Here is a 288,358-nt window from a genome sequence, read left to right as displayed (position 1 = left end):
TATCTTTATCAAATATGAGAAACAATCTCTTTTAAAAAATTTAAAAAGACAAAATGGATAAATATTTCCTTCCTATTTGAATTTTAAAATGAATTCACAATAAATGGAAAAAAGTAATTTATTTGAGATTATTGTTTAAAGTTTAAACTTTAAAACTAAATTGACCCATTTCATTAAAACATATGTGTTGCTAAAAGTTGGACTTTCAATCTTATATGTTGAGTTCATTTATTATTTCTTGAATTTTTCTCAAACTAACGAGACATATAATTTTAATAAACTGAAAAGAATGATAAAAAATAATGGATAAAAAATTCTCAATAATACTCATTATAGTGAAAATTGACTTGGTATAAAGTCCAACAAAAAAAATGAATAATATAATAATCGAAAACAAGTAGTTGAATATGTCATAAAATGAAAAAAAAAAAAAGAATTGCATTTAATTAGAAGTAATTCAATTCACCCCAACATTATTTTTCCGTGGTTAACAATTTAAGGACTTTATCACTACAGATTTTTTTTTTTTTTTTTTTTTTACCTTAGAAATTATAATGACAATAGATGAAGAGTTATGTGACTATATAAAAACCTTTGATGATGACGAAGCGGAGATGATACTCTGAATCAATAATGTCTTTCTCTGCCGCTACCTATTGATACAATTTCAAAAAACAATCAATTAGTGGAAGGAGTTTTTTTATTCTTCTTTGTAAGAAAAGAGTAAAGTAAAGAAGTATTCTTATTTCTTAAATGATTACGAGACTTCGAAAAAGTATTCAGGAAATGGTAAAAGGAGGAAAAAAGAAAAGCAAATAAATAACACTATCAAGAAAAATCAAAATCCTCCCTCAAGTGGTGCATTGTTTCATCAAATGGTAAAGAAAAGAAAATAAATAACAATATCAAGAAAAGAAAAGAAAAGAAAACCACAAGTGGTGCATTGTTTCATCAAATGGAAACAAATTGGAGAGACCATAAAGAACGTTGATGATGATGTGGAATGTGACACTCCTTATCTCACACACATATATTCAATAATATATAAAATAATAAATCTAAAATTTACCTCAATTATTAATTGAAACGATTCGTAAAAGATATTTTATTCAAATTTAAAAGTAAAAAACTAAACCAAATAAATTGTTGTTAAAAGTTTAAGCACTTTGTAAAAAATGTTTATAAAATAAACAAATTAAAATATACAATTCAAATAAAATAGAAATAATTTCTATGTTAAAATCTCCGATGTTACATTCTATTAGAGTTATCCCATCAATTAAACTCTACCAAAATTCAAAATCATCTACATACATAGATCTATGAGAAAAAAAAAAAGGAAAGTGAGAATATATTCCATGTATCAATAATTAATAGCAGTAAAATTAATAAGCATTTATTAGCATTCTAACACTTCCATATATCACATAGATTCATATTTTATATTTCACAATTCACATCACATCTAAGTTTTACATAGAATTTTCAAATCACCTATCATAATCTACATATATTCCCTAATATCACGGCGCACAATAATATCACATTTTCTAAAACTTCATTTTAATCAACAACAAACCAAGTATTCTAAATTTGCTATTTAAATGAAACTTTTTTTTGAGAGCTAATTAAATGAAACTAAATCATGAAAATTGAACAATTCATAATACTATCCATAGATCTCTCTCTAGGGTATAACATATCAATCATGAGTTGCAAATAATAAAAAAATGCTTCAAAGATAATAAACTTAAATAGTATGTTAACCTTATCTCTTGCATAGCCTATTGATAAAATCCTAACCTAATTTTCTTACAATTCGAATTTGAATTTATAAAGATATTTAACTACTAATATCTTATATAATTAGTTATAATATATTATCCCTTAAGTAACTAAATAGAAAATCTTTTAAAAAATAAATACAGAATTATCAAAGCAATTAAATAAAGAATGTATCTTTAAAAATAATAGATAAATAAACTATTATCTTAAAATATCTCTCAAAATATATTATTATCGTAATTAATTATTTTAGAAAGATCTTTTACATAAATACTTAAGATAATACTTTTTCAAATAAAATAATTTTTAAATCTTTATTTTCCTTCAAATGCATAAGATAATATCTATTCAAATGGTATAATTTTGAAATATTTATTTTTCTTATCTTAAAACATTCTTATCTATAAAATCTCTAAAATAATCAAAATCATAATATCTAATTAAAATGCATTAAAACATATAAAATATATTTACATACCTATTAATTAATATAATAAATAATTTCACAAATATTTCTTTAATTAATAAAAATATTTATAATTATTTAAAAAAAATCCTTAATATAATTAAAAAACCAATTTAGTTAATTAAAATATCTTTTTAATATTTTTAGAAAATCTAGAATGCTACATAAAGATGGCACAATCCAACTCGCAATGAAATCTAGAATGCTACCCATTCCAATATGAACTCAGTCTCGATATAATTTATGAAAAAAATCTATTTAGAGGTTGATTTCCTTCTTATAAATATTTTTTATATATAAATTAGTACCAAAACACTTAACTATGGGATAAAGTTATTTTCGAATTATATGTCACGTTTTGATGGTTCTTTGTAATTAATTTTAAAAACGAATTGATATTTTAATTTACGAATTAAAATTGAAGGTCGAGTGATACAAATCAAACTAAAAAGTTTAATTAATAGAAAATGAGTTTGAGGAACATTTTTTTTTTGTAACAAGAGCTAAAAAGGAGAATAAAAATATACAACAAAAATAGAAATAGATGATGTGTTTGGATGAAAAATTTAAGTAATTCATAAAATTTAAAATTTAAAATTTAAATTACTTTATTTTTTATTTTTATTATTCTCTAAATGTTTTGTTTATCGGTCGATTCAAATTTTCTAAATTTTAAAATTTTTATTTAGATATAATAATTTAATTTTCACTACGGATAAAATAGATTATATATATATATATATGTTCCGGTATGCCTAAAAGTTCCACATCACTTAGGAGTCGAGGCTAAGGGTAGTTTATAAACACTCTTTCTCCTTAACCCACCGAGGCGCCTTTTCAAGGACAAAACCGTGACGGCCTAATGAGCCGCAAAGCAGACAATACCTCGGATGCGGTGACCCTAACGATGACAGCGGACTTACGGTAGGAACAATATATATTTTGAAATGTTAAGATTAAATTTTATAAAAATAAATATTAGTTAATTTTAAATATTTAATAGTTTTAAAAATTAATATTTAATAATTTAAAAAATATTTTTAATTATTCAATAATTAAGAAATAAGAGAAATACAAATTATATAGGTGAGATAAAAAAAATATAAATAATTTTAAATTTATACTTCTTTTAGAGAAATTAAAATTTTACTATTTTAAAAATTTTCACTCATGTTTAAATTTTAAATTATCTGTAAATTCTCTATCTAAATAAAATATCCTAAACACTTCTAATGGGGTTAGCGAAATAGATTCCCTCTTGACTAACGATATCCTCTGAAAGAGTGTGATGCAACCTGCAATCCCAAGGTTTAGTAAGCCAATACCGGATCAGATGAAACTTATGGTAGCACAAGAGCCCTTTGTTTATAATATTAATGAGAGTTCAAGTGTCTGCAAAGCACATCAAATGAAGCTATGAATACCACACAATTTGCGTACCATAAGAAGGGTAGACGTTCAACTACCTTAACTAACACTTCTATTAGAAAAATCTTGCCAATTAACTAGGTTTTAGTTTGGTGTGGTGGTTCTCTAGAATGGAGTTTTTCATATATATATATTTTGAAACCATATTTTTTAATGACACATTTTAGTCCTTGATAATCCATTCAAGGCTGGGGCTTAGAAGAAAAAAAAACCAATATTTTTTTAAGGATCTCAAGCACACAAGGTTTTTTTTAAAAATATTTACAAATAATATTTCTCACAAAAATACAAATAAATAAAAATATCAACTAGTTAAAAAGTATTAATATTGAACGTAGAAATTTTATTTAACAACAATAATTTTTTACTTGCATTTCACCTTTGTCGTCCTTATATTTATTTCTTTTCTTCAGAGATTTAGTTTCACATGCATGAATTGATTTAGTGATATTTACTATGAGTCTAGGATTATTTTCTTCTATGTACTTGATTTGAGGAGACCTCTAGGCTTAAGAGCTTTTATAAATATGTATAGGTGTTGTAATAAAAATATTTTATTTATCTCATTTTAATCTCTTTGTAAACAAATGCTTGAAGACTAGTTAATACTATGCTTTTCTTTTTGAAATTTGAAAGCGAAATGTTTCATTTACTGCTTAGTTTTAACATTAGAACTAACTAATATTCTTTTAAAAAACTATTTAAAATTCAAGTTAATGTTTTCTCAACTTTACATGATTCATTAAAGAAAATGAAACAGTCACATGAAAAAAAAAATCAAATCAACTTTAAATACCAATCATGTGTAAATCCATATTTAGGGTGTCAAACTATTCTTATGCTTGTCTTCATCTGTCAAACCGTGCCCCATGAAGGTTGGACATAACCATTTTGTATCCACTCATTGTAGGGAGTGTAACACCTTCTACCCGTACGCCTTAATACATAAATAATGAAAATTAAATAACATAACTCTAAATGAATAAAAAAAACCAAATGTGTTCAAGTTGAAAACATCACATTCTTAACTTAGCAAGATAACATAATCAACTGAAATTACAAGTAAATAAATCTAATGTTTTCCAAAAATAATTCTACAAAACAACATCTTAATCTAGTCCTACAAAGTTCATAACTATGCTCCAATGTCACATGTTCTATCATAGCAACCCAACATGAAGCCTAAGTCTCATCACCAACATCGATCTTCAACATCATGCTGATTATCACCATCAAAATCTACATAAGAGCAACAACAAAAGTCAAAAGGAGTGAGTGTGACACTCATTCTACCCTAGCATGATGGAGGACCATCCTTGGAGCTTCATGAAGTTAGATGAAGAACACATAGAACAGGGCGTTGAATATGTGTATGTGAATAAAAGAATTTTAAAATCTTTTTCGCAAACAGGCTATCTTTTGTCCAGTGAAATAATAATAGTGAAAGCTGAACAGAAACTACCCAAGATTGGTTTAACAAAATCATTTTCAGTCTCAAAGTTTCATCGTGTGTTTAGATAAAATGCTTCTTTAAACGAAAATCGTTCTTTGAGGTGACAAGTTGAACAGGTATGGTTTTCGTCTAAAGATGTTTTTAATAGACAATTATCATTGGACGAAGTTTTCAATATATTGAATCAGTCAAATAAAAGTGTGTCTGAAATATAAGGATAGTGCAAGTATTTTTATACTGGTTCGTTCAAACTGAGCTACGTCTAGTCTTCTTCAAATGAAGGGTTCCACTAGATATTCAATAAAGTACAAGTATTGTTTGCTCAGCCTCTTCAGGCTCACAATGAGTATTATACACCACCCAAGTCACGACCACTCCTAGTCCCAAGTATTCTCAACCACTTCTAGCTCGTCTACTTCACTCGCAGAAGCTAGTATTCTTAAACCACTTCTGGTTGCCCGAGTATTCTCAACCACTCCTGGTTCGTCAACCTCACCTGCTAACGCTAGTATTCTTTGCTCAGCCACTTTTGGATCTCAGTGAGTATTCTCGACCAACTCTTGGCCCGTTGACTTCACTCATCAACGCTAGTATTCTTTACTCAGCCACTTCTCGCTCGTAGTGAGTATTCTTTGACAAACCTCTCTAGGCTTTACAAGTATTCTTTCCCTGGCCTCTTCAGGCTTTACAAATGTATGATAGATGATCTAGGTTTGAGTGTTTGGGTTACTCTCACAGAGAGGATACATATGTCTATACACTCACTAAGGTATGCGACCTTAGTTTTACAACTATTGAGTGTTTGGTTTACTCTCATAGAGAGGATACAAATATGACAACACTCATTAAGGTTCTTGTTCCTTGTGTAAACGATAAACCTTCAGATGGAAAATCTTTTGTTGAGTCAACCTTGCACAGTTTTCAAGTGTTCAAGATAATATTGTTTTTAGATGGAAAATAGTCTCTTTGTGAAAATGTTTTTAAAATTCCTTTGTTCTCGCACACACATTTAACCCCCCTGCTGTGTGTTTTTTCGCTAACCTCATGTCACACATCTAGCACCGTATGACACACACGTCCAACATTGTGTCACGCACACGGCTATGTCGATGCATTCCACTTCTAGCACCGTATCACGCACACACTCATACTGACACATCACACATCCAGTACTGTGTCAAACATACGATCATGCCAGAAACATCATGTAACCTGCACTATATCACACTCATGCCTATGTCAATGCATTACACATCCAGTACCGTGTCACGCACACGACTATGCTAAAACATCACACAACCAGCATGCTATCACGCACATGCCCGTGCTAACGCATCATACGTCCAACACCGTGACAAGCACACAACTGTGCCAAAACATCACACAACATCCTCAATTTAACTCAATACCACACACACAAACCAACATTTCAACATATAAACCAATGGATCATACACAGATCATACACAACATCCTCATACGCATCAATTTTTTAATTCACATTTAATTACATTCCATCCAGCACACATCATTTGAATCAATTCATACAATAGTCATTATTGGACATCATACGATTCAGAACCGTCATCAAAATTCATCAATATAATATCGTATTTCACAATCCCACATGAAACTCATTCAATAACATCATAAGTATTATAAAGCATCACTGAGAATCATAAAGTATCACAAACATGCCAAAATGGGGTCCCAAAACATCAAAAATGCAAACTAAAATAGAATACCCACGTTGGGCACCATAAATCCTAACAACTTGACCTCTACTCACTATTTTGACTATAACTTTATTTATACACATCATTTTTGAGTAATTCCAACGCCATTGGAAAGATCACACTCAAGGCTACAAATTTTGTGAAGAACACGAAGCCTAAAAATGTAGTTGAGGTCACCTCTAATGGCTGACAAGACAAAATATAATATTTCATGGACTAGAATGGAGGCTGAACTTATAACTTGCATAACTCAATCAATTCTTAACATTTTGATGGAGGACCATCCCAGGAGGCTACACATTTTAAGACCATTGGACCTTTAACTAGGTCCATGGTTAGGAGGCTAGAGGAGGCTTCTACAGAGGAGGTGCTTATTAGACATATGTTATTCATGAGCATTGAGTATGATTCCTCTTTTTAGTCCCTTAGTTTCCATTTTATATACCTTGTATGATACTTGTATATAGTAGTTACTTGTATAGGTGTATTTTACCTTTGTATTTGTGAGACACTGTCTTTCTTTTCTTATAGGATATCCCCTTGGGATTTTAGGGTATGTTACTTGGAGACTTTTCCTCCATTTGACCTTGTATTAAGGGTCATTCACTACAAGAAAAATTAGCATTATCTACGGAAGAAATCCGTAGATAATGCTGAAAATTCGTAGGTAACTGTTAGTTACCTACGGATTACCTATGAAAAAAAATCCGTAGGTAATAAGCTCGTAGATAACGTTACTTACGGAAATTTTCCATAGGTAACGTTACCTACAAATTTACCTACGAAAAATTCTATAGGTTCCGTAAGTAACGTTATCTACGATCTTATTACCTACGGATAATGTAGATGGTTTATATGTCTTGACTCCAAAGAATTTCTTGAAGACTGTTGATGATTATAATTCTTTTTGTAATGCAGTTACTCACAATTGTCAACATTATGTTGTTTGTAATAATGCTAGCATTTGGCACACTAGATTTGGTCATATTTCTGACAAAGTTTTAAAAATTCTGAGCAATGACATTCCTTTCTCTTTGCATTCTAATTTCTCTTCTTCTGATTGTTCAATTTGTCCTCTTGCTAAGTTTCAAAGATTGTCTTTCCCTTGTAATAATCATGTTTCTGACTCTATTTCTAACATAATACATTGCGATATTTGGGGACCCTATGCTCACTCCACATATGATGGTAAGAAGTACTTTCTCACATTAGTTGATGATTGTAGCAGATTTACCTGGATTTACTTACTTCAACAAAAATTAGAAGCTACCAACATTATTAAACAATTTTTCCAGATTGTAAAGACACAGTTTGGAGTTAACATTAAATGTTTAAGATCAGATAATGCAAAGGAATTGGCTTTAACTGATTTTTTAGCCTTAATAGGAACTCAACATCAATTTTCTTGTGTTGAGAGGCCTCAACAAAACTCAGTGGTGGAAAGGAAGCATCAACACCTTTTGAATGTAGCCAAAGCTCTATTTTTCCAATCTCAACTTCCAGTTAAGTTTTGGGGTGACTATGTTGTTACTGCCACTTATCTAATTAATAGGGTACCCTCTCCCTTATTAAAGGACAAATCTCCTTTTTAGATTCTATATGGTTCAAAACCCGACTATAATTCCTTGAGAAGCTTTGGTTGTTTGGTTTATGCAGCTACTTTACCCTCTTTGAGAAATAAGTTTACACCTAGAGCTATTCCTTCAATATTTGCTGGATATCCAAAAGGTTATAAGGGTTATAAGTTGTATAACATACAAACTCAACAATTTTATGTTTCAAGGGATGTTGTTTTTCATGAAACAATATTTCCATTTTAGCTTTTCAAAAAACCTTCGGTTGTTTCAAATTTCTTACATGATGCAATTATACCTGTCCCTATTTCAGAAGATGATTCAAAGATAGCTCTTGAGCATTTTCCCGTTGTTGTTCCTTCAGCTGATATTTCTGAATCTTCTGAACCCAACATCACCAACCCATCTACTATTAGAAAATCTACCAGGAATGTTAAGCCTCCTGCATATTTGGATGAATATGTGTGTTCAATGAAGAAACAAGAATATCCTATTCAAAAATTTTGTTCTTTAGTACATCTTTCTCTCTCTTATGAGACTTTCATTAATCAGATTTCAATTGCTTATGAACCCCAATATTATCATTAGGCAGTGTCATATCCTGAATGGAGGCAGACTATGCATGAAGAAATTCAAGCAATTGAATCAAACAATACATGGTCCCTTGTTTCACTCCCTGCAGGACAACATTGCATCGGCTGTAGATGGGTTTATAAACTCAAACACAAACCTGATGGTATAGTTGATAGATATAAGGCTAGGCTGGTAGCCAAGGGCTATACTCAACAAGTTGGCATTGATTTTTCAGATACCTTATCTCATGTAGCAAAGTTAACATCTATTAGAGTACTTCTGGTTGTAGCTGCCACTAAAAATTGGTGTTTACAACAACTAGATGTGAACAATCCCTTTCTAAATGGTGATCTTTTTTAACAAGTATACATGGATCTTCCCCAAGGCTATAAATCTCCTACTCCTGGACTTGTATGCAAGTTGAATAAGTCACTTTATGGCCTAAGGCAAGCATCTTGACAGTGGTTTTACAAATTTTTCAGTACTTTGCTTCATCATGGTTTTACACAATCAAAGAATGATTACTCCTTATTTACTTATGGGTCAGGATCTTCTCTTGTGATTTTTTTAGTTTATGTTGACGACATTATTCTAGCTGGTCCTAAATATGATTGTGTTAACAAAGTTCAACAACAATTACAGCCTTTGTTCAAGTTGAAAATACTTGGGCCTTTAAAGTATGTTTTGGGGCTTGAAATTGCTAAGTCTAATAAAGGGATCTTTTTGTCTCAGAGAAAATATACACTGTCATTATTAGATGACACTGGTTTCTTAGGCTGCAAACCACTTTCTATACCCATGGATCCAAATCTGAAATTAACACTTCATGATGGAGAGCCACTTTCAAATCCTTCTATGTACAAGAGATTGATTGGAAGGTTAATGTATTTAACCATTTCTAGGTCTGACATAACATTTACAATTCATAAATTGAGCCAATACATGCAGAAGCCTATGACAACACATTTAAATGTAGTTCATCATCTCCTACAATATTTGAAATCTAATCCAGGACAAGGTCTTTTCTTCCCTGCTGCCAATACTCTACATTTGTTTGCTTATGCCGATGCAGATTGGGGAAGCTGCCTGGATACAAGGAAGTCTACTACATGTTTTTGTGTTTTTCTTGGTAATGCTTTGTTGTCCTGGAAATCTGTCAAGCAGGGCACTATTTCTAAGTCCTCTGCTGAATCAGAATATAGAGCTTTATCATCTGTCGCAAGTGAAATAGTTAGGTTGAAACGCTTGTTAACCCACTTTGAGATTTTCATTGATTCTGCTATGTTGTTTTGTGACAACAAATCTGCAATTCATTTGGCCTCCAATCCTTCTCATCATGAACGTTCAAAGAACATTGATATAGATTGTCATTTCATAAGGGAACTAGTACAATCCAGTGTCATCAAGCTTATTCATGTTAGAACATAATACCAAACAGTTGATAACTTCACCAAAGCTCTCCCTATTTCTGTTTTTCCTAACTTCATTCGCAAGTTGGGTCTTATTGATATATACTCTCCAACTTGAGGAGGGGTATTACAATAGTTACGTTATAGTTACGTTATGTACTATATATATATAAGACGACCTGCTGATATGTAATTTGAATATTATTGATTCAGTTTTCTCTCTGCAATAAAATCATATTTTTCTTCCGGTTCTGTCAATAGATGAAGAGTTATGTGGCTACAAAATTTTTTTATGATGATGATGTGGAGATGACACTTTGAATCAATAATGTCTTTGACTACTACTTCTTGATACAATTTGAAGAAACAATACACTAGTGGAAGGAGTTTTTTGATTCTTCTTGATGCTGATTAATTTTTTTTTCTCTCTCTATGCTATTATTGTTTCTTGAATAGAGTTTTTTGTAAGAAAAGAGTAAAGTAAAGAAGTATTCTTATTTCTTAAACGAATATGAAACTAAAAAAAGGTATTCAAGAAGCGTTAAAAGGAGGAAAAAGTAACAAAAATAAATAACAATATAAAAAAAATCAAAAATATTTTTCAATTGGTGCATTGTTTCTTCAAATGGTAACAAAAAAAAAGTAACAAATTGGGGAGACCGTAAATAACTTTGATGATGATGACAACATGGAGATGGCACAATCCAACTTGAAGTGCTCGATTTGGTTCAACAAATTGGTGCATGCAAAAGTGACACAGACGAAATTAAAGGTGAAGGTTTGAATGGTGGAAGAAAATATTTTTAAATTACTTTCCTCAACTACCCCAATAAAAAAGGATTCACTTGTTAAATGCTTTACATTAGAATAAAAAGTTTAAATATTCTTTTATATTTTATGAAATTTACTTTTTAATTTTTATATTCAAAAATATTTATTTTGGTTTTTATACATATTTTTTTAATTTTTATAATTTTATAGAATTTAGTTTTTAATTTATATAGTAATAAATAACAAAAACTAAAAAATATATAATTATTATAAAGAGGATATTGAGGTATATAATTATTTTTTGTCTTCACTTTTTAGTGGACCATTACACGGATGTCAAAAAAAATTAACTTTTCATATTTTTTTTAAATAATTACTTACAATCATCTAATATTTATATTTGTTTCTCGACTCTTCTAGTAATAAATAAAGAGAATAAGTATAAAAAAATAAATAAAGAAACTAAAAATAAAACTTTTATCTAAAAATTAAATTTTTTTTATAGATTTATGAGGACCAAACGAGTATCAAACAAATGAATAGTCATATTAACAACTAATGGTTTTGATTTCCTCAAGTTAATTTTAATCAAAATTCGAAGAATGTTTAAGTAGTTTTGTTAGAAGTTTTAATTAGTTGACTTAACAAATAATTTTTTTCCTAATATAGAGAAAGATAAATTTAAGAATCCATACTAGTCCGAATTCAGTTCAAATATAATTTTTTTTTAGAAGAACTAATATCTCTTTATAGATGGATTTCCTTTTATAAATAAATACTTTTTTCTACATAAACTAGGACTCAAACACTGAACTATATATAAATTTGATATTTTAATTTACGAATTCAACTTGACCGTCCAGCGATACAAAAGAAACTCAACAATTTAATTGAAAGACAATGGGTTTGAATGAATAATTAATCTACCTGTAACATTTTATATACCTTTGACTCTAAAACTACTAAAATTGACTATGTTTAAAGTTAATGCATATATTTTAAAAAGAATATGTATAACGTAAGTGGAAAAATGTTTTTTTAAACTATTCTTCCGCTCAAACCTAAATTCATTCACAAGATTTTATAATATATATATATATATATATATATATATATATATATATATTTTTTTTTTTCATTATACATATACATGACACAAAATCTCATCATTAAGAGATTTTCACTCCTATTGATAATGATTTTGGCAACTAAAAATATCACTACTAGAAAAGTGTCATTTTCTGGTGAATTTTCCTACAAAAAAATATTCGGAGAATTTTTTTGCGAATTTATTTGCAAAAAATAATTTACAGATATTTCTTACAAATTTTGCTACAATTTTAATAATCATAGAATTTTTTTTCCATGGTAAAAATTTGCAGAAAATATTGTAAGAATTTTATTTTGTTTCTTGCAAATTTTCTTGCAAAAATAAATTCGAAAGTAATGTTTACTAAATGGTAGAAAAATTTTGCAGGAAACTTTCCTGCGAATTTTAAAATTTGCAAAAAATATTATCCACGAAGGTATTACTTGCAGATAAAATTTTGTAGAAAAATTTGTAGGAACAACGTTTCCTACGAATTTTTATGAAAAATTAGCGGGAAAAGTCGCATGTAATAAGAGAAATTTTAGTAGTGTATGAGTGTATCTTATAAATATTCTTTATAAAAATAAATGTTGACTCTTTGTTCTTTGAATTTTTTTTCTTTTCTTATTTTAAATTTCAAATATTTTTCTTGGTATGAAAAATCAAATTTGAAAAAAAAATTCATTCTCTCTCTCTTTACAAATAAAAACAATTCCGTAAGATTATTCAGACTTTTATATCTTTCAAAGAAATCATTCAATACTCGTTATTCATCAAAAATAAGTATTGAATGAATTTTACTACTATTTCCTTTGTTACTACTATTGTTGTTCCTGTATAGAAACACTCCTCCTGTTGCTTCTCCCTGACGGTCTTCAGAGTCCTCGGTGTCGCCCGAATAGTATCCTCAAGTGGTGGGAAGGTACCTGCAAAGGCACTCCGACGATCAAGTAAGTGTTTGGTACAGAGTAGTAAAGGCTTATATATTGGATAAAACGTACCTCATTTATGTCCCATCACCTGTGTATTTATAGTGACATGTCTGGGCCTGGTGGGCCTTCTGTCTTGGGAAAAGGGTAATACTTGGGTTAACCTTAACCTCTTTTAATTAGGCATGATAATTATTGTATAACAAATATCTAATTTGCCACGTGTTCCCCGTGCTGTCCCTCTTGTAGGTTTTCGGCCAAGCATAATGCCGAAGGGGGGTTCGGCCTAGCTTGTGACCGAAGATTGGCTTCGGCTAAGCTTTGGGCCGAAGGGGTATTCGGCCAAGCTTCATGCTGAGGGGTCTCGCGCATTTCTCCTGGGTACTTTTATTCTTTTCCAAGGTCAAGGGGATGTCATTATCGGGGCCGAGAGGGTGTTCGGCCCAAATAGAAACCGAGGGGGTGTTCGGCCTAGCTTGACGCCGAAGGGGTATTCGGCCTGACTTGGGGCTGAAGGAGTGTCTTGAGCTACTTGAATGCTTTGCTTTGTATGTTTGCTTGTTTTTCGTGGGAGACGCATGTGGTTGCCCTCAAAGCGTGGCATGGCTTCGGTTCGGTTCAAGGCCGAAGGGGTGGTTCGGCTGAGACTTAGGATCGAAGGGGTGGTGTCTCCAATTTTGGCACTTGTTCCGGCCTATGATCCGGCCGAGGAGATGGTTCGATTGAGGTAAGGACCGAAGGGGTGGTTTCTTCGGTTTTGGCACTTGTTCCGGCCTATGATCCGGCCGAGGAGGTGCCTACTGGTACACTACCCCCCAAGCCCAAGGATGGAAGACGAAGGGGTTTGAAAAGGTGTCTAGGGTTTTGGCGTAGGGACGTTTGATTTTTTCCCGCGTTTCTTGAGGCTCGCGTCGTTTCGCGTCATGATTGTAACCGTTGCATGCTATGGCCGCTCCTCGGGTTTTGTGCCCTGGGGTTGTGTCCTTTCATATCAGACGCATTTATGAGGGGCTTTTGGAATGCCGGGGGAAATTTCTATAAATAGGGTGTTGGGGTGCCCCATTATCTCGTGCCTCCTTTGATAGCAAACACGCCACCCCGACACCCCCCACCTTTCTGAGCCGAATACTCGTTGAGGTAGGTGAAAGTTAGAATTTCCATCGGTTTTTGTTGATGTAATGGCAGCCGAAGGTGTGACATTGTCATCAAGGTCGTCGGCCAGTGCTAGGGTCTCGGCGCAAGATGCCGAGGCCGAGATGCTGGCCTTCAATGCCGAAGTGGAGATGCTCGCGGGTCCTTGTGGGTCGGGCCCTGACGGTAGTGGGGAGTCGAGTAGTTCTTCGTCCGGGTCAGATTTACCTGATGTCGAGATGAGCCCTGGGGATTATAGGAAGAAGTACCCCCCTTGTAAGATCCCCGGGTATGATTGGGTCGATGGTGAGGTGGCGACATACTTCTCTCGTTTTTATGAGAGGGCCGTCGTGATACGGCTACTCAATCTTTGTACATTGGGTCGATGGGAGGGTTAGGATCCTTATCCCATCATGCTGCGTCCGTGCCGGGCCGAAGGGCCAGGGGGGCTTGATCTGGTTTTTCTCGCGAAAGAGGAGGGTCAGGGAGACTACTTTTACATGTATGAGTGCATCTTCCGAGAGCTTGGCTTGTCCCTTCCCTTCGACGAATTTCAGATGGGGGTCCTTCGCGTGTTGAACGTGGCCCCGATGCAGTTGCATCCGAACGCGTGGGCTTATATGCAGGCGTTCAGGGTGCTTTGTAAATACCATTATATAGAGCCGACCGTAGGTCTATTTATACATTTTTTCTGTACTCGTCCATCCAATAAGTCCGTCAAGTGGCTTTCCTTGATTCGGCATGCCAACGGCCGTTGCTAAAGCCCTTCACGTCGTCCTTCAAGGGTTTTAAGTCGGGGTTTGTGAAGGTAATCATAGACCCCGTTGCCGGCCGGAATTATTTTTATGATGCCGAGCAGAAACCCCTTTTCCCTTTTTATTGGACTCGGCAGCCTCAGAAATACGATGAGTTTCTGGAGGACATGATGGCCGATGCCGAGTTGTCGGCCTTAGGTATCCTAAAAGGATTGCCGAAGTGTATCCCCTCTCGGTTTCTGGTGTTGCTGCCCAAGTCGTCTCGGCCTCGTTTTTATTTAGAAGGTATGTTTTACATTTCCGATTGGTTGTTCTTGTTAAGTTGATGTGTGACTGTTTGATTTTTGCAGGCTGGATGGCGCAACAGGGTCAGGGACTTTCGTACCGGCAACTAGTGAGGAGCCGAGCCCCGGCCGGGACCCTTGCCGAGGACCATCGCAGCGTGGCAATCGACCAACAACCGACTGCCATGGATGCTCCCCGGCCGACGCCCACGGTTATTGCTCTTCCTGATCCTTCAGCCAAAAAGAAAAAGGACAAAGAGAAGAGGAAAGTCGATGCCGCTGCTGCTGAAACCACTTGGCCGAAGCAACGCCGGGTTGAAAGCAGTTCGACTGATTTGGCCATTCCTTCGGCCATTTTCGCCAAAGATTTTCTGTCGGAGGAGATTCTTCCGGCCCGAATAATGTCATCCGATTTGTTGTCGGCTTAGGGGCATCGGATGCTCGATTCAGCTACCCCCTCGGCTCAATGGGCTATGGCCTGTGAACTGCACATGAGGGCCACGACCATATTTCAGAAGATGGCTTTAGAGCCTATGGTCGATGTTCACAATCTGAAGAAGAGTTTGGACGAGACTAAGTCGGCCTTCAACAGTCCGTCGAGGCACATGAAGCGACTTCTGGTGAGAAGTTGACATTGGAGGCCGAGGTGGCTCGGTTAAGGGAGGCTTATGCGGAGATGGAGGGCCGAGCTCTTGCGGTGGAAGACGCCGAACGGATGAGGGTCCAAGAGGTGCAAGAACTCGCGGCTCGGGAACAACAAGTAAAAGCCGAGGCCGAGGCTGCCATGGCTTCCTTCCGGGCCGAAGTTGAGAGCAAAATCATCAAGGAGCACGAGGAAGGGTTTTTGCATTGCGCTCGGCAGGCGACCCATTTCGGCACCTTTCCCCCAGACTTCTCCTTCGAACTCAGCAAGGACTTCTTCCAAGGGGCGTATCTGGACTTTAATGATACCCCCGACAACATTGATCCGGATGAGGCGGCCCCACCCCGGTCGGCTCCCATGGAAGATCCGGGTGCAACTGTGAATGAAGACAAGGAGACCGAGGAGACCACTCATGCTGATTGATGGGTTTTTTTTGAGTTATACATTTGTTTTGTTGATGATGTATATGTATAGGGTATTTTTGCTTTCTTTTTGATTCTTTTGGGCCGAATGAGCCATACCTGATTGTACCCTCCGACCAATAGTGCCGTTTTGAATTTAATTAATTTGTTTCTTTCCTATTCGGACTCTATTTTATGTTTTTGCTCATTAGGTGAACGATTCATATTTATCAAACGAATTGGTTCGGATTTATGTTGGAGACTTGAACTTGTCGTTTTCTTTTGGTCGATAAGGTTGGAATCTCCTTTTTGGTGGGCAAGGTAATGTTGTTCAACCTTGACCGAGTGAAGAGGCATTTGGGTTTGGTATGGTGGTTTGTCTTTGGTTGAGGAGGTTCCTCGGGAAGTAAACTTTGCTCACCCTTAACTGAGTAGTAGGTACCCTGAAGGGCTAAGTTCTCTTCCTTTGCCGAAATGGTCTTTTAGATTTTGTTCAACCTTGACCGAGTGGGTGCCTCGGGAGGGACTTGTTTATTCGGTCTTGGCCGAGCGAGAATGCTCGGGAGGTGAGTGTTCTTTCTTGGCCGAGCGAGAGCTCGGAAGGGATTAAAGTATTCGTCCTTGGCCGAGCGAGAGTGCTCGGGAGGGATTAGTTTTCAACCTTGGCCGAGAGGATATCTCGGGAGGGATTGTTCTGTTCAACCTTGGCCGAGAGGATGTCTCGGGAGGGATTGTTCTGTTCAACCTTGGCCGAGAGGATGTCTCGGGAGGGATTGTTCTGTTCAACCTTGGCCGAGAGGATGTCTCGGGAGGGATTGTTATGTTCAACCTTGGCCGAGAGGATGTCTCGGGAGGGATTGTTCTGTTCAACCTTGGCCGAGAGGATGTCTCGGGAGGGATTGTTATGTTCAACCTTGGCCGAGAGGATGTCTCGGGAGGGATTGTTATGTTCAACCTGGGCCGAGAGGATGTCTCGGGAGGGATTTAGTGGTTCAACCTTGGCCGAGAAGATGTCTCGGGAGGGATTTAAGTACTCGTCCTTTGCCGAGCTAGAGTGCTTGGAAGGAATTAAGTTTGACTTGAATAGATTTGAGCAGATAAAAGATTTCACCAAAAGAGTTTGTTTCATTGATGTGGAGCCTCATTAAAAACCTTTCGTCAGTAAAACCTCTTTCACATTCTTGCAAGGGGGAAAAACCTGAGAAAGGAAAAGAGTGCTCCGAAACAAGTTATATAAGAAGGACTAGCTAAAGTAATGCTTTAGGTGCGTCGCATTCCAAGTGCAGGGTATAACCTTCCCATTGAGCTCTTCTAGTTTGTAAGCTCCGTTCTGCAGGTCGTGCCTTATTCGATATGGTCCATCCCAATTGGGTGCTAACTTCCCCTGAGTCTTGTCCTTGCGTGCTTCACCTGTGACTCGCCATACTAGGTCCCCTGCTTGAAACTGACGAGGCTTCACCTTCGTTCTGATTTTCCTAGCTGCCCTGGTACGGCAAGCTTCCATATTGACAAGAGCCGACTCGCGTGTTTCATCAACTAGGTCTAGTTCTATGTTGAGAGCTTCCCTGTTGGTACCTTCAATGAATTACTGTCGCCGGAGTGAAGGTTCCCCAACTTCCACCGAAATCATGGTGTCGGTGCCGTAAGTTAGCCGAAATGGAGTTTCCTTGGTAGAACTTTGTGGAGTACAGCGATACGCCCATAGAATCTCTGGTAGATGATCCGGCCATGAGCATTTGGCCTGCCCGAGCCGTCGCTTTAGTTCTTTGAGGATAACCTTATTTGCAGCTTCGGCCTGTCCATTAGACTAGGGATGCTCAACAGAAGTCATTTTATGCTTGATGCCCAACTCGGAAAGGAAGTCGTTGAAACGCTGATCGGTGAACTGTAAACCGTTGTCAGTGATTAATGCGTACGGGATCCCAAAGCGTGTGATCACATTCCTCCAGAAGAACTTCTGAACATTGCTGGCCGTTATGGTGGCCACGACTTCTGCTTCGATCCATTTAGTGAAGTGGTCCACTGCTACAATGAGGAACTTCATTTGCCCTTTAGCTGGTGGGAAGGGTCCCAGTATGTCCATGCCCCAAATGGAGAACGGCCACGGGGTCGTGATGGAGTGCAATTCTTCTGGAGGCTGATGTGTTAACAGTCCGAACTGTTGGCACGGTTTGCACCGTTGAACAAACTCAGCACAATCTGTGGCTAAGGTTGGCCAATAGTACCCTGCACAGATGACTTTGGCTGCGAGAGTTCGGCTTCCCGAGTGCGTCCCGCATACACCTTCAACAATTTCTTAGAGAACGTAGTGCGCCTGTTCAGGAGTGAGACACTTCAACAGGGGGGAAGAAATGCCCCGCTCATATAATTCTTCGACGATCAGCGTATACCGTGCAGCCGTGGTTCTCATTTTCTTAGCTTTGAGGGGATCCTCGGGTAATTCTCCGGTCAGAAGGTGGTTTACTATGGTGTCCATCCAACAGGGGCTTCCCTGATCGGTCTGCAAACATTCAGTCTCATTGATACTCAGGCTTAGCAGCTCTTGCTGTATCATACTACGCAAATGGCTGGTTTTCTTGCTACTAGCTAGTTTGGCTAGCTGGCCGGCTCTGGTATTGTGTTCCTGATAGCTCAGTCGTATCACTATCAAACAATTCTAGGTTCCTCAACAAATTTCTGTAGTATAGAGGACTTAACCTAGGTCATCTCTCAAGGACACAAGCACATTATATTTTGAATTTAATCATGTATGTAAATCAATTTAGAACTCAGGGGGGAAAAAATTTCCAGCAAACAATTAGAGCAAAGTATTAAGAAAGCAAAGAAATCAAATCAACACAAAATTTCAGCAGTATAGAAATTCGGTTCAAGGTTTCAATTCCTACGGTATAATCATCATTGTTCACACAAATACGAATTATTAATCCATCTAATTCAATCCGAAATTAATCCAAACAGTAATCTAAATCTAGATTGTGAATTTTATTAAAACAGAAACTACAATCGCACATTCCAAATTTCAACAAAATTCAAGAAAGTAACCGATTGAATTAGGGATTTAGGTTATTTCTAATTAGAAAATACTTCTTCTCATTTTCATTTAGGGTTCAAAACAGAGATTCAATATCATGAAAAACAGAATTTACACTAAACAGAAAAGAGGAGAAGAAGAAAGGATTCGTTCGGTAAAAATTAGAAACTCAAATTTTACCGTAGTTCTTGAAACCTTAACCCGATTAAGGAATTAGCCGTGCCTCATTATCATGTTGCAGCAAATTCCAATTGAGAGAAGAAATTCCGTGAGAGAGAAAAGAATTCGTGTAAAGAGAGAGTGAGAGAGAAGATGAGAAGTTTCTAAAGAGAGAAGAGAGACTTTTGAGAGAAACTTCTTGAGGAAGTTATCTCAAATCTGAAAATCTAAAAAATGAATTGTCCAAATCTAAACTCCTGAGTCATTACATGCTTTTAAAGACAAAATAATGGGCCTAAAACCAAAGGTCCAGTCCACTAATTACAATTCAAAAGCCTAATTAACTAAACAAAACAGTTTCATGACAAGCTGAACCATCAAGTGCAGCGCCGCGACCTTAAAGCACAATTTTGGGTCTGAAAATGTCCAAACTGGGCTTTTCGTCCAACATGTGAATTGTAGATCTCCGTCTTATCTTTACAGGGACACCAAGTTTGCCAAATTCCGAGTTGAATAGCTCTAGATATGGCTTGTACAAGAAACTGTGTCAAAACAGGAAATTCTTACGGAAAATTAGTAAAATTTATAACTAATTCCTAAATGATTCACTAATGCAAATCTGAACTAAAACATGAATAAAGGCTACTAAAAAGAATCAAACAAGGTAAAATCACATAAAGAAAGATATACTAAAATATGACTATCAAATACCCCCACACTTAATCTTTTGCACTCCGGGGCAAAACTAAAAATCAATCTAATTCAACTTTTCTAAAACTTTATCAAAGAAGGAGCAAAACTTCTTAAAATTTTCTAATGAATTCACAAATGTATAAGAAGAAAGAAAGAATACAACATTCAAGCATCAAGGTAAAACAACAATCCATGAACACAAATGCAACATTAAAAGCTAGCAAGGTGATAAGCTCAATTAAAGAATGATTTAAAAATAATAGAAGCCTCACAAGGAAGTGTTTACACTCATCACTCAAGTGTTTAAGTTTGTGTTTACACTCAAATGCATCATGTAGAACTAGCACACCCAAGCTTTGACAAACCTCTAAATTTCACAACTTGAATCACATGCAACTAAAGATCAATAGGACTTTTATTAGGTTGTAACTTGGCCAAGGTAAAGGTTAGATGAGAAGAAAAAAAATGTCATTTAAGCTTTATAACCAAAGAGAAAAGAGGAGCAATGGGGAATAGGTTCAATAAGCATAAAGATTACCCCTAGAAGAAACTCCTATAAATTGTTATGCTATCCATTTTCATATGTATTTATTTATTTATTATTATTATTATTATTTTTTTTTTCGGTTTTGAATTTTAATTTTAATTTTTTTTTTTTTTTTTTTTTTTTTTTAGTGCCAAATAACTCAATATCAACAATATAGAAGCATTCCCTAAAAGCACCCCCACACTTATAAAGAACCCATTCCCAAAACAATTCCAGAGCTCCTTTAATCCCTAAGGTTATGGGATATCATGGTTTTTCACTTTTGGCTTATAATGAGCTAAAATCAAGGAAGGGATATAAAGGCTCAAAGGGGGAAACTAGGGGAAACAAAATTGTGAGGTAGGCTATTTGGCTAGTAGTTTAAGTAACAAATGCCTAAACGCCTAAATCATATCAATAGAGCATGTGAACAAGAAGCTTCAAAAGAGTTAAGGCAAAACCTAGAGTAATCTAGCAATCATGAGCAAATTCACACAAGAAAGAAATTGGAATGGAGTGATGTATTCCACCCATCAAATATAGGCTCAAATCTCACAAGGTTAAAATTCTATTATCAAAGAATCAAACTTTAATTTTTCAAATCAACTTACAAAACTAAAAATGCACAAATGATTTACACTTCATGATGTTCAACCAATCAACAAAAATGATGCAACTTTCTAAATCCATACATTTACAAATCCAAAGAAAAAAAAATAAGAAATTTTTTTTTCATTCTATTTCTATTTCAAAACAACAAAACAGCAAAACATCAAAAACAGAAAACAAAGGCAGAAAATAAAACAGAAACAAAATACAGAAACAGAAAGTAGAAAACAGCACAAAAAATAGAAACAGAAAAGAATAAAGAAAACAGAGACAAAAACAGAATTCAGAAAACAGAAACAGAAACAAAATCAGAATACAGAATTGCAAAAACAGAATATAGAAAACAGAAATAAAATGCAGAATCAGAATGCAGAAAACAGAGGGTTATATCTGTTGAGCGTCAGCAGGGAATCACGGGCGTGATTGGGAATCATGGCCGTGATTCTCTCTGGGGTTTTCAAAAATTTCAAACAGAGGAGATCACGCCCGTGATTTATAAATCACGGTCGTGATTCTCTCTGGGGTTTTTTTTTTCAAAAATTTTCCAGAGAAGATCACGCCCGTGATTTAGAATCACGGTCGTGATTCTCTCTGAAACTCTGAATTTTTATTTTTATTTTTATATATATATATATATATATATATATTTTTTTTATGCAAACAACTCCCCCCACACTTGAAACACACATTGTCCTCAATGAAACAAATAATGCAATCAATAAAGACAATTGCAAATTATAAGATAAGGGGTAGAACTCCCTCAAGGTCCAAGAGTTGGCTCTTCTAATGAAATGTCCTCCACATCTTTGTCCTCCAACTTTGGACTTTGATGAAATTCCTTAAGTTGATGTCCATTCACTTTGAAGGTTTTTCCGGTAACTTCATTTTTAATTTCTACTGCACCATGGGAAAACACATTAGTAATAACAAAAGGACCATCCCACCTTGATCTAAGTTTACCGGCAATGAGCTTTAGGCGAGAATTGAACAATAATACTTGTTGGCCCACTTTAAACTCCTTTCTTAAAAGATGACTATCATGAAAGCGCTTGACTTTCTCTTTATAAATCTTGGAGTTTTCATAGGCTTCCAACCGAAGCTCCTCAAGTTGCTGCAACTGAAGCTTCCTTTGCATACCAGCTTGGTCAAATGCCAAGTTACAATTCTTCACTGCCCAATATGCTCTATGCTCAACCTCAACAGGTAGATGACATGCTTTACCAAACACAATCCTATAAGGAGACATCCCAATAGGTGTCCGGTAAGCTGTCCTATGTGCCCACAGAGCATCCTCCAAATGCTTGCTCCAATCCTTCCTATTGGGGTGCACTATTTTCTGCAAAATTTTCTTGATTTCCCTGTTAAAAACTTCAGCTTGCCCATTAGTTTGAGGATGATAAGCTGTAGACACTCTATGCACCACCCCATACTTATGAAGCAAAGCCTGCATGCTCCTATTACAGAAATGGCTCCCCCTATCACTGATGATGGCTTTAGGAACACCAAACCTGCAAAAAATATTGGATCTAACAAAATCCACAACAACTTTAGAATCATTAGTTTTGGTGGCCTTAGCCTCCACCCATTTTGAAACATAATCAACAGCTAGTAAAATATAAGTGTAACCAAAAGATGGAGGAAATGGACCCATAAAATCAATACCCCAAACATCAAAAACCTCACAGAAAATGATAGGATGTTGGGGCATCTCATGCCTGCGTGTAATGGCCATGCCTACTCTCTCACACTGCTCACAGGTGCTGAATATCTGATGTGCATCTCTGAAAATGGTGGGCCAATAAAACCCACTGTCCAACACCTTCCTAGCTGTCCTGTATGAACCATAATGTCCTCCAACAGGTGAAGCATGACAAAATTGAAGCACAGACTGGATCTCATGATCTGGAATACACCTGCGGATCACCTGGTCACTGCAAAATCTCCACAAATAAGGGTCATCCCAAACATAATATTTAGCTTCACTTTTCAGTTTAGCTATCTGTGATCTAGATAAATCCGGGGGAAGAACACCTGCCAACCTCTCCAACACCTGATCAATGAATGGAAGAGGGAAGTGGTCTTTGCGAGTTGCCTGATTAAGTCTTCTATAGTCCACACAAACTCGCCAACTATTTTGAACTCTGGTTGGAACCAACTCAACATCCTGGTTCCTCACCACAGTCATCCCAGTCTTTTTGGGAACGACCTGCACAGGACTAACCCACTTGCTATCAGAAATAGGATATATTATACCTGCCGCCAATAAATTTGTGACCTCTTTCTTCACCACATCTAAAATAGTAGGATTAAGTCTTCTCTGTGGCTGCCTCACAGGTCGGAACTCATCCTCAAGTAGAATCCGGTGCATGCATATGGCAGGACTAATCCCAGGAAGGTCAGCAAGAGTCCAACCAATGGCTTTCTTGTGATCTCTCAAAACCTGCAACAGTCTCTCCTCCTGATCAGATTCAAGAATGCTAGCTATAATGACAGGAAGCCCTTGATTATCCTCTAAATAAGCATACTTCAAATGTGCAGGTAAAGGCTTTAACTCTACTGATGGTGTCTGCACAGTGGATGGTACTGGCAATGAAGATAAAGATGGAGATGATGTCTCAGATGCTGGTGGTGGAACATCTATTGATGTGGCTAAATCTGCTACACCTGAAATAGCAACACTAATTTCTGCACAAATAGCACACATAGATGAATTATCATCACAAGTACATGATGGGTCAGCAAAATCAGAAAAATCAGCAAGTAGATCATCATCAAAATCTGTGCAATCATCAACTAATAAATCAATAACCTCCAAACTAAAAACAGAATGGTTTTCTATTGGATATCTCATAGCCTCAAAAATATTAAATTGCACCAGATTATCTCCAAACTCCATAGAAAGAGTCCCTGCATGCACATCTATCTTTGTCCTTGCTGTCCTTAAGAATGGTCTCCCAAGGATCAATGTAGCATGACTGGATGACTCATCCTCCATCTCAAGAATGTAGAAATCTGCAGGGAAGAGAAGATCTTCTACTTTGACCAGCACATCTTCTATTACTCCAAGTGGCTGCACAATGCTCCTGTTTGCCAACTGAATACTCACACCTGTAGGAATCAAGTCTCCAATCTGCAATGATCTAAAAACAGATGCAGGCATAACATTTATTGAAGCACCTAGATCCAGCATAGCATTAGTAAAAATTTCTTCCCCTATAGTACAAGGGATAGTAAAAGTTCCTGGATCTTTGCATTTTTGTGGCAAATCTGGAAGTAGATCATGTGGAATAATGGCAGACACATTTTTCTTCTGGAGTAATGCAGAACCATTTCGCCCCATGTTCACTCTCTCATCACCCTTCAACTTCCTCTTATTAGTACATAATTCCTTAAGGAACTTTGCATATTTTGGAATTTGTCGGATGGCATCAAGGAGAGGAATGTTGACTTCCACCTTGCTAAACATATCCAGCAATTCAGTATCAATTTCTAATCTCTTCTTTGCTGGTCTATTTGGAAAGGGGAGTGGAATCTCTGATCTCCTCTTTGCTGCATCATTATTTTCAGCTGCACCTGCAAAGGAAGAATCACATTCCACTGGTGCTACAACTGATTGTTGCTGCACTGGTGGTAACTCTTTTCCACTTCTCAAAGTAATGGCACTCACATTCCCCTTTGGATTTAAAACTGTTTGGGAGGGAAGTTTGCCAGAACCTTGAGATTGAAACTGATTTACCTGAGATGCTAACTGGCCAATTTGAGTCTTTAAATCTTGGACCGTGGCATCCATATTTCTTTGAAACTGCAAATTTTGTGCAGCCATCTGTTGCATCATCTCCTCGAATGAAGGTCCACTCTTTTGTGCAGGAGGAGGTGTAGGTGCTGGTGGTTGTTGTTGCTGATGCTTGAATGGAGGCTGATATTTTCCAAAAGGCTGAAATGAAGGTTGTTGTTGTTGTTGCCCCCATTTCAGATTTGGATGATCTTTCCAACCTGGGTTGTATGTTTGGGAGTATGGATTGTAATTTTGTTGCTGTTGTGGCCTATATTGTTGTTGCTGGTTGGTGTAAATTCCAGAAACATTTGCATCTGTTTCTTGTAGAGTGGGACATGAATGTGTATAGTGCTCCTCTGAAGAACAAATGCCACAAACTGTTGCTGGACATTCACTTGCTGCATTCGCCTGTTGTTTTTGTTCAATTGCTAAATGTCTCACCATGGTGGTTAACTCATTAATTTTGTTTTCCAGCCTTTGATTATCTACACCACAAACAGAACTAGAACCAGCACCAATTGCCATCTCATTTACTCCCTTGACAGTTCCTCTAAATCCAAATTGCTGAGTGTTGGCTGCCATGTTCGAAATGAGTTGTCTTGCAGCATTTGGTGTCTTATCCATCAGTGCTCCTCCACTTGCTGCATCTATCATGTTCCTATCCATCAAGGTTAGTCCTTCATAAAAATATTGAATCAATAATTGCTCACTAATTTGATGTTGAGGACATGTAGCACACAGCTTGTTGAATCTCTCCCAGTATTCATACAAGGTCTCTCCATTCAGTTGCCTTATACCACAAATCTCTTTCCTAATTGCTGCTGTTCTGGATGCAGGAAAGAATTTCTCTAGAAACAATCTCTTCATTTGATTCCATGTAGTGATTGTTGCTGGTAGAAAGTAGAGCCAATCTTTTGCAACACCATCCAGAGAGAAAGGAAATGCCTTCATTTTGACATGATCTTCAGGAACTCCTTGAGGTCTCATGGTGGAACACACTACATGGAACTCCTTTAAATGCTTATGAGGATCTTCACCTGCAAGTCCATGAAACTTGGGCAACAAATGGATAAGTCCAGATTTAAGCTCATAATTTGTTTGATTATCAGGATATTGGACACACCATGGTTGATACACAACATTAGGTGTAGCCAATTCCTTCAAAGTGAGTTCACGATTATCAGCCATGATATCGAATTCAGAATCAGTTTCAGAAGAAGAGCAAGATTGAAAATTAAAAGTATCACTATCTAAGCAGGATTGAGGATTAAAAGTAGAATTAATAACTACTTCAGAATCAACTATACTACTATTATTATTCTGACTAGACCTACACCTTAACCTATGATGAAGTGTTCTTTCTATCTCAGGATCAAAATCATGTAATGGACCAGGGTTGGATCTAGTCATGCAAATAAGAACACATACAAGGTTATGAAGTCAAAAGTCAACAGAAAAGTCAATATTTACTATATAAGCAACTATAACATGCAAAATGAAGGAATTTGGCAAAAATTCAAACAGAGGAGATCACGCCCATGATTTATAAATCACGGTCGTGATTCTCTCTGGGGTTTTCCAAAAATATTCCAGAGAAGATCACGCCCGTGATTTTAGAATCACGGTCGTGATTCTCTCTGAGGTTTTCCAAAAATATTCCAGAGAGGATCACGCCCGTGATTTAGAATCACGGTCGTGATTCTCTCTGAGGTTTTCCAAAAATATTCCAGAGAAGATCACGCCCGTGATTTAGAATCACGGTCGTGATTCTCTCTGAAACTCTGAATTTTGACAAGAAGGATCCCTAACACCCGTAGTTATTCCATAACATGGGTGCCTTGATGTGTGAATTTTACCTTTGGAGACCAAGTTTCAGCTCAATCAGAGAATCTTTGAAAATTTTCGGAATGTGTTTTCCTCTGTTTTTCCTGTGTTTTCTTTCCCTGTTTTTTTTTTCAAGCTAAAATACAGCACAAAGAAACCACAAAGAAACCGCAAAGACACCACACAATATTGCTACAAAAACACTACAAATTACCTAAACAATACAATTCAAGACAAACACAATAATATTGAAAACTAAACTGCAAAACTACAATGAATTAGAGACAGAATTAGTGATAGAATCAGACCTAGAATTGAATTACAAAATACTGTACTATAAATTCGAAAACATTTCTACAAACAGTTAGTATACATGATAAAAAAAAATCAAAACAAAATGACTTATGTCCCCGGCAACGGCGCCATTTTGATAGCTCAGTCGTATCACTATCAAACAATTCTAGGTTCCTCAACAAATTTCTGTAATATAGAGGACTTAACCTAGGTCATCTCTCAAGGACACAAGCACATTATATTTTGAATTTAATCATGTATGTAAATCAATTTAGAACTCAGGGGGGAAAAAATTTCCAGCAAACAATTAGAGCAAAGTATTAAGAAAGCAAAGAAATCAAATCAACACAAAATTTCAGCAGTATAGAAATTCGGTTCAAGGTTTCAATTCCTACGGTATAATCATCATTGTTCACACAAATACGAATTATTAATCCATCTAATTCAATCCGAAATTAATCCAAACAGTAATCTAAATCTAGATTGTGAATTTTATTAAAACAGAAACTACAATCGCACATTCCAAATTTCAACAAAATTCAAGAAAGTAACCGATTGAATTAGGGATTTAGGTTATTTCTAATTAGAAAATACTTCTTCTCATTTTCATTTAGGGTTCAAAACAGAGATTCAATATCATGAAAAACAGAATTTACACTAAACAGAAAAGAGGAGAAGAAGAAAGGATTCGTTCGGTAAAAATTAGAAACTCAAATTTTACCGTAGTTCTTGAAACCTTAACCCGATTAAGGAATTAGCCGTGCCTCATTATCATGTTGCAGCAAATTCCAATTGAGAGAAGAAATTCCGTGAGAGAGAAAAGAATTCGTGTAAAGAGAGAGTGAGAGAGAAGATGAGAAGTTTCTAAAGAGAGAAGAGAGACTTTTGAGAGAAACTTCTTGAGGAAGTTATCTCAAATCTGAAAATCTAAAAAATGAATTGTCCAAATCTAAACTCCTGAGTCATTACATGCTTTTAAAGACAAAATAATGGGCCTAAAACCAAAGGTCCAGTCCACTAATTACAATTCAAAAGCCTAATTAACTAAACAAAACAGTTTCATGACAAGCTGAACCATCAAGTGCAGCGCCGCGACCTTAAAGCACAATTTTGGGTCTGAAAATGTCCAAACTGGGCTTTTCGTCCAACATGTGAATTGTAGATCTCCGTCTTATCTTTACAGGGACACCAAGTTTGCCAAATTCCGAGTTGAATAGCTCTAGATATGGCTTGTACAAGAAACTGTGTCAAAACAGGAAATTCTTACGGAAAATTAGTAAAATTTATAACTAATTCCTAAATGATTCACTAATGCAAATCTGAACTAAAACATGAATAAAGGCTACTAAAAAGAATCAAACAAGGTAAAATCACATAAAGAAAGATATACTAAAATATGACTATCAGTTCCCTGAGTGTGTGTGTGACACGGACAATTTCAAAGTTGCTTTTTAGTTTTTGGAAAGCATGAAAGTACAACAGCAATGTTGGTTCTTTGATCTGAAAAGTGCCGTTGACTTGCCCTGTCACCACTTGCGAATCACTAAAATAGTGGATCTTAGTGATGCCGAGGTCAGTTGCGAATCTCAGTCCTGCGAGAAGGGCCTCGTACTCTGCTTGGTTGTTAGAAGTTTTGAATCCGAACCGCAATGACTGTTCTATCACAGTTTTGCCGGGGCCTTCCAAAATGATGCCGGCGCCGCTACCCTGCTGGTTTGATGATCCATCCACGTGTAGCGTCCAAATATGTGGCTCAGGAGTTATCGGTGGTGTGAATTCATTGATGAAGTCGGCCATGCTTTGCGCCTTGATGGGTCCCCTTGGCTCAAAACGAATATCAAATTGTGACAGCTCGATGGACCAAGTGACCATCCTTCCGGCCAATTCGGGTTTCCGCAAGACTTTGACAATGGGGCTATCTATTCGGACAAGTATTCTGTGGCTCTGGAAGTAATGTCGGAGGCGCCTGGCTGTGTGCACGAGAGCAAGAACTGTCTTTTCGAGATGCTGATATCTCGTCTCGGCCTCTTGTAAGACCCGACTGATGAAGTATACCACCGTCTGCTCTATTTTCTTTTGCACCAATACAGTGCTGATGGCTTTGTCTAAAGCCGAAAGATATATTATCATGTCCAACTAGGGGTCCGGTTTGGCTAGCAATGGTGGAGCTGCTAGTATTGTTTTGAATTTTTGGAAAGCTGATTCACATTCGTCGGTCCACTTAAACTTGGTGGCTTTCTTCAATAGAGACATAATGGGTCTAGATTTGTCCGCCATACAAGGCAAGAATCGAGCCAGGGAGGCGATGCGTCCGGCCAAATGCTGTACTTCCTTTACATTAAGAGGGCTTCTCATATTGATGATGGCCTGGCACTTGTCGGGGTTGGCTTCTATACCTCTTTTCGACAACATGAAGCCCAGAAATTTTCCACCGGCTACCCCGAATGTGCATTTAGCCGGGTTCAATCGCATGTGGTGCCGCCTTACCTCGTCAAAAATCGTGTGGAGGTCTTTCAGGTGGTCGGCGGCGGAGTTGGACTTGATCACCATATCGTCCACATAGACTTCCAAGCATGCTCCAATCTGCCGACGGAAAATCTTGTCCATGAGGCGCTGGTAGGTTTCCCCTGCATTCCTCAAGCCGAATGGCATTAACTTGTAACAAAAGTTAGCGGAATCTGTGATGAACGCGGTCTTTGCTTCGTCTGGGGGGTACATAGGTATCTGATTATACCCTGAATATGCATCTAGAAAACTCAGCCTTTGGTGACCTGCCGCTCCGTCAACTAATGTATCGATGTGTGGAAGGGGATAGGCATCCTTCGGGCACGCCTTGTTGAGATCCGTGTAGTCAGTACACATCTGCCACTTGCCATTTGCCTTTTTGACCATCACTACATTGGCCAACCAAGTGGAGTACTTGACTTCCCTGATGAATCCCGCTTGTAGTAACTTGGTTGTTTCTTCTCTTACTGCCTGGGCTCTTTCTCCCCCCATTTTTCTCTTCTTCTGCGCAACGGGCCTGGCATCTCGGCAAACCGAGAGTCGATGGCAATGGAAGTTAGGGTCAATGCCGGGCATATCAGCCGTTGTCCAGGCGAATAGGTCTGAGTACTTTAGTAGGACTCGTTTAATGTCCCTTGCTTCTGTTTCTGTTAATTGGGAGCTTAAATGGGTAACTTGTTCTTCATTCTTTCCGAGTTGAAATGGAATCGTCGTCTCAATCGGTTCGACTCTATCTTCATCCGTCAATCTAGGGCCCAGTTCCAGGTCGTCGACCGGCTTGCGTTGGCTGGTATCTCCAATGACATTGACATCTCGGGTCGTCTTGGGAGTAGGTTGAATTTTGAGGCTGGCGAAGTAACATTCGCGTGCCGTCTTCTGATCTGCGTGCAGGGTGATGATTGTTCCTCCTTCTGAAGGGAACTTCATAGCCAAGTGGGGAGTGGAGACGATGGCGCGAAGGTTGTTCAATGATGGTCGGCCCAACAAGATATTGTACAAAGTGTTAGCATGCACCACAACGTACCTAACTTTAATCCTTCGTCCGCGCTGGTCGTCGCCGAAGTAAGTGTAGAGGTCGATCGTCCCTCTTGTGTCTACTCGTTCACCCGAGAATCCGACCAAGGGCTCATCATAAGGTATCAACTCTTGTTCGGGGATGCCGAGCTGTTCGAACGTCTTCCAGTACAAGATATCCGTTGACCTCCCTTGATCGACAAGTGTCTTTTTGACGACACAATTGTTGATCTCTACACTGATGACCATAGGGTCATCCTGCACTGGGTCTACTCCTTTGAAATCTCGATCGGTGAATGTGATAGGGGGCATATGGATAGAATTCGCCCTTCCTACAATGTTTACCGACTTGATGGCCCTCAAATGTCTCTTGCGGGCCGAGGACGTGCTTCCTCCTCCGGCAAATCCTCCCGTGATCGTGTTTATTACCCTCCTTGTTTGATTACGATTCCGATGCTGATCATTTCGCTCTGGGGTCCTGCTCCGTTCCCTGGACCTATGCCTTTTAGGCACTCTTTCTTGGTCCCCTCTACCATGTTCACTTCTACTTTGGTAGCTATCATATCTCTTCCTGCTTGCGGGTTGGGTGAAGTTCTGAAGATGCCCCGCCTTAACAAGGTCCTCAATGCGATCTCTGAGAGCAGTACACTCTTCCATGGTGTGCCCCCGGTTTCTGTGGAACTGGCATGTTTTGGACTTGTCCACATGAGGCGGGGTCATGGCTCGGCGGGGTACGGTAAGAACTTCAGTGGCCAAAGCCTGCTCTAACACCTTGGTCCTGCTAGCATTGAACGGCGTATATTGAGCGTGTCGGGGTCCCCTATTGTTCCTCTCCCAATCAAAAGCATCTCGAAGACGAGGTTTTTGAGGGTGCTCCTTCTCGGATTCTTTCTTTTCGAGGAAGAGGTCGGATCGGTTCTGACTTCTGAACTCGGCTAGTTCTTCCATCTGCATGTACTTTGTGGCTCTCTGCCTCAGGTCATCCAAGTCTTTGGGTGGCTTTTTACATAAGCTTTTTACAAAAGGACCCGGCCTCAGTGCCACGGTGAGGTAGTGCATCGCCACCGCGGGGTCCAGGTCTCGGATGGACAAGGTCATTTTTCCGAACCTTTCCATGAATGTCCTGAGGGGCTCTTTTTTCTCTTGACGAATGTTAACCAACGCAATCGAGGTGATTTGGTGAGGACGGTTTGTGACGAATTGTATTACGAACCGAGATGATAAGGTCGTAAATGAGTCAACCGATCTAGGCGGGAGTCGTGTGAACCAGTTTAACGCCGGTCCCTTCAGTGAAGTGGGGAACACCTTGCACATAACAGCATCATCATCGGTGTACAGGACGACTTGCGTGACGAAGGCGTTAAGATGTTCCTCCAGGTCGCTAGTTCCGTCATACCTCTCGAGAGCTAGGTTCTTCCAGTTGTCGGGTAATCTAGCTCCTGCAATGTTCAGAGTAAAGGGCGTTCTTCCCTGTCGCTGTTGTTGATCTTGCGTCGTCGTCGTTGCTCCGCCCGGTGGCCGAGGGACCCTATTCTCCTTGTACCATCCCGATGACTCACCCTGATCTCGGGTTGATTGATTGTTGAGGGTTTCATGAGACGGATGCCACGACCGGTTGTCGCTTCTGAGTTCGGCATTCTCCCTTCCCAGGATCGACAGCTTGTGGGCGTCCTTTTCTTGAAGCCTCTTGAGTTCCATCATTTCGGCTTTTAGTTGCTCGAGGGCCGACGACGGGTTGGGTTGTTGGGACCGGTCGACATACGATTCTTCCATTCCTTCCTCATTCTGGTTGGCTTGCTGACTGATGGTATCTCGGGGCATCCCGAAGGGGTGGGTTGCTGCGTTCTCTTGCTGGCTCCTTGTTGCTACCATCTTGCTTCAGGGTCGAGAATCGTTTTGGTTTCGGCCCCACGGTGGGCGCCAAAATGTTCCTGTATAGAAACACTCCTCCTGTTGCTTCTCCCTGACGGTCTTCAGAGTCCTCGGTGTCGCCCGAATAGTATCCTCAAGTGGTGGGAAGGTACCTGCAAAGGCACTCCGACAATCAAGTAAGTGTTCGGTACAGAGTAGTAAAGGCTTATATATTGGATAAAACGTACCTCATTTATGTCCCATCACCTGTGTATTTATAGTGACATGTCTGGGCCTGGTGGGCCTTCTGTCTTGGGAAAAGGGTATTACTTGGGTTAACCTTAACCTCTTTTAATTAGGCATGATAATTATTGTATAACAAATATCTAATTTGCCACGTGTTCCCCGTGCTGTCCCTCTTGTAGGTTTTCGGCCAAGCATAATGCCGAAGGGGGGTTCGGCCTAGCTTGTGACCGAAGATTGGCTTCGGCTAAGCTTTGGGCCGAAGGGGTATTCGGCCAAGCTTCATGCTGAGGGGTCTCGCGCATTTCTCCTGGGTACTTTTATTCTTTTCCAAGGTCAAGGGTGTTAGAAAAGAATGGCACAATCCAAGAGGGGGGGTGAATTGGATTCTATGACCTTTTAAAAATTATCAGAGTATTTAGGATCTTTATTTCACTTAAACTTTTCTAAGACTGAATTTTTCAAATGAAGCTCCCTTAAAGACTTATTATGAAAGTATGAATGCAATATGCTTTCTTGATTACAAAATTGTGAGGTTCAAATATAATGTTCTAATTCAGATTTAAACCAACAATTTTCACACACACATGTTAATCAAGAATTATCTTCTTTAATGTTCAATCAAGCAATTACTCAAAGTAAAAGATAAGGTAGAAGAATATTGCACAAGTCTTTTATACTGGTTCAGCCACTCCACATGTGACCTACATCTAGTCTTAATCAACACCTGATTAAGATTTGTTCCACTATCTTAAGCAAGAAGGTTTACAAGCACACACACATGCATATACTTCAACACTAAAGATAACCACTTTCTTGACCCCAAGAAAGCACCCCTTGTAGAAACCCACTACAAGAAACCTTACCACTTGAGAAACCCTTCTCAAGATTTTACAAAGATTCACAAAGAACAAAGGAACGAATTCACCTGGAATTCTTGAAGCAAATCTTTTATCTTCCCCTTTCAAGAATATGATGATGATGATCTTCTAACAAAGTTGTTCACAACGTTTTCACTCTTGGATTTCACAAAGAAAACTCTCTAAGATGGTCACAAAGACTCCACAAAACGCTTTCCATAGTTTGATTATCAGTTCTAACTCAATGTCTGAAGTTTCAAAAAGTTCAAGCTATTTATAAAAGTCTTAGAGCAGATAATCGATTATTTTAAAGAATAATCGATTATTTTGTTCTTCAGGTTTTCTGGAAACCAACCAAGAACAATATAATCGATTATTTTGCTGGATAATCGATTATTTTGGCAAATAATCGATTATTGCAGCAAGGCATCCCATTTTGTCTGTTGCTGGAATAATCGATTATATTTAACGATAATCGATTATTTTGAGTTAATTTTTAAAACTTCATTTTATACCTCAAAATAAGTTTCTAATCTTCTTAATTCATCATCATATACTCTCTACTTAGTTTAGATATAGAATTTGCTTATGCACAAAACATACTAAGTACACACAATATAAAAACTCATTCAAAACAACTTAGTTTCTAAACTCTATTACATAGCTCCATTACATAGCATTTTCTTGACTTTTCTTTGACTTTGCTTTTGTGCTTCCAAGTTGTAAGTTGTTGTTGTACACTTATGTTGTGATCATCAAAACTCCTTTAGGCTTCAAGCTCTCCTAAGCTCAACAATCTCCCCCTTTTTGATGATGACAACCCATGATTCACATTACATCAACTCAATGCAATTGTGTGCTTCAAACTTCTTAGCCGTTGTGCCTAATTCCAACATATACAACCTGCACAACCTTTTCTCCCCCTTTGGCATTATCAAAAACAAAGTAAGCCAAGTTTCACAATTATAAGCCATGTACAGAGTATATCCAGCAATAACCAAGTCAAAAAAACTTTGGTTCAGCAATCCAAATTGAATCATTTGTGCACCAATGATCCACAACTCAGAACAAGTCAAGCCAAGAAAAACATTACCACAATATCAAAAACAGAGCATTTCAACCAGCAAAATCAAAACCAAAATATCAACACATATGCTCACAAAACAGAGCATTTCAGCACCAGCTTTCCAAATCATAATTTGGAACCACAATCAAGCCATCATATTAGCAAAATAAACTCCAAATTCATCAGAATTTAATTGTTCAATCAACAGAAAGCATTAAAATTGTTCAGAAATTGAAATCATTACAACCAAACCGAAATTAATTGTTCAAAACCAGAATTTAAACTCCTAATTAAAACTAAACAGAAACACAACAAAGATCAATCCTCATCCTCCGGTATGCCAAGGTGAGTCTTGAGCAGCCTCACTTCATGATCCAGGTCATCAAACCTGTCAAGAATCCCAGAAAACAAAGATTCATGTCTCCTTGACATTTCCATGACCGCATCAATCTTGTTGATCATCAATTGCTCAAAAGGTGAAAATGGCTTCAACTCCGCTTCAGGCTCCCTGCCAGGCTCAGCTTCCACCTGTGGTGGCTAATCCTCATCATGGGACGGAACACCATCTTCATCTGTTGCCGGCTCCGGGGTAGGGGGTACATCTCCTTTAAACACCCATTTGTCTTCTTGTTTGAGAATCCCCATGTGATGCAAAGAAGACTTCTCTATTTTGTTCGAAGCATGCAACACAATCTTCCTTTCACCTTCTAAGTCCACACCTTTATTTTCAAAAAATTTAGACAACAAGAGAGCATACGGAATCAGACCATCTTCCTTCCGCCTAGCCTTCCACATACAATCATTCACGACTGATACCCAATCAATCTTGATTTTCTTTTTAATCACATGCATCAATAGAATGTCATCTCTTGACATTTGAGCATGATTGTGCAACCTGGGTTTCAACATCCAAGCAATAATAAAAGAAATTAAACGGGAATTCTTTTTCATACCTCCCGCCAGGAATTTCTCATAATTGGTGTTCATTGGGTTCCTTTGACAGTCCCGGAAGGTAGTCAGCTCCTCAAAATCCCCAAAGTTGAAAGGTTGGGGTTTCTCCTGTCCAATGCCGCTCAGCCCCGCAGCGGCCTCCAATGTCGGTCCATCCAACCGAATCATTTTCCCTTTCACCACCGATTGCATAATGCCGTCGTTGCTTGTGGCAAAACAGAGGAATAACCTTATCAACTCAGGATAATAGGGTCCATCCATCTCCAAAAATTTCTTCAATCCTTGGTGCTCCAGAAGGGTTGGAAAACTGAAACCCTCATTCTTAAACCATTCAAGTTTAAGGGTCTTCGGAGGAATGATTCTCCGGCCAGCATACCACTCAAAATAATATTCTTGAGTCTTCTCATCAGGGAACCACTTTGAAATCAGTTGCCCAGAGGGTAGAGGTCGTTTGCTCGCCCTCACTTCAAGCTTCTTTGGTCTCTTGGAAGAAGATGCCATGAGTGGGTATTGAAGAAGATGAAGAAAATGAGAGATTTGAGAGGGTTTGAGAGAGTTAGGGTTTGTGGGTTGAGAGGAAATGAGAGAAAATGAGGGAAGAAAGGGTTTATGCCCTAATGGCTTCTAAGTGGGAGGTTATAGGAGGTTCCAAACGTTTGGCGCGCACTAAACCGTTTAAATGCATCAGGAATTTTAAAAACTGCCCAGATAATCAATTATTTATGCAAATAATCGATTATTTGCATCAGGAAAATCCCTTAAAAACACAATCTGATATGGATAATCGATTATTTTAAGGATAATCGATTATTACAGAGGGTAACATCTCCTTACACAGCCCAGATAATCAATTATTTACAGAATAATTGATTATTCCAGTAACCTTTCAAATTCCACTTCCCAGATAATCGATTATTTCCCAAGATAATCGATTATTACAGTGACTTTTGAGTTCCTTCTCACCAGATAATCGATTATTGCCCAAATAATCGATTATTTCAGAGGCTCTTGGAATTCTTCATGCTCCAGATAATCGATTATTACCCAAATAATCGATTATTATTTTGGGTTTACTTAAGATAATCGATTATATCTTAAGATAATTGATTATTCCAGAGAAGTTTTGCTTCTCAGAAATTTAACTTCTCAAATTTCACCAAGTCTTATTTGTCACTTTAAATACTCTCTTCCAAACATCTCTAACTTCCATTCTCAAAGCATGATCAGTTCAAACATGATTCATTGATTATTCCCAATTCAATTCTCAAATTGCTGAATCTTTTCCTTGGTAGAGGTTTTGTAAAAATATCAGCTAATTACTTGCTAGTCTCTACAAACTCTACAACACAATCATTCCTTTGCACATGATCTCTCAAAAAGTGGTGTCTTATCTCAATATGTTTTGTCCTAGAGTGCAAAATTGGATTTTTGGTCAGATTTATTGCACTAGTATTGTCACACCTCAAAGGAATTTTATTCAGCTCAACTCCATAATCTCTTAACTGTTGTTTCATCCAAAGAATTTGAGCACAACAACTTCCAGCAGTTATATACTCAGCCTCAGCTGTACTTAAAGCAACACAAGCTTGCTTCTTGCTATGCCATGAGACAAGTGCACTACCTAATAGGTGACAAGTACCACTTGTGCTCTTTCTATCTAGCCTACACCCAGCATAGTCTGAATCTGAGTAGCTTATCAGACTTAGTGAGACTCCCTTTGGATACAACAAACCTACATTGGTTGTACCTTTTAAGTATTTGAGAATTCTCTTCACACTCTTCATGTGAGATTCTTTAGGATTAGCTTGGAATCTTGCACATAGGCACACAACAAACATTATATCAGGCTTACTTGCTGTCAAGTACAAGAGTGATCCTATAATGCCTCTATACTTTGAACTATCAATAGCAATTCATTTCTCATATAAGTCAAGATTGCAATTGTTTGATATAGGTGTGGCAGCCTCCTTACACCCTTCCATACCAAACTTTTTCAGAAGTTCATTGCAATACTTGCTTTGACTTATGAAAATTCCATCATGCATTTGTTTGATTTGCAATCCCAAAAAGAATGTAAGCTCTCCCATCATTGACATTTCAAATTCTCCTTGCATGGTTTTAGCAAATTCTTTACAAAGAGAGGTATTTATGGATCCAAACACAATATCATCCACATATATTTGTACATACATTGTATCATTTTTAAATTTCTTGACAAACAATGTATTATCCACCTTTCCTCTTTCATAGTCATTCTCAATCAAAAATTTGTTCAACCTGTCATACCATGATCTAGGAGCTTGCTTCAAGCCATAGAGTGCCTTTTTGAGCTTGTACACATGATTAGGATTCTTAAAGTCCACAAAGCCAGGTGGTTGTTCCACATACACTTCCTCTTGTATCAACCCATTGAGGAAAGCACTTTTTACATCCATTTGATAAAGCTTGAAATTCTTTATAGAGGAATAAGCAAGAAGTAATCTAATGGCTTCTATCCTTGCTACAGGGGCAAAAGTCTCATCATAGTCAATCCCCTCTTCTTGGCTATACCCCTTAGCCACTAGTCTTGCCTTATTTCTTAGAATTATTCCAGATTCATCAAGCTTATTTCGGAAAACCCACTTGGTTCCAATAATCGGATAATCTTTTGGTAATGGCACTAAATCCCACACTTCATTTCTTTCAAACTGATTTAGTTCCTCTTGCATGGCCATTAACCAATGCTCATCTTTAAGTGCTTCATTAATGCTCTTAGGTTCAACTTGTGACACAAATGCCATAGTGTTGCAAATATTTTTAATAGCACTCCTAGTTGACACTCCCTTACCAATATTTCCAATTATGTTATCCATTGATAAGTCTCTAGAAGTCTTCCATTCCTTAGGCAGTTGTTCACTTGTTTCCCTAGCTTTTTCATGTGACTCACTCTCCTTAGGCTCTTCATTTGGTTCATTCTCCAATAGGGGTTGATCAAGCAATTCAGTTAAATCTTCAATTTCAGTTTGCCTAGTCTCTTGCTTATTTGACTCATCAAATACCACATGGACAGATTCTTCTACAACTAGAGTTCTCTTATTATAGATTCTATAAGCCTTACTATTTGTAGAGTATCCTAGAAAGATTGCTTCATCAGCCTTTGCATCAAACTTTCCAAGTTGCTCTTTCCCATTATTCAGCACAGAGCATTTACACCCAAACACTCTAAAATATGAAATGTTAGGCTTCTTTCCTTTGTAAATTTCATAGGGTGTTTTCTTTAATATAAGCCGAATCAGAACTTTGTTTAACACATGACAAGCAGTGTTAATAGCATCAGCCCAAAAATATTTTGGCAAGTATGTTTCATTCAACATTGTTCTAGCAAGTTCTTCTAAGGACCTATTTTTCCTCTCAACAACCCCATTTTGTTGAGGTGTCCTAGGTGCTGAGAAATTATGGTTTATACCATGTTCCTCACATAATTTCTGAAACAACATGTTTTGAAACTCACCTCCATGATCACTTCTTATAGAGGTGATGTTTGAACACTTCTCATTTTGAACAAGCTTGGAAAATTTTCTAAAGGCATTAAAAGCATCATTTTTATTTGCAAGAAACATAACCCATGTATATCTTGAGTAGTCATCAACAATCACTAAACCATAGTAGTTTTCGCCTAGGCTCATGGTTCTTGAAGGACCAAACAAATCCATGTGAATTAATTGTAAAGGTCTAGTTGTGGAAATCTGATTTTTTCTTTTAAAGCTAGCCTTCACTTGCTTGCCCTTTTTGACAAGCATCACATAGTTTGTCCTTACCAAACTTGAGTTTAGGTAGACCAACCACTAATTCTTTCCTACACAGCTTATTCAAATGATCCATATGAATATGTGCAGCTCTCTTATGCCAAAGCCATATGTTTTCTTCTTGAGTTATTAGACACTTAGTACTTGAGATTGCTATTGAGTGTTCTAAGTCAAGCATGTATATATTGTCAATTCTTTTTCCTATGAATCTGATTTCTTTAGTCTTTTTATCACAAATCAAGCAACATGTATCATCAAATTCAATTTTAAAGCCTTTGTCACTTAGTTGACTTATACTCAGCAAATTATGTTTCAAACCATCAATAAGCAATACATTCTCAATCAATGTTTGAGAGGAGGAATTACCAACATTGCCATGGCCAAGAATTTTCCCCTTGTTGTTGTCACCATAGGTAACATACCCTTCATTCTTCAATTTCAGACTTGAGAATTTTGAAGGATCCCCAGTCATATGCCTTGAGCAGCCACTATCAAGATACCAAAGTAGATTTTTGGCCCTCAAGCATTCCTACAACACAAATTCAGAGGAAAAATTTAGGTACCCATGTGGAGGGTCCTTGTAGGTTAGTTCTCAGCCTTTGACTCTTTTCAACCCAAATCATCTCTCCATTTGGAACTCCATATTTTCTAGAAAAGTTGCTTTTAAATTTTCTAAAATTTTGGTTTTTCACAAAAGCTTCTTTCTTTGACTTAAATGGCATGCTCATGCTTTGGTTAAAACCAAGTCCATCCTATCAAAAGTGTTTCTTTGTTTTCCCAAAAGAATATTTAAGTTTTCATTTCCATTAGTGAACCTTGCAAGGGTGGATTTCAAGTTAGCATTTTCTTTTTCAAAAGTCTTGCAATGTTCACAAACATCTTTTGAGGAATGAGCTTCACTAAAGTTAAACATAGTTTGAAGATTTTCATGCTCATGCTTCAAATCTTCAAGCTCTTGTTCAGCTTTAATTAAAGCATTTTCATACCATTTTAGCTTGTTTTTCAGCTTTGAATTTAAGGCTCCTAATTTGACAGCTTCTTCATGGATTTGTATAAAAGCTTCTTGAAGTTGATCATAATCCGGATTTGATTCAAGGTCAGAGTCACTTACAATTGTGTCTTGGTCAGTTCCAGCCATCAAGCACAAGTTGTTCTCCTCACATTCGGATTCATCACTTGATGTGCTTGAGTCATTATCTTCCCAAGCAATGTAGGCTCTCTTCCCTTTTCCATTTTTCTTAAATTTCTTCTCCTCTTGTTGCTTCTTCAAGAGATTTGGACACTCAGCTTTCATGTGTCCCGGTTTTCCACATTCAAAGCAATTGAAGGAGGATGTGCTTGCTTCCTCTTTCTTGTTTGTCTTTTTATTGAATTTGTAGGGGGAATTCTTCTTTCTTCTCATGAACTTTCTGAACTTCTTCACCAGCAAATTGAAGTTCTCAGTCTCGGAATCATCGGAGCTTGTTTCTTCACACACCTCTTTTCCTTTGGCAGATTTCAAAGCTTTCAATGACACTCCTTTTCCTTTCTTATCCTGCTGCTCATGTTCTTCAAATATGTGCAGCTTTTGCTCATGCTCTCTCAGCTTCCCAAAGAGAGTAGCTAATGTCAAGGAGGTCAAATCCTTTGATTCTTCAATGGCTGTCACCTTTGCTTTCCATGATCTGTCCAAGCATTGCAGCACTTTTAAATTCAACTCTTCCTTCTCAAATTTCCTGCCAAGGTCAACAAGGTGATTTATCAAGTGTGTAAATCTCTTTTGAAAGTCAGAAATAGATTCACCATTTTGCATTCTAAACAGCTCATATTCTCTAATGAGAGTATGCTTTCTTGATCTCTTTACATCACTTATTCCTTCGTGAGTGACTTGCAAAGTGTCCCACATTTCTTTAGTAGATATGCATTGTGAGATTCTAAAAAATTCATCAATAGACAATGCAAATGTTATGATGTTTTTGGCTTTTTTATCATGTTGGGCTCTTTTCTTTTCCTCATCACTCCACTCACTCCAATGTTTTTCTTTAAGCTCATCACCATCTTTTTTCATTGGGATATAGGTTCCATTTTCTATTGCATCCCATACAGCAATATCAATGGCTTCTATGAAAATTCTCATCCTAATTTTCCAATAGACATAGGTTTCACCATTGAAAACAGGAGGTCTATGAATAGACACACCCTCACCATAGGGTAGGTTGTTGTTGGCCATTTTTGAAATCTTGAATAACTCTCAAGAACCTTGCTCTAGATACCAATTGTTAGAAAAGAATGGCACAATCCAAGAGGGGGGGGTGAATTGGATTCTATGACCTTTTAAAAATTATCATAGTATTTAGGATCTTTATTTCACTTAAACTTTTCTAAGACTGAATTTTTCAAATGAAGCTCCCTTAAAGACTTATTATGAAAGTATGAATGCAATATGCTTTCTTGATTACAAAATTGTGAGGTTCAAATATAATGTTCTAATTCAGATTTAAACCAACAATTTTCACACACATGTTAATCAAAAATTATCTTCTTTAATGTTCAATCAAGCAATTACTCAAAGTAAAAGATAAGGTAGAAGAAGATTGCACATGTCTTTTATACTGGTTCAGCCACTCCACATGTGACCTACATCCAGTCCTTAATCAACACCTGATTAAGATTTGTTCCACTATCTTAAGCAATAAGGTTTACAAGCACACACACATGCATATACTTCAACACTAAAGATTCCAAAGAGTCATTTCTGTGATAATTGATTATTTTGGCAAATAATCGATTATTGCAGCAAGGCATCCCATTTTGCCTGTTGCTGGAATAATCGATTATATTTAACGATAATCGATTATTTTGAGTTAATTTTTAAAACTTCATTTTATACCTCAAAATAAGTTTGTAATCTTCTTAATTCATCATCATATACTCTCTACTTAGTTTAGATATAGAATTTGCTTATGCACAAAGCATACTAAGCACACACAATATAAAAACTCATTCAAAACAACTTAATTTCTAAACTCTATTACATAGCTCCATTACATAGCATTTTCTTGACTTTTCTTTGACTTTGTTTTTGTGCTTCCAAGTTGTAAGTTGTTGTTGTACACTTATGTTGTGATCATCAAAACTCCTTTAGGCTTCAAGCTCTCCTAAGCTCAACAAAAGGGATGTCATTATCGGGGCCGAGAAGGTGTTCGGCCCAAATAGAAACTGAGGGGGTGTTCGGCCTAGCTTGACGCCGAAGGGGTATTCGGCCTGACCTGGGGCCGAAGGAGTGTCTTGAGCTACTTGAATGCTTTGCTTTGTATGTTTGCTTGTTTTTCGTGGGAGACGCACGTGGTTGCCTTCAAAGCGTGGCATGGCTTTGGTTCGGTTCAAGGCCGAAGGGGTGGTTCGGCTGAGACTTAGGATCGAAGGGGTGGTGTCTCCGATTTTGGCACTTGTTCCGGCCTATGATCCGGCCGAGGAGATGGTTCGACTGAGGTAAGGATCGAAGAGGTGGTTTCTTCGGTTTTGGAACTTGTTCAGGCCTATGATCCAGCCGAGGAGGTGCCTACTGGTACAATTTCTTTTGCTTCAACTTGTATTTTATTAACCACCTCTATTTCCTCTCAATATCTTTCTACTATAGTTTTACTATTAATGGAAAAAGGTAAGCTTAACATGATTGATGTTTGTCCCTATTCCTGGTCTTGAAGAAAAAAAATAAACTTTTTTACTCTCATGTACTCGTCCATTTCTCTCTTGAAGATGGAATTCATCATGTTGCTTAAGACCATATAGGTAGAGTTGTTAGTTTGGATTCGATCCAATAGTTTAACACGATCAACTCGCAAATAAGGCTAGGTTGAACCTTAAAAAAGATGACCTAAATAGAATTACATCATTTTAACTTGACCCACTAAGCCTAATAGACCAAATAGGCTCAGGTCAAACTCATTTGCATGTTTATAGGTTGACTCATTAAACTCATAATTGAAATAATCTAAATTAACATTAATTTGTAATGTGTTATAATATAATATAATAAATCATATATTATTTTATAGAGAAATATAGATTATTAGAAGAAGAAAAAAATATACATTATTGATTTGAGAGGTTATAGAGAACTATGATGATGATGGTAAAACATATGGAATTTCCTCATAACGAGATCTCTGGATCAAGATTATGTCATGCCACTTTTCCTTTTTATTTTTTTTCTTTCTCTTGCAATCACATACAAGAAATTGTATTGCAAAGTAGTTGAATCTAAGAAAGCATCTTTACGGGTTCTCAAGCTTTTCGCATTAGGCCTTTATCTTCAAGGAGGTTATTTTCATCGTGTGAACAATTTGATTTATAAAGTGGATATAACACAGATAAGATGGATGGAAATCCTTCAATTGCATAATGTAAGATTGATTGACATTATTTATTTTCTGTATGATTATTTTTTTTGAAGAAATCTCAATAAAATTTCTATTGAAATTTATTAAAAAAAAACAATAATACATAAAATAAATAATGTCAATCAATCTTATGTTATGCAATTAAAGTATTTCATCCATCTTATATGTGTGATATCCACTCCATAAATCAGATCATTCACGCGATGGATATAACCTCATTAAAGAGAAAGGTCTAATGCTAGAAACTTGAGTATCCGTAAAGATGCTTTTCTAGATTCAAACACTTTGCTATACAATTTCTTGTATGTGATTGCAAGCCAAAGAACAAAAATAAAAAGGAATGTAGCATGACATAATCTTAATTCAAAGATATTGTTGTGAGGAAATTTCATATATCTCCACATTATCATCATGGTTCTCTATAGTCTCCCAGATCAATAATGCATATCTTTTACTAATAATGTATAATTTTCTATAAAATAATATATATTTTATTATGTTATTTTATAACACGTTACATAATAATGTTTATTGAAGAGGTTTAGTTGATGCATTAGGAATGAGAGGTTGTGTTTATTTATTTTCAGTTTTAAAAGATAAAGGGTTGACTGGTATAAAAATATATTTATTTTTGTACTTTATAAAATAATATCTTTATCAAATATGAGAAACAGTCTCTTTTAAAAATTTTAAAAAGAAAAAATGGATAAATATTTCCTTCCTATTTGAATTTTAAAATGAATTCACAATAAATGGAAAAAAGTAATTTATTTGAGATTATTGTTTAAAGTTTAAATTTTAAAACTAAATTGACCCATTTCATTAAAACATATGTGTTGCTAAAAGTTGGACTTTCAATCTTATATGTTGAGTTCATTTATTATTTCTTGAATTTTTCTCAAACTAACGAGACATATAATTTTAATAAACTGAAAAGAATGATAAAAAATAATGGATAAAAAATTCTCAATAATACTCATTATGGTGAAAATTGACTTGGTATAAAGTCCAACAAAAAAATGAATAATATAATAATCGAAAACAAGTCGTTGAATATGTCATAAAATGAAAAAAAAAAAAAAATTGCATTTAATTAGAAGTAATTCAATTCACCCCAACATTATTTTTCCGTGGTTAACAATTTAAGGACTTTATCACTACAGATTTTTTTTATATTTTTTTTACCTTAGAAATTATAATGAAAATAGATGAAGAGTTATGTGACTATATAAAAACCTTTGATGATGACGAAGCGGAGATGATACTCTGAATCAATAATGTCTTTCTCTGCCGCTACCTATTGATACAATTTCAAAAAACAATCAATTAGTGGAAGGAGTTTTTTTTATTCTTCTTTGTAAGAAAAGAGTAAAGTAAAGAACTATTCTTATTTCTTAAATGATTACGAGACTTCGAAAAAGTATTCAGGAAATGGTAAAAGGAGGAAAAAAGAAAAGCAAATAAATAACACTATCAAGAAAAATCAAAATCCTCCCTCAAGTGGTGCATTGTTTCATCAAATGGTAAAGAAAAGAAAATAAATAACAATATCAAGAAAAGAAAAGAAAAAGAAACCACAAGTGGTGCATTGTTTCATCAAATAGAAACAAATTGGAGAGACCATAAAGAACGTTGATGATGATGTGGAATGTGACACTCCTTATCTCACACACATATATTCAATAATATATAAAATAATAAATCTAAAATTTACCTCAATTATTAATTGAAACGATTCGTAAAAGACATTTTATTCAAATTTAAAAGTAAAAAACTAAACCAAATAAATTGTTGTTATAAGTTTAAGCACTTTGTAAAAAATGTTTATAAAATAAACAAATTAAAATATACAATTCAAATAAAATAGAAATAATTTCTATGTTAAAATCTCCAATGTTACATTCTATTAGAGTTATCCCATCAATTAAACTCTACCAAAATTCAAAATCATCTACATACATAAATCGTGACAAAACAAAAAAAAAAAGGAGAGTGAGAATATATTCCATGTATCAATAATTAATAGCAATAAAATTAATAAGCATTTATTAGCATTCTGACACTTCCATATATCACATGGATTCACATTTTAAATTTCACAATTCACATCACATCTAAGTTTTACATAGAATTTTCAAATCACCTATCACAATCCACATATTCCCTAATATCATGGAACACAATAATATCACATTTTCTAAAACTTCATTTCAATCAACAACAAACCAAGTTCTAAATTTGCTATTTAAATGAAACTTTTTTTTGAGAGCTAATTAAATAAAACTAAATCATGAAAATTGAACAATTCATAATACTATCCATAAATGTCTCTAGGGTATAACATATCAATCATGAGTTGCACATAATAAAAAAATGCTTCAAAGATAATAAATTTAAATAGTATGTTAACCTTATCTCTTGCATAGCCTATTGTTAAAATCCTAACCTAATTTTCTTATAATTCGAATTTGAATTTATAAAGATATTTAACTACTAATATCTTATATAATTAGTTATAATATATTATCCCTTAAGTAACTAAATAGAAAATCTTTTAAAAAATAAATACAGAATTATCAAAGCAATTAAATCAAGAATGTATCTTTAAAAATAATAGATAAATAAACTATTATCTTAAAATATCTCTCAAAATATATTATTATCGTAATTAATTATTTTAAAAAATCTTTTACATAAATACTTAAGATAATACCTTTTTAAATAAAATAAATTTTAAATCCTTATTTTCCTTCAAATGCATAAGATAATATCTATTCAAATGGTATAATTTTGAAATATTTATTTTTCTTATCTTAAAACATTCTTATCTATAAAATCTCTAAAATAACTAAAATCATAATATCTAATTAAAATGTATTAAAACATATAAAATATATTTACATACCTATTAATTAATATAATAAATAATTTCACAAATATTTCTTTAATTAATAAAAATATTTATAATTATTTAAAAAAATCTTTAATATAATTAAAAACCTATTTAGTTAATTAAAATATCTCTTTAATATTTTTAGAAAATCTAGAATGCTACATAAAGATGGCACAATCCAACTCGCTTGATTGAAGAGGCTTAGTTGATGCGTTATAGGAAGGGGAGGTATGATATTTATTTATTTCAAGGTTTCAAATGTGGCGTAGAGGAAAAGGCAAAGGTTTAAATTACTTTCCTCAACTGCCTCCAATTAAAAAAGAATTCACTTTGTTAAGATATTTTACATTAGAATAAAATTTTAAGAATTAAAAAATAAAATTTATAGATCTACATAGATCAAATGAATATCTAATAAATGGATAGTTATTTTAACCATTAACGGTTTCAGTTTCGTCAGTTTAATTTTAATTAAAATTTAAAGTAAGTCTGTTTAAATAGTTTTATTAGATTTTTTAGTTGGCTTAATAAATAATTCTTACCAAATACAGAACATCAATTGCGACTGTTGATGCATATTAGATTGCATGGAATGCGTCAACTAATGGATGTTTCTCATTTAAGCCTGCATATGATTGATTACTTATGTGTCCCTTCTTCATCCTCTTCTACTGTTCTCTTCAATGATATTTGGAGATGGCATGGGCTTGAGGAAATTTGGACATTCCTATGGAGGGTTGTGCATAATAGTTTTATGACGAATGATTATAGAGTAAGGTGTGGGCTAGCCTTTGAATCTGTATGCACAATCTGTCACTTTGCATACACTACAAAAAAAAAATAACTTGTGCCTACAGACACTTTTACCTATAGACCTGAATTAGTGTAGGTAAAACTAAAAAAAAAATTTACCTACAAATGTTTAATGTAGGTATAACTCAAAAATCTATATCCACTTTTATTTGGTGTAGACAAAACTCAATACAACTTAAAGTTCTTCTACCAACAAATTGTCAATGTAGGTAAAAGCCTTCAAAGACTTATGCCTACTACTATTTTAGGTAGGTAAAAAATTTACAAAATTTATACCTACAGTTATTTAATATAAATAAAAATCCATGTAAAAAAAATAAATAATTATATATAAAACTAATTAATTTCATAAAAAATCAATATCAATACAAAATATATATAATTAAAAATTAGAATTAAATAACCAATCTTTAAAAAATAAATAATTAATAAATTAAATAAAAATGCATCAAATCATTCCTCCGCACCCAAAATAAATAATTTCATTGAAAAGTTTATATATATACGGCAGTGAGCCCAAAACGCACCCATTCCTCCGCACCCCTCGCTCGTGTCCATTCTGAGTCTCAAATCATGTCTCCATTCTAAGTCTCGAATCATGCCTCCGTTCTAAGTCTCAACAACCTTCAAATGCTCCTTCAATATTGTTTATTCACAAGTTTCTTCATCATGAATTTACATATCTCCTACAGCTTATTTGTTTCTTCTAATCTAGGTTTTTGGCTCATATAATCCCAAGTCCTCTACTTCATTGCGCTTTACTTTCGAATTTTATCTCGTACTCTTTTTCTTCTTGATTCTAATGTAGGATTTGTTTATTGGTACTGAGTTTGCTAACAGATGTCGAAGAAGCACTCATAGATCTCGTATTCGAACGTTCACCAGTTTGTCAATAAGTATTTTATATCTTCTCACTCTTGGATTCCTCCTCTGCATATTACAATTGGATTCCTCCTCTGTATATAGGGAAGCTGCCTGCAATCACGAAAAAATTGTATGAATTTAAGTAATCTCAGCATATAGTTTGTATAGGAAACATAAAATATAGTTACGGGCAGAAATACTCACAGTCAATGTACAGAATTTGTCCTAAGTACCACGAAGACTTTTTTTTACACAAGTAATTATCACCATTAATCAGCTGTAGTTGCTAGGACACCTCTTAGCCTTATTCAAAGAGTGATTGGTAAGATTCTCCACTAAATGAGTATTCTTTGAGTGAACTTGTGGAATGCATGATTTGGTGTTCTGATAGCATTTTTGAGGTTAGAGAGTGAGTTGCTAGGGCTCCTCCTTGTCTCATTCAAAGAGTGGTTGTAAAGATTCTCTCTATTAAATGGGTAGTTTCTGAGTGCACTTATGGATTGCATGATTTCGCATTCTGCAAAGTTGTCTCATTGTTGGTATTTAACTGATGACAGTTTAAAACTTCCCTTGGTTGGTTAATGCAATTTTGTCTGTGGGTAGTCAATTTCATTCACGTCTTTCGTTGCAACTCTCTTTTTAATTCCTGGTTGAAGATTTTTACATTTTTTCCTGGAATTTGATTGTTTTATTGGTTTTTGAAATCTTGGTTTTGAATACAGGCTGATATGAGAAGGCAGAGGAAAAAATAGGTGTGTAATATATCTGCTCTTTTTTTGACAAGTTAATTTGCATGTTCTTGTATATTTGATCTGGTATACTTGAATCTGTCATGTAATGACATGTCTTCATATTCCATTATAGTTTTATTTTTAATAAATGTGGATTTAATTTGTAGACAGAAGCTTAAACTTGAGATTAAAAATGAAAAATGTCGAAAATTCCAGCTTAATGATGTTATCAAACATCAAGCCCTGATAAAACCTGGTTTAATTCTATAATTATTTCAATAAAACCTTCTAGTTTGTGTCCAAACATCAAGCTCTGATGCAGTCATTGACGGGCTCAATTCACGCAGCGTAATTCTTTTCTTTCTCGTGGTACCAGTTATTATATTTATTAGTTTTTCTTTTTATTTTCCTCTCTTAATCAATTTTCTCCTTTATCTACATCTCAATTTTTTTAAGAGTGTTTCGTACATAATTTAAAATCATGGCATCCCCAGTCCCCACAAATCTTAATCAGATTCTCTGCAGCATTAATTTCTCAATAGTAAAAATCTGGACCGTGTATTATATATAATCTTGATTTATGTGCAACGATGAATTAAAGGTTAAGATTTGGTTGCATGCATGCTGCACGGAGACTTAGAAGCACACAATCTCTACTACTATAAATAATTGATTTTTAAAAAATGAAAAGAGTAATTATGTTTCCAAAATTGGAGTGAAGGGTTAATTTTATGATAATGTAATCATAAATTAAAAGAAGAGTGCAGTGCAAGTTACCTGTCCCAAAACAGCCTGTGGCACTTTATTGCGGAGAGCCTCTTCGAGTTCCTTGCCCAAGGGCAATACAATGATACAATGACTAGAGACTCCAATCCCTCAAAAGAGAATGTACAATACAAATCTATATCAGTTTTGCAATTCTTTTATAATTGATCCACTTGAAATAAAAAAGATTAATTAATTACTTTTTAATTTTATAGTATTATTTCTGCCAATAAGATCTTCCGGGCTCACTTTTAAAGATTAATCTACATTGCAGCTTGATCACTAGGTATATATGAGTTTTTCAACTTAATCTACATTGCAGCTTGATCACTAGGTATATACGAATCTATATCACTTTTATTCTATTATTATTTTTTAGCTTGTTAAAAATTCAAGAGAAAATAGTATATATGAGTTTTTTATGTCATTCTATCACTAGTTTATTGAGGCCATTTCACTCAATTTTTTTCCAGTTTATTGTATCAAATGGATAAGAGTTGGATACATGACAACTCTCTAAATAAAGAGAAGTACATTAGAGGGATTCTAAATTTTCTTGATTTTTCCTTTGCTAAATCTTCCAAGGATGGAAAAATTTTATGTCCTTGTACTAAATGTGTCAATTGCAAGTTGCGCTCTCGAATGGATGTTTATGAGCACATAATATGTAATGGATTTCTAAAAGGATATGTTACTTGGATCTTTCATGGTGAGCAAGTTGGTTCTTCTAGTTCTCTAGAAACATCTCAATTAGAAGGGGAGTTTGATCATGATATGGATATGTTGATTCACGATGCATTCGAGATGCATGCAATTAATGAAAGTGATGATACAAATGTAAACATGGAGAATGGAGATTCTAGAGCGTTCATGAATGAACCCAATATTCAACAATCTGCAGAAGGTAATAATTCAGATAAGCTTTATCAGTTATTAAAGGAGGCAGAGCAAAAACTTTATCTTGGTTGTAAAAAATTCACAACATTGTCATTCATTGTTCACTTGTATCACTTAAAGTGCCTCAATGGGTGGACTGACAAAAGTTTTACAATGTTGTTAGAGTTATTAAGTGATGCCTTACCAAAAGAAAATACTTTACCCAAATCATTTTATGATACAAAGAAGATTATTTCCGGGTTGGGTCTATCATATGAAAAAATTCATGCTTGTCCTAATGATTGTATATTCTATAGGAGGGATTTGGCTAATGTTGAAAATTGCCCAAAATGTAAGTTATCAAGATGGAAACACAACTTTGATGATGTTGAATGTAGAAAAAAGATACTAGCAAAGATTCTTCGTTGGTTTCCTCTTATACCAAGACTCCAAAGACTTTTTCTATCATCAAAAATAGCTTCTTTTATGACATGGCACGAGGATGGTCGAACTAAAGATGGACTTCTAAGACATCCAGCTGATTCATTTTCTTGGAAGGATTTTGATCACCAATATCCTGATTTTTCTTGTGACCCTCGTAACATTCGATTGGGTTTGGCTTCTGATGGATTTAATCCTTTCAAAACTATGAAGATTCCCCATAGTACTTGGCCTATTATATTGATTCCATATAATCTTCCCCCATGGATGTGGATGAAGCAACCAAATTTTATACTCTCATTGATTATTCCAGGTCCAAAAGGTCCAGGTTATAACCTGGATGTTTATATGCAGCCTCTTGTAGAAGAATTAAAAGAATTATGAGAAGTTGGGGTGAAAACTTTTGATGCATGTAAAAAAGAGTCATTCCAAATGCATGTTGCAGTCATGTGGACTATTAATGATTTTCCTGCATATGCAAACCTATCTTGTTGGAGTATTAAGGGTCAATATGCTTGTCTGTGTTGTGGTTTGGAAACTACCTCTAAGTGGTTGTATAACATTAAAAACTTTTGTTATATGTGTCATTGTCGTTGGTTAGAGCCTAATCATAAATGGAGATATAATAAAAGAGATTTTGATGGAACCCAAGAATTTAGAGCTCCACCTGACCTACCTAGTGGAACTTTTGTTCTAAGACAAATGGAAGATCGTGGAATTGGGAGTTGGTCACCATGGAAACAGAAAAGTATTTTGTTCACATTGCCTTATTGGCAACATAATATTTTACGTCATAATCTTGATGTGATGCACATTGAAAAAAATGTTTGTGATAATATTATTGGAACGTTGTTGCATTTAGGAAGAAAATCAAAGGATAATGATAATGCACGTTATGATCTCGTTGACATGAACATAAGAAGTCAACTACATCCAAAGATACATCCAAGTAATGGTAAGAAATATTTTCCTAGAGCTTGTTACCAGATGACTTCAAAGGAGAAAGAAGAATTTTTGGAAGTGCTAAAAGCAATAAAAGCTCCTGATGAATATTTGGTCTCAAAAGTTATGATTGTCATCTTTTAATGCAAGTGTTTCTTCCTATAGCTATGAAAGGTTGTTTGCCTGACAAAGTGAATTTAGCTATATGTGATCTTTGTCATTTTTTCAAAGAGTTGTGTGGCAAGGTGCTCAATGAGCATAATTTAGAGAACTTGGAGCATCAAATGGCTCAAACATTATGTCAATTAGAAATGATTTTTCCACCATCTTTTTTTCACTATCATGGTACATTTTACAATCCATTTGGCATATGAGGCAAGAGTTGCAGGTCCTCTACATTATCGATGGATGTATCCTATTGAAAGGTATTATTATTTTTTAATTAGTTAATAACATGCTAGAGTTATAAAGCAAAATAAAATTATCTTATTTTGTATATTTTTTAGGTTCCTTTTCACTTTAAAGTCATTTGTTCATAATCGAGCACATCCAGAAGGATTTATTGCATAGGGATATTTAGCTCATGAATGCTTGATATTTTGTTCAAGATATTTATCCGGAGTGGAAACTTATTTTAATCGATCTATTCGAAATGATGATTCTTATTTTGTGGGAAATCCAAGTGTTTTAAATCCTAGAGGTAGACCATTGGGAAGAAAGAGACAAGTTGGGTTCAACATGAAGAAACGAAAAAAAAAACTTCTAGAATTTCTCTTGATAAAGTAACATTGCTACAAGCGCATAGATATGTTCTTTTTAATAGCAATAATATTGACCTTTTTCAGAGGTAATACAATTTCTTTCATGTTTATATTTAGTTATTGAATCTTGATATAATACCTTTCTACTAATTATGATGCATTCTCTTTCTAATTCTTTTTACATAGAGAACACACTAGTCTTATCAAGAGACGAAATCATCGACTATCTCCATATGAAGTTGACAAAATTCATAGTCAAACATTTCCTGATTGGTTCCGTGAACGAGTAAGTGTAATAGGTTACATAGTTGGAAATAGAGTTAAATTTTTCATTAGTTTTAAATTTGTGACCATTTGAAACAAAATTGTGGTAGGTTGCACGATTGGAAAAGCAAGGTAGCATTCTAGTGACAAATGATATCAATTGGTTAGCATGTGACCCACTAGAAATAGTGAGAAGATATAGTGGATATATTGTTAATGGAGTTAGATTCCATATAAAGAAGCGTGAAAGATGCTTAAAGACTCAAAATAGTGGCATTGTTGTTACTGTTAAGACAAAAAGTTATGCTAGTTCAAGAGATAAACACCCTATAGAAGGCGAAATCAACTATTATGGTGCGCTAACCAATATAATTCAATTGGATTATTCAGGAAGATATAAGGTTGTACTTTTCAATTGGGTTGATATAAATAGGGGCTGCAAAATTGATAATTTTGGCATGACATTAGTAAATTTCAATTATTTGCAACATATAGGGAATGATGTTTGTGATGATCCATTTGTTTTTGCATCTCAAGTTAAGAAAGTATTCTATGTGGAGAAAAAAAGAGAAGATGGTTGGCTTGTTGCTGTGCATGCTAAAATTAGAGATGTATACGATTTGGGTGGTTAAGAGTTCAATGTAACAAATCAAGGGAATGAACAAGTCATACAAGAGATAAATGATAATGATTTGATTAGACCAGAAGTTGATGATGATGATGATATCATTGAATTTACAAGAGCCATGAAGAAAACTTCTTTTAAATTTTTTAGTCGTTTTAAATTCCAAACTTACTTGTATTAAACAATTTATAGAGTATATCTACTTTTATTTTAACTAATTAACAGTGTTGTCATCTCGCATTTTCTTGTCATAGGCATTTTGATTTGTAACAAGTACTATGGGGAAGCGTAGAAAGTTGAATACTACACGAAATAATCACCCTATTATTGAAGAAAATACACAATTTGGAGGTATAAAAATTTTATCAGCTTAAATTATTTTATTTTATATAAATTGTTTATGATAGAGTCTAACGGTGTTAAGTTTTAATCATTGATTGTATTTAGAACAACAAATATAAGAAGAAAATGACATTGAGACTTATACATCTTTTGACAGTGCAAGTGAAAGTTCAAGTAAAGGTAAGTATAACTTTTAGCCTTTTTAACAATGCAAGTATATACATTTTTCTTGACATATATTGGATAATATGCCATATATTTGTGTTAATTTAGGTGAAAAGAAGACTAGAGGTTATACACATATGTTAGATGTGTGGGACATGCCAGATGGAGAATTCATACTTGTTGAAGTAGATCCTTTGGGTAATCCCATGGGTTGGGAAGGGAAAACTTTATTAAATGCAATAGGGAGCTTGGTAAGGAGACATCAATGTGCTCCTATCAATTATCTTAGCTAGAAGGACATGCTTGAGGACTATATTGTTAATATGCTTGAATTGATTCAGGTCTAGTATAAAATTTATAACTTCTATTTCCTTTTATTTTTTGTAAAAGTTATGTATGTAATAAGTCTAACATGTTTTTTTGTTAATGATACGTAGAGTAAATTTCAATTTGTTCTTGAATTGACTGAACAAGCAAAGGAAGTACTAAAGGATAACATGAGTATGAAGTGAAGGCAATTTAAGTATGATTTGAAATCAAAAGGATATGATAAGAGTCAAACTGAGTTAATTAAATTCAAATAATTAAATTTTTGATACTTCATATTGACAATAATCTTTTTTTTCTTTTATATTATTATAATGTTATGTGTGATTGGATGAATAGAAGGCTTATATACACACATATATATATATATATATAAGCCTTCTACTATGTCTCATCTAAAAACAAGTGGTGCAGGTGGTATTACCTGCATTGCAGTGTTTGTTTAGGACTAGTCAAAGGATGAATAATATGTATGTGTCTTTGTTTGTTTCTTAGACTGTTGTTATTTTTTTGTATGTTTTTCTTAAAACCCATGACCATAAGCTTTCATTGTTAAATATGAATGTCATGATTTTAAGTATTTTTTAAAAGTTTTTTTTAGCATTTATCTGTATATGGTGTAAATTATTCAATCTGTATATAAAAAATAGTGACCATCTTGCTATGTGCTATATACTATTCTATCATTTTTTAGGTTGCCCGCTATGTGCTATTATCTGATATTGATAACTATGTTTGGAAGAGATTTTTTTTGTCTGTTGCAGAAACTTGTGATAGTTGTTGTCTTACAATAGAAGAGCTCTCGAGGCTTTATATCTAATATTATGAGATGGAAAATAGAACAGGGTTGGTTGTGCTGTAGTTTGGTTTGCAAAACTTTGCAGGTTGCACTTATTTCATCCGTTGTCATTATTAGAATATGAAATTTCCCAAACTGAGTTAAATTCCTGTGTAAGTGTACCAAACTAGGAAGTTAAGTATATAAGGACTTTTCAACAACCAGGAAAAGAGAATAAGGAAGAAAATGGGGTTTTATCTGTCTATGATATCAATATTTCCATATTTTAGTTATTAGATTTGAAAGGTTCGTTTAGAATGTCTTTCATATTGCTTGAATGTTTGTCAACTTATATTTGTCTTGCACAACGTCTCAAATGCTAACTAGATGCAGCCATAACCTGTTGTTGGCATAAAATGATGAATTTGTTCAATATTTGATTCATCAAGGTAGTTTATTCTGTGTGGATTTTCTTGGTACGCCATTGCTATATTTTGAGTTGTGTTGGCTGATGAAATATTATTGTCCATATTTAACCTGCTGTGAATTGTGATTATATGTTGAATTGAACAGATTTTTAGCACTTTCTTGCACTCGGAGTATGGAGGTCCTGGTACACTCTTGGTCCTTCCTTTCGTTGACATGGTTGATGCCATAAATGAACGAGGATTGCCTGGTGGGCCACAAGCTGCACAAGTGGCATCTTTCATATATTTTTTAGGATTGGTGAAGGATTTACATGCAGTGGATCAACATAGATGGAAATACTTACAAGATGACATTTATCAATGCAATATGTTTTCCTTTTTTATTTCTAATTAGCAACTTTAGCATCATGAATTTGTCATTTTTTTAACGTAGTTTGGATACTTATATGTCTAACTCTATGAACAATGATACTTGAAATATAATACAAACATGATGTTTAGAATAACATGATAACAATTACTGGTTGTTGACACTGATATAGAATCTCCATATTAGACTAGTATGTGAATAAGTCATCTACTTATCTTTTCCTTTTTTTTTATGTTTTGTATATATAGTTTTTATTATTTAATGAAATTTAGCAAGAACAAAATATTAAATTAAATATATCAGTTAATGAAATTTGACTTTTTTTTATACTTTAATGTCATTTTTTGGATACAAGATAATAATAAAATTTGAACTACACTTCATATAGAGTACACATATTCTCTATAAGAGATATTATATATATATATATATATATATATATATATATAAGCACAATAATAATAATAAATAAAATAAAAAATACTTTTACCTATAGTCGGAGCATGTAAGAATAAGTTAATGACTTTTACCTAGAGTCAAAACATGTAAGTACAACTTAATGGTGTTTACCTATAGTAGGGAGTGTAAATATAAGTCAATGACTTTTTCCCACGCATATTACAAATTGTAGGTAGCTCTTATAGTCACAGTCAAATGTAATTGTAGGTAAAATTATGTCTGTAGGTAAAACTTATAGTGATAGGCTATTAGTTATAGCTATATGCCCCCTCAAAATTGACAACTTCAATGTCTGTAGGTCAAAGTCCATGATACCTTTACTTATGGAATTTAGATTTTTAGTGACATTTTTTGTGTGTAGGCATAAGTCATTTTTCTTGTAGTGATATGAACATATTTTCTATGTGCTTTACGTGACTGAATAGGGGCTAAAGACGTTTGGTAAATATCACAGGGGGACACATCCCTAAGAACTTCTTTATTTACTCGATTTAGGTATGGATACTCGAAAACCAACATGGGGCAAGGTGCTTGAACAATTAGAGAATTTATTTTATAGTTACATCTGATTCCATTTGACACATGATGAATAGGTTAGTCTTTGATTACACTCGAAGAAATCTTACCTAGCAAACAAAGGAAATAGAGGCACGTGCAACAAAAATTTCCAATTCTAGCTTTCGTACAAGATCTATTATTCTCCCTACTTCATATGGTCGAGGTAGTGCTCTCATTAGATGGTCTATACCCCCTAAAGGGCACTAGAAATTGAATATGGACAGAGCCATGGCTGGGGATGGTGTCGCTTATGGAGGAGTTATTAGGATGCAAGCTTCGCTCGTGTTCAGTGGTACAGGAAAAATTATAAGGTTTCTACCACATGCTCAAGCTCTTTAGTGACAAAAGTATTCAAGGAAGTTTTCTAGTAGAATCCGACTGTATGTTAGTAGTTAGTTTCCACAACGAAGGATGTCACCGAGGTTACCCTCTCTATAGACTAGTCAGTATGATTAAAAGAATGGGGGATTAGCTACAAGGGATTCCATGCTCCCATATTTATAAGTAAGCAAATCAAGTTGTAGATAGTTTTGCAAAACATGGTCTAACTATGACACAACTCATAAATCTTTTTCAATTTTGCCTCATTGTTCTCAAATACCACTCTCAATTGATTTTAGCAGTTTCTTTCTTCTTCTTTTTTTGTGATTTTAATTTAAACGTTTAGTCTCTATCTATTATAAAAAAAAAATTAAAACAAAAATTTATCATGTAAAATCATTAATTTATCATTGACAGTTAACTTAAAATGTTGACTATTAATATGTCATGTCAATTATCGACGTGACACGTTATATCACTATCATTTATATGTTATATCAACAATTCACGTTAATGATGAATATGTTATATCAGTTGTTAATATGACATGTCAACGGTTACCTATATTATTAATAAAAATGAGATACTTTTTTGATGTATATATTATGTTGATCGTTTCACCTTTTTATTTTCAAAATACCCTTTTTTTTATTTAGTTTTTAGGCTTAAATATATTTTTAATTTACACAAAATAAGCAAATTTTGATTTTGGTCCTTGTAAAATTTTTTTGTTTATTATCTCTCTAAAAGTTATAACTATTATTTTTAACCCCCATTTTTATGTAATTTTTTAACTACTTATTTGTTCATTAAAAGATTAAATGACCATCTCAAGAGTTATTCAAAATTATTAGTGATACCATATTAGTGTGTAATACTTCTAAAATGTTTCATAAGTTTTTAAAATAAATATTATTTATATATCTTAAAATTATCATCATGGATCAAAAATAGTAATTTTAGATTTTAAAAAAATAAAAATAAAAAAAAATTTACAGGATCCAAAATCAAAATTTACCATTTTATAAAGACAACAAATATTTTATAAAAACCAAAAACAATATTTTCAAATTTTATAAAGACAAAAAACAAAAAAAAAATATATATATATATAAGAACCAAAATCAAATCTCACTCATTTTATATAACTAAAAACAGATTTAAATTTAATTTTAATTATCTTGTTTCTCTAATTATCTATAAACCCATTTTTTAAACTTCTCACTCTTTAATAACTATTTAAACTGTTTGCCCTCTCTAATTGTCATAGTATCTTATTTCAATTATTTTTTTAAAAACAAAATACACCGACACACACAAGTGTTTTTTTACACTATAGTGTATAATGATTGCATTAGGCTCTTTAAACTTTTTATGTTAGTGATTGATACGACAATGCCATATTAAAATAGAAAAACAGCAACAATAATAGACACTATAAATTATGGTGAGTCATCTTATAATTATTTTATATTTTTTTTTCCTCCTGTGGTGTAAGGTAACAAGTTCCAAATTCTTTCGCACAGCATAGACCGTATTGTCTCCATGTTTCTCAAGGCCCTGAGCTGACATAATAGTAAAATACAAAAGCATCATAATTCACAAGTCACAGCCTGTTCAAGTTTTGTTCTTTACTCCTTTTCTTAATCATTCAGAGTTGTGCTCAAATCGACTAACACGAACTGTTTTGAAGAGTAGACAGGCAGAGAAAGAGAGAGAGACATCAAAATATTCGTTTTTCTTTTGCTTGAAAGAAAATGAGTGTTTCTTTGAGTGTGATGACCTTCAATCTCCACGATGATGATCAGGGTCAAGAGAGTTGTAATTCATGGGACAAAAGAAGGGACTTGTGTTTAAGCGTTATCACCAGTTACTCACCCATCATCCTCTGTACCCAACAAGGTTGGAACATGATCATAGTTTTTCTCTACACGCTCCTCTCCCACGATCTTGATTGTTAGATGGGTTAAGGTTGCTTTGTGGGGTTTTCTTTGAATTTTGTTTTGGTTTCTTGATCCTTCTGGATGAACCTGGTTTTCAATATTCAGTTAATGCTTTAATTTGGAGATTATCGTATTTGTGTAACAATGTTTTAGCTTGCTCGTTTCTTTTATCCATACAAATACTTGATCTGTGTTCTTTTTTTCCCCTTATATTTTAAATTATGTTTTACTTTTGCAGTGATGACATGTTATCAGTTTTTGCCTTTGCTAATCTTATTAATCTGATTTTAGTTTATTATTGATTTCTTTCTCTGCTTTTACTTGAATCCGGATTCAGGAGTGAAAACGCAATTGGATTTTCTCCAGCAGGGCTTGTCAGGTATTTGCTTGCTTTTTCACAAGCATTTTCTGTCTCAAATGTATGTGGCAATAAGGAATATATGTTGCTAGCAATGAAGAAAATATTCAATAATGCTGCCATTAGGATGTGCATATGTAAATGCCCGCATCATATACAATTGGATTATGTTAAAATGGGTGTATACTGTATAGTTTCATTAAAAAATGTCAATGTACGGTAGAGAAACTATACATGCTATTGATAAATGGGTCCTCTCATGAGTGTTAGTGAGCTTTATCAGGATGTTACTTATGTTGAAGTGCTAGCTTGTTCAAATAACAATCTTGAGTACCTAGATGAATATCAATAGTCATGGCTGTCTATTTCATGTTTCTGGAATTAATTCTGTGTATTTCTGGCATTTTTATTATTTCCTAGTTAACTTAATTCTTTCTTTTGTATATAAATACGACATTTATGTTCCATGTTGGATTTCAAGCTACTCTAATAACTGGCATCTGAATGTTGTGCTTCTTCTTCTTTAATAAAAATAATCAGGTTATGATCAGTTTGGCATATCACGAAAAGGGCCCCAAGACACTACTGATGAGCATTGCACCATCTTCTATAATAAAGAAAAGGTATTAGATAGTTTGAGTACTAATAGTATAATTCTTTTGAATTTAACATGTTGCAGAAAAAAGTTAATTGCTAGGTGTTATTCATTTCTTAAATGAAGGTGGAGCTTGTGGAAGGAGGAACATTTTGGTTGTCTGAGTCTCCATCTGTACCCGGAAGCATGTCATGGGGTGCTGAATTTCCATGCATTGCAACATGGGCTATATCCTTGTTTGTGATTCAAGACATACTTAGATAAACTTCTTCTGAAGTACTCCTAAGAAGAAAAATAGAACGAAAAAGTCAAATAAGTTTTCTTAAAAACTAAAATTAACTTATGTATAAGTAAATTTGTAAAAACTCTCTCATATTGTTTTTTCAAAAATTTATTTTTAACGTGTGTATCATAAGTTTAACCTATAGAAAAGTTTATTTCTGTTCTTTTTTTCCTCTTAGAAATACTTCCGGAGGTTTTCCAAACAGACTTAGAAAGCTAATGCAGACTTCATATGCATTCAATATTTATTTTTAAAATACTTAGTTGGGCAATTCTTTGGGATCATTTGGTTCTTTGACGTGATGTCCACACATTTCAACTTAAAGGGGTTGAACCCCCAGGGTTTTCATTTCAGATAGTTAATACAAACATGGATAAGTTCAGCTCTCGAGCCCGCAGAAAAAGTGCTTTACTCACATGGCAGCACATTGCATCCTTACCCCCTAGGCTGCCAGTGGTGTACTGTGGAGGATTCAACACACAAAAGGAATCAACTACTGGACGCTTTCTTCTTGGAAGATCGAGGTCTTTCCTTATTACTTAAGTTTCACTTGAATGTTAGTGTATATTAGGGTTAAAACACATTGGGTCCTTGACATGTCGCTAGCACTTTAATCCCTAAAAGTAACAAAATTCTAAATAAGTCTTTGAAATTTTAGTTATTTCATATAGGTCCATAAAAGTAACTATTTATTATCATTTACCATGATATTATAATTTTAGTCACATGTTTTTTTTTCAATTTTTTTCTTGAATTTTAATACTTTGAAGAACCAAAGTGTCAGCGAGATGCACTTTCAAGAGCTTGAATAGTGATTTACACTTTATTTCATGTTACTTACTAGGAACTCAAAGTTCATATTTCTAGGATAAGTATTGCTTTATGCTATGAGGTGATTCATTTGAGATGTATGGATAAGTAGTGCTTCGTGTAACTATCTATCTATGCATTTAATGGAGTTGATAGTAGTTTACTTTTGTTGATTGCAGAGAGCATGGTGTAGTAGGGGACATGTGGGATGCATGGCCTTGTGCCCATGTGAGGAAGAATGTATCCCTAATCCGCACTTATCATGGATTCAAGGGTACTATTATGCTTCTTTTACACTTTGATTGAGAATTATTATACTACTAGTACTGGTCTATTGTGTCATTATTCAGTGTTATCTGATGTGGTTAGGTAACAAACAAGGAACTCTTGAAATCTTAGAGTTAATTTTTAGAGCCCTTTGCCTCTGTTGGGATCGCCAAACACAGGATCTTCACATTGATTGGGTCCTTTTCAGAGGTAGATCTCTGATTCCAGCTTCATGTGAAGTGGTTAATGATAACATTGATGGGTGTTATCCATCCTCCCATTATCCTATATTTGCTGAGTTTATGCTTCCCCACACAGTAAGGATGCTGGAGCCACCTGTCCAAGAAGATAACTAAAATTCTATTTTTCTATTAATTTTTGGTTCCCCTTCTCCCTTGAGTAATTATTAGCAATGTGTAATGTGTTTCTTACATGTGGAGATATTGTGGCTGTTTCCAACTTTCCATCATGAATGTCTTCTCATTAACAAACACAATTCAATTAGTTTGTCAATTTTAAGTTATTTGTGCTGTTTCTTTGTCTAATCAGATTTTTTTTATTATTTATTTTAATATGATTTGATATTTATGAATCTGAGCAGTGATCAATTTATAATGTGGATAAATGACATAAAAGTGTGTTATACTTTGTTAAACTCCCTTCTGATTTCCCCCCCAAAGTAAAGTGTTTGAATTCTCGAATGAAGCAATTGGTACAACACTATCCCTGAAGGGTGGGGGCTCTTAATAAGGCTGCAACCTCATGTGGTGATACTAAGTACACACTACAGGTACGGATACCAGATTGTTAAACTGGTCAAGAGCAACTCATGTCACGTGAGCATATAAGATTCTTTTCTTTTCTTTTCAAGTATCAAATCAACCTCGGAATGAATGTGTTGCTCTTCTCAAATGGTTTTTATGTCATTAAGCCCTCAGCAATAGTAATCATATTCCCATGACCCCTTAACTTAAGGGGGTTTGACATTCCACATGGTCAGCACATTAATTAAAGATGGGACATAAGATGGTAAAGCAACACTACAAAGACTAGATTAATGCTTAGAAGAATTACCTCCTAATGGATGGAAGAAGGTTAAATTCTTTGTAAATCATTATGTTTTTCAAGAAAGGAGGATTCTGATCACGGAGTCATAAGTAATAAGTGGGGATGGGAAAAAATTCCATTCCTGTACAATTCAAGGTTATTAATCTCGGATGGTTGAAAGTCAAAAATCCGCCATATACATATTTAAAAAAGTGATAAATATAAAATAATAATTAAGAGAAATTGAAAATATAATAAAGAATATATATATATATATATATATATATATATGGGGAATGTTAATATACTCCCACCTATTTTTTAGTGGGAGTATGTTAGCAACCTACACTAAAATTTTAGGACAAAAAAATCACTCATTTTTTTGATTTGGTTAATTCGTACAAAGGATATTATAGTAATTTAATTTAATTTTAAATTAACATAAAATATTTTCTCTCTCTTATTAATTTCATTCTTCAATTCATTTATTTTTTCTATTAATTAATTTTATTTGTTCAGAGAGAGAGGGAAGAGACATCATGAAAGATGAGAGAAAAATGAGTTAAAGAAAGAATTTAATAGGAAAGAGATAAGTAAGTAAGAGAAAGAATTTAATAAGAAAGAGAAATGAGTTGGAGAAGAAATTTAATAGGAGAGAGAAATGACTTAGAGAATAAAGTTAATAAAAGAGAGAAAATATTTTATTTTTATTTAAAATTAAATTAAATTAATATAATACCCTTTATACAAATTAATCGAATAAAAAGAAATGAGTAATTTTTTTGTCCTAAAATTTGGGGGTAGGTTGCCAACATTCTCCCACTAAAAAATAGGTAGGAGTATATTAGCATTCCCCTATATATATATATATGAATATAAAAAAGAATTAATAATCATAGTCAAAAGTATTTCAAATGAACAAAAAATAATGTTTCTAAACAAAATTAAAACAATAGAATTAAAAATATAAAACCAAAATAATATTTTTAATAAATAAAATAGACTTAAATAACTTTTTATTTCATATAAACTAGGGTGTTTATTAAATGCCAAATCATCTCAAATTAATGCATTAAAATATGCATCCTAAATGCACTATCACCTATCTAGCACCACCTTAAGCAAATTCTCTAAACATGTATCAAATAAAGATTCAAGTTTAAACTCTAAGGATAGAAGCTGCACAATGGATAGTAATGGAGGCTATTTGTTGATTAAACATCCACCATTATAGCTATATTTGTTGGTGGAGCATATAATATTACGACATTTGTTGTACCTACAATAACAATACTAATTTCTATACATATAGCACACATAATAGAATCATCACAAGTACAATCAAAGTTAATAATGAAAGCTCAACTATACAAATTCATATTCAGATATGAGGTCAATAATCTCACACACAGATATATCAATACCAAATGAATCAATAACAATGCAATCAAGATCATTAATGTCACTCCTCATGGTACACACAGATGAACATACTAATTGTAATTGGTTGATACTAGTAGCCAATTGTTTAATATGTGTTTGCAAATGTTGAGTTGCAACATTAAAGTCTTGCTCAAATAGTTCCATCTTTTCCATCATAAATTACTAGTTGTTTGTATACATTTGGTTTATCATATCCTCAGATGTAACTCCACTACTCTGCATAGGTGGTGGCTACACATAATCCTCCACAGCACACTAGTGATGATTTATCCAGTCAGAATTATACCTTTCATAGTATGGATCGTAATAATGTTGTTGTGGAGGATCATAATGTTGCTATAGTGGTAAATATTGTTAACCAAAGTATGGTTCAAAATATTATTGTTGTAGAGGATCATAATAAGTTCTAATAATGTTACACCAATGACTAATTGTTGGACTAAGGAGGTGAACTCAATCAAAATATGAAAATTCAAAAATATCTAACAATAGAAATAAGTCTAGAATCACAGTTAAAAATAGAAATAAAACTAACAATGTTAAACAAAGAAAAAATAATAAAAGTCAATATAAAAGTAAAAAGTCAACTATAAAGTTAATATCTAACTAAGGAAACCTATAAGATGCAAAACACTATCAAATAAATTTTTAAAAATACAAGACTACTAGAACCTCATTTCATAACAAATTTCCTCTTTTCTGTAATTTTTTGATGATTTTAAAAAATATCAAAAATAGTAAAAAAGAAAATTTGTCTACCTAATGAAATTGGACAATTTTACACCTTACCTTTGGATAAAAAGTTTCAGTCAAAAGCGAAAAATTTCAAAAGTGTTTGTGCGCAAGTGTTACACAACCACAACAAAACTCAAAGCAAATGGATAAAATGTGTTAGTGATGGAAGTGAGAAGGAAAAGTGATGGATGTGCTTCTCCTTAACTCCTCCAAGCCACGGATCTTCTTCTAGGAGTTGTAGACCGAATGAAATGAAGCTCAAAGATGGATGAAGTTGCGGAAATGGAAGAAGGAAGTATCCAAGCTCAAAATCTCAAAGGATTGCTCACTTCAAAGTGAAGGAAAAACTAGGGTTTCCTAAGGTGTTTGAAGGCATTCTCTTAAGGTTCTCTCTTGGAATATTTTCGGTGACTCTTGAGGGAATTTGGCTGAAGATAATTTTCAGAAAATTCTCATATATCAAAAGTGAGTACAATAGGTGAGAGGAGGGAAACATATAGCATCCGAATTTGAGGAGAACACTTGGCGCCACATGATTGGTCACATGTTGGCGCCAAGATTTGAATTCAAATTCAAATTTGAATTCAAACCTTGTGTCACATGCTCATGACCGGTCATGTAGAGCTAAATGAGAGATTAGGTTGAATTTAGAGTGAATTTAGGGTTGCATTTCGGTGTCACACTTGTGCAACCAAGGTGGTGCCAAAAGTGTGACCTAAATGCAACTTAAATTCATCCTAAATTTGACCTAATTTGTCCTAATTCAAATGAACTATTAAACCTCCTTAAACCCTAAACTAATGACCAAAATACAATGGTCTAATGAATACATTCAATAGGAAAAAATACAAGAAGAAGAATGAGCCTAATATTGGGTATCAAAAGCCCAAAGGCCCATGAAGCCCAAAACTAGGCCCAACAAGCCTAAAACCTAAAAATGGTACTCTAAGTGGTCCAAAATACAAGACCAAAATATATGAAACCTATACTAACATTATGTATACAAAACATATGAAAATAGCTATAACAAAATATGGCCCATGAAAAGTTCAACTTGGGCCTTCCAAGGCCCATCGGGCCCATTGGGCCCTGACTGGCCCAAACCTTCAAGTCTAGCCCACTCCTCTTGGCTCCTTCAATATGTCACCTCTTGCCTTCCTAGGCATGATTCCATCATCCCCTCCCTCTTGAAAAGGATTTGTCCTCAAATCACGAAGATGCATGGAATAAGAAACATCACCTACATACACAACAAACCATGTATAAGAGGTGACATGTTTATGATGAGAAAATGGATTATGGATCCTAAGAGGAGTCCTTATATCTATCCTAAGAAAAAATAAACTATCAAAATTAGACTCCCTAAAAATAGAAATAGGCTCCTCTCCTAAGCATAACTTAGAAGTAAAACCTAAGAATGTAATAACACTATGACTAAGACAATGAAAAGAATGATTTTTAAATACTACTATATCTTGCCTAAAGTACCCTAAATGGTAACCTAGGCTTTTCCTACTATACAAAGAAAAAATTACTAGAAAACGTCCTAGACAATTTTGGATTTGATTGTTTGCTAGATGCTCATAATCATATAAACTATATTTATCTTGTAGGGAAGAAATCATATTAAGTTCAAACAAAGAAGAACTTCCCATAAGATCAAACATAGAATATAGATTATTACAATTTAGATCTACTAAACAATGTAAACCCAAAATTGGGTGCTTTATGACATCAAAAGAAATACTTCCTTCCTTGTGCACCTTCAAGGAAGTAGTATAAGGAGTAACACTAGGTATAGTCCACTCCCTCTTCACTATATCTCGAAGTTGAGAAGAATTCTGTGCTTGAAATTTATTTTGTTTTTCATTCTCAACTCTAAGATAAGTGGCAGCATTAGGACAAGAGTCAAAACTTTTATGAATAAAGAGAGTTCTTTTCAAGTCTTGTTTGGTCATAAAATAACTCTCTTTTGTCACAAATGTCTTAGTGGAGTCCCCTTTATCCACACTCTGTCCTTCTTTCTTTTCTTTGTTTCTTTTCTTTTTCATTTGCTTTTGATCCTCAAACACTTGGAGTGGTGTTAAAGGATTAAAAACAATTTCCTTATTTTTATGAATGAAGGATATTTTGTTAGTGAGGCCATCATGTATAGTTTGTTTATCAAATTGCCATGGCCTACCAAGCAAAATATGACAAGCTTCCATAGGGATCACATCACATAAAACTTTATCTTTATAATCCCCTATAGAAAACTTGACCTTCACTTGTTGATTCACCTCCAATTCCTCACCTTCATTGAGCCAATGAAGTTTGTAAGGGTGAGGGTGAGGAATGGTGGTAAGGGCTAACTTGTTAATCAACCTTGTGCTACAACAATTTGAACATGATCCACTATCAACAATGAGAGAACAAGTTCTTTTGGAAACTAAACATCTTGTGTGAAAGATGTTCTCTCTTTGTGATAGTGAAGTGGGACAAGGTTGACTTCCAAGAAGCCTTTTGACCATAAGAAGATCACCATCAACAGGATATAGCTTTTCAATTTGAGGATCTTCCTTACTAGTCTCACTATCACTTGAAGTGGTAGAACTAGATTCATCAAGACTACTATAAATGTCTTGTCCTCTCAAAATCATGACCTTTTTAGTTGGACATTGAGAAGCTATATGGCCTCTCCCAAGACATTTAAAGCATTTGATGTCACTAGTTTTACTACTAGAAGTGACAATATTTTTATCATTTTCTTTTTCTTTTTCTTGACCCTTACTAGAGCTTTTAGAAGAGTCATATTGACCCTCCCTCTTGTAGTCATTCTTGATATAAGAGTTAGCTTGAGTTTTTCCTTTTAAAGAATTTTTCCTTAAATTTTGTTGTTCCACCCTTATACAAAGTTGGACCAAATCATCAAGGTCCCTATAAGGGAGTAACTCAACTCTATCTCTTATATCAAAATTTAGACCACTTAAAAACCTAGCAATGGTCAATCTTTCCTCTTCCCTTATGCCAGCCCTCATGAGATACATCTCCATCTTTTGTCTATACTCCTCAACACTCATATTATTTTGTTGGAGTCTTTGGAGCTTATCCATAAGCTCCCTACTATAATAAGAAGGTATGTGCCTTCTTCTCATAGCACTCCTCAACTCATTCCAATAAGTGATGGGAGGATCATTGTGAAGTCTTCTCTCTCTTTCCAAGGATGTCCACCAATACATGGCTTGTCCTTGAAAAGCTAGGGTGGCCAAAGGAACTTTTCTTTCCTCACCTACTTGATGACAAGTGAAGATTTGCTCCACTTTCATCTCCCAATCCAAGTAGGTGTCCACATTATCTTTTCCATGAAAGTAAGGGAGATCAACCCTTGATTCCCTCACTTTGTGTTCTTTAATGACTCTCCTAGGTGTGGGTTGATAGTAAGCATCCATTTGGATACTACCATCATTATTTAAACTTTGAGAATCATGGGAGCTCTTGGTTGAGCTCCTAGAAGAACCTTTTGGACTTTTATTTTTATTCAATCTTTTCAAAAGTTTTTCTTCCCTTTGCTTAATCTTTTGGATTTCTTGTTCCAAAGCCATGATTTGTACTTCTTTTTCAAGTTTCTCTTTTTGTTTTTGAAGCATCTCATCATTTTTCCAAAGTTTTAGTGCTTCAACCTCCTTGAAAATTCTTTCAAAACTTTTAGGAGTATCAAAGTCACTACTACCTTGAGTATGATGACTCATGGTTAAGCAAAAAGAATTTGTATGCTATGCAAAATGTTATAAAATGTTTTTGGTATTTTCTAGGAATGAAAATAGCACTCGGAAGTCTAAGTGTACAAGTTGCACTATCAAGGGAGGTGAGCTACAAAGAGCCACTTAATAACCAAACCTTTTCAAGTGGAAATCACTAAACTCCTTTGTGGTATTTCCAATTCCCCAAAACTTTTCACAAAAATTTTGTATGCTTTTTACAACTTTGTTTGTTTTTGACACTTAACTAAGCGTGAGAAAATAAAACTACACAATTCTAGACGTTTATAGGCAACAAAGTAAAGCAATTAAGTACAAGCAAACTTAAAGAGAAGCAAGTTAAGCAACTAGTCGGATATCCTAAGTGGAAGCTTGAAACATATGAAATTTTCAAGCCACTTCCACTAGTACTACACGTGAGAGTCTATCAAGGATGTAGATATACCTGACCAGCTTCTTAATACTCCCTCCAAGCTTTACAAATTGGTTTAAAAATACAAGAGAATTGACAAAAATTAAACTAGCCTAAAAAGCAATAAAGTGGCGGCTTTGGTGACCAATTAGTGACGGATTGCTATGCAAATTTTCCAACACTTAACCAAGTGTTTAATCCGCCACTAATCCTTCAATATGATGCTCCTGGACCTACAAAAGAAACACAACAAAGAGGTTAAAGTGGCTGCCTCACAAGGTGAAGGGATTGGTCACTCAAGTGAAGGAAATTTAGGAGGATTTTGGGCACTAAATTAGGTCAAATTTGGTGATTATAGTGTCCAAAATTTTTCCTACTCTTTGTTGAGCAATGCTTGATCCTTGAGCAAGGATTTGAGGCCACTTCCAGCACAGGAATTTATAGAAAGAAAACTAGACAAGCAACAAAGCACAATTTGGAAAGCTTATACCAAAAATTTAGAGTAATATGTGTATATGACAAGACACAAAGAGGTTCAAAAAGTAAAACTAAAAATTAAGACTCCAAATAAAGGCTAGCACTCAGATATAAAAATTCCTAGATAGGTACTAGAATAGATGAACAAAACAAAAAAAATTTGAAGACAATTGGATAAGTATAGCAAAAGTAATAGCAAAACAATAACAAGGAATCAAGTAGGTTTTCAAATTGTATACCTCTCGGCTTTTTCCTTTTAATTTTCTTTCTCTAGTTTTTTTTTAATTCTTTCTTTTTCTATCTTCAAATTAAGAGTCCAGAGAGTATATTTTCCTTTTGTTTCAATTTTTTTTATGATTCCAAGCTATAGAAACCGTGACTACAAAATTAGGTCAAATTAGGTCAAATTTTCAAGTAACTTGAAGAACTAGTGCACTAGTCTTTAGGTTTTGGTTTGGATTCCTTTTGATCTCTTTTTCTTTTATACTTTATAGGTCTTTAGGCTCTGTTTTGAACTCTGTTTTCAGCCTCTAAAATTTTTTTTAAAATTGAATCCACAAGAAAGAGTGCACTAGAGTAGAGATAAGCACTTGAAATTTGAGTAAATTTTTTTTTATAAGATTTTCAATGGAAAGTGATTTGAAAACTTGAGACACAATAGAAACCTAACTCTAAAGAAACTTACTAGAACTAATAGCAAGTTATGAACACAATAAGGTAAAAGAAAAAGCACATATAGGTAGGCATGAATTGAGTAAAACCGAGAACAACACAAAGTGAAAACAATGCTAAACAAAAATTAGGTCAACATGCTATTCAAGGAATTTCAAGACATATAAGAACTACACATAAACTTCTAAGACAAAACAAGATTAAAAACCAAAAATCTAATGCAAATGCATGAAGTCCAATCACGAACACATACAAGAATGGAGAGACTCAAGAAAATTCAAAAACAAGCACAAGCAAAAATTTCCTAAACAAGTTGATTGAAGAAGAAATTCAAAAACAATCAACAAAGGATCTATGAACAACAATTATGCAACAATATAGATCCGGAAATTGAAACTCAAATTTGAGACAAGTAGAACACAAAAGACACAAGAACACACGGATACAAAAAAAAATTTGAGCACACTTATCTCCTTGAAGAAACCTTGCTCTTGATACCAAAATTGATGGAAGTGAGAAGGAAAAGTGATGGATGTGCTTCTCCTTAACTCCTCCAAGCCACGGATCTTCTTCTAGGAGTTGTAGACCGAATGAAATGAAGCTCAAAGATGGATGAAGTTGCGGAAATGGAAGAAGGAAGTATCCAAGCTCAAAATCTCAAAGGATTGCTCACTTCAAAGTGAAGGAAAAACTAGGGTTTCCTAAGGTGTTTGAAGGCATTCTCTTAAGGTTCTCTCTTGGAATATTTTCGGTGACTCTTGAGGGAATTTGGCTGAAGATAATTTTCAGAAAATTCTCATATATCAAAAGTGAGTACAATAGGTGAGAGGAGGGAAACATATAGCATCCGAATTTGAGGAGAACACTTGGCGCCACATGATTGGTCACATGTTGGCGCCAAGATTTGAATTCAAATTCAAATTTGAATTCAAACCTTGTGTCACATGCTCATGACCGGTCATGTAGAGCTAAATGAGAGATTAGGTTGAATTTAGAGTGAATTTAGGGTTGCATTTCGGTGTCACACTTGTGCAACCAAGGTGGTGCCAAAAGTGTGACCTAAATGCAACTTAAATTCATCCTAAATTTGACCTAATTTGTCCTAATTCAAATGAACTATTAAACCTCCTTAAACCCTAAACTAATGACCAAAATACAATGGTCTAATGAATACATTCAATAGGAAAAAATACAAGAAGAAGAATGAGCCTAATATTGGGTATCAAAAGCCCAAAGGCCCATGAAGCCCAAAACTAGGCCCAACAAGCCTAAAACCTAAAAATGGTACTCTAAGTGGTCCAAAATACAAGACCAAAATATATGAAACCTATACTAACATTATGTATACAAAACATATGAAAATAGCTATAACAAAATATGGCCCATGAAAAGTTCAACTTGGGCCTTCCAAGGCCCATCGGGCCCATTGGGCCCTGACTGGCCCAAACCTTCAAGTCTAGCCCACTCCTCTTGGCTCCTTCAATATGTCACCTCTTGCCTTCCTAGGCATGATTCCATCAGTTAGTATATGCAAAAACAATTTAATGAACAGTTAGTAGGCATGATAAAATCAAGACACAATGACTCCTGACAATGGTGCCATTTTGATAGCATTGTCAAATCACTATACAAAAATTACTAGATTTTCCCCTTAGATTTGTAATATAGAGAATAACCAGGTCATTCTTCTTGAAAACACAAGTCAATTTAATCTAAATTTATCACATATTGTTAGAATGGAAATTTATGAAAGTGAAACAACAATTACAAAATTAAAAGTGCAAAAGAGAATTAATTGAAAATTAAGAGAAATCTAATCCAAAAATGAATTAATTCAAAATTTCAATTCTTATAGTAAAGTTCTAACAATTCAAACATAAAACAAGAATCCAAACATCTTATCATCAACATGTATCTAAATTGAATGTAGATCTAAATCTAGATCTAATAATTTCACAAAAAAGAAATTAGCAATTGCATATCCTAATTTCTAGAAATTTAAGGACAACGAACATGTTGATTTAGGCAATTAATCAATTGTTTAATCCTTGTTTATATTGGATTAATCAATCTTAATGTAACTCAAATCTAGATCCCAAAACTCAATTCATAATCACAGATCATGAAATTAGATCTAGAAAAGAAAATAATAAGATGAAGAGTTCATAAAAAAAAATTGAAACTCGAATTTAACTATAATTTATGAAACCTCAAATTGATAAGGAAATTAACCATGCATCTTCATCAAGATGCTACAGCAAAATCAACCGAGAAATGTGTGAGAGAAATTTGTAAGAGAGAGAGAGAGAGAGAAGTTAGAGAAATTTGTAGAGGAAGAAATTATAAATCGGAAAAATTTGAGAAAATATACAAAGCAAGTCATTTAGAACTTATTAATAGACTAAATTAGTGGGCCTAATCAGATTTAATACAAGTCCCAACCCACTAATTACCTAATAACAAGGCTAAGCTACTTCTGCAATAATTTCTTGAAGAAAACTTAATACAAAGTGCATATGCATAACATTGTGGGGAATTTTGGATGTCAAGACATTCAAACTGGATAAAACTCTCAACAAAGAATTTGTAGAGTTGTATCTTAGCTTTTAAGGGTTACCAAGAATGTCCTATTTCGAGTTTAGGAGCTCAAGATATGGCATGCACGAGACAATATGTCAAAGTGGATAGAAATTACAAAAATTAACTAGAATTTAGAATTAAAACCGAAATAATCCACTAAAATAAATCTCAACCAATTCATCAATTTAAGACACTTATAAATGTCAAATGAGTTCAATGTAATTCACTAAAAGATGTATCAATTATGTAGTATGAGTTACATAAGTAGACGTTTAAACACAAATTGGCCCAATATCTCATATTGGCCCATTCCCACATGACCAAGAATATTTCATGTCTCATGCTATTAAGAAGCCCAAGGCAACATTTCTATTATGCACAATGGTGAATCCTTTATACATCACTCACATCCCTCCACACGAGTCATTGTAAACCTAATTAACTACCTTTATAATTACTCTACTATGGATAACATTTGGTATCAAAGTCTACAACTTCTACATGTAGGAATCTTCCTATATTTGTACATGTATGTTTGAATTGATATTCTCATATCCATGACTTGTGAGATGTGGTTATCAATCAACTTATAAAGTAGCCTCAATGTATCATTGTTGTCCTAGTTAACAGTAATACTTGACTACAAATACTTTAAAAATAATGTTTTTTGTTCAAAGAATCTCACAATCAAGTAATACTTAATGTATCTTTGAACAAGCAACTATTATAAGGAGGTTATTATGCTATATTAAATACTAACAACAATTAACATAATAATTGAAATTTTTCTATCAAAGTCATGACATAAATAAAGGATATAGGCCACTAGGGTTAACTCCAACAAATGAATCGCTCAATCTTCATCCACTACTATAGATGAGACATTTCATTATGGGTGTTTTGCACATTCTTTGTGATGGAATAGGTTAGGAGAAATGATTGGCGGCTTCTTCTAAACTCCATCTCAATCCTTTCTTCTCTTGAGGTTGGCTTCAATAATGGCGAAAACACCTTTGAAGAAGCTTCAATGGTGAAGAAGCAACAAGGAGTGCTCGGTTACTCCTTGAAAGTGAAGAAGTTTTGAGAGAACCAATGATGGAGGACCATCCTTGAAGCATCATATAGGGCCTATCACAAGGTCCATGGCTAGGAGAGTTGAGGAAGATGAAGAACACACCACACCAAAAGTCATGATCATCATATGTGTGGATTTTGAGTCCTCTCCTTAGTTTGTTGTTTTTTTTCCCTATTTTGCCCTTGTATTTTGGGGTGCATTAAATATTAGGATTTTATTTTGTATTTATATTTAGCCTTTGTATTATGGGGCAAAATTAGTCTTAGGATTTATTTTAGGACTTAAACCTTAATTTATGAGGTGAAAGTCCATTTCTTTCTTTTTCTAGGCCTAAGCGCACTTTAGTCTTTTAGAAGGAATGAGAGCCATTTCATTTAGGCTGCATTTAGGGCTCATTCATGGTGCATTTGGACTCCAAAATTTCATCCAAATGCTCCCAAGAAACCCTAGATGCCTTTCTCTCCCTATAAGTATTCTAGGTCACCCACCTTGTAGCCACTTTGGAAATTAATGATATTGAGTGAACCTCGTGCCTCTTTATTCCTTCCTTAGTCCCCTAGGAACTCCATGGCCCCCTATCCTCTCCTCTCTTCCTTGAGTGAGCTTGGGTCTTCCTTGGTTGGCCTTCATCATCCTAAGTGAAGTGAGCTAGCCTAAAGGAGCTACACTACCAAACACCTTCCCCTCCTCCCCTCCATTTTGTGCGTCAACCTTCACCTACCTAAACACCATCGCCACCACTTCCATACCCTTGAAGAGATCACCCTTCATGTCATCTCAACCTTGTATAAGAGAAGGAATCAACCATTAGCACTCATGGAGAAGTTGGTTCCATCACGTGGTATCAAGAGCCATGGTTCTCTTTAAGGGTAACTTGTCTCTTCTCTTTTGTGTCTTCTAAATGTTTTTTTTCATGTCTATGTCTTCTCATATGTCTTGATGTTATCCTCTCAAATATTGCTTAAAATGTTGTTTTCTTGTTGAGTGGTTCATTGTTGGTTCATGAGCCTTCCTTGTTGTGCTCTAGGTGTCCTTTAAAATAGATTCTTGTGTGCTTTTCTTCATTTTCACCTTTGCTGGAAATTTTCTTTCAAGAACATGATGAACACTTTATGAATGCCTTTTAATCCTTATTTGTTCAAGTTTTGTCTAAAGTTTGTGTTTCGTCTCACCTTTTCACCCAAATACAAAGTATGTGCATAATACCTTCACTTGATGTATGTAACATGGAAATGAATGATGCATGTTTTTCCTTCTAGGTGGCTTGCCAAAATTTTGCATGTTCCTTAGAGATCATTCATGCATGTTATTTAGTTAATGACATGTTCCAAAAGTTTGTTGAATTCCATGTGGCTTTGTCTCCTATACATGCATGGTTAGCCACTCCTACATGCTCATCATTACATGATCATCCCTTATCCTTTGTATGACAACCAAGTAGTGTTTTTGTGCTGAAAAATCTGCCAAGAATGTGTGTGTGCTTGCTGAAAAATCTGCACCAAATTAGTACATAGTATAAGACACATTCCACCTTACAAAAGTTGTTTTTTTGCATGCCACTTGTCTTTTTTGTCTCCTACTTTTTTGTGCTACTTTTAATTCACCCACAAGTGTAAAAACCAAGCAACATAACAAGGTTAAAATTCAAAAAAAAAAACTGACCAAGGGGCTCCACCAAAAGCTGGATGAAAAAATATAAGAGAAAAAAAAATTCAAAGGAAATTGTTGCTAGACTTGTGGACAATTACCATTATACCCTTGCACACTTGGAGTTGGACTTGGACCATTTTTGGACCCATATTTGGACTCATTTTATGACCAAAACCGTGGCTGGACATTAAGGAAAAGACCTCACATTAATTTTAAGGACAAGGAACACTAAACACATAATTCTATTCTAGAACCCTTCTAAGATTTCCCTTTGAGTGCTTGCCTTCTTAAATGTGTCTTAATTTTTTGCTTGTCTTTCTTGGAACTCCTTGTGTTGTGTCTCATCAATATTCCCCTTGAGTTTAGCCTTCCTAATTGAGCATTTTTAGTTTTTATTTCTTTGGCCTCCTTTCTTGCTCTTGGTGGTTTGTTTCACTCGGTGTAGATGTAGCCTACTTTCACATTTCCAAGAAATTTTGGGGAAGATTGAGTTGGAGGAGTTGGCCATGAATTTCAAAGAGCTTTGGGAGGGATTCCTTACAAACATAGAGTGCCAAACACATTGGAAGGAAGCTAACCAAGTTTGTTCATTGTGAAGGGAGCACCAAATTGGTTTGAAGAATTTTCTTGCTTATTTCTTTACTCTTGTTTTTGCGCCTATTTGTGTTGTTTTTGAGTGGACCACTTGTATCTTGGTCCTTATTCATTCAATTGGGTTGTAATTGGCCTCTTAAATTAATTAGTTTTAGGAGTAGTTTCGTTTAGTACTTGTGGAAGTGTCTTGAAAACCCCCAAGGTCACTTCAAGCTTCCACCCTAGGACTTCTAACGAGTATATGTTTTATTGCTTTCCTTTAATTCTCTTAGTTGTTAGCATAATTCCTTAGGTTGTTGTATGTTCATTTAGAGGCTTCCAAATTTGCCTACTAGGGGTCCGAACACACACTCACTCTTGTTGTGCTAAAATTGTTTTTGTGAGGAAAGTGAAAAGGGGCTTAGTGATTTCTACTTGAAAAGGCTTGGTTTTTAAGAGATTCTTTGTAGTCCACCTCCCTTGATAGTTCACTTTGTGCACTTAGGCCTCCTATCATTTTTCTTGCCCTCAAAAATCTTTTGTGAAAACCTTTTATCACTCACTCTTTGTGAAAATATTTTCAAGAACCTCTTTGTGAAAACCTTTCTTGATCAAAGATGAGTGATCATTCAAGTGTAAGAGGTCAAAATACTCATAGTAGTAGATATAGTCTTAGGGATGAACTTAGAGAACTTAGGGAGTACATAAAAAGAAAAGAAGAAGAAAATGAAAAAAGAGAGGAAGAATATAAGACAAAAGAGAGAGAAAATGAAAAAAACAATAAGGAAATAAAAAAGATGCTAGCAAAACTAGTCATCGGGGGGAGTTGGGGGATCCAACCCAAGGGTTCCCCCAACTAGGCCCCGAAGTGGCAATAGGGTGAGAACCCCTAAAAGTGAAAGTGAGGGTAGTCAACACCCTACAAACCCCCTAACTGATAGCCATTATAGTAGTCATCACAAAGATGATTACTATCAAAGGCCACCAAGAACACAAAGACCAAGGGAGTCTTCCAATAAGGGACCCAATATTACTCTTCCCTCATTTCATGGAAAAGACAATGTTGAAACATATTTAGATTGAGAAATGAAAGTTAAACAACTTTTTTCTTGCCATGGAATAAGTGAAGAGAAAAAGGTTTCTTTGGCAACCCTTAGCTTACAAGGGCATGCTATGTATTGGTGGACCTTCTTGGAAAAAGAAAGAAGATTGCATTATGAGCCCCCAATAAAATATTGGAATGAACTCCGTAGTGCCTTAAGAAGGAGGCATATTCTCCCATACTATGACCGTGAGCTTATGGATAAGCTTCAAAGGTTGAAACAAGGGTCATCAAGTGTAGAGGAATATAGGCAACAAATGGAGTTACTTATGATGAAGGCTGGAATAAGGGAAGAAGAGAGGACCACCATTTCTAGATTTCAAAGTGGTCTTAATATTGAAATAAGAGACAAAGTTGAACTTTTGCCTTATAGAGATTTAAATGAACTTGTTCAACTTTGTTCAAGAGTGGAGCATCAACTTAAAAGAAAAATTTTTGGAAAAGACTCCACTTCCTCTTATTCCAAGAGTTTTAAGAAGGAGGGCCACTCTTTCCCAACCTTATTCTAAGGAAGAAAAAGAAAAATTGTCACTCAAAGCACCTTCCAAAGAATCTAAGTCATGTGAAATTAAGTGCTTCAAATGTCTTGGAAGAGGACATATTGCTTCTCAATGTCCTACAAAGAAAACCATGATTTTAAATGCCCAAGATCACTATAGTAGCCTTGATGAAACTACTTCATCTTTCTCTAGTAGTGAAGATGAAGCCATAGATTCTGAGGAAGAAATCTTACCTTGTGAAAGAGAATTATTATTGGTTAGAAGGCTCCTTAGCAATCAATCTAGTGAAATTGACCAATCTCAAAGAGATAACTTATTTCACATGAGATGCAAGGTTCTAGAAAAAACTTGTTCTCTCATTGTAGATAGTGGGTCTACTTCCAATTGTTATAGTACTAGATTAGTTGATAAGCTAGCCTTAACTACAAAACCTCCACTACAAGAAAATGTAAATTTCTGACGGAAAATTTCCGACGGATATGGATCCGTCGGAAATTTCTGACAGATTTATATTTTCGTCGGAAATGTCTGACAGAATTTTCCGTCAGAAATTTTCTGACAGAAATATAAATCCGTCGGAAATTTCCGACAGAAAATTCTGTCAGAAATTTCCGACAAAAAAAATAAATCCGTCAGAAATTTCTACTGGAAAATTTTCGACGGAATATTCCATCGGAAATTTCTGACGGATTTATTCCGTCGGAAATTTCCGACGGAATTTTCCGTCAGAAATCTTATTTTTAATTATTATTTTTAATTTTTATTTTTAATTTCTTTTTTTAATTTCTTATATATATTTGTAGTATTAAAAATTTTATATATCTTTTAAAGGTATAAATATATATTATAATTATTTATTACAAGTTTTTTATATCTACTATTAGTATTAAAGATGAAAATAAATTAGGTTATACTATATTTTATTATAATTTACTTGGTTTGAACCTAACTTTCTCTAAAAATATATATTTTAAGTGTGACTTATTTATCTATCATAGATAATTTTTAAATATTTGGGTAGAACTACAATCATATAGACTTATTTTATAATAATTTAACACTATTAAAAATATAAAAATCTATATGTTAAATTTATAAAAATAAAGTTTAATTTATTTATGATATAAATATGTTTTTAATATCTAATATATATTTTTAGATGATAATTTATTTTAAAATATATCTTATAATAACAATTCTAAATGGAATATAAATCTTATGATTTTTCTTATTTTGATTTTTTTAATCAATGTATACAATTTTACTATTTTGATTTTTTCAATCAACGTATACAATAAATAAAAAATACAAAAGAAAAACATGCATGCTACAAATTTTATTTTATCAAAAAATTATTTGTTTTAATATATTACATTATATATGTGAATATTAAGACATATATATATATATATACATATATATATTATAATTAAACTTTTTTAAAAAATTAATTCATTATTAAGAAAAAAAATTTATCACATGAGAATTAATTTCCTCAAAAATTTGACAAATATCAAATAAATAAACATTTTTTCTGAATCTATATATTTATTTTATTAGAATATAATTTTTATTTTTTAAAATATATTATTTTTTTAGATAAAAAATTATGTATATGTCAAATAGTAGTGAGGGCAAGTGCCTCACTATTCCAAACGTGCAGCTGTATATATATGTATGTGTATATATATATATATATATATAATATAGGGGTTATAATTATACCGATGTAACTTTTACTAAGTATTATGCCGCTCTATAACTGTATATTAAATGTGAATTTTGTAAATCCAACCGTTAAATTGAAAGTTCATATCACTTTATACGTGTATATCAAATTTTGTTAAAATTGAACAACAACTGGAAGATAATCCAAGTGTTCATATTTTAGTGTATTTTGAAATGAATATATTACATCAATTTTGTTTTATAAAAATGAAGTATCAAATCATCTTGGATTAATATAAAGTTTTGTATATATAATCTATAAGAGATATGAACTTTCAATCTAACAGTTGAATTTACCAAATTCACATTTAATATAAAGTTATTGAGCGGTGTAATACATTGTAAAATTAACATTTAATATATATATATATATATATATATATATATATATATGAGGGGGGTTATAATTACAATGGTATAAATTTTACTAAGTGTTACACCGCTCAATAACTTTATATTAAATGTGAATTTTGTAAATTCAACCGTTAAATTGAAAATCTTTTACTCTTAAATCATATATACAAAATGTTATATTAATCGAAGATGATTTCTTATAAAAAAAAAATAAATTTGTCAAAAAATTTCTATTTTTTATGAGAAAATTTTTGTAGGAAAAGCTATATTATTGATAGAATATTTCAGACAAATTTATATTTGTCGAAAATGTAAGAACTGGTTTTAAATTTGATATGAAAATATTATGATATAATTAGATAAGATTTTAAGTTAGTATTTTATTAATGGTTGATAATTAAAAAATAAAACATGGATAAATACATTTTTTGAATTTTATATGTTTGATTTAAGATAACTTACAAAATAACTCTTGGTAAAGTTATTCTGCTCAATAACTCATGGTGTGTTGAATTTCATCGATCCAATTAATTGTTAAATTAAAAGTTATTAAATTTTACTAATAATTAATATAAAAAATTAATTAGTTTTGGAATAAATTATTTGCTAATTAACAATATAATTGAAATATTAATTATTTTAAATTATTTAACTAAAATCTTATTGACAATTTACTATATGATTATAATATTTTTGTATAACTAATATCTGGTTTTAAATTTGATATGAAAATATTATATATAATTAGATAAGATTTTAAGTTAGTATTTTATTAATAGTTGATAATTAGAAAAAAGATAAGGATAAATACATTTTTTAAATTTTATATGTTTCATTTAAGGTAAATAAATATATTAAATTAATTAATAATTTATTTAAAATATTAAAATTTAATTTATAAGTATGTAATAAATAAATATTTATAATTTTATAAATTATATTATCATTATAAATTATAAAATTAAATAATTTAAATTATAATTTTAAATAAAAATAAGTAGATGTTAATTATAAAAGTAAGTACATATAAATAAAGAATAATTAAATATATTATTATTATTATTATTATTATTATTCGTAATATAAAATTATTATATATTATTATTATAGTACAAATATGAGATTGTATATTTGATGATGACTTAAATGAATTAATTTGTACAAGTTATACTGACAACATACATAGACATTTCGGTAGCTTACTCATCAGAACTTCACAGTTAAGCGTGCTTGACCTGGAGTAGTACTGGGATGGGTGACCTTCTGGGAAGTCTCCCAGAAATTGTACAAGTAAGGATAAAACACGCTAAACAGTGAAATATTGTGAAATAGAACCCTTGAGAGGCCAAATATGGGAGTTGTTACATTAATAAATTTATTAAAATTAAAATAAAAATTATAATTTCTGACAGATTTTTCCGTCAGAAAAATTATTTCTGACGGATTTTTTTTTTTACGCCACTTTTTCCGACGGATTGAAATCCGTCGAAAATCTGTCGGAAAAAGCAAAATCCGTCGGAAATTTACCTATTTCCGTCAGAAATTTCCGTCGAAAATCAGCATTTTTCTTGTAGTGTTCATCCTAAACCTTATAAAATGCAATGGATTAATGAGGAAAGAGGTATTGTAGTTAGCCAACAAGCAATCATACCAATCTCCATTGACAAATATAAAGAAGAAGTTTTGTGTGACATAGTGCCATTGGAGGCTAGTCATGTCTTGCTTAGGAGGCCATGGCAATTTGACAAGAAAACAATCCATGATGGCCTCACAAATAAAATAAGTTTCCAACACTTGGGTAAGAAATTTGTGTGGTTTCCTCTATCACCCTCTCAAGTGAATGAGGACCAACTCAAATTGAAAGCCAAGAAAGACGAAGAGGAGAAAAGCAAAAAAAAAAAGAAAAAAAAAAAAGAAAAAAAAAAGATTTTTTCCTTTGGTGAGAAGGAAGGGCTAGGTTCAAGAGAACCTTAACCCTTGTGTCATCCTCATTCTTTTGGTGCCAAAGAAAGATGGCAATGGAGGATGTACACCGATTTTAGAAAGCCATCAATAAATAAAATATAAGCACCTAATCCCTAAGCTAGATGATTTGATGGATATCTTGCATGGGGCCATTCAATTTTTCAAAATTTGCTTATATGCATGGTTGGTGATGCCTTTTTGGGCCTCCCCAATACCCCTAACGCTCATTCATCTAATAAATCATGTACTTAAGGATTGAGTAGGAAAGTTTTAGTAGTTTATTTCCCTAATTGTGGTCTCACATCTTTGAAGGGACCAATGGCATGGATGAGCTTAAAGATTTGAGATCAAATTCTTCTCAAGAATGAGGGGATGATGGAGGACCATCCCTGAAGCACCATATAGGGCCTATCACAAGGTCCATGGCTAGGAGAGTAGAGGAAGATGAAGAACACACCACACTAAAAGTCATGATCATCATATGTGTGGATTTTGAGCCCTCTCCTTAGTTGGTTGCTTTCTTTTCCTATTTTGCCCTTGTATTTTGGGGTGCATTAAATATTAGGATTTTATTTTGTATTTATATTTAGCCTTTGTATTATGGGAAAAAATTAGCCATAGGATTTATTTTAGGACTTAAATCTTAATTTATGAGGTGAAAGTCCATTTCTTTCTTTTTCTAGGCCTAAGGGCACTTTAGTCTTTTAGGAGGAATGAGAGCCATTTCATTTGGGCTGCATTTAGGGCTCATTTATGGTGCATTTGGACTCCAAAATTTTGGCCAAATGCTCCCAAGAAACCCTAGATGCCTTTCTCTCCCTATAAGTACTCTAGGTCACCCACCTTGTAGCCACTTTGGAAATTAATGATATTGAGTGAGCCTTGTGCCTCTTTATTCCTTCCTTAGTACCCTAGGAACTCCATGGCCCCCTATCCTCTCCTTTATTCCTTGAGTGAGCTTGGGTCTTCCTTTGTTGGCCTTCATCATCTTAAGTGAAGTGAGCTAGCCTAAAGGAGCTACACCACCAAACACCTTCCCCTCCTCCCCTCCATTTTTTGCGTCAACCTTCACCTACCTAAACACAATCTCCACCACTTCCATACCCTTGAAGAGATCACCCTTCATGTCATCTCAACCTTGGAGAAGAGAAGAAGCCAACCATTAGCCCTCATGGAGAAGTTGGTTCCATAAACCAAGGCATAACGGTGGAAACCTTTGTGAGGAACCTAGGGAGAGAGAGTTCTCCATACATTCTATGGCTTTAGGAAGAGATAATTCTAAGAGAATTTATGATTTCATTCATCCAAAGTGGAAGAAAATGAGAGGTTTAAAAATTTATAGAAGTAGGTAGCTTATGGAGCAAGTTAACCTTAACCATGGTTTGGTTGCTTGACCGGCCATCCTAGTTTAGGAGGCTTGTGGAGCAAGATTCTATCTTAGCTTGCTGAGGAAGCAAGCTAAGTTAGAAGCTTGTAGCACAAGCTTCCCAAAGCTTCAAGGAAGAAGAGAAGCAATTTGGCCAAGAGTGAGCTAGGTAGCCTTAGGCTAGTTGGGCTGCTTAAATCTGCTCAAAAAATGTTTAATTTGGTTTAGTTAGGTTCATCCAAAAATGATGAGACCTAGCTAAATGAAATCCTTGAAAAATAAGGAGCAAAACAAGTCTAAAATATAAAATTTTTCCTAGGCCCAATTCTGGTCTAATTACTAGTCATACCCTCAAGCATTGCTAATTGTCACCCCACTTCTACTACTGAAAAAATAGAAAAAGAGTGACATTCAATACAAGGTTAAATGGAGTCAAAGTCTCCAAAAAACCTACCATAGAAACAATATACAATGGTCTATAAAAATGAAATATAAGTGCCTCACAAATACAAAGGCAAAAGGTAAACCTATACAAGTAACTACTATATTTACAAACATATGGAAAGTCTTCAAAATCATCCCATTCCTCTTGGTTCCTTTAATGTATTAGCTCTTGGATTCCTTGGCTTTGGAATATTTCCATTATCTCCTCCCTCTTGAAAAGGATTTGACCTCAAATCTCGAGAGTCTTCATGATGGTCATCCATACCTACAAATATATAATAACATTCATTAGAGGTGACATTGTCAATTAATGAAGGTGAAAGTTATATCCTAAGAGGAATCCTTTCACAGAACCTAATAAAGAAATTAATGATACTAGACCTTCTAAAATAATGCATACGATCCTCTCCTAAACATAGTCTAGGTATATTACTAAATCCTAAGAATGTTCTAAAACTAATACTATAACACCCTAAAGACTTAATCCTAACAACTAGAACATCTTGCCTAAAGTACCCTATGTGATAACTGTTAGAAAAGAATGGCTCAATCCAAGAGGGGGGGTGAATTGTATTCTATGACACTTAAAAAATTTATCATAGTTTTAAGGATCTTTATTTCAACTTAAACTTTTCTAATATGAATTCTCAAAGAAGTCTCTTGAAAGACTTACCAATGGGAATGGTCCTATATGCTTTCTTGATAAATCTTGATTAAGTTCAGTTTTAAGAACAGCTAATATGCAATACTTTAATTCAAGTTAAAGCAATGTTAAGCATACAAACATATTAATCAAGATCATCCATTTTATCACTCAATTATGATTTTGCTCAATGTAAGAGATAAGGGTGAGAGAAGAATGCACAAGTGTTTTATCCTGGTTCAGCCACTCCACATGTGACCTACATCCAGTCCTCAATCATAACCTAATCAAGATTTGTTCCACTATCTCAATGAAGAAGTTTTACAAGCATATCGCACATGCATACACTCCTACATTCAAGATAACCACTTTCTTCCCCCAAAAAAGCACTTCTTGTAGAAACTCATTACAAGAATTCCTTACCACTTGAGACACCTACTCAAGATTTTCCTTACACATTACACAAAGAATTAAAGGAACGAATTCACTTGGAAGCTGAATAAATTAGATTGTGAATTCAAAAAAAATCTTAATCCTTTCTCTCCCAAGAATGTTGTGATGATGATGATCTCTTTCAAAGCATTTCACAAAATGTTTCTCTTTCTGGTTTCACAAAGAAAACACTCCAAGAAGGTCACAAAGACTTCACAATATCAGTTTTTCTCTCTTTTGTTTTCAGTTCATCTCACTTCTTAAAGTTTCAAAGTGTGAAAGCTATTTATAAAGTTTTCAGATCTAGCTAATCGATTATTTTAAAGGATAATCGATTATTTTGCTCTTCATGATTTCTGGAAACCACTCAAGAATAGAATAATCGATTATTATGCAGGATAATCGATTATTCCAAAGAGTACTTCCTAGAATATTCGATTATTTCACAGATAATCGATTATTACAACAAGGCTCTTTTCACCTGTTGCTGGAATAATTGATTACACTTAATGATAATCAATTATTTTGAGTTAGCTTTCAAAAACCCAATTTTATACTTCAAAAATCTTTCCAAGTATTTTAAATCATCATCACACTCACTCTCAGTCAATTTAGATTAAGATTAACTCATGCACAAAGCATACACACGCAAAATAAACTAATCAAGGCAATACAATGCATAAGAACTCATGAGCTACTCCTATTACACATCATGATATTTGTATCTTCCTTTCTTGACTGGCTTGTGTCCTTAGTCAGCTTCAACTCCTTTATTATCATCAAAACTCTCAGAATCCATCCTTTGTTATCCTCAAAACTCTCAGACTCCATGAATCTCAACAATTTCCCATTTTTTGATGATGACAAACCAGTATGTTTTACAAACCAGCATTTCTCATTGTTAGATATGAGTAGTTTATGATGCCTTGTTAATATTCAGACCTATTCAGACCTACAAAATAACTCAAAACCTTTCTCCCCCTTTGGACAACATAAAAAACAAACAGGTATATATATATGTCCAGATATAGGGAATTAATTTTTGCAGATTGCACATGTATAGACATTGTTCAACTCAAACCTTTCATATTCATTGTTCCAATATATCCAAATTTAATACCAGATTTCATATCAAAGAATTGGACACTACATTAACACATGTATTTCATGTTGAGCTTAGGAGAATTGGAAGCTTTAAGAGTTTTGATGATCACAACATGGGAGGAACAAATTGGAGATCACAAGTGTACAACAACAACATTGGACACAAAAACAAAGTCAAGGAAGAGTCAAGAAAAATGTGTTGGAGAATGGCTATGTAATAGAACTTAGGAGATGAATTTTTATATTTGTGTATACTTGTATGTGTGCTTTGTGCATTGAGCAAAACTTGTCTAAAATCAAGTAGGGAGTAGATGATGATGAGTTGAGAACATTGGAAAATTATTTTGAGACTTAAAATGAAGTTTTAAGAACTGACTCAAAATAATCGATTATTGTTAAATATAATCGATTATTTCAGCAAATGGGCTAAGTGGAATGCCTTGCTGTAATAATCGATTATTTGCCAAAATAATCGATTATTCCTGGAACAACTCTCTGGAATAATCGATTATCCAGCTAAATAATCGATTAAATTGTTCTTGGTTGATTTCCAGAAATCTGAAGAACAAAATAATCGATTATTCTTTAAAATAATCGATTATCTGGGTTTGAACTTTTATAAATAGACTTGAACTATTTTGAAACATAAGACAATTGAGTGAGAACTGATAATCAACTTCTAAAAGCACTTTAGAGAGTCTGTGTGACATCTTGGAAAGGTTTCTTTGTGAAATTCCAAGAAGAAAAACATTTGTGAAAGAACTTGTGAAAATCATCATCATCATCATACTCTTGAAAGAGAAAGACAAAGAATTGTTCAAGAATTCCAGGTGAATTCGTTTCATGTTTGTTTCTTTGTGAATCTTTGTGGAAAATCTTGAGAAGAGTTTCTCAAGTGATTAAGGTTCTTGTAGTGGGATCTACAAGGGGTGCTTTCTTGGGGTCAAGAAAGTGATTATCTTTTAGTAGTGAAGTATATGCATGTGTGTTTGCTTGTAAACCTTCTTGCTTAAAGATAGTGGAAAAATCTTAATCAGGTGGTGATTAAGGACTGGATGTAGGTCACATGTGGAGTGGCTGAACCAGTATAAAAGACTTGTGCAATCTTCTTCAACCTTATCTCTTGTTTTGCAATTTCTTGGTTGAGCTTTAAGGAAGATAAAATTTGATTAGCAAGTGTATGTAATTCTTGATGGTTTAAATCTGTAATTGATCATTATTAGTGAACCTCATAATGTTGTAATCAAGTTAGTGTATTGCATTCATATTATCATAACAAGTCTTGAGAAGTGCTTCATTTGAAAATTCTGACTTAGAAAAGTTTTATTTGAAATAAAGATCCAAGTACTCTGATAATTTTTAAAGGGTCATTGAATTCAATTCACCCCCCCCCCCTCTTGAATTGCGCCATTCTTTTCTAACATTTCATACATCAGCCACATTCTCATAAGCATTATCTCAATTGCACCAGAAAATATGCATCAAATTTATCACAAAAGTATACCAATGCTCAAATCAAAATATGGAAATATCAAAGTTCAAATCAATGTAACCATGATGAATTCATACCAAACACAATATAAAAACATCACCAAATTTAAATTGCTCTAGAAATTAAAATTGTTCAAACCAAAGTAACCAAAATAACCAAATTGTTCAGACCTTGAAACTATTACAACCCAATTGAAATTTTGAACTAGAAATTTAAAACTAAGATTTGAACTAGAACTCCTAAAAATAGAACATTAAAACTCCTAAACGTATTACTCCGAATCATCTTGCATTCCAAGTTGAGCCTTAATCCTTGCAATTTCATGATCAAGGTTATCAAACTGATCAAGAATGCTAGAATAATATGATTCATGCTTCCTTGTCATTTCGATGACAGCATCCAGCTTATTTATCATAGTTTTTTCAAACAAAGAAAATGCCTTAGGCTCCGATTGTTTCTCTTGTTCTAGTTCAGGCTCCACTTGAGGTGGCAGTTCCTCATCATGAGATGGAACTCCATCTCCGTCCATTGTCGATTCTAGTGTTGGAGGAACATCACCCTTGAATACCTATTTATCTTCTTGTTTCAACATCCCCATATGATGCAAAAAAGATTTTTGAATCTTGTTTGAGGCATGAAGAATTATCTTTTTCTCCCCTTGAAGATCTACTCCAGCCTTCTCAAATATTCTTGACAACAATAAAGCATAGGGTATAGGACCATCCTCCTTTCTCCTAGCCTTCCAGATACAATCATTCACAACTGAAACCCAGTCTATCTTTTCCTTTTTCTTAATTACATGCATCAACAAAATATCATCTCTAGACATCTGAGCATGATTATGAAGCCTATGCTTAAGCATCCATGCAATTATGAAAGAAATCAACCTAGAGTTTTTCTTCATACCCCCAGCCAGAAATTTGTTGTAATTTGTGATCTCCAGGTTTCTTTGACAATCCCTAAAGGTTTTCAGCTCTTCAAAGTCACCAAAATTGAAAGGTTAGGGCTTCATACTTCCTGTTCTACTCGGCCCAGCAACTTCTTTCAAAGTTGGTCCATCAAGCTTTATGAGCTTTCCTTTCACCACTGATTGCGTTATTCCTCCGTTGCTCAAGGCGAAGCACAAAAACAACCTAATAAGGTTAGGGTAATGTGGACCTTCTAGCTCCAAGAACTTCCCAAGCTCTTGATGCTCCAAGAGAGGAGGAAAACTGAAACCCTCACTCTTGAACCACTCCAACTTCAAAGTCTTTGGAAGAATGATTCTCCTACCTACATACCACTCAAAGTAGTAGTCTTGGGTTTCTTTGTTAGCAAACCATTTGGAGATCAGTTGCTCAGCTCTTGTGGGCAGAGGTGTAACGACCCGCCTTAAGCCGTCACATCAACAACCAATATGATAACTAAAATAAAATAATATATAATAAAGAAAATAGAGCAAAGGCTAACTACACTAGAGTGTAAATATACAATAATGTATCAATTATTTTCATCATATAAAACATAATTTTATAAAAGAGTCATTCTCAGCAAGTTTATACAGTCATCCAAAAAGATAATATAATTACAACATTATGAAAGTATCAAAATAAGACACCCTAGGTGCTGGTCAAGCTCTAAGTCTAGCCACTTCTCAAAGAAGCTACCCAAAAAACTCCTTGCCATCCCAAAGTCTCACACCTGATCTGCTCCCCCACATAGTGAGATCATCACAGTCCACATCATGAAAATATAAGGGTTAGCACGTATAAAACCAATCATAGTAGAATAAAATGAAATATCATTAAACTAGATATTCATCAACAATATGTATCCATACCAAGGGAATGACAACATTATAACAACTCATTTCCATGCCAAAATATAAACCAATCCAATTTCCAATGTATACACATCCATGCCAATGCATACATATTCTATGATAATAAAGAATCCATAACCAATGTATATAATTCATACCAAATGCATACATATTTGACATCCAAACCAAAGTCACACCACTGTATAATCCCATGAAGTAACCCACACATCCAAACTAAATGTTGGCCTTAACACATCCAAACCAAGTGTTGAATTTGTGAACATGTCACCTGCCCATGTCACACACCTAACCTCTCATGGAAAATATACAGTTGGGTTATGTCGTTACGTAACCCTAGTGATCACGGCCACTTCATTCATCGGTATGACTTAGCCTTGCCCCCACACTGGTAGCAAATGGAATACTTAGAGGAGTACTTCATAATCCACCTAACATCTGAAATGGTTTATTAAATAATCTTTGGAAAAGTTCATATTGGAATCCTCACCATGGGACTCCCAAATTCCATATTTTCCCAAAGATTATATCATGATCTCACCAAGAGATCTCCCAATTCATACCATAACCTTACTCCTCTAAGTCCTATTAGCTTTCCAAACCAAACACACATAGCGTATTCCATAATTACATACAAAATTTTCCATAACCATGCCAAATTACTCAATATAACAACATAAATAATTAAACACCCAAAACAACTATCAACTTAACCAAATCACCCTTTGTGAAATGGCAATCTTCACATAAAACATCATATTAAGAGTTAAACTACTCCTATCATGCTCATACTTATCTCATATGAAATATAAGAAGATTTCCTACAACTCTTATGAAGACATCAAGTCCTAATTCCATCATCTACTTTGTTAAAAATTCTAAAAGCCACAACAGCTATAACCAATGCTGGTAGCTTGACCCCTGTTCACTAAAACAGTCATATCTAGAGTTCTAGACCTCCTTTTTGGGTGATTCCAACGCCATTGGAAAGCTAACATCCAAGGCTACAACTTTCCTGAAGACTTAAATACCAATATACTCACATCTGGCGCACTAATATCCCGCCCGGCGCAAAACTCAAACAGAGACCTACAAAGGTCTCAGCGCCCGGCACAATTATCTTACGCCCGACACAATTCCAAGTAGAGACTCCCAATGAGTCTCCACGCTCGGCGTTCTCAGATCATGCCCGGCGCAAAATCAGTAACCAAAACACAAGGACCACGTCTGATAGTGCGCCCGACATGGTTCTCCCCACGCCCGATGTGATTCACCTAGGGATTCCCATTTCAAATTGTGCTCGGCATGACTAGCCTCGTGCCCAGCATGATTTGCAATTGTGGTCCCTGATGAATTCAAGCTCGGCGCCAATAACTGCGCCTGGCACAATGTTTAACCAGAAACCCCTGAAAACCTCGAAAATTCCTTCCCAACACGAACCCAATCCAAATTACACGAGTTCGAACCATTATAAGGCATAAACACTATCCAAAAACAACATATTAAGCGATAAAATCAAGTTTTAACCATTAATCCATGGAAATCATGAAGAAACCCAACCAAACCCTTTCCACTCAATCCAACCTTAATCATGCATAAAACATGGAATTAATATGATATTTCAAACCCATACATACTAGATTAAGTCTTATAAGTACTACCCTTACCTTAGAAACCTCAGAAATGCAAGATTTGGACAAAATCCTCAAATCCCAACTCAAACTTTAATCCCCTTTTTCAAGGCTTTAGAGGCCAAATCTCTTGAAACTCCAGTTGTGAAGATTGATCCTAGCTTGATAAAATTCCCAAATGTGTCCTCAGCTTCCCTCCAGACCAGAGCCTCTCTCTACTTCCTCTCTCTAGAAACTATCTTTGTTTGACAAATGAGACCCTCCGGTCTTAAGTCCCTATATATATCCATTTTCCAAAATTTCCAAATTTCACCCTTAGCACATATTCACCTCAAATATTCTATTCCTTGAAGTATTTCAACTCCCTAAGCTCTAAAACAACCTCAAATTCACTCAGAAGGACCAGATTTATCTTATGTTCCTATCCTTCAATCTCCTACCCATCCTATTCATTTCCATGCAATACTCACAACTCACCACCATATGAAATGCAACATGTATCAACACACAAACAAACATCACTTTCATATACATATGCTTGGAATCATGAGTTGCATGCCATAATACTTCACTTAACTAAGATGAGAAGGAAGGTGATCAGTCTTCTTCGCTTTTAGTACCAATTTAGTATAATGGTGTACAATGCATCATTCACCACATTCATAATACACATGCCTATATAAACCTCTCATCTCATACTACAAAATCACTACTATGTCCAAACAACTAATCAAAACCACATAATTATACAACATGCACAAAGATAAGTACATTCAAATCCACACCTCCATAATCCAATCCAAATCCATATAGAAAACATATACATACTTACATACATACATATATATAATATAAAGTATATCTATCAAATAGATTGTTATTTCCATGGCGTTACAAGAGGTCTTTTGCTCCCCCTATCTTTAAGCTTCTTGGTTCTCTTGGAAGATGAGGTCATTTTGTGATTAAAGACGGGTTCTTGATTTGGAGAAGAGAAGATGAAGATGAATGCTTAGGGTTAGGGTTTACGTGTTGAACTTGAGAGAATGAATGAGTTTTATAGAAAATAAGAGGGTTAAGTGATTTTAAAACCCTAGACACAGATTGGGTAGAAGAAAGGTGCCACTTATGAAGGAAGGTGGGAAGTTGGGAGTTGGCGCGAATAAAACATTCAAAAATTGTCTGGAAAACCAAGGGTCACGTAAATAATCGATTATCTATACAAATAATCAATTATTTGTATCAGTAAAATCAGTTTGAAAACCTTGTCTGCACTAAATAATTGATTATCTTCAGAATAATCGATTATTCCAAAGACTTATGTCTCATTTTTGCTCCCAGATGATCAATTATTTCTAGAATAATCAATTATTCTAGAGACTGACTCTTTCTAACCTTCCTAGATAATCAATTATTTGTAGAATAATCGATTATTTGCCTAGTCTTACTTAAAATAATCGATTAAAATTTACAATAATCGATTATTTCAGAAAAGTTTTGTTTCACTACTTTAAACTTGTACCATCATGGCCCACATCTGATGTGTTTCGTAAGAAGGTGACCGAGACCCCTTTTTCATCGCCATGTGGTGGTACTCGGCAAAAGACTGACCTGATTCCACCACAAGGGTGAACCCAATCAGAATCTGACCTGACCCCCTCACGAGAATGGTCTTGGCAAAAGTCTGACCTTGTTTGGTCACGTGGTTGAGCTTGACCTGGTTGATCTCGGCTAGGACCCGAGTGGATCTTACTTCTCGCCTTGGAAGTGAACTGTGTGAGATATCTCGGCTTATTTCCAATATAAACCATAGGAGCAATGGCTTAAGCCCTATCGCCTTATAGGCTCAAGGCTGGAAGGCAAGTGTACCGTCCAGGTCGGGATCCGACCTGACTTCTCTACATGGGACAGGTCGGCTATAATCTGAGTCGACCCCCTCTCTAAGGGTCACTCGGTCACTATCCGACCTGGCTTCTCTGCATAAGCCAGGTCAGTCGTATTCTGATCCCACTCGCCTATAAGAGCCTACTCGGCCAAGACCCGACTGGCCCCCTTTGTATGGGTCTGATCGGTTAGGGGCCGATCTTACCTCCCCATATAGAAGCTATCTGATGGCAAGGGCAAGGTTCCACCTTCATTTTACCAAGTATCTTCTAGATAAGAACGGTTAAGGAAATCTGCACATTCTCGGGGCCCATGAGGCCCATAAACAAGAAACTATAAGACCTAAAGCCGTAAGGTTTGGGAGGGCAGATTACACTTTTTGAATGCTCTGACTCTAAGGTTTAGCCTAGGAAGAAACCCTAGTCTACCTTGTGGCCGGAACATTTTGGCGCCCACCGTGGGGTTACGGTGAAACTTTTCCTACACCCTAAGTAATACAGAAGAACCTGCACTTTACTATGGCGAGAGGTGGCACATCGAACAGCGACTCACAACACCCGACCATGGAGGAAATGATGGCGTTGATCAATGGCTTGATAGAGGAGAATGCGCGATCTAGGGAAAGGGAGGAGGCTATTCAACGAGAAAACGAGGAGATTAGGAGGCGAGCGGATGAGATGCAGGTTATGATAACGGCCAATACCAGGTCGGTGGAGGAAGATGTCATGATGGAAGTCCCTAGGGATTTCTGACCTTTCTCGAAAGCTATAGAGGTTAAGATCATCCCGAGGGATCATCGGATTCCCCAGGTGGAACCTTTTGACAGAAGCCAGGATCCTAGTCAATACTTGACGGATTTCCGGGCTCAAATGCTGATTTGTGGAGGGAGTATGGAAATTCGCTGCAAGTTGTTCATGGGCACGCTCAAAAAAGCAGCCCTTGATTGGTTTAGTGGTCTTCCTGACCGATCAATCACCGACTTTGATGTCTTTAGTCAGCTTTTCATGGCGCAGTTTGCGGCCAACAAAAAGAAACCGCCGATTACGTCAAACTTGTTTGATCTCAAACAGCAACGCGAGGAGTCGTTGAAGGACTTTTTGCAAAGGTTCAATGAGGTTGCTTTGAGGATTGCATCCTTGGATGAAAGGATGGCGGTCATTGCGTTCCAGAAGGCACTAAGATCGGGTGCATTCGACGTCGCATTGGAGAGAGCAAATTGCCAAACGATGTCGGAGGTAAGAGCTTTCGCCTTGAGTCACATAAAGATGGAGGAGGGGCAAATCAACAAAAGGGCGGCAGAAAATCGAGAAGATGGGGTCGACAATAAGGAGGGTAACAAACATCTTCGGCCGCGTTCGGATTGGAGTAAGCGACGTGACCATTACAACGTGAAGGAGGGCAATTACCGATAGGCAGATTATGGTGGTCGGACAAGGGGCAAGTGGACACGAAGCAACGAGGAGGAAAATTTTACTCCGCTCAATGTCCCTAGGAGGCAGATACTTCATGATGTCAATAGTGCATCGCTCTTTGAGTTTCCAGCAGCGACGGAGCGTCAGTTGGGACCCTTCAAGATCGACTGGTGTGAGTTTCACAGGACTCACGAGCATACCACTGAAAATTATTTCGTCCTTGAGAGACAGATTGAGCGCTTGATCAAGGAGGGATGCCTGAAAAAGTTTGTGGCAAGGAAACAGGAGGAAGGCTCGTCGGAAAGGCGACACAGGCATACAGAAGACGATGTAAGGAGGGATAGACATAGAGAAAGCACCCCCCACAAAGACCCTCCAGAAAAGGCGTCGGAGGTCCATCAACAAGCAATTCACAGGGATTTCAACACAGTGGCAGGGGGATTTGCGGGAGGAGGCGTCACCTCAACTGCTCGAAAAAGGTACACATGCTCCGTTCTGTCCGTATCAGAATTCTGCCGACCTCCCCAACCCACGATTTCCTTCTTAGATGCCGAATATGAAGTAGTAGCTCCTCATGAGGATGATCCTATTGTCATCACGACGATAGTGATGGGCTATAATGTGAAGCGCGTTCTGGTCGACCAGAGAAGTTCGGCCGACATCCTTTTTGGGAAGCCTTCGTAGGAATGAAGATCCCTAACGACCGAATTGTACCCTACGCGGGAACCTTGGTAGTTTTTGCAGGAGACCAGGTTATGGCTAGGGAATATACAGATTTAGAGACGATCTTCGGTCAGGGCTCGCAAATGAAAACGGTGACCATTCGGTATTTAGTACTGAATGCTCAATCGTCTTACAACATACTCATTGGAAGGCCTACACTGAACAAACTAGGGGCCGTGGTGTCAACATCGCACTTGAAAGTGAAGTACCCATTGCCGAATGGAGACGTTGGAGTCCTCAAAGTGGATCAAGAAGTTGCTCGAAAGTGTTATGAGGACAGTTTGAAGGCACAAAGGCGCTTGTATACCACACCAGCGGAAAAGCACATCCATTCCGTCGAATTGGATCCTAGGATGGGTCAGTTTGATCACCGACCCGCCCCTACAGAAGATGTCAAGGAGGTAGCAATGATGGAAGGAAGGAATGTGAAAATTGGAACTTCTTTAACCCCGAAAAACGAAGAAAGGCTGGTCAGGGTTTTAAGAGAAAATGTGTCGACGTTTGCATGGCATTCCAGGGACATTCTAGGCATTGACCTCGATTTCCTGTGCCACAAGCTAGCTATAGACCCAAATGCAAAAGTAGTGATCCAAAAAAGGAGGAAGTTTGGAGAAAAGAAACAAAAGTCCATCGTGGAAGAAACGAAGAAATTGGTGATGGCAGGACATGTCTGTGAAATCCAATACCCGACCTGGTTGGCAAACGTGGTGATGGTGCGCAAGAGCAATAAGAAATGGAGAATGTGTACGGACTTCACTGATCTGAATAAGGCCTGCCCAAAGAATTCGTACCTGCTGCCCAACATAGACTGCTTGGTTGATGGAGCGTCGGGGTACGAATTGTTGAGTTTCATGGACGCTTACTCGGGGTACAACCAGATCCGAATGCATCCAACAGATAAGGACAAAACTGCCCTCATAGCAGATCAAGCTAATTTTTGCTACAGGGTCATGCCCTTCGGTTTAAAGAACGCGAGGGCGACTTATCAACGACTGATGGACAAGGTCATCATGAATCAGCTAGGTAGGAATGTGGAAGCTTATGTGGACGACTTGGTGGTGAAGTCGACGAGCATCGATCGGCATTTTGACGATTTGCAGGAGTTGTTTGACACTATCGGTAAGTATCAACTCAAGTTGAATCCCAAAAAGTGCTCATTCGGGGTCCAAGCAGGAAAGTTCCTCGGTTTCCTACTGACTCATCGTGACATCGAGGCAAACCCTGACAAGTGCTCGGCTATCATTGACATGAGGATTCCATCTACAGTAAAGGAGGTTCAACAATTGGCGGGTGTAGACCCCTAAAATTGTCCAGGTCGGAAATAAGACTCGAAGACTCTCGAAGACCGAAGGAAAGTCAGCCAGAAGGACTCCTGGAAGACCCTAGGATGATTATCTGTAGGTTTAGAGGTCTTAGAGTAGCTTAAAATAAGGATGTGGGAGGATTGAAGCTCAATACGGCCTCCTAGAAGTTCAGTACGACCGTACTGAACAATTTGAACTACAATACGGCCGTACTGAAACCAATACGGCCATACTGAAGTTTTTGAACTTCAGTGCGGCCGTACTGAAACCAATACGGCCGTACTGAAGTTTTTGAAACTTCAGTACGGCCGTACTGAATTCAATACGGCCGTACTGTAGTTCAAATCTTCAGTACGGGCCGTATTGATGTCAGAGGCCGTACTGCGCCTCACTCCTATATATAGGACGTCATTTGGACGTCATTCTACACTTTTCCACACTTCTTGGACTCTCTTCTTGAGTATTCTGGGGTTTTTGAGCAGTGTTCTGCCTTAGAATTCTCTCCGAGAGCCGATCCGACGAAGTTCTTGAGTTCTGAGCATTTAGCTTGAGAATTCGAACTAGTCGAAGGGAAATCTTTTTGATTTCCATAGTAAAGATTAATTTTTAGGGAAGGAGTGAGCGAGCGTGTAGTGGGAGGGAGCGCCAAAAAGCCTCCTAACATTTGAATATATAAAAGCACGCTTCAAAGGTTTCTTCTTCAAAATCCTTCCTTTTACTGCTTTCTGATTGTTGCATCGCATGTTTAATTTATTCATCATGTAGATATCTTATTCATAGCCGTTTATAATAAATAGGGGTAATTTAGTAATTTTACACTGTTATTTATGAAATAATCCGTCATAGGGAACCCGAAAGGGGCGTTGTGGGGTGCTAACACCTTCCCCGCACGTAACCGACTCCCTTACCCGACTCTGGTTGTAATGGCCAAAGTTGATTTATGAAATCAATTGCCTTATCCCTTTTTCCAATGTTTTGAGTAAAACATTGGTGGCGACTCCAAGAACCCTACTACTTTGCGAAAACCACTAATCCATGGAGGGTCCCGCTTGGGATTAACATGGATTGGTGAATCATTTAATAAAATTGTTAGTTCGATGAGGTCTCAGTTTGAGAATAAGTCGTTCTAACAATCCACCACTTTTCAAAACTTTAAAAAGAGTCCGACCATCGTCGCGAATGCCTAGGTCCGTTTCGGCGGGTGGCGACAGATGGCGACTCCACTGGGGAAGCCTCGAGAGTCAGTCCCATTTAGTGATGGATTATTTCTAAAATAATAGTTTAAAATTACTTCATTACCCCTCGCTTGTATGATAATATGTTTTATCTATGTGGCTTTTAATAACTGTTGAATGTTTAAATTTTTGCAATTGTTTGAAATAAAAACTGCACACAAACCTTTGCACACAACAGTTCCCTCTATACCCGGGGGCATGAGTGGAAAGCCATAGGGAGTGGATGTTAGTACGGCCGGTTGTCGAATGGGCCTAGGTGCCCGTAGACCGTTGTCGAAAAACATCACTCAAGGTGATAACCATGAACTCGAGTCCGACAGTGCGTTGGAATTTTCCATCGACTTACGACGAGAAGGATTGGATCCCTATAATGGGGGCACCTTGGGGGCCTCAGACCAGTGAGAACAGTTAGAACCACCTTGAATATGCACTTTTCTGCAGGATACCCCTACCTCGTGATTCGCTCGTGACTGTTCGTGGATGAGTGAATTGTTTGTGTATAGGTTTATGTGGTATTGTTTGTGCATTAACAATAAACCTCGTGATAAGGTCTAAGAATAATCCCCATGCATAAAAAAAAAAAATAATAATAATAATAATAATAATAATAATAAATAAATAAAAAAGGTCATGACATGAGAGGAAAGACCATGTGTGAAAATATAATAAAAGTGAGAAGCATGTGCATCATTACTAATAAGACATCATGCATCCTCATTACCATTCATTTTAGGCCCACCAATACCTCTTGACATGAGTGAAAGAGACCCATAACTATTGAGACTCTCCGTTAGGGGAGAGATCATAGGTCGAGGAGGGTGGTAAACCTCCGTCTTAAAAAGGCAGCGCCTTAAAGATGGAAGAATACCAAGCTCGTGTCAAGAGTGTATTCATTCCATAAATAAACTAATTAGATTAAACGTTCATTTTAGAAAGTGGCTGGTCATCTCTCTGTCCTCACGCGCACGCAGAAAATCAAGAAGATGGACGCGTTGGAGGAACAAAACAAGAAGCTTACAGCCGAGCTCTCACAGCTCAAGGAGCAGATGGCGCAAATGATGGAACTCATGCGCCACCAAAACATGAACGGGGCTCACCACAGTGACCATGAGTCCCATCATGAGGAGGATGATGAGGAAGAGCAAGACCCTCCGCGAGCTGTACCCCTTGGGGCGGGGATTACAATTAGAGAGCCCGAGATTTCAAAGGAGCAATTCCACGCTCTCGAGGACCGGCTGAGGGCTATGGAGGGGCATGATTTTGATATCAAAGATGCCGCCGACATGTGCTTAGTGAGGGACATCCAATTCCCTCCCAAATTTAAAGTGCCCGATTTCCCAAAGTATGTGGGATCGACTTGCCCCAAAAGTCATCTCACTATGTATTTCCGAAAAATGGCTGCATATGCCACTAATGAAAAGCTCTTAATCCATTGCTTCCAAGAGAGCTTGGCTGACACCGCACTCAACTGGTATATGCAGCTGGATGGGAATCAGGTGCGTACATGGAGGCAGTTGGCCGACGCATTTCTCAAGCGCTACAAGTATAACATCGACCTAACACCCGATAGGTCTGATCTTCAAGCCTTGAGTAAGAAAAGTGATGAATCCTTTAAGGCGTACGCCCAACGATGGAGGGAGTTGGCAGCACAAATAGAGCCCTCGCTGTCGGATAAGGAGACGGTGTCCCTGTTTATAAACTCGTTGACCAGTCCCTATTATGACAAGATGATAGGGAACACGACAACGCTCTTCTCGGACATCATCACCATTGGAGAAAGAGTGGAACAAGGGCTGAAAAGTGGGAAGCTAGTTAAGCCTTCCCAATCATTTGAAGCTAAGAAGACCTTCGGGAAGAAGAAGGAGGGAGGAGTCAATGCCGTAACTATTTCTTCATCTTCTTCCACTTCGAAGTCGGGAAAGTCGCAATACAACCCTGTGAAGAAGTTTGATAAACTTCCGACCACATATAGCGACCTCCTACCGAAGCTGGTGGAAGCTCATCTTCTAGCTTACATTCCACCAAGGAAAATTGATCCACCTTACCCCAATTGGTACAAACCGCAAGACAAATGTCTATACCATTCGGGGGCACCGGGGCATTCAACGGAGAACTGTAGAGCTCTCAAATATAAGGTCCAAAACCTTATTGATGCTGGGTGGATCACTTTTGATTCGACAGCGCCCGACGTGAGCAAAAATCCTCTGCCGCAGCAGGAGTAGAGAGAAGAGCAAGCCACGATAGGGCCCCTCCATGTTTTTCTTTTCTTTTTAGGACTCATGATCAGTACCCGAGATCATGAGATCCTTTTCATGTAAATAAGGGTTTTTTGTACAGTTTTTTATTCATATCAATAAAGAGGCATTTTTCACACATCATTCTCTCATTTGTTCTTTTCTCTCTTTCTCTCATTAACATTAATAATTCTAAACCAAAAACAGAACCAATAAAATAATTATGTCTGTAATTGTTCGCTCTGACCGGGATCCGGAAGTTGAGGACGAATGGGTTGAGCTGGACAGTGATGAGGAGGCCATCTCTCCGGATCTGCAAAGACTGCTAGATCAAGAAGCTCGTCTACTCCAAACGTGTCAAGAGAAATTGGAGACTGTGAATTTGGGGGCAGGGCCGAGAGATAAAAAAGGTCAACATTGGGACCCATATCAGTGATGAAATAAGGACACATGTTTCCGCTATGATTATAATAAAATCATTCTTTATTCTTTCTCATTGCTTCTTTTCTTGCTTATATTCTAAACCACATTATTTTTAACCCTGTTTGAATAAACATGAATGAGGTTAAAATCATCTTAATAATAATAAACCCGCATCATTTTTATGTGGAAGTGTGTGTGACAACTTGGAGCACCTTCCCTTGGCCTCGACAAGTGCCATCATGGATAAAAAGAAATCCTTTAAAATAAAAGAAGCTCGGCAGGAAACCCAAAAAAGGGGCTGCGCAAAAATAAGAGCAAAAAACCCGCTAGGAATCCCACAAAAGGGTGACCTAGGCAAAAGTTAGGGTTGCAAAAATGAAAAAAAAAAAACAAAATCCATGATGGTACCACGAGCCGAATTCAAGAAAGGTTCAAGGGAAGCTATCTAAGTTGTCAAATCACAACGTCAATAAACAAAGATTTTCTTAACTTCATAAGTGTTTAAACAAACAAGCCTAAACACATAAGCCTACCTTGGCCAACCATTCTTACAAAAACCATTTTTGAAAAATAAATCCCCTCTAAAACACAAACTTCAGAACAAAAATATCTTTCCTTTCTTTTCTCTCTTGTCCCAAACGATTTTAGAATAATCTGGTGGAAGCATGGAGAAATAAATCATCACTGAAAATGGATCTAATCTGAATAATAAAATGGTGGAAGAACTGTGCCAAGAATTCAAGATCCAACACCACAACTCTTCCCCATATCGGCCGAAGATAAATGGGGCAGTCGAGGCAACCAATAAGAACATCAAGAAAATAGTGCAAAAGATGGTTGTCTCATTTAAAGACTAGCACGAGATGTTACCCTTCGCTCTTCATGGTTATAGGACTTCAGTACGCAGTTCTACCCGTCGAGGTCGAAATACCTTCTCTAAGGGTAATCATGGAAGCAAAACTTTCCGAGGCAGAATGGGTTCAAAGCCGATACGACCAGTTGAACCTTATCAAAGAGAAACGGATGAACGCCATATGCCATGGTCAAGCCTATCAGAGGAAGATCAAAAAAGGCTTTTGACAAGAAAGTCCACCCTCGAGTCTACCATGAGGGAGAGTTGGTAATGAAGAAGTTGCTACCAGTTCAAAAGGACAAAATCGGAAAGTGGGCCCCGAATTACGAAGGACCATACGTGGTGAAGCGAGCCTTCTCAGGAGGAGCATTGATCCTCACAGACATGGATGGAGAAGAACTTCGATACCCAGTCAACGCTGACATGGTAAAGAAGTGCTACGCTTGAAGACGTTGCTTGCATAGGCCCGCTAGGATGAAAACTCGAAAAGGGCGTCCTAGGCAAAAGTTAGGGAAAAATAAAAAGCCCGCCAGTACAAGGGTGCTAGGCAAAACAAAGGCGAATTTATCCCCGCTAGGATACGTCCTAGGCAAAAATTAGGGGCAAAAGAATAAGACACAAAAACAAAGCAAGCAACGATCACTTGAACCGAAAACCGAAAGGTGGTTCAAGTGATTATCTTCTAGAAGCAAGCGTCTACACTCCTGGCTCAGGCATCTCACCCGAAGCAATTAGGGGAACGTAAGAGCAACAATTACAGATATAATTGTTAAGCCTGATGTATATAGCCTACCCTGGCCAGCCATTCTTCAGAAATTCCTTTTGTATATCTTTCTGTAAAAACATTTGTGAATATCAATAAAATATCTATTCATTTCTCTTCTCTCTTGACCATGTGATTATGCCTCTAAATTGGTGTTTCTTAAAAATTGTATGAAATTCCTTTAATAATCGGCCAATAAAGAAAGTTGGAGGGGTTCCTATAAAATCCGTAATCTCCTGCGAAAAAGGCTCACAAAAAATCTTCCCTCACGTCGACGACAGGAATTCGTCCAAGAAAAGGAGGATAGGGAGAGCCATTCATTTTTCTAAAAACATTAACAAAATAATTAAACTTGCATTTTGTGCATCACACACACATTAGTTGCACATTCAAAGACCTTATCATGAGGCAATCGCATAAAATAGAAAAATAGAAAAATTGCTTGTGTATGACAGCAGTCAACAGAAAAAGCCAAAAAACGACAAAAAATCAGAAAATCAACCGCATTGTACAGAATAACTGAGCCTGGAGAGGCTTGCCGAAATAATACTCTCTCATCATACAGAATAACTGAGCCTGGAGAGGCTTGCCGAAATAATACTCCCCAAGAGACATCTCAACTTGCACTCTTGGGCTGAACAGAAAATCCCAAAATCATACAGAATAACTGAGCCTGGAGAGGCTTGCCGAAATAATACTCCCACAGAATAACTGAGCCTGGAGAGGCTTGCCGAAATAATACTCCCACAGAATAATTGAGCCTGGAGAGGCTTGCCGAAATAATACTCCCTCATCACACAGAATAATTGAGCCTGGAGAGGCTTGTCGAAATAATACTCCCCAGAGACTTCTCAGCTCACTCTCGTGGATCAAAATCCCCAGTAAGAGCTATCAAAGCAAGATCGGTAAGATCCCCCAATGGAAGCAATGATCATCCGAACAGAACATCCGAGTCAAAGGACTTTGACTTCCTCAGTGGAAGATAGCTTTCCAACTCGAGCGACGAGTGAAGCTAAGCCTGAAGAGGCTTTCTAAATAATACTCTGGGATACATAAGATCCTCAATCCCCATTCGCCTACTCAGAGGCACCCCTTCAAAAAGAGAAAAATCAAAAAACATCAATAACCATTCCCCAAGCGGAATCCGGCACTCAGCCGAACACCGAACATCAAGATAATTCGCCTACTCAGAGGCACTCCTTCAAAAAGAGAAAATAAAAAATAAAAAAAAAATAAAAAAAAAGATCAATAATCATTCCCCAAGCGGAATTCGGCATTCAGCCAATCATTGAACGTCAAGATAATCCGCCTAACAGAAGAGGCTAATCAAAATTAACGACAGAATCCCCCAGCGGATAACAGCCTACGCAGAGGTAACAAAACCAAGAAAATCAAAAGAGTCACCCGAATAAGGATAACCGGGATACTCCACCAACGTCGAAAGGACGTCAGCCAATCATAAGGCACCGCTCACTTCGAAAAGAGCATCTTCGTGTCTTCATCCCCAAGGAATCAGAAATTCCCCAGTGGGTACCAACTACGCAATGGAAAGTTGGGACACAAGAACTTATGAAATAACTGCACATCCCCTAGACGGATCCCTGCGTTATCCAGCCCTCAGTGGCACAAAAATCAAAAGCAATCGTCGAAGCAGCATCGTGGACTGTGGAGACAAAATCATCACAAATCCCTGGAGAGGGCAAACTCACACTGCCACCGTCGTCAGAAACAACGGAGGTATGCAACTGCCAATGTCGTCAGAAAGACAGAGGCAGAGCCTGGAGAGGCGGTACTCAGCTACCCCGTCGTCAGAAACACGGAGGTATGCAGCGGCCAACGTCGTCAGAAACACGGTAACCGCAGACCCTGGAGAGGGCAAACTCAGCTGCCAAGGTTGTCAGAAACACCGAGGCAGAGCCCGGAGAGGCGTTACTCAGCTACCCCGTCGTCAGAAACAACGGAGGTATGCAACTGCCAATGTCGTCAGAAACACAAAGGCAGGGCCTGGAGAGGCGGTACTCAGCCACCAACGTCGTCAGAAACACGGAGGTGTGCAACTGCTAACGTCGTCAGAAACACGGAGGCAGAGCCTGGAGAGGCGGTACTCAGCTATCGAGGTTGTCAGAAACACCGAGGTATGCACGAGCCTGGAGAGGCGACGACTAATACTCAACCTGGAGAGGCTACTCAACAATTTTCCACCGGAAGACACTACAAGTCGGAAGGATGTCTTATTCCCCGGACAATTGGGTCAACTCCTTTACTTGTCAACCGGTACACCAAAAAGTCGTTTGACTAAGTAAAGGGGGGGGCAGCTGTAGACCCCTAAAATTGTCCGGGTCGGAAATAAGACTCGAAGACTCTCGAAGACCGAAGGAAAGTCAGCCAGAAGGACTCCTGGAAGACCCTAGGATGATTATCTGTAGGTTTAGAGGTCTTAGAGTAGCTTAAAATAAGGATGTGGGAGGATTGAAGCTCAATACGGCCTCCTAGAAGTTCAGTACGGCCGTACTGAACAATTTGAACTACAATACGGCCGTACTGAAACCAATACGGCCATACTGAAGTTTTTGAACTTCAGTGCGGCCGTACTGAAACCAATACGGCCGTACTGAAGTTTTTGAAACTTCAGTACGGCCGTACTGAATTCAATACGGCCGTACTGTAGTTCAAATCTTCAGTACGGGCCGTATTGATGTCAGAGGTCGTACTGCGCCTCACTCCTATATATAGGACGTCATTTGGACATCATTATACACTTTTCCACACTTCTTGGACTCTCTTCTTGAGTATTCTGGGGTTTTTGAGCAGTGTTCTGCCCTAGAATTCTCTCCGAGGGCCGATCCGACGAAGTTCTTGAGTTCTGAGCATTTAGCTTGAGAATTCGAACTAGTCGAAGGGAAATCTTTTTGATTTCCATAGTAAAGATTAATTTTTAGGGAAGGAGCGAGCGAGCGTGTAGTGGGAGGGAGCGCCAAAAAGCCTCCTAACATTTGAATATATAAAAGCACGCTTCAAAGGTTTCTTCTTCAAAAGCCTTCCTTTTACTGCTTTCTGATTGTTGCATCGCATGTTTAATTTATTCATCATGTAGATATCTTATTCATAGCCGTTTATAATAAATAGGGGTAATTTAGTAATTTTACACTGTTATTTATGAAATAATCCGTCATAGGGAACCCGAAAGGGGCGTTGTGGGGTGCTAACACCTTCCCCGCACGTAACCGACTCCCTTACCCGACTCTGGTTGTAATGGCCAAAGTTGATTTATGAAATCAATTGCCTTATCCCTTTTTCCAATGTTTTGAGTAAAACATTGGTGGCGACTCCAAGAACCCTACTACTTTGCGAAAACCACTAATCCATGGAGGGTCCCGCTTGGGATTAACATGGATTGGTGAATCATTTAATAAAATTGTTAGTTCGATGAGGTCTCAGTTTGAGAATAAGTCGTTCTAACAATCCACCACTTTTCAAAACTTTAAAAAGAGTCCGACCATCGTCGCGAATGCCTAGGTCCGTTTCGGCGGGTGGCGACAGCGGGAAGAATGGCTTCTCTGTCCCGTTTTCTTTCAAGGGAAGCTGATAAGGCGCTGCCGCTTTTTCAATGCCTAAAGAGGAATGATTGTTTCACTTGGACGACCGAGTGTGAAGAAGCTTTCACGGAACTCAAGAGGTCACTTGCATCGTCGCTGATTCTAACAAAACCACGACCGAACATCCCGTTGTTGGTGTACATATCGGCATCCGACCGAGCCGTTAGTGCGGTTCTAGTGCAAGAACAGGAAGCTTCTCAAGTTCCTATTTACTTCGTGAGTAGGGTCTTGTAGGGAGCAGAGACGAGGTATCAAAAGATTGAAAAGTTGGCTCTTGCGATACTAGTTTCCACGCAGAAGTTGAGACACTATTTCCATAGCTACGAGGTTGTAGTTCGAACTGACCATCCGATCCGGCAAGTCTTACAGAAGCCCAACCTGGCGGGAAGAACGATGAAGTGGTCGGTCGAGCTATCGGAGCTCTCCATCAAGTATGAGCCGAGAGGGGCAATCAAAGCTCAAGCTTTAGCCGAATTTGTGATGGAATTGACTTCTCCTGTTGAGGAGGGTAGTGTCAGAGAAACTCAATGGATTCTATCAGTAGACGGTGCTTCGAATCTTGGAAGAAGTGGAGCGGGATTTGTCTTGGAAGGTCCGAGGGGCATATTGCTGGAACAACCATTACGTTTTGAATTCCAAGCAAGCAATAATCAAGCGGAGTACGAGGCACTGTTGCAGGGATGGTCTTGGCAAAGGAGATGGGGGCGACGAGCTTGTCAGCTAGGAGTGACTCTTAGTTGATTACCGAACAAGTGGCTAGAACTTTCCAGGCAAAGGACCCTCAATTGGCCAAATACCTGGAAAAGGTTAAGCTCCTATCAAAAAATTTCCAAGAGTTCACACTCAACCACGTGCCGCGAGAAAAATTCACAGGCCGATCTGCTCTCTAAGCTAGCAAGTACTAAGAAGCCAGGGGCCACTCGGTCGGTCATCCAGGAAATATTGGCTCAACCGAGTATTAATGAGTCACAGAAAAGCGTTCTTTTTGTCCAAGAGGAGATCGATTCTTGGATGGGACCATACATTGCACACCTAACACGGGGGGAGTTACCAAAGGACAAAAAGGAAGCATCGTTGGTAGAAAGGGAGTCGGCCAGGTTTGTGGTTATCTCTGAAAGGTTGTATTGAAGGGGTTTCAGCACTCCCCTTCTGAGATGTTTGACTACATCTCAAGCACAGAGAGTAATGGATGAAGTTCATGGCAGCATGTGTGGAAGCCATATCGGAGACCGATCCCTTGTGTACAAGGTTACCAGAGCAAGATACTTCTGGCCGACCCAAAGAAATGATTGTGTCAATTGGGTCCGAAAATGCGATGAATGCCAAAGGCACGCAATTCAACATCATTCGTCGGCTGGTTCTAGAGTCGGTTACGTGTATGAAAGGTATTAAGCACCCCTACAATTTCCTCAATCGGTACCCTATGATGAAGTTAATGTGATAAGAATAAGTTAAATATTAGATCCCCTTTATTAATATTTATTTACATGCTATAAATTTAAATTACACAATTAACTTTAAAATGTCTACATGATTGCTTTTTATTATAACAATGTTTATCAAAGATAAGAAATAAAAGGGAGAGAAGAAGATTGACTGAAATACCTCTTGAATGAGCTCTATTGAATCTTCAAATATGGAGATTTTTAGGTGCTTTGTGGCAACCTTTCACACTACAATAAGCCTCACAAAACTCAAGAAATACAATAGGAGGGAGAGAGAGAGAAAAATCCAGCTCTAAAGAGTCTTGGAAGAAATTTTATGGCCCTGAGAACTGTGTCCGAGTTTGCTATTTATAGACATCAAAAAATGACCAGAACAACCCGTTCTAAAATCGGAACGGCCCGTTTTAGATCCGACCATTTTGTGTTAATTTTGTAACTGGAACAGCCCGTTCCTAAAACTAGAACGGCCCGTTCCAGAGGTGAGTTTAACACACAACTACCTATGCTGGAATGCCCCGTTCCAAACTAAGGTTTTAGGCCTTTTTTATAACTTGGAACGACCCTTTCTAATTTAGGAACGGCCTGTTCCAATTAAGGAATGACCCGTTCCAAACTTAGGTTTTAGCCTTTTTTAGGAGCTTGGAACGGCCCGTTCTAGTTTGGGAACGGTCCGTTCCAAACTAGGGTTTTAGGCCCTTTTTGTAACTTGGAACGACCCATTCTAGTTTGGGAATGGGCCGTTCTAATTTTGGAACAGCTCGTTCCGGGCTACTAAAACTAACTTATTTGGGCTTTAGGTTTTCTGACGTCATGTCCTGTTGTTTCCATGCTTCGGGATCTCCTTTCCTTGATATTAGACGTCCATTTCATTACTTTTGTGAGTCTGGATGAAATTGGGTGTCTACACTCGGACCTGATGAAAAAAATGGGATCACGTCTTATGGATTCATTGAGAATAATTATGATCTAGTTCATGGCCTATTAGAAGTAGAAGGCGCTCTGGTGGGATCCTCACGAATAGTAAAAGATTGTAGTCAGTTTGATAACGATCAAGTGACATTGCTTCTTCGGTCCGAACCAAGGAATCCCTTAAATATGATTCAAAATGGATCTTATTCTATTGTTGATCAGAGATTTCTCTATGAAAAATATGAATCGTGGTTTGAAGAAGGGGGGGAAGTCCTCGACCTACAACAGATAGAGTAGGATTTTTTCAATCACATCATTTGGGCTCCTAGAATATGGTGCTCCTGGGACTTTCTATTTGATTGTATCAAAAGGCTTAATTCATTGAGATTTTCCTATTGAACCAGGTCATTTCGGGGCAAGCAAATCATTTATGATGAAGAGGATGAACTTCAAGAGAATGATTCAGAGTTCTTGCAGAGTGAAACCGTGCAGTACCAGACACGAGATAGGTCTTCCAAAGAACAAGACTTTTTTCAAATAAACTAGTATAAAACTCTATATGAAATCTCTCTAACTCCATCCTCTTACTTGCTCCATTTACTTTATTGCATGTTACATTTATTATTGCATAATCTTGTATGAAAACTAGCTTACTTAAAAACTATTTTCAAAAGAATACCATAAGTTTGAACACTCAAAAATTTACATTTTGAAGAACAGATTTTCATAAAACAATTATTTCTTAAAAGAACACAACAATTCAACCCCTTCTTGTGTAACATTTACATCTACATCAGGAAGCTCCACTAATAAATTTTTTTGAAAACCGACTCTTATTTTTAAGAGTATTATTAATAACTCTCATCGGAGCCTAAAGGATCGAGTAGATCATAATTGTTTATATTTCATCTAAGAATTTCCATCAATAAGATTGTGACAAATTGACCTATTCTTCTACACGTACCGTAAATTAGAATCACCGAAGCTAAAAATATTAACATAACAGACTAAAGATAACTTAACCATTAGCCACTCAATAAAGTTTAAATACATTAAAATGTCTAAAAGCTGCCTCAGAGAACACCTTTTATATCCTTTTCAGATAACTTATTAATACAACACTACAGTTGAGCAAGATTTCAACATTTCGTTGCATTTAAGATGCGTTCCTCAAAACCCATTCCACTAAAGTGGCAACACCAAATCCTGTTGCACAGCGCTGCTTTTCATTCCACACTGGACCAGCCATGTCAATATGCATCCATTGAACCTTCTCATCAACAAACTGCAAAAGCACAATTGTTTTAGAAAACCGTGACATAAATGCGTTGGAGGACTGCAGATAGAAGCATTTATAAAGCAGCTATTTTCCCCCCATTAAGTTCCTTCATATTTTCTATATAAAATTTTACAGTTCTCATCTCATATCAACCCATTGAACGTGCAACATTCCTACAAAAAGTTGTAGTGGAACACGATCATTTGTACAAAAAATGGAGTTCGGAAAACGGGTATAGCATTTGAATATTATTACCACCCCGTAGTAGACATGGACAATTATGTGAGAAGTGTAAACAATAAAATAACTCAGTAGCATATACCTGCTTTAAGAAAAGAGCAGCAGTAATAGCACTACCCGGTCGACCACCAGTGTTCACCATATCAGCTACTCCTGATTTCATTGACTCCCAGTAACTTTCTTCTAATGGCAATCTCCATAGTTTCTCCCCACTTGCTTCAGAAGCATCAAAAACTTCTTTTGCCAGGTCATCACTTGGTGTAAACACACCTTATGAAAACAATAGTTGGCATCAATAATCAGCTGATGATGAATAATTCATTGCACGAGTTCATCGGTTAATAAGCATATAAGTGCGAAAAGAGGAAAATCCAAAATCATGTGGCAAGTGGCAACTATCACAGACATGTTTCTTTCAGGTTCTGCCTCCCCAGAGCTTAGCTCTCCTCTTTCCCCACAATATTACTACTTTAAATTGCCAACTATAAATTTGGACTTTTTCTCTCACTAACAAATATTGGTAATTAATCATTTAAATCCATAACCATACTAATAATTTTAGGTTTATGTTATAATTACCTGCAATTGAGGATCCAAGAGCAATAATACAGGCACCAGTTAATGTTGCCAGGTCAACTATCTGAAGAAAAGTCGATCAACCTTTTAGCAAAGTTCTAAATCCAAACTATATCGGTAAGTAGTAAGCTTGCTTAAAATATTACATAATCAAAATTCAAAAATAGTGACAGCCGCACTAGGTGTTTGTAAACACAAAAATCCAAAGTACTTGATGTACAAATGTATTTACACAAAACTGAACTGGAACGCCACATGTATTCTAACAAAAATAACATTCTTCAGAGAAGAGCGTTAACAACAGAGTTTCTAACACGCCCTCTATTATAGGTTAAAATAAAAGCTACAAAATCATATGTGGGGCTCATTAGGAAAAAGTTGGGACCACCAAATTTTGCAATTTCAAACAAATTTCAGCCAATAAAAAGAATGCATTGCTAGCATATATTTTCTTCAAACAATTGAATTTTAGCTCAGCAGGAGAAATTAGAAAGTTTCGAACATTTTCTAGAACGCTTGTTAGAAATGATTAATGACCAAATCTAACTATTGTGAAATATTAAATATTAAGCCAATCCATTATGATTTATGTAAATAATAGAAAGAATCAGATTCATAGCACCATACCTTTTCAGCACCCTGGTTACAAGCATACACTAGAGCATCAGCCAGGGTAAGCCTACCCTCAGCATCTGTGTTATTAACCTTCACAAGAGGTTAAACCAATGTCATACACTTGTGCCATTATATAAATCTCAGAGACCAAAACATTAATTCATAGACTTCAACAGATTTGCATAAAATGTACTTATTTATTATTGTGACAGAAATGGCTAGAAGTAGCATAGATTTGCAAATACTCACTGAGTACAATTGCATAAGTTTTTCAAAAACAAACAGAACATAATGAGGTTACAGACTGAGAATCTAGAGAAATTGAATTAAGAAAATTTTCATTGAATTGAAAATGTTTAAGATTAGAGAGAGAGACTCATGCACTCTTATTTACAATAGAACAAGGCTTCCGTCAACTAGAAGCTACTAGTCAGAAACTATCTAACTCATAATGCATTCCAGCTGTCATAACTAAATGACAGCTGGTGCAACTAACCTAGGAGCTTGGATCTGACAAAGATTTGAGTCAGCCACTAGCAAATACACAAATAACAGAACTGGACACTATTATTCCCACATCAAGCTCAAAGTGTTTTGAAACTGAGAGAAACTATGCACTCTGAGTTTGTCTCTTGGTGAAAACTACAAGGCCATGCTGATTTCTTTGGTAAAGTCACATGGCCTAGTGATACTTTTGGTGAAGTTATAAAATTGGCTAATCTCTCTCTAACAAAACCACAGGGCTAGGCTCATATCTCTGGGAAATTCATGGGGCCAAGCTGATTTCTCTGGTCTCACAATGCATGATTTGAACCAAAGATGATGACATCATGCCCAAAGGCCAAATCCAAAAGGAACCGAGAGAAGTAGGCTAGGCTTAAAGGAAGAAGGTCCAAGCTCTTATTAAGTTTTGGGTAATTTTAGTAGCTTACTTTCTCTTCTTTGTATATATTTTCCTTGTAAATATTTCCTTTATTTTGACCTTGTATTTTGGATCAAGTAGTGTAGTTAATTTTATCCTTGTATTATTTTTACTTAAGGGTGTAATTAGTAGATTGGGGGTGGTGTAACTAACCAAGTCTTGTTAGACTTATTTGGGCTTGGATAACCCAAATTTCTTTTGGCCCATTTGAATTGGACGTCCACTCGCTTATGCAAGTGGTTTGGATGTCCAAACCAAGCCAAGCTTGTCATCCAAGTTACAAATTAAGTCACATGACTTTGATAGTGACATCTCAACAACTTGTTAAATGTAATCATTAGTTTAGTAGTTGTAATGATTAGGTTAGGTAATTAGAGTTAATTTATGCTAATGTAGGTTATTCTTAAACTATGATTAATTTAGCTTGCTACATAAGCTTTTAGACGATTAACTAGACTTCTAGACATTTAACTAGAGTTAGTAAGCTTAAGTACAAAATAGCTAATCATGGTTATATTTAATCATGATTAGTCTAGCTCATAGTAGTCAATCTCGGACAGCGGAGCGCAGCGGTCGACTCTAAAAATGAGATAGCGGGATGACGCAGAGCGGGATAACTGCTATTTTAATATTAATTTATATATATTAAATAATTAATAATATATATATATATAACAGCTAAAAAAACAAAAAATAACTCTAAATTCATACATTAAATATTTTTAATAATAAAAAGTTCATAGTACTCAAACAATACATAATATAAAATGTCTTCAAAACAAAGTGCTAAAGCTCTAAGTAAAAAATTAAACATTATAGTTTAATCTTCTTCCTCATCAAGATTAAAGTCTTCCTCTCCCTCAAATAATAAATAACGGGATACTGTTATTCTATTTTTTTTTAATTTATATATATATATATATATATATATATATTAAATAATTTATAATACAAATAATTAATAATATAAATATAAAAATAGAAACATAACTTAATTTATACATTAAATATTTTTAATAATAAAAATTTATAATAGTTAAACAAAATAAAAAAAAATTAAGAAAACAAAATATTTAAGGTCTTATATTAAATTTTTTTATTACTTAAAATATTATCTAAATTATAATAATAATTAATAATAAAGAGAAGTTACTTTCTAAAAAAAAATAGTGAAGTAAAAGGCCCTTAATCAAATCAAAAGATAAAATAAAACTTGGCCCATTTGGCCCAACCCTAATTATTTTTCCACCTTCTAATTGTGAGACTCCAACAGCCGTTGCCGCTGCTTCCCTCTTAGAAGAAGACAAGTCTGTAGATGCTGGAGAAGACAGAGCCACCATCGGAGAAGACAGCCGCTGTCGGAGAAGACAAACCCGCTGTCAGAGAAGACAGATCGACGTTGATCCGCCAGAGAAGACAAATCGACGGAGATTCATTGGAGAAGAAGACAGATTGGCGGAGATCCGCTGGAAAAAGAAGAGAAGATTCGTCGCCCACCCGCAATCGCGCCGCCACGCTCCGCCGCTTTCGCGACCACTCCAACCGCTCCTTCAAAGCGCTCCGCAACAAACTTTTTGAAGCGGCATGAAGCCGCTCCGCTCCGACGCACCGCGATTGCGACCGCGACAACCGCTATTGACTACTATGGTCTAGCTTGCACCATAAATCAACCAAACTCTATATATAATTTCTCCTTGTATATGCCTGATCACTTTGGATGTAAATGACAATAAATCTTTGAGTTTCTCTTCTAAAAGTCTTAGTCATCTTCCTTCGAGAAATCTCTCCTTATGATCTTTTATTAAGGAATTCCTCTGTGGCAAGATCAACACCTCTTGCTTATCTTCTACCTTAGAAGTGGCACAACCTCATCCCTTGTCTCCACCATCATTTTTGGTTTCTAAAGCTTGTTTCAATCATGAAAAAAGATTGGGCACAACTAGAAGACTAGTGGAGGGAATCACCAACCACCTCTCCAATGGTTTTCATCAAAAGAGGGCAAATTTGAGTAGAGAAAGTCATTGGTCAACAAGAGGAAAGAGAAACAGTGCTAAATAGCCGTAAAAAGCCAGAACAAGGGTACATGAGACAAAATGACAAAGTGTAGATCAAGGGTACATGAGACAAAATGACAAAGTGTGGATCAGAGATGAGCAAGGTGGTGCAAGTCAAAAGCTGTTGAAAGCAGCCAGAAATTGGCCAGGATTTGCTGCCATGCAAGGAGGACAGAAACATGTGGAGAAAACAAGCCTACACGAGAATGGCACAAGAACTCCAAAGAGGTTGGGTCCACAAATCATGATAGTAAGGAATCCTAGGAGATAGTGAGGAAATAGGGAAACTAAACCTAAAGGATAATCTAGGATATGGTATGATATTTTCTTATGTTCTAATCCAACACTTATCAAATGTTTTCTTATAAAAATGCAAAAATAAAGAAACACAGTTATGGTTAAAACAAAATACAAATCCACTCAATAGGCCAGTATTATGTCTGAATATCATATATAATAAACTTTACATGTACAAATTAAAACAATGAATATGAACCTAATAAATCCTCACCTCTATAGTCTTTCCGTTTGAAGCTGTGACTATGTCTCCAGGCCTCATACCTGTTCCACTTATCATATTCTCACAAGCTGCAACTATAAAATGAACCTGCACATGAAGGACTACTTTAAATTGGGATATAAAACGCATTTTTTGTGCAAAAAGATGAACAAAGAGAAACTATAAAGCACAATCCTATTTGACAATATATGCAAGGGTCAAGACATGCACTAGACAACACAAGCATTCCACTAACACCAAAATACCCCAAAAACAACAGCATAAACTACATGGTAATGACAACTACTAAATTTTGGATTCCATACTGTTATCAAAAGCTTTAAAAGGAGTCAAGAGAAACTGCTACAGAAACTCCAAGCAGATTATTCTAATGAAGAGTAGCCACCCTATTCATATTCAATAGTTAAATTATGAAAATCTAAAACGAGAAAAGAAAAATCCTTATTCTTACATACATGAAGCCACCACCAACTAGTTACCAAGCAAAGGCTTTTACCTTCCATTACTTTGAAATTTAGCAGGATAACATAATAGAAAATATGTAAAAAAATAAAAATAATAAAATAATAAAAGTAGTGAACAATTATATAAATGACAAACCTCCACTCCAAGAGGTTTGATTTGACCAAGAGCTTTTGCTGCTCCCAAAACTGCAGCAGAACCGCCCATATCAAATTTCATGAGTTCAATCAAACAGCCAGGTCCTGTCTTGATGTTGTAACCACCACTAATGACATGCAAATAAAACAAAGAAAAATTGTAATTATTATAGTGTTAAATAAAAAACAACACAAGTCAAAGGAGAAATTGCACTTATCCACCATGATCTATCTCTCCAATAACACTTACACATAAACTACTATTCAGCATACTCCACATTGATCTATCATCCTATTACCTATAGCCCCCTAATCATCAACATCAAGTTGTCCGCATATTGTAAATTTGTAATTGAAACAAACATCACACAATCTCGTGTGACTTCTTGTCGGAGACCAAGAAATAAAATTGAAAGATATTGTATTATTGAAAACGAAATGTATTACAGAGATAGAATATGCAATACCCACAGAGCACAGCTCCTGACCCACTACTAACTGAATACCCCAAAACCTCCCTCCTTCTCTTTCCTCCTCCCTCTAAATGAGAATACACCCAAAACGTAACTAACTCCACGTTCCCTCATTGCATAAATTCCCCTTTTACCCCTTCTACTAATATTTTTTATTTCTCCTATTGTATGTCTTCCATACCCATGGCCCATGGCTGAGTTGGACTGGGCTAGCTATTTTATGGGGCCTGACACTTCTTTGATTACATAGGCTAATAATAGAACACAATTTTTTCTTAAAAATTAACTCTGAAATTGAGAGTGACAGGTGTGATAAATTATAAAAGAGAGACTATATCACCAGCAATTTGAACACCAGGGGACTATTGGTAATAGTATGAGATGATTCATAATACATAAGGGCAGAAACATGCCAATTGATAATTAAATAGGGGAAGTATAATTGAGATAATAACTAGTAAGCCTGTGCCTTTGCACATTAAGTCACTGAATACAGAAAATTGAAATAAGTGAAAAACATAGTTAAATGGTGGATCCGTGGAGCTCGGCAATGGATTGTACAGATTAAAATATCACTTTTAAATGAAAATATTATTCATAAGTAGCATATCATCACAAAATTACTTAAGGCCATCTAATAGGATCCTTGACCAAAGAATACAAGAAATAAGGTAAAGTAGTTTGAGTTGTTTAAATGTAGTTAGTTACAGAATTAGATGGGTGGTAAGATTAAATAGTAGGAGTATAACTGTAGAAGATTATTCATTCTTTTCTGTTATCCATTGAAAACTGAACATTAGCTCTATAGCAGAAAGGTGAAACCCTCAAAAGGAGAATTCTCTCCTTAGGTTGTGTGTTTGTACCTCAACAAATACTACTAAAGTATTCTTTTTCTTTTCCTTTATCTGTTTTAGACAATTATTTCTTTGAAAGAACCTGTTACCTGTGTTCCTCATATCAAACCAGAAGTTGGTATGAAAATTGACATAGAAGTCAATGATCAAGTAGCTAACAATCTAATGGGTAATAAAATCCATTATATTAATAGTTTCCAGTAATACATTGTGCACCATGCTTTTCAATGAGTGGAACATGCTAACAGGCTAAAGTTGAAAATGGAAGCAACACCAAAAGAAGTGACAATCTATCATAGCTCCATAAGCAATAAAAGTTATAATCTCAAAATCAACACCAAGGATAACATGACAGAAAATATCATTTCATGTTTTGTGTTGCAGCTAAAATAAAAAGAGACATGGTTAAATTAAGTACCTATCAAAAGTCAAACCTTTTCCAACTAAAGCTAACTTGACATTGACAGGTCCACTTGGTGGTTTATAACACAGATGGATAAAATGAGGAGGATTTGCTGAGGCTGCTGCAACACCAAGATAGGACCCCATTTTCAATTCCTTACACTGCTCGGCGTCTAATATTTTGGCAGTAAAAACATCACTATATGATGAAGCAATCTTTGATGCCTCTTCAGCCAATACCCCTGATGCAAATAATTCATCAAGAACATATCAATTCCTAGAAATAAAAACGTTGCAATGAAACAGTGAAAATGTTCAACCCAGGAAATGTGTGTCTGTCTATACTATAGTTCCTATAAAGAGAAATTTTCACTTTAGAGAGGAAGAGTTATATCCAACCATGAGAAAATCAAGATAATATATTTAAACAACTTTATAGATTATTATACATGTGCATGCATTGCATTCTGTCACAATCTCAACCATTGATTTTAAAATCAGTGGCTACAGCTCATTTTCCTCTAAAGTGAATTCTTCACTTCAACAGACTAACAGAGGCAAATCCATATATATAGGTAGTGTCAAATGAGAGAATGAGAGGAGCTAATCCTTACCATCTACATAACATTAAGTGGTCAAGTTAACTATTCTCAGTTCTCAAACTTTTGCATGATACACCCCTCACACACACATCGCAGTTTAAACTTTGGAGTCTTTTTAAATTCTTGCAAGTTTATGATATTTGGATAGTGGATACAAAAACAAGTTAACTCAGCATGTACATCTCTTTTTGTCAAATTCATACGTTTGAATAAACAGCATACAGTAAACTTTAAATCCTACTATTGAATTTATAAGCCCAAATTTACGCATGGTTTTTGGCACACAAGGTAGTTTAAATTCAGGAGTCTAATTAAGTTCTTGCAAGTTTATGATATTTGGATACAAAAACAAGCTAACTCATATAAATCTCTTTTTGTAAAATTCATATAAGTTCAAATAAACTAACAAACAGTAAATTCCTATTGAATTTATAAGCCTGAATTTACATAGTTTTTGGCCTCAAAATGCAAAATTGTCACAGATTTCGTCGAGTACCTGAATTAATTTTACAAAATTACTTTTACACTATCGTAGATATCTTTTGTCCTGTTTTAAACAACAAAATAACATGAGTGGCTTAAATATCGCATAGCAGTTGCATCAATTATTGATTGTTATTAGTATTTCATTACTTTCCTTTGCTTTGTTATAGTGTTGGAACGTAAATGTTATACATGAATATGCTATTTAATTATGTTTAGTTACCAAAATGTATTTTTATGGTTCGAGTTCACTAAGGCACCAAGGGTTTACAAAACTCTGGAATTTAGCAATCATGCATGCGTGCATATGTGTGACTCAGTTTGTATTAGCTTTTAGTCTACAAGAACTTTCAATTGTAAAATCCTAGTGTTGGATTCTTTTAAGGCAAGAATGTCAAACTCTATGAAATTTAGACGAGGAAGTAAAACAAAAAGAGCTCCTGAAAAAGTTGAAATTCACGATTTTAACTCACACAAAAAGGTTAATTTGCTTTCCTTTGTCATTTCATTTTTTTTTTTAAATACTTGTTAAGAAGTTTAATAATTTTGACTCTATGATCATGTTTGGTAAACTTCTATAAAAGAACTTCTAAGAGAGAAAAATGGGTAGAAAAAGTGAAATAAATTTCTCTGTAAGTTGAAATTAACTTATGCATAAGAAGCTATTCTATTAGCTTCTCAAAAATCTTATTTCATTTATGAACTAATTTAGTTTTTGGAAAAGTTTATTTCAATTTACGAACTAATTAAGTGCTTTTGCATAAGCTTACCCAAAACTTATAAACACAATTGAAAGTTCGATGAGAACCTGGCGTTAGCACATTAGCCGGAGAATTCACAAGCTCTCTCCCGAAAACAACTCCAGAAGAAAGGTCTCCTGCATACTTAAGCTTCTTCTCCACTTCAGGCCCAGTTCCAAGCCCAATAATGTCCACCGATTTAAGCGCCGATTTCTTCGACTCCGTCTTGTACCTGTTATCCTCAAACGTTCCCAGCACAGTCCCTACCAAACTCCTCAATCTCAATTCACAACTCATATACAAGTCAAATTAAACGCAAATCTTGACCGGAACAAATACCAGAGGCGATTGCAGACGCGGTGCTAAGCTTAGCCGCAGCGGAGAGTCCGTCATGAGAGGCAAGCGCGACGGCGACGTGGCCGGCCTGGGCGGACTTGGCGGCGGCGGCAACGGCCTCGCCGAGGGACTTAAACGCGGCGGCGGTGGAGGCGGAGACGCCGAGGCCGAGCAAGGCGACTCGCTTGGATCCGAGTCCGGACGCGATTCTGAGAACCGTGGACTGGCCCAGTTTGCCGGTGAAGTCCTCTTCCGACGAGGCCTGGCCCAATAACCCCCCCAATTTGGAGTCCAACGCGCTCAGAATCGCGTTCTCGAATCTCGACTCGCCGTTTTTCGCCGCGTCTTTCTCCGTGACGGCGACGGCGAGCAAGTCCCCTTTCCATTCCGCCACGTCAACCTCCTTCGCCGCGAACGAAACCTGCCATTTCCACACGTCGTCTTAATCCAAATCCAAATTCAAATTCAAATTCAAATGAAATTATGCGTGAGATTGAATTGGACCTTGTGCGGTTCGGTGTTGGATGGGTGAGTGAGGCCGAGGGTGGCGCGAGCCATGTGGTGGCGCAGTGGCTGTGACGTAAACGAAAGACGGTTTGACGGTAACGAAGGTCTTAGAGTGAGTGTCTTGAGAAAGAGAGAAGAAGAAGAAGGAGTGAGAAAAGGAGTAGATGCGATAATGGAAGAGAATGCTGAGGCAGCAACTATGGATGCCATTTTTGGGTGTGGGAGGCTCTATCTTATTTATCGTGGGCTGCGGTGGAGCCTTCGCGTGACGGGTGTGTTTGACATGGCATCGCACTCACGCTCGTGCAGGCTATTGGCTAATGCCGGTATAAATATCTATGATGGGATGCGAATGCGATTTCCACACTTTTACTCTTGGTTTACTCGTGCTTTTCTTGGGTTTTACTTTTACTTAGTGAGAAAAGAACCTTATCGTCTTTAAAAAAGAAAAACATTCGCACCAATGAGTCTTTCACCTATTCTGTATTAAGCGCACTACTTTGTGTCTTTATTCTCGTTTTCGCTAAAGATATTTAGATAACTAAGAAAACAACATTTGCACGAATCTTCTTTGGAAAATAAAAACTTTAGCACCAAATTAGAAAAGCATGAAAGAGTCTTCAGATATTGTGTATTAAGCACACTACTTGTCTTTTTAATCTTTATTCTTCATTCATGAAAAAAAAAAAAACTTAGTTATTTCGCATTAAGATATTTTGATTCCTCACAAAAGATATGGTGGTAGAGTAAGACATGTTTACAACATATAAAAAAGATAGTTCTATGGTTATAGGTGGTCCAATATGGATAACAAATATCATCTTTTAGATTAATCTGTTTTACAATTGTTGTAATGTGTCATTCACATTATAGTATTGCTTTCTTCCTTTTTTAAGCAACTTTTACTATTGTAAACCATTATCGAAGGCGGCAATGATATTTCTTCTCACATTTCCTTTTCTTCTTCTCTCTTTGCCAATGTCACTAACAACCACGATAGCAATGACATTGTCATCAACCACCACCATCAACGAAACAACATTAATATGTTCCAGATCTATAATGTATGCAACAACAAATGACATAAATTTGAGAATGGAGTTTGACAATGAACCACAACAATGAGACGAAGGAGCACAATAGTAAAGTGCAACAACTCAATTTGGTATCCCTCCTCGCTTGGCTTCGCTCTCTCGTCTTCTTCATCTATTGTTTCTCCGATACTGACGCCAACACTGTAATTTGGCTAAAGGCCCTACCACACTCCACACTCCTCATCCAAGAGCCTATTCCTTTCGCATCCTTAAGGGCAACGACATTTTCCATTGCTCATGCTAGAGTATGATGGTGATGCACTTCACACTCCTCCAAGTCTTGTCCTTCATTGACCCCAATAATGTTGGTCCACCCATGTTGGAGTTTAGAGACAATGTGCTCTACACAATAAAGTGAGGGGGAAAGATCAAAAGGGAAAGAGAAAGATTAGTTGCATAGAGAAAATTTTTTAAAATTGGGTAAAAAAAAGCATGGTACACACGGTCTTTGCTATAATAGTATATTTAAGATGAATCTAATGGTAAAATAAGATAGCACACCATAAACCACTTGTAAAGGTAGTTCATGCTAGCCTTCATCCATAAAAAATAAAATAAAATAAAAATTTATTTTCAATTATTAAATATTGTAATTTTTAAATGAATGATTGGAATTTTTTCCCTATTTATCTTTCTTTTTGTCTTTAATGGTAGTTGTGACACTCTTTATTACATTGATTTATCTTATAATCATTTCTCTTAAAGTTAATTTATTTAAACAAATCCATAAGTATTAATTATAGAGTTAGAAAGTATTAGAGTAATTTCTTTTTACAACATGATACTAGAATACAACATTTTCTACCAAATTAGTACATCATGGACATGACATTACATGTAACATTAGATCATACATATATCACATGATCATAATAATTTACCTCGTCAGAAAATATATACATCCTATTATAATTATAAAATAATTTTTAGATCAAAAGACATATTAAGACCCTTCAAAATTTATGCTTTAATGATAACAAACATATGCATTTTAGTGAAGCATAAAAAGACTACATTATAAGATGATAGCATAGACCACTCAAAGGAACATGTTGGACTAAGTCTTTTGAATATCCTCATATCATATTAAACATATTGTTTGTCTCAAACAAATGCATTTATTATCATATTTATTATGTTTGATGTTCATATCATATGTTTTCAACATATAACTTAACAGATCAAATGAATAAAAACTTCTTTGGTTCTTGGACAGATTAGAAAAGGACAAGATGTAGTTTTCGTTAAAGAAAGGACAAGAAGATTTCTTGAAGTATGTGAAGTCGGCTAAAAGTCATTTTGACACATGTTGTAGTTCCATTCCTTTTGTACCCAAAATTGAAAAGAATCATCTTTGGTCATATAAAAAAGTAATCATTAGGTGAAACACACAATGTAACATCCCATTTTTTAAAAAATAAAAAATAATAATTTGGATTAATTAAGTTATAATACAAATGTTTTATTTAAATTAGATAAAATAAGAGGCGTTGTAATTGGAGAGTATTAGGTTGGACTTCGAACCTAATCAGAAGACCTATTAAAAATAAAAACAAATGGGTTAGGTCTTCATACACATCTTCTAAAACCCTAAGAGCACCTTTTAGAGGGAAACTGAGAGGTCACCAAAGAGAGTGTAAAGTAGTGGCCAGCAGTTATAGGAAGCATGCAGTACTATGGAATCATCACTCATGGTTGTTGGAACCCGAAAAATTTTGATGTTACCCACAAATGGTTTAGACCTTCGTTTGAAAAATCTCATTTTCGCAACCCAAAAAATTTTGAGGTTACAACTAATGGTTTAGACTATCGTTTTAAAAATCTCATTAATCAAGGAATGTCCGAAGTCTAGATTAATCCCTAATTAATGATTTTGAAAAAGAAAATACTTTTAAAAATCCAATATTGGTCTTGACAACCAAAATTGGGTTCGGGGGTCGGTTACGTGTAGGGAAGGTATTAAGTACCTCCACAACGCCCTAAATTGGTACCCTATGACGAAGTTAACATGAATAAGATTAACAATTTAAATATTGGTTCCCCTTTATTGATGATTATTTACATACATGAATAATAAATTACATGGTTTACCCTAAGATGTCTACATCATGGTAGTTGAATCGGGATACGAATCGGGATACAAATAGTGTATCGTAAGATTCATGATCAATAAAAACATAGTATATATACATACATATATATATAGAGGAGGGTTCAAACGATACCGGTGTAACTTTTACTAAGTGTTACACCGTTTAATAACTTTAGATTAAATATAAATTTTAAAAATCCAACTGTTAGATTGAAAGTTCATATCTCTTAGATCATATATGTCAAATTTTGTTAAAATTGAACAACAATTTGAAGGTAATCAAAGTGTTCATATTTTAGTATATTTTAAAATGTATATATTATGTCAATTTTGTTTTATGAAAATGAAGTATCAAATCATCTTAGATTAATATAAAATTTGATATATATGATCTAAGAGATATGAACTTTCAATCTAATGGTTGGATTTTCAAAATTCACATTTAATATAAAGTTATTGAGCGGTGTAACACTTAGTAAAAGTTACACCAGTGTCGTTTGAACCTTCCTCATATATATATATATATATATATTTATTTATTTATTTATTTATTTATTTAAGTACTCAAGGCACATTTTAACATAAACAAACAGGAAAAATGAAATGATACATTAATATATAGTTAATAATATATAAATATATTCTTATTTATTTATTTTCACACATATATATAAATATTAAATAATTTATAATACATATAAATAATAATATACATATAAAAATAAAAACATAACTTAATTTATAGTAGTTAAACAAAATAAAAAAATAAAGAAAACAAAATATTTAAGGTGTTATATTAAATTTTTTATTACTTAAAATATTATCTAAAATATAATAATAATATTAAATAATAATAATAATAATTAATAATAATAATAAAGAGAAGTTACTTTCTATAAAAAAAATAGAGAAGAAAAGGCCCCTTAACCAAATCAAATGATAAGATAAAACTTGGCCCATTTGGCCCAGTTTTTCTAACCCTAATTATTTATCCTGCATCCCTTCTAATGGTGAGACTCAAGTCGTTGCCTTCCCTCTTAAAAGAAAACAGGTCTGCAGATGCCGGAGAAGACATAGCCACCGTCGATGAAGATAGAGTCACTGTTAGAGAAGACAGATCGACGGAGATATGCCGGAGAAGACAAATCGACGGAGATTCAAGAAGAAGACAGATCGGCACTTTCCCTCTCTTTTCTGCTTTTTTTTATAGAAAAAGCTATTTTTTTAGGGTTTCCAGGATCTGGTCTCGCATGACCCGACCCAATTTCAAGGCGCGGCGCGACCCGCTTTTTGGAAATCGTGTGATTTATTCCAAAATCGCGATTTTTCTGATTCACGCCATGATACGCACAATTCACATGCAATTCTTGACCAAAAACGAGACGACCTGCGATTCGAATCGCGGGACCTCGGAATCGAATTGTATCGTACGATACGAATCGCAATACATCTGATACTTACTAACATGGTCTACATAATTACTCCTTTGGTTTAGAACAGTGTTTATTAAAGATGATAAAGTAGGGAAAGGAGAAAGATATTAACTGAAATACCTCTTGTTTTGTGCTTTTTTGGGATCTTCAAGTATGGAGACTTTTAGGTGCTTTTTGGCTACTGTTCATACTATAGACGGCCTCACAAAATCTCAAGAAATACAATAAGAGGGAGAGAGAGAGAGAGAAATTTTTAGCTCTATGTGACTTTCTTAGATTATTTTTTGGTCCCTTGAGCAATGTCTGACGCTGCTATTTATAGACGTTAGAGTTGGCCAGAATGACTCATTCTAGTTTCGAAACGACCCGTTATGGACCAATTCGTTAAGAGTAAAATTTGAATCTGGAACGGCCCGTTCTGGAATCGGAACAACTTGTTCTGGATTTGAATTTTACTCATAACAACTTGTGCTAGAATGGCCCATTTTGGACTGAGAACGGCTCGTTCCAACCCAGGGTTTTTGGGCCTTTTTAGTAGTTTGGAACGACCCATTTCGGGCTACTAAATCACCCTTGTTGGGTTTTTGGGCCTTCTGATGTCATATTGTGTCGTTTTTGGGCTTTTGGGAACTCTTTTCCTTCATGCTTGATGTCCACTTCTTTGTTTGTGGATCTGGATGAAATTAGGTGTCTATACTCATCAGTTAGGGAATGTCCAAAAACTAAACAAATCCTTAATTAATGGTTTTTGAAAAGGTTTGAAGGAGTCGTCACCAATATCTTACTCAAAACATCAAAAAAAGGAAAACGGTTTTCGCAAATCAATTATGGCCTTCATAGCTAGAATTGATTTTGGGGGTTGATTAAGTGTAAGGAAGGTGTTAGGCACCCTACAACACCTTAATTTGGTACCCTATGATGAATTTAGCATAATAAAGAATCATAATTTAAACATTTTATCCTCTTTTATTAATTATTTACACATTGTTCTTATTACAAATATTTACAAAAATAAAAGTTTAAACCTAAAGCAGTAGGGTAATATTTTGAACCAATGATATGGGTGCTACAACTAAGTTAGAGAGTTGATGTGGTTATTCAGACTTGAATTGAGGTTTAAAGCAGTAGGGTAATATTTTGAACCAATGATATGGGTGCTACAACTAAGTTAGAGAGTTGATGTGTACTGTTCCATTCATTTACTATTCACATACGACTATTTTATTTCGAATCTGCAAACCCCCCATTCGTGTGTTTGTTGTGTACTACAAGAACCTTTGTTAAGTTAGACGAAGATGAAAGCAATTCTCAACAAGGTTTTGAATGAGACAAATATAATACATGTTGTTATTTCTAACAAGTGTGTTAGTGTTTTAGATATAAGTACAAGCGAGTTAAAGAATAGAGAATATGCATAAGTTACTGTCCAGCACAAGAAGGAAAATAATAAAGCCTCAAATGATACAAGACCATGGACATGGGACAAAACTAAGTCATAGCCAACCAGACGGAGACTCGAATAACACAGACGAAGATCAAGAATGCTGGATTGCATTTATAAATACAACGAGACGAACTACCTGACATCCATACTCTCAGAAGAACACATGAAGACATCAAAATAGAAGAAAAATTATAAGAAAAATAGATGAGCGCTTATCCATAAATCAAAAATGCGTGTCAGAGTAAGTACACCTACCAGTCAGCAAAGGACAACGCCTCTGTAGCTACAATACCGGAAAGTACAAAGATATCTTAATGCCAAACATAGAAGCAAATAAATGGTACAAAAGACCTCATGGAATGCAGGTTCAGCAAGCAAACATTTAATGCAAGATCAACGACATTAAATGCAAGAATCCACGGTGCTTGTGCAAACTAAACAAGAATCAGATGATGTCTAGTCAAACATCAAAATTAGGTCTGATCAAGGACGGAAGAACATTCAAAAAACACTAGATGAGGACTACTATAGGCAAGAGGAAATGGAGTATCAGAAGAAGAGCCAAAAACAAAATCAAACATGGAACAAGAAAAAGTTGTGTCAAACATCAGATGAAACCAGAAGATCAACTCTGGTAAAAGAACAGATACGACAAGGCATGTCATGAGAACCAAACAATTCAAGCTAATTGAATAGACAGAGTACAATGTGTACACCAAATGACTATGAGTCCAATAGATATGTGTCAAGAGCAACCTCCAGTGCAACATGGAGAAATGGACCAAGCATGAGACGATGATAAGAAGAAAGACAACAACACATAAGAGGAAAGATACTCCAGATGGAAACAAATTCCATTTACAGAGTTGACTAGACTAATGGAGAAGTCAATGCATCAATACTCAGACAAAGTTCAAAGCTCTAAATTACACATTGACTAACCTAATCAGAGAAAGTCAAACGAAGATCCAAAACGTGAGAAGCACATGAAATGATCAGACAGACGAAAATCATCATGAAGAATAGAATCAGATCTTAGAGAAAGACTCAGACATCATCCATAATCATACAAGAAGCTCTCAACATTAAGGTGAAGAAAGAAGGAAAAGAGAAACGAGTCAAAATAGGAAGCATGCATGTGTCAAAAAAAGTGCGCCACCTTTTCAGAAAAGGACAACACTACAAGTTACGAGATCAGAAAAGGACAAAAAGGACAAAAATCATCATGAAGAATAGAATCAGACCTCAGAGAAAGACTCAGACATCGTCCACAATCATACAAGAAGCTCTCAACATTTAGGTGAAGAAAAAAGGAAAAGAGAAACGAGTCAAAATAGGAAGCATGCATGTGTCAAAAAAAGTGTGCCACCTTTTTCAGAAAAGGACAACACTCTACAAGTTACGAGACCAGAAAAGGATAAAAAGATTCCTAGGTCTTTACTAAAGTCAGACACATCTGCTAACAAGACAAAGAAGACTTCATGCAAGGTCTATCACAGGAAGCAACATTTAATGCAAGAATTCAAGCATTAAATGAGTAGATTGAACTAGTCATGAACGACTATATCTGCTTCAACGGACACTTGTATCGGGATGCTCTGCTTCAATGAATATATTCAAGATCAAGCAACGAGTAGATTCTACAAGACTATATATATATATATCACTACCTCAAACCTTGAAAGGCTATCTTTTTGATGAAAAGAAAAAGAGTAATATCAAGCCCACAAGACAGAGAGACCAAAGATGAGCGTTCATAGTCATATGTATAATGTGACATTGTATTTTTATCTCTGTAGACTAAGGTGTTTGAAATGTCACTTATGAACAAAACCTTAGTGAGTGTTGTACACCTATGTATCCTCTCCATAAGAGTAACTCAAACACTCAAACACAAGTATTTGTAAGACTAAGGTAGCAAACCTTAGAGAGTGTAGAAAATTCCCAATCCTCTCTATGAGAGTTATGTATGCACTCAAACCAAAGCACAAATCTATCATGTGTAAAGCCTGAAGAGGCTAGGGAAAGAATACTTGTAAAGCCCAGAGGGGCTTGTCAAAGAATACTCACTACTAGCCAGAAGTCGTTGATAAGAGAATACTAGCGCCGGTGAGTGAAGCTGGCGGGCTAGGAGGTGGTCGAGAATACTCACTATTAGCTAGAAGTGGCTGATAAGAGAATACTAGCGCCAATGAGTGAAGCTGGCGGGCCAGGAGGTGGTCGAGAATACTCACTTCTAGCCAAAAGTGGATGATAAGAGAATACTAGCGATGGTGAGTGAAGTTGGCAGACCAGGAGTGGTTGAGAATACTTGGGGAACCAGAAATGGTTTAAGAATACTAGCATTGATGAGTGAAGTCGACGGGCCAGGAGTGGTCGATAATACTCAGGTCCAGGAGTGGACGATAATACTCAAATGTTCTTCATTTTGATATCTAGTGGAACCCTTCAATTGAAGGAGACTGGACGTAGCTCAGTTGAGCGAACCAGTATAAAAATGATTGCACTGTTTTATTTATATTTCCGACGCAAATTCTTTTTAATTGACAAGTTATGTTAAAAAACTTCGTCTACTGTCTATTCTTCACACAAACTACTTTTTAGACGAAGATGCAAATTTTGTTTAACAAATATTTTACACTGAAAAGTTTTATCTACTACTTATCCTCATATGAAACTATCCTGAAAAAGGAAAATGCAAGAGCTTTAATTGGTATTATTATCTAAATCATTTTCCTCAGCAGACGGTAAATCTTTCAGACGTAGTGCCCATGTGTTAAGCAAATTCTGCATAACCGTGTGGTATTTAAGAATGCATTGGACGAAGAACATTACTCTTGCGAAAATGTTTATAAAATTTCTTATTACTAACACGCACATATTCAACCCCCCCTTCTATATGTTTCATGTCTAACTTCAACCTTTGCTTGGCTTGTTGTTCCTTGAGAGACGACCTAGGAGTCACTTCCTAGTAGTACAAAAATTTCATTGCATTTGACTAGGTACGACCTCGATCAACCGTTGATGAGTATTTTTTAGGTGACCTCTCCAGGCTGATGAGTACTATTTACTATAACCTCTCCAAGTCAATGGTGAGTATTTTTTAGGTGACATCTCCAAGGCGATTAGTATTGCTTGTTATAACCTCTCCAGGTCAATGGTAAGTATTTTTTAGGTGACCTCTCCATGCTTATGAGTAACCACAAATCATGATCAACCTACTTTCACAATCAATACATTCGACCAACCAATGTATCTTAACTTTAGAGAATCTCATCACATTACTAACATTTCAAATAATGTACATGTCCCCTTCCAAGGACTAGATCAAATTCTAATTAGAAATTGACAAGGATTGCCTATAAATATGCAAATGTTACCATATTTTTTTCACCTTACACTTAAACAACTCTCACACTTAAAATTTGTTGTTTGTTCCCTCTATAACCAAAAATCTAATGAGTATATGTCAATTTGCAAAATATAATTAAGTTTATTTTGAATTTCACCCTACATTTTGTGTGGTTAAATCATATGTCAGTAGTGAGATCATTCTCATAGGAACTATTGGACCATATAGCTAATACCATTTTCCAGCTTTCCTTCAAGGCACATTCAATCAATCTCCACTTACTTGTCACATGATAACAAAATCAAATCACGATGTTAATAATACTCCTTGACTTGGTGTATTTGTTGCTCACTAGAACTCTATACTAGGTCATCCTATTATAGATTTTCAAAGAATCATATTCAAACTTTGTAATTTTCCTATAATAAATAATAATTCTATTTTTTGTACCTCTTGTTGTATGGGAAAAGCTCACATGCTTTATTCTCTCTTGTCTCCAACTATATATAATAAACCATTAGAAATCATATATATTGATTTGTAGGGACTTGTTCCCTTTACATCCACTAGTGGTTACAAATATTATATAGCCTTTGTGGATGGTCATACAAGATTCACTTATTTTTAAACAGTTTAATATCATGGTTAAGAAATAATTTTGAACCATCTATCTAAATAGTTCAACCTGATTAGGGAAAGGAATACAAACCTTTTATTAATTATCTAAACCAACTAGGGGTTGACTCATTTGTCCTCACACAAACCACCAAAACGGTGTGGTTAAGAAAAAACACCGTCACATTATTAAACATGGCTTGACCATATTAGTGTATGCATCCCTACCTTAAAATTTTGGGACCATGCCTTTACAACAAGTATGTATCTCATAAAAAGTCTTCCCATCTATTCTATGAAATTGAAATAAACACACAAAAAGGGGGTTGAATGTGTGTGTGTAAGTTTTTTAAAGCTTTTCACAAATTGACAATTATGAGAAAAATTGTTCATCTAAAAGCATAAGGGATAAGAGATAAAGTAAAATCACTTTGTAATTTTATTCTAGTTCACTCGACCTTATGTCTAGTTATCTTCAAACTTGACAGGTTCCATTATTTTGGAAACTTTTATATCAAGTATCCTCTATGCTACTTCCAGTTACACAAAATATTTTCTATGTCACTCTTGACTATAGACACAACAACTTGTTGCAATATTCTTTCACTAGCCTTTTCAGGCTTACAAGATGGTAGAGTGTTTGAGTGTTTATAACTCTCACAGAGATGATATAAGCTATTGGTACACTCAATTGAAATTTGACTTGCTAAAGTAAGGATAGCTAAATTTAAGTTTTCTCACTGATCATCTACTGGACGATGACTTACAAGATGTTTAAACTTAAAAAAATTTGGTTAGAGTTTTGGCATGGCTAAGAAAACATTTATACAAATATTCACAAAGTTCTACAACTATTCATTTATTTTCTTTGAGTCTTCTTGTATTTATAGGCTTCAAAGATATATTCATTGGTAAGAGCCTTCAACACTTGGCCAACATGAGATCTTTAATCTTCAATATGATCGTTCTTTACTTTTGTTCATATGCTTTAGAGCTTCATTAATCTTAGTTTTGAAAGAGGATTGAAGTAGAGAGCATTGATTCTCAATGTTTTGCTTTCTACATTGATAATTCTCTTTGTGGCTGACTTTTCTTTTTAGGACACTATGCTGGTTTAAACTCCTTGTATCATTTTGCACACATAGAGCCAACAAAAGAGGAAATATAGTGATATTGCATTTATAACATCCACAAATTATAAAAGCTTAGGATAGAAATGAGCCAAGTGCTTAAACCTACCAATATGTTGTTAGACCATCATGTTCCCTTGATGTAATTTTAGGAACTTAGCCTCCTTTGAAAACTTTGAATTATCAGGAAAATACTTCTAAAGGAACACTTTCTTGAAGTTTTCCTAGCTCATAACTTCTTCCTTAACTTCCATCATTTGTTTAGTTCCTCTCCACTATTATTTAGCATCACCCACCGACATATATACTTCATAGGTTAACTTTTTGTCTTCTAAACATTCCATCACTATGAAGATCTTCTCAATCTCACTAATCCATCGGTCAGTTACCTTTTGGTCAGTTACCTTTGGGTCAGTCTCTCCTCTGAATTGAAAGGGATTCTTTTTTCTAAACTCAACAAGTCCCTTATACCTTTGAGGAAATATTAGTTTAATTGTCTCAATTGCAACACTATTGGCCTCCATTTGAGCCAAATCAACATTTTATTGATGCATCACAACATTCATCATCTTCATAGCTCTTGTCATTTAATTAACATAAAATGGAGGATGAGGGATATGTAGGAGGTCTACCTACCATCCTATATAGAGATCAATAAAACCTATGAGATAACATTGAACAACAACAATCACAAGACAACAACATATTTAACTACACAATAGAAATATAATAGGATCACTCCTACAAAGTACCCAAAAAAATTGATTGGCTATGATAACATTAAAGTATAACAATCTGGTAGATCATTACACTTGATATAATTCATCTACAACACATTAGAAAACATAAATATTAACTAACATAAGGTTAAGATACAAACAATTCTTGGATATTCATGCAACATATATATATATATATATATATATATATATATATATATATTATATGTATATGTGTATTAGGACATGAAAACATAAAACAAAATTTTCCCATAGAGATAACATAAATTAGTATCTTTATATGTCACCATGCATTTCAACTTAAGAGATGTCTAACAACACAGGGTTGAGCATTTTAAGTGGTTTAACCTACTGAACCTCAATGTTTTACCCTTCATTCTAGGTCAAGTCAACACAATGTCTGGCCCTGATTAGGACCATGTTAGAAAAAATGTTTGACAATTCAAGCCAAGTCAACAACATTTTCGATTTCTCAAATTACTATTTAAACTAGAAAAGTCTAATATTGTTATCAAGAATAGAATAAGTTGGATATGAGTTTACCACAACATTAGTAGGCTTCAACTAAGCTTATATGGAATTAACTCATAAAATATCTTCCAAATAATACATAGCCTTCCAACATTCGGTTAGTGATTTTGGGCCTCAACCTTATGCCTTACTTATTAGACATTTCACAAAACAATATGGTTCAACCTTTTTGCCATACTGTTTCAACCAAGAACCTAAAGGAAACAACTTTTAAAACAACTCTCCACTTCAGAAGTCAACTCTCTTAGAAAGATTTTCATCTTTGGATTCTGAAAGAACCAAAACATAATTTCTCACTATGATTTTTCACCACAAATAACAAATTACTCTCTTTTAATTCTAAGATCAACTCACAATATAGAAAACATGCATCATGCATTAGCAACACAAGCAACTTTTCTCTCATACAACACAAAATATCTCAACTTAACATTATATATATATATATATACACTCACACATGTATATATTCATACTTCATCATCATCATAAGGAATAAAGAATCAACAACATATAACACCTTCACAACATAATATACTTCAACTTAAAACATGTAAACAACTCAAAACATCAACATCTCTTCAAAAATCAACTCAAAGAACACATCAACAAAAAAAGGTTAGTCTCGCCAAGGAAGCAAAGCCTTATCGAGTGCTCAAACCACTCTAGAGCTTCTCATTAGGTAGGTTGTTTTCTCTCAATGAGAGAAGCTTGTTATGGCTCCCCTCGCTAGGCAAACTTAACCTATTATGGTCATCACGTCGAGCAGCCATAGCTCGTTGAGCAAGTTGAGCCCTTTGTGGTTCTTCTTACTAGGCGGCCATAGCTCCCTAAGTGAGTAGGACCCTCATGGCTCTTCTTGTCGACTAAGATTTAGCTCGTTTGGCGAACACTTATAAGAGTCACCCATAGGTTCATTTTCTCTCTGGACAACACTTACACTGTTATGCGAGAACATGGATTTAGGCAGATAAACATCAACTATGCATGCACATTAAGCGAGCATTTATTTTTGTTGGGTGAGAACACGAAGTTCATCCATGGAACTCATTTTCTTTCGACAAATCCAACCACCAAAAACAATCCTCACTTACATGCAATCCATTCGATCCACTATGAACAACTCATACAACATAAGAACTACTACAATTACCACAACCATACAAAGATCAATAAGGATCATGGATATTTAAGTTTTGACTCAACTCATTAAGAAACTCCAACTCATACCAACACAAAATCACCACCAAAATCAACTCAAATTGCTACTAAATCGACTCAAGATTCAACATACTACAACATAAAAGTGTAAATTTACAAGCTTCCCTTACCTCTAAAGCTTCCACACAAGAAGGGTTACAAGGAGATGGAAGAACAACATGATACTTAGGGGTCAACTTCTCTCTAAGATTCCAAGCTCTTACAACACAATCTATGCTTTAAGGGGAGAAAATGAAACTTTAGGTAGAATTAGATTGAAAATTGTACTTTTCTAGCTTTAGAGCCCCTTTCTCTAAAACTTATTTCTAGAAATAAAAAGAAATGAACTTATGAAGTTCATACATTCTTTAAACCTTATATAACTTTTTTCGTTTCTGGTCAACTTTGACCTCAACTCAAACAACTCTAAATTAGGGGTGTAAGCAGGTACAGGTAATCCGTGAACCCGAACTGACCCAAACTAATCTAATGAATTTGTATTGAATTTTTTTAGTGTTTAGGTTAAACCCAACTCAACTTGATCAAACTGGGTACTATACAGGTCGGGTAACAGATTTTGTGTTTTCAACCTGTTACTAACCCGACCCAACCCGATTATATATAATAATAATAATAATAATAGTGTTTGAATGATCATTTGCTCAGATAATACCTACGGTCACTCTTACTTAGTAACATGTTTTGTGTTTTAGGTTGATAATATTATAATAATATAATATATTTATTTTAATTTTATTTTGTATTAATTAATGTTGATTTTTTGAGTTGATAATAATGTAACAAATTAATAAATTATTTTAGAATTTAATTTGTATCATTGTTTACTTTATAGGTTGGTAACATTGAATTTACAACAATGTATTACATCTATTTTGAAATATTTAAAATTTTATAATAAATAAATAAATATAATTATGTTGACCTGATTAACCTAATCCAACCTAACCCGTTCGAGATTGGGTTGAGTTGGATTGGATTTTGGCAGATGATAAACACACCTCCACTCTCGTATAGACACACCTCCTTTTTAAAAAAATATATATAAAATGTCTAAATTACCCTTAAAAAAATGAAACTCCTAAATTTACACCTCCTTCTCCATACCCCCTTCCCCGCACCCTCCTTCCCCGCACCCCCACACCCCCCTTCTTCCTTCTTGCTAAAGTCTCTTTCTGCTCACACGAAGTGGAAGAATATGTTTTGCGGGCATGACGAGTGTTGGAGGACCGAAAGGATCGCCGCCATCGATCCTCGGATGTATGTCGTGTCCAGAGTCATTGCCACCTGTACTGCCTCCTCCGAACATATCAAACTCTCGCTCATCCAGGCGCACTTCGGGGAGTTGTAGAATTCGGGGGCTTCTTTGAATTGGCGGCTAATATTATTACTCTTTGCTTTGGCCTCATTGGAGGACGATGTTGAAGCTGCAAGTATGAAGAGGGACAGAATGAGAAACAATATTGCTAAAGTAACAAGAAAAGATTTCACTAAAGTGGCTCTATGGGCGCGAGATCTGAGGCTGCACCATGCCGGGAGCGGGGCCACCGACGCCGCAGACGGGGCCGGCAAGGCTGGGCTGGGCTTGGACGAGGCATCCTAGGTCGAGGAGGACCATACACCGGAACACCACCTCCAGGTGGTGGTGGCATGCCGGGGCGAGGCAGTGGCGGAGCGGGCATCCCGGGACGAGGCGGCGCTGGAGAACCCCTTACTATCTTTAAAGTTATTTAATGACATTGAACGGAAAAAGGCTTTAAGAAGAAGGAAGAAGGGGGGGGTGCGGAGAAGGAGGTGTAAATTTAGGAGTTTCATTTTTTTTAAGGATAATTTAGACATTATATATATATTTTTTTAAAAAGGAGGTGTGTCTATACGAGAGTGGAGGTGTGTTTATCATCTGCCTTGGATTTTTTAAAAAAGTTATACAAATTCAGCCCAACCTAACCCATTAAATTTTAATTGGGTCGGATAACGAAGTTATCCAAACCCGGCCCAACCCAACCCGACTTGCTTACACCCCTCCTCTAAACAATTTACAACACAACATAACAACTTAAAACATCAAACAAAACGTAACATGCATAAATGTAGCACATAAAGTGTTACAATTTCAAATACAAAAGCTAGAAAACACAAAGATGACGATAATGCACCAGAAAAACACGAAACACACCAATACTCAATCCCTAAAGCAAACTATTCAAACACTTATGCATGTATCAATTTTTAAGTAGCTCATAAAATAAACGTAAACTGACATTGATCTCAAATCACAAAAACCCCTCAAAACACTGATACACAATCAAATTAAAGCAAATGATTATAACATTTCTACTATAATCAACAAAAGAGAATTAAGACGTTAAGAACTTGTCGAAAAATACAAAAATAATAGGTAAAATCAACTGTGCAACAAGAAAGGAGACAATAAACATCGAAAGAATTTTCAATTTTAAGGTACTATGAGAAAGAAAACAAGAGAAGAGGAAAAAAAGGGCAAAATCATAAAACAAAAATGTATATATCTATTGTCAATTTAAAAAATAAAAAATAAATAAAAAAGAAAAATGCTAACTTTTAATCAAGTAATCAAGGACTAAACTATAATACTAAGAAATTTCTTATAACTTAATGAATTGAGCAAATTGGATAGATGCCTTCATATAAATGCTCATAATAGTAACAATTGTAACTTTTTCTTACAATTACCCCCAAAAGAATCGCCAATGTAGTATTAATTCCTTTATTCTTATTTCTCCCTTCAAACAATATGTGAAAATGTAGTGCGTTTTATCTTTTTCCTGTGTTTTCTATTTTCTTTCTTCCTATTATCATTTTTTTGTCTTTACTATTTTTTATCTATTATTTTTAAAAAAATAATTCTAAAAAAAAGTAAGAATTTTTCTTTTTTTCCATCTCCCTCTTTTTTATTTTATTTTTTAATTAACATAAAAAATATCAATAATTTTTTAAAATTAATTTAATAATTATATTATTCCTTTTATAATTACTTTTTGTTTGAAAACCTAATAAAGAGGAAGCGAAGATGGACATAGGCATTGGAGTGTGAAGCGAAGAAAGAAGAAGCGTTGGTGTGGAAAATGGTTGCGACGAACGTGAAGGCAGAAACCATGTCTTTGATGGATAAGCGTAGCGCCTTGGAGGCTGAGATGAACGCCATCATCACTCGCCTCTCTCACCCCGCCGCCCCTGGCCTTTCCGGCAACCTAGTCGACGCCGAGGTTTTTCCTTTCTCTCACTTTACTCACACCACTAATTTCAATTCTATTTTTTTCTAAATCTTTCTTGGGGTTATTTTATAAAATTTATGGATAATTTATAAGATTATAATTTTATTATTTTTAATAAGATTATTTCCCTAACAACTCTACAATTAATAGATATTATCTAACCTGGTTGCATCCCAAAACTTTTATCCATTTTTCTAGGGCTTTCCTCGTTCCGATGTCGACATCCCTGTCGTTCGAGCCGAACGACGTCGTCTTGCAGGTTCGCCAATTCGCGCAACCAACTACTTCTACGTGATTTCGATTTCTTCGTTATAATGTTCATTTGCGTCAACGTGTGGCGTTTTGTTATTTCATATTTTTGCAGAGCTGCGTAATGACCACCAGGTGATAACTGAGAAAATAAACCAAAATATACAAATTCTGCATTCGGCGAGACTTGGAAACAGGTCATCGCCCTTCACAAATTCAGGTACCGCCAAAGAGTCATTTGCCGAAAGTAATGTATGGTTTTTGTTTCAGGGTATAGAATTTAATTATTTAGTTAAAGTGAATGAGGAAATGTGGAAGAGTGAAGTGGGGGTAGGAAGTTTTTGTAAAAAATAACTTATGGGAATGCAATATAGCCACCTTTTCTATAGGAATAAGAAACAAGACAATTGGGGCTTCGGAGGTGTTGATATTGATGAAATTCAACAATTTGGGAGAACCTTTTTCAACACTTGTACCAACATGAGGATGTGATATTTCAAACATGACTTTCTCAGTAATCTTTCTTGATGTCTTGAAACAAACACTACCTTATTTTTTATATTTCAAGGTGTATAGTTTATGATGTACTTTTACCACAGAATTATGATTATGTCAATTGTATTTCTAGGTTTATTTTTTGATGTTATGATTTATGGGTATTACTAGCAGCGCCTTTATTCTTTTTAGATTATGATAAAATGATACTTCTGCTTCTAATATTTTGTTTCAATCATGTATGGTTTGTTCCTTTTGAATATATATGTCTTTTGGTGTCCCACACCTACTTGCTTAATGCTTAGTCACTAAATGTGAGTAAATTAAAGGTTGGGATTAAAATCTTTAGAGCGTCGTTGTACTCTATCAAGTGGGATGTTGGGTCCTCCCTCTTCCCATCCTGCTCCTTGCTCTGCTCCCAATGCCAATGTGATAGTTTTTTTTTTTGGACCATGGGCATTGATAAATTTTCATAGAGCCTATTTGGATACAAGTTTAAAAGAGAACTTCTATATTGGAAAAAGTTCTTTATTTTCAGTAGAGAAGCTCTCAAAAGTTCTTCTATTATTGTATCCAAACAAGCTCATAGTGTATTTCTTTGTCATTAGCTTTTGGGACATAGTCAAAGTAGTTGTGCGAGCCATTTCTTCATCTGTTCATAAGTTGTGACACTTGTATTCCATGTTGAAGTTATTCTAAAATCTAAACCTGCAAAAGTATATTTTTTTGTTGAACCTGATCAACATAAGTAAAATTTACCTCCAAATGTGATCTGCTGGTCGTGTCATTTATCTGTCTGAAAATAGGTTTTGCTTTGCATTGGTAGTTTTTCTTTTCGGAAGAATAATGTATTGAAAAAAGAAATGGTAGAGCAATTTGAGTTGAGTATGGTTTTGTTGCAAACTATCATTTTTGAAGACTTTCAATGCTTTTGTAGACGTCCAACTTGCTGCTGTGAAAACTAAAGATTGTTATTGAATGAGTGCATGTGGTGATTTTATGGAAGAGATTTATAGCATTGATTGATAACCTAGCAATTACAGTTTTATAAGGTGAAAGAGGTTATTTTATAATGGTAGTTTATTTTCAGTTTTTAAAAGTACACAGTTATGATATTATATTTCTTTATTATTATTTATATGTATTAATTTATCTTTTTACTATTTTTTTATTAATATTGGTTCAACCCTGGTTTGATCATGGTTTAACTATTAAACATTGAACCAGTGCTTTGATTGGTCCACCGACCAGTCCAATATTAAAAATATTGATAAATCCTAGTAAACTAAATATAACAATAAAAGAATGGATGCTGTGTAATGGAAAGGCTCATCAATTCCTTAGCAAATCCATAATAGCTCCCTACCTCCCGTTTCTGCTTCTCCCATCAGCAACAAGACTTTGAGATCAGCTCAACTGAAACCCATAGAGAAGCCAAGCAACCATTCTCTATCTAATATGAGCTATGAAGCATGGATGCACCTTCATGCAATAGCATCCTTGTGTCGAAAATAGGTCCAACACTGGCATGGCGCAAACACGGAGCAGACATGTTAAGGAGGAAATCAATTACTGTTACTATTTCCTATTATATATTATGTATTTTAGGAATATCAATCAATTTATTTATTGCATATAATTAGACTTCCTACAAATTAGGAATTAACCACATTTCTTTTTATAAACCACTAATTTATGTTGTTGTAACAATTGAAAAACCTTCCCCAACTACTTCACAAGACTTTCCTCATCCTTGTTGTATATTAGTATATCGTCAAAGAATACCAAAACAAATTTCCTCAAATATGGTTTTAGTACTTCATTCATTAAGGCTTGAAAGGTTGAAGGTGCACTGGTCTAACCAAAAGGCATGACTAAATACTCGTAATGACCCTCATGTGTTCGAAAAGCTGTTTTGGGTATATCTTCCTTTCTCATTCTAATCTGATGATAGCTTGATTTAAGATCTAACTTGGAAAAAATTATTGCACCTGCCAACTCATCTAACAATTCATCTATTAGTGGAATCAGGAACTTATTAGGAATTGTGATCTTGTTCAATGCTCTATAATCCACACAAACGCTAGCTTCCATCCTTTTTAACCAATATAATAGGGCTAGAATAGGGGCTTACGCTAGGCCTTATGATTCTTGTTTTTAACATGTCATCTACTAACTTCTCAATTTCATTTTTTTGAGAATGAGGATATCGGTAAGCTCTGATATTGGGAATAACTGCACCTTCCTTCAATACTATTGCATGGTCTTGTCTCCTCGTTGGTGGTAACCCCTGTTCAGCTTGGAATACTGCCTCAAATTCTTCCAAAACTTCTTTTATAGTTGTTGGAATCTCATTGTCTCCTACCTTTTCTGGTTGTAGAAGTAAACACTCCATTATAAAACCTTCATCCCTTTCTTGTAACTCCCTGATAATGTTTTTTGCTGATACTTCACCTTTGCAAAGGGTATGATCACCCTTCAATGTATATTTGATTCCATCTTTCTTAATTCTTAAAGTTAGGTCTTTGAAATTTGTTCTCATCTCACCCATATCTTCCAGCCATTCCATTCCCAAAACTATGTCCTCCCCATCTAAAGCGAACACATAAAAATCTGCCTTGAATAACATGTTCTGCATCTTCATTTGTAGGCCCTTACAAACTCCACTGGTTTTAATCCTTTGTCCTCCTCCATCCTTCACATAGTAAGGTATCGTAGGTTCTACTGGTAGCCTTAAATTTTCTACTAACTTAGCAGATATGAAGTTATGTGTTGCCCCACTATTGACAAGCAGCAACACTTTGTTTTCCAAGATTTCTCCCCACATCATAAATGATTTTTTTTGATGTCAATCTAACCATGCTACACTGGGTCAAACTTTTAAATTGACCCTCCCAGACAATCTCTTCCTTCTCCCCGTCACCTTCTTCCCCTATTTCACCATCCTCCACGATCATGATCTTAAACATTTTGTTTTTGCGTAGATGTGTGGGAGAATATTTCTCATTACATGTAAAGGAAAGACCTTTCCTCCTCTTCTCATGATACTCCTCATCAGGCAGTCGCCTTGAACCACTAGGAATTTTACTCCTTTCATCTACAATTGCTCGGTTTTGTATTCCCTCCTTATTTCCTCCATCATTAGATCGGAGCCTACTATTTCCACCAAACACATTTGATCCAAAATTACCGTGACCATCCGTTGGTTGGTTTGTTGCTGGTTTCCCCCACTACGATTTTGGAATTGGGTTTTGTGTTGGAAATACTCACCTTTCTTATTGCTGATCCCATTCCTTTCATCAATCAGTAAAACAATGTCCATCATCTCCTTCAATGAGGAAGGCTTATGAATCCTTACTTCTGCTCGAATCTCCTTGAGACCATTAGCAAAAATCCCACTTAAGTATTGTGGCTGGATGATCTTTAATGGGCCTGCCAATACCTCAAATTGCCTCTTATATTCCCTCACAGAACCTTCTTGCTTCAACCCTAGCAGAATTTCAAATGAATTTTCCACCATTGTCGGTTGAAATCTTTTCAAGATTGCTTCTTTAAATTCTTCCCACGTAATATTCTCGGTGCAAGATTTCCACCATTGTAACCAAGAAAGTGCTTCTCCTTCCATTGCCACCAGAACAATTTCTATTTTTTCATGTTCATTGATATTTCTCAAGCGAAAATATCTCTCAATTCGACCTATACAGCTTGGTGCATCTTCTCCTTCGAAAAGGGGTAATTCCATCTTCCTAAATTTCTCGGTAATCTCTACACTCATTGAATTGGAACTCTTGCTGCCTTCGTGGTTCAACTCCCTATGCGTGTTTTCTCCGACATTAGCATTAGTACTATTGTTTGTCCCATTTGCCTCTGAATTAGGGTTACCTTCGCGATTACCCAACATCTCACAAATTCTTTGTAACAATCGATCTTCCATTTGTTGCAGTGAAACTTGTGTTCTTCCTTCTGATTCATGAAGTTCCTGCTCCAATGCTTCGATTCTTGCATCCATCTTCTGGCGAACCATGAATTTCGTGGGTGGATTGTTCTGATCTATAGACTTCCTACAAATTAGGAATTAAATTTATTCTATCATAAATAATTGAAAATATCTTTGTACTATTTATTTGGAAGAAGGGAATTAGAAAGGAATCAAAAGCCAACCTTTCTGACCGGACACTGTGAGACATGGTCCAATCATCAGACACTCCAATGTGGAGAAAATCCAACCTCCGACACGGACACGACCAACACTAATTAGATTTGGGATTTTAATTTTTAAAAAATAATCTTGTGAAAAAAAAGAAAGAAGGAAGAGAAATGTTCTCTTTTCTCTCCTTACTTAACCTTCATGTAAGAGAACGAAAACCAGAGACCAGAGATGCACAGTTGCTGTACGAAAACCTGAAACAGAATCAGCAGAACAAAAACTAGAAATGCAAATGTGCTAACGTAGAACAAAAACCATTGACTCGTGGACACAAAATGAAAACCAGAAACGCAAACGTGCAAACACACAATGAAAAGATCTATTATTTCATACATTCTTTGAAAAGTAATAAGATGACACCTCAAAGAGCACAAAATCTAGTATTTGTTCATAGCAATCTCCGCCGTCTTTCTAGAAATTCCCCTCAGTACAAACAAGAGGAAACTAAAATGTGGGACATTGCAGGCCATGAAGTTGGTTCTCTTGATGATGATGAAATAAGTTGCTAATTTGTCTCTTGATGGACTACATTTTTGAAGTTGTGTTTTCAATGATGATGACCAACAATGATGATTTCTCGTAGTATTTCTTTATTTGTGACTTTTAATTATGATGGTTTTTGTTAGATTTTTGTTGTGGACTATGATGCGTTTTAGTAATTTGATTTTAAGACTTAGTAAGTTATCGTCATATCATATCAATATATAATATATTTTTGTCATGCTATTCATATTATATATATGGCATGTCCAGGTGTCCTATATTTCTTGATTTTGTCATATCCTTGTGTTCATGTGTTTGAATTCATGCTACATAGAATGAGTTGTGAGAAAGAAATCTCTGATGAGAAGTTCTAGCATTATCCTCAAACTATAAGCACATCAACCCTGCAAAACCTGCCCACTTCTAAAGAATCTTAAAATCTTTCTTTCAATCAAAGGTCGGTGTCTAGATGGCAAATATTGTTCCAAAGGGGCATGTCAAAGCCACTGCTCCTCAAGATTCTAAAATCTGATTGCGTGCCACACAGCGCAAGAATAATTGTAAGAAAAGATGATTGTTTGTCAATGTGTTTTGTTTTTAAAGTGACTAATTTTCAGTTTTTTCCAAGTTGTTTTCTTAAGTAGTAAGTATTAACTTTTTTGTTAGCCTTTTTACCTTTCATGTTCTTTAGTTTGATTCAGATTACTCTGTATAAGAATGATTGGTGATATTTTATTACATTGTACTATTAAGTGTTTAACTTTCAGCTAAGATAATGATGATTGTTTCAGATACTCAGACCTCATCAACTATAGACACTGTTGCAGCAACACCATTACAAGATGTCCTTGTGAGACATTCCCCCAACTCAATGGATATGGATGTGTTGGTTAGTAGACCCTTTGCAATGGTAGACGAGATAGCAGATGCATCACCAGCAGTAGAGGATGGTTTACAACTTGGAGATCAAATATTGAAATTTGGCAATGTGGAAGCAGGTGATAATTTGCTCCAAAGGCTTTCTTCTGAGGCTCAGTCAAATCTGGGTTGTGCAGTACCAGTTGTTATCACGAGGCAAGGCACAGTTATCAACTTAACTATTACGCCTAGAACTTGGCAAGGCAGAGGATTACTGGGGTATGCCTAGCTGTCTCTATCATTTTGTTTTTTGTTGTCTAGTGTGCTGTTAGTAAATATTATGCCCGTTTATTTTAGAAAGGAGTTAAACATAACTGAACATAAACTACTGTTGTTCCTTCCTTTTACTTTTTTCTGCCTATGCCAAGCCCAATTCTTTAATAGACCATTTATTCTACTCAGAAATCTTATTTATGCTTATTAAAACGTTGGCATATTTTCAAAACCAGCTTAATTATCACTGGCTATTCAGAGTAATTGGAGAACTTTGAAGTATTAAACTTTTTAATGTTAATAGGTTATTATTTCTTTCCAATTCTTCTAGATATATCTTTCTTTTTTCTTGACTTCTTTTTTGCCTTGAACCATCCTACCTGTTTCTCTAACACAGTCATCTTGAGCTGTTTCACTTTGAGGCATACCTAATATTCTTTATTCCTATCATTTTTATTTTTTGGTTACAAATGAATATTCCTGACGGTATGTGGGCTGATATTCAGCTTTTGTACTGCTGGATGCTGGTGAGCTTGTCCTCAATCATGAAACCACTTTATATTGGCTATAACACTATTTTACTAAATATCATTGATGATTACACCAGAGGGGAAATGTTAATTTATGAAAAATTGTTTGGTCTCAGTTTAAGTTGTTGGTTGTGTACAATTACGTTAAACGGCTAAATGTTGTTGAGAATAAATGTTCCAACTGAGTTATGATCATAGTCAACAGATCATTTAGATGAACTATTCTGTCTTTTACCTACAGGATTAGTTTATTTGTACAAATAATAATTTTTTTAAAGCTTCCCGAGACAACTAATGACATATTAAAATTAGATTGTTATCCAATATGCAAAGTAGTTGAGTTTAATGCTAATATTTTTTTTTTCTGTTGCTGGCAGATGTCATTTTCGGATCTTATAGGTGCCATTATGTATTCTTGTCAAGATGGTGCTGACGGTTGTTTCTCTTGATGCATTTCCCATCCGTAGTTCTTTACCTGATATTCATCTATGCAAAGATTAGGAACATGTTGAGTTGAACTCAGAAGTTGAAAAAAAAAATTACATTTACAAGTACTTTATTTTTAGTTTTTGCATTAGAATGCTTGTTTTTAATACGGTTTTAAATCGGAATCCAAACATACAATATATTGTTTCACACTGACTTAATAATTACTGACCTTTGACTGTGGTGCACTCTCTGAGTTAATAATGCGTTCTCTTTATTCTGATTATCTTTTCTTTTTACCGCAAAGTAATTTTTGATATCATAATGGTTAATATAAAATCAAGATTTCTTGCATTTGAACCGCTGCATTCATACGCTTTTGCAGCTATCTCGAGACACAATAATAGAGTAAAAGTATCGTTTTAGTCCTGACTTTGTAAGACGTCGTAGTAGTTTCTCTAAAATACGGAGAAGTGAAAAATTAATCTTCAACTATGTTTTCTATCACTTAGTTTGGTCCCTGCCGTCTAAAAAAATATTGTAATTTTAGTTCTTAATATATATTATCTTTCCGTTTTAATTATAAGTAATATGTGATAAGTCATCAACATATTACTTTTAATTAACTTTATCATAAATTTAAGTTTTATTTAAAATATGTATTTTACTTTAAGTAATTGTTATATTTAATGTTAGTGATAAGTGTATGTATAAGAAGTATAGTTAATAATAAATGAAAGGTTAAAAAAGTTTAATCCTAAGTAATTTATAAAAATTAATATCAAAGGTAGTATAATTTAAAGTCATTTGTCTCTAAATAATATAGAAAAATTGTGGTGGTTGAAACTTCTAGATTTCTTAAAGTAAGTTAAAATAACTTACCATTAAGTCAAATTGTTCATTTATTTATTTATTTATGTATTTTTGTAAGGAGGTATAACTCTTTTATACTTAGTTGGTCCTTATAAAAGTAAATTATTATTTAGTCACGATTGTTTAAGACAGAAATTAAATCCAAGTTTTTAGTTAAAAAATACAAGTGTCTAATTATTCGAGTTAAAGATTTTTGTCACTTTGTTCATATAATAAATAATTTACAAATTTTATTTATATATCATATCTTGCATATAATTTTTATATCTTAATTATTTACAATATCTGCAAAACATGTTTGTGTTAGATGCTAAATATATTCTTTGTATGCATTAATACATCTTTCACATATATTCTTACTCCTTTTGTTACGTTGTTTTTCTTGTTTGAGCTAAACATTATTTTCAAGTGCTTTGAACTCGAGGGAGACAAAATTTAGGCTTCGACTTTTAGTTTTGATGGGACTCTCTAAATAGTGGGACATGTTTAGAAGGCTAGTTTATTTCAAATTTAGAGTAGTCCTATATATTGGGGTACAACCTTTTAGCTAATATAAAAACAATATGTATTACTGTATGTTCCACCTGTAATTATTAGTTAAAAAAAATAGTATAAGAAACACATTGATGTACAAGAATTATTGATTGATGCACCGTTTAGACAATTGTGTTTAAAACATATTTAAATTTAAATTCAAGTATATATAAATTATAATTACATGTGTGAAAATGAAAATGTCGTGCGAAATCACAAGTATATTGATAGTTTTAATAAAATTATGTGTCTGTTCTTTTATAAAACATATTTTTATATTTTAATACTTTTATTGCAGGGCTCTAATTTATTGTTTTGTATAAGGCTAATAAAATGTTAAGATTGTTCCTAATATGCAATTACATTAAATGCATAAGCTAGCTCATGCACTAAGTTCAAACTTAATCAAAATAATTTTGAATATTTTTTTTAACATTACATTTTATACTAAGTATAATTTTTTTATAAATATTTCTTTTCAAAATTTTTTTATGAATATATTGATTTATTTTTCATAATTTTGAAAACATTTTAAATTTTTTATTTTGAACATTATTTTTAATACAAAGTACAATTTTTTATATACTTAGTGTTTCAAATTTTTTTATATAGTTATATTTTACTAATTAGAATAATTTATAAATGAAAATAAAAAGAAATTTAAGATAAATATTTACACAATTATTTGAAGAAAAGCTTTTAAGTCGTAATTGCTATTTAAACTTATTTAATTTTCATTTAATTATTGACATTTCCACAATAGTTAAAAAAAATAAAACATTTTAAACATCCATTTGGTATAGTATGTGTTCTTACCGGAAATCTGCTGTAGAGCTGATCCGCCAGGTAAGATCGGTGAGCCTCCTTCGCTGGTACACTTGATGCTCCAAGATGGGGGTGGTACCTGCAAAAGAGACTCCGATGCTAAAGTTAGTGTTTGTGGGAGTATGAATCTCGTATAAATAATGCACGTACCTTAGTGTGAATTAAGGTTGCTTTGGGCCTTGGGCCTGAGATAAGATATGATAAGATTAGATAGTGGATCTCGTTTGAAGCGAGATCCCTCGAGATCAGTTATGATCTGCTTAAATGCCGAGCAAACGTCGCATAGCGCGTGCCCGACCTCATCTTGTGCTGTGATGCCGAGCTTGTTGGTCCCTATGGTCAGAATCTAGAAGGGGGGGTTGAATAGATTTTGTGTTATTTATGGCTGCTTTTTCTTCTTTCAAAATCTTTACTAAACAAATCTTGATTTTAATCAAACCTTTAAACACAAAAGGTAATTCAGAGTTATATATGCACAGCTTATCCAAAAAGATTTGATTAACACAATTAATACAAAATTCGTAAAGATTGTTTTTATCAATTACCAAGAATTTATTTAAGTTCAGTTTTTGCAGATAATGTTTTTCTTCATACAACATTAATCAAGAAACTTATACAGAATGTAAAGAGTGTAAGGGTTAAGAAAATCATGCACCAAGATATATACTGGTTCAGCCATACAAAGGCCTACATCCAGTTTCAGATTTAGATACACCTCTAAATCCAGTCAAATCCACTATTGATATTCTTTACATGCACCCTGCACAAGCAATATCCAATCAATGAATTTAACAAACAAATCTTGTCACCCGCAAGACTAACAAACCATTTCTTGAAACCACAAGAAACATATAACCCAAGAATATTGATCCCACAATATCCTACTTGAGAAAAACCTATCTCAAGATTTCTCTTTACACAACTCTTCCAGAGATTCTCAAATCTCAAGAATTAAAAACCATTCAAATAAAAACTAAAGATCAGAAAAGAGTACACCTGTTTGTGTAGATATGATCTTCAACGACTTAAACCAGTTTGAAACGAATTTTCTATAAGAACTTCATCTTCTTGAATTGATCTTGCACAATTTTTCTCAAAAGTTGATTTTCAGCAGTTGATACTTTCTTTCTTTCTTCAGAAAATCTTTTTCTCTTTTGCAGTCACGTGTATTCTGAAAAGTCTCTTTTTTTCTGTGTGTAATAATAACTTTTAAAGCTTCTGTTTTAATCTTAAAAACAATTATTGTGTGCAAGGAAACAGTTATTTCAGTTAATTTCGTAACAGAGATAATCTATTACCTGTTTAGGTAATCTATTACCACGAATCAGAATAACTGAATTAATTGTTTCAGAAACTGTTTTAATCTATTACCAAATAAAGTAATCGATTAATACGAGTCACAAAATAACACAAAACTCACATAGGATCAGAGGTAATCGATTACTGTAAGAGATAATCGATTAACACGATTCTTTTTCCTCTTGAAATCATCAGAATCAGTTTGGAAATCTATTACCACATATGGTAATCGATTATTCCAGATTCAATTAGTTTTTCAGCATGAGTCAGGTAATCTATTCCATAACTCAGAAAATTTCTGATGTTTTCAAGTTTTCATTTAAAGTTTCAAACACTCAGTAATATATTACTTCATGTTCTCAACAATGAATGAAATAAGAAAGTGAGTATTATGGTATTTTTGCCTACACGTTAATTACTAAATTTTAACTCACCACAAACAAACACATACAAGCCTAATCTTTTAAACAATCAATACATTATCCTTTTGACATAGGCTTAAAAATAAAGAACAACATGAACAAAACATCAAAACAAAAACTTCCAGAGAACATCTTCCAGATGTAGATTCTTCAATCTTCAACAATCTCCCCCTTTTTGGTTTTGATGAGCCAAACTCTTCATGTTGACTTTCACGATCATCATGTTGTTTTGTTTAACTTGTTTGTTTGAGATTTGAACTTGAATTTGAACCTGCATACGTCTAAAACAAAAACTTCCATACAAAGCATTATGCAGTTCTATTTCCATTTCTTTCTTTTAATATATTTATGTAAATCATACAAACATAAACAATCATTTCAACAGTTTCTCATGAATTTCTCCCCCTGTTTGGCTTAACCAAACCAAAAAAAAATAGAGTAAACAGAGAAATAACATGATACTTATGCAACAAAAACAATAAGCACTTAATAAGAATTTCATCATATGAGCATTAAGATGTTCAGAAACATACAAATACTAAAACTATTACAAACATTAAGTCTGAAATATAAATCAAAGTATTTATGCAGAACAAATTAAAATGCAGTGCCTAAAATGTAATGCACAACTAAAGGTCTTCAGGGTAGGGTATGTTCATTGCATCCAGACGTTCTGAAATAGATTCAAAACAAGCCTTCAGCTCTTGATAATCTCTTCTCTGAGTCTCCCGGATGTCATCTAACTTTGCCAGAACAGATAACTCAAAAGAAGAAAGAGGCTTGGGCTCTTCAGCAGCTTCCTCTTCTTCAATCTGAACTTCAGGTTGAGACGGCTCTGTAGTCTCAGCAGTAGGAACATCTTCCTTTGCTATCCAACCTGCATCTGTTTTCACTAGCTTCATCATTTTCAGAGCTCTATCCTTGATATCATGAACATCTCTGGTGACCTCTCTTGCTTCACCAGTCAAGGGAACTTTATAGAACGCCAATACCTTGCTTATGAACACAGCATATGGACACTTGCAGTCCATTAACCTCCTTGTCTTTAGCATAATATCTTCTACCACATATACCCAATCAACTTGAATATTATTCTTAAATGCTGCGAGCAGTGTCATATCTTCTTCACTAATTTGAGCGTGATTGCTCCCCCTTGCTACCAAAATCCAAACAATTACATAATGTAGGAGTCTATCTTCAGCACGTAGACCTCCTGCATTATATGTAATCTTCCTCTTTTCTCTTCTTTTATATTCCTTATCAGCCTCCCAGGCTGAAACATCTTTCAGCAAACTCATGAAAAATGTATCTTTTCCTGTTGAGAAATTTTTCGTATTCAATTCCTTGAAAGTAGGTTTGATCCCATTTCTAGTTAATCCACCAATCTTCAAAAATACATCAACTGATAGAGTAACTTTTATTCCTTTTACTTCTGAAACCAGAGTACCATTTTCATCTCTTTCCAAATTTGCGTAAAAGACCCGAACAAGATCAGGGTAGTATAATCCACTTAACCCAACAAATTTGCTAACTCCTTGACTAGATAACAGAGTAGGAAATGTAAAACCTTGCTCTATAAGCCAAGACGAGTACAATACCTTTGGAGCCACAATGTCTTTGCAAGCAAAAGACTCATTGAAAATTTTCTCTTGAGACTTCCTTGTGAACCACGGATGAGTGTATTCTTCTTCAGGTTCTGAAAGAGAGGACTCTTTTCGCTTCCTTTTAGATGAACCTTGACCTTCCGTAGTAGGACGAGAGTAATCTCTGTTGGCAATGTGCTTTACGCGCTTTCCTTTGCCAAGACTTTCCATTTGTGGGGTTTAGGGTTAGGTTTTGAAGGGATTTTGAGAGAGAAGGGAACCAGGGGTTTCGTATGTTTTAGGTTGAAGTAAAAAGGAGAGAGGTAGTCGGAGCACTTACTCGATTATCTCGCAACTAAAACAGGGTATATATGCAAGTGAGTGAGTGAGTGGTAATCGATTAACCCGATAGGTAATCGATTATCACAGTGAGCAAGCATCAGAAACTGCATCAACGTAGCAGAGGTAGTCGATTACAGAAATTGGTAATCGATTACTGCTGTTGAGTTTTCAGCAATTTCTTCATTTCTACAAATGGTAATCGATTAACCCGATAGGTAATCGATTATCACAGAGAAATGTGTGCAGATACAGGGCAGACTGTGTTTTACGTGATTTCCTATTATGAATGCACATACATTAAGTTTAAAACAATAAGTGCATAGCAATTTCATGCATATTCATACAATCATACTTTAATTATGAGATTTAGGATAGATTGAACTCACTAATAATACCAAGATTGGTTCTTAGCTTGAAAAATCTTTCCTTTGGTAGAGGCTTTGTAAAGATGTCAGCAAGTTGATCTTTTGACATTATGAAATTGATATCACAGTCTCCTTTCTCTACATGATCTCTGATAAAGTGATGTCTAATTTCAATGTGCTTAGTTCTTGAGTGTAGAATAGGATTCCTTGAAATGTTAATTGCACTTGTGTTGTCACACTTCAGTGGTATGTGATCAATCTTCAAACCAAAGTCTTGAAGTTGATGTTTAAACCAAATTGACTGAGCACAGCAGCTTCCAGCAGCTATATACTCAGCTTCAGCAGTTGAGAGTGCTACACAAGCTTGTTTCTTGCTCTGCCACGATATGAGACATTCTCCAAATGTGTGGCATGTTCCACTTGTACTTTTCCTATCCAATTTACAACCAGCAAAATCTGAGTCAGAGTAACCAGTTAAAGATGGAGAATTACCTTTAGGATACCACAATCCAACATTGATTGTGCCTTTCAAATACTTCAGTATTTTCTTTACAGCCTTCAGATGTGATTCCTTTGGTTTTGATTGGAATCTTGCACATACACATACGCTGTACATGATGTCAGGTCTGCTAGCTGTGAGATACAGAAGAGATCCAATGATCCCTCTATACATTGATTCTTCAACATCTTTTCCTGCAATATCACTATCTAGATAACAGTTAGTAGACATTGGAATATTTGATATCTTACAATTCTCCATATCAAATTTCTTTAATAGTTCTTTGCTATATTTAGTCTGATGTAGAAAAATTCCATTTTTCATTTGTTTGACTTGTAGTCCTAGGAAGAAGCTTAATTCTCCCAACATAGACATATCAAACTCTTTCTGCATATTGGAAACAAATTCTTCACAAAGAGATTGGTTAGTAGATCCAAATATTATATCATCAACATAAATCTGAATCAGCAGAATATCTTTTGATTTTCTCTTTATGAAAAGAGTTTTATCAACATTACCTCTTTGAAAGTCATGAGTTAGTAGAAACTTACTCAGCCTTTCATACCATTTCCTTGGAGCTTGTTTCAGTCCATACAAGGCTTTCTTGAGCTTGTAAACATGCTTAGGTAATTTGCAGTCAACAAAACCAGGTGGTTGAGCAACATACACTTCTTCATCAATAAAACCATTTAAAAATGCACTTTTCACATCCATTTGATACAGTTTGAAATCAAACACACAAGCAAATGCAAGTAAAAGCCTAACAGCTTCTAATCTAGCAACTGGAGCATATGTTTCACCAAAGTCTATACCTTCTTGTTGATTATATCCTTTGGCTACTAATCTAGCTTTATTTTTAACTATAACACCTTCCTCATTTAGTTTGTTTCTGAAAACCCATTTTGTACCAATGACATTCATATTCTTATTGAAAGGAACTAAAATCCAAACATCATTTCTTTTGAATTGATTCAGTTCATCATGCATGGCCATTATCCAGAATTCATCTTTTAATGCATGTTCCACACACAATGGTTCAATTTGAGAAACAAATGCCATATCAACACTTAGAAGATTAAAAGAGTGTCTAGTAGAAACTCCCTTATTTATATCTCCAAGAATGTTGTCCAGAGATAGATCTTTTGGTTTCTTCCATTCTTTGGGTAGTGATGTGTCTTCAGATGGTGTTTTCTGCTGTTGTTCCAGTTTTTCCTCTTCTTGTGTAATACTGTCACCTATCTCATCTTCATCATTAAGAGATTTTCCTTTTTCAAGGATGTTAGTTTCATCAAAAGTAACATGAATAGATTCTTCAACAGATAAGGTTCTTTTGTTAAAGACTCTATATGCTTTGCTAATTGCAGAATATCCAATAAAAACTCCTTCATCAGCCTTAGCATCAAATTTTCCAAGAGTGTCTTTTCCATTATTCAGAACAAAACACTTACAGCCAAACACTTTAAAATGAGAAATGTCAGGCTTTCTTCCTCTGTAAAGCTCATATGGTGTTTTCTTTAAAATTGGTCTAATCAGTATTCTATTTAGAACATAGCATGCAGTACTTACTGCATCAGCCCAAAAATATTTTGGTAAACCATTTTCATTTAACATGGCTCTTGCTAGCTCTATTAGAGATCTATTTTTCCTCTCTACAACTCCATTTTGTTGAGGAGTCCTAGGGACAGAAAAATTGTGATTAATACCATTTTCTTCACAAAAAATTTGAAAAGTTTCGTTTTGAAATTCACCACCATGATCACTCCGCAAAGATTTAATTTTCAAATCCTTTTCATTCTGAATTCTTTTTGAAATGATTCTAAAGGCTTTAAAGGCATTGTCTTTATGGGATATAAATGCAACCCATGTGAATCTGGAGTAGTCATCAATGAGAACTAAAGCATAAGTGTTTCCACCTAGACTTTTAGTTCTTGATGGTCCAAAGAGATCCATGTGCAAAAGTTCCAGCGGTCTAGAGGTTGACATAACTTTCTTTGATTTAAAAGAAGCTCTAGTCTGTTTTCCCTTTTGACATGCATCACAAAGTCCTTGTTTAGAGAACTTGATCTTTGGAAGACCACTAACAAGATCTTTAGATGCAAGTCTATTTAACTGATCTGCATTTATATGTGCAATGCGTCTATGCCATAACCATGTTACATTATCATGTGATGTGAGACAAGTATTGGATGATGAATGCTCTAAGTCTAAGATGTATATGTTATTGACTCTTTTTCCTATAAGCAGGACTTCATTAGTTTTCTTATCACAAACCATACAGCATTCATTATTAAAAGAGATATTGTAATTTTTGTCACAAAGCTGGCTAATACTAAGCAGGTTATATTTAAGACCTTCTACATACAGAACATTTTCAATGAGAGTATTGGAATTGTTACCAACACTGCCTGAGCCTAGTATTCTGCCTTTGTTGTTATCTCCATATGTTACAGATCCTCCTTCTTTTTCCTGTAATGAGATAAATTTGCTTTTATCTCCTGTCATGTGTCTTGAGCAGCCGCTGTCTAAGTACCACATTGATTGCTTTGCTCTCAAGCACATCTACAATACAAGTTATTCAAATGGATTTTGGTACCCAATTGATCTTGGGTCCTGTAGAATCAGTGAGTACATAATCTAATTTCTTAATCCATTTATATTTTCCACTAGGAATACCAAATTTCCTTATCATGCATCTGTAGTAGTTATGACCAGATTTCATACAATAGTTACATGAGTGGGAATTAATGGATTTCATAACATTAACATTCTGTTTTTCTTTCTCATTTGCTTTTAATGCAGCATACAATGTTTTACAGTTCTCACATGGTGACTTTAGTTCAGAGATATCTGAGAGTAGTTTCCTGTTATCATTCTCTAAATCAGAAATTTTATCTCTCATGTGTGTCATCTTCTTTTTGTAAACATTGTTTAATTTTTCTAATTTCTCTGCTTCAGCATACAGTTCAGCAAATGCATTTTGCAATTCATCATACGAGTCAATAGATGAGTCAGAATCATATACCTCATAATCTGAATTATGTTTGGTCATGAGACAGAGATTTGCTTCTTGATCCTCATCACTATCACTTGAAGTTGTTGAGGCATTCTCTTCCCATGCTATGTATGCTTTCTTTTTCTTTGATCTGAACTTCTGTTTCGTCTCCTCATTCTTTTTCAGGTTAGGACAGTCAGCTTTCATGTGTCCAGCTTTTCCACATTCAAAACATTTGAACTTTGGAGATGAGTTTTCATTCTTCTTGAAGGATTTCTTCTGACTGGAGAATCTCTTGTTGTTGTTCTTCCTTCTCATGAACTTCCTAAATTTCTTCACCATCAGATTTAATTCTTCTTGTTCAGAACTTTCATTGCTGCTATCCTCTTCATCACTTGAGGATTCTTTTACCTTTAAGGCCAGTCCTTTTGCCTTCTTATCTTTCTGTTCTTCATCAGCAATCCTTGACAGATCCATTTCATATTCTCTTAGCTTTCCAAATAACTCTGCACTTGTCATCTGAGCTAAGTTCTTTGATTCTGTAATTGCTGTGACAGTTGGTTGCCATCTTCTGTTTAATGACTTCAGGATTTTGACATTTACCTCTTCTTCCACGAAGTCCTTCCCTAATCCTTTTAGGTGGTTTATTATGTGAATGAACCTCTTTTGCATATCCATAACAGTTTCACCTTGATTCATTCTGAAGGTTTCATATTCCTGAATGAGTGTGTTCTTTCTAGCTCTTCTCACTTCTGGAGTTCCTTCATGTGTTACTTGGATTAAGTCCCAAGCTTCCTTTGCTGTGGAACAAGCTGAAATTCTAAAAAATTCATCAGAATTTAGTGCAGAATGTATGATATTTAAAGCTTTTGCATCATTCTCAGCTCTTCTAATTTCACTTTGATCCCAGCTATCATAAGGTTTCTCTATTTGTTTTCCTCCCTCTATCTGAGTGGGTATTTTGTATTTTGTGATTACAGCTTGCCAAATATTTCTATGAACAGATTCCATGAAAATTTTCATTCTAACTTTCCAAAAGGGATAGTTATCTCCACAGAACAATGGGGGTCTGTTTATAGAAGCACCTTCAGCAAACGGTAATTGATTACTAGCCATCTAACCTTTCTAAAGATCTAATCTTGAATGTTTTACAAGATACAGCTCTAGATACCAATTGTTGGTCCCTATGGTCAGAATCTAGAAGGGGGGGTTGAATAGATTCTGTGTTATTTATGGCTGCTTTTTCTTCTTTCAAAATCTTTACTAAACAAATCTTGATTTTAATCAAACCTTTAAACACAAAAGGTAATTCAGAGTTATATATGCACAGCTTATCCAAAAAGATTTGATTAACACAATTAATACAAAATTCGTAAAGATTGTTTTTATCAATTACCAAGAATTTATTTAAGTTCAGTTTTTGCAGATAATGTTTTTCTTCATACAACATTAATCAAGAAACTTATACAGAATGTAAAGAGTGTAAGGGTTAAGAAAATCATGCACCAAGATATATACTGGTTCAGCCATACAAAGGCCTACATCCAGTTTCAGATTTAGATACACCTCTAAATCCAGTCAAATCCACTATTGATATTCTTTACATGCACCCTGCACAAGCAATATCCAATCAATGAATTTAACAAACAAATCTTGTCACCCGCAAGACTAACAAACCATTTCTTGAAACCACAAGAAACATATAACCCAAGAATATTGATCCCACAATATCCTACTTGAGAAAAACCTATCTCAAGATTTCTCTTTACACAACTCTTCCAGAGATTCTCAAATCTCAAGAATTAAAAACCATTCAAATAAAAACTAAAGATCAGAAAAGAGTACACCTGTTTGTGTAGATATGATCTTCAACGACTTAAACCAGTTTGAAACGAATTTTCTATAAGAACTTCATCTTCTTGAATTGATCTTGCACAATTTTTCTCAAAAGTTGATTTTCAGCAGTTGATACTTTCTTTCTTTCTTCAGAAAATCTTTTTCTCTTTTGCAGTCACGTGTATTCTGAAAAGTCTCTTTTTTTCTGTGTGTAATAATAACTTTTAAAGCTTCTGTTTTAATCTTAAAAACAATTATTGTGTGCAAGGAAACATTTATTTCAGTTAATTTCGTAACAGAGATAATCTATTACCTGTTTAGGTAATCTATTACCACGAATCAGAATAACTGAATTAATTGTTTCAGAAACTGTTTTAATCTATTACCAAATAAAGTAATCGATTAATACGAGTCACAAAATAACACAAAACTCACATAGGATCAGAGGTAATCGATTACTGTAAGAGATAATCGATTAACACGATTCTTTTTCCTCTTGAAATCATCAGAATCAGTTTGGAAATCTATTACCACATATGGTAATCGATTATTCCAGATTCAATTAGTTTTTCAGCATGAGTCAGGTAATCTATTCCATAACTCAGAAAATTTCTGATGTTTTCAAGTTTTCATTTAAAGTTTCAAACACTCAGTAATATATTACTTCATGTTCTCAACAATGAATGAAATAAGAAAGTGAGTATTATGGTATTTTTGCCTACACGTTAATTACTAAATTTTAACTCACCACAAACAAACACATACAAGCCTAATCTTTTAAACAATCAATACATTATCCTTTTGACATAGGCTTAAAAATAAAGAACAACATGAACAAAACATCAAAACAAAAACTTCCAGAGAACATCTTCCAGATGTAGATTCTTCAATCTTCAACAGAGCTCGGAGCTCGGCTTCGCGGTATGGGCAGTACATTAGCCCCCCGAGCTCCGAAGACCGTAGGTCGAGGAGTTAAGACCGAGCTCGCTGGGGGGAAGTGACCTTTCGCGTACTTCTGCCTGTTGAGATGCCATGTGTCATAACTGTTCATTTTCCGAAAACGTGCAAGTGGCGCGTTAAGGGAAATGACGGTTGTGCAATGATGGTCTTGCAATTAATGTGTTGTCAGCATGCCCTTAGGTTGACGCATGGCATGGGCATTTTGAATTTTGGGAGAAAACTTTCTTTTCTCTCACTCGCGCCTCTTCACCTCTCACTTTACTCACTTTTCGCTCTTTCAGCTTCTTGCGCACGCTGTTTCTCTCGCTTTTCTGCTCATCTTCCATCTCCACTTTCTCCGATTTCGCTGTCGTTTCCGGTAACCTAGTCGTTGTTAGGGTTGTTTTTTGAGGGAGAGTACCAGGTACTTCCTTTCTACAGTCTTCTTTTTCCTTCTTCCCTAATCTTCTTCAAGTCTTTCTTGCTTTTTCCATGGCTGGGGGGAGTAGTGCCGGTTCTTCTGCGCCTTCTCGGGGCAAGGCGCGTGGTAAGGCGGTGGCTACCGGGAGAGCCGCTGCCGAGAAGAGGGATCCGCCTCCGCCCCGGGGCCCGGAGCCAGGCATCCCTGGCTACGACTGGGTCAAGCGTGAGATGGCGGGGGTCCAGAGCATTTTCTGGTCCTTTCTTGAGGTTAACGGGATCCTGCGGTCGTGCAGGGTTTGCGACCCTTCTATTTCCCGGATGATCCGGCTTGAACCATGTCAGGCTGGTGAGGGTGTGTACATGGGGAAGTCTACCGGCCCTCCCCATTTCTATATGTATCATTGTTTTTTTAGAGATTTAGGTGTCTGTCTTCCCTTCACTCAGTTTGAGTGTGATTTTTTGAACTTTGTCAACTCGGCTCCTTGCCAGTTGCACCCCAATAGTTGGGGTTTTTTGAGGGCTTTTCAAGTCCTGTGTATAGTTTTGGGGATAGAGGTGTCTCTTCCCTTCTTCCTTCATTTTTATCAGTTGAAGGTGGGCGTTTCGCCATACGGCATATTGTCTCTAAGTGGGAGTAGGGATGGGGATTTGTTTACTCTCTACTCCCAGTCGTACAAAAATTTTAAACAAGAGTTTTTCCGAGTCGCTCTTGTGAACGTTGACCCCTTGGAAGATGGGGCGTTTTATTTCGGGGGGCTGCCAAGATTTCCCTTCTATTGGTGTCCCTGACCTTCTAGGTTTCACGAGGTGGGCCAATTGAAGCTGACTGCTTCGGAGGCGGCTTCCATCGAGAATCTCGCCGCGCTTCCTCGTCCGCTGGATTGCAAGCTCGTTCTGTCGCTTGCGAACTCGGCGTTCAGGGAGAGGGGTTTGGAGAGTGAGTATTTGGTTTTTTTGTGGTTTGGGGTTTGTGTAAATTCCACTTGCTGATGTGTTTTATCTCGTGAATGCAGGCATCATGGGGAAAAACTTGTGGCGTGAGCTGAAGCACCGCTACAATGTTACCGAGCTCGAGGTCCCCGAGTCTCGAGAGGAAGATGCCTCCCCTCTGAAGGTTAATAGGAAGAGAAAGAGGGGAGCAAAGGAGGTCGGGGGAACCTCTGCCCCTCCAAATGCCGAGGAGGTGACCTCCAAGGCTGCTGATGTTGGCGTGGTGGACCTTACCGAGAGTCCACCGCCCAAGGGGGCTCCTCAGGTGGCCTTTGAGGAGGTGGCTCAGGCTACCAAGGTGGCGGTTTCGGCCGCCGAGCAGGCTGCTCAGACTGCTAAGGTAAGCAGTGTTCCCTGACTTTCGTGGTTTCCCGTATGCTGTCCTTTTCCTTTTTTGACATGGTGCTGGTTTTTACAGGCGAGGTCAGAGATTCTTGTCGCCGACCCTCCAGTTGCCGAGCAGGGGACGCCGACTTCTGCCTTTGCCGGGGTTCGTAGCAAGGGGCCGAGTTCTGAGGTCCCTGCGCCCACACCTGCAGCTTCGGAGCCGCCGTCTGGTTCATCGCAGGAGGCTTCCCAGAGCCGGTATATAGCTCACCGCTTCGGGAAAGGCCTCTCCAAGGTGCGATTGGACCACGTGAGCACCTCGGCCGACATGGATTCATTGTGGAGCGCGGGGGTGACCGCTGAGAAATTCTTCCCTCAAGGGTCGCTAAGCTCCGAGGACCATGGGCTAATAGATGAGGTCGGCCCCAAGGATGGTTTTGATGCTGCCCAGGTCCTTCTGAAGAGGGCTATAGCCATTGTGGGTCATTGGAAGCCTAGGTGGGCCAAGCAGCAAGAGGATTTGGCCAAGCTGAGGATCCGACTTCAACCCTGGAAGGACGCGAATAAGATCCTGAGGGAGGAGAACAAGGTTCTCAGTGCTGCCCTTTGTGAGGCCAAGCGGCAGGAGGCCGAGCTTCGATCTGCGAGGGGCGACTTAGCAAGGGTGCAGAAGTCTCTTGAGATCGCCCTGCGATCCAATGAGGCTTATGCCTCCCAGGTAGGGGAGCTGCAGGAGCTTGTCGCCTTCTCTCGGGGTCGCGCCCGCTCTTTGGAGGATGAGGTGACGTCTTCTCGTGGCCAAGTGCGGGCTTTGGAGGATGTTGTGACCTCTCTTAAAGGAGAATTGGCGGTGGCAGCTGAGGAGCGCCTCCGTAGTGAGGTCATTCTTGGTGGCCGGGAGGACGAGATTGCCACCTTGAGGGCGGAGCTGGCGGCTGGGAAGGCGGCCGTGGAAGGGAGGCTTGCGGAGGTCGAACGCTCCGTTGTGATGGAGCACAAGAGGGGCTTCCAGAAGGCTTCTTGTCAGGCACGACTCCTTGCTCCCGGGTTCGACTTTTCCTCCATGCACGTGGAGAAGGTTGTCCGCTTTGGGAGGCTGGTCAAGGAGGACGATGTTGATGACAGTTCTAGTGAGAATGCCTCAGCCTAGGCCGCCTTTGTAATAGCTTAGTTTATTTCTCCCTTTTTCATTTCCTTGTTTAGTATTTTCCTTTGAACTCAAGTGTCAAACTCTGCAAGTGTTTTGTGTATACATTGTTCTTTGAGATTCGATTTTCCTTACTTTGGTTATTTTTCTGTCTTATCGGGCTCAATCTTGTTTCTAGAGTAGGATAGACTGTATTAAGGGTTCGAATTCGACCTCAGATGGACGTCCTAAGGTTCGAGCTTGACCTCGGGTTTGCGTAAGATGAATTGTATCGAGGTTCGTACTCGACCTCAATTTTTGTGTAAAATGAATATCATCGAGGTTCGTACTCGACCTCAGGTGAGCGTATTGAGGTTCGTACTCGACCTCGATTTGGAGTAAAACGAATGTTGCCGAGGTTCGTACTTGACCTCGGGTGAGCGTATTGAGGTTCGTACTCGACCTCGATTTGGAGTAAAATGAATGTTGCCGAGGTTCGTACTCGACCTCGGGTGAGCGTATTGAGGTTCGTACTCGACCTCGATTTGGAGAAAAATGAATGTTGCCGAGGTTCGTACTCGACCTCGGGTGAGCGTATTGAGGTTGGTACTCGACCTCGATTTGGAGTAAAACGAATGTTGCCGAGGTTCATACTCGACCTCGAGTGAGCGTATTGAGGTTCGTACTCGACCTCGATTTGGAGTAAAACGAATGTTGCCGAGGTTCGTACTCGACCTCGGGTGAGCGTATTGAGGTTCGTACTCAACCTTGATTTGGAGTAAAACGAATGTTGCCGAGGTTCGTACTCGACCTCGGGTGAGCGTATTGAGGTTCGTACTCAACCTCGATTTGGAGTAAAACGAATGTTTCCGAGGTTCGTACTCAACCTCGTATTAAAGTAGAGTGAATTGTAAGGTTCGGATTCGACCTTGTATGTTTGTTACGTAGCACGTTGTAAAGGTTCGAACTCGACCTCGGATAAGAGTGTTAAGGTTCGTACTCGACCTCATAATTTTAACGAGGTTCGGACTCGACCTCGGATCAGAGTGAAAGAGGTTGGTTCGATTTCGTCCTTTATAAAACCAATAAATAAGAATGTGGATTGAGCAAAATGAGTGATTTTATTGATCATTTTTGTGTGCCTCGTTAAAAACTCTCTCAATGAAGGACTGAGGCGGGAAAAGAGTGCACAACTTCGTTCATACAGAAAAGAGAAATGGAACTTAAGGAGCTACGGTGGGGGGACCCCCCTTGCTTTGCTTGCCGGACGAGGAGATCTTCAGACTCTCGGCGTAACACTGCCGAGCTATCTTCTGATTTGCTCTGACGGAGATGATCTTACCGTCATTCCCTGGGAACTTCATGGTGAGGTGCGGAGTAGATACCGTCGCTCCGAGCTGATTCAAGGTTGGCCTCCTGATAATGATGTTATAGGAGGTGTTGGCCTCCACGAGGAGGTATCGAACCATGATTCTTCTTGTATCCGGAGGTACCCCGAAAGTTGTTAGTAGGTCTACGTACCTGCGAGTGTGAACTCGCTCTCCTACGAAGCCGACTAGGGGCTCCGTGTGAGGTTGGATGAGAGAATGGGGGACGTCTAGCCTGAGGGATGTCGGCCAGTAGAGGACGTCAACCGAACTTCCTTGGTCAATGAGTGTCTTCTGTACCTCCCAGTTGGCGACTTCGACCATGATAACCATGGGATCATCCTGGTTGGGGCTGACGCTCGCGTAGTCCTCGTCAGAGAAGGAGATTGGTGGTGAGCTTTGGTGCGAGGCCGAGGTGGTAGAGTGGATGCAGTTGAAATTCTGTAGGTGCCTCTTTCGGGCCGAGCTGCTGGCACCGCCCCCAGCGAAACCACCTGCGATTGTGTTAATCACTCCCCGTAAGGGGGTTGTCACTGTCTCCTGGCTTATCTCGGCCTGCACTGCGCCGCTGACATTTTGTTGGGAGCCAGAGGGTTGGTCCGTGCGAGCTCCCGAACCTCGGCCTCTGCCATGCCCCCGACCGCCATAGCCTCCTCGGTGACCCTGCTGTCGCTGGATGTATTGGCCGAGGTGACCTGCCTGGACGAGCTCTTCGATACGGTCCCGGAGCGTGCGACACTCCTCCGTGGTGTGACCGTGGTTCCTGTGGTACCGACAGTGCTTGGACTTGTCGGCGCTGTTGGGGGTGTGACCTGGTGGTGGAAGGGCGAGTAGGTTGTTGTTGCTGGCTTCTTTGAGGATATGGACTCTGGGTGCGTTCAAGGGAGTGTAGAAGTCATACCTCCCCCCTCTGTTTGCCCTAGCCGACTTCTTGAACTGGCTGTCATTGTTGACTTTGACCTTATCGTTGTGCCCCTGCTCTGGCTTCGCTGGTCCTTTTCCGCGAACCTGGTCACGGAAGGCGGAGTGTTCCTCCATCTGAATGTAACCTGCAGCGCGGGCGCGGAGCTCGTCCATGTCGCGGGGAGACTCACGACACAAGCTATTGACGAATGGCCCGGGCTTGAGTGCCATGAGCATGGCATGTAGGGCGACCTCAGGATTCAGGCTTCTGATCTTGATCGAGGTGGCAGCGAACCGTTCCATGAATGTCTGGAGCAGTTCGTCGTCGTTTTGCCTAAGACTGGCCAGGGCGGCTGAAGTGACATGGTGAGGTCGGCTCGTCGCATATTGCGCAGTGAACCTCTGGACTAGGGTGCCGAAGCTGTCGATGGATTCGGGAGGCAGTTGGGTGTACCAATTGAGCGCGACCCCCTTAAGTGAGGTCGAAAACACCCTACACAAGATAGCATCGTTGTTGGTGTAGAGATTTACTTGTGTTGTGTACAGGTCGATGTGTTCGTCTGGGTCCGTCGTGCCATCGTAGCGGTCGAGGTGGAGAGGCTTCCACCCATGAGGGAGTGGTGTCTCCATAATGCCATCCACAAAAGGGTGGCGGCGGAAGGTTGCCTGATCCCCCGCGACATGAGTAGGAGCCTTGCTGACTTCATGGGTCGGCTTGTGCGTCAGTGCATGAGACCGATGTGAAGCGGGTCTGGGGGTTGGGACCCTAGTTGCAGTCTGGGATTGGGAGACTGAGTGCTCCTCCTCTCCATTATGGTTGCTCGTCTGAGGAGGATGATCGGAGTGGTGTCGAGGGAGTTGAGCGCGGATTCGCGCCGCCAGGTCGGCCTCATTAGCGGTACTCATTGCCACTAGGTCAGTGTCGTGCTTGGCACGCATGTTTTGTAGGTCGGTGGCATGTTGCTGCCGCATCTGTTCGACCTGATCGATTAGTCTCCTCAACGCTGCTTCGTTATCCATGGTGGTTGAGTGGTTTGCGTCGTCTGTTGTGCGTCTACTATGGCTTCTGGTAAAAACCATAAGCGTGGCCGATAAGAGCTATCTTGATCGGCCCCACGGTAGGCGCCAAATGTTCTTACCGGAAATCTACTGTAGAGCTGATCCGCCAGGTAAGATCGGTGAGCCTCCTTCGCTGGTACGCTTGATGCTCCAAGATGGGGGTGGTACCTGCAAAAGAGACTCCGATGCTAAAGTTAGTGTTTGTGGGAGTATGAATCTCGTATAAATAATGCACGTACCTTAGTGTGAATTAGGGTTGCTTTGGGCCTTGGGCCTAAGATAAGATATGATAAGATTAGATAGTGGATCTCGTCTGAAGCGAGATCCCTCGAGATCAGTTATGATCTGCTTAAATGCTGAGCTGACGTCGCATAGCGCATGCCCGACCTCATCTTGTGCTGTGATGCCGAGCTCGGAGCTCGGCTTCGCGGTACGGGCAGTACAGTATGATATCTTGGTATGCAACATATGCGAGCAATATTCTTATTGCTTTGAGTATTGCTACTAGTGTAAATACTTTCTCATAATCAATTCCTTCTTGCTGATTATAACCTTGTGGAATCAGTCTTGCTTTATTTCTCACCCCTTTACCTTTTTCATTTAATTTATTTTTGAATACCCATTTTGTACTAAATTGTTTTGATTCTCTGGTGGTGGTACCAGGTGTCAAACTTTATGTTAAGTCAAAGTCAATCTTGGATCCCTTGAACTTAAAATTTTAATGCTAATAAGCAAAATATTTTTATAAGAGAAAATGTCTTCAAAAAATATCTTTGAAAACACTTATCAGATGAAGTGTAAGATGCAAATCGTTTATAAGATGATATAAATCAGATGAAGCATATAATTTGTCTCATATATATTAGATGCTTATTATTTATTGAGACTAACGACAAAAACTTCTTGAATGCTTCATTCCTTAACAGTTCAAACTATAAGACTATCTTAGAACACACAAATTTGTTAAAGACAACAAGATCATAGTTTTTGTTAGGACCAAGTAAAAAGATCCCTAAAATCATGGAGAAAAGTAGATAAAGTCATTACTACTATTGCACTGCTCTAACATTATTTTTACAAGCTCTGTTTGATATGAAAAGATGATAAGTAACCTCCTTGATTAGATTAGAGGCACCATTTGGTGAATACATTTAATGCTTGCATTAAATGAGCCAAATAGTTAGCTGCCATCACAAGGTTAGATGATGAAGACAAACAAAATAAACTTGTGAGTTAGAATCAAAGTGTTGCAATAGTCATCTTCTCCGAGCTACTATATAAGAAGACTCCAAACTCAAGAAAGAAAGAGATATACATATGCAGATACACTTGTATAAAGAGAGAATAGACATATAGATATACTTGTATAGAAACATACTCTTTGTAAATTTACTCTTTCTTGTAAACACTTATTGCTTTGTACTAGTTGTATAACATCTAAGTGAGATGAAACAACACTTATAAAACCTTCATAACCATTGTTATAAGGTCGAGCCTAGATAGGCTTATTTGAAAAAAGAATACTTGTTTTGAACTTAGAGAGACTTGACAATAAAAAATACTTGGTTGTTAAGCCTAGAGAGGCTTGTTGTTAAAAGAATACTTGGGTAGTTTCTTGAAGAGGCAAGTCAAAAAATACTTAAGATTGAAGTGGCTTTTTGAAAGAATACTTGTATCTTTGTTTAAATATAGTAAAACTTAATCTAGTTGGATTAAGAACTGGATGTAATCTTGGTGATTGAGACAAACCATTATAAAAATATCTAATGTTCCATTTGACCACTTTTCGTGCTTAATGTGACTAGAGTTATTATTTCTGTTTGTTTTTAGATTGAAATGTTAGGGTCTGTTTAGTGATGTAATTAGTTGATTTAGTGGTGCACAACTCCTTAAGGAACTTGGCATACCTCAGAATTTTCTTGATTTCATCCAGGAGAGGTATGTTCACTTCAACCTTTTTGAAGATGTCTAGAATCTCTTTATCTATCTCCTCCATCTTCTTGCCTTAAATTGCTCATGGAGGGAATGGAAAGAGGGATAGAAGATTTCTGCTGGTTTGTTGAAGGTTTAGGCTGAATCTGTTCGTCTTCCACATGCATAGCACCCTTGCCTTTTCAACTTCAGTGACAGGTTGATCTACAATTGGCTGCGCAGGCACATCTATTATTTTGCTTGACCTCAAGGTGATCGCACTAACATTTTTTGGATTGATGACAGTTTGTGCAACGAGCTTGTCTAAGTTCTGTGCCTACAACTGATTCACTGTAGTGGCCAAATGACCAATCTAGTTGGTCAAATTTTGGATGGATGCATCATTCTTTTGCTGGTATTGGAGGTTCAATTCGGCCATCTGCTTCACCATATCCTCGAATGAAGGTGAAGGTGAAGGTGTAGGTGCAAGAGGAGCTCTTTGTTGAGGAGGCTGGTATGAAGAACTTGAGGGATGGTTATGGAAAGGTGTTTGGTTTTGCTGCTGAGAGTTTCCCCACCTCAAGTTGGGGTGATTCCTCCAACAAGGATTATATCTGTTGGAAGACAGATCGTAATTCTGTTGTTGCTGGTGTGGAGGTCTGTTATTGTATATGTTTGCAGCATATGCTTGGGGGGCATAAGGACCTGCAGAAAAGTCTTGCAAGGATGGACAAGCATCTCTGGGATGATTAACTGAACTACAGATGCCACATACTTTTGCTGGTGGAATAGATTTTTGATTTGCAGCAAGTTGTGAAACCAAGGTGGTGAGAACATCAATCTTACTCTCTAGCTTCTTATGTTCTGTTGAGTTTGAGGCTCCCACATCATGGACACCTCTCACAACTATAGCATCATTCCTCATATTGAATTGCTGCGAGTTGGATGCCATTTTCTCAATCAGACCTCTAGTAGAAGCTGGTGTCATGTCTCCTAAGGCTCCTCCACTGGCTGCATCAATCATGCTTTTGTACATTATGTTCAACCCCTCATAGAAATACTGCAATAATAGCTGCTAAGAAATATGATGGTCAGGAGAGCTAGCACACAACCTCTTGAATATCTCCCAGTACTCGTATAAGCTCTCTCCCATGAGTTTCCTAATTCTAGATATGTCTTTCTTGATTGTGGTGGTTCTAGATGCGGGAAATTTTTTTTGAGGAACACACTCTCTTCAAGTCATCCCAGCTTGTTATGGAACCAAGAGCCAGATAATATAACCAGTCTTTGGCAAGATCCTCCAAAGAGAAAGGAAATGCCTTCAGGTGAATGTGATCTTCTGGAACATTATGTTGTCTCATGGTGGAATAGACTATGTGGAACTCCTTGAGATGCTTGTGTGGATCCTCACTTGCGCGACCATGAAACTTAGGCAACAAGTGGATTTTAAGCACAAAAGGAACATCCTTCTCAAGGTATTGAATGCACAAACTCTCATATGTAAAATCAGGTGCAACCATCTCTCTAAGTGTTCTCTCTCGAGGTGCATTAGGTTGGTCACCCATGTTTTTAGTTTGAACTGAGTCAACTTCAGATGCTACACTTACACCATGGCTATCACTCTCAGAAGGTGGGACTCTGCATTCTCTAACTAATCTAAGGAATGTTCTATCTATTTCAAGATCAAATGGATGCAAAATGCCTGGGTTGTTCCTAGTCATGCACTACATGCAATCACATGCAGCTACTACGTGAATAGTAGGGGAAAAATTGGAATTTTCATGAAAACTTGGAAACCATCAAAATTAATGCACCAATATCATCCTAAAATCATTGAAAAGTACCACAAAATTTGAGATCAAAATTCAAAGTCTAACTATATGAACTACCTATGAAAAGTTTGGAAAAATAGGGAAATAAAACTTCAAAATTAGAAAAAAATAGTAAACGACCTTTTTTTAGAAAATCTAAGCAAGGCCACTATAAGTTATGACAATTTAAAATTTTGTTAAAAACTGGTTTCACAAATTTTTGTATCTTCAAATCAGGACCACTATAAGTGCCTCTAGGATTTTTTACACAAAACATGGGTTAAAAGAAGTGAGCACAAAAAATTTGAAGCAAAAATAACAAGTCTAGCTACCAAAACCAAAAATCCCAATTAATTGGAAAAATTTGGGTACTATTCATCTAGTAGAAATCATTTATGCTAAGTTTGGTTTCTCACACTCACACTCACACTCAAATAGAGAAGTAATAGGCCAAGAAAACAGAGCACACACACACAAAACAAAGTACACACAAGATGAAAACAGAGTATGTTGATACACACCACAATACACCGTACAATATACAACTACACGCACACTACACTACTAACACACTACTAACATATTACATTACACAACACAATGACCACATGCACACTAAAAACAAAGACACACTAACATAGACGAACATACAATACAACACACGATACAATAAAATACACACTACTTATGAACCTTTTGCTAGAGCGTTGCTCCCTGTGAACGACACCAAATTTGATCGATGTCGTACCCGATCAAATAAAATGTGATTTTGTAGTACTAGGAAGCGACTCCTAGGTCATCTCTCAAGGAGCAACATGCCAATTAGAGGTTCTTATAATAAAACCAAACACACACAAATGGGGGGGGGGTTTCCATATTCAAATAAACGCGTGAACAGTAAACAATGGAACAGTGCACTCTCCAACTCAGTTACAACACACATATCATTGGTTTGAAATATTATATTTTACCGATCTAAACCTTGGTTTAGTTTCTAGTAATCACTAAGCGTTATTACCATTGTTGAATGCATACAAATAAAGCATTAGTATACATTCCTATCTCTATTCACGGGATTAAGCAAACCATGAGCAGAGCATTCAGGCTAGTTGAACAAGAAACCATTAATCATGGAGACAACAAGGATTAGAAAACGAAGACACATTGAAATGAACAGACCTTAATGGTGTATTTATACTGAGTTTGAGAGTGTTACACATTAGCCTTCCACGGAGGAAGAAATAGAAGAGCAAAATGAAAGAAGAAGAAAAACAAAAGCTACAGAGAATAAGCTATAACAAAGCTCTAATGTTACAATATGATGGAGGACCATCCTTGAAGATACATGTGGGCCCCATCACTAGGTCCGTGGCTAGGAGAGTGGAAGAGGAGGAGGGAGCTCACCCACCAAAGGACACCCTCTTCATGGTCATAGAGTATTAATACTCTCCTAAGCTTCATTAGTATAAGGTTATTTTATTTTTCAATTTTACCCTTGTATTTTAGGGTATCTTAGTCATAAGATTTATTTTCTTTTGTATTTCTCATTTTACCCTTGTATTATGGGGTGCTTTAGATCATAGGATTTTATTTTTGGGGCTAAGGTATTTGATTAGGGTGAGACAAAGCCTAGACGCATTTTTGGTGGTTATTAGACCTATTTTTGGACTAGGAAAGGCTTAGGCCCAAGTGGAGGGAACTAGGTTGCATGGTCTTATCATGCACCTAGGTGTAGCCTAACCAAACCCAAAGATTCCATCCTTGGCCACCAAGTAGCATCTAGGGTTAATTTAGGTTTCATTTAGTGTGCATTTGGCCTTGCATTTTTCGGCCATGCAACCCTAAATGCAACCCTAGATGCCTCCCACTCCTATAAATACCCTAGGCACCACACCTTGTAAATACTTTGGATTATATGAATTTGAGAGAGCATTTCTTTGCTTGAAATCCTTTCCTTAGTCACTAGGTTAATTCGGCTAACCTACTTCATTCTCCACCCTTGGAGAGTGAAACCTTAGAGTGACCTCCATATTCACTTTGGAGTGAGCCAACCTACCTTGAGCACCAAACACTTCTGCCTACACCTTCACCCCTCCTCACGCCCAAAACCACCTCCACCCTAAAACGTCTCTATCCCACCTCCTTGGTGAGCCTAGATCCTTGGGCAAAGGTGACCCTCTTCAAGACGCCATTATCATCCATGGAAGGGAGGTCTCCATCATGTGGTATCTAGAGCCAAGGTTCATCAAGGGTAATCACTAGTCTTATCTTCTTGTTCCGGTCTTGTCATCATCTCTTTGAGTATCTTTCTTTGTTGTGGCCGAATATATGATCAAGTGTCTTGATTTAGATTTTGGTTCATTTTTTCTTATAAACCTTCCTTGAATGCTTTAGGTTTCCTTGTTAAGTTGTATCCATTTTTTTTTTCATTTTAGGCTTGAGTCTCATATGAACATGAAGAACATGCTATGAACATGATTTTTGATTTTTGAATCCACCCAAGTTTTGTCAAATCTTGTTTTCCATTTTGTCTACAAAAATTCCATGTATGTATGCCAAACACCTTGCATGACTACATGAATAAAAAATATTATGATGCATAACATGAAGTGGGCGTGACATATAGAAGCCTTTTAGGAGTCATTCATGCATGCTATTTAGTCCTAGCATGTTCCATGTATTTTTGAGTATCCATGTGTAAAATGCTTCCTTGCACATGCATTTAAATTACCGCCCCACTTTTCCTTTCATTTTCACTTGATTTAGTCTATGTTTGATGCTTAAAAACCCTAAAAGAATCTAAGAGGTGTGCTAAAAAATTTGTGCAAAATAACTTGTACTCACTAGTGCAAAAGAGGCTTTTTACGTCGGCTATTTTAAGTTTTTTACGTCAGAAAAGCTTCCGACGTAAAAGCAAGAGACGTAAATTTACGTCAGCATTCTGGACCGACGTAAATTTATGTCGGAGATGGGCAAACACCGACGTAAAAAGTTGCAAGAACCCAAAAAAAAAAACGCTGGAACGGCCCGTTCTGCAAGGAGAACGAACCGTTCTGCAAGAAGAACGACCCGTTCTGCAAGTAGAACGGCCCGTTCTGAAAGTAGAACGGCCTGTTCTCCTTGCAGAATGGCCCGTTCTGCAAGTAGAACAACCCGTTCTCCTTGCAGAACGACCCGTTCTACTGAGAATCGTGTCCCTAACTTGAACGTGTTCAAGATCCAGAAAGAACGCTCTCCTGAGAGTCGTGTCATACTCTGCTCCTGTCTGCAGCCAAAGATAAACATTAGGATACCATGTAATTTGGTGAATAAAGAAAATAGAAAAGCATGGAGCGCTCCCAATCATGACGTGCGAAGCATGGAGAACGGGAAGGAAATCTGGTGAAGAATGGGAAGAATGGAGAGGCGCGAGAAGAATGCATATGCTAGGTGTTGGTTATCGATCTCGGACACAACTAATCTTCAAATTTGAGAAGAATGTATTTTTACGGGAAGTGAAGAGAAGAATGGAGAGGCGCTACATTAAATAGATTCAAAAAACTATTTTACGTCGGAGGAGAAAGGATCCGACGTAAATTCAAAAATCTACGTCGGTTGTAGCTGAGGTCCGACGTAGATTTTTGAATTTACGTCGGACCCTTTCTCCCCCGACGTAAAAAAACTTGCATTATTTACAAAAATGCCACCGTGTCATTCTTACGTCGGGTTTGCTGTGGTCCGACGTGAAAATACAGACGTAAAAAGCCTCTTTTGTACTAGTGACTAGATAGTACAAATCCAATTCCACTTAAAAGATACCTTAAACACCTCTAAGAAACCGCCACTTGTCCTCCTCTCCTTTTCTTAAAATTTAACCTAATTTTCTTTCCACCCACAAGTGCAAAACCTAAGCAACAAATGGGTTGAAGTCTTAAAAGAAAATTGGACCGAAAGAACCAAAAGAAAGTGACGTGAAAAAAAAAGAGACAAAATTTTTTTTGACCAAAAAGGACTTGTTGCTAGACTTGTGGACTTGGACCAATACCTATGCTTTTTGGAGTTGGACTTAAGACCTTATTGAACCTATTTTTGAGACTTTAAATGTGGCTGGACCGAACCTCATAAAGGACTTAATCAAGTGGACTAAACAACTAATCCATTCTAGTGCCATTCTAACACTACTCTTTTGTGTGCTTCCTTTTTAAATTGTCTTAATTTTAGTTTGTCATTTCTTTGACCTCTTTTATTTTGTCTCAATCAATTATCTCTGAGTTTAGCCTTTCATTAATTGTTCCTTTTCAGTTATTATTTCTTGGACTCTTGCTCTTGGGATGGTTTCATTTTAAGTGTAGGTGAAGAACATTTCTAGACAACTAGCAAACCTTTGGTGGATTTGAGTGGAGAAGAAAACTGAACCTATACCTAGTCCTTTGGAGGTATTTCCACTATCAAAAGGAGTGCTTAAACACTTGGAGAGGACTAACCAAGTTTGTTCTTTGTGAAGGAAGCCAATTGGAGGAGTTGAAGACCTAATTTTCTTTTCTCTTAATTCTTGCTTAATTTCTTTTGGGCCACTTGTATTTGGGACTTGTTTCTTTTATTTTGGGTTGTAATTGGCCATTTTAAACCTCTTCATTTTTGGTAGTAACTTCGTGTAGTTGGAAGGTGATTTGAAAACCTTCACCTAGGAATTCGACTAGTATATGCTTTAAGTGCTTTCCTTTGTATGTTTTACAACTTTAGTAGTATAATTGTTTAGGTTCTTTATTCTTAGTTGTTTTCGTTTAGAAGGCTACATTGCCTACTAGGGGGCCGTGCACACCACACACTTAATTCTTGTGCAAATTGTTTTTGTGAGAAAAGTGTGAAAAGGCTTAGTGATTTTTACTTGAAAAGGCCCGAAGATAGCACTAAAGAAGGCCAATAAGACATCAAAAGATCCAAAAAACAAATACCAAAATTAGTAGCCTAGAACGGGACGTTCCGAGCTTAAAATAAGGCCTGTAATCCTAGGTTAGAATGCCCCATTTTGACCTAGTCTGTTAGGGGTAAAATTCAAACCCGGAATAGGCCATTTCATTTTGGGATGAGTTGTTCCAGATTTAAATTTTACACATCACAAAAAAGTCCAGAACGGCCCGTCCAGAATCAAAACAGCTTATTCTGATGGATTTTCGTGCCTATAAATAGTAGGCTCAGGCATGGTGCTCAGGGCAAAATTTTTTAGATCTGATCAATCTCTCTAAAATCTAGTACTCTTCTTCCTCTCTTTTATTATATTTATTGAGATTTGGTGAGGCATCATGAAGTGTGAAAGGTAGCCAAAAAGTGCCTTAAATTTGCTACATTGGGAAGTATCTATAAAAGCTCATTTTAAGAGATACCTTCCTCTACCATCTTTTTTTTTGTCATCAACAAAAGCAATCATGTAGACATTTCACGACAAACCATGTAAATATTTTTTAATAAAAAGGAACCTAATATTTAAATTACTGTTCACAATCGTGCTAGTTTCATCATAGGGTATCGATTCAGGGCGTAGTAGGATACCTAACTCCTTCCCTACACATAATTGACCCCCAAACCCAATTCTGGTTGTAAAGGCCATTTTGGCATTTTAAAACTCTTTTCTTCTTTCTCTGACATTTTGAGTAAAATATCGGTGGCGACTCCATGAACTCTTTTCAAAACCATTGGTTAGGGATTAGTATGGTGTCTGGGCATTCCTTAATTGATGAGATTTTCAAAAAAGGAAGTATAAACCATCTATGGGCAAGATCAAAATTTTTCGGGTTCCAACACTATAGAGGAGGTGCTTCTTAGACCTATGCTCTATATGAGCATTGAGTATGATTCTTGTTATTAGTTCCTTAGTCTCTATTGTACATACCTTGTATATACTTTGTACATAGTAGATACTTGTATAGGTTTATTTTGCTTTTGTATTTGTAAGACACCTTTATCTTTCCTTGTAGGTCATACCCTTAAAATGTTAGGGTATATTACTTGGAGACTTTTACTCCATTTGACCTTGTATTAAGGGTCATAGATTTTCATATTTTTAGTATTAGTAGTGGGATAACAAATAGCAAGCATATGGGTGAAGCTAGCAATTGGGCCCTTAGTGGGCCTAAGCCAAATTTTACATATTAGGCTCATTTTTCTCCATTTAATCCAAGGAATTGATTTAGCTAGGTCTCACCATCATTTGTTGAACCTAACTAAACCAATTCCAAGATTTTTGGATTGGATTAGATGGAGGAAATCAAGCAAGGCCACGTCTCCATGGCCGAGTTGTCTTTATAAGTTTCTCCAACACACTTGTCTCTTGGTTAGCGGAGGGGACAAGGTGACACTTGGAACTCCATGATTGGATCTTCTAGATCTAAGTATCCCCTCCTTGTCTCCTAAGAGAAAAGGTGACATTTTACACTCTATGATTGGCTAATCTAGATCTAAGTGTCCCTACCTTGTCTAACTTGCACTATAAGCTACTCCACCACTATATATAGGTTATTTCACTTGTAAAACGCAATTTTGATCATTATATAAGACTTGTCCGAGTATTATCTCTCTTAAAAGTTCTAAATTTTCTTTAATTTTCTTCCAATTCTCTTATCCTTTTCTTAAGAGTGTGATGAGAATTGAATTGGTTTATCTTCTACCTAGAAGTGGCACCACTTAAAGAGAGTTCTTCACCTTCTAAGGTGAAACCAGAGGTATCTAGCTCCATTGGAGACCTTGAAGGAGCTTGAGGAGTGTCAAGAAGCCAAAGGTTCTAGAGAGGAACTTGAAAGGGAAGCCATACCAATCTAGTTGCTCTATTAGGTTTCCATCATTATTATAGCCTTGAACATAATATACCCATACTTTGTGATAATAATAGTGTTATTAATATGTCTAAAGGAAGTTTTTGAGATAAGATATAATTCAAGATTACGTACAAAAAGAAGTTTCTGATATAAAATTTATTTACATTGATCATCAATGAACTAATATTTTTACTAAAGTGTTAGGTGAAGAACATTTTAGATTCATTAGAGGTTACCTTAACTTAAAATGAATCTCAAACTAAGCACTATTGTACTTTGCCTTAGATTTTCTTAATCTATCATACATCATCTTATGTTGACGTATACATGCATAGTCTGCCTTATTCATTAATCTGCCATATATTATTTTATTAATATATTCACACGAACATATAACTTCCATATGAAAAGGTATCTCCCACATTTAATTATCTTTAATGTTTTTTTTAATGATTATGAACGGGGTTTGGAGAAAATATACGTGAAATAATGGGATGGTAAGAGACATTGTCAAATCAAAATTAAATGACTTATCATCTCTCTCATAATGTCTTTTCACCTTACTGACCACATAAATGAAAAAAAAATTGCCTTCCCTCTCATATTCAAACACTAAAAAATTTTCTTAACTTTCTCCTGCAAACCTATTCTCTTAGAATCCTAATTGATGGAGGACCATCCTTGAAGACTCATGTGGGCCCCATCACCAGGTCCATGGTTAGGAGAGTGGAAGAGGAGGAGAAAGCTCACACACCAAGGGACACCCTCCACATGATCATAGAGTACTAAATACTCTCCTAAGCTTCATTAGCATAAGGTTTCTTTTATTTTTCTATTTTTACCATTGTATTTTGGGGTGCTTAGGACTTAAGAATCTATTTTTCTTTGTATTTCCTATTTTGCCATTGTATTTTAGGGCACTAAGAAATTAGGGCTTTATTTCCTAGGTGATATAAGTGTTTGGCCGTGACAATAATGGGTCTTTTAGGCTAAGGAGAGCATTGGCCCAAGTGGAAGGGCACCTAGGTTACATTCTCCCATCATGCACCTAGATGTAGCCTAGCTTAGCCTAAAAAGGTCCCATTTTTAGGGTAAGTGGACAAAACCTTCTAGGGGTCATTTGAGTGTCATTTGGAGTGCATCTCCTTCCCATTTAGGGAAGGAATGATCACCCAAATATGACCTAGCCGTCACACTTCCCTAGGGTTTTGGTGTCACCCCACACTTATAAATACCCTAGGTATTGCTTCATGTAATCACTTTGGAATTTATGATATTAAGAGTGCCTTTGAGCCTTAATATCCTTCCTTAGTCACCTTGGTCAATTAGGCCACCTCTCTTCCTCATCTTCACCGTGAGTGTTCTCACCTTTAGGAGTGACCTTCATCCATCAATGAAGTGAGCCGAAAACCCTAGAGTACCATTCTATCATTTCATCAAACACCTAGCCTCCATAAACACCATTTGACCATCTCCATCTCCAAGGCTAGAAACCTTGAGTTCCATGATCCAAGGAGTCCGATTTCCCCTTTTTGATGCTCCTAACTCAATCCATGCAAGGGGGTTGCCATTATGTGGTATCTAGAGCCTATGTTTCTTCAAGGGTAATATCTTAGTCTCTTACAAATTCGGTCATGTCATGTCTTTCTTGCTTGTCTTCTAAGTTGTGCTTAAATGAGTCATCATCTTGCCATATGTTCATGATTCATGTTTCTTCTTTCATGTGTTGATTCATGCCTTTCTCATTCTTGTGAACCATCTTGGTGCTTTAGGCTTCTTTGATAGGGTTCCTACCATTTTTCTTTTAAATTTGAGTTACTGGAAAATTTTGGGCTGCATGATATAATGATGATTTTTATTTTATAATCCATCCGATTTTGTCATAAGCTTGTCTCCTTTGAAGTACCTTAAAAGAAATTCCAAGTATTTATGCTTAGCCATTGAAATGAACAAAAAATGACATGCATGCCACTTGCTTGATGAAATAGCCGTGAGACTTTGATGTGCTTTAGAGAGTCAATCATGCATGCTAATTAGTTCTAGCATGTTCCATATCACTTAAATATCATGTGTGATTAAATTTTTTGCACATTCTTACTTGAAAAAGTTTTGGCTATACCAATAATCTTGAATATTTCTTGTGCACTTGATATGCCTACATGGTGTTTGATGATTTGAGCATTAAAGTATCTTTTATGTGCATATTTTTGCTGCTGGACATTGCACACTAAAACCTTAAGAAAACACTCAAATCTTGTCTCATTGAGCTATTGAAAGTTATTAAGAGGATACTCCAAGAACTTGCTAATCAAACCAACAAACACAAGTGTAAAACCCAAGCAAAGGATAAATATAAATTGAAAAAAAAAAGAAAGAGTGGCTGGACTTTTGGGACATCAAAATCGCACCGTAGCCAAGTATAAAAAGAAACAAAATGATCAAAAATAAAAAAAAAGGAAAAAAGGGAATCTTTGCTAGACTTGTGGAATTTTTGGACCAATTTTCATACCTTGGCACTTGGAGTAATTCTTGGACTATTGAACATTTAATCAAACATGTTAAGTGCATTACTTTCTTTTAAGCCTACTTGATAAATTCTATTCTAGTGCCATTCTAGGACTTATTCTCTTGTGTGCTTTCCTTTCTTAATGTGCCTTAATTTTAGTTTTGTGTCTTCTTTCTACTCTTAAGTTTGTCTAATCAATTCCACTTGAGTTTAGCCTTTTTAATTGTGCCTTTTTAGTTTTATTCCTTGGCCTCTTGTACTATTGGTTTTGGTTTCTTCTTGAGCTAGGTGAGGAAAGCTTCTAAACACCACACACTCTCTTGGTGGATTGAGTGGAGGGGCTGTCTAAATTGTGTCCAAGGTGCTTTGGAGGATCCCACCAAATCAAAGAGTGCATACACCATTGTGAAGGGGTGGAGAATTGAATATTTGAAGACTTGATATTTTCCTTTCCTAATTTTTTTCTTCTTAGTCAATTTTCGGCCTCTTGTGTTTTTGGCCTTTGTTTTCATTCATTTTGGTTTGCAATTGGCCTCTTTAAACCTCTTAGTTTTAGGGTAGTTCGAGTAGTGCTTGTGGGAGTGGCTTGAATACCACCAAGGTCACTTCAAGCTCTTACTTAAGGGAATCCGACTAGCACATGCTTTAATTGCTTTCTTTGCATGATTTATAGATTTGGTAGTATAATTGCTTAGGTTGTCTTTATCTTACTTGTTCATTTTAGAAGGCTACAAGTTGCCTATTAGGGGGCCGTGCACACACACCTAATTCTTGTGCAAAATTTATTTTGTAAGAAAAATGTGAAAGGGCTTAGTGATTTTTACTTGAAAATGCTTGGTTTTTAAGTGATTCTTAGTAGTCCACCTCCCTTGATAGTTCACTTTGTACACATAAGCCTTTTCATACCATTCTTACACCTTAAAAACTTTTTGTGAAAATTTTTTATCACTCACTCTTTGTGAAAACTTTTAGTGCCAAATTTTTGCAACAAATTTGTGAAAACCTTTTCTTGATCAAAGATAAGTGATCATTCTGGTGTACATGGTCATAATTCTTGTAGTACTAGGCCTAGTGTTAGAGATGAACTTAGAGAGTTGAAAGAGTATTTGAGGAAAAAAGAGGAGGAAAATATAAAAAGAGAGGAAGATCTTAGAAAAAGAGAAAAAGAAAATGCAAAGAATAATGAGGAAATAAGACAACTACTTGCAAGGTTAGTTACGGGAGGGGAGGCTAGTGGATCAAAACCTAGAGTTCCCCCACCAAAGTCCTCAAAGGGCAAGGGGGTTAGAATACCTTCAAGTGCTCATGAGGAGGAAGGGCATCATGCCCAACCTCCAAGTGATAACTTCTATAGTAGTCATCACAATAATGATTACTATTGAAGAACCCCAAGGCAACCAAGACATAGGGAGTCTTCCAATAAGGAACCTAACATCACTCTTCCCCCATTCCATGGAAAAGAAAATGTTGAAACCTATTTAGATTGGGAAATGAAAGTTGAACAACTTTTCTCTTGCCATTGAGTAAGTGAGGAAATAATGGTTTATTTGGAAACCCTTAGCTTCCAAGGGCATGCCATGTATTGGTGGACCTCCTTAGAAAAAGAAAGAAGAATAAATCATGAGCCCCCAATCCAATATTAGAATGAACTCCGCAGTGCTTTGAGAAGGAGGCATATTCCTCCATACTATGACCGAGAGCATATGGACAAGCTTCAAAGATTGAAACAAGGGTCCTCTAGTGTGTAAGAATATAGGCAAACTATGGAGTTGCTAATGATGAGGGCTGGGATTAGGGAGGAAGAGAGGACCACAATCTCTAGATTTCAAAGTGGTCTTAACTTTGAGATAAGAGACAAAGTTGAACTATTGCCTTATAGAGATTTGAATGAACTTGTTCAACTTTTTCAAGGGTGGAGCATCAACTTAAAAGAAAAACTTTTCGAAAAGACTCCACTCCCTCTTATTCCAAGAGTTTTAAGAAGGAGGGCCACTCTTACCAACCTTATCCCAAAGAAGAAAAAGAAAAAGAAAAAGAGAAAGAAAAAAGAAAAATCATCTTTCAAAGCACCTTCCAAAGAATCTAAGTCAAGTGAAATCAAGTGCTTTAAGTGTCTTGGAAGAGGACATATTGCTTCTCAATGTCCTAAAAAGAAAACTATGATTTTAAAAGCCCAAGATCACTATAGTAGCCTTGATGAAGCTACTTCATCTTCCTCTAGTAATGAAGAAGCCATAGATTCTGAGTAAAAAATCTTACCTTGTGAAGGAGACTTATTATTGGTTAGAAGGCTCCTTAGCAATCAATCTAGTGAAATTGACCAATCTCAAAGAGAGAACTTGTTTCACACAACATGCAAGGTTTTAGAAAATACTTGTTCTCTCATTGTAGATAGTGGGTCCACTTCCAATTTTTGTAGTACTAGATTGGTTGATAAGCTAGCCTTGACTACAAAACCTCATGCTAAACCTTATAAAATGCAATGGATCAATGAGGAAAGAGGTATTCTAGTTAAACAACAAGCAAGCATACCAATATCCATTGGCAAATATAAAGAAGAAGTTTTGTGTGACATAGTGCCATTGTAGGCTAGTCATGTTTTGCTTGGAAGGCCATGGTAATTTGACAAGAAAACAATCCATGATGGCCTCACAAATAAGTTTCCAATACTTGGGTAAGAAATTTGTGTGGTGTCCTCTATCACCTTTTCATGTGAATGAGGACCAACTCAAATTGAAAGCCAAGAAAGATGAAGATGAGAAAAGCAAAAGCTAAAACAAAAACAAAAAGAAAAGAAAAGAAAAGAATTCTCCCTTTGGAGAGAAAGAAGGGCTAGGTGATAGACCATGGGCCAAGGGTCCAATCACTAGAGCTATGGCCAGGAACATACAAGAAGAGTTAGACCTCTTGAAGACCAGTGGGCTTTCTAAGCCCAAGGTACTTTTCACTTGGACTACTCTATCATGAAGAGAAGGTCTAGTTCTAGTTGTGTATAGTTGTACATAGCTTCTCTTGTATAGGGTTATTTTTGCCTTTATATTTGTGAGGCACTTTATTTGCTTTTATTTCTCATTGTATATTATTTCTAGGTAGGTTATTTGGGAACTTTGAATCCATTTAACCTAACCTAGAAGTACACTCTTTTTCTATTTTTCAGTAGTAGAAGTGGGGGTGGCATTTAGCAAGGCTAGATGGTGTGATTAATAATTAGGCCAGAATTGGGCCTAGGAAAAATTTTACATATTAGACTTGTTTTGCTCCTAATTTTTCAAGGATTTGATTTAGCTAGGTCTCATCAACATTAGATGAACCTAACTAAACCAAATCAACATTTTTCATCAAAACGGATTTGAGCAAAACAAGCCAAATGGCCGCCTAGCCTAGTTCCCTCCTTTGACCGAATTCCTTCTTCATTCTCTTAGGCTAGCACAAGCTTCTCCTTAGCTTGCTTCCCAAGAAAGCTAAGTGAGAAGCTTGCTCCACAAGTTTTTAAACCACTTGGGACGGTTAAGAGACTTACCATGGTTCCTAGTGAACCATGATTAAGGTTAGCTTGCTCCCTAAGCTACCTCTCCCTATATATTTGTAATTCTCACATTGTAGCTCACTTTTGATGAATGAAATCTGAAATTTCTCAAGAAGTTCTCTCTTCTCAAAGTCACCAAACCGTAGAGAACTTTCGCTTTAGGTTATCCCTCAAAGGTTTTTCAACCTTTGAACTAGGTTCCTGTAGACACCCAGTTTCGTCCGGGAGCATACAAACAAAGATATGGACGTCTATCATCAAAGAATTGGAGCTCCAAAGCATGCAAACAACAAGACAAGACATCAGAATGCCTAAAGCCCAAATACATTGGTTTTAGTGGCCTGGAACGGGCTGTTCCAAAATCGGAACGGCCCGTTCTAAGTCACAAAATAGGCCTAAAAACCTAGTCTGGAACGGGCAGTTCCAAAATCAGAACGGGCCGTTCCAAACCAGGCAAAAGGCCTAAAAATAATAGGCTGGAACGGGTCGTTCCAAAATCGGAACGGGCCGTTCCAAACCTAAAAAGGCTTACAAAAATCTGAACCGGAACGGGCCGTTTTGAGGTATCAAAAGGGGGTTAAAATTTGTAACCCAGAACGGGCCGTTTTCATTTCGGAACGGGCCGTTATGGTTCCCGGAACGGGTCGTTCCAATTTTAGAACGGGTCGTTCTAGGGTACAAATTAACACACAACGGCCATATCCAGAACGGGTCGTTCCGATTTTGGAACAGGCCGTTCTGGACCCTTTCTGAAGTCTATAACTAGACTGTTGGGGCTCATTTCTCAGGACTCCAAAATTTCGTCCAGACTCCCTATAGCACGAAATTTCTCTCTTTTTCTCTCTCCCCCCTCTCTTTGTATTTCTTGAGATTTTTGTGAGGCATTGTAGTGTGAAGGGTTGCCAAAAAGCACCCAAATCTCCATCTTTGAAGATTAATAGAGCTCGTTCAAGAGGTATTTCAGTTAATTTTCTTCTCTCTCTTTTATTTCTTATTTTTAATAAATATTATTTACAATAAAAATAATCATGTAGACATTTTAGGATTAATTTTATAATTTAAATTTCAAGCATGTAAATAATTACTAATAAAAGGGGATTTAATATTTATATTATTATCATTTATAATGTTAACTTCATCATAGGGTACCAATTAAGGGCGTTGTAGGGGTGCTTAATACCTTCCTTGCACGTAATCGACCCCCGAACCCAATTCTGGTTATCAAGGCCATTATTGGACTTTTAAAAACCTTTTTTTTTTCCAATGTTTTGAGTAAAACATTGGTGGCAACTCCATGAACTCATTTTTCAAAACCATTAATTAAGGATTAGTCTGGTGTCTGGGCATTCCTTAATTAATGAGACTTTTAAAAGGATGTCTAACCTATTAGTCGCGAGATCAGAAATTTTCGGGTTGCGACAGTTCCTCAAGCTTCTTCAAGCTTCTTGAAGTGGCCGAATCTCCTTGTTGCCTCTTTCACCATTGAAGCTTCCTTCAAAGGTGTTCATCTTCATTTGGACGTCTCAACCTCAAAAGAAAAAGGGATTTGAATGGTGAAAACTTAAAGAAACTTGAAGAAACTTGTCTATGTCTAAATTTGTGTTTGCTGTATGGATCTAAGCCTAGTACATACTTTGATGGATCCTATATGTCTCATAAGAATTAATTGATTCATGTTTGCTTGTTCCTATTTTTCCTTGAATCAATTGTTGTGTGCGCCTAGGTTTTTAATGTACTTGTGCGTTTTAATTTTTGTTTGAGTCTCTCCATTCCTATAACATGAGTCCGTGATTGGACAACATTACATAGCATGTGTTTTTGCTTTTGAATAATTTTTGTCTAGAAGTCATGTGTAGTTACATGTTATCAATTCCTAGACTAGCTTGTTTAACCTAATTTTTTTTGTGTTGTTTGAGTCTAATATTTTGGTGCGATTTTTGCTTTATAAATCTGGACCTTACTATATGTTCTTTTGATTTACATATTTGAGTTCATGATTTGCTATTAGTTCTAGCAAATTTCCTAGAATTAGGTTTCTTACATGTCTTGTTAAAAGTTTGTCAACAAAATTTTGTAAACACTTTCCTATTAGGTTTCTTTGTATTTTCCTTTGTGGCTGAAACTTATATCACCATTTAAGCCATAAAAATATAGGAAAAACAGAGGTGTAAGTGTGCTAAAAGCGTCGGAAAAAAAAAGAGAAAAGAGTGTTTTCTTTTGACCTAAAAATAAAACAAAATTTGTGAAGCACTAGAAAACAATTTGTGCTAGTACACCTAGATATAGCCAATCTAAACCCAAAGATTCCATCCTTGGCCACCAAGTTGCATCTAGGGTTCATTTGCATTTCATTTGGAATGCATTTTCCTACTCCAAATGCAACCCTAGATGCCTCCCCTCCTATAAATACCCAACACCCCACCACTTGTAAATACTTTGGATTATATAGATTTTGAGTGAGCATTCTTATGCCTCAACGTCTCATCCTTAGTCCCTAGGGTAAGTTTCGGCTATCCCCCTCCTATCTCCACCCTTGGAGAGTAGGAAACCTAGAGTGGCCTCCACCTACCTTGGAGTGAGCCAACTTTGAGCACCCAAACACCACCACCCTAAGTGCTTCCGCCCAAACACCATCATTTTCACGCCAACTTCCTTTTCTTCACCATACACCTTTCCTTTTGTCTACCTTGTTGAACCTAGATCAAGGGCAAAGGCTTTCTCCCTTCAATCCCTACGTCATTCATGGAAGGAGGAATCCATCAAGTGGTATCAAGAGCCAAGGTTCTTCAAGGGTAACATCTAGTCTTTTCTTGTCTCCTTGAGTCTTTTTTTTTGCTTTCGGTCATTCCTTCTTCTTGTTCTTCTTTGTGTGGCCGAATAGCTTTTGGTTCATGTTCTTGTCCTTGTGAACCTTCCTTTAACATTTTAGGATTCCATTATTAGGTGTTGCCATGTTTTTCTAAATTTTAGGTTGAGTCTCACATGAAAATACCATGAATATGCTTTTCATTTTTGAATCCACCTAAAAGTTTTGTCTTTGTATGTTTCCTATATTTTGTCCACATAAATTCTATGTATGTGCCAAACACTTTGCATGAAACACATCAAAAAAATATGCCATCTTGCATTACATAGTGGGCGTGACATATATGAACCATCTAGGAGTCATTCATGCATGCTATTAAGTCCTAGCATGTTCTAAGTGATTTTGTGTTTTCCATGTGTAACCATTTCCTTGCACATGCATAACCGCCCACTCTCCCTTGCATTCTCACTTGATTTGGTTGTCTTTCTATGCCAAAAGAAACCCTAAAAGAATCTAAGAGGTGTGCTGAAATTTGGTGCATAACAACTTGTGCTAAAAAGAACAAAACCAATTCCACTCAAAAATATTCCCTAAGGACCTCTAAATTCACGCCACTTGTCCTACTCTTTCTCTTCTAAAATTTGACCTAAATTTACCACCCACAAGTGCAAAACCTAAGCAACATTGGACTAGACATTGAAAAAAAAAAAAAATTGGACCCAAGGACTATTAAACAAAAGTTGACGTGAAAAAAATAGAACACAAAAAAAAAAGGGTATCAAAAAAAAGTTTGGACCAAAAAGGACTTGTTGCTAGACTTGTGGACTTGGACCATTACCTTTGCTTTGGAGTTGGACTTGTGACCTTTTTGACCTTATTTTGGGACCTTAATTTTGGCTGTACCGAAACATATAAAGGACTTAATCAAGTGGACTAAACACTAACCTAATTCTAGTGCCTTTCTAGGATTACTCTTTGTGTGCTTCCTTTCTTTGATTGAGTCTTAATTTTTTTGCTTGTCTTTCTTGGCCTCTTTTGTTTTGTCTCCATAAATTCTCTCTGAGTTTAGCCTTTCCTAATTGTGCTTTTCAGTTTTATTTCTTGGACTCTTGCTTTGGGTTGGTTTCATTTTGATTGTAGGTGAAAAACCACTCTAGTCAATTTTCACACCTTTGGTGGATTTGAGTGGAGGGGTGAACCGAATCCAAGCCTAGCCTTTGGAGGGATTTACACCACATCAAAAGGAGTGAACAAACACTTGAAGAGGTCTAACAAGTTTGCTCATTGTGAAGGAACCCAAGTGGAGGAGTTTGAAGACTTAAATTCTTGTTTTGCATAATTTTTGCTTGAAATTTTCTATTTTCGGCCTCTTTGTTTTTGGCCTTGGTTTCATTCTTTTGGTTTGTAATTTGGCCATTTCTAAACCTCTTCAACTTGGTTTTAGTTCGTGTAGTTGAAGGTGATTTGAAAACCTTCACCTAGGACCTCGACTAGAACATGTTTTAAGTGCTTTCCTTTTGCATGTTTTAGAGCTTTTGGTAGTATAATTGTTTAGGCTTTTATCTTTGTATTCAAATTCGTTTAGAAGGCTTGCTATTTGCCTACTAGGGGTAACGTGCACACACACACTTTATTGTTGTGCCAAATTGTTTTGTAAGAAAAGTAGAAAAGGCTTAGTGATTTTTACTTGATAGGGCTTGGTTATTAAGTGATTCTTTGTAGTCCACCTCCCCTTGAAAGTTCACTTTGTACACTTAGGCCTTTTCCTACTTATCTTGCACTTTGAAAACCTTTTGTGAAAACCATTTTTTATCACTCACTCTTTGTGAAAACTTTTCTAACCCCTTTGAAAACAATTTGTGAAAACCTTTTTCTTGATCAAAGATGAGTGATCATTTTAGTGCACATGGTCATAATTCTTGTAGTACTAGGTATAGTGTTAGGGATGAACTTAGGCAACTCAAGGAGTACCTAAAAAAAAATATAAAAAGAGAGGAAGAATTAAGACAAAAAGAAAAAGAGTTTGAAAAGAATAATGAGGAAATAAGAAATTTACTTGCAAAGTTGGTAGAAACTAGTGGATCCAAACCTAGGATTGTTCCAACTAGATCTCAAATAGGAAAAGAAGTTAGAGTCCCTAGGAGTATGCATGAGGAGGAAAATACAAAAAGAGAGGAAGAACTTAGAAGAAAAGAAAAAGAAAAGAAAATAGAAAAGAAAGAAAAAAATGAAGAAAAGCATAGAAAAAGTTCAAGAGTGGTTAGAAAATGAAAAACAACAAACACTCTTAGAAAAGAGTAAGGAGGATAATGTTTCCTCCAAAGGGCTTATGCTTGAAGAGAGTCACTTTCCCATTGAAAATGATTTAAAAGAAACTCTCTTTATTCATCAAGACCTCAACTCTTTCTCCCATGTTGCCACTAGTCATGAAGTGGAGATTCAAAAACAAACCCTTTTTAAAGAAAAAGAATCTCAACTTCAAGATTTAGTGAAGAAGAAATGGACTTCACTTAGTTCCACTTCTTGTGCTACTTCCTTGGTGGTGCCCAAGGTAGATAGCCTTCCTTTGTGTAGGACTTTTCCTACCTTAGTTGTGTCAATAATGCACCCAATTTATGGAATATATTATTTGTTGGATATAACATATGAACCTTCAAGGTTCCTTGTGACAAATTCTTTTCATAACTATCCAACAAATAATATAATCCAAAATTGCTTAGGAAATTTTCTAGTTGTATTTCCTTTGTTTTCTAGGAAATGCCTAGGTTACCACATAGGGTACTTTAGGCAAGATGTTCTAGTTTTTAGGACTAATGCATTAGTGTGCTATAGTTTTAGTCTTTTTACCTTTTTAGGTTTTAGTTATACACCTAGACTTCATCATGGGGAGGATCCTATCCTTAGCATTAGGGAGTCTAGTCTTTTTAGTTTAGAAAATCTTTTTTAGCATTTTTAGTGGCACTCCTCTTAGGATGCACTTTCCATCTATATCATATACTATTACCTCTCATGCTTACTTTTATGTTTTTGTTGGTCATGACGTCCACCATAAAGAACCTCTTGATTTGAGGTCAAATCCTTTTCAAGAGGGAGGGAATGATGGAATAACACTAAGGTCGAGAAGACCAAGAGGTGATATACTAAAGGAGGCAAGAGGAATGGGATAGTAAGGCCATTTTTGGACCTTAGCTCCTAGGTTTTAGCATTTATTTCTTTATTCCTATTTTGCCCTTGTCTTCAATTTCCTATTTTACCCTTGTATTTTGGGGTATTTTAGTCATACAATTTATTTTACTTGTATTTCCAATTTTACCCTTGTATTTTGGGGTGTTTAGGACTTAGAATTTATTTTCTTTTGTATTTCCCATTTTACCCTTGTATTATGGGGTGCTCTAGATTATTAGGGTTTTTAATTTTGGGCTAGGGTGTTAATTAGAGGGTGACACATTTTTGGTGCTTATTGGGTCTACTTTTGGTGTTAGAAGGGCTTAGGCCCAAGTGGAGGGCAAAGGTTGCATGGTCTTATCATGCACCTAGATATAGCCAATCTAAACCCAAAGATTCCATCCTTGGCCACCAAGTTGCATCTAGGGTTCATTTGCATTTCATTTGGAATGCATTTGCCTACTCCAAATGAAACCCTAGATACCTCCCCTCCTATAAATACCCAACACCCCACCACTTGTAAATACTTTGGATTATATAGATTTTGAGTGAGCATTCTTATGCCTCAACGTCTCATCCTTAGTCCCTAGGGTAAGTTTCGGCTATCCCCCTCCTATCTCCACCCTTGGAGAGTAGGAAACCTAGAGTGGCCTCCACCTACCTTGGAGTGAGCCAACTTTGAGCACCCAAACACCACCACCCTAAGTGCTTCCACCCAAACACCATCATTTTCACGCCAACTTCCTTTTCTTCACCATACACCTTTCCTTTTGTCTACCTTGTTGAACCTAGATCAAGGGCAAAGGCTTTCTCCCTTCAATCCCTACGTCATTCATGGAAGGAGGAATCCATCAAGGGAGCTTATGAATAAGCTCCAAAGGCTCCAACAAAGGGATATGTCTGTAGAACAGTACAAGCAACAAATGGAGCTTTTCATGATGAGGGCTTGCATTAGACAAGAGGAAGCTACAACTATAGCTAGATTCTTGAGTGGTCTTAATTTAGAGATAAGAGACCAAGTGGAGCTACTACCCTATAGGGACCTAAATGACTTGGTCTAACTTTGTGTAAGGGTAGAAAAAAAAAGAATGAGAAAATATTCTTATAAAAGAGATAGCTCTGTCGCCACCCGCCGAAACGGACGTTGGCATTCGCGACGATGGTCGGACTCTTTTTAAGTTTTGAAAAATGGTGGATTGTTAGAACGACTTATTCTCAAACTGAGACCTCATCGAGCTAACAATTTTGTTTAAATGACTCTCACCAATCCATGTTAATCCCAAGCGGGACCCTCCATGGATTAGCGGTTTTCGTAAAAAGAAGGGTTCTTGGAGTCGCCACCAATATTTTACTCAAAACATTGGAAAAAGATATAAGGCAATTGATTTTAGTAAATCAACTTTGGCCATTACAACCAGAGTCGGGTAAGGGAGTCGGTTACGTGCGAGGAAGGTGTTAGCACCCCACAACGCCCCTTTCGGGTTCCCTATGACGGATTATTTCATAAATAACAGTATAAAGTTACTAAATTACCCCTATTTATTAGAAACGACTCTAGATAAAATATTTACATGATGAAAGCTCTAAACATGCAATGCAACAATCAAAAAGCAATGAAAGTGGTAAAAGAAAGGATTTCGAAAGAAACCTCCGAAGCGGGCTTTTATATATATCAGAACAACGTTAGGAGGTTTTTTGGCGCTCCTTCCCACTACACGTCCGCTCGCTCCTTTCCCCTAAGGATAATTTTTACTATGGAAATCAAAGAGATTTCCCTTCGACTTATTCGAGTCTCAAGCTAATGGCTCATGACTCAAGAACTTCGTCGGATCGGCTCTCGGAGAGATATCTAGGGCAGAGAATAGCTCAAAAACCCAAGAATACTCAGCAGGAGGGTTGAGGAATGTGTAAAAAGTGTGGAAGGACGTGCCAATGACGTCCTATTTATAGGATTGAGGCGCAATACGGCCTGGGAGGTCAATACGGCCCGTACTGGGTTTTTGAACTATAGTACGGCCGTATTGAATTTGGTACGGCCGTACTGAAGTTTTTTGAACTACAGTACGGCCGTATTGAATTTGGTACGGCCGTACTGAAGTTCAAAAACTTCAGTACGGCCGTATTGAGTTCATTACGGCCGTATTGCAGTTCAAATGGCTCAGTACGGCCGTACTGAACCTCTGGGAGGGCGTATTGAGCTCCAATCCTCGCACACCCTTATTCTAAGGTACTCTAAGACTCCTAGACTTACAAAGAATCATCCTAGGGTCTTCCAGGAGTCCTTCCGGCTGACTTTCCTTCGGTCTTCGAGAGTCTTTGAGTCTTATTTCTGACCCGGACAATTTTAGGGGTCTACAGCTGCCCCCCCTTTACTTAGTCAAACGGCTTTTTGGTGTACAGGTTGATAAGTAAAGGAGTTGACCCAATTGTCCGGGGAACAGGCCACCCTTCCGACTTGTAGTGTCTTCAGGTGGGAAAATTGTTGAGTAGCCTCTCCAGGTTGAGTATTGGTCGTCGCCTCTCCAGGCTCGTTGCATACCTCGGTGTTTCTGACAACCTCGGTAGCGTGAGTTTGCCCTCTCCAGGGTCTGCATGCCTCCATGTTTCTGACGATGTCGGTAGCTGAGTATTAGTCGTCGCCTCTCCAGGCTCGTTGCATACCTTGGTGTTTCTGACAACCTCAGTAGCGTGAGTTTGCCCTCTCCAGGGTGTGCATGCCTCCATGTTTCTGACGATGTTGGCAGCCGCGTACCTCCGTGTTTCTGACAACGGGGTAGCTGAGTATTAGTCGTCGCCTCTCCAGGCTCGTGCATACCTTGGTGTTTCTGACAACCTCGGTAGCGTGAGTTTGCCCTCTCCAGGGTGTGCATGCCTCCATGTTTCTGACGATGTTGGCAGCTGCGTACCTCCGTGTTTCTGACGACGGGGTAGCTGAGTATTAGTCGTCGCCTCTCCAGGCTCGTGCATACCTTGGTGTTTCTGACAACCTCGGCAGCTGCATACCTCCGTGTTTCTGACGACGGGGTAGCTGAGTATTAGTCGTCGCCTCTCCAGGCTCGTTGCATACCTTGGTGTTTCTGACAACCTCGGCAGCTGCATACCTCCGTGTTTCTGACGACGGGGTAGCTGAGTATTAGTCGTTGCCTCTCCAGGCTCGTTGCATACTTCAGTGTTTCTGACAACCTCAGTAGCATGAGTTTGCCCTCTCCAGGGTCTGCGGTTTGCCCTCCCCAGGGTTGCATACCTCTGTGCTTCTGGTCACTTTGGTAGCGTGAGTTTGCCCTCTCCAGGGATTTGAGATGATTTCGTCTCCACAGTCCACGATGCTGCTTCGACGGTTGTTTTCGATTTGGGTGCCGCTGAGGGCTGGATAACGCAAGGATCCGTCTAGGGGATGTGCAGTTACTCATAGGTTCTTGTGTCCCAACTTTCCATTGCGTAGTTGGTGCCCACTGGGGAAATTCTGATTCCTTGGGGATGTAGACACAAAGATGCTCTTTCTGATGTGAGCGATGCCTTATGGTTGGCTGACGTCCTTTCGACGTTGGTGGAGTATCCCAGTTATCTTTATTCGGGTGACTCTTTTTGATTTTCTGGTTTTGTTGCCTCTGCGTAGGTTGTTATCCGCTGGGGGATTCTGTCATTTTGATCTTTTCTGATTTTCCCTTTTTTGAAGGAGTGCCTCTGAGTAGGCGAATGGGAATTGAGGATCTTGTGTATCCCAGAGTATTATTTAGAAAGCCTCTGCAGGCTTAGCTTCACTCGTCGCTTGAGTTGGAAAGCCATCTTCCACTGAGGAAGTCTAAGTCCTTTGACTCGGATGCTCTGTTCGGATGATCATGCTTCCATCGGGGAATCTTGCTGATCTTGCTCTGATAGCTTTCACTGGGAATTCGGCCCAAGAGTGCAAGCTGAGATGTCTCTGGGGAGTATTATTTCGGCAAGCCTCTCCAGGCTTAGTTATTCTGTATGATTGTTTGATTTTCTGAATTTTGTCTTTTTTGTCGATTTTTGGCTTTTTCTGTACAAAAATTGAAGTGCTAAAGAATTTTGAATTCGAAGTGGAGAATTTCATTAAATGAAATTAAATTTGTACAATGATAATGAAAAGTGGGGCACCGCCCGATCCATCAAATAAACGAAAGGTAAGAAAAAGAGGCCGGTCTTCACTCCTCTGCCGGCAGATCCTGTGGAGGGTCTGGGAAGTGACGATGCAGCCAGACTGACAGGCTGTCAAAATCCTGTCGTAGGGCGTCGATACCGTGCTGCGCAGTGTCGAATCGAGCGTCGATGCTCTGCTGCAACGCGTCGAAACGAGCATCGAAGTAGGCCCTGTCCTGCTGTGAGGTGTCGGCCTCTGGTTGCGGGTCCACATCACCCGGGAGGTCGTGGGTGGTCGCTCGTACATATTGCCTCCCTGCCCTGGCAATAATCTTCATGTTGAGCAGGGTGGCAGCATTGATGGGCTTGGGCGCCAACTCCCCTGCCTCTACGCCATCGGGGCACCCCCAAGTCTCGGCGAGTCGTGAAAGGAGCGTGGAGACCATAATGTATCCTCGCCGAGCGTCGCTACCCTCTCTTGCCCCCAGATTCTTTATATGCTCGAGGAAAAAGAATCCGGGGTTGGCCCTCTGTCCGGTGGCCATGCAGTAAAGAGCCAGTAGATCCTGCCGCGTCACTGACTCTGGGCTCTTCAGTCTGGCGTGGATGGAGCCGGTGATCAGCTTGTGGCAGATCCGGAGCGCAGTCGGGAGCCGAGTACCCTTCACTCCAGCGTGGTAGTCCATCTGACCCGTGACCTCTCTCCACATCTCGGTCGGGGTCAGGTTATCGGGGCACTCGCAGACGGCGTCCCGATACTCCAGCTGATCGGCTCGCTGAAAGAAGCCAGCCTGGACGTTGAACTCATCCAACGTCAGGGAGCGGTATCCTCCCTTCATCCAGAAATCCACCGAGTAGACCGTCGGATAGATCTTAGGGTGGGGGTCAAGGAGGAACCCCCATCCTATGGCGTTGATGTAGCCTCTGACCTCATCCTCCCATTCCATTGCCCGGAGGATGTTGAAGTCGAGCACCCTCGACGGATGGAAGACGAACGTCTCAAGGAACTCCAGCCTCTCTTGATGCCGCGCGGTCATTTCGAGTTGCGCGGGGACCCTGTGCCTCTTTCTTGATGACTCGGCCATTTCTCGGAATTGGAGAGATCTCAGATACACTCACAGTCAAAGTATGCAGAGGGATGAGAATGCTGTGAAGAATGAGAGGGGAAGGGGCATTTTTATAGAAAAAAAGTAGGTCAGTACGGCCCGTATTGAATTCAGTACGGCCGTACTGACCTTTCCGTTAATGTTCAAAAGAGGAGACCAATACGGGCCGTATTGAATTCAATACGCCCGTATTGGTGTGTACGTTATGGCCAGTACGGGCGTATTCAACTCGGTACGCCCGTACTGGGTTAAAGATATGTTCTTAACCCTAATTTTAATACGGGCCGTACCGAATTGGATACGGCCGTATTGAAGTTTTTTTTTTTTTTTTTTTTTTTTTTTTTCAATAAACAGAGAATAAGTGATCTTCCAGTACACCTATCATCTGTATGCATGTATGCGGTATGATGCACCTAATTCTATTTGATTTATTTTTTTCAAAAGAATTAACCGATGCGTTTCTTTGCTTGGATTTTGCCATTCCTCTAGACGGGCTGTGCGCTGCCGATTTCTGTAACCGAGGAATGATGCGTGTTATATCGAGATTGGTGTCATCGACCCAGTGATCCTTCCCTTCCTTTAGAAGACGTGTCAACCCTCCTATTGACCACTATATCTCCATGTTTCCACTAGATTATTCTAAAATCGTTCGGGACAAGAGAAAAGAAAGGAAAGATATTTTTGTTCAAAAGTTTGTGTTTTAGAGGGGATTATTATTGTTTTGAAAATGGTTTTTGTAAGAATGGCTGGCCGAGGTAGGCTTATGTGTTTAGGCTTGTTTGATTAAACACTTATGAAGTCAAGAAAGTTATGTTATTGACATTGTGATTCGACAACTTAGATAGTTTCCCTTGAACCTTTCTTTTTGAATTCAGCTCATGGTACCATCATGGATTTCTTTTGCTTTTTGATTGTCCTTATTTTTTCCTAAAACACCCCTTTGTGGCGTCTTAGCGGACCTTTGTTTTTGTTCATTTTTGCAACCCTAACTTTTGCCTAGGTCACCCTTTCGTGGGATTCCTAGCGGGTTCTTTGCTCTTATTTTTGCGCAGCCCCCTTTTTGGGTTTCCTGCTGAGCTTTTTTTGTTTTTATGATATTTGTTCTTTAAAGGATTCCTTTTTATCCATGATGGCACTTGTCGAGGCCAAGGAAAGGTGCTCCGAGTCGTCACACACACTTCCACATAAAAATGATGCGGGTTTATTGTTATTAAGACGATTTTAACCTCATTCATGCTTATTCAAACAGGGTTAAAAATAACGTGGTCTAGAAATTTATTGTAAGCAAGAAGAGAAGCAGTAAGAATTAACAAAGAATGATTTTATTATAATTCTAACGGAAACATGTGCCCTATCGAGGCTCGGGGGTCGGGCTGTCCCCGAGGAGTGATCTCTAATAGTCATCAGGTCTATACATCCCTATCGGAAGAAGGAGAACACTTGATGACGACGACTGGCCTTGACACTTGTGAACCGACCTTCCTAAAGATCTGGCTTAAAGAACGTCGAGAAGGATCTTTGTTCCTCTTCGTCCTTTGATCTTTATTAGGGTTGTATCCTAACCCTTGTTTCCCCGGATTGTCCTTAATAATGGGTAGCTCGGGAATTCCTTGGGAATCCTTGCCAAGTCCTTGTCCAGGCAAGTATCCGTTCTTGGTGAGCATGTAGGCTACCTTCTTCATTTCTCGGGGAAATGTTTCGACATTGGCAATCTCCAATGCTTGGAAGGCGGTCTCTAGAGCTTCCTCTGCTGCATCCACGTAAGGTATGGTAGACGGCTTGCTGATGAGTATGTCATCTTCGGCTTGTACAGTCACCAGCTTGTCACCCATTATGAATTTGACTTTCTGGTGGAGCGTAGAGGGAACAGCTTTCGCATCATGAATCCAAGGTCGGCCGAGGAGACAGCTGTATGCGGGGTTAATGTCCATCACTTGAAATTCGACATTAAAGATGGTGGGTCCAATTTGGATTGGAAGATTAATTTCTCCCACCACTTCTCTTTTAGAACCGCCGAAAGCTCGGACGATCATGTTGCTCGGGCGCATTTGGATTCCCTTGATTGCCACTTGATCAAGCGTTCTTTTTGGCATCACGTTCAGGGAAGATCCATTATCCACCAAGACTTTAGCGATGTGATATTCCTTGCACTTTACAGAGATGTGCAAGGGCTTGTTGTGGTTCGGTCCCTCAGCGGGGATTTCTTCATCGGTGAAAGTGAGGTGATCATTAGCCGTGATGTGACTAACAATCCCCTCAAACTTGTCTTGGGAGATAGTGTGCGACACGTATGCCTCGTTCAAGACTTTCAACAGAGCTTGCCGATGAGGTTCGGAGCATAGGATCAACGACAACAGTGTAATCTTTGCTGGCGTCTTATGAAGTTGATCCATGATGGAGTACTCGCTCTGTCGGATATATTTTAACAGCTCGTCAGTCTCCTCCTCGGATTCTTTATTTTCCTCGGTTTTCTCTTTTTCTTTTTCCTTTCCTTTATTCTTGGGAGCTTTATCATGAAGATCTTCGGGAGTGTAGATCCTGCCACTCCTAGTCATGCCCCCAAGTCCAGCGATGTTAGAGATATCGCTGTCGGCAGAAGAATGGATGTCGTATATCCATGGCACAGCCTTGTTCGATTCGTAGGGAAAAGGTCTTGGAGCAGTGATCCTTAACGGTGTCGGACCTTCCCCTTTATTCGTCTTGATTACCAACAACGGAGTTGATGTGCGTTCGCTTGGCGCGGTTGTTGGCTTACACTTAATAACAAATGGCGTGCGATCCATTCTGAACATACGCATTGATTAATCATTTCTTTTTATTAATGTTATTAATGAATTACTAGGAGAGATGTATGCAATGCGCTCCCCTAGATCCCTCCATGATCTAACGATAAGAATGCATGATATGAGATGATGGCGTTGAATATGCATGCATTGTGTTTATTCAACTAAGCATTATCATGTTTTCGGGATGCTCCTAAGATGATGCATGATATTGCTTGGTTTGGATAAATAATTTTTTCCTTTTTTGGGTATTTTGTTTTTTGTATTTTTTGGGTGAAAAGGGAAACTACCTATATGAATGTGATAAAGGTAGATGTTAACACCATGTAATGGAAGATTCTTATTCCTATTTATTCTTATTTTAAAAGGGAATGTTGTATGTTTAAAGAATGCAATGTATGCTCAAACAATGTCACATAAACAATGCACAAACAATTCACTCATCCACGAACAGTCACGAGCGAATCACGAGGTAGGGGTATCCTGCAGAAAAGTGCATTTTCAAGGAGGTTCTAATTGTTCTCACCGGTCCAAGGCCCCCAAGGTGCCCCCATTATAGGGACCCAATTCCTCTCGTCGTAAGTCGATGGAAAGTTCCAACGCACTGTCGGACTTGAGTTCATGGTTATCACCTTGAGTGATGCTTTCCGACAACGTTCTACGGGCACCTATAGACCCATTCGACAACCGGCCGTACTAACATCCACTCCCTATGGCTTTCCACTCATGCCCCCGGGTATAGAGGGAACTGTTGTGTGCAAAGGTTCGTGTGCAGTTTATATTTCAAACAATTGCAAAAATTTTAAACATCCAACAGTTATTGAAGCCAACTAGGTAAAACATGTTATCATACAAGCGAGGGGTAATGAAGTAATTTTAAACTGTTATTTTAGAAACAATCCATCACTAAATGGGACTGACTCTCGAGGCTTCCCCAGTGGAGTCGCCATCTGTCGCCACCCGCCGAAACGGACGTTGGCATTCGCGACTCTTTTTAAGTTTTGAGAAATGGTGGATTGTTAGAACGACTTATTCTCAAACTGAGACCTCATCGAGCTAACAATTTTGTTTAAATGACTCTCACCAATCCATGTTAATCCCAAGCGGGACCCTCCATGGATTAGCGGTTTTCATAAAAAGAAGGGTTCTTGGAGTCGCCACCAATATTTTACTCAAAACATTGGAAAAAGATATAAGGCAATTGATTTTAGTAAATCAACTTTGGCCATTACAACCAGAGTCGGGTAAGGGAGTCGGTTACGTGCGAGGAAGGTGTTAGCACCCCACAACGCCCCTTTCGGGTTCCCTATGACGGATTATTTCATAAATAACAGTATAAAGTTACTAAATTACCCCTATTTATTAGAAATGATTATAGATAAAATATTTACATGATGAAAGCTCTAAACATGCAATGCAACAATCAAAAAGCAATGAAAGTGGTAAAAGAAAGGATTTCGAAAGAAACCTCCGAAGCGGGCTTTTATATATATCAGAACAACGTTAGGAGGTTTTTTGGCGCTCCTTCCCACTACACGTCCGCTCGCTCCTTTCCCCTAAGGATAATTTTTACTATGGAAATCAAAGAGATTTCCCTTCGACATATTCGAGTCTCAAGCTAAAGGCTCATGACTCAAGAACTTCGTCGGATCGGCTCCCGGAGAGATATCTAGGGCAGATAATAGCTCAAAAACCCAAGAATACTCAACAGGAGGGTTGAGGAATGTGTAAAAAGTGTGGAAGGACGTGCCAATGACGTCCTATTTATAGGATTGAGGCGCAATACGGCCTGGGAGGTCAATACGGCCCGTGCTGGGTTTTTGAACTACAGTACGGCCGTATTGAATTTGGTACGGTCGTACTGAAGTTTTTTGAACTACAGTACGACCGTATTGAATTTGGTACGACCGTACTGAAGTTCAAAAACTTCAGTACGGCCGTATCGAGTTCATTACGGCCGTATTGCAGTTCAAATGGCTCAGTACGGCCGTACTGAACCTCTGGGAGGGCGTATTGAGCTCCAATCCTCGCACACCCTTATTCTAAGCTACTCTAAGACTCCTAGACTTACAAAGAATCATCCTAGGGTCTTCCAGGAGTCCTTCCGGCTGACTTTCCTTCGGTCTTCGAGAGTCTTTGAGTCTTATTTCCGACCCGGACAATTTTAGGGGTCTACAAGCTCCCACTCTTCATCCCTAAAGAAAGACTACAAGAGGGAGGGAAAATCTTTGGAAAAGAAAATTTTTTTTGAACCCTCCAAGGATCTGGCTAAAGAAAAGGGCAAAGACAAAGGGAAGGACACTCCACACTCTAGTTCTAGGACCAGTGATATTAAATGCTTTAAGTGTTTAGGGAGAGGCCACATTGCCTCCCAATGTCCCACAAAAAAGTTATGATCATGAGAGGACATGAAACTTATAGTAGTCAAGAAGAGACTACTACTTCCTCTAGTGATAGTGAGGAAGAAGCAAATGAGCATGAAAGGAATGTGGATGATACTTTTCCTTATGAAAGGGAGCTCTTAATGATTAGGAGACTCCTCAACAACCAACCTAGTGGTACTCTATCACAAAGAGAGAACATCTTTCATACAAGATGTAGCACTAGACTAGTTGAGAAGTTGGGCTTAACTACTAATCCCCATCCTATCCATTGGGAATTATGAAGATGAGGTGTTATTTGATGTAGTACCAATGGAAGCTTGTCATATCTTACTAGGAAGGCCATGACAATTTTATAAGAAAACCATGCATAACGGCCTTACTAATGAGATATCCTTTACTCATAAAGAAAATAAATTTGTGCTTCATCCTCTTTCTCCTCAATAGGTGGCTGAGGATCAAGCACAAATGAAATTCAAAAGATAAAGTGAGAAAATGATGCAAAAAAAAGAAGAAAATAGAGAAAAAAAAGGAGTCCCCTCCCTAGAAGTTGTTGAACAAGAGAAAGAAATTTTCAAACAAACCCTCTTTTATCCTATTATTTATAGGGACTCTAACTTGCACTGCCACATCTAGTGGACATGAGATTCTTCTAAAGGGGGGTCAAAATTATTTTAAAAGAATTTGATGATTTATTTCCTCCCGAAGGTCCAATGGGCCTTCCTCCTTTAAGAGGAATAGAACATCAAATTGATTTGGTGCCTGGGGCTAGCCTACCCAATAGGCCAGCCTATAGGATCAACCCCCAAGAGACTAAAGAAATAGAATCTCAAGTCCAAGATTTGTTGGAGAAGGTCTGGGTTCAAAAGAGCTTAAGTCCTTATGCTGTACCTGTGTTGTTGGTCCCTAAAAAGGATGAGAAATAGAGAATGTGTTGTGATAATAGGGCCATCAACAATATAATTGTAAAGTATAGAAATCCTATCCCTAGGCTTGATGATATGCTAGATGAGCTTTATGGAGCCATCATATTTTCTAAAGTTGATCTTAAAAGTGGTTATAATCAAATTAGAATTAAAGAAGGTGATGAATGGAAAAACGTTTTCAAGACCAAGTTTGGATTATATGAATGGCTTGTGATGCCCTTTGGGCTCACCAATACTCCTAGTACATTCATGCGTCTCATGAATCATGTCCTAAGAGATTGTATAGGAAAATTTGTTATAGTTTATTTTGATGATATTCTTATATATAGTAGGTGCCTAAGTGATCACGTAGGACACTTAATGCAAGTATTTAGTATACTTAGGAAAAACCAACCTTTTGGAAATTTAGAAAAATTTACTTTTTGTGTAGATAGTCTAATATTTCTAGGTTTTATTATTAGCAAAAAAAGGGTTCATGTGGACCCCGAGAAAATCAAGGCCATCCAAGAATGGCCCACTCCTAAGAATGTTGGAGATATTAGGAGCTTCCATGGTTTGACTAGCTTCTATAGGAGGTTTGTTCCTAATTTTTCCACACTCGCCTCCCCATTAAATGAATTGGTTAAGAAAAATGTGGAGTTTATATGGGGAGAAAAGCAAGAGAGAGCCTTCCTAGCTTTAAAAGATAAGCTCACCCATACACCACTTTTAGCTCTTCCGGATTTCTCAAGAACTTTTGAGCTAGAATGTGATGCCTCTGGGGTTGGCATAGGGGAGGTTTTGTTATAGGGTAGACACCCAATTGCTTATTTTAGTGAAAAACTCAAAGGTGCCTCCCTTAACTATCCTACCGATGACAAAGAGCTCTATGCTTTGGTTAGGGTCCTTCAAACTTGGGAACACTACCTTATTCCCAAAGAGTTTGTCATTCATAGTGACCATGATTCACTTAAATATTTGAGGGGTCAAGGCAAGCTTAATAAAAGGCATGCTAAATGGGTAGAGTTCTTGGAACAATTCCTATATGTGATCAAATACAAGAAATGGAAAAATAATATTGTGGCTGATGCCCTTTCTAGGAGACATACTTTACTAGTCTCCCCTGGATCTCAAATCTTGGGATTTGATCACATCAAGGAGTTGTATTCCAATGACTCTGAGTTTAATGATTATTATACCCAATGTTTGGAAAAGCCTCAATGAGGTTTCTATATTTCTGAGGGGTACTTGTATAAAGAAGGAAGAATATGTATACCCCAAGGATCTATTAGAAAACTCCTTGTAAAGGAAAGTCATGAAGGTGGTCTCATGGGGCACTTTGAAGTTGAAAAGACTAAGCTTTTTAAAGGAAAAATTCTTTTGGCCCCACATGAGAAGGAATGTTGAGAGGTTTTGCTCTAGATATATAGCTTGCTCGTAAGCAAAGTCTAAAGTAATGCCTCATGGCTCTTCTACACCCTTGCCAGTTGCTAACTCTCCATGGGTTGATATAAGTATGGACTTTATTTTGGGCTTACCCAAAACCCAGAGAGGCATGGATTCTATCTTTGTGATAGTGGAAAGATTTAGTAAAATGGCCCATTTTATACCCTGTCACAAGATAGATGATGCAAGCAACATAGCAAGACTCTTCTTCAAGCAAGTGGTTATGGTCTACCCAAAACAATTGTGTCAGATAGGGACACTAAGTTCCTTAGCCATTTCTGGAAAACTCTTTGGAGTAGGCTAGAAACTAAACTACTTTTCTCAACTACTTGTCATCCCCAAACTGATGGGCAAATAGAAGTAGTTAATAGATCCCTATCTACCATGTTAAGGGCAGTCCTTAAGGGTAACCATAAGTCTTGGGATGAGTACTTGCTGCATATTGAATTTGCTTATAATAGGGTAGTCCATAAGACTACCAAAATCTCACCTTTTGAGGTTGTTTATGGTTTTAACCCTCTCACTCCTTTGGACCTAATACCCCTACCAGATTCTTCTCATTATTTTTTATAAAGAAGGGGTATCTAGGGTTGATTTTGTGAAGAAACTACATGAGAAGGTTAAAACTCATATTCAACAACAAAATGAGAGAACTGCTTTAGAAAGAAGCAAAGGTAAGAAAGACCTCATCTTTGAGGAAGGAGATTGGGTTTGGCTTCATTTGAGAAAGGAAAGTTTTCCTTCTTAAAGGAAGTCTAAACTCAATCTAAGAGGAGATGGTCCTTTTCAGGTCCTCCAAAGAATCAATGATAATGCTTACATGTTAGATCTTCCCAGTGATTATGGAGTAAGTAACGCTTTTAATGTTAGTGATCTTATTCCCTTTGCAGGATATAATAATGAGGAAGAGGACCCTACAGATTTGAGGACAAATCCTTCTCAAGAGGGAGGAGATGATAGACCATGCGCCAAGGGCCCAATCACTAGAGCTATGGACAGGAACATACAAGAAGAGTTAGACCTCTTGAAGACCAGTGGGCTTTCTAAGCCCAAGGTACTCTTCACTTGGACTACTCTATCATGAAGAGAAGGCCTAGTTCTAGTTGTGTATAGTTGTACATAGCTTCTCTTGTGTAGGGTTATTTTTACCTTTGTATTTGTGAGACACTTTATTTGCTTTTATTTCTCATTGTATATTGTTTCTAGGCTAGGTTACTTGGGAACTTTGACTCCATTTAACCTAACTTAGAAGTACACTTGTTTTGCTCCTAATTTTTCAAGGATTTGATTTAGCTAGGTCTCATCAACATTAGATGAACCTAATTAAACCAAATCAACATTTTTCATCAAAACGGATTTGAGCAAAACAAGCCAAATGGCTGCCTAGCCTAGTTCCCTTCTTTGGCCGAATTCCTTCTTCATTATCTTAGGCTTGAGAAGCTTGTGCTACAAGATTCTCCTTAGCTTTCTTCCCAAGCAAGCTAAGTGAGAAGCTTGCTCCACAAGTTTCTAAACCACTTGGGACGGTCAAGAGACCTTACCATGGTTCCTAGTTGTAGACACCCAATTTCTTCCGGGGGGCATACAAACAACAAGATAGGACATCAGAGGACCCAAAAGCCCAAATTAACTATTTTTAGTGACCCGGAACGGGCCGTTCCAAAATTGGAACGGGCCGTTCTCGAATTGGAACGGGCCGTTTCGAGGCTTCTAAAAGGCCTAAAAATTGTAAGTTGGAACGGGCCGTTCTAGACCAGAACGGGCCGTTCCAAACCAATCAAATGGCCTAAATTTGTACCCCAGAACGGGCCGTTCTGATTTCAGAACGGGCCGTTCTAGGGTACAAAATAACACATAACGTTCAGATTCGGAACGAGCCGTTCTGAATCTCGAACGGGCCATTCTGGCCCATATCTGATATCTAGAAATAGAAATCTCGGCCACAGTTCTCCGGACCCCAAAAATTTCGTCCAGCACTCCTTAGAGCTCGAAATTTCTCTCTTTTTCTCTCTCTCTCCTATTGTATTTCTTGAGTGTTGTGAGACAATTGTAGTGCGAAAGGTTGCCACAAAGCACCTAAAATCTCCCTATTTTTAAAGATCCAATAGAGCTCATTGAAGAGGTATTTAAGTTAATTTCTTTCTTTTTTTTTATTTCTTATCTATAATAATTATTGTTACAATAAAAATAATCATGTAGACATTTTAGGGTTAATCGTATTATTTAAATTTCAAGTATGTAAATAGTTATTAATAAAGAGGATCTAATATTTAATTTATTATTTCTTATCACATTAACTTCATCATAGGGTACTGATTGAGGGCGTTGTAGGGGTGCTTAATACCTTCCTTACACGTAATCGACTCCCGAACCCAATTCTGGTTATCAAGGCCATTATTGGACTTTTAAAAATCTTTTCTTTTTCCAATGTTTTAAGTAAAATATTGGTGGCGACTCCATGAACCTATTTTCAAAACCATTAATTAAGGATTAGTCTGGTGTCCGGGCATTCTTTAATTAATGAGACTTTTAAAAGGATGTCTAAACCATTAGTCGCAAGATCGGAAATTTTCGGGTTGTGACAGATGGCGACTTCACTGGGGACGTTTAAAGAGGGTCAGACCCATTTAATTGATGAAGTTAATAAAATAAAAATAATAATTTAAATATTTTTTCCCCTTTACTTTATTTATTTTATTTTTTTGGCTTTAATATCTGTTTGTTTGTTTATTTAAATTCTGTACCTGTTGAATAAAACTGTACACAATCATTTGCACACAACAGTTCCCCCTACACCCGGGGGCATGAGGGTAATAAACATAGGGAGCGGTTGACGTACGATCGACCCAAGTTTGGCCTTGGAGCCTGCGAGCCTTGTCAGAAATCACACTCAAGGTGATAACCGGTTACTCTAGCCTGAAATACTGCGACAGACCTTAGAGTTTGCTAGGTGACGGTGACAGAGATACTGGGTCCCTATAATGGGGGCACCTTGGGGGCCTTAAGACTAGTGAGATTAGAACTGTCCTATACAATGCACTTTTCTTGTAGGGACCACAGACCAAGGATTTAAACGTGATTGGTCGCGGGTGTACATTTGTTTGAGCATATGTGTGTTGCATTTGTTTGTGTTTATTTATTTCAAATGGATAAGAATTACAAACAAATAGATATTAATAAAAAATTATGATAAAAATTTTAACTCCCTTCTGTATACCCTAACTCTAAAGCATCATATAGGGTAGTTTATTTCAAAAAAAACAAAAAACAAAAAAAATATAGCAAAAAAAAAAGCATCATCATAACCCTTAGTCAAAAACATGATAAAATTTAGGTAGAAAACAAATATCATGCATATTTTAATTTAGCATATACATTCATTAGAAATGGAAGACACATAGTATGCAAAGATTTTTGAGAAAGGAGAACATTCTAAAGTACAAGATTCGTGTGTCCTTATACTAAGGAGGCCTACTAGACTTTAAACTCTCGTCATCCTTTCAAAAGAAGGCAAAGTCTACATCTTCTCAGACTTCTTCTAATCTAGAAAGATGTCATTCCTCAATTCAAATAGGAGATTATTTGAAATTTCGAAAAGGAGGCACGCAAAAAAAAAAGGGAAATTGAAGCAAAAAAAAAAAGAGAGAAAAAGAATTTGCTTCAAAAGAACATAGTTTGGGAAGCTAAAGAAAACTCCGCTGATGAACGAGAAATCATGAACCTAGGAAGTTTAAAAAAAAAAAAAATTGATGATAAGCTCCCTTACACCTCCAATTCGTTATCAAATCACTCTAAACTACATCTTTCTTCTCTGACTCATCAACCTCGTCAATAAAGAAAATTTTTTTGGCAATCACCAAAATAGTGGTGAACCCGAAGATCCTATTGACGGTTACTTCTGATGGGAATAGCAAGAAGAGAATCTGAGAAGAAACAAGAACTAATTGCAAATCAACGAATGAGCAAGCATGTCTATAGGGACATCACTCAAGCATTAGCTTCTGTAGCCTGTTACAACATCGCCAAAGTGCACCGAAAGATTTGTACAAAGAATGTTCTCTAAACAAACAAATCAATGAGAATGATATTTGTTGAATTTCTCAATCACCTTTGCATCCTATTGTGCACTTCATATAGATAATATGCCTTCCTTGTAAATAATAAATAAGAATAAAAAGGGAAACCTAACCTGTGCGTGTTAATCAAATAATGAGATCACTGGTAATCAAGTGCAAACTCGATACATCAAATTGGAAGCACTTAAAAACCAGTAATTGTGCAAGAAGACTGGGGGGCATAACACGCCCAAATTGACGATTCAAACATTGAGAGTTCCCCATGCAGAAATGACAACTGTTGGTATAGGAGGAATGATCAAAATGAATGAATCCTTGCTTCTAGGGTATTGCATGACAAAAACTCGCTAGGACGAAAACCCGTAAAGGACTTCCTAGGTAAAAATTAGGGTAAAGGAATCAATATCCCGATAGGATACATCCTATGCAAAAGTTAGGGATATACATATATAAAAAAAAGGGCAATGCATGCTCAAGTTGAAAACCGAAAGGTGGCTTGAGTATTCCCTTTAGAAAGCAAGAATTCATAAAGGTTTCACTTCGAAGTCGAAACACCCACATTCTAGCAAGTGGGAATGCGTTCCTAACGTAGTTCAACCAATCGTCAACCATGCCTCTCTAGGGTGAAATCTCGGTTAATCTCTCTGTGTACGAATCACGAACTCGGGGCATGCCCGGGCCTCCGAGCTTTGCTAAAGGGGCACGTGTAAATTGGAAGTACTGTTTTAAATGCCATAACATTCTTTCATTTCTCTTCTCCCTTTAAAATATTCACTCTAGGCCTCATCCATCAACCCTTAACAAAATGTATTTGCGACAAAGATGTTACTCAATAATAGCGTGGAAAGGACAACAAAAGAACAATAAGGAATTCAAACATGATTAGTGTTTAATAAAAATAAAGACATCCCATACCTCACGAGCGCTGCAAAAAATGAAGGCCTAGCAGGAAACCCACTAAGGGGGTTGCACAAAAGTTAAGGCAAGATCTGCTAGGCAACCCACAAGTAAAAATGGTTAACCTAGGCAAAAGAAAAGATCAAAAGAAAAAATGTCCACTAGGGAACACATCTCAAGTGACCTAGGCAAAAGTTAGGATGTTAAAGCAGCAATCTGAGTTGAAAACCGAAAGGCGGCTCAGAGGAATCATCCAATCAGAGTATGACCCCAAGTCATCACTTCACTTTCCAAAAAGGCTAAACACAATGATAGCTTCTTTGTAGCAAATATGCTTTGTTTGATAACCTTAAACACAAAAGCCTACCTTGGCTAGCCATTCTTCTAAAAACCTCTTTTAAAAAAATCCCTTCTAACAACCCTTTTGAAAAAAATAATAATAATAACAACATCCCTTCCTTCTTTTCTCTTGACCCGTTATGGCATTAAAATGGTACCAAAAAGATACACAGAAAATGCACAGTGAATACTCACAGAGGGAGGACACAAATGTCCCTGAACATAGCTTGGAGACGTTCGACTACACAATTAAAGAGCCACTTAAAACTTGAGTTCAAAGGAACATATCCCGGCAATAATCAAAATAGCACAGACAGAAAGCAATTGTCAACATTAACCTTAAGGCGTACAGGTTAATTTCCCGACAAAAAAATTGAATTGCATGTTTAGGAACAAACACATGAGCATAAATTGCATCGCATGCATATGAGATAGGGGCATATGGAAGGGCGTTAGACAAAAAAAAGAATAAATAAAATAATAATAATAATAAAATCACTCCTGTCTTGCATTTTTATTGCATTCATGCATCCATGCATTCTACTTGCTATGGGTCAGAAGGAGTCATCAGGACGAAGCACAAGCTAAATAGCCAACCATGAGCCAAGCAGCGGCAAACGACAACACCAAGTGATTCTATGTGCCCACTAAGCAAAGACATATCAACAGTGGAATATGATAGAATTGACCAAACAAGCAAGTCTATAAGCATGAAGAGGCCATCGCGCCTTACTCCTCAACTAAATGAAGGATGATCCAAAAAATGCCAAGACCAGGAATGACTTCCTAACCAAAGCCAGGAGTGGCTTCCAAAATAATACTCATCAATAAAGATTCAACAAATAACATCATCGTGGGAATAGATCCTTCCATCAATGATGACAAAAAAAAAGCAAAAACAACATGAGAAAAAGACAAGCTTCGTAAATGTTGAAAAAGCCGAAGCATTTAGAAAAATAGCAAAAAAGGCAAGCTTCAAACATGAAAAAGCTGAAGCTAAAAAATGAAATTCAGAAAAATCCCTACCACAAGCAGACGCCTGGAGAGGCATCACAATACTCACATGGCAGGGGTAGCACCAGAATCTCTGTTAAGCATCTACTCCTTTGCCCACCAACACAAGGGCACCACTTTCCAACAATCCTCGTCAAGGGGTAATCACATCATCAGCACCAGCAGATGGCCTGCAGAGGCTACGAAAATACAACGGCCTGCAGAGGCTACGAGAATACTATGGTCTGGAGAGGCTACGAAAATACTACGGCCTGTAGAGGCTACGAAAATACTACGGCCTGTAGAGGCTACGAAAATACTACGGCCTGTAGAGGCTACGAAAATACTATGGCCTGCAGAGGCTACGAAATACTACAGCCTGGAGAGGCTATGAAAATACTACAACAACAAAGAGGGTTACCTACCTTCACCATGGGCCGGCTGAAGCCCTAAATATCAGTCCAGCTTGAAGAGGCTGAGCTCAGAATATACTCTCTCTTCAACAAGTTACGAATAAAGGAACACACTACCATGAAGCAAGTAGAAGCAGTAGGATTGTAGACCCCTAAAATTGTCCGGGTCGGAAATAAGACTCGAAGACTCTCGAAGACCGAAGGAAAGTCAGCCGAAAGGACTCCTGGAAGACCCTGGAAGACCCTAGGATGATTCTTCATAGGTTTAGAAGTCTTAGAGTAGCTTAAAATAAGGATGTGGGAGGATTGAAGCTCAATACGGCCTCCTAGAAGTTCAGTACGGCCGTACTGAACAATTTGAACTACAATACGGCCGTACTGAAACCAATACGGCCATACTGAAACCAATACGGCCGTACTGAAGTTTTTGAACTTCAGTACGGCCGTACTAAATTCAATACGGCCGTACTGTAGTTCAAAACTTCAGTACGGGCCGTATTGATGTCAGAGGCCGTACTGCGCCTCACTCCTATATATAGTGTTGAAGATTGAAGAATCTACATCTGGAAGATGTTCCCTAGAAGTTTTAGTTTTGATGTTTTGCTCATGTTGCTTTTTATTTTAAGCCTATGTCAAAAGGATAATGTATTGATTGTTTAAAAGATTAGGCTTGTATGTGTTTGTTTGTTATGTGTTAAAAATTAGTAATTAACATGAAGGTGAAAATATCATAATACTCATTTTTCTTATTTCATTCATTGTTGAGAACATGAAGTATTAATTTACTGAGTGTTTGAGACTTTAAATGAAAACTTGAAAACATCAGAAATTTTCTGAGTTAAGGAATAGATTACCTGAACTGGTAATAGATTACCTGACTCATGTTGAAAAACTGATTGATACTGGAATAATCGATTACCATGTGTGGTAATAGATTACCAAACTGATTCTGATGATTTCAAAAGGAAAAAGGATCGTGTTAATCGATTACCTCTTTAAAGTAATCGATTACCTCTGTTCCAAATGTGAGTTTTGTGTTATTTTGGCATCGTGTTAATCGGTTACCATGTTAGGTAATAGATTAAAACAGGAGCTGAAATAATTAGTTCAGTTATTCTAACTCGTGGTAATAGATTACCATCACAGGTAATAGATTATCTCCGTTATGAATATAACTGAAATAACTGTTTCCTTGCACATAAAAATTGTCTTTAAATAAGTTTAAAACTGAAGCTTTTAAGAGAATTTTTACACACGAAAAAAAGAGAGATACTTACACGAAAAAGAGAGACTTTTTTAGAATACACATTACTGCAAAAGAGAAAAAGATTTTCTGAAAAAGAAAGAAAGAACGTATCTGCTGAAAATCAACTTTTGGAAAAAGAAGTGTGCAAGATCAATTCAAGAAGATGAAGTTCATATAGAAAATTCATTCTAAACTGGTTTACGTTGTTGAAGATCATATCTACACGAACAGGTGTACTCGTTTCTGATCTTTTGTTATTGTTTGAATGGTTTTAACTCTTGAGATTAGAGAATCTCTGGAAGAGTTGTGTAAAGAGAAATCTTGAGATAGGTTTTTCTCAAGTAGGATATTGTGGGATCAATATTCTTGGGTTATATGTTTCTTGTGGAGTCAAGAAATGGTTTGTTAATCTTGTGGGTGTCAAGATTTGCTTGTTAAATTCATTGATTGGATATTGCTTGTGCAGGGTGCATGTAAAGAATATCAATAGTGGATTTGACTGGATTTAGAGGTGTATCTAAATCTGAAACTGGATGTAGGCCTTTGGATGGCTGAACCAGTATATATCTTGGTGCATGATTTTCTTAACCCTTACACTCTTTACATTCTGTATAAGTTTCTTGATTAATGTTGTATGAAGAAAAATATTATCTGCAGAAACTGAACTTTAAAGATTCTTGGTAATTGATAAAATCAATCTTTACATATCTTGTATTAATTGTGTTATTCAAATCTTGTTGGATAAGCTGTGCATATATAACTCTGAATTACTTTTTATGTTTAAAGGTTTGATTTAAATCAAGATTTGTTTGGTAAAGATTTAGAAAGCAAACAAGAAAAGGAAAAATAACATAGAATCTATTCAACCCCCCCTTCTAGATTCTAACCGTAGGGACCAACATATAGGACGTCATTTGGACGTCATTCCACATTTCCACACATTTGGACACCTTTTGGACTCTCTTGTTGAGTATTCTGGGGTTTTTGAGCAGTGTTCTGCCCTAGAAGTCTCTCCGAGAGCCGATCCGACGAAGTTCTTGAGTTCTGAGCATTTTGCTTGAGGATTCGAACTAGTCGAAGGGAAATCTTTCTGATTTCCATAGTAAAAATTAATTTTTAGGGAAGGAGCGAGCAAGCGTGTAGTGGGAAGGAGTGCCAAAAAGCCTCCTATTATTTGAATATATAAAAGCACGCTTCAAAGGTTTCTTCTTCAAAATCCTTCCTTTTACTGCTTTCTGATTGTTGCATCGCATGTTTAAATTATTCATCATGTAAATATTCCGCTTATAATCGTTTCTAATAAATAGGGGTAATTTAGTAATTTTACACTATTATTTATGAAATAATCCGTCATAGGGAACCCGAAAGGGGCGTTGTGGGGTGCTAACACCTTCCCCGCACGTAACCGACTCCCTTACCCAACTCTGGTTGTAATGGCCAAGGTTGATTTGCGAAAATCAATTGCCTTATCCCTTTTTCCAATGTTTTGAGTAAAACATTGGTGGCGACTCCAAGAACCCTTCTTTTTGCGAAAACCACTAATCCATGGAGGGTCCCGCTTGGGATTAACATGGATTGGTGAATCATTTAATAAAATTGTTAGTCCGATGAGGTCTCAGTTTGAGAATAAGTCGTTCTAACAATCCACCACTTTTCAAAACTTAAAAAGAGTCCGACCATCGTTGCGAATGCCAAGGTCCGTTTCGGCGGGTGGCGACAGATGGCGACTCCACTGGGGAAGCCTCGAGAGTCAGTCCCATTTAGTGGTGGATTATTTCTAAAAATAATAGTTTAAAATTACTTCATTACCCCTCGCTTGTATGATAATATGTTTTATCTATGTGGCTTTTAATAACTGTTGTATGTTTAATTTTCGCAATTGTTTGAAATAAAAACTGCACACAAACCTTTGCACACAACAGTTCCCTCTATACTCGGGGGCATGAGTGGAAAGCCATAGGGAGTGGATGTTAGTACGGCCGGTTGTCGAATGGGTCTATAGGTGCCCGTAGACCGTTGTCGGAAAACATCACTCAAGGTGATAACCATGAACTCGAGTCCGACAGTGCGTTGGAGCTTTCCATCGACTTACGACGAGAGGAATTGGGTCCCTATAATGGGGGCACCTTGGGGGCCTCAGACCAGTGAGAACAGTTAGAACCACCTTGAATATGCACTTTTCTGCAGGATACCCCTACCTCGTGATTCGCTCGTGACTGTTCGTGGATGAGTGAATTGTCTGTGCATTGTTTATGTGACATTGTTTGAGCATACATTGCATTCTTTAAACATACAACATTCTCCTTTTAAAAATAAGAATAAATAGGAATAAAAATCTTCCATTACATGGTGTTAACATCTACCTTCATCACATTCATGTAGGTAGTTTCCATTTTTTCACCAAAAAAAATACAAAAAACAAAATACCCAAAAAAAGAAAAAGGGTTATTTATCCAAACTAAGCAATATCATGCATCATCTTAGGAGCATCCTGAAAACATGATAATGCTTAGTTGAATAAACACAATGCATGCATATTCAACGCCATCATCTCATATCATGCATTCTTATCAAAGATCATGGAGGGATCTAGGTTTACATTTCATACATCCCTCCTAGTAATTCATTAATAATAGTAATAAAAAGAAAGGATTAAGCGATGCGTATGTTCAGAATGGATCGCACGCCATTTGTTATTAAATGCAAGCCAACAACCGCGCCAAGCGAACGCACGTCAACTCCGTTGTTGGTAATCATGACAAATAAAGGGGAAGGTCCGACGCCGTTAAGGATCACTGCTCCAAGACCTTTCCCCTACGAATCAAATAAGGCTGTGCCGTGGATATACGACATCCATTCTTCTGCCGACAGCGATATCTCTAACATCGCTGGACTTGGGGGCATGACTAGGAGTGGCAGGATCTACACTCCCGAAGATCTTCATGATAAAGCTCCCAAGAATAAAGAAAAGGAAAAAGAAAAAGAGAAAACCGAGGAAAACAAAGAATCCGAGGAGGAGACTGACGAGCTGTTAAGATATATCCGACAGAGCGAGTACTCCATCGTGGATCAACTTCATAGGACGCCAGCAAAGATTACCCTGTTGTCGTTGATCCTAAGTTCCGAACCGCATCGGCAAGCTCTGTTGAAAGTCTTGAACGAGGCATACGTGTCGCACACTATCTCCCAAGACAAGTTTGAGGGGATTGTTAGTCACATCACGGCTAATGATCACCTCACTTTCACCGATGAAGAGATCCCCGCTGGGGGACCGAATCACAACAAGACCTTGCACATCTCTGTAAAGTGCAAGGAGTATCACATCGCTAAAGTCTTGGTGGATAATGGATCTTCCTTGAACGTGATGCCAAAAAGAACACTCGATCAAATGGCAATCAAGGGAGTCCAAATGCGCCCGAGCAACATGATCGTTCGAGCTTTCGACGGTTCTAAAAGAGAAGTGGTGGGAGAAATCAATCTCCCAATCCAAATTGGACCCACCATCTTCAACGTCGAATTTCAAGTGATGGACATTACTCCCGCATACAGCTGTCTCCTCGGCCGACCTTGGATTCATGATGCGAAAGCTGTTCCCTCTACGCTCCACCAGAAAGTCAAATTCATAGTGGGTGACAAGCTGGTGACTGTACAAGCTGAAGATGACATACTCATCAGCAAGCCATCTACCATACCTTATGTGGATGCAGCAGAGGAAGCTCTAGAAACCGCCTTCCAAGCATTGGAGATCGCCAATGTCGAAACGTTTCCTCGAGAAATGAAGAAGGTAGCCCACATGCTCACCAAGAACGGATACTTGCCCGGACAAGGACTTGGCAAGGATTCCCAAGGAATTCCCGAGCTACCCACTATCAAGAATAATCCGGGGAAACAAGGGTTAGGATACAACCCTAATAAAGATCAAAGGACGAAGAGGAATCAAGATCCTTCTCGACGTTCTTTAAGCCAGATCTTTAGGAAGGCCGGTTCACAAGCGTTAAGGCCAGTCGTCGTCGTCAAGTGTTTTTCTCCTTCCGATAGGGATGTATAGACCTGATGACTGTTAGAGATAACTCCTCAGGGACAGCCTGACCCCCGAGCCTCGATAGGGCACTTGTTTCCACTATAATTATAATAAAATCATTCTTCATTAATTCTTACTGCTTCTTTTCTTGCTTATAATAAATTTCTAGACCACATTATTTTAACCCTGTTTGAATAAGCATGAATGAGGTTAAAATTGTCTTAATAACAATAAACCCGCATCATTTTTATGTGGAAGTGTGTGTGACAACTTGGAGCACCATTCCTTGGCCTCGACAAGTGCCATCATGGATAAAAAAGAAATCCTTCAAAAACAAAAATCATAAAAACAAAAAAGCTCGGCAGGAAACCCAAAAAGGGGGCTGCGTAAAAATAAGAGCAAAGAACCCGCTAGGAATCCCACAAAAGGGTGACCTAGGCAAAAATTAGGGTTGCAAAAATAAACAAAAACAAAGGTCCGCTAAGACGCCACAAAAAGGTGTTTTAGGCAAAAAATAAGGACAATCAAAAAAGCAAAAGAAATCCATGATGGTACCATGAGCCGAATTCAAAAAGAAAGGTTCAAGGGAAGCTATCTAAGTTGTCAAATCACAACGTCAATAACAGGACTTTCTTAACTTCATAAGTGTTTAATCAAACAAGCCTAAACACATGAGCCTACCTTGGCCAGCCATTCTTACAAAAACCGCTTTCAAAACAATAAATAATCCCCTCTAAAACACAAACTTTTGAACAAAAATATCTTTCCTTTCTTTTCTCTCTTGTCCCAAACGATTTTAGAATAATCTAGTGGAAACATGGAGATATAGTGGTCAATAGGAGGGTTGACATGTCTTCTAAAGGAAGGGAAGGATCACTTGGTTGATGACACCAATCTCGGTATAACACGCATCATTCCTCGGTTACAGAAATCGGCAGTGCACAGCCCGTCTAGAGGAATGGCAAAATCCAAGCAAAGAAACGCATCGGTTAATTCTTTTGAAAAAATAAATCAAATAGAATTAGGTGCATCATACCGCATACATGCATACAGATGATAGGTGTACTAGAAGATCACTTATTCTCTGTTTATTGAAAAAACCAAAAATAAAAAAAATCAAACTTCAGAAAAAACAATGCGCCCGTACCATGTTCAGTACGCCCGTACTAAAATTAGGGTTATGAACAAATTTTTAACTCAATACAGGCGTACTGAAATGGATACAGCCGTATTGGCCTTTAGTTGCACATTTAAAGACCTTATCATGAGGCAATCGCATAAAATAGAAAAATAGAAAAAAATTGCTTGTGTATGACAGCAGTCAACAGAAAAAGCCAAAAAAACGACAAAAAAGGCAAAAATTCAGAAAATCAACCGCATCATACAGAATAACTGAGCCTGGAGAGGCTTGCCGAAATAATACTCCCTCATCATATAGAATAACTGAGCCTGGAGAGGCTTGCCGAAATAATACTCCCCCATCGTACAGAATAACTGAGCCTGGAGAGGCTTGCCGAAATAATACTCCCTCATCATACAGAATAACTGAGCCTAGAGAGGCTTGCCGAAATAATACTCCCCAATCGTACAGAATAACTGAGCCTGGAGAGGCTTGCTGAAATAATACTCCCCAATCCTACAGAATAACTGAGCCTGGAGAGGCTTGCCGAAATAATACTCCCCAAGAGACATCTCAGTTTGCACTCTTGGGCTGAACAGAAAATCCAACAATCATGCAGAATAACTAAGCCTGGAGAGGCTTGCCGAAATAATACTCCCCAGAGACTTCTCAGCTCACACTCTTGGACCAAATCCCCAGTAAGAGCTATCAAAGCAAGATCAGTAAGATTCCCCAATGGAAGCAATGATCATCCAAACGAAATATCTGAGTCAAAGGACTCAGACTTCCTCAGTGGAAGATAGCTTTCCAACTCAAGCGACGAGTGAAGCTAAGCCTGCAGAGGCTTTCTAAATAATACTCTGGGATACATAAGATCCTCAATCCCCATTCGCCTACTCAGAGGCACTCCTTCAAAAAGAGAAAAATCAAAAACATCAACAACCATTCCCCAAGCGGAATCTGGCACTCAGCCGAACACCAAACATCAAGATAATTCGCCTACTCAGAGGCACTCCTTCAAAAAGAGAAAATCCAAAAAAGATCAATAATCATTCCCCAAGCGGAATTCGGCATTTAGCCAATCATTGAACGTCAAGATGATCCGCCTAACAGAAGAGGCTAATCAAAATTAACGACAGAATCCCCCAGCGGATAACAGCCTACGCAGAGGCAACAAAACCAAGAAAATCAAAAAGAGTCACCCGAATAAGGATAATCGGGGTACTCCACCAACGTCGAAAGGACGTCAGCCAATCATAAGGCACCGCTCACATCAGAAAGAGCATCTTTGTGTCTGCACCCCCAAGGAATCAGAAATTCCCCAGTGGGCACCAACTACGCAATGGAAAGTTGGGACACAAGAACCTATGAGTAACTGCACATCCCCTAGACGGATCCCTGCATTATCCAGCCCTCAGCGGCATCAAAATCAAAAACAACCGTCGAAGCAGCATCGTGGACTGTGGAGACAAAATCATCACAATAGAATCCCCCAGCGGATAACAGCCTACGCAGAGGCAATAAAACCAGAAAATCAAAAAGAGTCACCCGAATAAGGATAACCGGGATACTCCACCACCGTCGAAAGGACGTCAGCCAACCATAAGGCACCGCTCACATCAGAAAGAGCATCTTTGTGTCTGCACCCCCAAGGAATCAGAAATTCCCCAGTGGGCACCAACTACGCAATGGAAAGTTGGGACACAAGAACCTATGAGTAACTGCACATCCCCTAGACGGATACCTGCATTATCCAGCCCTCAGTGGCACAAAAATCAAAAATAATCGTCGAAGCAGCATCGTGGACTGTGGAGACAAAATCATCACAAATCCCTGGAGAGGGTAAACTCACACTGCCAATGTCGTCAGAAACACGGAGGCAGACCCTGGGGAGGGCAAACCGCAGACCCTGGAGAGGGCAAACTCATGCTACCAAAGTGACCAGAAGCACGGAGGTACGCAACCCTGGGGAGGGAAAACCGCAGACCCTGGAGAGGGCAAACTCACGCTACCAAAGTGACTAGAAGCACGGAGGTACGCAACCCTGGGGAGGGCAAACCGCAGACCCTGGAGAGGGCAAACTCAGCTGTCAAGGTTGTCAGAAACACCGAGACAGAGCCTGGAGAGGCGGTACTCAGCTACCCCGTCGTCAGAAACACGGAGGTATGAAACCCTGGGGAGGGCAAACCGCAGACCCTGGAGAGGGCAAACTCAGCTGCCAAGGTTGTCAGAAACACCGAGGCAGAGCCTGGAGAGGCGGTACTCAGCTACCCCGTCGTCAGAAACAACGGAGGTATGCAACTGCCAATGTCGTCAGAAACACAGAGGCAGAGCCTGGAGAGGCGGTACTCAGCCACCAACGTCGTCAGAAACACGGAGGTGTGCAACTGCTAACGTCGTCAGAAACACGGAGGCAGAGCCTGGAGAGGCGGTACTCAGCTACCGAGGTTGTCAGAAACACCGAGGTATGCACGAGCCTGGAGAGGCGACGACTAATACTCAACCTGGAGAGGCTACTCAACAATTTTCCACCGGAAGACACTACAAGTCGGAACGATGGTCTATTCCCCGGACAATTGGGTCAACTCCTTTACTTGTCAACCGGTACACCAAAAAGCCATTTGACTAAGTAAAGGGGGGACAGCTGTAGACCCCTAAAATTGTCCGGGTCGGAAATAAGACTCAAAGACTCTCGAAGACCAAAGGAAAGTCAGCCGAAAGGACTCCTGGAAGACCCTGGAAGACCCTAGGATGATTCTTCATAGGTTTAGAAGTCTTAGAGTAGCTTAAAATAAGGATGTGGGAGGATTGAAGCTCAATACGGCCTCCTAGAAGTTCAGTACGGCCGTACTGAACAATTTGAACTACAATACGGCCGTACTGAAACCAATACGGCCATACTGAAGTTTTTGAACTTCAGTACGGCCGTACTGAAACCAATACGGCCGTACTGAAGTTTTTGAACTTCAGTACGGCCGTACTAAATTCAATACGGCCGTACTGTAGTTCAAAACTTCAGTACGGGCCGTATTGATGTCAGAGGCCGTACTGCGCCTCACTCCTATATATAGGACGTCATTTGGACGTCATTCCACATTTCCACACATTTGGACACCTTTTGGACTCTCTTGTTGAGTATTCTGGGGTTTTTGAGCAGTGTTCTGCCCTAGAAGTCTCTCCGAGAGCCGATCCGACGAAGTTCTTGAGTTCTGAGCATTTTGCTTGAGGATTCGCACTAGTCGAAGGGAAATCTTTCTGATTTCGATAGTAAAAATTAATTTTTAGGGAAGGAGCGAGCAAGCGTGTAGTGGGAAGGAGTGCCAAAAAGCCTCCTATTATTTGAATATATAAAAGCACGCTTCAAAGGTTTCTTCTTCAAAATCCTTCCTTTTACTGCTTTCTGATTGTTGCATCGCATGTTTAAATTATTCATCATGTAAATATTCCGCTTATAATCGTTTCTAATAAATAGGGGTAATTTAGTAATTTTACACTATTATTTATGAAATAATCCGTCATAGGGAACCCGAAAGGGGCGTTGTGGGGTGCTAACACCTTCCCCGCACGTAACCGACTCCCTTACCCAACTCTGGTTGTAATGGCCAAGGTTGATTTGCGAAAATCAATTGCCTTATCCCTTTTTCCAATGTTTTGAGTAAAACATTGGTGGCGACTCCAAGAACCCTTCTTTTTGCGAAAACCACTAATCCATGGAGGGTCCCGCTTGGGATTAACATGGATTGGTGAATCATTTAATAAAATTGTTAGTCCGATGAGGTCTCAGTTTGAGAATAAGTCGTTCTAACAATCCACCACTTTTCAAAACTTAAAAAGAGTCCGACCATCGTCGCGAATGCCAAGGTCCGTTTCGGCGGGTGGCGACAAGGATGCATTAACATCAAAGCCAGAAGCCTAGATGGTACAAGTTTACCATCCTTATCACCCAATAAAGCATACAATCCAACACTCAGTTGCTCCAAGGGGCAAGGATATAGGGAACAACGTCTACCCGAAGGAAACAACGTGAAGGTATCTATTGACAAAACAAGAGTGAAGATCCGAAGTTTCACCTCACTATCACAAGAGAAACAATGGAGCTTCTACTCAAAGACTGAAGATCAGGTGTACAGTTTGTCAACTTTATTACCCAATAGAGTACGCAATCAATGCTCAATTGCTCTAAAGGGTGAGGATATAAGCAAATACACCTGTTTAAGGGAAGCAACGTAGAAGAATCAACACAGAGACGAGAAGAAGACCCGGACAAAATGTCTACGTTTTTACTTGCCTTTAGAAAAGCAACACAGCTATTGCAAAGGACAAGTAAAGAGGGGCAACTATAGACACCCAATTTCGTCCGGGGGGCATACAAACAACAAGATAGGACATTAGAGGGCCCAAAATCCCAAATTAACTATTTTTAGTGGCCCAGAACGGGCCGTTCCAAAATCAGAACGGGCCGTTCCCAAGTCTGGAACAGGCCGTTCTCGAATTGGAACAGGCCGTTCTGAGGCTTCTAAAAGGCCTAAAAATTGTAAGTTGGAACGGGCCATTGTAGACCAGAACGGGCCGTTCCAGACCAATCAAATGGCCTAAAATTTGTACCCCAGAACGGGCTGTTCTGAAGTCAGAACGGGCCATTCTGGTTCCCCGGAACGGGCCATTCTGATTTTAGAACGGGCCGTTCTAGGGTACAAAATAATACATAACATTCAGATTCGGAACGGGCCGTTCTGAATCTAGAACGGGCCGTTCCGGCCCATATCTGATGCCTATAAATAGAAATCTCAGCCACAGTTCTCCGAACCCCAAAAATTTCGTCCAACACTCCTTAGAGCTCGAAAATTCTCTCTTTCTCTCTCTCTCTCTCCTATTGTATTTCTTGAGTGTTGTGAGACAATTGTAGTGCGAAAGGTTGCCACAAAGCACCTAAAATCTCCCTGTTTTTGAAGATCCAATAGAGCTCATTGAAGAGGTATTTTAGTTAATTTTTTTCTCTTTCTTTTTTATTTATCTATAATAATGATACAATAAAAATAATCATGTAGACATTTTAGGGTGAATCGTATTATTTAAATTTCAAGTATGTAAATAGTTATTAATAAAGGAGATCTAATATTTAATTTATTATTTCTTATCACATTAACTTCATCATAGGGTACCGATTGAGGGTGTTGTAGGGGTGCTTAATACCTTCCCTACACGTAATCGACTCCCGAACCCAATTCTGGTTATCAAGGCCATTATTGGGCTTTTAAAAGTCTTTTCTTTTTCCAATGTTTTAAGTAAAATATTGGTGGCGACTCCATGAACCTATTTTCAAAACCATTAATTAAGGATTAGTCTGGTGTCTGAGCATTCTTTAATTAATGAGACTTTTAAAAGGATGTCTAAACCATTAGTCGCAAGATCGAAAATTTTCGGGTTGCGACACTAGTGAACCATGGTTAAGGTTAGCTTGCTCCCTAAGCTACCTCTCCCTATATATTTGTAATTCTCACATTGTAGCTCACTTTTGATGAATGAAATCTGAAATTTCTCAAGAATTTATCTCTTCTCAAAGTCACCAAACCGTAGAGAACTTTCTCTTTAGGTTATCCCTCAAAGGTTCTTCAACCTTTGAACTAGGTTGCTCAAGCTTCTTCAAGCTTCTTGAAGTGGCCGAATCTCCTTGTTTCCTCTTTCACCATTGAAGCTTCCTTCAAAGGTGTTCATCTTCATTTGGATGTCTCAACCTCAAGAGAAGAAGGGATTTGAACGGTGGAAACTTGAAGAAACATCAATCTTTTCCAAGCACTTCCATCACTAGGTTCAAGAGAACCTTAACCCTTGTTCCATTCTCATTCTTTTGGTGCCAAAGAAAGATGGCAATAGAGGATGAACACTGTTTATAAAAGCCATCATTAAATAAAGCATAGGCACCTAATCCTTAAGCTAGATAATTTGATGGATGTCTTGGATAGGGGCCATTAGTTTTTTCCAAATTTGCTCGGTGATGCCTTTTTAGGCTTCCCCAATACTCCTAGCACTCTCATTCATCTAATAAATCATGTACTTAAGGATTAAGTAGGAAAGTTTTAGTAGTTTATTTCCCTAATTGTGGCCTCACATCTTTTGAAGGGACCAATGGAATGGATGAGCTTAAAGATTTGAGGTTAAATGCTTCTCAAGAACGAGGGGATGATGGAGGACCATCCTTGAAGACTCATGTGGGCCCCATTGTCGCCACCCGCCGAAACGGACACTGGCATTCGCGACGATGGTTGGACTCTTTTTAAAGTTTGGAAAGATGGTGGATTGTTAGAACGACTTATTCTCAAACTGAGACCTCATCGAGCTAACAATTTTGTTTAAATGACTCTCACCAATCCATGTTAATCCCAAGCGGGACCCTCCATGGATTAGTGGTTTTCGTAAAAAGAAGGGTTCTTGGAGTCGCCACCAATATTTTACTCAAAACATTGGAAAAAGATATAAGGCAATTGATTTTCATAAATCAACTTTGGCCATTACAACCAGAGTCGGGTAAGGGAGTCGGTTACGTGCGAGGAAGGTGTTAGCACCCCACAGCGCCCCTTTCGGGTTCCCTATGACGGATTATTTCATAAATAACAGTGTAAAATTACTAGATTACCCCTATTTATTAGAAACGATTATAGATAAAATATTTACATGATGAAAGCTCTAAACATGCAATGCAATAATCAAAAAGCAATAAATAAAAGTAGTAAAGGAAAGGATTTAGAAAGAAACCTTCGAAGCGGGCTTTTATATATTCAAAATGAAGTTTAGGAGGCTTTTTGGCGCTCCTTCTCACTACACGTCCGCTCGCTCCTTTCCCCTAAAGATAATTTTTACTATGGAAATTAGAGAGATTTCCCTTCGACTTGTTCGAATCTCAAGCTAATGGCTCATGACTCAAGAACTTCGTCGGATCGGCTCCCGGAGAGATTTCTAGGGCAGAGAATAGCTCAAAAACCCAAGAATACTCAGCAGGAGGGTTGAGGAATGTGTAAAAAGTGTGGGAGGACGTGCAAATGACGTCCTATTTATAGGATTGAGGCGCAATACGGCCTGGGAGGTCAATACGGCCCGTACTGGGTTTTTGAACTACAGTACGGCCGTATTGAATTTGGTACGGCCGTACTGAAGTTCAAAAACTTCAGTACGGCCGTATTGATTTCACTACGGCCCGTACTGAAGTTTTTTGAACTACAGTACGGCCGTATTGAATTTGGTACGGCCGTACTGAAGTTCAAAAACTTCAGTACGGCCGTATTGAGTTCACTACGGCCGTATTGCAGTTCAAATGGCTCAGTACGGCCGTACTGAACCTCTGGGAGGGTGTATTGAGCTCCAATCCTCGCACACCCTTATTCTAAGCTACTCTAAGACTTCTAGACCTACAAAGAATCATCCTAGGGTCTTCCAGGAGTCCTTCCGGCTGACTTTCCTTCGGTCTTCGAGAGTCTTTGAGCTTTATTTCCGACCCGGACAATTTTAGGGGTCTACAGCTGCCCCCCCTTTACTTAGTCGAACGGCTTTTTGGTGTACCGGTTGACAAGTAAAGGAGTTGACCCAATTGTCCGGGGAGTAAGCCATCCTTCCGACTTGTAGTGTCTTCCGGTGGGATAATTGTTGAGTGGCCTCTCCAGGTTGAGTATTAGTCGTCACCTCTCCAGGCTCGTTGCATACCTCGGTGTTTCTGACAACCTCGGTAGCGTGAGTTTGCCCTCTCCAGGGTCTGCATGTCTCCATGTTTCTGACGATGTTGGCAGCTGCATACCTCCGTGTTTCTAATGACGGGGTAGCTGAGTATTAGTCGTCGCCTCTCCAGGCTCGTGCATACCTTGGTGTTTCTGACAACCTCGGTAGCGTGAGTTTGCCCTCTCCAGAGTGTGCATGCCTCCATGTTTCTGATGATGTTGGCAGCTGCGTACCTCCGTGTTTCTGACGACGGGGTAGCTGAGTATTAGTCGTCGCTTCTCCAGGCTCGTGCATACCTTGGTGTTTCTGACAACCTCGGCAGCTGCATACCTCCGTGTTTCTGACGACGGGGTAGCTGAGTATTAGTCGTCGCCTCTCCAGGCTCGTGCATACCTTGGTGTTTCTGACAACCTCGGCAACTGCATACCTCCGTGTTTCTGACGACGGGGTAGCTGAGTATTAGTCGTCGCCTCTCCAGGCTCGTGCATACCTTGGTGTTTCTGACAACCTCGGCAGCTGCATACCTCCGTGTTTCTGACGACGGGGTAGCTGAGTATTAGTCGTCGCCTCTCCAGGCTCGTGCATACCTCGGTGTTTCTGACAACCTCGGTAGCTGCATACCTCCGTGTTTCTGACGACGGGGTAGCTGAGTACCGCCTCTCCAGGCTCGTGCATACCTCGGTGTTTCTAACAACCTCGGTAGCTGCATACCTCCGTGTTTCTGACGACGGGGTAGCTGAGTACCGCCTCTCCAGGCTCGCGCATACCTCGGTGTTTTTGACAACCTCGGTAGCTGCATACCTCCGTGTTTCTGACGACGGGGTAGCTGAGTATTAGTCGTCGCCTCTCCAGGCTCGTGCATACCTCGGTGTTTCTGACAACCTCGGTAGCGTGAGTTTGCCCTCTCCAGGGTCTGCGGTTTGCCCTCCCCAGGGTTGCATACCTCCGTGCTTCTGGTCACTTTGGTAGCGTGAGTTTGCCCTCTCCAGGGATTTGTGATGATTTTGTCTCCACAGTCCACGATGATGCTTCGACGGTTGTTGTTTTTTGATTTTGGTGCCGCTGAGGGCTGGATAACGCAGGGATCCGTCTAGGGGATGTGCAGTTACTCATAGGTTCTTGTGTCCCAACTTTCCATTGCGTAGTTGGTGCCCACTGGGGAAATTTTGATTCCTTGGGGATGTAGACACAAAGATGCTCTTTCTGATGTGAGCGATGCCTTATGATTGGCTGACGTCCTTTCGACGTTTGTGGAGTATCCCGGTTATCCTTATTCGGGTGACTCTTTTTTGATTTTCTGGTTTTGTTGCCTCTGCGTAGGCTGTTATCCGCTGGGGGATTCTGTCATTTTGATCTTTTCTGATTTTCCTTTTTTGAAGGAGTGCCTCTGAGTAGGCGAATGGGAATTGAGGATCTTTTGTATCCCAGAGTATTATTTAGAAAACCTCTGCAGGCTTAGCTTCACTCGTCGCTTGAGTTGGAAAGCCATCTTCCACTGAGGAAGTCTGAGTCCTTTGACTCGGATGCTTTGTTTTGGACGATCATGCTTCCGTTGAGGAATCTTGCTGATCTTGCTCTGATAGCCTTCACTGGGAATTCAGCCCAAGAGTTCAAGCTAAGATGTCTCTGGGGAGTATTATTTCGGCAAGCCTCTCCAGGCTCAGTTATTCTGTATGACTGTTTAATTTTCTGAATTTGCCTCTTTTTGTCGATTTTTGGCTTTTTCTGTACAGAAGTTGAAATGCTAAAGAGCTTTGAATTCAAAGTGGAGAATTTCATTAAATGAAATTGGATTTGTACAATGAAAAGTGGGGCACAGCCCGATCCATCAAATAAACAAAAAGTAAGAAAAAGAGGCCGGTCTTCACTCCTCTACCGGCGGATCCTGTGGAGGGTCTGGGAAGCGACGATGCAGCCAGACTGACAGGCTGTCAAAATCCTATCTGAGGGCGTCGATACTGTGCTGCGCCATGTCGAATCGAGTGTCGATGCTCTGTTGCAACGCATCGAAACGAGCATCGAAGTAGGCCCTGTCCTGCTGTGAGGTGTCGGCCTCTGGTTGCGGGTCCACATCACCTGGGAGCTCGATGTTCTCGAAGAGCTCGCTGAAGGTGTCGTGTGTGGTCGCTCGTACAAATTGCCTCCCTGCCCTGGCAATGATCTTCATGTTGATCAGGGTGGCAGCATTGATGGGCTTGGGCGCCAACTCCCCTGCATCTATGCCATCGGGGCACCCCCAAGTCTCGGCGAGTCGTGAAAGGAGCGTGGAGACCATGATGTATCCTCGCCGAGCGTCGCTACCCTCTCTTGCCCCCAGATTCTTTATGTGCTCGAGGAAAAAGAATCCGGGGTTGGCCCTCTGTCTGGTGACCATGCAATAAAGAGCCAGCAGATCCTGTCGCGTCACTGACTCGGGGCTCTTCGGTCTGGCATGGATGGAGCCGGTGATCAGCTTGTGGCAGATCCGTAGCGCCATCGGGAGCCGAGCACCCTTCACTCCGGCGTGGTAGTCCATCTGACCTGTGAGCTCTCTCCACATCTCGTTCGTGGTCAGATTATCGGGGCACTCGCAGATGGCGTCCCGATACTCCAGCTGATCAGCTCGCTGAAAGAAGCCAGCCTGGACGTTGAAGCTGTGACGCCGACGGTAGCCAGGAACTCCTTCGTCGCAGTCGGGAAGATCTGAGGGTGGGGATCAAGGAGGAATCCCCATCCTATGGCGTTGATGTAGCCTCGGACCTCGTCCTCCCATTCCATTGCCCGGAGGATGTTGAAGTCGAGCACCCTCGACGGATGGAAGATGAACGTCTCAAGGAACTCCATCCTCTCTTGATGTCGCGCGGTCATTTCGAGTTGTGCGGGGACCCTGTGCCTCTTTCTTGATGACTCGGCCATTTCTCGGAATTGGAGAGATCTCAGACACACTCACAGACAAAGTATGCAGAGGGATGAGAATGTTGTGCAGAATGAGAGGGGGAAGGGGCGTATTTATAGGAAAAAGTAGGTCAGTACGGCCCGTATTGAATTCAATACGACCGTACTGACTTTGCCGTTATTGTGTAAAATGGGGGGCCAATACGGGCCGTATTGGATTCAATACGCCCGTATTGGTGTGACCGTTACGGTCAATACGGGCGTATTCAATTCGGTACGCCCGTATTGAACTGAAGAGTTGCCCATAACCCTAGTTTCAATACGGGCGTATTGAACCTGGTACGGGCGTATTTTTTTTTTTTTTGTTTTTTGTTTTTTGTTTTTTTTTTTGTTTTTTTTTTGTTTTTTTTTTTTTTTTGAAATAAACAGAGAATAAATGATCTTCCATTACACCTATCATCTGTATGCATGTATGCGGTATGATGCACCTAATTCTATTTGATTTATTTTTTCAAAAGAATTAACCGATGCGTTTCTCTGTTTGGATTTTTGCCATTCCTCTAGACGGGCTGTGCGCTGCCGATTTCTGTAACCGAGGAATGATGCGTGTTATATTGAGATTGGTGTCATCAACCCAGTGATCCTTCCCTTCCTTTAGAAGATGTATCAACCCTCCTATTGACCACTATATCTCCATGTTTCCGCTAGATTACTCTAAAATCGTTTGGGACAAGAGAAAAGAAGGGAAAGATATTTTTTGTTCAGAAGTTTGTGTTTTAGAGGGGATTATTTTTTCGAAAATGGTTTTTGTAAGAATGGCTGGCCAAGGTAGGCTTATGTGTTTAGGCTTGTTTGATTAAACACTTATGAAGTTAAGGAAGTCTTGTTATTGACGTTGTGATTCGACAACTTAGATAGTTTCCTTGAACCTTTCTTTTTGAATTCAGCTCATGGTACCATCATGGATTTATTTTCGCTTTTTGATTGTCCTTATTTTTGCCTAAAACGCCCTTTTGTGGCGTCTTAGCGGACCTTTGTTTTTGTTTATTTTCGCAACCCTAACTTTTGCCTAGGTCACCCTTTCGTGGGATTCCTAGCGGGTCTTTTGCTCTTATTTTTGCGCAGCCCCCTTTTTGGGTTTCCTGCCGAGCTTTTTTGTTTTTATGATTTTTGTTCTTTAAAGGATTCCTTTTTTATCCATGATGGCACTTGTTGAGGCCAAGGAATGGTGCTCCAAGTTATCACACCCACTTTCGCATAAAAATGATGCGGGTTTATTGTTATTAAGACAATTTCAACTTCATTCATGCTTATTCAAACAAGGTTAAAAATAACGTGGTCTAGAAATTTATTGTAAGCAAGAAGAGAAGCAGTAAGAATTAATAAAGAATGATTTTATTATAATTCTAACGGAAACATGTGCCCTATCGAGGCTCGGGGGTCGGGCTGTCCCCGAGGAGTGATCTCTAATAGTCATCAGGTCTATACATCCCTATCGGAAAAAGAAGAACACTTGATGACGACGACTGGCCTTGACGCTTGTGAACCGGCCCTCCTAAAGATCTGGCTTAAAGAACGTCGAGAATGATCTTTGTTCCTCTTCGTCCTTTGATCTTTATTAGGGTTGTATCCTAACCCTTGTTTCCCCGGATCATCCTTAATAATGGGTAGCTCGTGAACTCCTTGGGAAACCTTGTTTTCCTCGGTTTTCTCTTTTCCTTTTTCTTTATTCTTGGGAGCCTTATCATGAAGATCTTCGGGAGTGTAGATCCTGCCACTCCTAGTCATGCCCCCAAGTCCAGCGATGTTAGAGATATCGCTGTCGGCAGAAGAATGGATGTCGTATATCCATGGCACAGCCTTATTCGATTCGTAGGGAAAAGATCTTGGAGCGGTGATCTTCAACGGTATCGGACCTTCCCCTTTATTCATCTTGATTACCAACAACGGAGTTGATGTGCGTTTGCTTGGCGCGGTTGTTGGCTTACACTTGATAACAAACGGCGTGCGATCCATTCTTTGAACATACGCATCGATTAATCCTTTCTTTTTATTAATGTTACTAATGAATTACTAGGAGAGATGTATGAAATGCAAACCTAGATCCCTCCATGATCTTCGATAAGAATGCATGATATGAGATGATGGCGTTGAATATGCATGCATTGTATTTATTCAACTAAGCTTTATCATGTTTTCAGGATGTTCCTAGGATGATGCATGATATTGCTTGGTTTGGATTGTCGCCACCCGCCGAAACGGACCTTGGCATTCGCGACGATGGTCGGACTCTTTTTAATAGTTTGAAAAGTGGTGGATTGTTAGAACGACTTATTCTCAAACTGAGACCTTGTCGAACAAACAATTTTATTAAAATGGTTCACCAATCCATGTTAACCCCAAGCGGGACCCTCCATGGATTAGTGGTTTTCGCAAAAGGTAGGGTTCTTGGAGTCGCCACCAATGTTTTACTCAAAACATTGGAAAAAGATTTAAGGCAATTGATTTTTATAAATCAACCTTGGCCATTACAACCAGAGTTGGGTAAGGGAGTCGGTTACGTGCGGGGAAGGTGTTAGCACCCCACAACGCCCCTTTCGGGTTCCCTATGACGGATTATTTCATAAATAACAGTGTAAAATTACTAAATTACCCCTATTTATTATAAGCGATTATAAATTAAATATCTACATGATGACGAATTTAAATATGCAACAATCAGAAAGCAGTAAAAGAAGGGATTTTAAGAAAGAAACCTTTGAAGCGTGCTTTTATATATTTCAATGAAGTTTAGGAGGCTTTTTGGCGCTCCCTCCCTCTACAAGCTCGCTCGCTCCTTCCTAAAAATTAATCTTTACTATGGAAATCAAAAAGATTTCCCTTTGACTAGTCCGAATTCTCAAGCTAAATGCTCAGAACTCAAGAACTTCGTCGGATCGACTCTCGGAGAGAATTCTAGGGCAGAACACTGCTCAAAAACCCCAGAATACTCAACAAGAGGGTCCAGAAGTCTGGAAAAAGTGTGGAATGACGTCCAAATGACGTCCTATATATAGGGATGAGGCGCAGTACGGCCCCTGGGTTCAATACGGCCCGTATTGAGTTTTTGTACTTCAATACGGCCGTATTGAATTCAGTACGGCCGTATTGAAATACAGAAACTTCAATACGGCCGTATTGGTTTCAGTACGGCCGTATTGTAGTACAAAATGTGCAGTACGGCCGTACTGAACTCCAAGGAGACCGTATTGAGCTCCAAACCTCCCACTTTCTTATTTTTGGCTACTCTAAGACCTCTAAACCTACAGATAGTCATCCTATGGTCTTCTGGGAGTCCTTCTGGCTGACTTTCCTTTGATCTTTGAGAGTCTTCGAGTCTTATTTCTGACCCGGACAATTTTAGGGGTCTACAGCTGCCCCCCCTTTACTTAGTCGGACGGCCTTTTGGTGTACCGGCTGACAAGTAAAGGAGTTGACCCAATTGTCCGGGTGATGTGCCATCCTTCTGACTTATAGCGTCTTCCGGTGGAAAATTGTTGAGTAGCCTCTCCAGGTTGAGTATTAGTCGTCGCCTCTCCAGGCTCATGCATACCTCAGTGTTTCTGACAACTTCGGTAGCTGAGTACCCGCCTCTCCACGCCCTGCCTCTCAACATTCGGCAGTTGAGTATCGCCTCTCCAGGCCCTGCCTCTCAACATGAGTCAGTTGAGTATCGCCTCTCCAGGCCCTGCCTCTCAACATGAGGCAGTTGAGTATCGCCTCTCCAGGCCCTGCCTCTCAACATGAGGCAGTTGAGTATCGCCTCTCCAGGCCCTGCCTCTCAACATGAGGCAGTTGAGTTTGCCCTCTCCAGGGTTTTGCCTCTCAACATGGGCAGCTGAGTTTGCCCTCTCCAGGGTTTTGCCTCTCAACATGGGCAGCTGAGTTTACCCTCTCCAGGGTTTTGAGATAAGTTTGTCTCCACAGTCCACAATGCTGCTTCGACGGTTTGTTTTTCTGATTTTGTGCCGCTGAGGGCTGGATAACGCAGGGATCCGTCTAGGGGATGTGCAGTTACTCATAGGTTCTTGTGTCCCAACTTTCCATTGTGTAGTTCGTGCCCACTGAGAAATTCTGATTCCGTGGGGATGCAGACACAAAGATGCTCTTCCTGAGGTGAGCGATGCCTTATGATTGGCTGAAGTCCTTTCGACGTTGGTGGAGTATCCCGGTTATCCTTATTCGGGTGACTCTTTTTTGGTTTTCTGATTTTGTTGCCTCTGTGTAGGCTGTTATCCGCTGGGGGATTCTGTCGTTTTGATCTTGATTGGCCTCTTCTGTTAGGCGGATCATCTTGACGTTCAATGATTGGCTGAATGCCGAATTCCGCTTGGGGAATGATTATTGATCTTTTTTGGATTTTCTCTTTTTGAAGGAGTGCCTCTGAGTAGGCGAATTATCTTGATGTTTGGTGTTCGGCTGAGTGCCGGATTCCGCTTGGGGAATGGTTATTGATCTTTTTGATTTTTCTCTTTTTGAAGGAGTGCCTCTGAGTAGGCGAATGATCTTGATGTTCGGTGTTCGGCTGAGTGCCGGATTCCGCTTGGGGAATGGTTATTGATCTTTTTGATTTTTCTCTTTTTGAAGGGGGTGCCTCTGAGTAGGCGAATGGGGATTGAAGAATCTTATGTATCCCAGAGTATTATTTAGAAAGCCTCTTCAGGCTTAGCTTCACTCGTCGCTCGAGTTGGAAAGCTATCTTCCACTGAGGAAGTCTGAGTCCTTTGACTCGGATATTCTGTTTGGATGATCAAGCCTCCCTTGGGGAATCTTGCTGATCTTGCTTTGATAGCTTTCACTGGGTGTCGCCACCGGCCCGAAACGGACGTTGGCATTCGCGAAGGATGGTTGGACTCTTTTATTTGTTTAAAAATATGTGGATTGCTAGAATGACTTATTCTCAAACTGAGACCTCGTCAAACGAGCAATTTTATTAAAAGGCTCACCAATCCATATTAATCCCAAGCGGGACCCTCCATGGATTAGTGGTTTTCGCAAAAGGAGGGTTCTTTGGAGTCGCCACCAATGTTTTACTCAAAACATTGGAAAAAGGGATAAGGCAATCGATTCAAAAATCGACTTCGGCCATTACAACCAGAGTCGGGTAAAGGAGTCGGTTACGCGTGGGGAAGGTGTTAGCACCCCACAGCGCCCCTTTCGGGTTCCCTATGACAGATTATTTCTAAAATAACAGCGTAAAATTACTAAATTACCCCTATTTATTCTAAGCAATTATAAATTAACTATCTACATGATGACAGTTTAAATATGCACACAGAAAGCAGTAAAAGGAAGGATTTAAAGAAGAAACCTTTGAAGCGTGCTTTTATATATTTCGTAAAACTGGGAAGCTTTTTGGCGTTCCCTCGCTCTACAAGCCTGCTCGCTCCCTCCTATAAAATTTTAACTATGGAAATCCGGAGGATTTCCCTTCGACTAGGTTCGATCCTCAAGCAAAATGGCTCGGGGCTCAAGAACTTCGTCGGATCAACTCTCCGAGTGATTTCTAGGGCAGAACACTGCTCAAAAACCCCAGAATACTCAAGGAGAGGGTTAAAACTATGTGTGAAAGTGTGGAATGACGTCAAAATGACGCCATATTTATAGGGAACAGGCGCAATACGGGCTATGGAATCAATACGGCCGTATTGAAATTTTTGGACTTCAATACGGCCGTATTGAATTCAATACGGCCGTATTGAAATTCAGAAATTTCACTGCGCCCGTATTGAGTTCACTGCGGCTGTATTGAAGCTTCAATACGGCCGTATTGATTTCAGTACGGCCGTATTGAAGTTTCAGAAACTTCAATACGCCGTATTGAGTTCACTGCGGCTGTATTGAAGCTTCAATACGGCCGTATTGATTTCAGTACGGCCGTATTGAAGTTTCAGAAACTTCAATACGCCGTATTGAGTTCACTGCGGCCGTATTGAAGCTTCAATACGGCCGTATTAAGTTTAGTACGGCCGTATTGGGCTTCATTCCCTCCACTTCCTTACTTTAAGCTACTCTAAGACCTCTAAACCTACAGATAGCCATCCTATGGTCTTCTAGGAGTCCTTCTGGTTGACTTTCCTTCGATCTTTGAGGGTCTTCGAGTTTTATTTCCGACCCGGACAATTTTAGGGGTCTACAGCTGCCCCCCCCTTTACTTGGTCAAACGGCCTTTTAGTTTACCGATTGACCAGTAAAGGAGTTGACCTAATTGTCCGGGGAATGCCATCCTTCCGACTTGTAGCGTCTTCCGGTGGAAAATCGTTGAGTAGCCTCTCCAGGTTGATGCATACCTCGGCGCTTCTGACATCCTCGGTAGCTGAGTTTACCCTCTCCAGGGTCAACTTCACTCGACGCCCGAGCCGGAAGTTGAACACCAACGCACCTCTGATGACGCTGATGGTTGAGTACCGTCTCTCCAGACTTTGCCACTTAACATGCGGCAGGTGAGTACCGTCTCTCCAGACTTTGCCACTCAACATGTGGCTGATGAGTACCGTCTCTCCAGACTTTGCCACTCAACATGTGGCTGGTGAGTACCGTCTCTCCAGACTTTGCCACTTAACATGCGGCAGGTGAGTACCATCTCTCCAGACTTTGCCACTTAACATGCGGCAGGTGAGTATCGTCTCTCCAGACTTTGCCACTTAACATGCGGCAGGTGAGTACCGTCTCTCCAGACTTTGCCACTCAACATGTGGCTGCCTCTCAACATGAGGCGGTTGAGTTTACCCTCTCCAGGGTTTGCCACTCAATCATGTGGCTGCCTCTTAACATGAAGCGGTTGAATTGAGTTTGTCTCCACAGTCCACGATGCTGCTTCGACGGTTTGCTTTTCTGATTTTGTGCCACTGAGGGCTGGATAACGCAGGGATCCGTCTAGGGGATGTGCAGTCATTCATAGGTTCTTGTGCCCCAACTTGCTTTGCTTAGTTGGTACCCATGGGGAATTTCTGACTCCTTGGGGTGTAGACACAGATGCTCTCTCTTTGAGTTGAGCGATGCCTTATGCTTGGCTGTCGTCCTTTCGACGTAAGTGGAGTATCCCGGTTGTCCTTATTCGGGTGTCTCTTTTGATTTTCTGATCTTTGTAGCCTCTGTGTAGGCTGTTATCCACTAGGGGATCCTGTCATTCATTTCTTGACTGGCCTCTTCTGTTAGGCAGATAATCTTGATGTTCGATGTTTGGCTGGGCGCCAAATTCCGCTTGGGGAATTTTATTAATCTTTTTGATTTTCTTCTCCTTTTGTAGGGATGCCTCTTGAGTAGGCGATCGTCCACTGGGGATCGATTTTGATTGGCCTCTTCTGTTAGGCGGATTTTCTCAATGTTCATTGTCTGGCTGATAGCCGAATTCCACTTGGGGAATAGTTTATTGATCTTTTTGATTTTTGCTTTTTGAAGGGGTGCCTCTTGAGTAGGCAATTGGGGAATGGGGAATCTTATGTATCCCAGAGTATTATTTGGGAAGCCTCTACAGGCTTAGCCTCGCTCAGCGCTTTGAGTCGGAGAGCTATCTTCCACTGAGGAAGTGTTAAGTCCTTTGACTTGTATATACTGTTTGGATGATCGCACTTCCATTGGGGATTGCGTCGATTTTGCTTTGATAGCTCTCGCTGGGGATTTTTCCGTGAGCTTGAGCTGAGGTTCCTCTGGGGAGTATTATTTCTGCGAGCCTCTCCAGGCTCATTTATTCTGTAGAAGTTATTATTTCGGCGAGCCTCTCCAGGCTCAGTTATTCTGTGGGAGTATTATTTCAGCAAGCCTCTCCAGGCTTAATTATTCTGTGGGAGTATTATTTCTGCAAGCCTCTCCAGGCTCAATTATTTTGTATAATTTGTTGGATTTTCTGTATTTTGCCTTTTTGTTGATTTTGGCTTTTTCTGTGTTTTTGCCTTTTTTGTTGATTTCAGCTTTTGCTGTATTTTTTGTTAATTTTGGCTTTTTCTGTATTTTTGCCTTTTTTGTTGGTTTTTTGGCTTTTTCTGTATTTTTGCCTTTTCTGTTGTTTTTCGGCTTTTTCTGTACAGAAATGTCTCAGTTATTATGAGAGAGTATTATTTCGGCGAGCCTCTCCAGGCTCAATTATTTTGAGAGAGTATTATTTCGGCGAGCCTCTCCAGGCTCTATTATTTTGAGAGAGTATTATTTCGGCGAGCCTCTCCAGGCTCAATTATTCTGGGAGAGTATTGTTTCGGCGAGCCTCTCCAGGCTCAATTATTCTGAGGGAGTATTGTTTCGGCGAGCCTCTCCAGGCTCAATTATTCTGGGGGAGTATTGTTTCGGCGAGCCTCTCCAGGCTCAATTATTTGGGAGAGTATTATTTCGGCGAGCCTCTCCAGGCTCAGTTATTCTGTGGGAGTATTGTTTCGGCAAGCCTCTCCAGGCTCAGTTATTCTGAGAGTATTCTTTCGGCAAGCCTCTCCAGGCTCAGTTATTTTGAGAGAGTATTATTTCGACAAGCCTCTCCAGGCTCAGTTATTCTGTATGACGCTGTTGATTTTCTGAATCTTTGCATTTTGTTTGCTGCTGTCATACACAAGCAATTTTCTATTTTTCTATTTTATGCGGTTGCCTCATGATAAGGTCTTTGAATGTGCAACTAATGTGTGTGTGATGCACAAATGCAATACAATTTTTTATTTTTGTTCATTTATTTAGAAAAGTGAGTGGCTCTCCCTATCCTCTTCTTCTTGGAGGACTTTCTGTCATTGACGCGAGGGAGTATTTTTATGAGCCTTTATGCAGGAGATTTATGGATTTTATAGGAACCCCTCCAATTTTCTTTATTTGACCGATTATTAAGAGAGTTTCGTACAATTTTTGAAACATCAATTTAGAGGCATAATCACATGGTCAAGAGAGAAAAGAAATGAATAGATATTTTATTAATATTCACAAGTGTTTTTACAGAAAGATATACAGAAGGAAATTTCTGAAGAATGGCTGGCCAGGGTAGGCTATATACATTGGGCTTAACAATTATATCTGTAATTGTTGCTCTTTACGTTCCCCTAATTGCTTCGGCCTGAGCCAGGAGTGTAGATGCTGCAAGATGCTTGCTTCTAGAAGATAATCACTTGAATCGCCTTTTGGTTTTCGATTCAAGCGATCGTTGCTTGCTTTGCTTTTACATCTTATTCTTTTGCCCCTAACTTTTGCCTAGGACATATCCTAGCGGGGATGATTTTGCCGTTGTTTTGCCTAGTACCTTTGTACTGGCGGGCTTTTTATTTTGCCCTAACTTTTGCCTAGGACGCCCTTTTTGGGTTTTCATCCTAGCGGGCCTATGCAAGCAACGTCTTCAAGCATAGTACTTCTTTACCACGTCAGTGTTGACTAAGTATCGAAGTTCTTCTCCATCCATGTTTGTGAGGATCAATGCTCCTCCTGAGAAAGCTCGTTTTACCATGTACGGTCCTTCGTGATTTAGGGCCCACTTTCCGATTTTGTCCTTTTGAGTTGGTAGTAATTTCTTCATTGCCAACTCTCCCTCATGGTAGATTCGAGGGTGGACTTTCTTGTCAAAAGCCTTCTTGATCTTCCTCTGATAGGCTTGACCATGGCATATGGCGTTCAGCCGTTTCTCTGGGATAAGGTTCAACCGGTCGTGTCGGCTTTGAAACCTTTCTGCCTCGGAAAGTTTTGCTTCCATGATTACCCTTATATAAGGTTTTTCGACTTCGACGTGTAGAATTGCCTCCTGAAGTCCTATAATCATGAAGAGCAAAGGGTAACATCTCGTGTCAGTCTTTAAATGAGACAACCATCTTTTACACTATTTTCTCGATGTTCTTATTGGTTGCCTCGACTGCCCCATTCATCTTTGGCCGATATGGGGAAGAATTATGGTGTTGGATCTTGAATTCTTGGCACAGTTCTTCCACCATTTTATTATTCAGATTAGATCCATTATCAGTGATGATTTATTTCTCCATGCTTCCACTAGATTATCCTAAAATCTTTTGGGACAAGAGAGAAAAGAAAAGAAAGATATTTTTATTCTGAAGTTTGTGTTTTAGAGGGGATTTATTTTTCAAAAATGGTTTTTGTAAGAATGGATGGCCAAGGTAGGCTTATGTGTTTAGGCTTGTTTGATTAAACACTTATGAAGTTAAAAAAGTCGTGTTGTGATTCGACAACTTGGATAGCTTCCCTTGAACCTTTCTTGAATTCGGTTCGTGGTACCATCATGGATTTCTTTTGTTTTTTGATTGCCCTTATTTTTGCCTAAAACACCTTTTTGTGGTGTCTTAGCGGACTTTTGTTTTTGTTTATTTTGCAACCCTAATTTTTGCCTAGGTCACCCTTTCGTGGGATTCCTAGCGGGTTCTTTGCTCTTATTTTTGCGCAGTCCCCTTTTTGGGTTTCCTGCCGAGCTTCTTTTATTTTAAAGGATTTATTTTTATCCATGATGGCACTTGTCGAGGCCAAGGGAAGGTGCTCCAAGTTGTCACACACACTTCCACATAAAAATGATGTGGGTTTATTATTATTAAGATGATTTTAACCTCATTCATGTTTATTCAAACAGGGTTAAAAAATGTGGTTTAGAATTTTATTATAAGCAAGAAAAGAAGCAATGAGAAAGAATGATTTCATTATAATCATAGTGGAAACATGTGTCCTTATTTCATCACTGATATGGGTACCAATATTGACCTCTTTTATCTTTCGGCCCTGCCCCCAAATTCACAGTCTCCAATTTCTCTTAACATGATTGGAGTAGACGAGCTTCTTAATCTAGCAGTCTTTTCAGATCCGTAAAGATGGCTTCGTCATCACTGTCCAGCTCAACCCATTCATCCTCAAATTTTGGATCCCGGTCCGAGCGAACAATTACAGACATAATTATTTTATTGGTTCTGTTTAGGTTTAGAATTTATTAATGTTAATGAGAGAGAGAGAAAAGAACAAAATAAGAGAATAATGTGTGAAATATGCCTCTTTATTGATATGTATTGAATTTTGTACAAAGACCCTTATTTACATGAAAAGGTTCTCATGATCTCGGGTACTGATCACGAGTCCCTAAAATAAAAGAAAAATATGGAGGGGCCCTATTGTGGCTTGCCATTCTCTACTCCTGCTTTGGTAGAGGATTCTTGCTCACGTCGGGTGCTGTCGAATCGAAAGTGACCCACCCGGCATCAATAAGGTCTTGGACCTTGTGTTTGAGAGCTAGACAGTTCTCTGTTGAATGCCCTGGTGCTCCTGAATGGTATAGACATTTGTCTTGTGGTTTGTACCAATCGGGGTAAGGTGGGTCGACCTTTCTCGGTGGAATATAAGCTAGAAGTTGGGCTTCTACTAGCTTCGACAAGAGATCGCTATAAGTGGTCGGAAGTTTATCAAACTTCTTCACAGAGTTGAATTGCGATCTTCCCGACTTCGAAGTGGAAGTAGCCGAGGGTATGGTTATAGCATTGACGCCTCCCTCTTTCTTCTTCCCGAAGAACTTCTTAGCTTCATATGATTGGGAAGGCTTAGCCAGCTTCCCACTTTTAAGTCCTTGTTCCACTCTCTCCCCAATGGTGATGATGTCCGAGAAGAGTGTCGTTGTGTTCCCTATCATTTTATCGTAATAGGGACCAGTCAACGAGTTGATGAATAAGGACACCGTCTCCTTATCCGACAGCGGGGGCTCTATCTGTGCCGCCAACTCCCTCCATCGTTGGGCGTACGCCTTGAAAGATTCATCATTATTCTTGCTCAAGGCTTGAAGATCAGACCTATCGGATGTTAGGTCGATGTTGTATTTATAGCGCTTGAGAAAGGCGTCGGCCAACTGCCTCCATGTGTGTACTAGATTTCCATCTAGCTGCATATACCAGTTGAGTGCAGTTTCAGCCAAGCTCTCTTGAAAGCAGTGGATCAAGAGCTTTTCGTTTGTGGCATATGCAGCCATCTTTCGGCAGTACATGGTGAGATGACTCTTGGGGCAAGTCGATCCCACGTATTTCGGGAAATCTGGCACTTTAAATTTAGGAGGGAATTGAATGTCCCTCACTAAGCACATGTCGGCGGCATCTTTGATGTCAAAATCATGCCCCTCCATAGCCCTCAATCGATCCTCTAGGGCGTGGAATTGTTCTTTTGAAACCTCGGGCTCTTTGATTACAATTCCAGCCCCTATAGGTATAGCGTGTGGAGGATCTTCTTCATGCTCTTCCTCCTCTCCCTCATGATGGGACCCATGATCACTGTGATGAGATCCATGGATGTTGTGATGACGCATGAGTTCCATCATTTGCGCCATTTGGTCTTTAAGTTGTGAAAGCTCGGTTGTGAGCTTTTTGTTTTGCTCCTCCAATGCTTCCATTTTCTTGATCTTCTTTGCGCGTGTGAGGACAGAGAGATGACCAGCCACTTTCTAAAATGTTTTAATCTAATTAGTTTATTTATGGGATGAATACGCTCTTGACATGAGCTTGATAACCCTCCATTTTTAAGGCGCTGCCTTTTTAAAACGGAGTGTTACCACCCTCCTTGACTTATGATCCCTCCACAACGGAGAATCTCGATAATTATGGGTCTCTTTTACTCATGTCAAGAGGTATTGGTGAACCTAGAATGCATGGTTTATGAGGATGCATGATATCTTTATTGGTAATGATGCACATGCTCCTCACTTTTATTACATTTTCACACATGGTCTTTCCTCTCATGTCATGTTTTTTTTTTTCATGCATGGGGATTATTCTTTAGACCTTATCACGAGGTTATTTATTAATGCACAAACAATTGCACATAAACATTTACACAAACAATTCACTCATCCACGAACAGTCACGAGCGAATCACGAGGTAGGGGTATCCTGCAGAAATGGTGCATATTCAAGGTAGGTTCTAACTGTTCTCACCAGTCCAAGGCCCCCAAGGTGCCCCCATTATAGGGACCCAATTCCTCTCATCGTAGGTCGATGGAAAGCTCCAACGCACCGTCGGACTCAAGTTCATGGTTATCACCTTGAGTGATGTTTTCCGACAACGGTCTACGGGCACCTATAGACCCATTCGACAACCAGCCGTACTAACATCCACTCCCTATGGTTAATCACTCATGCCCCCGGGTATAGAGGGAACTGTTGTGTGCAAAGGTTTGTGTGCAGTTTTTATTTCAAACAATTGCGCAAATTTAAAAATACAACAGTTATTAAAGCCATATAATAAATCATGTTATCATACAAGCAAGGGGTAATAAAGTAATTTTAACTATTATTTGTTAAAAATAATCTGTCACTAAATGGGACTGACTCTCGAAGCTTCCCCAGCGGAGTCGCCATCTGTCGCCACCGGCCCGAAACGGACGTTGGCATTCGCGAAGGATGGTTGGACTCTTTTATTTTTTTAAAAATATGTGGATTGCTAGAATGACTTATTCTCAAACTGAGACCTCGTCAAACGAGCAATTTTATTAAAAGGCTCACCAATCCATATTAATCCCAAGCGGGACCCTCCATGGATTAGTGGTTTTCGCAAAAGGAGGGTTCTTTGGAGTCGCCACCAATGTTTTACTCAAAACATTGGAAAAAGGGATAAGGCAATCGATTCAAAAATCGACTTCGGCCATTACAACCAGAGTCGGGTAAGGGAGTCGGTTACGCGTGGGGAAGGTGTTAGCACCCCACAGCGCCCCTTTCGGGTTCCCTATGACAGATTATTTCTAAAATAACAGCGTAAAATTACTAAATTACCCCTATTTATTCTAAGCAATTATAAATTAACTATCTACATGATGACAGTTTAAATATGCACACAGAAAGCAGTAAAAGGAAGGATTTAAAGAAGAAACCTTTGAAGCGTGCTTTTATATATTTCGTAAAACTGGGAAGCTTTTTGGCGTTCCCTCGCTCTACAAGCCTGCTCGCTCCCTCCTATAAAATTTTAACTATGGAAATCCGGAGGATTTCCCTTCGACTAGGTTCGATCCTCAAGCAAAATGGCTCGGGGCTCAAGAACTTCGTCGGATCAACTCTCCGAGTGATTTCTAGGGCAGAACACTGCTCAAAAACCCCAGAATACTCAAGGAGAGGGTTAAAACTATGTGTGAAAGTGTGGAATGACGTCAAAATGACGCCATATTTATAGGGAACAGGCGCAATACGGGCTATGGAATCAATACGGCCGTATTGAAATTTTTGGACTTCAATACGGCCGTATTGAATTCAATACGGCCGTATTGAAATTCAGAAATTTCACTGCGCCCGTATTGAGTTCACTGCGGCTGTATTGAAGCTTCAATACGGCCGTATTGATTTCAGTACGGCCGTATTGAAGTTTCAGAAACTTCAATACGCCGTATTGAGTTCACTGCGGCTGTATTGAAGCTTCAATACGGCCGTATTGATTTCAGTACGGCCGTATTGAAGTTTCAGAAACTTCAATACGCCGTATTGAGTTCACTGCGGCCGTATTGAAGCTTCAATACGGCCGTATTAAGTTTAGTACGGCCGTATTGGGCTTCATTCCCTCCACTTCCTTACTTTAAGCTACTCTAAGACCTCTAAACCTACAGATAGCCATCCTATGGTCTTCTAGGAGTCCTTCTGGTTGACTTTCCTTCGATCTTTGAGGGTCTTCGAGTTTTATTTCCGACCCGGACAATTTTAGGGGTCTACACTGGGGAATTTAGTCCGAGCGTGGAAGCTGAGATATCTCTGGGGAGTATTATTTCGGCGAGCCTCTCCAGGCTCAGTTATTTTGGAGAGTATTATTTCGGCAAGCCTCTCCAGGCTCGGTTATGATGAGAGAGTATTATTTCGGCGAGCCTCTCCAGGCTCAGTTATTCTGTATGATGAGAGAGTATTATTTCGGCAAGCCTCTCCAGGCTCAATTATTCTGTGGGAGTATTATTTCGGCAAGCCTCTCCAGGCTCGGTTATTCTTGTACGTTTTATTGATTTTTTGTTCAGCCCAAGAGTGCAAGCGGAGATGTCTCTTGGGGAGTATTATTTCGACAAGCCTCTCCAGGCTCAATTATTCTATGTGATGAGGGAGTATTATTTCCGCAAGCCTCTCCAGGCTCAATTATTCTGTGGGAGTATTATTTCGGCAAGCCTCTCCAGGCTCAGTTATTCTGTACGAGTATTATTTCGGCAAGCCTCTCCAGGCTCAGTTATTCTGTACAATTTGTTGGGTTTTCTGTATTTTGCCTTTTTTGTTGATTTTTGGCTTTTTCTGTATTTTTGCCTTTTTTCGTTGATTTCGGATTTTTCTGTTGGAGGGATCTCAAACACACTCACAGATGAAGTATGCAGAGGAATGAAGATGTTGTGATGAATGAGAATGGGCCAATACGGGCCGTATTGAATTCAATACGCCCGTATTGGTGTGGACGTTATGGCCAATGCTGCCGTATTCATTTCGGTACGCCCGTATTGAATTGAAAATTTGTTCATAACCCTGATTTTAGTACGGGTGTACTGAACATGGTACGGGCGCATTGTTTTTTCTGAAGTTTATATTTTTTGTTTCTTTGTTTTTTTGTTTTTTTGTTTTTTTTTGTTTTTTTTTTTGTTTGTTTTTTCAATAAACAGAGAATAAGTGATCTTCCAGTACACCTATCATCTGTATGCATGTATGCGGTATGATGCACCTAATTCTATTTGATTCATTTTTCAAAAGAATTAACCGATGCGTTTCTAGGTTTGGATCTTGCCATTCCTCTAGACGGGCTGTGCGTTGCCGATTTCTGTAACCGAGGAATGATGCATGTTATATTGAGATGGGCGTCATCAACCCAGTGATCCTCCCCTTCCTTTAGAAGACGTGTCAACCCTCCTATTGACCACTATATCTCCATGTTTCCACTAGATTATCCTAAAATCGTTTGGGACAAGAGAGAAAAGAAAGGAAAGATATTTTTGTTTAGAAGTTTGTGTTTTAGAGGGGATTATTTTTTTTCGAAAATGGTTTTTGTAAGAATGGCTGGCCAAGGTAGGCTTATGTGTTTAGGCTTGTTTGATTAAACACTTATGAAGTTAAGAAAATCTTGTTATTGACGTTGTGATTTTGACAACTTAGATAGCTTCCTTTGAACCTTTTTTGAATTCGGCTCATGGTACCATCATGGATTTCTTTTGTTTTTTGATTGTCCTTATTTTTTGCCTAAAACACCCTTTTGTGGCGTCTTAGCGGACCTTTGTTTTTGTTTATTTTTGCAACCCTAATTTTTGCCTAGGTCACCCTTTTGTGGGATTCCTAGCGGGTCTTTTGCTCTTATTTTTGCGCAGCCCCCTTTTTGGGTTTCCTGCCGAGCTTTTTGTTTTTAGGATTTCTTTTTTATCCATGATGGCACCTGTCGAGGCCAAGGGAAGGTGCTCCAAGTTGTCACACACACTTCCACATAAAAATGATGCGGGTTTATTTAAGACGATTTTAACCTCATTCATGTTTATTCAAACAGGGTTAAAAAATAATGTGGCTTAGAGATTTATTGTAAGCAAGAAAAGAAGCAATAAGAAATAATAAAGAATGATTTTATTATAATCATAATGGAAACATGTGCCCTATCGAGGCTCGGGGGTCGGGCTGTCCCCGAGGAGTAATCTCTAACAGTCATCAGGTCTATACATCCCTATCGGAAGGAAAAGAGTACTTGATGACGATGACCGGCCTTGACGCTTGTGAACCGGCCTTCCTAAAGATCTGGCTTAAAGAACGTCGAGAAGGATCTTGGTTCCTCTTCGTCCTTTGATCTTTATTAGGGTTGTATCCTAACCCTTGTTTCCCCAGATTATCCTTGATAATGGGTAGCTCGGGAATTCCTTGGGAATCCTTGCCACGTCTTTGTCCTGGCAAGTATCCGTTCTTGGTGAGCATGGAGGCTACCTTCTTCATTTCTCGGGGAAACGTTTCAACATTGGAAATTTCCAATGCTTGGAAGGCGGTTTCTAGATTTTCCTCCTCGGATTCTTTATTTTCCTTTCCTTTATTCTTGGGAGCTTTTATCATGAAGATCATTGGGAGTGTAGATCCTGCCACTCCTAGTCATGCCCCCAAGTCCAGCGATGTTAGAGAAATCGCTGTCGGCAGAAAAATGGATGTCGTATATCCATGACACAGCCTTATTTGATTCGTAGGGAAAAGGCCTTGGAGTAGTGATCCTTAACGGTGTCGGACCTTCCCCTTTGTTCGTCTTGATTACCAACAACGAAGTTGTCGTGTGCTCGCTTGGCGCAGTTGTTGGTTTGCATTTGATAACAAATGGCGTGCAATCCACTCTTTGATTATACGCATCGATTAATTCTTTCTTTTTATTAATGTTTATTATTAAATTACTTGGAGAGATGTATGCAAATGAATGACTATGAAATGCAAAGGCAATTGAGAGATTTTATAAATCAAAAACTTGATTTCATTGATCATAGAAAGTGTACAACTTATCATACAATGCTTTGAAGCAATTTTTTACAATATGAGAAAAGCCGATAAAAACCCACAGGCGGGTTCATTTTTCTTCTCCATTCGTCTTCGGCTTCCTCCACATGACGTGCCATTGCTTCAACTTGCATATGGACGGCTTGGCTCATATCATCACTGATCTTCTGAGCGTCCTTCGCCTTTTGAGTGTGATAGTTGATCATGGCCTGCAGTTCGTTAAGCTCGTCTTCGGCTCGATCCTTCTCCTCTCGGAGTCTAGCCATCTGTGCTAGTCCTTCCCTTTCTCTCTTGCGAAAATCGGAAAGGCTTGCGGTTTGTTGTTGAGCAACTTCCCGCCATTGCTGTACATCGGATCGAGTCAAGAGCAGATTGTCTTGCATGTCCTTGATCAACTGTGCCTGCCTTGCATGTTCGGCTTCAAGGTGTGCTATCTTTGCGTTGACTTCTTGGAGTTGACTACTCGGTTCAACCTTTGGCATTTTGGATGCCCGAGTGGCCTCCTCATTGAGGTTAGCACACTCATCCTTTAGCTGCTCTATCTCGTGGTCTTTTTTCTTGCATTGCCTTTGTAGACCATTGATGACGAAACTGGATTCTTCATTTTTCTCTTCAAGAACTCTCATTTGAGCTCCCATAATTTCCAGCTTCTTGGTCAAGGCATCGACTTGTTCTTGCATTATCCTCCTTGTAGTTGCGGTTGCGCAAGAGGTGGATGGTTGGGACATCCCTCTCTCGCTCCTCCATATCTCGTAATTTGTGGAGACGGATACCCGAGGCTTTCCAAGCTCTTGATCGCCCTCATAGATTGGTCTCTCCCACGCTCTAATGACGGCGTGCATGTCCCTTTGATGCTCGGAATCAAAGGAGAAACACAATCCTCCAAGCTCCTCTTGAGTAGGAACAATCTGAGTCCTCATAAGTTGCCTCATAGCCAATCTAGGTGAGTAGGCTATGCAACCTCTAAGGCCCATCAATGGTATGCTTGGATAGCTGCCGCATCTCATCAATATATTGCTCGGACGGAACCAAGGACAAACCCATGTGAAGTGTTCAATACTCCACTGTTCCATCTCTTCCTTCCACTCGGAAGCATATCGGCGGCATACGGGGATCTTCGAAAAACTCCTCAACGGATCGGGCAAGGTCCCCATGTGACTAGAGGCATAGAAGTGTGTGATGCCCCATACATACAACAAGGAGGTACAACGTCGGATAGTCTTCCCTTGCTTCTGCTGAGATAGGTTAACAGAAAGCAAGGTGTCGGCAAGAATGGCAGGCACGGGACTCTTCATGTGTACGTCCCAAGCGAAGAAAGCGTCCATAGCAGCATGGTCCACTGTGTTAGCGTGAAAGGGGAATAAGATCGTCCCAAACACGGCTAACGCTAGAGTCTTGTTGAAAGCTAACCAATCTCCCTCATCAGCCAAGGAAGAAAGGTGGTCTTCAATCATAGCAAGCTTCCAACCCCTGATACTGCCGTTCCCCACTAAAGCGGATGATCGTGATGGCAGTTTGACTTGAGTTGCGACCCTCTCTACGGCCACATGATTTCCATGGAAGATATAGACCCCTGCTGATTTGGGCCATCGTAGCATGAGCTCATACTCCTCGAGAGTAGGAACTAAGTCAAACTGGGGGAAATCGAAACAATGCAGATCGAGACTCCAAAAATGGACCAAGGCTCTCAGAAAAGCTGGATCCACACAAATCTTTATCAAATCGAGAACTCGTCCATAAGATTTTTCAAACTCCAAACGAGCCTCTCGTGGCATCAAGGAACAGAGGTGATCCAACCTCTCGGCACGGTACAACAAGAAGTCCACTTTCTTCAACTGCCCTTGCATTCCCCTAGATCCCTCCATAATCTAAAATGCATGATATGAGATGATGGTGGTGAATATGCATGCATAGTGTTTATTTAACTAAGCATTATCATGTTTTCGGAATGTTCCTAAGATGATGCATGATATTGCTTGGTTTGGATAAATAACCCTTTTTCTTTTTTTTTTTGGGTATTTTTTATTTATTATTTTTTTGTATTTTTGGGTGAAAAGGGAAACTACCTATATGAATGTGATGAAGGTAGATGTTAACACCATGTAATGGAAGATTCTTATTCCTATTTATTCTTATTTTAAAAAGGAATGTTGTATGTTAAAGAATGCAATGTATGCTCAAACAATGTCACATAAACAATGCACAAACAATTCACTCATCCACGAACAGTCACGAGCGAATCACGAGGTAGGGGTATCCTGCAGAAAAGTGCATATTCAAGGTGGTTCTAACTGTTCTCACCGGTCTGAGGCCCCCAAGGTGCCCCCATTATAGGGACCCAATTCCTCTCGTCGTAAGTCGATGGAAAGTTCCAACGCACTGTCGGACTTGAGTTCATGGTTATCACCTTGAGTGATGTTTTCCGACAACGGTCTACGGGCACCTATAGACCCATTCGACAACCGGCCGTACTAGCATCCACTCCCTATGGATTACCACTCATGCCCCCGGGTATAGAGGGAACTGTTGTGTGCAAAGGTTTGTGTACAGTTTGTATTTCAAACAATTGCGTAAATTTAAAAATACAACAGTTATTAAAGCCAAATAGATAAACATGTTATCATACAAGTGAGGGGTAATAAAGTAATTTTAAACTATTATTTTGAAAAGAATCCATCACTAAATGGGATTGACTCTCGAGGCTTCCCCAGTGGAGTCGCCATCTGTCGCCACCCGCCGAAACGGACCTTGGCATTCGCGACGATGGTCGGACTCTTTTTAATAGTTTGAAAAGTGGTGGATTGTTAGAACGACTTATTCTCAAACTGAGACCTTGTCGAACAAACAATTTTATTAAAATGGTTCACCAATCCATGTTAACCCCAAGCGGGACCCTCCATGGATTAGTGGTTTTCGCAAAAGGTAGGGTTCTTGGAGTCGCCACCAATGTTTTACTCAAAACATTGGAAAAAGATTTAAGGCAATTGATTTTTATAAATCAACCTTGGCCATTACAACCAGAGTTGGGTAAGGGAGTCGGTTACGTGCGGGGAAGGTGTTAGCACCCCACAACGCCCCTTTCGGGTTCCCTACGACGGAGTATTTCATAAATAACAGTGTAAAATTACTAAATTACCCCTATTTATTATAAGCGATTATAAATTAAATATCTACATGATGACGAATTTAAATATGCAACAATCAGAAAGCAGTAAAAGAAGGGATTTTAAGAAAGAAACCTTTGAAGCGTGCTTTTATATATTTCAATGAAGTTTAGGAGGCTTTTTGGCGCTCCCTCCCTCTACAAGCTCGCTCGCTCCTTCCTAAAAATTAATCTTTACTATGGAAATCAAAAAGATTTCCCTTCGACTAGTCCGAATTCTCAAGCTAAATGCTCAGAACTCAAGAACTTCGTCGGATCGACTCTCGGAGAGAATTCTAGGGCAGAACACTGCTCAAAAACCCCAGAATACTCAACAAGAGGGTCCAGAAGTCTGGAAAAAGTGTGGAATGACGTCCAAATGACGTCCTATATATAGGGATGAGGCGCAGTACGGCCCCTGGGTTCAATACGGCCCGTATTGAGTTTTTGTACTTCAATACGGCCGTATTGAATTCAGTACGGCCGTATTGAAATACAGAAACTTCAATACGGCCGTATTGGTTTCAGTACGGCCGTATTGTAGTACAAAATGTGCAGTACGGCCGTACTGAACTCCAAGGAGACCGTATTGAGCTCCAAACCTCCCACTTTCTTATTTTTGGCTACTCTAAGACCTCTAAACCTACAGATAGTCATCCTATGGTCTTCTGGGAGTCCTTCTGGCTGACTTTCCTTTGATCTTTGAGAGTCTTCGAGTCTTATTTCCGACCCGGACAATTTTAGGGGTCTACATGGATAAATGACCCTTTTTTCTCTTTCTTGGGTATTTTGTTTTTGTATTTATTTATTTTTTGGGTGAAAATGGAAACTACCTATATGAATGTGATGAAGGTAGATGTTAACACCATGTAAGGGAAGATTCTTATTCCTATTTATTCTTATTTTTTTAAAAAAAGGAATGTTGTATGTTTAAAGAATGCAATGTATGCTCAAACAATGTCACATAAACGATGCACAAACAATTCACTCATCCACGAACAGTCACGAGCGAATCACGAGGTAGGGGTATCCTGCAGAAAAGTGCATATTCAAGGAGGTTCTAACAGTTCTCACTGGTCTGAGGCCCCCAAGGTGCCCCCATTATAGGGACCCAATTCCTCTCGTCGTAAGTCGATGGAAAGTTCCAACGCACTGTCGGACTTGAGTTCATGGTTATCACCTTGAGTGATGCTTTCCGACAACGGTCTACGGGCACCTATGGACCCATTCGACAATCGGCCGTACTAACATCCACTCCCTATGGCTTTCCACTCATGCCCCCGGGTATAGAGGGAACTGTTGTGTGCAAAGGTTCGTGTGCAGTTTATATTTCAAACAATTGCAAAAATTTAAACATCCAACAGTTATTGAAGCCAACTAGGTAAAACATGTTATCACACGAGCGAGGGGTAATGAAGTAATTTTAAACTATTATTTTAGAAACAATCCATCACTAAATGGGACTGACTCTCGAGGCTTCCCCAGTGGAGTCGCCATCTGTCGCCACCCGCCGAAACGGACGTTGGCATTCGCGACGATGGTTGGACTCTTTTTAAAGTTTGGAAAGATGGTGGATTGTTAGAACGACTTATTCTCAAACTGAGACCTCATCGAGCTAACAATTTTGTTTAAATGACTCTCACCAATCCATGTTAATCCCAAGCGGGACCCTCCATGGATTAGTGGTTTTCGTAAAAAGAAGGGTTCTTGGAGTCGCCACCAATATTTTACTCAAAACATTGGAAAAAGATATAAGGCAATTGATTTTCATAAATCAACTTTGGCCATTACAACCAGAGTCGGGTAAGGGAGTCGGTTACGTGCGAGGAAGGTGTTAGCACCCCACAGCGCCCCTTTCGGGTTCCCTATGACGGATTATTTCATAAATAACAGTGTAAAATTACTAGATTACCCCTATTTATTAGAAACGATTATAGATAAAATATTTACATGATGAAAGCTCTAAACATGCAATGCAATAATCAAAAAGCAATAAATAAAAGCAGTAAAGGAAAGGATTTAGAAAGAAACCTTCGAAGCGGGCTTTTATATATTCAAAATGAAGTTTAGGAGGCTTTTTGGCGCTCCTTCTCACTACACGTCCGCTCGCTCCTTTCCCCTAAAGATAATTTTTACTATGGAAATCAGAGAGATTTCCCTTCGACTTGTTCGAATCTCAAGCTAATGGCTCATGACTCAAGAACTTCGTCGGATCGGCTCCCGGAGAGATTTCTAGGGCAGAGAATAGCTCAAAAACCCAAGAATACTCAGCAGGAGGGTTGAGGAATGTGTAAAAAGTGTGGGAGGACGTGCAAATTACGTCCTATTTATAGGATTGAGGCGCAATATGGCCTGGGAGGTCAATACGGCCCGTACTGGGTTTTTGAATTACAGTACGGCCGTATTGAATTTGGTACGGCCGTAATGAAGTTCAAAAACTTCAGTACGGCCGTATTGATTTCACTACGGCCCGTACTGAAGTTTTTTGAACTACAGTACGGCCATATTGAATTTGGTACGGCCGTACTGAAGTTCAAAAACTTTAGTACGGCCGTATTGAGTTCACTACGGCCGTATTGCAGTTCAAATGGCTCAGTACGGCCGTACTGAACCTCTGGGAGGGTGTATTGAGCTCCAATCCTCGCACACCCTTATTATAAGCTACTCTAAGACTTCTAGACCTACAAAGAATCATCCTAGAGTCTTCCAGGAGTCCTTCCGGCTGACTTTCCTTCGGTCTTCGAGAGTCTTTGAGCTTTATTTCCGACCCGGACAATTTTAAGGGTCTACACCCATCACTAGGTCCATGGTTAGGAGAGTGGAAGAGAAGGAGGGAGCTCACACACCAAGGGACACCCTCCACATGATCATAGAGTACTAAATGCTCTCCTAAGCTTCATTAGCATAAGGTTTATTTTATTTCTCCATTTTTACTGTTGTATTTTGGGATGCTTAGGACTTAGAATTTATTTTTCTTTGTATTTCCTATTTTGCCCTTGTATTTTGGGGCACTAAGAAATTAGGGCTTTATTTCCTAGGTGATATAAGTGTTTGGCCGTGACAATAATGGGTCTTTTGGCTTAAGGAGAGCATTGGCCTAAGTGGAAGGACACCTAGGTTGCATTCTCCCATCATGCACCTAGATGTAGCCTACCTTAGCCCAAAAAGCTCCCATTTTTAGGGTAAGTGGACGGATCCTTTTACGGGTCATTTAAGTGTCATTTGGAGTGCATTTCCTTCCCATTTAGAGAAGGAATGATCACCCAAAGATGACCTAGCCGTCACACTTCCCTAGGGTTTTGGTGTCACCCAACACTTATAAATACCCTAGGTATTACTTCATGTAATCACTTTGGAATTTATGATATTAAGAGTGCATTTGAGCCTTAATATCCTTCCTTAGTCACCTTGGTCAATTCGGCCACCTCTCTTTCTCATCTTCACCGTGTGTGTTCTCACCATTAGGAGTGGCCTTCATCCACCAATGAAGTGAGCCAAAAACCCTAGAGTACCATTCTATCATTTCATCAAACACCTGGCCTCCATAAACACCATTCGGTCATCTCCATCACCAAGGCTAGAAACCTTGAGTTCTATGATCCAAGGAGTCCGGTTTTCCCTCTTTGATGCTCCTAACTCAATCCATGCAAGGGAGTTGCCATCACTAATTCTCCCTCTTTGAAAGTTCTTCTCCATACTCTCAACAATGGCACCCAAATAGGCTACTCTTAGAAACAAGGTTCCTATGGAGGAATACCCAAAGTCTTTTTAGCTTCCTGGGAAGTGCGCTGTCCTTTCCCAACTCGTTGAGGATAATTATCCTGTGAAGCAATACCCAAATAAAGCAAGATGGTCCAACTTCGTTGAGTTGAGGTGCAACTAGTTCTGTGCACCCTATGCCTACTTTTGGGCATATGTAATGGTCGACAACAATGTAACTATAGGAATGGTTGATGGTTTGGAGATAAGGATCACTCCAACTAAATTTCCACCCTCTTGAGATGAAAGGACTAACCTACTTTGACGAATATAAAGTCATCTCCGAGAAGATACTGGATGTCATGCTTTTCAATTTTGAGCATCCACATGACAAGGCAGAGCCAAAAAAGTTCCTTTGGGCAACAAACATGAAGTCTCTATGCTTGTTGATGTACAACTTGTTGTTCAACACGTTCATCCTTCGGTTTGGCTCAAGGGATAATGTATCTGATGTGGATAGATTTTGCATCTATAATCTCTACTTGGGGTTTCTGTAAACTTACCCAGTTTGGTGGTCAACAACTAAAAGTTTTATTTTAGCTAGAGAGATCAAGAAAAGAGTAAGAGAACACATGTTCCCCATGAGATGTTATTCAAAAATGTGATTGAAGCTAATAACATTGAGACCACTGGCTACGAGTGAGGCAAGTGGTTTATGGAGATCAACCTCATAATCCTCAAGTGCACGGGGATTCTTCACCTTCTTCTAAGATTGCAGAGGAAGCAAGTTGAAGTGAATGATGAAACAAGTTTTGAGCCCCTATTGAAGAAACCCATCATAATCCAACATTCTTCACCTAGCTAACGACTAGCCTAACAAGTCCAAACACCAACCTCTCCATCATCTTAAAAAAAAAACGTCATCTCTTTTAACCAAACACCATCATCCATTACCATACATGATTCATCCTCAATTTTTGATGATAAACCCATTTCCTTTCATCTCCTTCTCCTTCAACCCATTCCACGAGAAACAATCAATCCAAGTTCCCTAGCCATAATAGTCCTAAAAACATCATCTAGTTCATGGACTACCTAAGCCCAAGATGAAGCTCCAGGAGGAGCAAAGTTTGAAGCACTCCAAATGTCTCAGTCAGTAATAAGCATATAAACACAAGAAGAAAGAGCCTAAGCTTGTTGTTAAAGAAGACAAAATGCTAAAAAACGCACTTTGCACATCATCTAAAAAAGCCACAACAAAGCAATGTGAGTTATAGTTGGAGCAGGAACTTGGAGAAATGGAAGTAAAAGGACTCTAAACCATCTCCCTATCTAAGGCATTCTATAAGTGATGTATAACATGAAACACCCTAGGACAGCGAGGGAAGCCCCAAATTCACTCACCAAATCAGCTTTCACATCCAAGTACATTCCTTCACATTTCATAAAGAGTCTTCATCCAACACACACATGAGCATTTGATGTTGAAGATAAGACTACTGTAGAATCTCAAGCACTCCCACAAGTCCAAAATGTTCCTAATCCAACTATTGTACCTTTTGTTTCATCTGACAAACCAAGTACATGTACTAGAGGAGTCTCATTACATGATGAAGAGACTCTTGGAACATCTAGTGACATTACACAACCATCGACCAAATCAAGTATTGAGGTTAAACCTTTAAATATGGCTAGTTCACTGGTGGTACTAAACTCTAGATGGCCAGAGGATTATGCCTGGACCATTCCACCATGAAGCCATAGAAACATCCAATTTTGCTTCTAAAACCTTGGAGTAGCTAATGGAAGAGCTCATAGATAAGGAGGATGGCATGACTACATTCTCATAAGATATGCTCTATGGATATCATCTTACTTGAATACAGATAAGTATTATGTTTCTACTACTAAAAAGAATTCCAAGTTTCCTTATATCCATGCACCAAAGAAATGCTTGAGGTGAGAATAACTAATGGTTGAACATGAAGACGTTTTCCGCACTCGAGTCGCCATGGATTTAGGCTATGAAGGTACTACTTACACCATTCTCTTCATGGTTAATGCACCATAGCGACCATGCCAAATTGATGAATCATAATTTTAATGCATTTTCTATTGTTAGTGACTAATTATTCTCTCCTGCCATATTTTATTGTTTTGAGGTTTATTGAGCTATTAATTTTGAATTGCATTTATTAGCCTAATTAATTTCATAATCATTTGTAGAGAATTTGAAAGCACTTAATGGACTGGGACCACTACCACATGGACCTATTTCAACACAGTCTAAATTTTATTTTATTTTGTCATTTCGTTTTGTTTCTTGTAATGGACTAGATGGGCCAGCCCAATATTTCGGATTCCTTGTGTTTGAATTTCGGAGGGGGACAAAGTGGATACTAGGTTTTTAGGTCAGATGATAGGACATTAGTGGCGACAGTCACCACTCTCCTTTAGGGGGTCTTGGACGAGTTTTGAAAGAAGACCATTTTTGTATCTCTGTTTCCCTCTCTGTTGATTGTATTTTTCATTATGCTATTGTCTCCTCTTTCTCTTCTATTTTCTTCTTTTATTTTTTCCTCCATGGAAGGCTGATTTGTAACGCTCTCTAACTCAATTAATGCATCATTGAGGTTTATCCATTGAAGGTTTTCTTGCGCTACCTTTTGGAAATCAAATTACAATATGCATTACATGCATCCAAAAAACATTTCACACACTTAGAAGATTTTCTTTCTCCTAAGGGGATTATTCAATGTATGCGAAAATTAGCATCCTGCATAAATGAAACAAACATTCAACATTTTTTTCGTATGTCAATGGAGAAAAAGCCACAAGAGCAACATAGACTCTAGTGGACAATCGTCTAAACAAAAGCCAAGAAAGTCCAAGCTAAGGGCACCAGAATAACACTAAGCACATCAATAGGCACTATCTGCCATCACCTCCCCAATAAAGAAAGATAGGATCCCAATTACGGTCCTTCTCAATCAAGAACAAGGGACACTATTCACAGGTTCCTTCAAAAACATTAAACATGTGAACAATAAACATTTTCCTACCAGTCATCCTTAGGAACTCTTCAAACTAGAGAGGACACCATTAGGCTCCTCAAACGGAGAAAAACAAAGAAAAACACAGTCACGATCACCCTAAAAAGAGGATGATCCTTTTCCCATCATCAAAGAGGCAATTTGACGGAATCATGCCTAAGAGGGCAAGAGGTGATTGTCGCAACCCAAAAACTTCTGATCTCACGACCTATGGTTTAGACATCCTTTTAAAGATCACATCAATTAAGGAATGCCCAGACACCAGACTAATCCTTAATTAATAGTTTTTGAAAAATGGGTTCATGGAGTTGCCACCAATGTTTTACCCAAAACATTGGAAAAAGAAAAGGTTTTTTTAAAAAAAAATAATGGTCTTGATAACCAGAATTGGGTTCGGGGGTCGGTTACATGTAGGGAAGGTATTAAGCACCCCTAGAACGCCCTTAATCGGTACCTTATGACGAAGTTAACATTATAAGTAATAATAATATAAATATTAAATCCCCTTTTATTGATGACTATTTACATGCTTGAAATTTAAATTAAACAATTGACTCTAAAATATCTACATGATTGCTTTTATTATAACAATACTTATCAAAAATAAGAAATAAAAGAGAGAGAAGAAGATTGATTGAAATACCTCATAGCAAGCTGATGGAGGACCATCCTTGGAGCTTCATGTGGGACCCATCACTAGGCCAATGGCTAGGAGATTGGAAGAAGATAGGGAAGTCAAAACCCTAGAAGACATGCTTCTCAAGATTAAAATACACTAATCACTCTCATATGCTTTGGTAGCCTATAATTCATTTTTATGCCTATTTTGCCCTTGCCTTTGATTTTCCATTTTTACTTTGTACTTTGGGGTATTTTAGTCGTATAATTTATTTTACTTTTATTTCCATTTTTACCCTTGTATTTTGGGGTATCTTAGTCATAAGATTTATTTTCTTTTGTATTTCCCATTTTACCCTTGTATTATGGGGTGCTTTAGATCATAGGATTTTATTTTTGCGCTAAGGTATTTGATTAGGGTGGGAACAAAAACCTAGACGTATTTTTGTGGCTATTGGACCTACTTTTGGTATTAGAAAGGCTTAGGCCCAAGTGGAGGGCAAAGGTTGCATGGTCTTATCATGCACCTAGAAGTAGCCTAGCTAAACCCAAAGATTCCATGCTTGGCCACCAAGTTGCATCTAGGATTAATTTGGATTTCATTTGGTGTGCATTTAGCTTGTGAATTTCGGCCATGCACTCTCCAAATGCAACCCTAGATGCCTCCCACTCCTATAAATACCCTAGGCTATGCATCATGTAAATACTTTGGAATATATCATCCTTAGTCACCTTAGGCTAAATTCGGCCACCACCATCCTATCTCCACCTTGAGAGCTAAACCCTAGAAGTGGCCTTCATTTACTTTGAAGTGAGCCAAACCCTAGAGTGCCCTCTCAAAAGTTTCATCAAACACTTCACCCACACTCCCCATTTTCGTCCATCCCACCTTATTCCTTCTCTAAATCACGCATCACCCTTGAAGGACTTGATCCTTGGAGTAGGCGTCCTCTCCCTTGCTCATCATCTCAAGTTCATGCAAGCTAGGATGCCATCACAATCTTTGTTAAATGCATTGCTAGAATGACTCGTTCCAAACTAGGTATTTTAGGCTATTTAGCGGTTTGGAACGACCCGTTCTGGTTGAGGAACGACCCGTTCTAGCCTAAGATTTTTAGGCCTTTTGCCTGGTTTGGAACGGCCCGTTCTGGTTTTGGAACGGCCCGTTCTGGTTTTGGAACGGCCCGTTCTAGACTAGGTTTTTAGGCCTTTTTTGTGGCTTGGAATGCCCGTTCTGGTTTTGGAACGGCCCGTTCCAGACTAGGTTTTTAGGCCTTTTTAGTGGCTTGGAACGACCCATTCTGATTTTGGAACAGCCCGTTCCGGGCCACTAAAACCAATTTATTTGGGCTTTAGGCCTTCTGATGTCCTGTCATGTTGTTTGCATGCTTTGGGAGCTCCTTCCCTTCATAACAGAGGTCCATTTCCTTGTTTGTATGCCCCCGAACGATATTGGGTGTCTACAGCTGCCCCTCTTTACTTGTCCTTTGGAATAGTAATGTGTTGCTTTTCCAAAGGAAAGTAAAGACGTAGACATTTTGTCTAGGTCTTCTCTTTATCTCTTTGGTGCTTCTGCGTTGTTTCCCTTGGATAGGTGTATTTGCTCGTATCCTCACCCTTTAGAGCAGTTGAGCATTGGTTGCGTACTCTATTGGGTAACAAGGTTGACAAACTGTACACCTGATCTTTAGTCTTCGAGTAGAAGCTCCATTGTTTCTCTTGTGATAATGTGTCCCTTTATTTGTAGCTTGTTTAAGAGGGAGTATTATTATGGCTGGCCTCTCCAAGCTACCTGCTGAACGGTGAGTATTATTATGCCTGGCCTCTCTAGGCTGCCTGTTGAATGGTGAGTATTATTATGCCTGGCCTCTCCAGGCTGTCTACTGAATGGTGAGTATTGTTATGCCTGGCCTCTCCAGGCTGCCTATTGAATGCTGAGTATTGTTATGCCTAGCCTCTCCAGGCTGCCTGCTGAATGTTGAGTATTGTTATGCCTGGCCTCTCCAGGCTGTCTGCTAAATGCTGAGTATTATTATGCCTGGCCTCTCTAGGCTGCCTGCTGAATGTTGAGTATTAATATGCCTGGCCTCTCTAGGATGCCTACTGATGTTGTTGATGTGATTGCCCCTTTTCTTTAGGAGGATGTATGATGAAGACGAGGATTTCTGGTACGTGGTGCCCTTGTGATGGTGGGCAAAGGAGTAAATGCTGAGTATTATTATGCCTCGCCTCTCTAGGCTGCCTGCTGATGTTGATGATGTGATTGCCCCTTTACTTTGGGAGGACGTTTGTAGAAGATGAGGATTGCTGGTAGGTGGTGCCCTTGTGATGGTGGGCAAAGGAATAAATGCTGAGTATTATTATGCCTGGCCTCTTCAGGATGCCTGCTGATGCTGATGATGTGATTGCCCCTTTTCTTTGGGAGGACTTCTAATGAAGACGAGGATTGCTGGTAGGTGGTTCCCTTGTGATGGTGGGCAAAGGAGTAAATGGGTGACAGAGATTTTGGTGCTGCCCTTGCCATGTGAGTATTATGATGCCTCTCCAGGCGTTTTCTTGTGGTAGGTTTTTTGAATTTTGTATCTTTGTTTAGCTTCAGCTTTTTCATATTTGAAGCTTTCCTTTTTCTACTGTTTTTCTAAATGCTTCGGCTTTTTCAACATGTACGAAGCTTGCCTTTTTCTATTTTATCTTTTGTTGTCATCATTGGTGGTGGGATCCCATCCCATGATGATGTTATTTGCTCAATCTTTATTGTTGAGTATTATTTTGGAAGCCACTCCTGGCTTTGGTTAGGAAGACATTCCTGGTCGTGGCATTTTTTGGATCATCCTACATTTAGTTGAGGAGTAAAGCGCGATGGCCTCTTCATGCTTACAGACTTTCTTGTTTGGTCGATTCTATTCTATTCCACTGTTGATATGTCTTTGCTTAGTGGGCACATAGAATCACTTGGGGTTGCCGTTTGCCACTACTTGGCTCATGGTTGGCTATTTAGCTTGTGCTTCATCCTGATGACTCCTTCTGACCCATAGCAAGCATAATGCATGGATGCATGGATGCAATGAAAATGCAAGACAGGAGTGATTTTATTATTATTATTATTATTTTATTTATTCTTTTTTTGTGTAACACCCTTCCATATGCCCCTACCTCATATGCATGCGATGCAGTTTATGCTCATGTGTTTGTTCCTAAACATGCAATTCAATTTTTTTTGTTGGGAAATTAACCTGTGCACGTTAAGGTTAATGTTAACGATTCCTGTTTATCCATGCCATTTGTGATTATTGTCAGGATATACTCCTTTAAACCCAAGGTTTAAGTAGCTCCTTGATTATCTAGTCGATGTGTAGTCAAGCGTCTCCAAACTCTATTCAGGGACATCTCTGTCTTCTCTTTGTGAGTGTTCACTGTGCATTTTTCGTGTATCTTTTTGGTACCATTTTAATGCCATAAGGGTCAAGAGAAAACAAGGAAGGAATGCTATTATTATTATTTTGTTTTTTTAAAAGGGTTGTTAGAAGGGATTTTTCAAAAAGGGTTTTTGAGAAGAAGGGCTGGCCAAGGTAGGCTTTGGTGTTTAGGGTTATTAAACAAAACGTATTTGCTACAAGGAAGCAATCATTGTGTTTTAGCCTTTTTGGAAAGTGGAGTGATGACTTGGGGTCGCTCTCTGATTGAATAATTCCCCTGAGCTGCCTTTCGGTTTTCAACTCAAGTTGCTGCTTTAACGTCCTAACTTTTGCCTAAGTCACTTGGGATGTGTTTCCTAGCAGACATTTTTCCTTTGATCCTTACTTTTGCCTAAGTTACTCTTTTTGATTGTGGGCCCCATAGTGGATCTTGCCCTAATTTTGTGCAGCCCCCTTAGTGGGTTTCCTGCCAGGCCTTCATTTTTGCAGCATTTGTGTGGGATGCCCTATTTTTATTGACCCCTAGTCATGTTTGGATTCTTGATTGTTCCTTTGTTATCCTTTTCATGCTATTATCGAGTAACATCTTTGTCACAAATACATTTTGTTTATTAAGGGTTGATGGATGAGGCCTATAGTGAATATTTAAAGGGAGAATAGAAACGAAAGAGTGTTATGGCATTTAAAACAGTACTTTCAATTTACACGTGCCCCTTTAGCAAAGCTCGAAGGCCCGGGCATGCCCCGAGTTCGTGATTCGTACACGGAGAGATAGACGGAGGTTGCCCCTTAGAGAGTCATGGTTGATGATTGGTCGAACTACTTTGGGAACACATTCCCACTTACTTGAATGTCGGTGTTTTGAATTTGGAGTGAAACCTTTATAGATTCTTGCTTCTCAAACGGAATACTCAAGCTGCCTTTTGGTTTTCAACTCGAGCAGGCGTTGCTTTTTTTTTTTTATGTATCCTTATCTCTTGCATAGAACATATCCTATTGGGATTTTGATTCTTTTTTCTTTGCCTTAATTTTTTCCTAGAATGCCCCATGCGGGTTTTCGTCCTGGCGGGTCCTCATCATGCAATGCCTTTATTCTTCAATTGGGTTGTCTTATAATTTCCTAGAAGCAAGGATTCGTCCATTCTTGATCATTCCTCCTATCCCGGCAGTTTTTGTTTTCGCATGGAAAAGTCTCGGTGTTTGAATCGTTGATTTGGGCGTGTGATACCCCCAATTACTGATAAGTGTTCCCCGATTTGATATGTCAGGTTCGCATTTGATTACAGTAATTTCCATTATGCGGCTAACACGCATAGATTAAATTTCCCTTTTTATTCTTATTTATTATTTACAAGGAAGGCATGTTATCTATATGAAACGTAAAATAGGATGCAAAGACACTTGAGAATTTCAACGAATATAATTCTCATTGATTTTTGTTTAAAGAACATCTTTGCATACTATTATATGTGCCTTCCGTCTCTAATGGATGCATGCTAATGTACTTTCCTAGGAGATGCATGATATTTATTTTCTACCTAAATTTTATCATGTTTTTCTTTATTTTACTAAAGGTTATGATGCATGATTTTTGCTATATATATATATATTTTGAAACAAACTATCCTATATGATGCTTTAGAGTTAGGGTATATAGAAGAGTGTTAGTTTTTATTTATTTATTGATATCTGTTTATTTGTCTATAATTCCTCTCTATTTGAAATGAACAAAAAAAGAACACAACAAATGCAACACACATATGCTCAAACAAATGTACACCCGCGGACAGTCGCGTTCAAATCCTTGGTCTGTGGTCCCTGCAAGAAAAGTGCATTCTATAAGACGGTTCTAATCTCATTGGTTTTAAGGCCCCCAAGGTGCCCCCATTATACGGACCCAGTATCTCTGTCGCCGTCACTTGGAAAATTCTAAGGTCTGTCGCAGTATTTCGGGCTAGAGTAACCGATTATCACCTTGAGTGTGATTTCTGACAAGGCTCGCAGGCTCCAAGGCCAAACTTGAGCCGGTCGTACGTCAACCACTCCCTATGTTTAATACCCTCATGCCCCCGGGTGTAGGGGGAACTGTTGTGTGCAATTGTTTGTGTATAATTTTTTTTATTCAAACAGATGCAGAATTTAAACAGGCAAACAAATATAAAAGCCAAACAAATAAAGGAAACAAAGTAAAGGGGAAAATATTTAAATTATTATTTTTATTTTATTAACTTCATCAATGAAATGGGCCTGACCCTCTTTAAAAGTCCCCAGTGGAGTCGCCATCTGTCGCAACCCAAAAATTTCCGATCTCGCGACCTATGGTTTAGACATCCTTTTAAAGATCGCATCAATTAAGGAATGCCCGGACACCAGACTAATCCTTAATTAATGGTGTTTGAAAAATGGGTTCATGGAGTCGCCACCAATGTTTTACCCAAAACATTGGAAAAATAAAAGGTTTTTTAACAAAAAAAATAATGGTCTTGATAACCAGAATTGGGTTCGGGGGTCGATTACGTGTAGGGAAGGTAATAAGCACCCGTACAATGCCCTTAATCGGTACCCTATGACGAAGTTAACATTATAAGAAATAATAATATAAATATTAAATTCCCTTTTATTGATGACTATTTACATGCTTAAAATTTAAATTAAACAATTGACTCTAAAATATCTACACGATTGCTTTTATTATAACAATACTTATCAAAAATAAGAAATAAAAGAGAGAGAAGAAGATTGATTGAAATACCTCGTAGCAAGCTTTGTTAAATCTTTCGATATGGAAATTCTAGGTGCTTTGTGGTAACCTTTCACACTACACAAATGCCTCACAAATCTCAAGAAATACAATAGGAGGGAGAGAGAGAGAAATTTCGAGCTCTAAGGAGTCTTGGACAAAATTTTGAGGTCCTGAGAATTGTGCCCAAGCTGTCTATTTATAGGCATCAGAAGGGTTCCAGAACGACCCGTTCCAAATTCGGAACGACCCATTCTGTATCTGAACGTTATGTGTTAAATTCTTACCCTGGAACGGCCTGTTCTGAAACCAGAACGGCCCGTTCTGGGGTTAAGATTAACACAAAAAATGCATTGCTAGAACGACCTGTTCCAAACTAGGTTTTTTAGGCTATTTAGCAGTTTGGAACGACCCGTTCTGGTTTAGGAACGGCTCGTTCCAGCCTAAGATTTTTAGGCCTTTTGCCTGGTTTGGAACGGCCCGTTCTGGTTTTGGAACGGCCTATTTCAGACTAGGTTTTTAGGCCTTTTTTGTGGCTTGGAACAGCCCGTTCTGATTTTGGAACAGCTCGTTCCGGGCCACTAAAACCAATTTATTTGGGCTTTAGGCCTTCTGATATCCTGTCTTATTGTTTGCATGCTTTGGGAGCTCCTTCCCTTCATAACAGAGGTCCATTTCTTTGTTTGTATGCCCCCGGACAAAATTGGGTGTCTACCGTGACACATTGAAGGATCCAAGAGGAATGGGCTAGAGATGAAGATTTGGGCTAGTTTAGAGCCCAATGAGCCCGATGGGCTTGGTGGGCCCAAGTTGCTCTTCACATGGGCCACACCTTGAGATTTACATTGTTTTGTATTTGTATTAGTATAGGTTTCATATATTTTGGTCTTGTATTTTTCGACCACTTAGAATAGGATTTTTAGGCCTTAGGCTTCATGGGCCTATTTTTGGGCTTTATGGGCCTTGGGGATTTTGGTACCCAATATTGGGCTCAATTTGCTTCTTTTATTATTTCCTATTGATTGTATTTGATTGGCCATTGTATTTAGGCCATTAGAGTAGGAGTATTGAAGGGATACTAAAATAGGTCAAGAAACTAAAATCTAGGTTTCATTTAATAGTCATTTAAGATGCATTTGGGTCACATGTTTTAAGCCATGTCGCAACCCAAAATTTTTCGATCTTGCAACCTATGATTTAGACATCCTTTTAAAAGTCTCATTAATTAAGGAATGCCCGGACACCAGACTAATCCTTAATTAATGGTTTTGAAAATAGGTTCATGGAGTCGCCACCAATATTTTACTCAAAATGTTGGAAAAAGAAAAGGTTTTTAAAGATCCAATAATGGCCTTGATAACCAGAATTGGGTTCGGGGGTCGGTTACGTGTAGGGAAGGTATTAAGCACCCCTACAACGCCCTCAATCGGTACCTTATGATGAAGTTAACGTGATAAGAAATAATAAATTAAATATTAGATCCCCTTTATTAATAATTATTTACATACTTAAAATTTAAATAATACAGTTAACCCTAAAATGTCTACATGATTATTTTTATTATAACGATAATTATTATAGATAAGAAATAAAAAAGAGAAAGAAATTAACTGAAATACCTCTTGGATGAGCTCTATTGGATCTTCAAAATAGGGAGATTTTAGGTGCTTTGTGGCAACCTTTCTCACTACAATTTCCTCAAAATACTCAAGAAATACAATAGGAGAGAGAGAGAGAAAAAGAGAGAAATTTCGAGTTCTAAAGAGTGCTGGACGAAATTTTTGGGGTCCTCGAGAATTGTGGCCGATATTTCTATTTATAGACATCAGACGTGGGCTGGAACGACCCGTTCTGGATTCGGAACGGCCCGTTCTAGATCTGAACGTTATCTATTATTTTGCACCCTAGAACGGCCCGTTCTGAAATCAGAACGGCCCGTTCCGGGAACCAGAACAGCCCGTTCTGAAATGAGAACGGCCCGTTCTGGGGTACAAATTTTAGCCCCTTTGATTGGTTTGGAACGACCCGTTCTGGTCTGGAACGACCCGTTCCAACCTATTATTTTTAGGCTTTTTAGGAGTCTCGGAACGGACCATTCCAATTCAAGAACGTCCTGTTCCAGACTTGGGAACGACCCGTTCTGATTTTGGAATGGCCCGGGCCACTAAAAATAGTTGATTTGGGGTTTTGATTCTTTTTTTCTTTACCCTAATTTTTACCTAGGACGCCCTTTACGGGTTTTCATCCTAGTGGGTTTTTCTCGCACAATGTCTTTATTCTTCAATTGGATTTTGTCTTGTAATTCCCTGGAAGCAAGGATTCGTCCATTCTTGATCATTCCTCCTATCCCGACAATTGTCATTTCGTTATGGGAAAGTCTCGTTGTTTGAATCGTCGATTTGGGCGTGTGATGCCCCCAATTACTAATAAGTGTTCCCCGATTTGATGTGTCAGGTTCGCATTTGATTACAGTAATTTTCATTATCCGGCTAACACGCACAAATTAGATTTCCCTTTTTATTCTTATTTATTATTTACAAGGAAGACGTGTTATCTATATGAAACGTAAAATAGGATGCAAAGACATATGAGAAATTCAACGGATATCATTCTCATTGATTTTTGTTTAGAGAACATTTTTTGCATACTATTATATGTGCCTTCCATTTCTAATGAATGTATGCTAATGTACTATCCTAGGAGATGCATGATATTTATTTTCTGCCTAAATTTTATCATGTTTTTGGCTAAGGGATATGATGCTTGATTTTTTTGCTATATTTTTTATTTGTTTTTTACTAAGGTTATGATGCATGATTTTTGCTATATATTTATTTGTTTTTATTGTTTTTTTTAAATAAACTATCCTATATGATGCTTTGAGGTTTAGGTATATAGAAGGGAGTTAAATTTTTATCATATTTTTTATTAATATCTATTCTTTTGTAATTCTTATCCATTTGAAATAAATAAACACAAACAAATGCAACACACATATGCTCAAACAAATGTTGATGGAAATCTAATCCCCAAGGATCCATTTGGAAGAGGTAAGACCAAGAAAGGTGAAGGATGATCCAAGAAGGCTCACCCATGAAGACCATTGGGCCTTTAATTAGGTCCATGGTTAGGAAGCTAGAGGAGACTTCTAAAGAGGAGGTGCTCAAAGACCTTTTCTCATCATGAGCATTGATTATAGTTCCTCTTATTACTCTCTTAAGTTTCCATTGTACATACTTGTATAGTTGTTTTCTTGTACCTTGTATATAGTAGATACTTGTATAGGTGTATTTTTGCCTTTGTATTTGTGAGGCACTTTATTTCCTTTTTAGTAGCTATTGTATATTGTTTCTAAGGTAGGTTACTTGGACACTTTGACTCTATTTAACCTAACCTAGAAATACATTCTTTTCTTAGTTTTTCTAGTAGGAGTGGCATTAGCAAACTAGAGAGTGTCACTAGTAAGCTAGAGAGTGTTTCTAGCAATTTAGCCAAAGGTGGTCCTAGGCTAAAATTTTCATATTGGACTCATTTTACTCCTAATTTTTCATAGATTTGATTTAGTTAGGTTCCATTCACATTGGATGAACCTAACTAAATCAAATTATCAATTTCAAAACCGGTTGGAGTAAATTAAGTCCAAAGAGCCGCCCACCTAGATGTGTTCACACTTGTGTTCACACTTGGCCAAATAGCTTGGTTCTTCTCAAGCTTGGAAGCTTGAAGCACAAGCTTCTCCTTAGCTAGCTTACCAAGCAAGCTAAGTGAGGAGCTTGCTCTCCAAGCCTCTAGACCATGGGTGGTTAGCTAGACCTTACCATGGTTCCTAGTGAACCATGGTTAAGACTAGCTTACTCTCCAAGGTTCCTACTCCTATATTTTCGTTTTTCCCTCTTTGTTAAACACTTTTGGATGAATTGAGATTGTATGTTCTGAAAAGTGTTCAGATTTCTCTCTTCTAAAAGTCCCTAAACCTCTTTGATATTCATCCAATTCTCTTATCCCTTCACTAGAAGAGTGTGGTGAGGATTGAAGTGGCTTATCTCTTCAACAAGGAGTGGCGCCTCTTGGGAGAGTTTCTCCACCAAACCGTGGTGGTCCTAAGGTCTCCTCCTCCATTGGAGACCTTAACAAAGCCTAGGAAGAATCAAGGAGCCAAAGATCTAGGGAGGAGCTTGAAGGAAAATCAACATCAATCCGGTTTCTCCAACAAGTTTTCCATCATTTGGTATCAAGAGCTAGGTCTCCTTGGTAAATTCGTTCCTAAGCTTATTTGTCTTGTTTTGTTTGGTTCAAACCATCTTAATATGTGTCTATACTGTTCCTCCATGTATTTCCTTTTTGTGTCTTGTGTTTGTGTGCCTTGAGTGGTTCTTGTGTCACATCTATAAATCTATAGAACATACTCACTTTGTCTTGCTTGTTTTTGGTTCATCTTCTAAATTCTTGTGAATCAATCCTTGTATGTGCCTTAGGTATTCTTTGTATGTCTTTTTAATTGTTTTAGGGTTGCTTTTATCTTCCTTTGGACTCCTATAATTTTTGGACTTAAAAGAAACTCCAAAAAGAAACAAGAATACAAGCTTTTTACATTTCTTAATCTACTAGTTTTGTCTTAGAGTCATGTGTAGTTCTTTTACTTGTCATTAAATCCTTGTTGTACCTTTTTTCTTTTTGAATCTTAATGTGTTAACCTCTTTTCTTGTATGGTGTTATTGCTGGTTGGACGTTGATACTCTTAGTGTGCCCATAAAAAGATTCCAATGCATGTTATTAGACCTAACATGTTCTAGAGTCAATTTTTATGAACTTCAATTGCTATTTGTTTCTTAGCAGTTTGTGACCAGCAATTCCTTGTGTGTCTTGTGCTTGTTTTGATAAAAGAAAACAGAGGTAGAAGTGTATTGAAAACGAAAATTAAAGTGTACAAAAGAAGTTAACAAACTAGTACTAAAACTAGTAACATTTTGTGTTGAAATTTTGACTAGTACACTTACACTTCTACTCTTCTTGTTCTTCTTTTCTCCACCACTTGGAAACCTCTTTATTAATTGTTTGGCCTCTGTTTGAAGTGGTTGCTCTCTGTATTGAAAGAAAAGAAAGAAAGAAAAGAGACAAAAAGAAAAGAAAAAGAAAATAAAACAAAAGAGAAAAACCTAGAAAAATAAAGTGAAAACAAAACAAATTTAGTAGCACTTGGCCTTGAAAACATTAGCACCAATTGGTTTTTGTAATCCATTCTAGTACCATTCCTAGGTATAATCTTTTGTGTGCTAGCTTTTGAAATTTGCCTTTATTTTTTGCTTTGTGTCTTCTTGGCTCTCTTTGTTTTGTCATATCAATTCCTACTAGAGTGTAGCCTTTTCTAAATTGTGCTTTTCAGTTTTCATTCTTTGGCCTCTACTCTCTCTTGTTTTGGTTGTTAAGCCTTGGTGAAGCCATAATCCTTTTCAAGCCATCACACTTGGAAGGAAGGACTAATTGAGACATATTGGCTAATCTCAAAGGGGTCTATACTTGAAGGAGATTGAGGTACACATAAATTGAGTGAAACACCTTTGGATAGGCTCACTTGTTTGTTATTTTGCAGCCAAGAATTGTTTGATTTTTAGGTTAGCAATAGAGACGGATTTGGAGACAAACTAGTGACGGAAATTGAGGTAATTGGTGACGGATTTGGACACCTTAGAGACGGATTTGTGGAGGCCAATTTGGGGCGTTTTCTCTTGACTTCAAGGCTGTTCCAGACCTGTCCTAACTACCCTTGGAGGAAATTCTTCAAGAAGACTTGATTTAGATTGTTTCCTTTGTCTTGTAACTCTTTAACCCTACTTGGGTTAGTTTTGTTTAAATTTACTATTGTATACAAACCTACATTTAGGAGTGGTTGTTTGGGATATTGTTTAAGTCCCACCACTTCCTAAATAGTACTAAATAAAGACTCCTAGACTCGGTTAGTACATGTGGAAGGGTCCCCAAAGGCTTTAAGTGCCATTTGGGCTTCCATTAGGACACGCCTAGTTTTATTTGCTTTCATAATACGTATAGAACTTGTGGAAGTGTCCCAAAAGACTTCAAGTGTCAATTAGACTTCCACCCTAGGACCCTACGACTAGTATATGCTTTATTTGCTTTCCTTTTACTTGTTTAGCTACTAAGTTCGTTTAGAAGGCTTCCTTTGCCTACTAGGGGTTTCGTGCACACACACACACCTACTTTGCTTGCTTGTGTGAAAACTTTGTTTTGTAAGAAAAGTATAAGGGGGTTTAGTAATTTCCACTTGAAAAGGCTTGGTTATTAAGTGGCTCCTTGTAGCTCACCTCCCTTGATAGTGCAATTTGTATACTTAGACCTCCAAGTACTTAGTATTACACCAAAAAAAGAAAACTATTTGTGAAAATTTTTATCACTCACTTTGCAAATTTTAAAGACTTGTGAAAACCTTTTATCTTGCAAAAATGAGTGAACATTCTCATGAGAGTAGTGTGCATGGTCATCATTCTCCTAGGACTCATAAAAGCATTAAAGATGAACTTAGAGAACATAGGGATTATATTAGGAAAAAAGAAAGAGAAAATGAAAAAAATAATGAAACTATAAGAGAGTTGTTAAATAAGCTTGTGGTGGGGGGTGAGGCTAGAAAACCCCATGCCAATGAGGGTCATGGACCTTCTAGGCCCAAAAAAACATAATGGTGAGGGGCCTTCTAGGTCTCATAAACACACACATGATGAAGGGTCATCTAGGCCCAAAAGCCATCATTCACACACTCACTCATCTACAAGTGAAGGGTTTTATAGTAGTCACCATGATGATGGCTACTATCAAAGACCCCCTAGGCATCATAGGCCTAGGCAAGATACAACTACTCTTAGAGAACCTAGGTTTGACCTTCCTCCCTTCCATGGAAAAGATAATGTTGATGATTATTTAGATTGGGAGATGAAGGTTGAACAACTCTTCACTTGCCACAATGTGAGTGAAGAGAGAAAGGTTCCCATGGCTACCCTAAGCTTTCAAGGGTATGCCATGTATTGGTGGACTTCTCTTGAAAGGGAGAGAAGAACTCATCATGAGCCTCCAATTCAATATTGGAATGAGCTTAGAAGTGCCTTAAGGAGAAGGCACATTCCTCCATATTTTGAGAGGGAGTTGATGGACAAGCTCCAAAGACTCCAACAAAGACACCTTAGTGTTGAGGAATATAGGCAACAAATGGAGTTGCTTATGATGAGGGCTGGCATTAGAGAAGAAGAAAGAACCACCATTGCTAGGTTTCAAAGTGGCCTAAACCTAGAGATTAGGGATAAAGTTGAACTATTACCCTATAGAGATCTAAATGAGCTAGTTCAACTTTGTGTGAGAGTAGAACAACAACTTAGAAGGAAGCCTACCCTTAGGAAGGAATCTACCTCATACCCTAGAAAGGACTTCAAGAAGGAGGGTCAACCCTCCTATTCAAAAGAAAGGCCACTAAAAGAAAAACAAAAAGAAAAACCTTCCGATGAGCCTAGAACTAGTTCTATTAAGTGCTTTAAGTGCTTAGGGAGGGGACACATAGCCTCCCAATGCCCCACAAAAAAGACCATGATCATTAGGGATAATGAGATCCTAAGTGAAGAAAGCACTTCATCTTCTTCATCCTCCTCAAGTGAAGAAGATGCTAGTCTTAGTTCTAGTGAGGAAGCACCATGTGAAGGTGACCTATTGGTTGTCCAAAGGTTACTTGTCGCCACCCGCCGAAACGGACATTGGCATTCGCGACGATGGTCGGACTCTTTAAGTTTTGAAAAATGATGGATTGTTAGAACGACTTATTCTCAAACTGAGACCTCATCGAGCTAACAATTTTGTTTAAATGACTCTCACCAATCCATGTTAATCCCAAGCGGGACCCTCCATGGATTAGTGGTTTTCGCAAAAAGAAGGGGTTCTTGGAGTCGCCACCAATGTTTTACTCAAAACATTGGAAAAAGATATAAGGCAATTGATTTTCGTAAATCAACTTCGGCCATTACAACCAGAGTCGGGTAAGGGAGTCGGTTACGTGTGAGGAAGGTGTTAGCACCCCACAACGCCCCTTTCGGGTTCCCTATGACAGATTATTTCATAAATAATAGCGTAAAGTTACTAAATTACCCCCATTTATTAGAAACGATTATAAGTAAAATATTTACATGATGAAAGCTTTAAACGTGTAATGCAACAATCAAAAAGCGGTAAAAGAAAGGATTTTGGGAATAAACCTTTGAAGCGTGCTTTTATATATTCAAAACGAAGTTTAGGAGGCTTTTTGGCGCTCCTTCCCACTACACGTCCGCTCGCTCCTTTCCCTAAAGATAATTTTTACTATGGAAATCAAAGAGATTTCCCTTCGACTTGTTCGAGTCTCAAGCTAATGGCTCATGACTCAAGAACTTCGTCGGATTGGCTCTCGGAGAGACTTCTAGGGTAGAGAATAGCTCAAAAACCCAAGAATACTCAGCACGAGGGTCCAGAAGTGTGGAAGGACGTGCCAATGACGTCCTATTTATAGGATTGAGGCGCAATACGGCCTGGGAGGTCAATACGGCCCGTACTGGTTTTTTGAACTACAGTACGGCCGTATTGAATTTGGTACGGCCCGTACTGAAGTTTTTTGAACTACAGTACGGCCGTATTGAATTTGGTACGGCCGTACTGAAGTTCAAAAACTTCAGTACGGCCGTATTGAGTTCACTACGGCCGTATTGCAGTTCAAATGGCTCAGTACGGCCGTACTGAACCTCTGGGAGGGTGTATTGAGCTCCAATCCTCGCACACCCTTATTCTAAGCTACTCTAAGACTTCTAGACCTACAAAGAATCATCCTAGGGTCTTCCAGGAGTCCTTCCGGCTGACTTTCCTTCGGTCTTCGAGAGTCTTTGAGTCTTATTTCCGACCCGGACAATTTTAGGGGTCTACAACTGCCCCCCTTTTACTTAGTCGAACGGCTTTTTGGTGTACCGGTTGACAAGTAAAGGAGTTGACCCAATTGTCCGGGGAGTAAGCCATCCTTCCGACTTGTAGTGTCTTCCGGTGGGAAAATTGTTGAGTGGCCTCTCCAGGTTGAGTATTAGTCGTCGCCTCTCCAGGCTCGTGCATACCTCGGTGTTTCTGACAACCTCGGTAGCGTGAGTTTGCCCTCTCCAGGGTCTGCATGCCTCCGTGTTTCTGACGACATTGGCAGCTGCATACCTCCGTGTTTCTGACGACGTCGGTAGCTGAGTATTGGTCGTCGCCTCTCCAGGCTCGTGCATACCTCGGTGTTTCTGACAACCTTGGTAGCTGCATACCTCCGTGTTTCTGACGACGGGGTAGCTGAGTATTAGCCGTCGCCTCTCCAGGCTCGTGCATACCTCGGTGTTTTTGACAACCTCGGTAGCTGCATACCTCCGTGTTTCTGACGACGGGGTAGCTGAGTATTAGTCGTCGCCTCTCCAGGCTCGTGCATACCTCGGTGTTTCTGACAACCTCGGTAGCTGCATACCTCCATGTTTCTGACGACGGGGTAGCTGAGTATTAGTCGTCGCCTCTCCAGGCTCGTGCATACCTCGGTGTTTCTGACAACCTCGGTAGCTGCATACCTCCGTGTTTCTGACGACGGGGTAGCTGAGTATTAGTCGTCGCCTCTCTAGGCTCGTGCATACCTTGGTGTTTCTGACAACCTCGGTAGCTGCATACCTCCGTGTTTCTGACGACGGGGTAGCTGAGTATTAGTCGTCGCCTCTCCAGGCTCGTGCATACCTCGGTGTTTCTGACGACCTCGGTAGCGTGAGTTTGCCCTCTCTAGGGTCTGCGGTTTGCCCTCCCCAGGGTTGCATACCTCCGTGCTTCTGGTCACTTTGGTAGCGTGAGTTTGCCCTCTCCAGGGATTTGTGATGATTTTGTCTCCACAGTCCATGATGCTGCTTCGACGGTTGTTTTTGATTTTGGTGCCGTTGAGGGCTGGATAACGCAGGGATCCGTCTAGGGGATGTGCAGTTACTCATAGGTTCTTGTGTCCCAACTTTCCATTGCGTAGTTGGTGCCCACTGGGAGATTCTGATTCCTTGGGGATGCAGACACAAAGATTCTCTTTCTGAGGTGAGCGATGCCTTATGATTGGCTGACGTCCTTTCGACGTTGGTGGAGTATCCCAGTTATCCTTATTCGGGTGACTCTTTTTGATTTTCTGGTTTTGTTGCCTCTGCGTAGGCTGTTATCCTGGGGGATTCTGTTGTGATGATTTTGTCTCCACAGTCCACGATGCTGCTTCGACGTTTGTTTTTGATTTTGGTGCCGCTGAGGGCTGGATAACGCAGGGATCCATCTAGGGGATGTGCAGTTACTCATAGGTTCTTGTGTCCCAACTTTCCATTGCGTAGTTGGTGCCCACTGGGGAAATTTTGATTCCTTGGGGATGTAGACACAAAGATGCTCTTTCTGATGTGAGCGGTGCCTTATGGTTGGCTGACGTCCTTTCGACGTTGGTGGAGTATCCCGGTTATCCTTATTCGGGTGACTTTTTTGATTTTCTGGTTTTGTTGCCTCTGTGTAGGCTGTTATCCGCTGGGGGATTCTGTCGTATTGATTTTGATTGGCCTCTTCTGTTAGGCGGATTATCTTGACGTTCGGTTTTTTTGGTTGAATACCGAATTCCGCTTGGGGAATGGGTATCGATCTTTTTGGATTTTCCTTTTTTGGAGGAGTGCCTCTGAGTAGGCGAATGGGGATTGAGGATCTTGTGTATCCCAGAGTATTATTTAGAAAGCCTCTTTAGGCTTAGCTTCACTCGTCGCTTGAGTTGGAAAGCTATCTTCCACTGAGGAAGTCTAAGTCCTTTGACTTGGATATTTTGTTTGGATGATCATGCTTCCATTGGGGAATCTTGCTGATCTTGCTCTGATAGCTTTCACTGGGAATTCGGCCCAAGAATGCAAGCTGAGATGTCTCTGGGGAGTATTATTTCGGCAAGCCTCTCCAGGCTCAGTTATTCTGTACGATTTTGTTGGATTTTTCTGAATCTTTGCCTTTTTTGTCGATTTTTCGGCTTTCTTCGGAATCGGAGGGATCTCAAACACACTCACAGATAAAGTATGCAGAGGAATGAAGATGTTGTCCTGAATGAGAGGAGGAGGGACGTATTTATAGAAAAAAAAGTACGGCCCATACTGAATTCAGTACGGCCATACTGATCTTATTGTTGATGTACAAAAGAATGGGCCAATACGGGCCGTATTGAATTCAATACGCCCGTATTGGTGTGGACGTTATGGCCAATACGACCGTATTCATTTCAGTACGCCCGTATTGAGTTGAAAATTTGTTCATAACCCTAATTTTAGTACGGGCGTACTGAACATGGTACGGGCGCATTGTTTTTTCTGAAGTTTATTTGTTTATTTGTTTATTTGTTTTTTTTGTTTTTTGTTTTTTGTTTTTGTTTTTTTTTTTTTTTTTTTTAATAAACAGAGAATAAGTGATCTTCCAGTACACCTATCATCTGTATGCATGTATGCGGTATGATGCACCTAATTCTATTTGATTTATTTTTCAAAAGAATTAACCGATGCGTTTCTTTGCTTGGATTTTTGCCATTCCTCTAGACGGGCTGTGCGCTGCCGATTTCTGTAACCGAGGAATGATGCGTGTTATATCGAGATTGGTGTCATCAACCCAGTGATCATTCCCTTCCTTTAGAAGATGTATTAACCTTCCTATTGACCACTATATCTCCATGTTTCCACTAGATTATTCTAAAATCGTTTGGGACAAGAGAAAAGAAGGGAAAGGTATTTTTGTTCAAAAGTTTGTGTTTTAGAGGGGATTATTTATTGTTTTGAAAACGGTTTTTGTAAGAATGGCTGGCCAAGGTAGGCTCATGTGTTTAGGCTTGTTTGATTAAACACTTATGAAGTTAAGAAAGTCTTGTTATTGACGTTGTGATTCGACAACTTAGATAGTTTCCCTTGAACCTTTCTTTTTGAATTCAGCTCATGGTACCATCACGGATTTCTTTTGCTTTTTGATTGTCCTTATTTTTTGCCTAAAACACCCCTTTGTGGCGTCTCAGCGGACCTTTGTTTTTGTTTATTTTTGCAACCCTAATTTTTGCCTAGGTCACCCTTTCGTGGGATTCCTAGCGGGTTCTTTGCTCTTATTTTTGCGCAGCCCCCTTTTTGGGTTTCCTGCCGAGCTTTTTTGTTTTTATGATTTTTGTTTTTAAAGGATTTCTTTTTTATCCATGATGGCACTTGTCGAGGCCAAGGAATGGTGCTCCAAGTTGTCGCACACACTTCCACATAAAAATGATGCGGGTTTATTGTTATTAAGACAATTTTAACCTCATTCATGCTTATTCAAACAGGGTTAAAATAATGTGATCTAGAAATTTATTGCGAGCAAGAAAAGAAGCAATAAGAAATAATAAAGAACGATTTTATTATAATTATAGCGAAAACATGTGCCCTATCGAGGCTCGGGGGTCGGGCTGTCCCCGAGGAGTAATCTCTAACAGTCATCAGGTCTATACATCCCTATCGGAAGGAGAAGAGCACTTGATGACGACGACCGGCCTTGACGTTTGTGAACCGGCCTTCCTAAAGATCTGGCTTAAAGAACGTCGAGAAAGATCTTGATTCCTCTTCGTCCTTTGATCTTTATTAGGGTTGTATCCTAACCCTTGTTTCCCCGGATTATCCTTAATAATGGGTAGCTTGGGAATTCCTTGGGAATCCTTGCCAAGTCCTTGTCCAGGCAAGTATCCGTTCATGGTGAGCATGTAGGCTACCTTCTTCATTTCTCGGGGAAACGTTTCGACATTGGCGATCTCCAATGCTTGGAAGGCGGTCTCTAGAGCTTCCTCTGCTGCATCCACGTAAGGTATGGCAGATGGCTTGCTGATGAGTATGTCATCTTCAGCTTGTACGGTCACCAGCTTGTCATCCACTATGAAATTGACTTTCTGGTGGAGCGTAGAGGGAACAGCTTTCGCATCATGAATCCAAGGTCGGCCGAGGAGACAGCTGTACGCGGGAGTAATGTCCATCACTTGAAATTCGACATTAAAGATGGTGGGTCCAATTTGGATTGGAAGATTAATTTCTCCCACCACTTCTCTTTTAGAACCGTCGAAAGCTCGAACGATCATGTTGCTCGGGCGCATTTGGATTCCCTTGATTGCCACTTGATCGAACGTTCTTTTTGGCATCACATTCAAGGAAGATCCATTATCCACCAAGACTTTAGCGATGTGATATTCCTTGCACTTTATAGAGATGTGCAAGGGCTTGTTGTGGTTCGGTCCCTCAGCGGGGATTTCTTCATCGGTGAAAGTGAGGTGATCATTAGCCGTGATGTGACTAACAATCCCCTCAAACTTGTCTTGGGAGATAGTGTGCGACACGTATGCCTCGTTCAAGACTTTCAACAGAGCTTGCCGATGCGGTTCGGAGCATAGGATCAACGACAACATAGTAATCTTTGCTGGCGTCTTATGAAGTTGATCCACGATGGAGTACTCGCTCTGTCGGATATATTTTAACAGCTCGTCTGTCTCCTCCTCGGATTCTTTATTTTCCTCGGTTTTCTCTTTTTCTTTTTCTTTTCCTTTATTCTTGGGAGCTTTATCATGAAGATCTTCGGGAGTGTAGATCCTGCCACTCCTAGTCATGCCCCCAAGTCCAGCGATGTTAGAGATATCGCTGTCGGCAGAAGAATGGATGTCGTATATCCATGGCACAGCCTTATTCGATTCGTAGGGAAAAGGTCTTGGAGTAGTGATCTTCAACGGTATTGGACCTTCCCCTTTATTCGTCTTGATTACCAACAACGAAGTTGATGTGCGTTCGCTTGGCGCGGTTGTTGGCTTACACTTAATAACAAACGGCGTTCGATCCATTCTGAACATACGCATCGATTAATCCTTTCTTTTTATTAATGTTATTAATGAATTACTAGGAGAGATGTATGCAATGTACTCCCCTAGATCCCTCCATGATATTCGATAAGAATGCATGATATGAGATGATGGCGTTGAATATGCATGCATTGTGTTTATTCAACTAAGCATTATCATGTTTTCAGGATGCTCCTAAGATGATGCATGATATTGCTTGGTTTGGATAAATAATTTTTTTCTTTTTTTTGGGTATTTTGTTTTTTGTATTTTTTCGGGTGAAAAGGGAAACTACCTACATGAATGTGATGAGGGTAGATGTTAAAACCATGTAATGGAAGATTCTTATTCCTATTTATTCTTATTTTAAAAGGGAATGTTGTATGTTTAAAGAATGCAATGTATGCTCAAACAATGTCACATAAACAATGCACAAACAATTCACTCATCCACGAACAGTCACGAGCGAATCACGAGGTAGGGGTATCCTGCAGACAAGTGCATATTCAAGGAGGTTCTAACTGTTCTCACCGGTCCAAGGCCCCCAAGGTGCCCCCATTATAGGGACCCAATTCCTCTCGTCGTAAGTCGATGGAAAGCTCCAACGCACTGTCGGACTTGAGTTCATGGTTTTCACCTTGAGTGATGCTTTCCGACAACGGTCTACGGGCACCTATAGACCCATTCGACAACCGGCCGTACTAGCATCCACTCCCTATGGCTTTCCACTCATGCCCCCGGGTATAGAGAGAACTGTTGTGTGCAAAGGTTTGTGTGCAGTTTATATTTCAAACAATTGCGAAAATTTAAACACCCAACAATTATTAAAGCCAATTAGGTAAAACATTTTATCATACAAGCGAGGGGTAATGAAGTAATTTTAAACTATCATTTTAGAAATAATCCATCACTAAATGGGACTGACTCTCGAGGCTTCCCCAGTGGAGTCGCCATCTGTCGCCACCCGCCGAAACGGACATTGGCATTCGCGACGATGGTCGGACTCTTTTTAAGTTTTGAAAAATGTTGGATTGTTAGAACGACTTATTCTCAAACTGAGACCTCATCGAGCTAACAATTTTGTTTAAATGACTCTCACCAATCCATGTTAATCCCAAGCGGGACCCTCCATGGATTAGTGGTTTTCGCAAAAAGAAGGGGTTCTTGGAGTCGCCACCAATGTTTTACTCAAAACATTGGAAAAAGATATAAGGCAATTGATTTTCGCAAATCAACTTCGGCCATTACAACCAGAGTCGGGTAAGGGAGTCGGTTACGTGTGAGGAAGGTGTTAGCACCCCACAACGCCCCTTTCGGGTTCCCTATGATAGATTATTTCATAAATAATAGCGTAAAGTTACTAAATTACCCCCATTTATTAGAAACGATTATAAGTAAAATATTTACATGATGAAAGCTTTAAACGTGTAATGCAACAATCAAAAAGCGGTAAAAGAAAGGATTTTGGGAATAAACCTTTGAAGCATGCTTTTATATATTCAAAACGAAGTTTAGGAGGCTTTTTGGCGCTCCTTCCCACTACACGTCCGCTCGCTCTTTTCCCTAAAGATAATTTTTACTATGGAAATCAAAGAGATTTCCCTTCGACTTGTTCGAGTCTCAAGCTAATGGCTCATGACTCAAGAACTTCGTCGAATTGGCTCTCGGAGAGACTTCTAGGGCAGAGAATAGCTCAAAAACCCAAGAATACTCAGCACGAGGGTCCAAAAGTGTGGAAAAAGTGTTGAAGGACGTGCCAATGACGTCCTATTTATAGGATTGAGGCGCAATACGGCCTGGGAGGTCAATACGGCCCGTACTGGTTTTTTGAACTACAGTACGACCGTATTGAATTTGGTACGGCCGTACTGAAGTTCAAAAACTTCAGTACGGCCGTATTGAGTTCACTACGGCCGTATTGCAGTTCAAATGGCTCAGTACGGCCGTACTGAACCTCTGGGAGGGTGTATTGAGCTCCAATCCTTGCACACCCTTATTCTAAGCTACTCTAAGACTTCTAGACCTACAAAGAATCATCCTAGGGTCTTCCAGGAGTCCTTCCGGCTGACTTTCCTTCGGTCTTCGAGAGTCTTTGAGTCTTATTTCCGACCCGGACAATTTTAGGGGTCTACATTACTTACCAACCAACCCAATGATCAAGACCAATCACAAAGAGAGAACCTTTTCCATTCTAGATGCAAAATTTTTAAGAAAACTTGTTCCCTCATTGTTGATAGTGGATCTTGTAATAACTTTGTAAGCCAAAGGTTGGTTGATAAACTTAACCTAACTACTATAGCCCATCCTAAATCTTATAAACTTCAATGGCTTAATGAGGATGGACCTATAGAAGTTAAGGATCAAGTAAATGTTCCTTCTCCATTGGAAAATATAAAGATGAAATTTTATGTGATATAATTCCAATGGATGCAAGCTACATTTTACTTGGAAGGCCTTGGCAACATGATAGGAAGGCCATTCATGATGGTGTTACAAACAAAATCCGCCTAGTTCACCTAGGCAAGAAACATACCTTGACTCCTCTTTCACCGTCACAAGTGATGGAGGATCAAGTATTTATGAAATCAAAAAAAATAAAAGAGGAGAAAAAGAAGGTTCTAGAGTTGGAGGGTAGTGTCTCCTCCAAGGAAGTTGTTCCTAGAAGTCAATTTTTAATAAAACATTCTATCAAGAAATGTCTTCTAGTTGAACAACCTCTTCACCTTTTTAATACTAAAAAGACACTACTCTTGGAAAAGAGTAAGGAGGATAGTGTCTCCTCCAAAAATCTTGTGCAAAAGGAAAGTCACTTTTTAATTCAAAATGATTGCAAAAAGACTTTTCTTCTTCACAAAGATTTTAGCTCTTTTTCTACTGCTGCCACAACCTTAGAGCTTAAGATCCACAACCTAAACATTTTTGAAAATAAAGGATCTAAAGTTCTTAGTCTTGTGAAGAAGGAGTGGACTTCACCTAGTTCTACTTCTTATGCTACTACTTTGGTGGTGCCCAAAGTAGACAGCCATTGTCTCTTTAGGACTTCTCTTACTTTAGTTGTTCTAATAAAGCACCCAACCTTTGTTTTATATTGTTTATTAGATACATCTCATGGTGTCTTATTTTCTATTTTTGATCTTAAGGGAAGTTCAAACTTCTTTGAACTTAACTATACTACTTCCCTTCAAGACCAAATTAGATTCTATGACTTTTCTAAACTCGTTACACCCTCTTCCATGATGTATCTAACATATAATATGATCAAGGGTTGTCTAGGTAGTTTCCTTATTCTATTCACTTTGTTTTCTTGTAGAAGCCTAGGTTACTACATAGGGTACTTTAGGCAAGATATCTTAGTATATAGGACTACTTCATTAGTTTGTTATAGTTTTAGCACTTTCACATTTCTAGGATTTAGTTCTACACTTAGATTACACTATAGTGAGGATTCCATTCTTATGTTTAGAGAACCCATCCTTTCTAGTCTAAGAACCCTTGGTAGGACTATAGAAGGGATTCCTCATAGGGTGCACTTTCCACATGTATTATATGCATATTTTATTACTAATGCTTTGCTTCTTATTTTTGTAGGTGATGTTATCCTTGTGGAAGGACCACGGGATTTGAGGACAAATCCTTTCGAAGGGGGAGGGTATGATGTAAATCTAATCCCCAAGGATCCATTTGGAAGAGGTAAGACCAAGAAAGGTGAAGGATGATCCAAGAAGGCTCACCCATGAAGACCATTGGGCCTTTAATTAGGTCCATGGTTAGGAAGCTAGAGGAGACTTCTAAAGAGGAGGTGCTCAAAGACATTTGCTCATCATGAGCATTGATTATAGTTCCTCTTATTAGTCTCTTAAGTTTCCATTGTACATACTTGTATAGTTGTTTTCTTGTACCTTGTATATAGTAGATACTTGTATAGGTGTATTTTTGCCTTTGTATTTGTGAGGCACTTTATTTCCTTTTTAGTAGCTATTGTATATTGTTTCTAGGGTAGGTTACTTGGACACTTTGACTCTATTTAACCTAACCTAGAAATACATTCTTTTCTTAGTTTTTGTAGTAGGAGTGGCATTAGCAAACTAGAGAGTGTCACTAGTAAGCTAGAGAGTGTTTCTAGCAATTTAGCCAAAGGTGGTCCTAGGCTAAAATTTTCATATTGGACTCATTTTACTCCTAATTTTTCATAGATTTGATTTAGCTAGGTTCCATTCACATTGGATGAACCTAACTAAATCAAATTATCAATTTCAAAACCGGTTGGAGTAAATTAAGTCCAAAGAGCCGCCCACCTAGATGTGTTCACACTTGTGTTCACACTTGGCCAAATAGCTTGGTTCTTCTCAAGCTTGGAAGCTTGAAGCACAAGCTTCTCCTTAGCTAGCTTACCAAGCAAGCTAAGTGAGGAGCTTGCTCTCCAAGCCTCTAGACCATGGGTGGTTAGCTAGACCTTACCATGGTTCCTAGTGAATCATGGTTAAGACTAGCTTACTCTCCAAGCTTCCTACTCCTATATTTTCGTTTTTCCCTCTTTGTTAAACACTTTTGGATGAATTGAGATTGTATATTCTGAAAAGTGTTCAGATTTCTCTCTTCTAAAAGTCCCTAAACCTCTTTGATATTCATCCAATTCTCTTATCCCTTCACTAGAAGAGTGTGGTGAGGATTGAAGTGGCTTATCTCTTCAACAAGGAGTGGCGCCTCTTGGGAGAGTTTCTCCACCAAACCGTGGTGGTCCTAAGGTCTCCTCCTCCATTGGAGACCTTAACAAAGCCTAGGAAGAATCAAGGAGCCAAAGATCTAGGGAGGAGCTTGAAGGGAAATCAACATCAATCTGGTTTCTCCAACAAGTTTTCCATCAAATGTACACCCGCGAACAAACACGTTTAAATCCTTGGTCTGTGGTCCCTGGAAGAAAAGTGCATTGTATAGGATAGTTCTAATCTCACTGGTTTTAAGGCCCCCAAGGTGCCCCCATTATAGGGACCCAGTATCTCTGTTTTTGTCACCTGGCAAACTCTAGGGTTTGTCGCAGTATTTTGGGCTACAGTAACCGGTTATCACCTTGAGTGTGATTTCCGACAAGGCTCGCAGGCTCCAAGGCCAAACTTGGGCCGGTCGTATGTCAACCACTCCCTATGTTTAATACCCTCATGCCCCCGGGTGTAGGGGGAACTGTTGTGTGCAAAGGTTTGTGTACAATTTTTATTCAAAAAGATGCAGAATTTAAACAGACAAACAGATATTAAAGCCAAACAAATAAAGCAAATAAAGTAAAGGGGAAAAATATTTAAATTATTATTTTTATTTTATTAACTTCATCAATTAAATGGGCCTGACCCTCTTTAAACGTCCCCAGTGGAGTCGCCATCTGTCGCAACCCGAAAATTTTCGATCTTGCGACCTATGGTTTAGACATCCTTTTAAAAGTCTCATTAATTAAGGAATGCCCGGACACCAGACTAATCCTTAATTAATGGTTTTGAAAATAGGTTCATGGAGTCGCCACCAATATTTTACTCAAAACATTGGAAAAAGAAAAGGTTTTCAAAGATCCAATAATGGCCTGGATAACTAGAATTGGGTTCGGGGGTCGGTTACGTGTAGGGAAGGTATTAAGCACCCCTACAGCGCCCTCAATCGGTACCCTATGATGAAGTTAACGTGATAAGAAATAATAAATTAAATATTAGATCCCCTTTATTAATAATTATTTAGATACTTAAAATTTAAATAATACAGTTAACCCTAAAATGTCTACATGATTATTTTTATTATAACGATAATTATTATAGATAAGAAATAAATAAAAGAGAAAGAAATTAACTGAAATACCTCTTGAATGAGCTCTATTGGATCTTCAAAATAGGGAGATTTTAGTTGCTTTGTGGCAAGCTTTCACACTACAATTGCCTCAAAATACTCAAGAAATACAATAGGAGAGAGAGAGAGAAAAAGAGAGAAATTTCGAGCTCTAAGGAGTGCTGGACGAAATTTTTGGGGTCCTCGAGAACTGTGGACGAGATCTATTATTTTGCACCCTAGAACGGCCCGTTCTGAAATCAGAACGTCCCGTTCCGGGGTATAAATTTTAGCCCCTGCGATTGGTTTGGAACGGCCCGTTCTGGTCTGGAACGGCCCGTTCCAACCTATTATTTTTAGGGTTTTTAGGAGTCTCGGAACGGACCGTTCCAATTCAAGATCGTCTCGTTCCGGACTTGGGAACGACCCGTTTTGATTTTGGAAAGACCTGTTCTGGGCCACTAAAAATAGTTGATTTGGGCTTTTGGGCCCTCTGATGTCCTATCTTGTTGTTTATATGCCCCGGACGAAATTAGGTGTCTACAAGCCAAGTGTGGCTAAACATGTGCACGTCCAAATACATCCTAAATGCCTTCCAAATGACATTTAGATGCATCGTGATCCTAGTTTCGCAAAGCTACATATGGTGACTAAGAATTTGAATTCAAATTTCATTTGAATTTTGAATTCTTGGGACCTATTGTGTAATTATGGAATTGGCACCACCTAGCTTATTTTTGGGCCTATAAATGGATCATTCCCTCATTTTGTATTCACTTTGAATCTATAGAGAAATTTGAGCATATTCTTCATCCATTTTCTCTCCTCAAAGTCACTCACGCCTAGTTCATAGGTTCCTAGAAAAGCTTCTAGGGTTAGGCACCTTGTGAGCAATCACTAATACAAAAGAGACATTTTACATAAGTTTTTTAAAGTATTTTACATCAGTTTTCAAAACGATGTAGATTAAGGTCACGTATAAAGTGTAAGACATTCTACATCGGTTCTGTCAAGGGCTCACGGACATTGGAGCGAGGGTTGTGGTCGCCGTTCTCGTGGCTGCCACCGCCGGGGATCGCAGATGTTGGAGCAAGGGTTGTGGTCGGCACTCTCGTGGATGTCGCCGCCGGGGCTTGCGGGACCCTCCGCCATGCTCGCCAGAACCCTAATTTGAGAAAGGGGAAAAAGGGAAAACATGAAGCAAAACCCTAAAGAGAGGGAGGGAGGGGGAATGTTAAGAATACCTGAGGGAGTTGGAATGAATTTGTATTTGGCTTCCTTGTGTAGTGCGCATCATTTCTACATCAATTTTTTTGTAAACCGATTTGAAATATTTTATATTTACATCGTTTCTATGTAAAATCGATGTAAATATACTTATATTTTTCATTTAATTACAAAAATGCCACCGTAATTTTATTTTACATCGATTTCAATGAAACTGATGTAGATATGGTGATGTAAAATAGTATATTTCTAGTAGTGAATCCATTTCTCCTTTGGCTTTGGTGTTTCTCTCTAGTTCTAGTTCCACAATACTATTCATCATTCTGGAATTTGAAGTCCAGAATTGACTCAAGGAAAAGATCAAGTGACCGGAGCAAAACCAAGGGAAGATCATCCATATTCTTCACCTAGTTTTGCCATCATTTTTTGTATCAAGAACATTGGTTTACTCCTTGAGGATAAGTTCTCCTTTTCACCGGTTTTGCGTTTTGTGTTCTTGATTGTCTCATATGTGTCTCATTGATTTGGATCTAGATTTTGATTGAATTTTGATGGATCCAATTGATGTGATTACATTTTGTTCAATCCGATAATCACATGGAGTCTAGGTTTCTACATTTGTCCAGTTTTTGAATTGTTTGAGTCTTCTAAATTTTCATTTGGTCAATTGATTGAATTGCATGTGATCTTTGGTTTTTGAATCTTATGATATGTCTAGAAGTCATGTTTAGTGCTTTTATTGTCAATACTTCAATATGTGCTTAGTTTATCCTATTTCATTTTGAGTTGTATTTTGATCTTGCTTTGGCTGAGAGCTCTCATTGTTGTGCTTGTGATTTGGTGCTTTTCATTTTGCAAATTTGAGTTCATATCCATTATTGGTTCATTGACGGAATCTTAGAGTTAGGTTTCTATTATGTTTGTTTAAGAGTTTCCAATTACACATTGCTTTCGAAAAATTCTCCTAAAAAAATTTAAAGTGCAATTCAAGTTGGAGTCAATTTTTGTTTCAATTGTTAGTGCATCATCTATAAGTTTTGATTATGGAAAAAGTGACTCCAAAAAAGAACAAAAACAGAGTTGGAAGTATCAAAACAAGTTTGAAAAGAAATTGAAAAAAAAGAATCAAAACTAGGTCTCACAAACATGAGAAATTCTGGAAAAGCCGAGAAGAACAAAATACATTGAAAGCTATCAATCTTTGCCACTAGTTGCATCCAATTTTTGAAAATTGTTTGATCCATCGTCTTTTCTTTATCTTTTATTTTTGTTTCATTAATCCATTCTAGAGCCGATATAGGACATTTCCATTTGAGTTCCAATTTGCTAGGTGAGTCTTTGTTGGTCCCAGTTTACTAGAATCTAGAAGGGGGGTTGAATAGATTCTATACTAAGATGACTCACTTTTCGATAATTCTTGATAAATACCTATCAAGATATCTAAAATACAACCTTTACTCAATTTGAATTAACATAGAATAGAAGATTACAAGGTTTATTACCAACGTATCAGAATATCAACGTTAATGCAGCGAAACAATCACTTGTAAGCAAGGTTGATTTTATATTACCTTCTTTTTAATAAATTTCAATTACAAGAATAAAGATCAAAGTTGGAACTGCAATTGAAATTTCATATCAGAAATCGTTAAATTTTTTAAACAAGAAATTAGCAAGATTCTTTAAAGATAAGGGTAAGAAGATAAAGAACACATAAATTTATACTGGTTCAGCCATCCACTTGGCCTACATCCAGTTTTCCCTGATTTAGCACCCCACTAAATTAAAGATCATTTACTATAATATTGTTTACAAATACCTTGCACACACAATATTACAAGAATTCAAACAAACATTAATTTGACACCATGAGATTGAAAACAAACAAAATTTTTGTACCCCACAGAAATTACTTGTTTCAACATCTCTTGTTGAGACACCCTATCTTAAGAGATACACCAATCAAAACGAAAGTTTAAAGATCAGAAAGATATCACCTAATTTTGTGTAGATATTAAACTTTCACTCTTGAATACACTTCTTTAATTTCTTCTTTCAAGAACTCATGTTCTATCTTTGCATTATTTGAAATTTCAGAAAAGTTCTTTGATAAGCCTTTAATCTTGTTTCTGAAAGTAACCTTTTTCTCAAATGTTTTTCTTTCAAAAGATTTTCAAAAAGTCTTTTAAAAGTTCTTTTTTAAAAAAAGTTCTCTTTTTAATTTCAAAAAGATTGATTTTATAGAGTACAAGACGTGATTCAGTTATAAAAAGTAATAACAGAGGTAATCTATTACCTGATATGATAATCTGTTAGCAGCTCTTTAAAAATGAACCAAAAACACAAATATCTCCAGAGTAATCGATTACTGGATATAGTAATCAGTTATCCCGAGCTTTCTACGATCTAGGATTGCCTTTCATTCTATGGTAATCAATTATCTCCTGTGGTAATCGATTAACATGATGAAAACTTTGATTCTTAAACCTTGTTTCAAGCAAGAGAGTCTGTTTTAATCTATTACCAACTTTGGTAATTTGTTAGCTCATAGAGTACTTGAAAAACATTTTCCAGTAACAGACGTGGTAATCTATTAACACAAAGGACATTTGAATATCCTTTTCCAGTAACAGATTTGGTCATCTATTACCCTGAATGGTAATTGATTAACATGTTTTCCTTGAAAACTCTTATTTGAATCAAGTCATATTTCTATGTTTAAACACTTGGTAGTAAATTACCCTTTTCATCTATTACTTTATTTTTACCCATGGAAATACTAAAAAATCAAACTCTTGGTTTCTTAAGAACTTAATTAGTTCTTGAATTAAGCATTCATCATCGTCAATCATAAACAAACACATACACAAGCCTATATCTATTACAATCAATTCAATATCCTTTTGCATAAGCTCAAACACCATCGATACATTAACATCATCAAAACTAAAACTTCTTAAGGATTCTTCAAGTCATCTCAATGATCTCCATCATCTCAACAGTCTTAATTGTAGTTCTTTTAGTCTTGTTTGGAATTCATTGAGTTTTGTCAATCTATCACTTTTATTTGGTTTAGCTTTTCTAATTGTGCTTTTGATGTTTTATTTTTGGACTCCTTGATCGGAAACTGCCTCAAACCAATCCAAAGGAAGTAAGCATTAACTCTCAAAGCCTAGAAGAAAGAGGGGGAATTCTAAGACTAGGAGATTTTGGACTTAATCACACATTAATTCTTCCTAAACCTCCTAAAGTTATTTCACAAGAGTGATCCTACCTTCATCATGGTGAGGAGGCCCTATTTGTTTAAAGATTGTTTGTTCAATTTTGCAGGTTTAGAGGAGAAAAAGAGATTTCCATATTAGAGACAGATTAGAGACCAAAAATTTGGTTGTTGGAAAAATCTGTCACAAAATCCGTCTCTAATTTCGTCGCAAAATCCGTCACTAAATTCTGTTTTAAAATAGTTTTATTTTTTCTTGAAAATTTCTTTGTTTAATTCAATTGTAATAGCTTGGAGGGAGTATTAAGAAGCTAGAAAGGTATATCTAAATCCTAACAGCCTCTCACGTGTAGTGCTAGTGGAAATGGCTTGAAAATTTCATATGTTCTTTAAGCTTCCACATAGGAGCCAACTAGTTTCATGATTTTCTTTCTTAGCTAATTTTTTTAGTTCATTTGAATTTTTTTACATATTTTGTTTGTTGTATCTTGATTTGTTTAGTGTAGTGTTAATTTGCTTTTGTTTCACAGATAGATTGGATTCAAGAAATTTTTTTTGAAAAATCATAAGCATTAAAGTTTTGTGAAAAGAATTTGGAAGTGAGACTAACATAAAGGGGTTTAGTAATTTCCATTTGAAAAGGCTTGGTTATTAAGTGGCTCTTAGTAGCTCACTTCCCTTGATAGTGCAATTTGTATCTTAGACATCCAAGTGTTTAGTTTTGCTCCACAAAAACAAAATTTCAATTTCTTTTTGCATTGCATTTTAAAAGTTCTTGGAATTTAACCATGAGTAAACACTCTCAAAGTGGTAGTGACTCAAGCTCTCTAAAAAGTATTTCTCACATTTCTCAAGAGCTTAAGGAATTAAAACTTTGGAAGAAACAAGAGGTGTTTGCTAAAGAAAAAGAAATAATTGAAATTCTTGAAGAGGAAATTCGAACGGTTAAACAACAAAAGGAAAAAGTTTTAGCTAAAATAAAACAAAAAAATAAAAGTAGCAAAGGTTCCCATAGTTCCACAAGCCTTGAGGAGGTAGGAAGTTTGAACTTAGATGAATATTATCAACCTACCCTTAGGAGAGTCATTAGAGAACCTAAAGTAAGGGAATCACGAATTGATCTCCCTTCCTTTCATGGTAAAGAGGATGTGGATGCCTACCTGGATTAGGAAATGAAAGTGGAGAAAATCTTCACTTGTCACCAAGTAGGGGAAGAAAGAAAAGTTCCTTTAGCCACCTTAGCTTTCTAAGGACAAGCTATGTATTGGTGGCCAACCCTAGTTAGGGAAAGAAGGTTTCACAATGATCCACCCATACAATATTGGAATGATTTGAGGAGTGCTATGAGAAGAAGGCATATTCCTTCTTATTATAGTAGGGAGCTTATGGATAAGCTCCAAAGACTTCAACAAAAGAGTATGAGTGTGGAAGGGTATAGACAGAAAATGGAGCTTTATTTGATGAGGGTTGGAATAAGGGAGGAAGAAAGATTCACCATAGCAAGATTCTTGAGTGGTCTTAACTTTGATATAAGAGATATGTTAAGTCAGACGAAGCAATTCCCAGCAAGATTTTGAATGAGACAAATATAATACATGTTGTTATTTCTAACAAGTATGTTAGTGTTTTAGAAAAACATAAGTATAGGAAAGTTGAAGAATAGAAAAAGAAGCCAAGCCTAGCATAAGAAGGAAAATGCTCAAGCTTCAGACGATACAGACCTCAGATGAAAAGCTTCAAGTATTAGACGAAGATTATTAGACGAAGATTAATCAAAGCAAAGCATAGTACAAGGATCAGACTAAGTCAAGCCAAATGATAAAAGAATCATTACATAAGCAACAGACGATGTTGATCAAATATCAAACGTAGATGTGTCAAGGACAACATAAGAAATTAGACGAAGGTTGGTAAAATATCAAAAGAAAGTCAACAACATATCAGATGAAGGATAACATAGACTTAAAAATATCAAACGAAAACAAAGTTAGTCCATCTACAATGGTGACCAGACCATAGACAAAGTCAAAGCATCAATGTCAAATGCTCAGACAAAGATAAAAAATTGAGACACATAGGACTAACAAACGCAGACAAAGATTTCCATGCAAGCACTTAAAGAATCAAGTCTCAAAGGACAAATTAAGGCACCGTCTACGATTATTTGAATGCCCTCAACATGATAGTGTGATCAAAGGAAGAAGAAGAAGAAGAAGAAAAGCACGTAAAAGCAAAAACATGCATGTGTCAGAAAAAATACACTACTTTTTCAGATAAGGACAACGCTCTACAGCTACGTGACCGGAAAAGGACAAAAGGGTTCCTAGGTCTCTGCTAAACTTAGACATATCTGCTAACAAGGAAAATAAGATTTCATGCAATGTCTATAAACAGGAAACAACATTTAATGCAAGATCTTGAGCATTAAATGAAAGATCAAACTAATCATGAACGACTATATCTGCTTCAACGGACACTTGCAATGGGCAAAATCTACAAGAAAATATATATATCACTACTTCAAACTTTGAATGGTTTGCTTTTGGCATTGAAAATGAGTGATATCTAGCCCATGAAGTAATGAAATCAGAGATAGAGTGTATACCGTCAAATCTACCATAATGTAGTCATCTCTGTAGACTATAGAGTTCCAAGTGGAACTTAGGAACATAAACCTTAGTGAGTGTAGAAATCTTTGTATCCTCTGTATAAGAGTAACCACACTCAATCCTTGTAAGACTAAGGTTGCATACCTCAGTGAGTGTACAAACATATGTATCCTCTCTATGAGGGTAACCCAAAAACTCAAACCCAATCATATATCTATCATTTGTAAAGCCTGAAGAGGCTAGGGAAAGAATACTTGTAAAGCCTGGAGAGGCCTGTCAAAGAATACTCACTATGAGCCAGAAGTGGATGAATAAAGAATACTAGCGTTAGTGGTGAAGCTAGCGGGCCAGGAGTTGGTCGACAATACTCATTGAGAGCCAGAAGTGACTGAACAAAGAACACTAGCACTAATGGTGAAGTTAGCTGGCTAGGAGTTGGTCGATAATACTCATTGAGAGCCAGAAGTGGCTGAGCAAAGAATACTAGCGTCGACGAGTGAAGTTGACGAACCAACAGTGGTTGAGAATACTTGGAACCAAGAGTGTTTATGACCTGGGTGGTCTAGAATACTCATTACTAGCCTGAAGAGGTTGATTAAAAAATACTAGAACCAATGAGTGAAGTTGACCGACCAGGAGTGGTCGTGACCTGGGTGGTCAATAATAGTCACTGCGAGCCTAAAGAGGCTGAATAAATAATATTTGTACTTCATTGAATATCTAGTGAAACCCTTCATTTGAAGGATACTGGATATAACTCAGTTTGAGCGAAGCAGTATAAAAATACTTGCACCATTTTTATGTTTCTAACGCACTTTGGTTTTGTTAATTTAACATACTAAAAACTTTGTCCAATGAATTTCGTTCATCACAACTATCTTCAGATGAAAACCATCCTCGCTTAATTTACTATATTAAAGAATGGTTTTCACTTAAGATATATTTTTTGTGTGCAGATGGTAAACCTTCAGACGCAATATTATTTATTAAACTAACTCTGCACAGTTTTTCAAGCATTTAAAATAATAGCTTTAATTGGACGTGTGGCAACCTGAAAGTTTCTGATCTTACAACCTATGATTTAGACATCCTTTTGAAAATCTCATCAATTAAGGAATGCCCGGACACCAGACTAATCGTTAATTAATGGTTTTGAAAATAGGTTCATGGAGTTGCCACCAATGTTTTACTCAAAACATTGGAAAAATAAAAGGTTTTTAAAAGTCCAATAATGGCCTTGATAACCAGAATTGGGTTCGGGGGTCGGTTACGTGTAGGGAAGGTATTAAGCACCCCTACAGTGCCCTCAATCGGTACCCTATGATGAATTTAACGTGATAAGAATTAATAATTTAAATATTTAATCCCCTTTATTAATATATTTATTTATATGCTTGAAATTTAAATTATACAATTAACTCTAAAATGTCTACATGATTGCTTTTATTATAATAATATTTATCAAAGATAACAAAATAAAATAGAGAGAAGAAGATTGATTGAAATACCTCTTGAACGAGCTCTATTGAATCTTCAAATATGGGGACTTGGTACTTTTTGGCTACCTTTCACACTACAATATGCCTCACAAAACTCAAGAAATACAATAGGAGAGAGAGAGAAATTTTGAGCTCTAAGGAGTCTTGAACAAAATTTTGTGGCCCTGAGATCTGTGCCCGAGCTGTCTATTTATAGACATCAAAATGGGGGCCAGAACGGCCCGTTCCAAAGTCGAAACGACTCGTTCTAGATCCGATTGTTCTGTGTTAATTTTGTAACTGGAACAGCTCGTTCTGAAACTAGAACGGCCCGTTCCAGCGATGAGATTAACACATAATTGGCTAGGTTGGAACGGCCGTTCCAAACAAGGATTTTTAGGCCTTTTTCATAACTTGGAACAACCCATTCCAGTTTAGGAATGACCCGTTCCAGTTAAGGTTTTAACCCTCTTTTTATGAGCTTGGATTGGCCCGTTCCAGTCTGGGAACGGCTCGTCCCATTTTAGGAACGACCCGTTCCAGTCTGGGAACGGCCCGTTCCAGTCTGGGAACGACTCGTTCCATTTTAGGAACGGCCCGTTCTAGTTTAGGAATAGCCCATTCCAAACTAGGGTCTTAGGCCCTTTTAGGAAATTGGGAACGGCCCATTCTGATTTTGGAACAACTCATTTTGGGCCACTGAAACCAATTTATTTGGGCTTCAGGCCTTCTGATGTTCTGTCCTGTTGTTTGCATGCTTTGGGAGCTCCTTCCCTTCATAACAGAGGTCCATTTCCTTGTTTGTATGCCCCCGGACAAAATTGGGTGTCTATAGCTGCCCCTCTTTACTTGTCCTTTGGAATAGTAATGTGTTGCTTGTCCAAAGGCAAGTAAAGACGTAGACATTTCGTCCGGGTCTTCTCTTTATCTCTTTGGTGCTTCTGCGTTGTTTCCCTTGGATAGGTGTATTTGCTCGTATCCTCACCCTTTAGAGCAGTTGAGCATTGGTTGCGTACTTTATTGGGTAACAAGGTTGACAAACTATACACCTGATCTTCAGTCTTCGAGTAGAAGCTCCATTGTTTCTCTTGTGATAATGTGTCCCTTTATTTGTAGCTTCTTTCACTCTAAGGTCAGGTAACCCTCTTCAATCTTGTACTAGTTTTGGGGATCTAGCAACCCTTTCACTCTAAGGTCAAGTAACCCTTTTTGCACTAGTTTTGGGGATCTAGCAACCCTTTCACTAAGGTCAGGTAACCCTCTTCGTTCTAGTTTTGAGGATCTTGCAACCCTTTCACTAAGGTCAGGTAACCCTCTTTGTACTAGTTTTAGGGATCTAGCAACCCTTTCACTAAGGTCAAGTAACCCTCTTTGTACTAGTTTTAGGGATCTAGCAACCCTTTCACTAAGGTCAGGTAACCTTCTTTGTACTAGTTTTGGGGATCTAGCAACCCTTTCACTAAGGTCAGGTAACCCTCTTCGTACTAGTTTTGGGGATCTAGCAACCCTTTCACTAAGGTCAGGTAACCTTCTTTGTACTAGTTTTGGGGATCTAGCAACCCTTTCACTAAGGTCAGGTAACCCTCTTTGTTCTAGTTTTGGGGATCTAGCAACCCTTTCACTAAGGTCAGGTAACCCTCTTTATACTTATACTTGATGTCTTCTCATTGGCGTTGTGGGATGAAAGATTGCCCCTAGGTGGATGGGCAGGAGAGGTTTGATGTGCCCCTGTGTTGGTGGGCAGAGATAGATGGTTGACAGGAATTCTAGTGTTGCCCCTGCCATGTGAGTGTTGTGATGCCTCTCCAATCGTCTGCTTGTGGTAGATTTTTTTTTCTTTTATGAATTTCATTTTTAGCTTCGGCTTTTTCATGTTTGAAGCTTGCCTTTTTTGCTATGTTTCTAAATGCTTTGGCTTTTTTCAACATTTATGAAGCTTGCCTTTTTCTCAGGTTGTTGTTTTTGCTCTTTATTGTCATCATTGGTGGAGGGATCCATTCCCATGATGTTATTTTTTGAATCTTTATTGATGAGTATTATTTTGGAAGCCACTCCTGGCTTTGGTGAGGAAACCATTCCTGGTGGTCTTGGCATTTCTTGGATTATCCTTCATTTGGTGAAGAAGTAAGGCGTGATGGCCTCTTCATGCTTATAAGCTTGATTATTCTTCCTCGTCCGGTTCTATCCCCTCTTGCTATTGATGTGTCTGTCTTTTCTTAGTGGCTATATGAAACCACTTGTATGGAATGCCCTTGTTGGGGCTAGGTTTTTTTTTTTGACATGATCTTGGCTCTTAAGGCACTGTCTAGCTGTTGATCTTTTTTTACAAGTGCTTCGCCCTCTTGATTCCTCCAACAAGTGATGGATAGAAACACACAAAGAATGCAAGAATGCAAAAGAAAATGCAAAGAAGGAATGGATTGGATTTTTAAATTTTTTTTTTATAAATGAACTTATACCCTGATGGAAGACTTGTTGTGAAACCCGGATTGATGTGAGTTCCCTTCAAGCTCCTCCCTAGACCTTGAACTCCTTGATTCTTCCTATGCTTGGTTAAGGCTTCCTATGGAGGAGGAAGCCTTAAGGCCACCACGGTTGGTGGAGAAACTCTCCCAAGAGGCGCCACTCCTTGAAGAAGAGATAAGCCCCTTCAATTCTCACCACACTCTTCTATGGAAGGGATAAGAGAAATGGATGCACTCAAAGAGGTTTAGGGACTTTTGGAAGAGAGAAATCTGATCTCAACTTAGAAAATAAAATCTCTAATTCATCAAAAGTGTCTAACAAGGTTAGGTTTACAAGTATATAGGAGTAGGAAGCTTAGAGAGCAAGCTAGTCTTGACCATGGTTCACTAGGAACCATGGTTGAGTCTAGCTATAACCGTCCAAGTTAAGAAGGCTTGGAGAGCAAGCTTCTCACTTGGCTTGCGTGGTAAGCTAACCAAGGAGAAGCTTGTGCTTCAAGCTTCCAAGCTAAGAAGGCCTCAAGCAATTCGGCCAAGGAACCAAGTGTGAACACACTCCAAGGTGGGCGGCCTTTTGGTCTTAAGTTACTCCATCCATTTCTAAAAAAGGTTAATTTGGTTTAGTTAGGTTCATCCAATGTGAATGAAACCTAGCTAAATCAAATCTATGAAAAATTAGGAGTAAAATGAGCCCAATATTAAAATTTTAGCCTAGGACCACCTTTGGCTAAATTGCTAGGAGCATACTCTAGCTTACTAAGGACACTCTCTATTTTGCTATTGCCACTCCTACTAGAAAACTAAAAAGGAATGTATTTCTAGGTTAGTTTAAATGGAGTCAAAGTGTCCAAGTAACCTACCCTAGAATCCATGTACAAAAGCTACTAGAAAAGAAAACAAAGTGCCTTACAAATACAAACGCAAAAATGCACCTATACAAGTATCTACTATATACAAGGTACAAAAAGACAACTATACAAGTATATACAATGGAAACTTAAGGGACTAATAAGAGGAACCATAATCAATGCTCATGATGAGCAAAGGTCTAAGAAGCACCTCCTCTTTAGAAGCCTCCTCTAGCTTCCTAACCATGGACCTAGTCAAAGGTCCAATGGCCTTCAAGTGTACATCTTCCTTGGATGGTCCTCCATCATACCCTTTTGTGCACGCTTGTGCCATATGCATGCTATGCAATGATGCTTCTATGCTAATGCTTAAAATGCAAATTTATTTTTACTTTCAAGAAATTAATCTATGTGCATTGATCATTGACATGGACTGTTAGCTTTTAGCCCTTTCGAATTCAGTGTTGCTTCTTGAACCTGAGGTTTGTGTAGTTCAGCCCTCTCGCTTGTACCGGATGTGATATGTTAGCCCTTAGATTAGGTGTACCTAGACTCTGTTCTAGGACACCTCCAACTTTTTCTTGTGAGTGTTCACTATGCATATTCCGTGTATCTCTTAAATTTATCTTAATGCCATATAGGTCAAGAGGAAAAAGAAGAAGGGGATATATACATATATTTTTTGTAAAATTTTTGTTAGAAAGGATTTTTTCAAAAATGGTTTATAGAAGAATGGCTGGCCGAGGTAGGCTAGTGGTTTAGGCTGATGAACAAGCACATTCAAAGTGAGGAAATCATTTTCCGCATTAGCTTATTATTTCCTTCAAAGTTAAGCGATGACTTGGGATTTTATATTTATTAAATGATTTTCCCGAGCCGCCTTTTGGTTTTCATCTTAGGATGCTACTTTGTCCTAACTTTTGCCTATGTTACTTGAGATGTGTTCCCTAGCGGACATTTTCTTCTTTTTTTTATCCTCACTTTTGCCTAGGCTACCCTTTTTGTTTGTGGGTCTCCTAGCGGACCTTGCCCTAATTTTTGCGCTGCCCTCTCAGTGGATTTCTTGCCAGGCTTTTGTCTTTGCAGCATTTGTGATCATCTTTCATTCCTTCATTAAAGGGGGATACCCCTTGCATTGATTTCATTTGGACTTTTATCCACAAGTCATGCCAAATTTGATTGATCTTTATGTGTTTTTTTATTACGTATTAATCCATTATTTCTAATGACGTCCTTATTTCAAATGTACTTGTTCATTTAAGGTTTGTTGACGAGGCTTAGAGTATATAAAAGGGAGAAGAGAAATGAAGTAGAAAAGTGTATGGCATTAAAATAAAATTTTCAATTTACACGTTGTCGCAACCCATATTTTTTCGATCTTGCGACTAATGGTTTAGACATCTTTTTAAAGATCTCATTAATTAAGGAATGCCCGGACACCAGACTAATCCTTAATTAATGGTTTTGAAAATAGGTTCTATTGAGTCGCCACCAATGTTTTACTCAAAACATTGGAAAAATAAAAAGTTTTTTAAAAGTCCAATAATGGCCTTGATAACCAGAATTGGGTTCGAAGGTCGGTTACATGTAGGGAAGGTATTAAGCACCCCTACAACGCCCTCAATCGGTACCCTATGATGAAGTTAATGAGATAAGAAATAATAAATTAAATATTAGATCCCTTATGAATTACTATTTACATGATTGAAATTTAAATTACACGGTAAATCCCTAAA

General features: G+C 37.9%; 6 protein-coding genes, 1 non-coding gene and 1 pseudogene across 12 annotated transcripts; 5 read left to right on the top strand and 3 right to left on the bottom strand.

Moving 5' to 3' along the window:
• The first annotated feature begins 25,933 nt into the window (after positions 1-25,933).
• Positions 25,934-26,038, top strand: LOC145955383 (small nucleolar RNA R71). Its single transcript, XR_014431996.1, has one exon. It is a non-coding gene; the product is annotated as a small nucleolar RNA R71 (small nucleolar RNA).
• Positions 26,039-28,436: 2,398 nt separating this feature from the next.
• On the bottom strand, positions 28,437-29,469 carry LOC145954840 (uncharacterized). The gene is made up of 2 exons (XM_083069525.1): positions 28,817-29,469; positions 28,437-28,581 (listed from the first exon to the last, which is right to left on the bottom strand). Exons 1-2 carry the CDS (start codon positions 29,467-29,469, stop codon positions 28,437-28,439), a joined length of 798 nt encoding a protein of 265 aa, XP_082925651.1.
• A 6-nt stretch (positions 29,470-29,475) lies between these two features.
• Positions 29,476-32,730, bottom strand: LOC145954839 (uncharacterized). The gene has a single exon (XM_083069524.1). It carries the CDS (start codon positions 32,728-32,730, stop codon positions 29,476-29,478), a length of 3,255 nt encoding a protein of 1,084 aa, XP_082925650.1.
• Positions 32,731-46,078: 13,348 nt separating this feature from the next.
• On the top strand, positions 46,079-56,793 carry LOC114916958 (uncharacterized). 6 transcript variants are annotated; one of them, XM_083068039.1, is made up of 11 exons: positions 46,079-48,417; positions 48,543-48,598; positions 49,289-49,318; positions 50,337-50,396; positions 50,536-52,746; positions 52,828-53,168; positions 53,269-53,368; positions 54,226-54,322; positions 54,419-54,493; positions 54,587-54,819; positions 56,157-56,793. In XM_083068039.1, exon 5 carries the CDS (start codon positions 50,549-50,551, stop codon positions 51,761-51,763), a length of 1,215 nt encoding a protein of 404 aa, XP_082924165.1. In that variant the 5' UTR covers positions 46,079-48,417; positions 48,543-48,598; positions 49,289-49,318; positions 50,337-50,396; positions 50,536-50,548; the 3' UTR covers positions 51,764-52,746; positions 52,828-53,168; positions 53,269-53,368; positions 54,226-54,322; positions 54,419-54,493; positions 54,587-54,819; positions 56,157-56,793. The 6 variants fall into 6 exon arrangements, 4 of the variants coding, with proteins under 4 accessions (XP_082924165.1, XP_082924164.1, XP_082924166.1 ...); XM_083068038.1 differs by having other exon boundaries at positions 48,543-48,696; XM_083068040.1 differs by lacking the exon at positions 54,587-54,819 and having other exon boundaries at positions 48,543-48,696.
• A 2,406-nt stretch (positions 56,794-59,199) lies between these two features.
• Positions 59,200-62,506, top strand: LOC109814981 (uncharacterized). The gene is made up of 7 exons (XM_083068037.1): positions 59,200-59,621; positions 60,000-60,041; positions 60,561-60,643; positions 60,742-60,844; positions 61,209-61,422; positions 61,888-61,982; positions 62,078-62,506. The coding sequence occupies exons 1-7, from the start codon at positions 59,477-59,479 to the stop codon at positions 62,329-62,331; spliced, it is 936 nt and encodes a 311-aa protein (XP_082924163.1). The 5' UTR covers positions 59,200-59,476; the 3' UTR covers positions 62,332-62,506.
• Positions 62,507-77,336: 14,830 nt separating this feature from the next.
• On the top strand, positions 77,337-275,987 carry LOC145954838 (uncharacterized; annotated as a pseudogene).
• LOC109814964 (leucine aminopeptidase 1) lies at positions 108,729-119,239 on the bottom strand. The gene is made up of 10 exons (XM_020379506.3): positions 118,934-119,239; positions 118,433-118,850; positions 118,162-118,356; positions 116,285-116,510; positions 114,541-114,667; positions 113,932-114,027; positions 110,457-110,534; positions 109,833-109,893; positions 109,336-109,523; positions 108,729-109,019 (listed from the first exon to the last, which is right to left on the bottom strand). Exons 1-10 carry the CDS (start codon positions 119,144-119,146, stop codon positions 108,891-108,893), a joined length of 1,731 nt encoding a protein of 576 aa, XP_020235095.2. The 5' UTR covers positions 119,147-119,239; the 3' UTR covers positions 108,729-108,890.
• Positions 135,626-143,612, top strand: LOC109814980 (26S proteasome regulatory subunit). The gene is made up of 5 exons (XM_020379535.3): positions 135,626-135,830; positions 136,038-136,098; positions 136,204-136,308; positions 142,065-142,410; positions 143,312-143,612. Exons 1-5 carry the CDS (start codon positions 135,690-135,692, stop codon positions 143,331-143,333), a joined length of 675 nt encoding a protein of 224 aa, XP_020235124.2. The 5' UTR covers positions 135,626-135,689; the 3' UTR covers positions 143,334-143,612.
• Positions 275,988-288,358: the final 12,371 nt, after the last annotated feature.

Source organism: Cajanus cajan, chromosome 2, assembly GCF_000230855.2.
Source record: "Cajanus cajan strain Asha chromosome 2, NIPB_CcT2T_4, whole genome shotgun sequence".
NCBI lineage: Eukaryota > Viridiplantae > Streptophyta > Magnoliopsida > Fabales > Fabaceae > Cajanus > Cajanus cajan.
Note: the sequence above shows the minus strand (reverse complement) of the source record. Positions and strands in the feature narration are given on the sequence as shown.

Coding starts and splice junctions, on each gene's coding strand:
- LOC145954839 (XM_083069524.1), bottom strand. CDS start 32,730: ATGGTAGCAACAAGGAGCCAGCAAGAGAACGCAGCAACCCACCCCTTC.
- LOC109814980 (XM_020379535.3), top strand. CDS start 135,690: ATGGTTGCGACGAACGTGAAGGCAGAAACCATGTCTTTGATGGATAAG. Junction 135,831..136,037: donor GCAACCTAGTCGACGCCGAG/GTTTTTCCTTTC, acceptor CCATTTTTCTAG/GGCTTTCCTCGTTCCGATGT. Junction 136,309..142,064: donor ATCGCCCTTCACAAATTCAG/GTACCGCCAAAG, acceptor TGATTGTTTCAG/ATACTCAGACCTCATCAACT.
- LOC109814964 (XM_020379506.3), bottom strand. CDS start 119,146: ATGGCATCCATAGTTGCTGCCTCAGCATTCTCTTCCATTATCGCATCT. Junction 114,028..114,540: donor TCAAACCTCTTGGAGTGGAG/GTTTGTCATTTA, acceptor CTTCATGTGCAG/GTTCATTTTATAGTTGCAGC. Junction 110,535..113,931: donor CAAACGGAAAGACTATAGAG/GTGAGGATTTAT, acceptor CCTCTTGTGAAG/GTTAATAACACAGATGCTGA.
- LOC109814981 (XM_083068037.1), top strand. CDS start 59,477: ATGAGTGTTTCTTTGAGTGTGATGACCTTCAATCTCCACGATGATGAT. Junction 60,845..61,208: donor ATGCATTGCAACATGGGCTA/TATCCTTGTTTG, acceptor GTGATGTCCACA/CATTTCAACTTAAAGGGGTT. Junction 61,983..62,077: donor CACTTATCATGGATTCAAGG/GTACTATTATGC, acceptor TGATGTGGTTAG/GTAACAAACAAGGAACTCTT.
- LOC145954840 (XM_083069525.1), bottom strand. CDS start 29,469: ATGATAATATATCTTTCGGCTTTAGACAAAGCCATCAGCACTGTATTG. Junction 28,582..28,816: donor AAAGAACCAACATTGCTGTT/GTACTTTCATGC, acceptor GTTTTGACACAG/TTTCTTGTACAAGCCATATC.
- LOC114916958 (XM_083068039.1), top strand. CDS start 50,549: ATGGATAAGAGTTGGATACATGACAACTCTCTAAATAAAGAGAAGTAC.